The 211,006-nt window shown below is 40.5% G+C and overlaps 1 protein-coding gene and 1 long non-coding RNA gene across 5 annotated transcripts; one reads left to right on the top strand and one right to left on the bottom strand.

Annotated features, from left to right (window-relative positions):
* Positions 1-55,752: 55,752 nt before the first annotated feature.
* LOC116993471 (kinesin-like protein KIF16B) lies at positions 55,753-210,594 on the bottom strand. 4 transcript variants are annotated; one of them, XM_033054085.2, is made up of 27 exons: positions 210,480-210,594; positions 194,697-194,766; positions 193,587-193,700; positions 190,140-190,256; positions 184,932-185,029; positions 184,313-184,422; positions 183,573-183,715; positions 182,845-183,013; positions 182,540-182,671; positions 178,965-179,140; positions 177,049-177,114; positions 173,291-173,350; positions 144,568-144,687; positions 143,964-144,015; positions 142,666-142,803; positions 138,138-138,220; positions 137,867-137,955; positions 128,945-128,977; positions 128,569-128,622; positions 125,902-127,257; positions 120,931-121,089; positions 119,987-120,092; positions 119,389-119,439; positions 109,721-109,843; positions 103,179-103,268; positions 77,570-77,653; positions 55,753-56,621 (listed from the first exon to the last, which is right to left on the bottom strand). In XM_033054085.2, exons 1-27 carry the CDS (start codon positions 210,524-210,526, stop codon positions 56,463-56,465), a joined length of 3,999 nt encoding a protein of 1,332 aa, XP_032909976.1. In that variant the 5' UTR covers positions 210,527-210,594; the 3' UTR covers positions 55,753-56,462. The 4 variants fall into 4 exon arrangements, with proteins under 4 accessions (XP_032909976.1, XP_032909977.1, XP_032909979.1 ...); XM_033054086.1 differs by lacking the exon at positions 128,945-128,977; XM_033054088.1 differs by lacking the exons at positions 55,753-56,621; positions 77,570-77,653; positions 103,179-103,268; positions 128,945-128,977 and having other exon boundaries at positions 109,774-109,857.
* Positions 206,204-207,193, top strand: LOC116993474. The gene is made up of 2 exons (XR_004417303.1): positions 206,204-206,256; positions 206,811-207,193. It is a non-coding gene; the product is annotated as an uncharacterized LOC116993474 (long non-coding RNA).
* Positions 210,595-211,006: the final 412 nt, after the last annotated feature.

Raw genomic sequence — 211,006 nt, 5'->3', positions numbered from 1 at the left:
ACAGTGGGGATAAAAAGACGTATCTGTGAATGAAATAAGATATTCACTGTTTTTATGGAGTTATTAAAAAAAAAAAAAAAGAAAAGAAAAAAGCATGGTAAAGATTCCTTGTGGCCACACAAATCTGTCCCTGTTCAATAGGGTGTTGATTTTATTTTTTAAATTCACCCCAAGGTGCCAGAGTGGTCACCTCTGTATTCTAATTGCAGATGCTGTTTGTGCAGCTAATGGATGCTGTTTCAAGGTATCCCCTACAAATAAGTAAATTGCTGTAAGTCAGTGCCCTTGAATAAGTTCCAATATTTGAAGTTAGTTTGTGGGACACTTGTGGTCCTGCTGCTCACCTGCCTATCCTTTCTCCTCTTATTCCTCCTTTTCTGCCTCTAGTTGGTAGCAGCCTGTCTCTGCCAGCCCAATCAAGGTTGCTTTTTTTTTTTCCTAATCAACTGCTATGAATTCATGACCAAAACAAACCTTGAAATACTTTGAACAGATAAATGATGATACACCTGGTCCAAGGTTTTGAGTGACATTACCACATACTGTGCTTAACCTTTCTTCAGCAGCAAAGCTACAAGAAAAAGACAGAAGCAGAGGGAAAAACTGCATTTTCTGGAGTCAGCGCTCTAATTTCTCCTTTTTGACATTTGTACATATACTGTTTTGTCTTCAAGAATATAGGATATGCCCTTCATAACAAAAGAAAATGAAGGTTGAGTTGTTCCAAGTCTTTAGAGCATCCAAAGGAGGTGCACAAGGGTGGTGAAAGGTCTGGAAGAGAAGCTGCATGAGGAGCAACTGAGGTCACTTCTGCAGCCTAGAGGAGACTGACAGGAGACATCATCACAGTCTACAGCTTTCACAGAAGGGGAAGAGGAGGGGCACTGAACTCTTCTTCCTGGGGACCAGGAAGGTCAAGGCTTAAGGGAATGACCTGGAGCTGAGTCAGGTAATGTTTGGTTTAAAAATCAGGAAAAGATTTTTCACTCAGAGAGTGTTTGAGCACTGAAAGGGTTTGATCAGGGAGCTGTTCACAGCACCAAGTCTGACAGATTTTTGGAAGTTTAGGACAATACTGTCAGGTCTAGGGTTGTCTTTGGGCTTGTTCCCTGCACAGAGCCAGGAGCTGGACTTGATCACTCTGGTGGGTCTCTTCCAACTCAGGGTATTCTATTATTCTCTCTTTCTCTTCTGTGTTCTGGGAGGTATTTGAGTCACCCTTCAAGTTAACAGACAGCTGTGTCAGGGACCTCTCCTTTTCTTTAAAGAAAAATAAAGAAAAAATAGCATCTTTCATGTCATTGAATGTCTAGAGGTCAAAAGCTATCATAGAGAGATCCATGTTGAGTTACATGGCATTGCTTAGTGCCAAAACCAAGTTATTGTCCTGTACTTCCTACAGCCACGTGTTCTTTCTTGTAAGAAAAAGCAAGAAGGAAATGACATCATGACAACTGTACATGTTCCACTACACAGCTTCTCTGGGTACACGTCTGGATGGTCCTCTTGGTACTGCCTGTGCACAGCTTGCCTTGCTGCCCAGATTGCAGTGATAAATACTATTTCCCAGCACAGCTCAAATGTTGCTGCCCATTGGTTTCTCCACTTCTGCTTTATGTTTTATCCAAAGTCACAGGTCCAGACAATCGAGTATTTGGAACCCTTCCCTGGCTATTTGCTGGAGACAGTTTATTATGGAAACAGATCTTGTCAAAGTGTTGATTGACCTCCTTTCTGGTTTGCAGAATGGAAGTGTTTAATGTAACAGGTATTGCTTGCTTTTCTTTGTGTTTCTTGAGGTAAAGTTGGTGTCATCCCTAATTTTCTCCATAGCATCCCCTCATAACAAACCTGAGCAACCTACCAACTTCCCTGGCATGGTGGGAAGTTTACACTCTTCCAAGTGGCTGCTGCACTCTGGTAGCAATCAGTAGATACTGATGAAATGAAGCTTCAGGAAGGAGATGGAGAACTGCCTGCAGATGGGACCTGTTGATTGATGATGGATTTTGCTGCTGGGACAAATAAGGGATATTTCCCTAAGAGGCTTTGGCCTATCCTCTGCTCCCTCTCACTCACTTCTTCTGATGCTGGACTCCAAAAATACTTTCTCAAAGCAAAGTGATGCTGCAACATCAAGAATAGCAGTAAAATAATTAACAATAACTTGAAATAAGCAGGGAACAAGAACAGAACCAACTGTATAGCTGTGAGGCCTTCTTAAGGCAGAAAGAAATAAAACCACATGGAATAAGGTTAGTTAACTTCACCACCTAGATGAACATTATATGGACAAATATTCTGTACACATGCACCATGCAGCAGCATGTTTAATTTGTAAGGCACAAATGGATTCAAAAAGTGAGCCCCTTTATCTTAATTAGAACTGATGAGAATGAATTGCAAGATGTGGCATTATTATTCTGGCATGATTCACTTCATGTGGAAACCTCTGAAGCATTAAGGAGCACAAATAGTCTGCAGCATGGCCACGTTAGGCTTTGCCATCACTACCTTGACAAATCTGAGCCTTTTTTCTCCTACACTGCAGGATGCATTAAAATAATGGCAGCCCAAGAGCAGCAACAAATAAAAACAGGCAGAAAGCTCTCTCACGTAAGAAGGTATTAGAGGAATTTGCCTTCTATTTTCAAAAAAGATTGCCACATATGACGTGCCACATAGAAGCAGATGCCTACATAGCTCTTCAGCCTTTGCAAAATATTGCTTCATGTTCCTCATTTTACAGCAATATAGGTCATTAATTTTGAAACTTCTCTTTCCATGTTTACAAGTATTTTAATTAACTTTTTCCTCATTATAAAGAGGTAAAGCTGTGTCACTTTTTGCTCTCAGGTTTTCTGTACTACTTTCTTACGGGCTCTCTCCCCCTTCTGCTGTCATTGCTTACAGAGCTTTTCAAGGCTTCCTGAAAAAGGCTATTACTTGAGCCATCAGTCTAAATTAAGCCAAAAAAGAAATTTAAGAGTGAGCAAAGTTTTTGCATAGATTGCTCCAGCCAGCAGGTGCCTCTGGGCTGGGCACAACATCCTTGAGTTTCATAGGCATAACCATAGCCTTACTTTGAATGTCAATACCCCAGTGAAGTTCTACAAAATGCTAATGGCTAAACAACAATGATGTCACAGCTTTGAGAAAAGGCAGATATAGGACTGTTAATGAATTTGCACTATGTGGACAGAAGAGAAAAATGCTGTAGCTGAAGGTAGAGACAGTTTCCATCAAACCCTTGCTTTCAATGGTGGAACCTTTTGGTGTAACCCTGTGTGGATGCCAAGGTCCTTAAACACAAGAGTCCAAGTCCAGTCAAGTGAAGCACCAAGAGCTCACCGCTTCCAGAACAGCCTTCACTTGCCACATATGCAACCACAGCAGTAAATTATTTTTGCCCCTGGGACAGTGACATGGTCTGGTCATCCGAAGCATCTCAGAGGATTTTGACCTAATATCTCATTAGGACAATCCCCTTACCACTATCAGTTTGTGGTGAAGTTGTTCCCATCTCTGGTTTTCTGGAGATGAGCTAGCATTCACAAAGAGAAGCCTCAGAAATTAAAAGTCCTAAATGTATATGTAGAGTAGATTAGACCATCTGTATTATAGCTCCTTTACAGCAAATCCATAGCCTTCCATGGACACAAGCAGAGTGATTGCCATTTAAGAATAAGACTTCTTGTGACCAAAATAACATCTTCCCCCACAACTCTTAATTAGATGACAATCACAGCTAATCAACACCTCTATGTATTTTCTAGCCAGGGATGCAACCTGATTATACATTCATTCATTCATTCATTCATTCATTCATTCATTCATTCATTCATTCATCATCTCCTTTTTTTACACCTGTTGCTTTAAATCCTTGGGGCGGAAGCAGAGGCCTGTGGAGTTTTGAAGATGATCCCTACAGACTATTTCCCAGAAGTGGCACTCACCCAGCAACACTGGTCTCAGTTTCCTTCCTGCAGGTCGATAGAACTTAGTGTTCGGGAAGCATCTGTCATTGTGTTGGTGTTTGTTCTGGTATATTATACATATTTTTTATAGTAAAGAACTGTTATTCATTTTCCTACATTTTTTCTTGGTAGCCCTGTAATTTTCAAAGTTATAACAGTTTGGAGGAAGGGATCTTCTTTCCATTGCAGGAAAGTTCCCACCTTCCTTGGGAGACATTTGTCTTTTAAACCAAGACACCCTCCAATCTGTGATGGGTCTAGAGAGGGTAAGTTCCTCTTGCATGCCAGGTCCAATCTTCATCAAAGATTAAATGCAACACCCTTAACCCAAATGCCTCTGAGGCTCTGGTTCAGTTTGCTGCTGAGAGGCCAAATGTCCCCAACAGATCCTTGTATCAGATCTTAACTAGCTCCTCCACTTACTTTCTTTTTCCTTGGAGTTTTGCTGAACTGCAAATAGTCACTCCTTATCCTTGTGTGTCCTGCTGATGCACACTGTGACCTCTCTTTAATATACTGTCTAGGAAGGATGAGGAGGGAATCAACCCCAGCAAACTGGTTATTAGATTTTGAGGAACCAAAGGCTTTTTTTGGCATTTCAATTACAGAAGGAGACAGCTCTGTTCTTCTTCAGTGGAACTTATAAATATGGGAATAAGGAAAACTTCAGAAACAAGAGGCAGGGAGAAGTAAACAGGCTGGCTCTGACCTTGGGATGGGTGCTCACTTGCTCTAGTTTTACTGGTATTAAAATCTGTAAATAGATGTATATATCCAGAGCAAGGTTTTTCCTTTGTGTGCTTCTTTCTAGAAAAAAATTGGTATACAAACCAGATTATCCCTTGGGTGTTTGGCCACATCACAGCTTCTTAGGAAGAGATTTGCATATTAAAATGTCTTTTCTCTGCTGGAAAACTTGTAGCTGAACCTTGGCACCTCTGGGTGCAGCCTTTGGGCACCAAGGAACAGATGAAGGTTTTATGTTGCCATGTCTGTCCACAGAGGGATAGGGAGTGAATGATGGGACAGGGGGAGCACAGAAACCCCCCCCATTCCCAGAGGCAAAAGAGCAGGCAGGCACACAGCTTAATTTAGAGAAATTAATACTTGGCTTGCCTAAAGACCTCAAGGCATCTCTGAATACTTTCAGGGGAAACCCATGCTGGGAAGCTTTAATTAAACTAAACAGCTGGCAAAAAAAAAAAGTAGAAAAAAAATGGATTAAAAATGTGCAGTGTCAAAGAGTTATTAATATAAATATTAATAATTAATATAAACCTGCAATCTCACCAGGGATGAAATCCTTCCCTGCTGTTGCAGAATGCCCACCTCCTCATCCTCCTATCAGCTGATTTAGGATTAAAAGATCTCACCCTAAAGGATGGGGAAGCAGTGTGCCAGAAAGGTTTCATGCTCTTGTTGGAAGAGAGAGAAATCACACAGCTAGGAAGCTGGCTTTCCTCTCATTGCACCAGCTCTGGCTGATGGCCAGGTCTGCTGGAGCTGCCTCACCTTGGCTGGGAGTCAGGTGCCAGAACCACTCCATCTTGTATTTTGGAGTGTGAAATGGACTTTTCTTAGAACTGTCTCCTTTCAGACAGCACAACTCAACTCTGTCCAGATTGTATCATTTTTCCGCAGGCTTCTCTGGGCAGTGTTGTGATATTTTACTTGGCACAAGGATTTTGTTGCCCTTTCCCTGCTGACTGTCTGAAGTTGGATCCTCTTGCTCTGCTCTTGTTTGGAATCTCAGTCTGAAAAATTTAGGCCCTGGCTTTGCTGTTAATTTCATTACTTTTTATGGTCAGTGCTGAATAAATTTATTTTTATCTGGAAAGTTGCCTCCTTTGCTTAAGTAAGCATGGGGGAACATGAAAGTTCTTAAAAATGAAGCCTCATTTCATAAAATAAGCTGGCATATTCAAATGTGAGTCCTCTTTACTTCATGATACCTATCATTCAGCAGCAAACTCTATGCTTTACTCTACACTGCAGTACACTGCATCTCCTAAGTGAACCTGAGAATTTCATGATTCCTCATGAGAGGGGTTTGCCACATGACTGCTGGAGACAAGCCTGAAAAATCAATGGGTGGATCAATGCAAGTGAGTATTTTACCTCTGCAAAAGGCACAAAGCATCACCCACCGCAGCTCACAGTGCCTGACTGCTGGGAAGGTTATCTAGGATACTGACAGAAGTATATAGAATAAGGATTTTCAGAGAAGGTTCAAAATTAATTTTAGGGTTGGTTTGCTGATCTTCATGGTTGCCAGGGCATGAGTTCAGACACAGGTGGTTCAGAGGCACCTTTTCCAGGCTGAAAACCAGTAGGCAGATGACAAATCACTGGCAGCAGTGTTTCCTTGCCTGCAAAAGCACTCGTGCAAGGGAGGCCAAGCATGAAGCCACTTTCTCTATTATGCACTGCCATGCCAGCTCTGCAGGCTGAGAGTCCAGAGGATGCAGATCAGAACCCTTGGTGGTGGGCATTACAGTGTGCTGGGTGACAGTCCTTGAAGTAGCACATGAACCTGTGATGTGCTGCACATCAAAAGTCAGTGCGGAGTAAGGTTTCTTCCCAGCCATGGGGAATTGTGACAATGCACACCAGAAATCTCCCTGGCTGTGATGGGGTATGTTGGAGCCAAAGAGGCTGTGCCAGGTTCCTACTCCTCAGCCACTCACCTCCACAAGGTCTATGCTTTGCATATTCAATTCATGAGAACATTTAAATAATCATTGTTTGAGGGAGGGATAATTACTAGCTCTTAGTTTGCCCACTGACATCAATGCTATCAAAGAAGCCTAAATACACACCACCTTTTCTGAGGAATTATCACACTACAACAATACGTGCAGCTCTTATTGATCCACCCATTGAGGATTATGCAGAGCTGTTGACAGATAAGACTGAAAATATGAAACAGCCACAATGAAGCGCTGGTACCATACAAAGCCTTTACTGAATACCAACATGAACATTCAGACTGCTCCTTGCAGATAACCTAATATTTTTCTATGTTAACACTCTGCAATGAAAGAAATCAATTATATCTATCTGTCCATATAGATTTGGTGCTGCATTTTTGGAAGCTTAGTCTTGTTTCTTCATTATTGAGCAATCAATAAAACATTTCAGTAAGATCATTTTATGATTACATAATGCAAAACCTTATATATGTTTGCCTTCAGCTGATCCTCTGTGTTGTCCTTTTGTGGAGGTTGGATTTATAAATATTTTTTCCCTATGACTATGAATTAATTATACATAGCAGCCCTGACATAGAAATCTAGTCTGTTCTTTCATAAACAGAGCATTCTGTTTCCTGCTTATAAGGAAAAACAAAAAAAAAAAAAAGATTAGCAATAACAAAACAAAAGTTAGATGTAAATATTTAATATATTCATTTTTCTTGATTTAACGGTGACTCTTCCCGTTTCAATAAGTTACAGAATAATTGTCACAGCAACATTGGCAGCTCATTTGGGGAACTAGACTTGAAATACGGTTCTATCTGCGCAGGGGATGCTGCAGCAGTGTCATAGGTTGGTGGGGTTGGACTGATGGTCCAGTCAGGCTGTGAACACAACCAGTCCACAGAAAAAAGAATCAGTAATGTTTTATAGCAGTATGCTCCTTTTCCTCCCAGGTTTTCTTACCTTGATCTCCTTTTTCCTCCAGAGAGATCTATCACTCTCTCTGCATCATATGTCCCTGCAAATCTTCTCCAGCACTTGTCTGCCAAAAAAAGAGGTAAGACAGTGAATTTAAGCAAAAAACCTTCAATAACACATACCTGTTTTGCCAGTTGATGGGTGCAGCAGGAAGAATACAGACAGCAGTGGAAAGAATGCTCTTTTTTTGCTATTAATATCAAGGCAACAGAAAATAAATTTATATATTTAATAGAAAAATAAGCTTACTATGCACTCAGTTCCAGCAACAAACAGAACAAGGAAGATATTAAACCATTACTATATTAGAAGGAGAATAGTAAAAGAGAACTAGCTCCTCTGCAAATTGCTGGGGAACCCCTGTTGCAGTGACAATTTGAAGAATTTTCCCAGGAACTGGGAGGTCCTAGCAGTGTGTCCACTCCTAAGCTGCTGCAAGAGGGTCCAGCTTTTACAGGCCCAAATCAGCAAGTCAGAATGATTTGCATATCTTGCTGTGCAGAAACATCTGGTGCTGCACTTCCCAAAGTCCCCAAACCAGGGTTTGGTCAGAGTCCAGACCATGGCTGGGAGGGTTTCTTAACCCGCAGACAAACTTTTGGTGACACCTGTTGGGACGGTTTCTTAACATATCATGCAAACAATTACACAAGACCATGCAAAAAATCTCCAAAGCATCTGGTTTGGCATTAAAACAGCTAGCATAAATGGTTTGGTGAGTCTGCAAACAAGGTTTATCTATTTTTAAATAACCAGCATAGGGGGTATTAGTTATATAATGTACAGGATTCATCTGTAAGCCAGCTCTGGCTCAAACCTGTTGCCCAGCCCCTAGCACTTCAAAACTCCATTTTAAAAACTAATCATAACAGAAGTTTCCAAATTCCCTAGAGAACTTGGCATATGTCCTCAAGGTTAGCATGAGAGGATCTGGGAATTTTCTTTTAAACACAAATATGCTAGAACACTGTATGGATTTATCTAATTTTGTGAAGGATGTTTTCAGCTTTTAAAAAATCTTTGTGAGGGAAAACTGTACCTTGACTTCAAATTAAAATATCAGCATTCTCCATTAAAAATTCTTTTTGAAAACCAATTGTGTTTTTACGGTGTGTTTTCTCATAAACATTTTGTGTACAAGAAAACTCTGAGTAGTTCTCTGTGGGTTGCTTTTATGCTGTATCTAATGGCATATTGCTAATTCCAAGCATACATACAAACCTATGAGCTAGATACCCAAACCACCAAAAGATTATCTAAAAAAATACAATAGTGATTACATTTGCCATATAGTTTCTGATTTATAAAATTTATTTTAGTATTGTTTCCCAGTCCTTTTCAGTAAACATGAAGGGTATAATCCTGGAAGGGGCAGAAGAGGGTGACACTTCTTTTTTGGCATCTGGAAGGTAATGATAGTCAGGATTCTGGGGGGTGATCTAGCCATTATTTTCTAGGGCTTTTATGATATTTCTCAGCCATCTTTACTCCTCTCTCACTTCTGTTAGAAGAAAAAGTCAAAAATCTGGGTTCTTTTCCAGGCTGCTTTTTCGCATTAGTAACGACAGTAACATCAAGGCCTTCTGCTCTTCCATATTAACTGTTCTGACTGGTTTCTCTCAAACTTAACTCTAGCTAAGACTGCTGACAGGAGACTGCACTTCTGAGGAATCAGAGTGATTCCTCCAAAGCCTTCCTTGCCACTAGCACAGCCTGTTCAGCCCTGTTCTAGTGCTCTCACACTCTGTGCTCTCACACTGTGCTCTCACATTCTGTGGTTTGGTTAATGGCTTGTTTGCTTCCATCTTATTCACTAGAATTTAAAGACTCCCCTGCCTCTCTTCTGAGGTTGGAAATAGGAGGACTGTGTTCAGCTTTTAAGGTGTGTCTGAAATGCTTCCAGGCTTTAACTTCTGCATCAAGTTCTTAGTGCCAGCGAACATACTCGGTCATCACCAGACAACAGTGAGAATGAACAGAACATCAAGGTGTAAGAATGAGAAAAGATGAATATTAGGTAAACATATGCATCTGTAAGAACAATAGTGCACTAAAGAAAATGTTAAGGAGACTCAACAAAGTGTTAACAGAAATGTTTTTTCAGGTTTTACTGTGTTAACCAAAAAAAAATTTGAAAACATGGCCAAGGAGTCATCAATGCAATAATAATTTCATAATTCTCTCTGAGAACCTGAGAGAATGGCTCTGGAAAGAACTCTGCATCCCAGAGCTTTTCAACAGGTTGTTAGCAGAACACCCTAAGTCCTACCAACGGGAAACCTGAGGCCCTGGTCAGTAACTGTTAGGAATATGATATGCCTGCTCTTTGGAAAAGCGACCTCTGAACTGAGAGAAATAAAAGGTCCAAATGATGTTTTTCCTAACATCATCCATGGCAGGCCATGCTTGGAATGGAATGGAATGGAATGGAATGGAATGGAATGGAATGGAATGGAATGGAATGGAATGGAATGGAATGGAATGGAATGGAACCGAGTGTTTTCAGTTGGAAGTGACCTCCAATGATCATCTAGTCCAACTGACCACTTCAGGTCTGATTATAAGTTCAATCATGTTATTATTGTCATTATTCAAATGCTTCCTACAATGACAGGCTTGAGGCACAGATCACCTCTCTAGGAAGCCTTTTCCAGCATTTCTTACTTCTCAACTCCCTAATATGCAGCCTAAAACTCGCTCATTTATGTCTTTGGCCCTGTGGCCCTTGGGAACCCCATCAAGTCAAGGAGTATTCACATACGGCCAGAAATATCTTCAACATCTTCTGAATGCTGACATGGGGAAAAGAAAAGGTTCACTAGGACAAGAACATTGAATTAGGTGCATTCGAAACATGGCAGCTCTGAAAAAGCAGTGGAATTCCAGAATATGAAGGGAAGTGAGGAGCCCACAGAGAGGGTTACTCTCTGCAGCACACTTTGGGTCATGAAGTGAAATCAGTGTTTCAAGACCTGAGGGCCACGGGGAAAGTTTCAAGTTTCTGTGCAAGCTTGGGTTATTTTTCTGATTTTCTTCAGTACGAATATTCTGGTTCTGTAATCATTTGCCCCAAACTTTTCTTAAAGAAAATTAACTTCATGAGTCTTCTATAATTAAAAGGGCTGCTTGCAGAGGAATATGATATACCCTGGTAACTCTGGGAGCATCTGCCCTCAGCCAGGTTTGGGACACCCCTAGAGCAAGTCAGATTTGCAGCAGAATGTAGTTTCTTCATTTTATGAAATGGATTGCATATCTCCCACCCAGCTATAGCAACAAATGAAAGGGTCAGTGATGAGAAACACCATGTCAGGGGAGAAAAATCTCCTTTGACGTAGAAGTAGGGCCTTAGCTAGTGCACAGGGAGAAGTGTGTGCATCAAAGAGTCAGCCTGCCATCTACATGTTAAATGCCTAAATTAGGCTCTCAGTCTACACACCTCCAAAATACCCTATTTCAGCAACAAACAAAATCAGCAAGATACCCAGTCATTACTACACAAGAAAGAGAATAGTGATTGAGAAACATACATCACCAATTGCTCTAATTCATTACCACCATCTAGATCCACAGCTGCTGGTGAGCCCCAGTTGCAGCAATGATTTGGAGAACTTTCCCAGGAATTGTGAGATCCTAGCAGTGTCCACTCCTAAGTGAGATCTCCAAAGTCTCTGCAAGAGGGTTCAGCTTTTATAGACCCAGATCAGCAAGTCAGAATTATTTGCATCTTTTTTTGTGTGGAAACATCTGGCAGTGTTATAGATACTCATGACAAATCAGAGGAGCCAGTTTAGATTAATCATAGAAAATTTATTAGTAAGCGAATTTAGCAAGCGATAACTGAGCAGAAGCAGCGCTGGGTGGCCAGGGAGTCATTGCTCCGCCAATGGCTCACACCAAAAAGCAATTTTAGTTCGTTTTTATACAGTCTATTTTCCGGTTCTTGCGGTTGCTCATTCTGATTTGCTGGTGTACTCTGCGAATTTAGCAAGCAGGGGTGAGGAGTTGCTAGGGGGTCGCTTCCACCTCCTGGTGGGAATTGATAAGGGTCTGCTGTGGTCTTTCTCAGCACATCCTCTGGTATTGTTCTGTCTCTGTAGCCTTGTAGGGGCTCCTCTTTGTTTACTCAACAGGAAGAGGTGCTAACGAGTAACCCTTTGCACTCATCCTCTATAAGCACTTACTGAGCAGGATTTGATAATAAAGCACATTCCATTACAGTAGTGTCTGTCTCTCAGGTTCTTCAAATTGCAAGTTGGATGCCCACATTAGATCCATTTCACAGTTTTTCCCTGTCACCAAGTCCAGCACATTTATCATTCTACACTTTTCTAGTGCTGATGTAGTTATTACTACTAAGCAATGAAGCAAATAGATATATGATAGGCTAAACATACATATAAAGCATAACAAAAAAAACCAGGTATTATATTAAATAATTACTGTCTTACATAGGCACTAAAATATCCTGGGCAAAAACCAAAATGATGCAGTTTTTCCTTTGTGATTCTGCAAGCTACAGTGAATCCATAGTCATTCACTGACCTGTCTGTAAATCCAGAGGGGTTTATTTCTTTTTTTCCCCACTGGGTTTTCATTTGGCTATGTTGCTTGTAGTTCCTGTGGCATAAAAAAACCTATGAACAATTAGCCTTCTGTAAAACACTAATAAATGCAATCATGCAGTAATTTGTAACAATTTTTGCTGGAGAAAAACCCCACCATGTCTATTAGGAGCACTTCTAGATGCATATTTAGAATTCATAAATATTGAGTTTCGAAATTCTCTCTTCCAGACTCAATTACTCTTACATTTGTGAACTCCAAAAAACTGAAACAAATCTATTTTTACTTTAGGTAAAGAGGCAATTTCCAACTGTATACATCCGTGTCTGTAAAAATAGATCCTTTTTCCCCAAGCCTAGTTTACAGTAAGTGTGCCCTCCCCATGGTCTCTGAGGGAACAGTAGATATTAAACCTTCACATCTAGAATTCTTTCTAAGGCCTTGATAGTTTCTAATAAGGAGAATAAATTATTGATATGAACCTAATGTGTGTGATTGTTTCTGTAAACTAGCTCACAAGTACTGAATTAGTTTTAAAAAATAAAATTGTTATAAAGTTGTTATAGTGTTGCAGCATTTGTTCAGAAAGCTTTGGTCACAAAAATGCCTGACCTAAAGTATTTCCTAGTTCAGGAGAAACTGAAGTATTGACTGCATAGCAGTTACAGCCCTTGCTGTAACTATTGGTGTGAACTTGTCAAAAGAGGGAATAAATCAACTTACTAATCAAGTCAACAAACTTAAAGTTCACCTTTTCCTCTAACACATCTGGAAATTGCTACTAAAAGACATCATAACAAATTAACAAACTATGTTACAGCAAAAACGAAGTTTAATGGCACATATAAATTGCTGAATTTTTTAATCAATTCTTTGCAGCCTGGGTCTTAAATATTTAGCAGTGGAGACATATTGTAAAGATTATCTCAGAACAAAAAAGGGAATTCCCTAGTAAAGTTAGCAACATGGAAAGGAGTTTTTTGTCTTCAAAACTCTCTCAACAATGCTACAGCATTTTTACACCAATTTCAATTGGCATTTCAGTGCCACTTAAATTAAACTACCAAAACATAACTGCAAATGAACAGATTTGCTCATATCCTCCTACCTTTTTAAAGGTATGTAATGGAAGACAGCAAAATTACTAGGAGATAAACAAATTACAGGATCCCCTTTCACACAAATAAGGGGTCATCTTGGGAATCAAACGCAACATGTTTTGATGTTCTCAGAATTGCTATAGCTCTTCACAAATTTTGCATTTTTTATGTCTCTGTTGATTATATAATATCTTTGAGATGCAGAATGTATTCTCAGAAAAATGTTGACTTTTCTGAACCATTTGCCTCCAGGAAAACCAAAACTTTTTCTGGTGCAAATCTGTCCCATTTGAAAACATCAAACACCAAAGCAGACATGAGGGCAGAGGTAAGAAAAGAACACGGACAATGTATAGGCTTTTAAGCTGTGTTCAGTACAGTTCAAGTTCTTGTCTAATTTTATGCTGCTGTAAAGCAAAGGACATTAACGGTATCCTCCAGCAATTCATGGAATTACATTCATATGAATGAAAGGAGGAAGAAAACAAATTGCTAAAGCTGCTGCAGAGAAACAAGATGGGTGCCTAGGTCTGAGGGCAAAAGTACTTGTGAAAAATCAGGCAAAGACGAGAAATTATGAGAGGATATATATTTGCAAGAATGAAAACACAGAGGTGACTGCTGGGACCACTGCTGGAACGTCTAAGGAGAAAAGCAACCTTTGTAGAGAGAATGGGTCCGAATGCCTCCTGAAAAACTGCAAAGCCAAAATTATTCAATTGTCTGGGTGATTAAAAGCTGCTATGCAAATTTGAATACTGGCAAAACAAAACCATGGGATAAGAGTCGCTAGCTTACATAATGTCATGACATCAATAACATTTGTCAGGAACATTTGGCACTTGCCTGTTCACCTTGGGATTCATTTTCAGCAGAATTGTGTTCCTTTGTGTGCATACGTGCCGCTGTGATTTTGAGAGGGGTGAGCCCAGAGAAGTCAGTGTTGACTTCTCTGCAGATGGACTCTGCCCCTGTGGTGCTGGCCATTGAATCTGTGTTTTTCAGCCACTCTGCTGGGCCTTGAAGCGTCCCCATGACCTCTGACCAACCTCTCTATGAAGAGAGTGTCTGCTTATCCTCATGCATATGCCAGCTGGGAGATGAATGTTGCATTAAGGCTTAAATACAGGCAGGAACGGTGTGTGTTCTTCTGAGGAGGAGAAACCAAATTGCCTAACTTCACCTTCTGCTGCTTGCAGAAGGTTTGGGCTATACTGCCACAGTGAGGAAGCAAACCAGCCAGGAGCTACATGATGAGGTTGCTGCAGCATCCTAGAAACCAGGTAAAATGCCAGTTGCAGGAGGTCTCAGACCCACACCTGGAAATTCAGTGGCTGGAAATGAGTCTCAGTTCTGCAAGTGCAGTGCCAGTTGTGATGGGGTTATGGAGTGGGTCAAGGCTGCTGGGCAGAGACTACACACTCCGTACTTTCTATAATTCGTTTCACATCTCATTTCCTGAAGATGACACCATAAAGTCCAAGTGGTTTTTTTCACAGAGGCTCACTGATTACTCCCTATTAATTGTATTTGTGTTATTTCAGTATTTTTAAGCCCTGAGAAGCAAGATTTTGTTATGTGACACTCTCCTGTTGATATTATCCTAATCCTTACAATATTGTCCCAGCTGCAAGAAGTTTACAATCTGGGGGAATGAAATGCCACCCAAATGCTTCAACACCTTGGAGCAAGGATGAATTTTGCTATCAAGTGTGCTTTTTCTGAAGTATGAGCTAATGCTTTGATTGGCAAATTCCCAAAAGGAATATAAAGAGAATACTAAGTTCAGCATGCTGCAGGAGATCCGGAGAGAAAATTCTGTGCAGTCCTCACAGGAGTCTCTCTGGCTGATGTGCTGTGGTGAATAGTTCAAAGAATAAAACCTCATACCTTCTCCTTTCTTCTGCAGGCATCAATGCGGCCCTGATGATCCAGGTAACAAGCAACAATTTCTACACAACTTTCTGGTGAGAGCTCTCAAAGCATCCTTCTCTACCACATATGCATTTTTTTTTAACTGAAGGTTTCCCTTTTCACTCCTTGTGCTTTGCAGTTGTCACCATAAAATCTCAGTGTTACTCTATGCCACCCTGGCTAAGACCTGTCCCAGCACAGCGACAGTGGTGCCAACAGTGATTGTGAGAATAATCCCAGTTCAAGACTTAAAGTTCAATTTTACAGCTGCACCATTCATCTGGGTGTGGTTTTTCAGTGAATTTTCTCCCATCTGCTATCTGGAAGAAGGGCTATGGGTTGCCTGAAAGACAAATGGGGTCAATCAGAATACAAAAGATTTAGCTGGGGGTCACAATATTTCATTGAAATGGCCCTGGTTGGGGCGGGTTGCTAGTGATACCATGACAAAAAAGGTGAGGGGGCTACCCCAGAGGTTTGGCTGGGTTTTGGCTGGGAACAGTTCCTTCCTCCCCTGAACCTGGAAACAAGACTGCTCAAAAACCCAGCCCCAAACCTCTGGGGTAGCGCTTTCATTCTTTTTTCCCGTGGTATCGCCCAAAACTCCCACCCCCCCAGCCAGGGCCATTTCAATGGAATGTTGTGACCCCCAGCTACATCTTTTGTTTTCTGATTGCCCCCATTTTTCTTTCAGACAACACATTTGCCTTCCTCCAGATAGCGAGTGGGAGAAAATTCACTGAAAACCAAACTCAGAACAACCATTTATATCAAAAGCATGCACATGCATGTATGTGAAAAAGCATTTTAAAGATGTTTTCCACCATAATGAGATGCAGAAATTGTAAGCAACTCAGAAAGTGACAGAATGAACTGTCCTTGCTCTTGAAAACAGCTATGAATCAACGAAAAAGGATCCTTTAAATCGTTCTTCAGCTTTTTAATCTAATTTTGGTTTCGCATGTGGTAGGGAGAAGAATCCTTCCTCCTTTCCTGGTTCCCCCAGTGGACATGATTTCATCTAAAAGGAAGTATGGGCATCCATGCTGCCAGGTTAAAAGAGGAGAGTATCTTCATCACCTGCGACACCAGCAACAGACAATACACCAGCATGCACACTCTTTGCTGACACCTTGCAAATGAAAGGACAGGGATGATGGAGATGGAAGGTGTGAGCAAAGTTGGAGCACTTCTGACTCACCTGAGATGACACTAAGCTAAAGTTGGACAGGCTGAAGGAGTGGAGAGCAGCCACAGGTACAAATCAATATCCAAACACCTGGCTCTAAAACAGACTGGTCTCACTATAAAGTATTCATGTGGCAATATGTGAAAACTTAATTCAAAACACAAGACCCTTCCAACCACATCGGTTCTGAAAGTCTGTTACCATCACAGGATTTCTCCTCCTGCTGTAACCCTGAGCATATCATCCTTTGTCCCTAAAGCTGATACACCATGAGCAGTGTTTGCACCATCTTGGGATCTTGGGATCTGGGCAGTTCTGTTGTACTGAGGAAAACACAAAAATCCAAATGAAGCCTTGTGAGAAATGACCACTCACTCTAACATTTCAAAGGTCTATTAAATCTCAACAAACACAACAAAGGACTGAATAAGGAAAAAGGGACGGCACTGGGAGCATGGCTGTCTGCCAGAGGCTCATCCACAAAATGGCTGCTCTGCCTTTTATACTCCTGGTGTTGCATCAGCCAACCCTCCCAAAGTCTGCCAGCCAACTCTTCTTCGCTGTCCATTGATGGAGACCTTCTTGCACCTTGATTGAAGCTGAGGTGCTCTCATGCCAAGCATCCCCAGCAGCAAGCCGCCCCCATTCCCAGCTGCCCTGCGCAATGCACACACTCTCCCTCCACAAGTCCCCGACAAGCAAAGCTGTCTGGTGGCAACAATACAGGGGGGAAAGGACACTATGGGAGAACAGAGGGTGTCCAAACAACAAACTACAATAACACAACCATACATCAACAAAACTTCTCTTTACATACGCACAATATTCTTCTCTCAATTGCAAGAGCCAATCATCACATTACCCATCTATCACAAAGCCCAGGATGGCAGCAGTTGGTCAGTTGAAAAATAAATAGTTCACTTTGCACCGGTCCCACAGTGGTGGTCACACATTTGAGGATGCAGTCGCTAAGGGGTACATCTGAACATTAAGTCTTCCAAGCACAAAGGCATTTAAAGAAAACTGACCCAATGGCTGAGAATTGTTTTGCAGACATGTACAGTAATTTCACGCGTATAAGGCGCACCCTTTTGACTAAAATCTTGGTCGGAACCCGGGAGTGCGCCTTATGCTCCGGAGCGCCTTATATATGGACAAAGTTCAGAAATTTGCTAACCTGGAAGTGCAAGCTGCGAGCCGAACCGTGCGGGGCCGCGGGGTTCAGCAGGAGGAGGGGGTGGGATGTGGATCGCACGGGACCACAGAGACCAGCGGAGCTCAGCACGTGTCCTGGTTTGGAGGACAGGCGTCTGCTGAGAAAGGCAGGAGCCTTTCTTTGAAATGGAGAATGTAAACCCCCTCCCTCCAAATTATTAGAATTTTGAAATTAAGGGGCTCTCAAGCAAAGATATGGGAATTAGGAATAACAGTTCTTTACTAGGAAAATTAAGATAGAAATACAATACTACAAAGAAACAAACTCCAAACACTGACAAAGTGTCTTGGGTTACAATACAGGATGTGATCAAAGTACAGTAGTTTCACAAATACAAGCCGCACGGAGTATAAGCCGCACTTCCGGTGCCTCGACAATGTTGCTGTCTTTGTCAATAGATAAGCCGCACCCCGAATATTAGCCGCACTTTCGTTCGTCGCGAGAATCCGTGCGCAGCTTTCACAAATTGGCCAATTAGTAACAGGATCGCGGCATAGCGGGGTTTACTGGCTCGGGGCGGGGCCAGGCAGGCTCAGCCCGCTCATGGTTGCCGACGGGGCCGGGTGGCCCAGCTCAGCGCCACGGCTCGGCGGGGCTGGCCGGGTGGTGCTGCCGCCGCCGCCGGGCTCGCTGGCCCCCCTCTCCCGTCAGCACCACCCCGCTGCCGCGTTTGCTAGCCCTGCCGGCAGGGCTGCCGCTGCCGCCGGGCTCGCTGGCCCCCCTCTCCCATCAGCACCGCCCCGCTGCCGCGTTCGCTCGCCCGGCCGGCAGGGCTGCCGCCACCGCCAGGCTCGCCGGCCGCCCCCTCCCGTCTGCGCCGCCGCCGCGTTTCCTCGCCCTGGCTGGCACTGCAGGCCCCCGCACCGCCGGGCTCCCCCACGCTGCTGGCCCCGATTCTGCTGGGCTTCCCCCGCTGCCAGGCAGCCCCACCCGTCGGCCTTCCTGCTTCTGCCATGCTCCCCTGCACTGCTAGCCCCAGTTCTCCCGGGCTCCCCCGCCCTGCTGGCCCGGGCTCTGCCGCCCCCCCTGCCCCGCCCTGCTGGCTCAGGCTCAGCCGCCCACCCCCACACTGCTGGCCCCGCCTCTGCCAGGCTTTCCCACCTCTGCCGGGGTCGGCCGGGCTCTAGCTTGGCTTGGGGCTGCCGCGGGCTCTCACTTCCGTGTTGGCAGCTTTTAGAATATTGTTCATGTATTAGCCGCCCCGGAATATTGGCCGCACTTCCGGGTTTCCACCAAAATTTTGGTCAAATTGGTGCGGCTTGTATTCGTGAAATTACTGTATCTATTCTATCACTAGCTGTTGTGACCAGGTGGGGCAGTTAAGATTATCTCTGTGTGAGATAATCTGCTAATGGGCCATCCATCGAAACCAGTAGGGCATTGTTCTTTATCTTTGCATCCCCCATCCTTCCTCCAGAGAGTTATCTTCTGCTAATGGCTCATTGAGTTCCAGTGTGACTGATAAAATTACTTCATCCCACTGAGAGTTCCTCCAGCCAGAGGGGAGAGCCAAACCTTTCTTACCGAGGTAAAAACTGAAATTCTGGGACACCGAGTAGCCCCTTTCTCTACTGGACTCTGGAAAAAAATGAGATTTCTCCACATCACTACTAGACCTCTGGAAGGAAACTGCACCTTCTACAAGACCACTGCTTCAACTGAACCGTGTCTCTCAGGGCAAGAAGACTGCAACCGCTACTTAATCAAACTGCTATCAACACCCTGCCTGACAGGGTGTCAGGTTGTACTCTGATTTTGTCAGTGTTTGGAGTTTGTTTCTTTGTAGTACTGTATTTCTATTTTAATTTCCCTAGAAAAGAACTGTTATTCCTATTTCCCATATCTTTGCCTGAGAGCCCCTTGATTTCAAAATTATGATAAAATGGAGAGAGGGGGTTTACATCCTCCCTTTCAAAGAGAGGCTCCTGTCTTTCTTAGCAGACACCTGTCCTCCAAACTAAGACACAAAGTCAGAGTACAACCTGACACCTCATTAGGGTGACACCCGTCAGTCAGGGTGTTGGTAGCATCCCATTAAATGGTGGCTACAGTCCTCCTGCAGTGACAGATGCGGTTCAGTTGAAGCAGTGGTCTTGTAGAAGGGTGCAGCCTCCTGCCGAAGGTCCAGAGATGATGATATGGAAAAAAGTCCGGTTTTCTTCTGGAGTCCAGGGAAAAGAGGGCGACTTGGTGTCCCAGAATTTCAGTTTTTATCTAGGTAGGAAAGTCTGGACTCCCCCCCCTGGCTGGAGCAACTCTCAATGGGATACAGTAATTTTATCAGTCACACAGTGGGACTCAATGGGCCATTAGCAGAAGATCACTCCCTGGAGGAAGGATGGGGGGGTGCAAAGATAAAGGACAATGCCCTACTGGTTTCAATGGATGGCCATTAGCAAAGTATCTCCCACGGAGATAAGGATCACTGCCCCACCTGGTCACAACAGATGGAGATAGAATAAATACTTTGATCACATCCCGTATTGTAACCCAAGACAGCACGACTGGTGCGATTGTTACTAATTGGTTACTTTGTTGCGCGCAGATGCTCGCTGAAAAAAAACCCCAAAAACGTAAAATTGTGCCTTATACTCCAGTGCGCCTTATATATGGACAAAGTTTGGAAATTTGCCAACACCTAGAAGTGCACCTTATACTACGGTGTGCCTTATACTCTTGAAATTACTTTATTTATCTTTCCTTGGCGACTTAGGAAGACCACTTTTGAGTGAGTTTTTCTTTTTGGGGTGCTTTTCTTTTGCAGCAAGGCCATGCCTTGCCACATGCACTGAGCAAAGGAATTCTCAGCCAAGGCACTGCAGAACTGAGAAACATTTGGTGCTGCAAGTGAAAAATAGAAATATCAAAATCTACATCTTGGTGAAGCCCATCTGATGATGTCTCCTGGTTCCCTGATTAATCTATCCTGAAATGACAGCATCATCTCTCTCATGCTCTTTTTTTCCCCCCTATTTTGCTTTTAGAGTCATAGAATAATTTGATATGGAAAAGATCTTTAAGATCATAAAATTTAACCATTATCCCAGCCCTGCAAAGTCCACCACTAAGCCTTTTCCCCAACTGCCACACATACACATTTTTAATTACCTCCAGAATATTTTCCCCATGTTTTGTCCTTCATTTGACCTGGTTACAGTCTTTTAAAGTTAGTATCAGAGAACAGATTTAAAGTTAATATTTCAGTAGGAAAAGAAAAAAAGGTTTTTTTGAAAAAAGAAAAGGTTTTTTATGCAAAAAAATTAAACTTTTATTCTTCCCCATCTATTTGTCAATTGCCTGGTGAAAGTGAATATTTTCAGCATTTTTGAGGGAACCCTGAAGGGTACCCTTCACCCTGGAGGGAAAAAACAGACAAATATATCTGTTTTGTATGATTTATTTTAATATCACCTCTTTCATGTTTATAGCTTTACCAACTACAATGCTCAGCACAGAGGAGCAATATTACACCTGTGGTCTGCCCCAGGGCAACCTGGAGACGTCTCAGCTGTGTACAGAAAAACCTCAGCAGCCAGATTTGTCCAGAGTCACTAAGACCCCCAAAGAAAACCTGCAAAACCAGGTAAATTTTATTGGATCATTTATTTTCTCTTTGCCTGCTTTATCTGAACACTGTCATAAATCCCTTGGGGATTATGTAAGAGTAGACTTCTGTAAGAGCTCAGGGCAAAGTTCAGTACGTGGATCTGAAACCTTCCTTCTATATCCTTCTCCCATTGCCAGTAGTTTTTTCTTTTATTTAAATAAATTCTTAGCTAGGCATTCTAATGAAGAACAACAATTAATGAGCAAGAGGTGTCTGGTCCTGTGCTAATGGAGTGGCATTACTTGCTGTATCAGGTGCCAAAATAACATTTATTAACCATCTCTGCTGAGACCTCAAGAACTCAAAGGTGGATTCTACAGCTGGCACACCAAAAGTAGACACAAGGAAAATCACACCATTAATGAAACATTTACAAAATATGTATTGAATTTTAACTTCCCCTGATGCACAAGATAATGGAGGAGGATTGTTGGGATTGTCAGGTATGGGTTTTTTAATTTGGATTTGTTCAGATTTAAAGACTGTTACTATGAGACTCAAGATCAATAAGAAATGCTTTTCTGCTTTTGTTTATTTTAAGGAAACTCTACAGACATAATGAAAAGTTTTAATCTTATTTCAAGGATGTAATTTTAAAAATCACAGCTTCTAAGAAGGTCAATATGGCTTGATGACAACATTGATTTTTGGAATATTACTGATACACATACTGAGGGCTTTTTTTTAAGATAACTTCCATCCCTTCAAGACCTCTGTCAGATATAATTTGATTGGTAAATACCTACTCTAAATTAAACTCACACAGTAATTACAGTGCCTCATCACAATTTATTGGAAAATTATTCAAAATGGTTAAACAAGTAATAAATTTTCTTTTACTTCACATTTGGGACTACTTTTTTTTGTGATGGTTACAGGGCACAGGGGATCCCTGAAGTGCAAACTTGGTCCTACTGAACTTCAAGTGTTTTGAATATTGATTTGCAGGGGGTGATAGTTTTCACACTGGTTTTTAAATCAAACTCCTTTGACAAACTGGGTCTTTCTTGCCTGCAAATTGAGGTTTGTAGTTTGTTGTCCGTCTCTCAGAGCCATGTAATTTATGATTAGTAAGCATTTTGGAAACTTCAATTGAAAGGGTAGGAGTGTTTAATTGCTCACTATTGTATTGCCCAGAGAGAACACCAAGATTTGAGCAGGGGTCACCACTACAGAATAGCCATCTGACAAATCTGGCTCACTGATTTTTGTTTTTCTTTATGGGAAAAAAAATGGGAGTAGCCTTCTGCTAGGGAAGGAATGAGAATAAGCTTGCAGCCAGTGTGGAGGGCTCACTCCAAAGGACAGATCAGCTGTCACTCAAACACTTTTAGTTGCAGCCTACTCTGGTTTATATGTAGGGACAGATGGTCTGACTTGACTTAACCCTACTTTACCAGCAGAACCAGCCATTTTCTATGAGACATTAGTACATTAGCAACACTGCCAACACAACAACCTGCTTATTGAATCTCCCACTCAGCCCTTCCATGGATCATTTAAGTGGTTTCACACTACTCTTGCATGCAAAACAGATTTGTGTCTGTAACCTTGAGGGGAAGAAAGGGTAAAAGTTTCATTCCCACTGAAGTGAGGGATTTCCAATTGCAAAACAGCCCCCACTCAGCAGGTACAACTTGTTAACAGCTTTCACTAAAGAGAAATCCTAGCTGCAGCTCTCTTCAGTGATCCTGTGGTGATGGATATGGATAGAAAATGATCTGATTTATTAATGGTAATAACAGCTATGACTGCAAAGATCCTAAATAGTCATGTCCCCCAAAGAGTACAGCCTTCAGAAATGCTTTCTGAGAGATGAGGCTCAGCTAATGTAAATGACTATCCCCCATTCTGGGGGACTTAGTAACACCAAAGATTACAGAAGATGATCTATTAGCTTAAGAAGTAGACTGAAATACCATGTTTAAGTAAACTCTTGGCCATAACCATAATTTTAAAAGGTGTGAATGAACATTAAATCAGGTTTAAAAGCTATTCATGTATCTTTGTACAGCAAAGGAGGTGCCAGTGATTGCTGCAATTTTCAGACAAAAATAGCATCTTCATTGGGTTTGGTTTTTGTTTTTTTTTTCCTCAGCAAACAAGTGGCTCCAAAGACATCTGTCAGCACGGTTGCTGGGTTTTGTCCTGCAAATACCTTCTGGTTGTCATTCTGGTGCAAGGAAGAGCTTTTTGGCTGGAAAAAAAAAGCTTACGCAAGAAAAAGGCTGTCAGGCAGAAGTGTGCTTGTGAATCTTCTTTGCTGGACTCCACCAGAATGTTCCATGATGGAGATATGTGGAGTCCATGGATTAAGAGACTTGAATAAAGCTTTCATGAAGGAAATACTGATAGTGAGATTACTCCTTTTCTGATGAGCATCTGGTAATACTCTCACCCTTCCAAACATGATTGCTTTGGAAGTTCCCTGCCCAGGGCTTTTCCTGTCCTGCCTGTGCTCCCAAAAGATGCACAACCTCAGAGTGGCCCCATGTCATGCTGAGCTGGCCACGAGCTCCCTCAAAGAACCTCCGCATGGGGAGACAACCTCATGAGGTGGGCTTGCAGAAGCTGCTGTTCCTGCAAAAGACCAAGCAGAGTCTTCACTGCCAAGACCAAAATGAAATCATTGCTTGAGACACATGGGAGATTAGACTGCAAGATCACCCCAGAGCCAGTGAGCCTCTGTGGGCAGGCAGCTGTGTGCCATTACTCTCTCTGAGGTAAACTTGAAGCAAGGCCTGCAGCAGAGTTTGAGTGCAGCATTTCAGAGGCAAAAATCATTCCCCCTTTCCAGCCAAATGGTGGCAGATATTAGAGACACATCAGAGTTGCCTCTTTGCTGCAAATGAAAATCACTAATATCAACACGTCTTTGGGGTTCAGGACGGGTAGATGAAGCAGATCAGAAACAAAAAAAAAATTAAATAGTATAATAGTATAACTCCCTGTCATTCTCTTAATTAATGTGAAATAATTCCTGTTCCAAGCATGCATGCATAAATATCTAAAATGTACCTTATTACTTGGCATTGCAGCCCACTGTACGAGCACCTGTCAATTTGAATTAGAGACTCTCCACAAAGTGCTAGGCAGGAATTTAACAATTTAGCTCATAAAGGGGAAAAAAACTGCCACAATTTATATAGTGCTATTTTCCAATCATAAAAGGTAAACATTCCTAACCACCTTCAAAACTAAATCTCAAGCAGAGGAATGCACAGTGGAGTATCAAGTCCTGTTGCTCATCTCACCAAAAATGGTCAATATGAATTAACTTTTCATTGACTTCAGGATTTGAGATGTAAATTAGTCTATGCCTGTGAGAAGTAGCACTGCATCAGAAAAATGCTTGGAGTCACTCTGAGATACCTGCATACCTCCCATTTTCCCTGCAAAGCACTTGGATTTCCCAGCTTTATAATCTGCATTACTACAGTGAACAGGTATTGGATAAGAGAAAAGCACTTTTGGAGCAAAGTCAAACACTGCATGATCTTATGGGGAAAAATCAGAATTACCTGCATGGGCCTCCCTATCCCAAGCTACCTGAGAAGAAAAAAGAGGATCAGCAGAGGGGGGAAAGCAGTATTTCCCTAGAGCAAAACTAGTCCTAGGTCTATCAAGAAATTACATTCATCTTTTACTCTAACTGTTCATCTTTTCATTCACATTGAGAAAAAGACATTTTTGTCAGACTTCACAACACTTTTTTCTCTTTTTGGTAAACATGTTTACAGGAAACTTAAACCTTCTAAAAGACAGTTAATTCCCTAATTAAGCATTTTCTCCCTCGCTCATCAGTAACAATGAAAACATATCAAGACAAATTCCCCATACAAGATGCCTGGCAATGGCAGTTTTTCTTTCTAAATCCCCTGGACAAATTCAGTTAACTGCAGTAAGAATATGAGGGATAACATCTAAGGCCCCTCTGGCCTTGCAGTCAGGGACCGGAGATGCCTGTTCTCTTTGTAGAATTTTCCATCTACTCCCTCTGATCACAGAGAGAATAGAGAGAAGCACACAGTGGAAATGAACCATAATTACACCCTGCCCAAAACTCTACTTTCAAATTAAGGGAAAACCAGGGAAAAAACAGAAGTGCTTATTAACAGTAGAGTTTGCAGTGGCAAGCAGATGCCTGGCAGGGCAGGTGGACATGGGCAGCCCACAAGCTTGATGATTTGGTGCTGGAAGAGGGAGGAGCTTTGGGGTTTGCATTTTCCCTTGCCTCACTCTTGGTTTATAGCAGGTAGCAGTTGCTCTTGACTTATGTAGCAGACTGGGAGAAGAAATGGGACTGAATCTACGCTTAAGATATCAGCATTTTAGTAAATCACAGGCTACCTAAGAAAGCTCTCATTTGTTCAATTTAGCTGCATAAAAAACTCAAATGAGACATTTCATGCATTGAGAAATAAATAATTTGCCTTTAAGACATCAAGAAACATCATGAAAATTATTCACTGTCTCTGGGAGCATGATCCCTCTTGAAAAGGCTCCTGGCTGGCCATTTCTCCACAAAGGCAGAGGGAAGCTGCTGCCGAGTCACAACCAGGATTTGGGTTTCTCCTGTGATGCTCAGCCCCGTGGAAGCTCTTTCTGCACCTCCCAATGCTCAGGTGGTCTCTAACATCCCTCACAGTGGACAGAGAAACCAACCTTGGGCACTAATAATATACCCAAGTGCACCAGCCCCACTCAGTGCATCAGGGCAATGTGTTTGCTCTGATCATGAAACTCGGTGCTGTGCATGTCCTGAACACTCACCATCTGTCTGCAAATTCTCTCCAGCAACAATCTCATACGTGCAATCCTTCCCTTTCACATCTCAAGCCATATTTATATTTATCATCAAGAACAAACTCTGCTCCCAGCTACCTTTCCCCATGCAGAAACCAAAGTTCAGCTAGAGAGCCATTAAGACAAGCTGCACAACAGAGGAAACACCACAAAGATGCATAAGCAACGTGACAGTCAGTGAATATTCTCTAATTATGTTGAAAAAAACGAGATTAAAAGCCCACTTGGCTGCATCACCATGGTGCTAATTGGCTGCAATTAATGAGATGGCAGCACTGATGTTAGAAAGAGCCCAGGCCAGAAAGGAAGATCACTGATCAGCTAAAAATTAAGGTAAACCAAGAAGATCTCCCCACATTACTTACACTCTGCAGCCAGCCTTGGAAAAGCTTATCAGGAGAGGGGCAGGAAAATGGGAAAGAGAAGTCCCAAAATTCACAGCGCTTCAAAACTGACCAGAAGAGACACAGGCTGTCCACCAACTCCGTGCACACCATAAAACCCTGTGGCAGGTGGCAAGCACAGGTCTGAAAATGAATAGTTGTCCCGGCTGTTAATGTTGTAAGAGACAATTCATATGGATTTATTTGCTACCAATGTCTATAAGGTGATGCAGAGAGAGAGGGTAAGACAACATCTTTGAAGGGCCAAGACTCGGAGTCACGTGGAACCTACACCAAGATCAAGAATAATCCATGAGGGAGCAGTTTCACATAGCCTGCTCAGCTTTCCTGCTTCAGCAAAATCTTTGTCCTGCAAGACGGAAATACTTGGCCAGGAGTAGGGATTCAGATTTGAATGAGCAGCCTTAGCACAGCTCTCATAATTTTCCTTCACTGAATCAAGCTCAAAAAAACCCACAAACCAGGAAGCAACATAACAAATAGGATTGAACTGCCCTATAAAATGTTTCCACGAAAATGTAAATGTCTGATCCAAGGCTCTGGAGTCAGTTGTCATCTTCTCACTACTCCTAAAGATCTGTTCAGACATGTATAACATATCTTGTCCATTTTTTGTCCACATAGAAAGCTATAAAAAAAGCCAAGAGAAAAACATTAATTTTAAACAATAGTAGGCCAATAATGCTCACTCTCTTCACAGCTGTTGTGGGGACTATAGCAGTTTCAGTGCTTTAAAAGATGTGAGTCCTGTGTTAACCACAAAGTAGTATCAAGAAAAATGCCTGGCTCTCAGAAATAATTTGCATTTGTGTAGCTTTCACCTCTTTCAGCTCAAAAGATAAGGTCTCAGCTTCTCAGTAAGTCAAATTCCTATGGGAGTCATAAATATGGATATGTATGTATAAAAGAACAAAAAAACTTAAAATCCTAACCAACAAGTCCAAGTTCTATTTTCTTAAAAATCTATGGCTTGATTTTCTTCTCATTTTGTCCTAAGGAAGATGCAATTATTAATCACCCATTCATTGAATGAGCCCTGAGTTTATCTTGTTGCCTTCCCTGGGATACCCATGGCTCACAAATTTAGGTGTGTCCATCCTGGGAGCAGGAAGGCATCCAGATGAGAGTAACACCATAATGTCCTGCCTCTTTTTCGTCTCTCCCTCTCAACGCTGGCACTGCCACACAGCCACACAGCTCTATGCTCTGTTGGCTTGGGAAGATGTAGAAGAGCAGTTTGGAGAGCAATGTGAGCACAAACAGGGCTCACTTCAGTACAGGTTGCTGTTGCCATGCACAAAGAGGCTCTGCAAAGGGGATCTTTACCATGTGTCCTGGCTGATGGCTACTCTCAGAGAGATAAAACTAAGGGTCGCTATGATAAATGAACCCATTGTCTCCAGTAAGGTGCCCTGCAAGCTGTGGCACTGGGAGAGCTGGGAGTGCTGCTGGGGCAGATCTGGAGCATGGTACTACTGAGTCACTTGACATGATGCCTGTGATGCAAGATGTCACCAAGGAAATAATGGACCAGCATTTTTCTTCCACATACTTGGGCTGTGAACAAAACAAATTCTGATAACAGTGTTCATGTTTTTATAAGTGAGTCAAAATTAATTCCTTGCCTTTTATGGTTTGACTTACTTTCACCAGCATGTACTGGTTCAGCTTATACCATCTATTTCATTAAAATAATTAGTATAAAGATTTATGCAACCTTTAGAAGACTTTCTGCCCTAAACCTAATTTGCCTTCTGTGTCACTCATGGGAAATTAAGGACTCAAATAATCAAGGAAGGAGGACTTCCTATATGAAAAAAGGTCTTAAGAGAACAGTCTTTCTGTGTCAGGATGCGCTTAGGCAAATACATTCTTTTCTTCACTTATGGTAATCCACATGCTTAGTGATAATAAACTTAATGCTGTATTGCTTTGACCCATCACCACTGCTCAGGATTTGCAGCATGATAGATCCCAGTCCTGACTTTTTGCCACATAAAATAAAATGAAAAAGCAATTTGTACAACCTCTTGTAGGAGCTCAAAGGAAATGTGGTCAAGATATGATTTAATTTAGGTGCGATAAGCTTCACACATTTCTCAGTCATTGGTCAATGAACTTTCTATCTCATTCATTAAATGGGTTCGATTATTTTAACCTTTTTTTTTTAACTCTTATGGAACCAACTAAGAGATACTCAAAGATATTAAAAGATGCTTAAAACAATGTAATACCTAAAATAATGTGAAGCATTACTAGGCGTGGCACAAACACAGGGAATCTGTACCAGAGAATAATCAAGATTTCTGAAGAGCTGAGAGGTGCTTTTGAGGGAAGGCAGCTGGATGTGGGCTCCTTCCCCATTCCCAAATCAGCCCTCCGCTGGCTGACTCAACTTGACACCACTTCACCCTTCCACAGCTTTTATCAGCCTGGTGATTACCCTTTCTCATGTAACTGTGGATCTGGGAGCAGATGTGCACAGCTGGCATGAGGTCAGAGCTGGATAAGAAAGTACCTGAAGGCCAGGAGAAGCTGTGACTCTACATCTCATATATGACATATTGCTGTCAACTGCAGGCTTTTAAACACTAAAACACTTCTGGTTGTCACATGGACTATGACAAACTCAGTGAGACAAAATACACAGGGTAAACCAACATCAGACACCATTATTATCTCCTTCATCAGTTTTAAAGAACTAGAGTAAAAATAAAATATATTTTGTTTTTATTTAGGTCACCATCCACAATTATTGCTTCCTTCTGCTGGCCCCTCCAACAAAAATGGGCAGCCTGATCCGGCAAAATATGTGCCTCATCATGGCAGGGAAGTTGGAAGCAGATGAGCTTCAAGATCCCTTCCAGCCCAACAATTCTGTGATGATACGAGTGCTGCCTTTCCTCAGTGTAAGTTTCTGTATTTATATGTATCCTTACAGCAACCAGAGGGGAGAAGAGCAGTGCCCCAGCATAGCCCACTAGTGAGTACAGCTGCTGGAAGAGGCTGATGCAAAATATTTGCTCAGATAATAAATCTTACCTTGCAAAAAATACCTTTGAGAGTGCAGAAGCAAACCAGCAATTTGACTTTTTTGAAGTCCTCTGTGGTAGCAGAGTAAAACAGGTGGCACTACCTCATTTTTCACTTCTCCCCAACTTGTCTGCTTACACAATGCTTTGTATCTTTCCTCTGTCATGGGATGTGGAGCTAAAAGTAAGGTGTGCCTGGGCAGGATGAATAAGTAGTGGTAAGTGCTTAATGCAAACACTCTGTGCACCTCTTGTATTGGGCATTAATCAATCAGCTTCCTGATCTCTAATTGCCACATTGGCTCAGTTTTTTCCTCTTTCTGTAAAGGAAAGGCAGAGTATTTACAGTATTTTCACGATTACAAGCTGCACCGTTTTGACTAAAATTTTGCTCCCACCCCTGAAATGCGACTTACACTCAGGAGTGGCTAATATGTGAATAATTTTCTGACATTTTCCAACCCCGCAAGTGCAAACCGAGATGCCGAGTCAAGCACCTGCCAGTAAAACCTGGGACTGTGTGATTGTTACAAATTGGTTACTCTGTTTCGTGGCGGGTGGCGCTGGGCTCCGCGCCAGCAGCACGAGGGTGGGGAGGTGGGGGAGCTCCCTCCTTCAGGCAGCACAGCCTGGGGCAGAGGTGAGGGGCTCCCTCCTGCTGGCCCTGCAGCTCAGGGGGAGGTAGGGGGGTTCCCTCCTGCTGGCCCCGCGGCTCGGGGGGAGGCAGGGGGCTCCCACCGCGGGTACCAGTGGGCTCCATGCCCCGCTGCCACTGCGGCGTGGCGCAGCGCTGGGCCAGGGCGAGCGAGCCCAGCAGCGGCTGGCCCCAAGCGGCCCCACCAAGCGGCAGCGCCGAGCTGGGCCACCTGGCCCTGTCGGCAGCCCTGAGCCCTCATGGCCCGAGCCAAGCCAGTAAACCCCGCCATCCCACGATTCTGTTACTATTTGGCAGCTTTGTTGTACGTGGGTCCTCCCTGCGAATGACAGAGCGGCTTATAATTGAGTGCGGCTTGTGTATGGACAAAGAACGAAATGTTTGCCAACACCCGGAGATGCGGCTTACAGTCAGTGCGGCTTGTAATCGTGAAATTACTGTAAATCTGCAATCAAAGGAATTCAGCGTGCTTAGTGTACATGAACTTGAGAAGATGCTTGCTACTTTCAGTGTGTGAAAAAAAACAAAACAGAAAGGTAGCCTCTAAGAAGTGGAGGAAATTTTGTAACATGACAAAGGTTTCATGATTGGTCAGGAAAGCAGCCTCCCTTCATCTTAAAAAAGATGCTTAAAGAATCAGAAAACCAAGAAGGTCATGTAAAGCCTTTGCTGCAAAAGAAAAGCATATGCTACCCAGTGATAAATATCCTTTTGCATGCAGCAAATAAACTGAGGAGCTCACAATGCCCAACAAATAAAGCGAACTCTGAAGGACAACCAAAGGAGCAAAAGATGAGAGAACAGTCGACACATGGCAGTGACTGACACATCTTCCTGCAGGAGAGGGGCCACTGCACACTCTGTGCCATTGCTGGGCCAGAGGCACAGGCTCTTGGTCTGTGGGCAGGAAGGTGACAGAGGGAAAGTGCTGGAGTGATTTCAGCCTGGGACACTGCATTGCTGCAGCCCTGAAGGAGAAAAGCTTACACCTGATTTTGAAAGCAAGCAAGATATAAAGTGTTTTCCAAGGTGATGCATTATTAAGTAGAGAGAGGCAAGCCCAGCGATCCCAGAATAACAACACTTCGGGATGAAACAGGTCAAGAGGCATGTGTTGGTTTTGCATGGCATGGTTTTGGTAGCAGGGGGCCACAGAGGTGGCTTCTATGAGAAGCTGCTGGAAGCTTCCACCATGTCTGGCAGAGCAATCTCTGATGGCTCTGAAGATGGATGTGCTGCTGGCCAAGCCTGGGCCAATTACAGATGTTGAGAATGTCTCTGTGATAACATATTTAAGAAGAAAATCAAACCAAAATGGGACACAGTTTTTTCCTAGCCAGAGAAGAGGAAGAGGTGAGAATATGTGAGGAAAACAACATGGAGACCACAAAGTCAGTGGAGAAGGAGGGGGAGGAGGTGCTGCAGGTGCCAGAGCTGAGATTCCTCTGCAGGCCATGGTGAGACCATGGTGAGGCAGCTGTGCCCCTGCAGCCCATGGGATCCATGGGGGATGGAGGGATCCACCCACAGCCCATGGGATCCATGGGGGATGCAGAGATCCTCCCACAGCCCATGAGGATCCATGGGGGATGGAGGGATCCACCCACAGACCATGGAGATCCATGGGGATGCAGAGATCCACCCACAGACCATGGGATCCATGGGGGATGCAGAGATCCTCCCACAGTCCATGAGGATCCATGGGGGATGGAGGGATCCACCCACAGACCATGGAGATCCATGGGGATGCAGAGATCCACCCACAGACCATGGGATCCATGGGGGATGCAGAGATCCATGCACAGCCCGTGGAGGAGGTGCCCATGACAGAGTGGGTGGATGCCTGGGGGAGGCTGGAGAGGATCCCTGCTTCCAGGCTGGAGCAGCTTGTCCTTGGAGAACTGCACCCCATGGAAAAGAGAGACACAGGTCACTGCAGTTGTGGGAGGAGTACTGCTTGTGAGATTGGAACAATGCTGGAGAAGTTCATGGAGAACTGTTTCCCATGGGAAGGGACCCTACAGTTTGACAAGGGAAGGACTCCTCTTTCTGAGCAGTGGAAGAAAACCTCAGGTGATGAATTGACCAAACCTCCCCTTCCATGTGTCTCTGAGCTGTCAGTGGGAAGGAGGGAGGGGTTGGGTGAGGGAAAGGTGTTTATAAGGGCTTATTTTACTTGTCATTATCCTCTTGTGACTTTGTTATTGATAATTCACTTTATACTTCTAAGATGAACCTCTGTCTCCCTCGGAGAGTTTTCTCCCAGTCCTTATGCCAACTCATGAACCCTTAATTTTTTTTCCTCTCCTCTGCCCAGCTGTAGCTGGAGAGGGTAAGTAAGCAGCTTTTGTGGGTGCCTGGCATTTGGCCAATGTCAAAACACAACAGTCTAGAAGGAGTTTCTTGTACCACTGCCAGCAGAAATGAGCTTTTGTCACCATCTCACTCAGTTTCATGTATTTCTCAGCTGGTCCATGCCAAAACGGACATTACAAAACTTTACTTTTTTGGGTTTGGAAATCAAAATGCAGCAAAGAAATACAGTGTGAACACTGACAGCAAGCAAAAATTCATGCCTCCTCTTTCAGTTTCAGGGCCATTATCTTACTGTATCAAATTGTAGGGCAGTTTGGTTAAATAATTGACTCCTTTACATGCACACAAAATAAGAAAGAAAATATTTCTAAAACCAAAAGGCTCTAGATATTTGCCTGTTCTCCACTCCCCTGGTTGGTGTTCAGTATTTCAGACCGTGGCTTGGCTAGCCCCATACTCTGAGTAAGCATTACATTCTCACAAACACAATTTTCTCCTATTTTTATTCTTAGGTACAACCTAAAATTATAAAAAAGCCAATTTGCCAATTGTCCAGAGGGACAGTGGAGGCTAGAGGATTGCAGTATTCCTCAAAGACTCTGGTAATTTCTCAAATGACAAAGACTAAGCAAATCTGGCTTTTCATCTGCAGCCTCCAGTTAAATCACCTTCAAAGTTTGAGCTTGGGAAAGCAGCATCTAGTCTTTCTTGTTTATGCACAGCAGGTTCAGCTATGTGGTGGAGCAAAGTCTCCTTACAGAAGTTCTAAAACAAGAACTTGGCATCAAAGCCTCCCTATTCCTGCAAGAGAGGAGATTATGACCATGTAGCTTTGGAGTTGAATCAACTTCTTGGATGATTCATATTTCAAGATCAAGATGAATCTTCATCTTCCAGGCCTATCTGTACTCATAGTTGCAATCTCTTTGAGATATAATATGAACAAAATTTAGGTCAAACCAACACGAATGAAAGTTATTCAGTGGCCCGTAATATACTCATGGAGATGATCAGTAAGTTTTTAAGAATTTTAAAAGAAAAACTCAAAGGCTGATAAGGTCTCTCCTGCTGAACTCTCTGACTTCTGATTTATATCAGTCCTCATTCCAGATTCCTCACTCTGCTTGTAAATAATCTTCTTGCAAAAGAGTGGTTAACATTCTTGACACTAATTCCAAAGTATTATTTTTGAGTGAAATGTACATACTGCAATAATGAGATTACCTAAGAAATTAAAAATATTTTTTAGAAACAGTATAAAGAAAGCCTAGCTATCTAGTCCTAGGTACAACAGGACTGAAGACAATACAAGAGGCTATGATGTTTTCTAGTTTTGTCAGTGTGAATGTGCTGTAGTGATTTACAGACCTACCATACAGAACGAAAACATGATTACATACCCAGAGGTGTGAAACATTGATATCACAGCTGTGAAGACTTGGCTCCTGTTTGCAGGTCGAGGAAGGGTTTCAGATCTCCTCTATAAGCCTGAGTCAGGTTTCTGACAAAGTCATTAAGAACTATTAAATGCCAAACATCCACTGTTCTCCAAACACCTCCCAGATCTAAGGGTTATGTTTTGAGAAGAACACCAACCACAGCATTTGGCTTTGATCAGGTCAGCAAGGCCTTTTACCACCCACGTGGTGAATAACCAGTTCAACAGATTTGACCAGCACAGAACAACCTTCCTCCAGTTCTTGCTTCAGTGTCATTTGCATAGGCTTTCCAAGCCCTAGGATTGCTTATTTTCCATTTCTTCCTAATTTTGCTTTCAGGTGAAAGGCTTGCCTGTGCTGCCAATCATGCTTTCATTCTTGCGGTTCTGGTGAGGAAAACCTGCTGCATTTTATTAGGCTCTCATAAATCTTCTGAAGTCTGAGGATTTTATCACCTTCTGTGCTTCATCTTGTCAGTGATTTTATTTTTTTATCTTGTCCCATTTGCTCCCTGAGACAATTTCAGCCTTCAAAAGTCCCCTGATCCCACCTTTCCCTCAGCTTTGCCACTCCTTTGGTTTAGTCTGATTTGGTTAGTGACGCTTTCAGCTCTGATGCAGGGGCAAATTGTAGCTGAATCTCAGTAGATGAAGGGATTGCTATCAGTCTCTGCCTTGCACCTTTATCCAGGAGGAGGTTCAGGCAGAAGCAGAAAGAGGTTTCTCGTAGCCCTTTCCCAAGCTGATCGAATCTGCTTCAATTATGCTTGCTCATGAATTAAATATCACCCCTTCCCCAAGCACACTCTGTACCAGGTGGATGTGGGGAACAAGCACAGCTGATTACAGTATGATTTACACTGAGCTGCCAAGGGAAACATCCCGTGCTCCTCCACAACCTTTTCTTTTTCACAAGATCTGAGATGAGTTGATTTTAAGCACAGCCATGAAACCTGACAAGCACACTTTATACTTCCCAAGCACATCCTCAGAGCATCACCACGTAAATCCTCTGGCAGCTTTTCGGAGTGTATTCCCCTTAACCCTTCCACAGCACCTCTATCTGGGACATTTGAAGGACAGGTGGAGGCAACAGACTTTGCTCAAAGAGAGGAGAGCAGGTTATCAATTGCAAATCAAAGGCTTTATCAGCACAGTTGTGGATCATAACATAGAATGGGAAGAACTAGAAAACCTTGAGGAATTGGGAAAAATTGAAGCAGAAAGAACTCTGTATTGCAAGGAGATGGTCAGGCACTTGAGGTTTAACAAAGCAATTTACCCTGTTTTGGAGTGCAAAAGAGGAGTGTGTATTGAGGAGAGGTAATGTAAAGCAAAAAATAACAAGATTTTGGCAAGGGAGCTGGGCTGAACGGCCATCAGCTCACAGAAAATTTCCTCCTAAATGGTGGTATGAATAAATATTTACAGTGGAGCCAGAGATGCCAATATCAATGCACAACCATCATTGCTACACTTAATTTTACACAGCAGTGAGATTCCTGGAGTGTACTGCTTAACTCTTATTGCTTCTGTGATTTTGTTGGCCATAGAAATTGTGCCTTGGTGAAAAATTATGCCCATTACTTCTGAGCAAGGGGGGAAAGGAGCACTATGGGATGAGATGCTAAGTGAATCTGGCCAGGGATTTGCTTGGAGATTATATTTGATCACTTCCAAGGCCAAGTAATTCATGGTGATCACCACAACCTCTCCCAATAGGTGCTTATTTATACACAGAAATCATAAAATGATCGTAGATATCCTTGGAAGTGGTCAAGGCCAGGGGCCATGAGCAACCTGATCTAGTGGGGGACATCATTCCCCATGGTGAAGGGGCTGAAACTAGATGAACCCAATAGGTTCTAGGGTTTTATGTTCATTTGATGATTTTATTCCTGTACATATTTACCTCAAAGGAGCTTGGCATTACTCAAGCGAAAATAATTTTCAAAAGCTAGCTTGTTTTTCTCTCAAGCTGGATATTTTCTTGAAGTCCTGTGAGCCAAGTCAGCTGGGGAATACATGGAGCTGCTCTTCCTCCTGGGGGATTTCCTGGCTCGGTTTTCTTGATATGACTTCTCGGTTGCCAGACCTTTTCTGTACACATGTCCTTCTCTAGATTAACTTTCAGGCAGGTGAAATCCCCAGACAGATAATTTTGCGGTGAAATAACTAGATAGTACAGGCTTCTATAGGTCCTGCTGAGAGCAGTTCACATGTACAAACCATCACTCATGGAAAAGTCAGACAGAATTAAGAAAAATCACTGTAGGAAAATAAGACCAAATTAGCCCAAATTTAGAGAAATGCGCTATCACAAGTATATCACAAGAGACAGTTTCACATCTGAAAGGGCTTTTCAATCCACATCTGAAAGGTAGTATAAAAATGTTGCAGGTTATTTGGTTTAGCCTTTCAAACAGTATAAATTGGCAAGTTCAGCCCCGATATTAATCACAAGATAAATGTTAAGTCAACCTGAGTTCTTTTTGTTGAATTTTTCAGCCTGCACTGCCACATTTGTGACCATTTTTCTTACGTCTTGAGGGCTGAAGTAAAAAATAAACCACTTTTTTGATGAAAGGTGATACTCAGAGAGAACCAAAAAATTCCCACTGCCTGTGGTGTTTTGTGACCCCCAACACAATGACACACATGGTAGGAGTTCACAACAGTTCAACTTCATCAGGGCTGTACCTCCATTGCAGTCGGAGCCCTCCTCATTGGGTTATTTCTCCCAGAAATGCTCCTCTGCAAGATCTCACACCCTTTGAAAGATCATCAGATTGTGTTATGTATCACGATACACAATAACAAATAAAATGCTATTTGCTTTATCCCCAGAAGGCAGCTTCTTAACAAGAGAATAATAATTATTTACAAGATTTCTTAGCAACACATTCAAACTTACAGATAAAGGACCCTTTGAGCACAATAAGTTTTGGTATGAATCATCACTCTCTCCAGCTGTTTAATTACTCTGAGATTGCAAGTGCACATGATGGTCTGCACTTTTATTAATAAAATATCCATTATTTTTCTTTTATGTGGAGCCAGGGCACACTAGGAGTCCTTCTGCAGCTGAGCCCTTTATGCCTACAATATGACTTAGGTAAAATATGCCCTCAAACACTTTTGGATCATGATGGATTTAAGTGCTAGCAATCCTGGTCTAATCGTAAAGCGACTTTGAAATACTATACATTTGAAAAAAAAAGTCAAAATTTTTCAGGAAACAGGCTTTGGGCATATTCAAGTGATAGAGAGGAATATGTCTTGCTGAGAACAGCTCTTTGAAGTTCTTCCCATCTGGATAATGAACGATTAAAGAACAAATGAGTTAAGCCAACTTAAATGCATAGCTGTGCCCTGAGCACCGTTCATCTATGGAGCACCCAGAGCATTTCAAAAGAGAGGAAGTATTTCTGTGCAAAAGAGCATTACATACAGATCTGCATGCCCCCAGCTGCTGACAGAGCTCAGAAAAACCCATGTGAGCACGAAACCAAACCGTGTGTGATCCAACAAACTCAGTTCCACATGAATGGCATGCATCTGATTTGTAGCCCTGGGTTAAGAGACACATCAGTTGTGGTTAGGAAAAAGACTAATCTCAGACTCATGGATGCTATATGGGAAATAACATAAGATCTGGTGTGAAAGCATTCGCCCATAGGAAGAAAGTCATGATCTTATCCCTCAACATTAGGACTTACTTTCTAGGTGGTGCTGGCAGAGAAGGAATCAGGCACACTCTCTGGTCCCTAAATTCAAGTGCTCTGTTAATTCTTACCTCCCTTTCAAGGCTGTCACCAATGTGGTAATTGTTGTTGCATCCTTTTCCTGCACCCAGCAGCTCTGTGTTTGCATGATGGCAGTGCTAAGAGCTTCTTCTGTCTCACACAGGTAGGACAGATCCATACTTCATGTCCCTTGGGGAGGTCAGGGAAGGGATTTCCATTTGGGAAACTCCTCCCTGAGTTACTCACCCTTGACAGAGAAATCAATGCAGCACCCTGAATAGATAGTACATAATTCATTACAGTGGAGAAAAGGCAGACAGTCCTCAGACATCTGTGCTTTTCCTTTTTAAAATCAAGAGAATGGCAGTAAATAAATGAACATATGGAGGAATTGAGGACAGGAGGCAAATAATGCCTGCTGATCCCCTGGAGCTAAGGGATTCCCCAATCACCTGCAGAAACACCATCTGAGAGAAAAAGCACAGACAGGAGCTGAGAGCAAATATATTTAGCTCAAGAGGAATTAGATGCAAACTACTGTCATTCCAATTTGAAAAGCATATCCTGAAAAAGGATACTAAAGGCTAAATCCTTCCTTTTCAATCTGACAACCCAAATTCCATGTGAGACTATGTCCAGTAAAACACCACTTAAGTCACCAGAGGAGCTGCAAAAGACAGCAATGTTCCAACATCGTTTTTTAGCTCTGGACATTACTGTGTCACTGTAAGCTGCAGGGGATGTGTAAGGATGTGGCATAATGCTTGTTTGCAGAACTTCTATGGCTAATTGACATTACTGCAGAGGTCCCCAGACAGTCTCTGGTAGCACTGGATGGATGAACCATGGAAAACTGTCTAATGTTGCCTCCTGTGTGGTACCCAAAAAGAGGCCATATTTCTGACAGAAACTCCATCGAAGAATTCATGGACAGAAATATACCTAAATATGTTAAATCTGATCAAGCACACTTGTAATGAATTTTTCTTCAACCAATATAATTACACGTTGCATATTTCCTCTAATTTCCAGATTCATTTTGAGACAAGCTAAATCCCTAAGGGACAATCAAGCATCTCATCCAAGAAATATCAACATAGAAGGAAAACTTTACTTTCAACCAGAAAGACCAGCTGCAGAACCTCACAAAGGACTGTTTTCTGTTTTGTTATTCTCTGTGTTTAGCTCATCCATCCAGGGAAGTAACAGGATGTGAAGACAAATTGCAGGAGAAGGAGATTGTTGCTAATGATTTCCCTTTCAATTGCTTGCTCAGCTTTACCTTTGCTAGGAAGGATTACCTGTTGCTGATAAAAGATGTCATCTTCACTCAGATTAATTGCACTCAAATTAATTGCTGGCATGGACCAAGGCTGGCTATGTGTAACATTATTTCAGCATGTTGAATCTAAAAAAGTTTTAAGCAGAACTTGCTGTAATAGGACAGCATATGGTTCGTCCAGTTAGATACAGAATTTCTGACCCCGTTACTCACATCTAAATAATCCTTTTAATGTGATCTGAACCATGATGCTTGGGTTTTCAATCCTTTTCTTTCTCATTACATCTTCTCCCTTTATGTCTGCTTTTCCTACTTTCCAACATGATTCATCACAGCACGTTGCCCTGAGCTTTATTAGGTGACTTGTGGCAGCCCATTTCCCAGCTAAGAGCCCTGCAGGAGCAGTGTTCTGTGCTGCTGAAATTGCATCCCCTTAAATTATGCCACTTTCATGATTATATCTCCCCACAGCTCATGGTGAGTGCCTCACATGCTATAAAACACGGTAACACCACTGACTTCACCCAAGGCCCAGCAGCAGGCACATGTTGAGGATTGAAGCCAGCTTCAACCACCCTTTTTAAGATTTTGCTGATGCAGTGAGGACAACCAACCTCTCCATCTACCAAAGCCTCCAAGAAAATTCATGTATGCTGTGCTGGTGTAGCCATCAGGTGACACAGCCTCATAGATGATGTGCTGGTGCCACTCCAAAAGGAAGAGGACCACAATTCTTCCTCTGAGGTTTTGTGACACCAGGGTTGGGATTAGCATTAGCTTCGCCACCTGTAAATTTTCACTAGGTTTTGCACCTGCCTCATTAGCTATGAAAGAATATGAGAAGTGGAGACGAGAAGCTAAAAGAACCTTAAAGGTTTTACTCTGTCCATACCCAAACTTGGCACTCAGCAATGTTGTAAGTGTTCATTTGCCACCAGCCTGAGGGAACACTCCGACTCAAAGTGCTGAAGGAATCACTCCCCAGCAAGGCTCTACCTGGAGATCAGAGGAACAGAGCAAAGGAATCAGGTTTCCTCACCTCTAGCTGCAATCTGCTTTGAGAGGCAAAGCATGCCTGAGCCTGGCCAAAGCTCTTTACAGGCTAAACCAGGAGTCTTGAGCTTAAAAAAAGTGCTCATTGATGGGTATATAAAGGGTGATACTAAACTCTTAGTTTTGTCCTATCAAGCATCAAGCTCAGTTCTAGTGAAAGAAAACACGACATTGTGGCTGCTCTGCAGAGACAGACTACAACACAACCACGAGGCACTCCTGTTCATAGTTCTGAGCAAAATCCAGACACACACAGTGCCTCTCAGGACCTGTCCTGGGGACTGGTCAATCAGAATCAAGGCTGCCATTTTATGCAGGGCTTACTTAGGCAAAGTTCTATTACATACCTCATGTGCCAAAGTGGGGTGTCCCACAACTGGAATGCAGGAGAAGACACACATGGGCCTGAAGGAAGACAGCAGAATCTGCTTCACAAGCCCCATGATCTCATGTGAGCCTCTTCCTTTGAGCTGCCACCCCAAATCCAAATAAACACAAAGCCCCACAATACCCAATCAATATGTGATCAACTGTTCCAGCACAATTCAGCTGCTTCATGGCGATCGCGTAGCTCCATTACCAAAGGTTCTGTCAATATACTGGCAAGCAGCAAGAAAGTTAAATTAGTTCAGTTCATACATATTTAAGTACCATGACCTACATTATCAAGCTCAGGCTTCAAATATTTGTAATAGCACAATTAGCCCCAGGCACGTTATCTCACTAGTATCAGCAACTGTATATATTTATCTACAAATCACACAGAGGGGAATTAAATGTTGCTGTCACTGTTGTCAGGGAAACAAACTTCTTCTAAATTTTTAATTTTTTAATTTAAAGTGTTGTATTCTAAGCAGGGATGGTTATTAAAATTGTATGAGGATAAAGGGAAAACAAAATGTGGTGTATCTACCTATGGTGGAATTGATGTTCACTGTAATTACAGCAGGTAACAGAGGGGAAAATGTAGCTGTCATGCAAGACTGTGGTTATGAATGTTTCTGCACATTACTTATGATTACTGTTGCTTAAGAAGAAAAAATAGGTTATTGTGTATGTGTAAATTCTTGTCAAAAACTGTGGGTTAGAATACACAATTTACCTTGTGTACTGCAATTTTTATGTAAATACTAAGATCATCACCATAAAAATGGTTGTTCAGTAGAGACAGACTTACAATTACATAAATGATAATTTGTGTAGTAAGACTTAATAACTGATATCCTAATCTAGTACTTTCACAGAATTGGTGGTACAGTGAATTCTCCCTATTTGAGCAAACATCTTCTAAAGCCTCCAGAGATGGACTACCATATCTGTTGGGGAAATTGCTGCACTATCTTGTTAAGGCATTTCTGCAGAAGCAAAACCAGGCAAGAGTAAGAGGAAAACAACACATTTTGAATAACATAAGGTAAGACAGCCAGTGTCCAGCCTTATAGACCCTAGAATCACTTGTAATGCATTTCAATGAGCAAGAGACAATACATATAAATAATTTTTGAGCCCACTCCTCAAAAAACCTGGATGCCCAAAGATTTACCATCCTCTGCAAATCCAGACTCACTGCCACATTCTCTCCACTTTCCGTCTCCCTGTGCTAAATCACATCCAGAGTTTGCCTTTCAAACTAATGTGTGATCAGTATAGCCAGAAAATGATGCTGTGCTCCCAGTCCATATTGGAGCAGTGCAGGAAAAGAGACAAATCACACTGCAGAGCTGGGAACAGAGGTGGGCAGCACTCGTCCCTGGGCTGCCTGCACCCTTGGGGTCCTCCTTACCATCTGGCCAGGACTCTTCTTCCTATGCCATGCAGTAAAGGAGCATTTGGCAACAGAGTTGGAAGGAAAAGTTTGTTTTTCTGCCTTTCCTGGCCTTGTTTGTGTTACCTGAGCTAATGGCTGGCAAGGGAGGGATCTCTGGGGTACCCTGTGTGCCTGCACAAATCTTGGCTTTCATTTCTCAAACATGCAAACCATCTGTCAACAGCTCCCATACTGGGAGCAGGGGTGGGGGATGCTTTGGAGCCTTTCACTGCTCTCGTGTCCTAGCATGGCCCTCTGGAGCAGAGATGTGCCCTTACCCAGCCCTGCAGCTGAGCTGGTCCCGTGTATGCACAGTCACACGGTCAGACTGGCTGTAGGGGATGTGCCCAGAGCTGGGAGATGTGCAGGATAGCTTGGCTAAACCCACGAGCAGCCAACCACTCCAGACCAGTCTGCCCAGACCACCCCAGGCCCCTGCGGTGCCACTTGCACCATCCCCCTGCAGCTGCACTGAGGAGAGAATACTGGAGGATTTTTTTATAATTAGTAGTTGGATTTGGCCTATGGCCTGTTAATGTGGGATACAATTCTGCTGGTTTCCACTCCCAGGCTCTTTATTCTTTTTCCTTTTTACAGCTATGGATTTGTTTGGTTTTCTCTCACGTCTGTCCCTGAATAGAAGACCTAACAACATCAGTTCTTGGACATTTTTGTGATGGGGCTAGTAAATCAACATAATCTACAGCACTAGCTGCAGATTAACCCCTTGGTGTGCCAATAAGTCCCCAGCTTCAGTGACTTCCACTTGATGGAGTTGGAAAACCCTTGACATTTTGCACCAAGGAGTTAATTTGAAAAGGGATGAGTGTTCAGTTTCAGGTACAAGCTTAGGTTTAATAATAAGGAAATGAAAACTTTAAGTTACCTTGAAATCAACCAGTATAAAATTGTCCTTGAAGGTGTATTCCTATGTGAAGGTGAAAACAGGGGGTTCACATCATTAAGGTGGAGGAAGAGAGAGGAAATTAAAGAGAAAGGTACAGTAAATTCACGAATACAAGCCGCACGGAATATAAGCCGCACTGCTGGTGTGTTGGCAACATTGTTGCCTTTGTTAATAGATAAGCCGCACCCGGAATATTAGCCGCACTTTAGTTCGCAGCGAACTTTCACAAAGTCGTCATTTAGTAACACAATCGCGGATTGCAGGGGTTTACTGGCTTACTGCCGACCTCGGAAACATTGTTTCCAAGTGAAAAAAGACACAGACGATAGCTGCGGCACCGTTCCCTGCAAGTTTTATTTACAAGCCGAAAAAGACATGAACAATAGTGTGGTCATTTTGCGAGCATTCCCAACGGATCCGCGTTGCCTTTAAACAGCCGCTGAGCCGCGCGGGCGGGCAGCCAAGCACTGAGCGGAGCCACATCTCCGCGCCGGCATGGCCACCCGCTCAGCCCCGCGGGCGAGCGGCTGAGGTCCCCGAACTCAGCTCTTTCCCCGTCACACGCATCGGCACAAATGCGCCTGTCCTGTGAGCTCAGCGAGCGCTGCCCCGCCCCCGCCTGCTCAGCCACACGCCCCCTGCCTGCTCAGCCGCCCCGCCCCTGCCCGCTCAGCCGCACGCCCCCCGCCCGCTCAGCCGCATGCCCCCTGCCCGCTCAGCCGCACGCCCCCGCCCGCTCAGCCGCCCCACCCCCGCCCGCTCAGCCGCACGCCCCCTTCTCCGCGTGAGCCCAGCTACCCGCGCAGCCGCACAAGGGCGGCCAACCGCGCAGCCGCAGAAAACTGAAAACACTTAAAAAAATACAGAAAAATATCACACTTTTATTAAACTTTTAAACAGTTTCATTTTTCATTCATCAGCCGCTTCATCAGCGGCTTCATCTTCCATGAAACCGCCAAAGTCTTCGTCCTCCGTATCGGAAACCAGCAGCTGGGCAATTGTAGGATCCAGCGAACGTGAGGCGGTTTCGCCGGCACCTTCACCATCAGAGTTATCACCTTCGGTACTCCCGATGGCATTGCTGGTCAGTCCAGGAATGATGTCGGCTTTGGCGAACCCTCGGCTGATAGTTCGGGTAGTTACTTTACCCCAGGCATCCAGTATCCACTGGCACACTGTAGCGTAACTTGCCCTGCGCAGCCTCCCGGTGTTGGTATAGGAGTGTTCGCCTTCCAACATCCACTCTTCCCACAGAGATCGCACTTTAGCCTTGAAGGAACGAATAATACCTATGTCCAGCGGCTGCAGTTCTTTGGTCAAGCCACCCGGTATTACAGCAAGCTTCGTCTTCTTTATTCTCACGATTTCTTTCACGGTTTCCGTCGTATGGGCACGCATGGAATCCAAAATTAGCAGTCCCGGTAACTGATTAAAGAACCTATGCAATGTGCCACCGTAAACTTCCGTTAGCCAAATATTCATTGCTTTTTCATCCATCCAGCCTTTTGAATTAACATGAACCTTTAGTCCCTTTGGAAATCTGTCTTTAGGGAGGGTTTTTCTTTTAAAAATGACCATGGGGCGTAATTTCTGCCCAGCTAGCGAAACGCCGAGGACGACCGTGAACGATGTCTTTTCATTCCCCGTGGTTCTTACCGGCACCGTCGGTGTTCCGGTGTGCTCCACGGTCCTCGTCAGCGGCATATCAAATGTGAGGGGTACTTCGTCCATGTTAATAATACAATGCGGCTGTATACTATGTTCAGAGATCTTGTTTTTGCAGTAACTCCAGAACCTGGCTAACTTTTCTTTGTAGTCCGCCGGCAACCGCTGACACACCGTGGTCCGTGTATGGACAGAGAGCTTCTGTCGCCTCATAAAGCGGAAGCACCAAGACGCTCCTGCTTGAAATTCTTCTATATGCTATTGCTTTGCAATTGCTTTGGCTTGTATCCGAATGGCAACAGTAGATACACTTCGGCCAGCTGCCCTTCGCTCAGAAATCCACTGATAAAGTCTTTCTTCCAGCTCTGGCCATTGTGCTCTGCGGCCACGGAAACTTTTCTTTGTCTTCCTTGCGAGACGAAGTTTGTCCTCTTGCTGTCTCCACCTACGTACCATGCATTCATTAACGTGGAACGCTCTAGCTGCAGGTCTATTCCCATGTTCTTTTGCATAGCTAATCGCTTTCACTTTAAACTCCGCGTCGTACGCTACTCTCTTCTCCGCAGCCATGCCGAGGGAAGAAGTCGCCGAGGGGAGAACGAGCCGAGAAGAGAACACGCTGAGGGCAGAGCACGCCGAAAAAGAACGAGGCGCGGGAACTCATCCTGCTAAATACCCCCCCGTCCCCCAGTAATGCCGTCATCCACAGGCAGACAATAAGCTGTTCTCTGATTGGTTCATCGTCGGAACACCGGGAAACCATGGATTTCAGACAGTTTTGACTCGGGACTGGACCAGCATGATACTAGGTAAGGGCAGATATCACATTTTTGTCCATGGATTAGCCACACCAGAATATTGGCCGCATTTCCGGGTTTCCACCAAAATTTTAGTATTCTTGCTGTGGCTTGTATTCGTGAAATTACTGTACTTCAGCTTCCTTTCTCCCCGCCTCATCTCTACAGTATGTAAGGGAACAGCAGAATTGTACAAGGCAGTGAAAAGAGATAAAAACGACACATGCATTTACAGTAATTTCACGACTATAAGGCACACCCTTTTGACTAAAATTTTCCCCGGAACCTGGAAGTGCACCTTATAGTCCAGTGCGCCTTATGTGATGGACAAAGTTCAAAAAATTTGCCTACCCGGAAGTGAGAGCTGCGAGCCACGCGGGGAGCCGGCAGGGCCGTGACTGCCAGATGGAGGCAGGGCAGAGCAGCAGCGGGCAAGCCCCGGCCCCGTGGAGGTGGAGCCGCCCCTCCAGAGGCACGCCCTGGCCCCGTGCAGGCAGAGCCGCCCCTCTAGAGGCATGCCCGGGCCCCGTGGAGGTGGCACGGAGAGGCGGCGGCCATAGCCCGGCCCTGGAGAGGCAGCACGGAGGGGTGGCGGCCATGCCCTGGCCCTGCCGGATACAGGTGGGTCTGGGGGCCCACGGCACCGCCCCTGCCGGGTACAGGTGGGCCCCAGGGCCAATGGCTGCCGGCTTGAGGCAGAGCCTCAGCCAGAAATCGCGTGGAGGGAGCTGGGGGCGGAGCCTCGCTGCAAAAAAAAAGTGCGCCCTCTAGTCTGGTGCACCTTATCTGATCTACAAAGTTGCAAATTTTGCCGACTCCCGGGGGTGCGCCTTATAGTCCGGTGCGCCTTATGGTCGTGAAATTACTGTACTTAACAAAACAAATGAAACTGAAAAGTGATTTACTTTAAAAAGGGCTTGACAAAAGGAACCAAAGGAATGGAATATCATTGGTAACCTGCAGAGAAACCACAGAGTAGCTTCTTCACCTTGACTTGCAGGAAGTGGTAGGAAGTTAGCAGTGAGTCCTGAGTGTCATCAAGCTGGATAACCTGGGGACTGGCTGTTAGACTTGGTTGTTGAGGTGCCAGAGCTGCACCATCAACTTTCTCAGTCCTCTTCTGCCTCTGCCATCCTGCCACCACTAGTTTCTTGCGTTTTGAATGGCTGTCTGCCAAGGAAAGAAAAGTGTGTACTTGAATGATGAATATTGGCCAAAGTACAGACAAATCAAAGGCTCACAAAAAAATCAGTTATTTAAGTTCAAAGTATCTTGTCCTGGTTTTGGCTGGGGTAGAGCTACTTTTCTTCCTACAGGCTGGTACAGTGCTGTGCTTTGGATTTAGGATAAGAAAATGTTGATAACACACTGATTAGCTGATGCTAAGCAGCATTTACACTAAGGCAAGGACTTTTCTGCTTCTCAAACCACACCAGCATGGAAGAGGCTGGGAGGGGCATAAGTGCTGGGACAGCTGACCCCAGCTGGTCAAAAGGATATTCCAGTTCACATGGTCCAGCATAAAGCTGGGGGAAAGCTGCTCAGGAGCCACTGCTTGGGAATTGGCTGGGCAGCACTCAGCAAGCAGTGAGCAACTGCACTGTACATTATTTGATTTGTATATTCTAATTACAGAAATTTAACGATTACAAGCCATACCTGATTATAAACCTCATCTCCAGGTGTCAGTAATGTTTAGGTCTTTGTCTATATATAAGCCACACCGGATTATAAACCGCACTGTCGTTCACAGTGAGGACCCGCATGCAACAAAGTAACAAATTAGTAACAATCACGGAATCATGGGGCTTACTGGCAGGTGCTCAATTTGCAAACTTTTTTCACCGATCAGGGTAGCCTTTAAATGCAGCCTTAAAAACTAAAAAAAAATACAGAGAAAGATCACTCACTTTTATTAAACCTGCCAGCTCTGCTCTCAAACAGGGGGACGAGAGCAGCGGGGCCGGGTGGGCTGGGGACCGGCTGCCCTGGGCTGTCAGAAGTGGCAGGGGCTGCAGGCAGCAAAGTTTCCTGGTGAGCAGCAGCGCCCTGCTGAGTGCCACGCTGGCCCGCACCGGTGCTGGGGTGCCGGGCTGGCCCCGCTGCTCGCTGTCCGGGCCAGTGCCCTACCCTGGTCGCTGCATGGGACTGGGCGGGAGTGCAGAGCCCGGGCCCGCCAGTGTTGGGGGCAGTGAGCCTGGCAGAGCTGCTCAGAGGGGCCCTGCAGGTGGAGGTGCCACTGCCCGGTTGCTGCTCCACTGCCGGGGGCTGGGGAAGCGGCCCCGCTGCCCTGCCTCCCTGGGGCCGGGGAAGTGGCCTCACTGCCCCCCCTTCCTGGGGTCGGGGAAGTGCCCCATCATCCGTATATTGGCTGCTCCGGATTACAAGCAGCACTTCTGGGTTCAGACCAAAATTTTAGTCAATATGGTGCGGCTTATAATCGTGAAATTACTGTACCTTTTCATTATTATTATTATTATTATTATTATTATTATTATTATTACTATCCCTACCATTTCTGTCCTATTTCAAGCTACAATTTTTACTTTTTTCCTCAGTTTTCTCCACCATCGCACAAGGGCTGGGAAGTGAGTGCGCTCCTGTGTGGCATTTATTTATTTCTCCAGTTAAACCACAACATCTTCCCGGAGAGAGATACTGTTGGAGGTTAGGATTTTTCCTTTTTCTCTGTTTTTCTTTCTCTCAGAGAATTTTCTCCCATTTGTTGCCTAAGACATGAGAATGATACTTAAAGCATGTGGCCAAGATGGGGGTAAAGGGTGCAGCTGGCTGCACCTACTATTAGCTGGTGCCTCTTTCTTGGGAAGGCCAGAGATACTGAGAGATTTTGGCATGGGGGTGAGGGGCTGGTCTCAGCTCCTTTGTCTCTCTTGCTCTTGGGACAGGAGATGAGATGGTGCTGCTGTTTTTGTGAGGACAATTCGCTGCCACCACAGTTCTGTTCTTCACTGCTTCTCCTACCGTGAATGAGGCTTTGTTCATCAGAGCAGCCATTGAACTGGCACCTTTTCAACACACTGGTGGGGAAGGACCCTCACCATCTACCCGGGTGCCTAAGGGGAAAGTCCTGTATCCCAACTCCTTCCCCACTCCACAGGGAGTGTCTCCTGGTTGTTTGCAAGAGCCTGGCTGCCACTGCTGCTTTGGGTATTTTGCAACGTTTTAACCTGACATCCCAAGTCCATCCGGGTCCCGATACCGCTTTGGAGTTTTTGCTACACTGGGGTATGGTTACATCTGGAATTCCAGCCTGCTGCTCCAAAGTCCTTGCTACAATCTATGGTGCCATCAGGATTGGCACCAGGACCGGCTGCCCCCATTTCCAACCCATGAGTTTGCAAAAGCAGCACCTTTTCTCTATCTCTCCCTTCAGCCCACCCACCATTTCTGTGAGGGAGTGGCCCCATGCCACAGCACCCCCTGCAGGCACACAGGAATTATTGCAGCTGCCCTGCCCGGCTGGGAGCCAACAGCGTCTCCTGCCGGAACTGCACCCAGGGGAAAGTGCAGAGAGAGAGATGCTGGGACTAGGTTTGTGCTGCTGTTGGATGCTGCTGTTTTGTTTGTCTGCCTTGGATGTATATATATATATATATATATATGTAGTAGTAAAGGACTGTTACTCCTTTTCCCATATCTTTGCCTGAAAACCACGTAATTTCAAAGTTACAATTACTTGGAGGGAAAGGGATCACATTTTCCATTCCAAGGGAGCTTCCAACCTTCCCTGGAAGACACCTGGTCCTTTAAACCAGGACAGATATTGACCAAGAAATTTCTAGCAGAGAGTTCTGTGCAGCCTTAATGACCACAGTTCAAGACTTCATGCCTGGGTAATAAATCACTTAATCCAAGAAAGTCCTGTTGTTGCTGATTTTCCAGAGTATCATCAAGGCAGTCTCCTTTAGCAGCCTTGTCAAAGGTAATACAACAGTCTTCACAATGGTATAGTGAAAATTATTGTGGGCCTTTGCGTGCAGGATGCCAGATGAGTGATAATAAACAGGCCGAAATTTGCCCTGTAAAATCTTGTCATGTTTTTAAAAGCCAGATTACTCATTATGACTTTTAAATTCCACCCTTGATTTAATTCACATAGAATGAAGTATATGTTGCCAGTACACCCAGCAGAGTTCCAGTCCCCTAAAACTAAATCTCTGTTCCACCACTACAAAAGAACATACATAATGAGCTGTGCTGAGATGCTCTCTTTTGATGATAAACATGACAAATTTGAGCAATTCTGGTTCCATTCAATAAATAATGTTATGCAAATATTAAGTTACCACAGATTAAGAAGTTAGTGATACCTTTGCTTTTTCAACAAGCACTTGGTTTTGTTTTGTTTGCTTTTTCTGGGGTTTTTTTTAAATTTTCTTGCAACCTTTTTTTTTTCATACTTTCATTCTCCATTGCCTTTCCGAACAACACCTAGAACTACTCACACAAAAGATACAGCCAGAGTCTGGCATGTAATTAAGATGTTAAGAGGTAACTTCATCTGGGCACATAAACTTGAGCACCTGCTCATGAAAGCAGGTGCCAAAATCAATACATTCAGGCAGCCTGGAAGCTTGTCTGAGGTTCTGATTTCACACATTGCTGAGCGACCTTTTTGTGTTGGAACCCAAAGGATGTCCACTGTACCTCCTGGAAGCACTTGCTTCCCAGGACTGGCATTTTCTTTTATCCACACTGCATTAATGAACACTCCCAAGCTTAAAACAGGACAGATCCGAACACAGGACAGACTGAGATACGTATTTAATTGTTCACATTCTCTTATGCTAATCATTCAGAGGACTCCATTCCCACCATCTTACACTAATCTTTCAGAGGGCTCTGCTGCCTCTGCATTGTCCAGCACTGTTATCCTGTTGCTCAGCTACAAAAATAATGAGAATTGGAGGTGGTTATGGATGAAAATGTGCCATGGCTTGTTTTCTCAGCAGTAGAGCATTGCCTTCTCTTCTGTTGAACTCAATGAGAAAAACAGGTGATTTGATATACACATCATTAGTTTCCATAGAACAAATCTTGAAGCTCTCATTATCAGTAGATTCATTTTGCACCTATTATCAGCATGCTACTCTGCACCATGGAGAAGAGTAATTTGCAACCCATACATCTCCAAGGTACTCATATTTGGGGGAAAAAAATACCAAAACAACCATGATGCAGAAGTCCTGAAAACAACACTGATTTCCCAGGTACAACAACACCACCATTAACAATTTTCACCTGCTTATTTTTGAGATTCTGATTTCTGTTGTAATTCCCAATATCAAAAATCAAGGACATCAATTTTTGCAAAACACAACTAAAATGTGGTTTCAGTTGATTATCTCCGATCCATTTAAGGAAACAGAAAAATAGATAATGTCTCAAGGTAATATTAAAACAGGTTAATGTGGAGAAAATACACTTTTGAGCAAGGATAGTGACAAAAGGCAGAGTCCCAGGAAGACCTAAACAAGGCATTAGGTAGAAGGCTTTCAGCCCCACAAAAACCTTGAAGAAAGGCTCATGTCAGACATTGATTACAATTGAAAAATATATAGGAATGATCATGAAAAAGTGCAGTAACACCCCAAAATGCTGTAGTATACAAGACCTTTGAAGGCTCAGATCTCAAAAGATCAAAACTGCATGTTGCACTTTGCAACAGGAGATGAGAACAAGTTATCAGAAGATGAAAGCTACCATTTGTCATATAATAAAGGATTTGCTTTCTCTTCAACTCTTCCCAGCACATTTTTATAAACCATCTGTAAAGCAAGACTACAGACAGGAAGTAATTGAAAACTTACAAAGAATCAAAACAAGCCACCCAGACAAAACTGTCATGAGAAGATACAAGAAGCTAGCAAAAGAAACTGAGAAGGACTTTGAAAGAGCCTGTAAACTTGTTTTTTCTTAGACCAACTTCTTTTTCTGAGACCAGTTTCAAAAAAACCAACACCAAAGGGCTGCCAAAACTCTCTGTGAGTGAAAAAACTGTGCTACCTGCTCCAATGTCAGAACAACTTTGGAGAAAACTGTCAGTATTTTTAAAGAAAACAAAGTTGTAAAGAAGAATAAAGATACAAGGTTTCCCATGCTGCTACTTGCATTTTTACCTCTAAGGCTTGTTAAATACTGCAGACATGAGGCTAAAGCTTCTGTCCAAAATCTGACCTCCACTTTGTCAAACATGAATGTTCACGCATAATGGCTTCCCCACACATTCCTTTTAAAACTCCATCTCAAAAAGACAAAAGAACAGTATCATTTGTGATTGGGTATTTTCAGTCACTTGGATGAGCTCTTTTATAGATTTAACTACACTAGACAGGTGGCATAAGGAAGTTTACCTGTTTCCAACAAAATTCATTTTCAGATCACAGTTCATTTTCCTTGTTTCTTTCTCAAGTTGCACCAGGGGAGGTCTAGATCAGATAGTAAGAAAGACTTCTTTGCTGAAAGGGTAGTATGGCATTGGGACAGGATGCCCAGGGAAATGGTGGAATCACCAACCTTTGAAATAAAAGGATGGGGAACTTGGGTACATGTTTTACTGGTAACACAGTAGCACTGGGTTAATGGTTGAACTTGATGATCTTAGAGGCCTTTTCCAACCTTAGCTGATTACATTTTATTATATTTTTGTTCCTATTCAACTTTGTTTTCATTGTATTAGGAATAAAAATGTTCATTTACAACAGCATTATGGTTTGCCACCAATAATAACAAAACACTCTCTTAAAATAATAAAACAACAATTTAAAAAAGCGGCAGGACCCAGTATATTAAAAATTCACTTTACAGCTTTGCCAAGAAAATTTATCCAGGCTTTAAGCCTTTAACTGGTTCAAGGCCTATACAACTGCATAGACCTTAACTGCTCATGAAGCCTTTCCTGCAGAGGAATATCTTCTATTTCCCATTATGAGGTTGCATGCCAGTAAGTTTTTGCTCTTTAGCTTATCAAGCATATTTTTTTCCAGAATCTAATGAAACACAGAGAAAATAAACCCAGAGATGGACGCAAGAAACTTGCTAAGTTAAAAATAATTATTTTTTTCCATTTTTGGGACTTTGGTGAGCTGGGAGCATATAAAATTTCAAGCTTTATCACAGTCTAATACAAACCTATTTCTTCTTCCCACCTGTAGGAGCAAGGAGATTGCCAGGATCCATTTACTGGCAGGGCTTTGAGAGCTGCTCAACCTCTTGTCTATGAGCAGCAGCATATTCAGGGGAAAAGCACTTTCAGTTAAAGAAGAGCAGGGTCAAGACCAACAATAAGGCTTTCCTCGAAGTTTTTTTGAATTTTGATCATGTTATGCACGGAAAAAAAGCCAAGTACCACCTCCAGTGTGATTTTTTGCCTTTTTTTTGTGCGTTCCTATGGATGAAAAACTGCTGTAGGCTCAGTAAGAACATGAGTCAAGTGGATTGGTGATTTTAATGGAGACATGATTTCAGTTGCATGGGTAAGTGTGATAGCCCCATTATAGTAAAGTACTTAAACACACACTTTGCCTGAAATATATATAGGACTGGAGTTAGGCTTTACTTAAGGACATTTTCAATTACTGAGGGACTTGGGAAAAAAAAAACCAACCATACCAGGCCTGAAAATAACTTTCACAATGTTGTTGAAAGTGTCAGTATGTTGAAAATAAAATTAATGGACAATTTTAGAGCCTGAGGATATCTACAGAGAAATGCAATTGAAACATCTTTAAAATGACTAGCAATTTCGACATGCATTTTAGCTTCTAGTGAAAACTTCTCAAAAAGCCTGGATTTAAAGACTGTAGGTTTTAAACAGCCATCGTATTTTTTACTGATGCAATTATTCAAAGATGCCTCCTAGCTTAGCCCGAGCTTGCCATCATTGATTAAACTTGGATACCAGTGAAAGATAGGTAAGAAGGTGGAAAAAGCTGGTAGCCTGGGGTTGTGGTCCTAATCTCATGCTTACATTCGCAACTCTGTAGCTTTTAACTTGATGACATTTTAAATAGTGATTAAATAACTTTGTTATTTGCAATGTGCACATTTAACACTGCAGATCAGATAAACTAGACAACATAAATTAACCACCTTAGAGGCAGGTTTACATCACTTGAGCATCTGGTCCTCGCTGAATCAATTTGTACTGTAGACAGGAATCCAGTAAAAGCCTTCTTTTAAATTCAAGTGAAAAAAATTAATATTAAAATTTTTCACGTAACTTAATTCTTTGTGACACTGAGTTTTCTTAAACAGGATCTCTAAATCCAAAGAGATCGAAAATACCTCTAGGAGTCCTGTTTGCTTTTGCCTTTTCATAACCAGCATTCACCATGCAGTACAATGGAGATCTGCTTGGCACATTGGTAGTTTTTCAGGAAAGACAACTGCAGGAAATGGATTTATCTGTGCAGCAGATAAAGTAGGTTACCATTTTTTGGCTTCTAGATCTTTTCATAGAAGTGTCACAAAAGGAAATAATGCTCTACAGTTATGCAAAATCATTTTTCTAAAGACTCTGAGGCATTAATTCTTTATCATACTTCATTGTAATGAGGTAGGAAGAGAGACAGGGTAAGGGAGGAGAAATAGAAGAGTCACTGGCTTTGAAGTGAGATTTAGTGAGAGCATCCCTAATTTCTGCCTCTGAAGCACTCATATGAGCATCGGAACAAGACAGCCACATGCATTTACCAGTCTTCCATTACCTACTGCAACACCAAACCCCAGTTACTCAGGTCACCCCAGGAACCCAGCAAGCACCCAACCTCCACTTTCTGATCTGGGAAGCACCAGCAAAGGCAAATGGCAGAGTGAAGAAGGAAGGGAAGACACAGCCTTGTGGTCAGGAGGATGAAATGTGCCCAGAGGGCCCTGGGAGAGCCTGAAGAGGTGTAATAAAGGTACTGGGCAGAGCAAGAATCATGAGGCTGGGTCCCTGTCAGTGATCAAGCACAGGCAGTGCTCCAGTGCATGAGGGAGTCCAGGAACATCCAGGACTCAGTGAATAAAAACAATTTGGGAATCAATAGGTTTGATTGGAATGCTTAGCTTCCTAATCACAGGTATTAAGATACTTGAGTCAGTTAGAGTCAGAAAAAGTCATACATATTCAAAGGCAATAAAACCTACCCTGCTGATAATAGAAATTTTACCCTAACTTTTGTGTTCCCTGAAATGAGTCAAAATTATAAAAATACTCTCAAAATTCAAATCACCCATTCTAATTTTTTTTCTTTTTCTTTTAAAATTTATTTAGAAATGCTTATTGTGGCAGGCTATGCTTACCAATGGAACCCAGCTATCTTTACACATCACAGTAGAATCATAGAAGGATCTGGTTTGGAAAGGACCTTAAAAGTCCTCTAGTTCTAATGCCCCTGCCACAGGCAGGGACACCTTCCTCGTGTTTCTCATCAGGTTTCTCCCAGCCCCATCCAGCCTGGCCTTGACCACCTCCAGTGAAGGGGCTCCTCACAGCTTCTCTGGGCAACTTGTGCCTGTGCCTCACAACCCTTACAGTCAAGAATTTCTTTCTAATATCTACAAAAAAAGCTTAAGGCCATTCCCTTCACCCATGCATGCCTTTGTCCCTCTCCAGCCTTCGAAGCTGCAGGCTCCCTGTAGGTATGGGAAGGGGCTCTAGAAGGTCTTCCCAGGCCACCAAATTTGTCAGGCATGATTTGTCTTTAGTGAAAGTATACTGGTAGTCACCAATTACCACATTATTTACCATGAGCCTCAACACAGTTTCCAAAAGGACTTACTCCATAATTTGCCATGCACTGAGGTAAGACTGACTGGCCTTCCTGGGCCTGGAAAGACTCTGGGTCTTCCTTTTTTCCCTTTTTAGAAATCAGAGTTATGTTTCCCCTTCTCCAGTCAATGGGAACTTAACGGGAGTGCCAGTACTTCTTAAATATGATGAATAGTGCCTTAGACACTTCCTTGACCACTTTCCTCAGGGCCACGGATGTATCTTCTCAAATGTAAAATACTGTTGTTCCTATAATTTAGCATGAAATAAATATGCAACCACTGTTGTTACTTTAGGTTTTAATAATAATTTTCAATGACATTAAATAGCTTGGCTACCATAACCTATCAGTAGTCAGTGATGTCAACTCATAAAAAATGCACACTCTGAACAAACAGCACACAAAACTTACCTTTCATTATGCATTTTAATAACTGGAAGTCATTTAATTCTGATTTTTATACAACCAATTATACATTAACATGTACACATACACAATTCCAGTCACAGTGTATACATATTTTGAATCTGCAGCAATATAAAATAAGTTCTACCTGTATATACATGTGCAAGTCTGAATAAGTCCTGAGTCATTTTAAAGTACTGTTATTTAAATCCTGTAAATTTTAATGGATGTAAATAAATCTCAGGTTTTACAACTATTGTGAAGAAGCTATTTAAAAAATATATATATAGCACTTTTCTTCAGCTTTATGCATAAGCTATGAGCTCTGTACAGTGCATAGTTTTCATTTACAGTCTGAATGATTACGAAATCTGAAAAGATGCTGACCATGCTTATTTGGTAACTATTGCTTCCTTTGCTTCTTGATTAATGGTGAGTGATCTGTTCTGCCTCCAAACAACCAAACTCTGTAAGACTGACAGGGTTGAATTTATATTCTTTCTGCTGTATATACTTTTGTAAGCATTCAAGTTACCGAGGCCCTTTAATTCTTCTGAGAAAAACTATACAATTATACAGTCAAATAGTTAAACAGTGGATCTGGAAGGGGAAGAAAATGAAACAACAGTGGAATATGATCATTACCTTAAACACGACACAATGATATAAAGAAACAAAACAGGAACTGTTCTTTAAGGAACAGCTTGGACAGAAACCAAAAGGCCACTCAGAAACCCTCTGTCAGCATGACACACTGCCATGGTAAACATGAGATGCTCTCAAACGGCCAGAACAAATTATCTGAGCAAATCGGAAGGAAGCACTGTTGCCAAGATGGGGATCCAAACTCATCATGAGAGTCAGAATCTTTGTACAGTATTAACAGACCAACTTACACAAAAATGTCTGTACACCCCATGCCAGGAGAATGCAGGCACCAACTTGAGAGGTGGTAAAGGACACAGGTTAGCATGGAGGTGTAGCTGTCTCTAACTGGTGCTGTTTGGATGTAACTTTCCAGGTATGGAGGAGACACTCTCTTTTCTTTCCCTCATTACTCTTGCACAAAAGTGAAGGCACCATTGCAGCCACACTCCATCAGCACAAGGATCCTGGCCCAAAACTTAGCTGGTCCCATGGCTGCTATAGTCAAAAACGCCTTTCCTGAAGAAGGGTGAGAATTCACAGATGGTGTATTTTGACAACGTTAGTCCCACTTTATCAATGTTCAGTGGAGACGATGGAGATTTCAGCATTGCAGAGAAAAAGCTCCTGAGGTATTTCTGTGGAATGAAATGTAACATGTTATAAGGTTTACTTGATCAAATTGATGACAATCATTTTGAAATATAAAATGAACAGTAAAAACACCCCAAAATATTTCCATGGGCTGTGAATAAACAGCATTTAATAATGTGAATAAACAGCTTTTAATAACCATTAGCATTTAAATCTATTTTTAAAACCGTCTACTGAAATGTCTGTATTAAATTCAGGAAAAACAGAAAATAAGTATTTTCCACTTCCTTCTTATGACCAGCTTGGCAATTCTTTTATTCTGTTGTTGTGTGATGCTTCCTTGTTTATTCTGCAGTCATGTAATGCTATCTGCTAATCATGACACGCTAATACTATTGTCTAGCATTACCAACCTCAAATCCATTCTGCAGGATATTCACTACATATGGACACAAAATAACTTTAAAAACCTTTCCTTTTTTTTTCTTTTTTTTTTTCCAGTCTTACTAATGAGAAGCATGTGGGAGACACTTGCTTTCTTTTCCCATAAGTTAAAGTTAATATTCACTGTGCAACTTGCAGTCACATCTGTACCTAGAGAAATTGGGGGATGTACATTAAGACAGTTTTCACAAACCTAACAAAGCTTCCATCATATGTGGGTTCATTTAGCGTGACTTAATAACTTATAAATATAACTTTTGAACAATACACTCTAGGTAAAAAGTTTGATCAGACAGATACTATAAATGCATCCATTGTCACTCAAACACCTGCAAGGGAAATCTCACCTGGAGGGATAAACTCCTTTTCTGTACTACAGACTGACCATAAAAAGAGACAACTTTCAAATCATTCACTGGTCTTGGATTCCATGGGAAATATATTTGCAAGCCAGAGAAGCATATTCTCCTCTGAAGAAGACAACATTTAGTTATTTGAATGGAGCAGCTTTGGGGTCATGGAAGTGGTTTGCTCAGGAAACTTGTCCAATTATTCACTCATTTCTCAGGAAGAATTCCTCTAAACTATAACAACCCATTATCTTTTTAAGAAATCAGCTGTTTCAATATTGCAAAAAGAAGGAAAACAAACCAAAAAAAAAAGCAAACAAAAAAAAGCAGCTGAGATAAAAAACTATTCTCTTAGCAGAAATGGTGAATTTTCTATTTCATTTAGATCTGCCACAGGTTGTATTAATGTTCATGAAAAAAATTCATTACAAAAATGCCTTCAAGATGAACAGCAATAGACTAAGAGGTAATTTAAAGTGAGAAACAGAGAAGCATTTTTCATAATTAGTTCTCAAAGGAGGGCTCTTTACAAGAAGTCCCAAACCAGTAATTCCTGAAGGATGAATATGGTAGAAAATCAAATGTAAAACTGTGCTGAAAAGTTACTGCAATAATTCTAGTTTATGACTATCAAAGGCTCAAAGGTACCAAAATATCTCACTGACACACACATCACAAGACCTACTGCATTCACCTTAGTATGTATGGCCAGATAATTGACTGTCATGCCTTTTCTGCAAAGCCATTACTCATTGTTTTGGCATTATAGCTCTTATGGCAAATTAAAAAATCCCTCTGCTCTAAGCACACACTTATGTGACACACTAGGAACAGCAGGTACACTTCTTTTCCACATCTGTGTTCCAGAGTTGAATATCAGATTCTTTGAACACAAAAAAGATCCTTGGGAAAATGTCAACAAGCAGACCCTACCAGATAACAATGGAATTAATTTTGTGTGAAGGATTCCTGCCATATGGCTTGATAATCTGTGCTCTTCAACAACCACCTCTGAACAAATTAGCCTTCTTATAAAACCCAGACCTGTGTTTACCCTGTTTGCAATGCTGTTTTGTTAATATGGCCCAGAGCTGCTGTGCCCTTGACACAAAGAAGCTGTTGCTTCATTGAAATACAGGCTGCTCTGCCCAAAGATGCTGGCTGGGAGTGTTCCCCTGTAGTAAGGAAACAGTGACTAATGGCAGAATTGCTCACAAGCATTGGTCAAAGAGTTGTGGCATGGCACTACAGGGGAACGTTGTTCTGTCCTGTTGGCTGCAATGGACAGAAGTGGAAGAAAGTGACAGGAGAAAGAGTGCTCCTTGCAACGTATAGAAAGATGCTTCCCAGATTGTGACAAGGAGAGGAAGAGGGTCACAGCAAGTTGGGAGAAGGGCAGGAGCACACCAACACCAAGAGCCAGAAATGACAAAAAGTTCCTTAGAGATCCAGAAGGGATTCAGCACGGACTTTGGTGCAGCCCAGGAGGCCACTGCAAGCAGCTGGAGTAGGAGCTAGGCTGGATGAAAGGATCTCCTCTGCCAGCACTCAGTGTATTAAAATCCATTTCTAGTAGCATATATAATTTTTGTCTATTTACAGAACTCTTTTGATGTGTCCTTGAAAAAAAAAATCAGCAGAGACTGGCAAGCTCAGGATACCTTCATAGGTCCAAATGTTATACAAATTAATGATGTGATTTCCTACTGATAGCAACATTGTTCCTGGCATGCAAAGCACTGTGCAATAGCTACTAGGGTTGTATGATTATCCAGGATAGAAAAAACTAGTTAGCTGCCAAAAACATTCCAACACACTTGATTTTACTACTCATTTTTTTTTGTTAAGACTCTGACCATTTCTTCTGGATTATTTAGTCTGGTAATCAGTGTTCTTCCAAATACACTTTGGAGTTTCATTTCACTAATAGCATTTGACCTGCTACGCTGCTGGTTTGCTGGAAAATATCCTAATGATATGTTTGTAAATGTCTCAGTGTGAGGGCACAAGACCCTGGCACTGTAACAGAGATGTAAAATGGGCAACTTACACATCAATCATGTTGCTTGTTCTGACTAAACACTCACTCAGAAACACCCATTTAGGGAATGGAAATACTCTGCGTGTACAAAACAAGGACAGAAAGCCAGGTTAAAAACTGATCCAAAATAGGAAAAGCAGTGGTGTTTGCCCTCTCTGAAGGCAATTCAACCTTCAAGCCTTCTATCTAAAAATTTATGACAGCTGTACCTGCAAGTTTTAACTTTGCAAATGAAACTAAACTGGAGAAAGTGGTATGAGGCCCAAAGGCTTTTCTTTCTTTACCTAGTCAGAGTAGTTTTCCCTCCCTTTTAATTATGCGAACAGCAAAGTGGAAACCATTTAAAAAGCTCATTAAAAATCATTTTAATAGGGTTCACCTTTTTAGCAGTAGGCCAGTGTTCATCTTGTGCTCAATTCATTAGCAAAACAGTCATTCTAATAATTTTTGCACTACTTCGTGATGTGGGGACTTCGTAATTTTATACATTTTAATGTAAAGCCATAACTTAATTTAAAGTTATTTAAGTTAATACAATCAAAATGTGAAAGTCTTCTTATCATCCTTTCAATTGTGGCATATTAAAGAGGAATTCAGTTCAGTGACATTGTTCTCCTAATCCATTACTAACACTGATAGCCTCAGAGACCAATAGCAGAACTTAGCAAGAATTTGATTTTTTCATTAAAATTTGGTGTGCTTAAAAACTCATCAACTCTGGTACTTTCAGAAAGTGAAAACACTTCGAGCTTTTGCTTTCATATCGCTATTTCTAGCAATTTCCTAAAAAAAGTCAGTGCTCAAAATACTTTAGAAGTTACATTTTAAAACTGGCATTAGAAATACCACCTACTAATATATGCCAGAGTTGAAAGCACCAGAAAATTTACTAAGATAAACCTTACAAGGTTTTCGAGATTTTTTTTTAGACAATAACTTCTTTTCTGTGAAACAATACCAGCTTTTCAAGATGTAGATGTCAATCTGCTTCATCACAGAAAGCTTTACCACAAGGTCATAGAAGGTCACTGGTGACAGAGGCAGGACTAATTAACTTGCTCATCTAACTTCTAACATGGGCTCCTCTCTCCCTTGAACACAGATGCTAGTTCCTCCCAGCACCAATCACATAATTATTCCGTTGACGAGTGTTAAGTGGGGCAGGCTTTAAATCAGATCTTGATTTGAATTATCCATAGAGCAAAGCATACACAGGTATCACAGTTCTTTCTATAGGATACAAATTCAATTACCAAAAAAATCACAAAGCCAGACAGATTGAAGCATATTTCCTGAGTCTGAAAAACCACATTATGTCGTAATTAGGTATTTGCAAAGTCAGTTCTTCCCAAGGAAGACTCTACCCCAAAGCAAGCAGACAGGCACATCATTCGCTTCCAATCTGTGATCACAAAAACAAGGATCTGTTTAAAAGACAAGGCATGCAAAGGGAGCCTGCTGGAATGCAGAAATGACAGGGCATATACTCCTGCATTTGTCTCCTAAAAAGAAACTCTTGGGCATACGGAAAGGAAAATCAACATTTGGGGACCTTTCTCCAAATTAACCAATTTTCTCTACTTTGGACATTTCCACCAATATGTTGAAAAGAAAAAAAAAAATTACTTCCAAGGTGGTTTTTCAAAATACCAAGTACTGCAGAAATGCCAGCTATTCTGTCTAACTACATCCTACTGCCAAAAATAAAGCTGGGCTGAAATGGCACTGACAAGTGGGGGTGTCCCATAGAGACTTCAGGTTGGCGAAAGGCCCTGTCTAGGACATGCTTTATATAGAATATGGTAAGAAAATATACAAGTTACCAAGAAAAATAGGATTCAAACTTTTCATTGGCTCTGCTTCTTCCTGTGGGCTTTTTTTTTCTTTTTTTTTTTTTACAAACTGAGTTCCAATGAAGCAGGTTTTCCTATGCAAAATATCCCAACATTACATGCCTAGGCATATTTAAGCTGTCCAAACTGAGGTATTTTGGAGGCAGTAATCCCAGCAGGCTCCTCCTGCAGGTCACAAGTCATTTCATCCCAGTTAAGTTCCCCCTTTACGCCTTCCACTCAAACCATCTCCCCTTCCCGCTGGGCCTACCTAAGGCCCAAGGAATTTTTCTCACATTTCTTCCCTAAAAGATGGGAAAAACTATAATTAAAGAGAGACAAAAGATCTGACTACAATGGGGAAGAGGGGGCAAGGTGTGTAGTTGGCTGCAGTCTCTTAGCTGGGGAGTTTTCTCTTGGAAAGTGCGGAGATCGAAGGAGAGATGGTTGTGGTCTTGGTGCAGGACTGCGGTTGCAAGGAGAATTCACTGCTACCGCCTTTCACTGCTTCTCCTTATTGTGGGTGAGCCTTTGCTCACAAGAGCAACCATGGAACTGGGACCTTTTCAATACCCAACAACACTAGGAGGGACCCTCCCTATCTGCTTGGGTGCCTCAGGGGAAACCCAGGACCCCGACCCCTGACACCTCTCCAAAGGGAGTACAGTAAATTCACGAATACAAGCCGCACGGAATATAAGCCGCACTGCTGGTGTGTTGGCAACATTGTTGCCTTTGTTAATAGATAAGCCGCACCCGGAATATTAGCCGCACTTTAGTTCGCAGCGAACTTTCACAAAGTCGTCATTTAGTAACACAATCGCGGGATCGCCGGGGCTTACTGGCTTACTGCCGACCTCGGAAACATTGTTTCCAAGTGAAAAAAGACACACCCTTTATTTACAAGCCGAAAAAGACAGGAACAATAGTGTGGTCATTTTGTGAGCATTCCCAATGGATCCGCGTTGCCTTTAAACAGCCGCTCAGCCGCGCGGGCAGGCAGCTGAGCTCCGAGCGGAGCCACATCTCCGTGCTGGCACAGGAGCGGCCGTTGTAGCCCTTGCGGCCCGCGGGGGGAGCGGCCCCGTTTTAGCCCCCGCGGCCCGCGGGGGGAGCGCCGCTCTGGCCCTCGCAGCCCGCGGGGGGAGCGGCCCCGTTTTAGCCCCCGCGGCCCGCGGGGGGAGCGCCGCTCTGGCCCTCGCAGCCCCGCGGGGGCTAGCGGCCCCGTTTTAGCCCCCGCGGCCCGCGGGGGGAGCGCCGCTCTGGCCCTCGCAGCCCATGGGGGAAGCGGCCCCGTTTTAGCCCCCGCGGCCCGCGGGGGGAGCGCCGCTCTGGCCCTCGCAGCCCACGGGGGAAGCGGCCCCGTTTTAGCCCCCGTGGCCCGCGGGGGGAGCGCCGCTCTGGCCCTCGCAGCCCGCGGGGGGAGCGGCCCCATTGTAGCCGTTGCGACTGCGGGGGGAGCGGCCGTTGTAGCCCTCTCCCTGCGGGCTGAGCAGCTCCCCCAGCCCTCTCCCTGCGAGCCGATTGCCCGCTTCATCCCTCTCCCTGCGGGGAGAGAGGCTCCCCCAGCCCTCTCCCTGCGAGCCCAGCCAGCCCCGTAGCCGCACAAGACTGAAAACACTTTAAAAAGTACAGAGAAATATCACACACTTTTATCGAACTGCCGAGGTAACTCACCCCGATAACACCCCCCGCCCCTCAGTAACGCCGCCATCCACAGGCAGGCAATAAGCTGTTCTCTGATTGGTTCATCGTCGGAACAACGGGAAACCATGGATTTCAGACTGTTTTGGCTCGGGACTGGACCAGCATGATACTAGGTAAGGGCAGACATCACATTTTTGTCCATAGATTAGCCGCACCGGAATATTGGCCGCATTTTCGGGTTTCCACCAAAATTTTAGTCTTCTTGCTGCGGCTTGTATTCGTGAAATTACTGTATCTTCCGGTTGTTCGCAGGAGCCTGAGTGCCATTGCTTAAGGGTTTTTTTTGTGCTACACTTCAACTCAACACCCCATGTCCACCCAGACCGGCTGCTCCTGCCACTGCTTCAGGGTTTTTGCTGCATTTTGTTTGCCACCCTAGGTCTGCTAGCCTCTGCTGTTCAGCCCTCTGCTCAGGAGTTACTGCAAGAGTTCAGCTTGCCACCTGGAGTGGCACTGAGACCGGGTGCTCCCTGTGGGGCTTGCAAAGGGTATTGCCACCTTCCCTTTTCCTGTCGTCTTAGTCGCCATTTCTGTAAGGGAGCGGCCCTGCGCCACAGCGCCCCCTGCAAGCATGGGGAAATTATCGCAGCCGCCCTGCCTGGCCAGGAGCCACCAGCGCCCCCTGCCGACTGTGCCTGGAACTGCACCCAGGTGAAATCAGCTGCAAAGAGTGGGGAGAGACTTCATTGGGTTTTCTGTTCTTGTTTGTCTTATTATCTATAGTATATAGTAAAGTATACTTTACTATACACTGCATAACTATATATATATTCTAGTAAAGAACTGTTACTCCTCATATCTTTGTTGGAAAGCCCTGTAATTTCAAAGTTATAATCATCTGGAGAGAAACCTTGGCAGACACCAGGTTTTTAAACCAAGGCACTGGGGCATTAGGAGTAAAGGCTAGCTTAATGCTCTGATAGGTCTCCAAGTAGTTTCAGATCCATTTCTGGATTTATTAGATTTGAGCAAGGAGGGAAAGAATTTGCAGATAGCAAGACTATAGAATATGAGGTACCACTGCTTTGGAGTAATCCAAAAGGAGGGGGGACTGTACCAGATTACAACTAATATCTTCCACCAATTCCAGAGTCAGATCAATTCCCCACTCACCAGATACAACTTGCTGAGAAACATTTTGGTCTTTTTTGGGCTTTTACTTTTTCTAATAAAGAAAACATGAAGCTTCAATTCTTTTCCCCAACACCCTGACATATGTTGCAAGATAAAATAAAAGATTTGAATGAAGTATGTGAGCAGAACAGCATGTGATATTCAATATCTCAAGTGATATTTCAGGCCCCTTAGGAAGTACCTAATGTCACCTGCGGATCTGAACACATTTATCTCCTGCACATATCCTTAGGTCATTCTGTGTGGTTGTGATTTCAGAGCAATGGGAAAAAGACTTACTGCCTAGGAGACTACCTAGTGCCTGAAGGATCTTATTTCTGTGGAAAAACTTGGAGAGAAAACATCTATAATTACGATGGGATCACCTGGCCCATTACCTTTTGCTGAAAGATCAGGATGGTTGAGTTCTCCTTACAAAACACCCTGCAAAATTAGACACTGTCAAAGCTCTGCAAAGCTTCCTCGAGGAGCCAAGTTAGACAACTGCCTCCAGAATGTGACTGTCCCTGGTGCCAGAGACCTTGCTCAAGTTGCTGGCAATTTGTGTATGCACTTTTTAGGAGAAAAAAAGACAGATCCACATGTTTGAAAATGGCAAGTCTCTACTGCAAAAGTCACAGTGATGCTGGGTGATTTTTTGCCTCTTTTCTTTTATATAGTCTCTGTATTCTTTATACATATATTTTTAGCTTTGTAGCTTATTATTGCTAGTTTTCCCAGTACTCTTTCCTGCCCTAATAGGCAGAAAGACAAAAGACATTCCAAAGCCCCTATCCTATCTTGGTTCTTCTTAGGAAGCAAGGCAGAAAAACAGCTCTTTAGGATATATTTTTCATAAACTAGTTCAGTTTCCATCTAAGGGGGGAGGATTTAGAAGGGGTTTTATCTGGGGGGGGAATTGCATTACCACTGGTGCTCCTAATTGATGATTTTTATCAATTATGCTAATTTTCTAAATTTATAAAAACAGTATTCACTTCATGGGAGTGAGCTTTTGTGGACATTTTCCATATCTGCCCCTGGAGGCCTCCAATAAAGACCAGGCTTTATATTACTCTCTCTACTAATATTATCTTGAAAGTGTGTGTTGTTTCATTTATAGGTTCTTAAGGCATCAACATCATATTAATAGAGGAGGGGTTATTTGCTTCAGGATGGCAGGCATTAATTAGCCTCATGGCTGGATGAACGCAAACCAAGAATAAAGGATTGGCTCATTTTAATCAAACCCTTCCTGCTCACTTTGATTAGGTCTAATCAGAAGCAAGGCTTTTTACAGGCAATGCCTAGTAGGTAGCAAGTAAATAAATAAATAAATAAATAAATAAATAAATAAATAAATAATAAAGTAGACTGAGAACATCCCAATCAGTAATACCTTACCCTGTGTTTGCATATCTTACAAGTCTACATACAACACCAACACCCACACCATTTCTCATCTAAGACAAATTCTATGTCGTGAGTTTCCCTTAACAGAAATAATGTAACTAGGGCATATTATGCTAGGTCACTTTTTAAATATTTACTAGCAAATATCTTGCCAATTTGACTATGACAAAGTCAAACTCTTAACTTGTTAGACTGAAGCTATTAGCCAAGAAGCTACATGCGAGGAGATGAGATTGAAAGCTCCTACCAAAAATGTAATGTAGCTCTGTCTTGGGGTAAATCATAATGTTATTGTATTCCGTATCTATCTGCAGACTCCATAAAATTGTTACTGTACCTTTAACACCCTACAAATGAGAACCCTGTGTATGGAGGCGTTATCATGAGTACTTTTAAAATTGTCACTCTTAGGCAGCTTCCAGTTCTTTTGCCACGTGGTACTTGCTTTGCGGGTTACCTGGTCTTTGTTCAGGCAAAGGCCTTCTTTCGCTTTCTCGGTTCTCTTTTATTTTTTTGGTTTTTTTTTTTTTTTCTTTTTTTTTTCCTTGGCTAAGAGTTAGCCATTTTGAGCTGCCTTGAGGTCAATTCCACAGGCACCCACCTCTGCATTGAGCGGGGCAGCCCCACTCCAGTCCATGCTGTCCTAACTCGTCAATGGTCCCTGACCAAAGAGGGAGGACCACAAGTCATCCAAGCTCGCCCAGACACCTTCCCTGTCATCTCTTGCCACAAGGAATGTGAAGTCCCTCTGTGAGTTCTAGCCCTTGACCTATCAGACCTCCAGCTGTCAGGGAGATAAGCAGAGTGGGGATAGGCATGGGAGGAAGGCTGACACCACCTTTCCCTTTGTCCTTCAAACCATGTGTTTAGCTGTAGAGTGCCATCTTGGGGAATGTCCCCAGCATATTCAGATATCTCTTCATTCTTGGGGGGTCCACAAAATTTAGCAATTTCATATGTAGTAGTTATTTACCATTATTTTTTGTGTGTTGCTGTTCTGCTTGCTAGTAAACTGTTATTTCTTTACTTATCTAATAGTATCTCGTTCCTTATTTGTGGGAAGGGATTGTTTGAACCCTTAAGGGGAGACATCTCATTTCAGAATGTTGTGCTTTAAAACTGTTTCACACCAAAGCAAATTTAGTGCCCAACTTAAATTGGGCACTACACGGGAAAAGAGAGAAAGTAAAAATCAGCACTCTTGCTCTGAAGACCTTGTATTGGGTACAACACTCACTGGTCACCATGCTGCCTGCTTTAATAATGGTTTTCTGGCATTTAGGTATTTATATTTATCCTCTGATACTGACAATCCTACCCCAGGTATTTATCTTTTTCACATCAAGGACAAAAGCCAGCATTGCTGTGTTGATATACTCTGTGACAATAACGTATGAAAAGATAACATCAGAGGCAATGAGAGTAATTATCTGGGATGTGTATTCCCTGCTCTTTTCCTGTCCTGGTCTCAGCTGCCTCTTTTGTGGGGTTATTAAAAATTGTATCCAGCCAGTTGTGGGGGAAAAGTAGGGGACAGTTTTTCCCAGTCTTTTACCTCCTTCTCTCCTTTCAGGCCTGGCATGTCACATTTTAAGAATGTTCAGTAGCCTCTGGATGTTAAAGACATCACATTTTTCAATTCTGTTAACTCTCCTTTACATGGCCTACAGCATTTTCAGAATCAGAGCTGAGATTTCCAAAAAGGTTGTCCAGAGATCTACCCAGTAGTGGAAAATTCAGAATGGTGTGGGATGTGGGCTTTGGACATAGTTGCGTGAGAGAAGTGGCCAAGACTCTGCCTCTACACTGACTTGTGGATGGTAGCAAACACTGTGTAGGGGTGGCTGGAAAGGTGGAAGAAGGCCAACTGGCAGCACAGTAGAAAACCAATCTGAGTGGCTGAAGAATGGCAAGACATTGCTACCCAGAGAAGTGGACAGTGCAAGTCTATCATGTGGATGCCCATGTGCCTAACTGTCAAACTAATGAGGAGCACCGCAAATATGAACAGGTGGATTGGGCTGCCAAAATCAAGGTGTCACAAGTAGATTTGGATTGATAACACAAAGGGGAGTTGTTAGGTAGGCCCATCAGGGAAGAAATGACACATATCCATGAGCTCATGACTGAGGGTGGACTTAACCACACATGCCATAGCTCAGGTTATCCATGACTGTGAGATGTGTGATACAATAAAACAGGCCAAGAGGGTGAAGTCCCTGTGATATGAGGGGTGGTGGTCCAAATGTATGTATGGGGGGCCTGGCAGATTGATTACATCACACTGCTGCAAGCCTGCCAAGACAAGCACTATGTGCCCCCAAAGGTAGATGCAACTACTGGGCGGTTGGAGATGTCTCTGTGTCTCACACCACTGCCCAGAACACCATCCTTGGCCTTGAAAAAACAAGTCCTGTGGTGGCATGGTACCCCTAGGAGAACTGAGTCAGACAACAGGACTCATTTCAAGAACAGCCTTATAAACATCTGGGCTAGGGAACACGGTATTGAACAGGCGTACCAGATTCCTTATCACATACCAGCTGCAGCTAAAGTTGAGCAGTGCAATGGACTATTAAAAACAGCACTGAAAGCAAGGGATGGTGGGACTATCAAGCAGTGGGATCTGCATTTAGCAAAGGCTATGTGGCTAGTTAACATCAGAAATTCCACTAACTGAGCTGGCCCTGTCCAATCCAAACCCGTGTACAGCAGATAAAGCCCCTGTTGTGCATATGAGAGATATGTTAAAAAAAAAAAAAACCTGTTTGGATTAATTCTCCCTTGAGCAAAGGCAAACCTACCTGTGGGATTGTTTTTACTCAAGGTTAAGCACGGAGATGGGGAAACATGTTGTGTACCTCAGGGGAATTTGACTTTGTGTGAGAACAGCCTGTAAGGCTGGAATGTACCACTGGTTGCTGGATGTCACTGCCACTGCATATTTTAATTATGGACAATGAGAATGGACTTCTCCAGTCATATCAGTCATGGACAAAATGAACATTGTCCATATCTGGGGGATAGTCAGTGACCACTGAAATAGTAATTCTATATAGTTATATGTACATGTGTACAGATACCTGTGTTTACTGTTGGGATAGTCCTGGGGTAATCCATAATGTTACTGAATTCCATATCTACTAATGCCTTCCATTATTGTTACTGTATCATAAGACTCTACTGAAATGAGAACCCTGTGTGTGGAGAGGCTGTTATCATGAGTGCTTTTAAAACTGGCACTCTGAGGGAGCTTCCAGCTTTTTTTTGCCATGGGGTATTCGCTTTGTGGGTTACCTGGTCTTTGTTTAGGCAGAGGCTTTACTTCCCTTTTGGGGTTCTCTTTTCAATTTTCTTCCCTCAGCTCAGAGAGTTACGAGTTTTGAACTGCCTTGGGGAGAATGCCACAGACACTTTCCATACAACACTCCTTTGGGCATGTTTAGAGGTACCTAAATGACTCTGGAACTAAGCAAGAACCAAGCTTCTTTAAGCAGTTGAATTGCACTGAAAAATACCAGAACTTACATTTTTAGCCTCTTGGGAAAGTTTCCCTATGTTTTTCATGCATAGCATAATGCAGATTCCTTGGTTTCCTCCAAAGTTGTACATGGGAAGCAGATTTTACCTCTACATCTCCAGAAGTGCTTGAGTGACACTAAAATTTAATTTTACCCAGGGTGGTACTGAAATTTACTCAAATTGATATACCTTTTTGAATTTTCTTAATGTGCAAGCATTCTGAAAGATGTCAGTTATGATTCAAGGTGAAACTGCTCTCTCAGGTTTTCAAAACCCAAACTATTCATTAGAGCTATTTGGAGCATTTTTCTGTGCAAGTCTAATGGCATAAGCACATTATGGTGAATTATATTAAGCCACATCAATTGAATTAACTTCTGAAGTCAGTCTACATCACAAATTACAATCTTATTCTGCTAAAATTTGTTTAAAATCCACAGGACTTATTATTTCTTATAATGTCTGCATGCTAAAAGCTTACATTTATTGGCTTTAGGCAGCTCCAATGAAAACTGAATTGCAGGCTGGCAGGGAAGCAAAAAAAAGGCAGCAAGGGCTATGATTTACAGGTGGTCTATCAGTGTGAGTCTTCTTTGGGAAATGAATGGCTATACTGGAAAGGATCAAAACAGACCTGACTAGTGAAGGAACCAATCTCTTCTCCAGAGCACAAGTCAAAACAAGTCCTGTCAAAATTTATTTAGAAAGAGCAGGATTCAATTTAGCATGCATCCCTGGCCCAGTACTGACAGTGTGTCTTTTGCTGGAGTGGGCTTGGCAAACACCTACCAAACAACTTGACATGCATCACCCTCTGCTTCGTCTGGTGAAATCCCATGCTGAAGGATGAGTGATACACTTGCTTTGGAAAGGGGTAGCACTGAATTCAACGCAGTGTCCTTGGCTGAGCACTCCTTTTATTCATCTGCCCACATCTGTATGCGCAGAGCCATTAACAGAGATTGTGATGAAGGTACACAACTTAAAATTTGATTTGTAGGAGTATGTTAGGAAATTTATTCTGTCCTGACAGCAAAACACACTAGGATATGGAGCTAAACTGCAGCTCAAACTATATGCTGTCCCATTTTCTAAACTTACTAAATCATGATAAACATACCTCCTTATTTTCTGGTACTCTGAAATACCTAAAAAGGAAAGAGTAAATTAAAAAGGTCTTTAAATTGAAAATCCTATTTAATTCTTTGGTTGTAATGGAGATAAACATTTGATCACAAAAGATAATTTTTGAGGTAGGGACCTGAAGCTATACACCTAAAGAAAGAAAGAAAGACTAAAATTCTTCTAAAGAGATATGTAATTATGCCATGTTGCTTCTAGTAAACTTTGCAGAACAAGGTTTCAGACCTGATTTTGAATTAAGCCTAGTGTTTGAGCAAATGACAACACAATTGCAATTCCTTTTGCATCCAGTAGCCTGTTGAACCAGAGCTTAAAATTAACTCATCCAGAAAATAGCCTCAGGTTATTGTTCCTTCTAAATTACCATCTTTATCATGCGTTTCTATTACGAGAATAATGTCTTGTAATAAGTAACACAATGTCTTAGCTGAAGGTCTATAATATTTAATCAAAGTTAATGTTTTATTGGTATGGGATCAACGCCTGACTTACGCAAAGTTCTGCTTCTTTATATCTAGTGACTGCAACCAGTAAGTAAAATTACAGTAATTTCATGCGTATAAGGTGTACCTTTCTGAATAAAATTTTGGTCCAAATCTGGAAGTGCGCCTTATACCCCAGAGTGCCTTATATATGGACAAAGTTCTGAAATTTGCCAATCCAGAAGTGCGAGCCGGCAGCCTGGGGCAGCCCGCGAGAGCAGGCAGCCCGCAGCAGCCCGCGAGCGCCAGTAGCCCGCGGCAGACTGGAGCAGCACATGGCAGCCTGCGAGAGCCGGAAGCCTAGGGCAGCCCAGGACAGCCCACGAGAGTCGGTAGCCCACGGTAGCCGGCACCGGGTGGGAGTGCCGGAGCCCGTGGCATGGGGAGGGTGCCTGGGGCTGCGTTTAAAAGCTATGCTGATCCGTGAAAAATGTTTGCAAATTGAGCACCTGCCAATAAACCCCGCGATCGCGCGATTCCGTTACTAATTCGTTACTTTGTTGCATGCGGATCCTTGCTGCAAAAAACAAGTGCGCCTTATACTCTGATGTGCCTTATATATGGACAAAGTTCGGAAATTTGCTGACATCCTGAAGTGCGCCTTATACTCCAGTGCGCCTTATACTCGTGAAATTGCTGTAATTTTATTCATTCAGTTTTTGAAGCTAACAGGGTCTCACACAAGAAGAGGAATCACCCGAAAAAAGATTAAATATCTTGCTGCTGCATAATGTTGACCGGGGACGGGGCTGGAGACAAACACGTCCCTCTGTGATCCATGTGACAAAAGCTCTTTTCATTGTTCTGCACCCTCCTTAAAATAGAGAGTTTTAGTTTCCTGGGCATACACATGTGATTGGTTACTCATTGCCTTGGCCAATGATATGTCTGCACTTGGGGTTCAATGGATTGGCTGGGATCCTCTGTGTTTGTTCAAATCCATCCTACTGGGGCCACAGCTTCTAGGCTGGTTGAGTTTTGGGGCTGCAGCTTTTAGACCAGTTGCAATGTGACACTGCTGAGAGCTGCTGCAACTCCTCTTTGGGGGCTCTGCTTCAAAACCAGAAAAGTCATGTGCCTTGGACTGTCCTAATGATGCGGTGATGGATGGGAACCTGACATGTGAACCTGCTCTCAAACTTTGCTAACTGCAAAGTCTTACTCTCTGCCAGAGAGACTTCAGTGCTGTTGCTGAAAAGCAGTTGCTTTTCAAAAATCTTTAATTTTTCAGTGGTTACTAGTGGTTATGAAAGGTACCTGGTGCAGACTGACTATACCTAAATTAGAAAATTATCTATGACATGGATTTCGTACAACTGATATTCACAATATGGCCCAGCCACACATGCACTTCTCTTGTCTTTGTGGATGCATCTGTGCTCTTTCCTTCCCTGATCCCACTGCATTCCTGTTCCTCTAGTGGGAAATTAAAGCCATCATTCCAAGACATTGTATTCTGTCATTCAGACTATGGGTATGAAACAAACTTCCCTAGGATTATCAAATACCAACATTTGCAGCGGTTTGCTTTTGCACTAGCAGTGCTACTGGTGTGCATTCGTATCTGTGAAAAAAGACAAGAACTTCCTTTTATTTTCCAATATGTATCTGAATGTGTTCTGAATTCCATCTTGCCTAGATTCTGCTAAGAACAGTGTTCACCACCACACTGTCAGAGGCAAACATTCATCCTTCAAAAGCCAGGCTAGTGAGCAGTTGCATAAAGCTCCTTTTAGAATGCTTTGGCATTAGGGATGTTGTAAGCTGATGCTTGTATCTCATAATTTCCTTTTAGTAATCACTTTGAACAAACATGTATACAATAACTTTGAAAGGTCTTTGTGACTAATGTCAGTCAGGAAAGAAATCAAATAGAAATGGTAACTCTAACCCCACTTGATAGGAGTTTTGTGATCTAAGAATCAATTCACCAATAACTAGCATAGGTTCTCTCAGTTAAATATATTTAGAAATGGGGCAGTGAAACAAAGACTTGTGGGGAGTACTAATGAAGTTCATTCTGAATATTCAGGTGATGAATAATCTAAAATCTCAGTATAATATTTCTGTCCTCATGACTTCAAGGAAAACCTCAAGGTCTGAGGCAGATTCAGGCATTCTGTTTGCTCAAATTTGTTGACAAATATTTTGAGGGTTTTTACCTTCTCAGACATTTCTATAGCTGGTTTCCACCAAGGTGTTAATTCAAAAACTACTAAGACACTTAAACAACAAGAATCAATCCAAGTTCAAGAAAAAGGTGCCATTTTCATTATTTCACCTTTTTCTTAAGAACCATATTCCTGGAGCCAACTCAGCAGTCCTAGAAATCATAACCTCCAAAGGAACTCAAATGAAAATACAAACTAAAAACTAAACAAAGGATTTGACTTCCAAGTTAATCTCATTTTGGAAGGTTAATTCTGGCTGAAGGTAACAGCAATATTTCAGCCAGTTCAGTGTCTACAACACTTTCCCCAGACAGTTCTACAGATTGGACAGCAAAATTGAATTATGTAGCTCATTCAAGATTGATTTCTGCCTCTTGCATTAACACCCATCATTGAAATCCTCATTGGCAGACATGGAAGTGAGGAAGTGAGGAGGTTAAGGACAATTACATTATTAATTTTAAATAAATTGAGCATATCTATCTTTTAAAGAGGTTCAAAGCACCAAGAAAAAAGAAGAGCAGAGGCAATGCCAGGAAGATGTATATGCTTCTACAGAACTTCACATAGGTTCACATTACCATACTGTTAACAGGTTGACTTTCATTCCCTGAGTTCTGTAAGTGGCAGGAAAAGACAACACATGACTTCTACAGACTGCAGAACTTCATTTCTAGATCACAGATCACAGGATATTCTGAGTTGGGAGGGACCCATAAGGATCAAGTCCAGCTCTTAATGAGATGGCCAGTCTGGGGATATGGAGCCCACAACCTTGGTGTTACCAGCACCACACTCTAACCATCTGTTGGTCCCTAAAAACCTCAGCAGGTATTTTGTGTGTTTCCCCTTTTGCTGTCTGCAAACTAATCTGAGGAAATGCAGCCCTGCAAACAGAGAAGAGGAAACAGGGAACAGAGACAAGGAGACAGACTGAGGCCTGGGAGAGTTTTTGTTTTCCTTTAAGCAACAACCTGTTCTGATTTTGTTAGTGCAACAGTTGTTTTTTCCTAAACACTCTGGTGACAGCAAGGGCAGGACAGAAAGTCTAGTGGGTCCACGAATGCAAGGCTTCTGACTGAAGAGTCAAGAAACACAGCTCAATCTGCTACGTCAGCTTAGACTCCTGCCCAGTTTCTCTGGTTGCATAGTAGGAAAACAGGGCTAAAAATAATCTTCATTACTACAACAAAGCATGAGTCTAAGAGAAGAAGAAAAAAGAGTAGTCAGGAGAATTATATGATACAGAAACACAGAAATTTCAGGGATTTCAGGAAAATTTCTCTTTAGTGTCATTCACAGACCTAGCAACTCACCAAGGAATAAAAGATACTTTGCAGTTTAAACAGGAATAGATACATTCACTGACTCAAGTATTTCTTGTGGCAAGTACTTCCTTTACAAAGCTTGTCCTTAAAAATATATGAAAAAATGAATATACATAATCTGAATTCACTTTTAAAAAGGAACCTATACTCTTACCTACTGATTTCTGTTTGCAAGAAAGGATAGCTACACACTAACTTCTGTTCATTAACTTTACTCAAAAGAATTCTTGGCTATTTTATTTAAGGTGGAGTCAATCAAGCAAGCTTGGCTCTGAAGTGAAATCACAGTCTTGAAACTACAAACCAATTAATTTAGAGTTTTGTCCTGCAACAGGTCCCCGATGAAAAGTTAAATTAATAGATTGCAATAGGGTATTTTGAGTAGATAATTTTAAATATAATTAAGATGTTTTCTCTTAAGATGTATAGGTTAAAACTCGCACATTATTTTCCAAAGCTCTATGGTAACGTCAAATACAGTCCAAAAGACTTGATAGTATACCAACAAACACCAAAACAAAAGTGTTTACAGTGCAACTACATATAATGTTGGAGATCAAAGTCGAGTTCTCAGGTTCATTTCACACAAAAATACTTCATGTAATGTGCTTTCCTACAAACAAGGCCTTGTGAAGCTTTCAGTTAGTTAGCATTTGTACCAGCTAGGATAAATAAAAGAACTTAATGTTATACACAAACCTTGAAAATACTATGATTTAAAAATCACAATCCTTATTATTTGAGGCTCTCTGGATTCTTTTACTCCAAGTAATTTCACCTCTATTATGATTAAATATGCCCACTTCTAAGCCCAGGCTAAAATAAGGTAACAGTACATCTCAATCTTCAAACAAAGGAAACTCCACAACAGCCAGCCCCACTGATTCTAATTGTCTGGAAAAGTACCAAAAATCCCACTGCTCTTCTATTGTGGCAGAAATCCTAGAGTTGATGTGTAGGAAAAACTAAATTCTTCCTAAACTGTCTTGCAAAGGGACAAATCTAATTAGGCACAAGGAACTGCAGTTGCTAAGAGACAACCTGTGGGAAGCACTGAACTACCCAAAGCTATTTCAATGCAAGAAGTTCAGGAAAAATGATATGGAGTTCCAGCCTATTTAAGATGCATGAATTACCAATGTAAAAACCTGGAAGAGCAGAGCAATTTCTTTATCACCACCACTAGGATGACCACTCCACTAATAATCTTACATTACAAAATATTTGTACAGAACACTTACTGGATTGGTATTTCATATTTTTAGTCAATAAAACTAGCTCAGATGTTGAATAAAAAGATACATTTGTGTTGGTCTGCTAGCTGTGCTTTGCCTTTTCTAAAAATGGTGAATTAGCCATTAGGTCTTGATTAAGCAAGTGGAACAACCAAACAAACTTTTATACCCAACTGCAGCTATATCAACACATCACCTGTGAAGCTTGAAAGAGATTGCAAAGGGTTTTCAGCAAATCAAGGAACATAATCAGGTGTGAAAGACAACTGAATACAAGCCATGTTTCTACTTGATACCAAGGTCTAACACTCTCACCTTCCACCTGGCCAAATTTCCATGTGAGAAATACACTACAGTCCAAAAACCAAGGACCCAAGTCCCTCACAGAGACACTCCCTCCATTTACTACTTTCCAGATATACTACTGATGTATGCTCAAGGCTCACATCAGACTGAAAGCCACAAGGCATGAATGGTGAGTATTTGAAATAGAACTGCAGCCTGGGCCACCTGCCACTTTTGCAGCATAACTGCAAGATGTTCACAGCACAACTCAAGATGTTCCTCGAGCCTTCAAAGCATTACATGACTTTGGAAACTGTCACTGCTTACATGGTTTCTCTCGCTCTTCACCAAGGAGGCTGCAGCTGTGTGAGCTTTCCAGCTACTGGCAAAGCCAGAGCAAAGCGTTGCAAAGCATGTAGTGAAAAGAAAATACCATGATTAGAGATCTAGACATCAAGAGTTTTTGATCAGCTTCTTGCATCAAATTCCTCATGGCAAGAATACTAATATTTGATTGGCTCCTTGTCTTCTTTATTTAACTTGCTCTTAGCCACAAGGGATCTTCAGTTTCTCAACACTATGAGTTATCAGGACTATTGAGTGGAATGGCCAAGGGGCATATGGTAAAACATATTCACGTGAACAGCTGTCATATATTTTTATGCTTGTAAAAGATATAGGTAATAAAGTTATAATGACCCAATTTAGTTAAAATAGATATAATATAATTTTAAATTAAAACCTGGCTATATAGAGAGCTTTAAGTACTACATGGCCATGATCAAAGCATCGTTATACACAGCGGTTTTAACATTAGAATCATTACAATAAAATCTGTTAGTAAACCAGTGAAAGGTCAGAAAGATTAAGGGATTAAATTTTTTACAAAAATATGCAAATTGAGTAATAGACTGGAATATGGGCATGCCTTTATGCTATTTATTGAGGATGTGAAAGAAAAAAAAATTCATTTTGTGCTTCATGTAAGAAAGCCTCACATCAGAAGTCAGTGGGAGTATGTTTTGTTGGCAGATCAAAGAAAAAGGTGAAGTACATAGAAAAAATTCAAACCACCTAAGAAAAGATTTCAATTGTAAGCAATCTATTTTATATTAATTTCTCTAAAGCTCTACCTAATGCTATTTTAGCTCTACAAAGAATGTAATTCTTAATGACATGCATGATTAAGTAATCCCCATGTTGCTACAATATAGTTGCAGGGTGTACAGTTTAGTCTTTGATCATGCCTCTTCTTCTTTCCCAAAACCCCATCTCCTGCCCCTGGGCTGCAGTAAAACATGCATTAACACAGAAATATAAAGACCTAATATGTGATAGAAATTCAGAATCATTGCTATCCACACAGCACTGTGGAACTACCAAAATAACTCAAATCCTCAAACTCAATAATCTTGTCCACAACAAAATTATTTTTTTAAATTAATTGAAAGAAAAAGAATATGTTCACAAAGCTGGGTTACAAAATAAAACTCAAAGACGCCTAAATATCATTTTACTTCTGTCATGAGATATTTGGATATACTATGATAAAATTGTAAATCTTCAACTAACAGATTGCATTTAAAGTAGCAGTATTTTTTTTAAATCTTGTCTTGCACAGAGACCAGCTGTCTACAGTAAACACCTACCTCACCTACCACCTTTCCCCCTTAAATAAATCTATCTCCTATGAACATCTCTGAGAGTTCCTTTTTTTCCCTAGACTAGAAGTAATTTATTTTTTAAGAGATGTTTCCTTACTTTGCAATGTACTGCTGCCATCTCCTGTGTTAAACGAGGCAGAAAATAAGTTGATACTTTAAAAAAGGCTATTTAATGTTGATCATATGAGAATGGCTTCTGTTGGTCAAGCAGGGAGTACTCCACCTAAACACACAGCAAAAGCCTGTAAAAAGTTAGGATTACCTCTAAGTGACACCGTCGTTCTGCAATCACTCGCTCATCCTTGTTTCCAAAGAGTTTCTTTGGAGGGAACTCTAAAGTGGCAACCTGGAAGACAATAAAGGATGAATCAGCATCAGAAGTGACAAGCTGAAATGAGAAAATTCTGTTTAAACTACAAAGCAACTAGGAAGAAACTGCCAAATATTAATGAGCTACACTGTATGCTATTAGTAAAATACCACATTATACATTTCTACTGAGATTATTGTGATCTGCTCTGTAGTATTGCTAAGACAACAATACATTTTGTCATCAGAGAGTGACTGAAAGAAAATTTAGGAATTGGACTGCCACTGTTTGCCCACAAAAACATTAAAAATTTGCAATCCAAATATGATGTGATAGTATCAAATAGGAAGTAAGAACAATTTTTGCAGGAAAAGCGTATCTTGAAAGACTGCATTTAGACTCTTAAAATCTGTGGTCTCCAACTGATTGGTAGTATAATTTGTTTGGTTTTACTTATATTCTATCATAAATGTAAGACCATTGGACCTAAGAATCATCACTGAAGTCATGCTCTGGGACATGCATTGCTGGACTCCAGTCAACACCTGACTTGAAGCTCTTGTGCCCTGAACTACCACTTCTTGCAACTCAGTTGAGCTCAATGCCATTCAAACATGTGTCCATGCTGGAAGCTGACAGTTTTAATTTCACACATGCAGGTAAAATCCTGCTTTATCACACTGAAAATGAGAACAAGGCAGTGGCACAACCGCTAAAAACAACTATTCAGATCTCTACTTCTAGTTCTTCCAGAGAAGTGTTCAAAGTTATCTCTTCATTTCTTTTTCCATCCTATGAGGGGGTGGGTCTGGGAGAGAGAGAAAAAGAGAGAGAGAAGGAGAGAGGGAAGGAACTGCCTCCTCTTTTTGTATATCAATAATGCTTGAACTAATTAAAGGCAGCTGCATCTGGAAAACACACAAAAGACTCAAAAGTTGTAATTAGTACCACTTGGTCTGCTTAGCCATTGCTGGGACCAATGCAGGAGAAAGCATAATTCTCTCTCATAATTTGTGTTTGCACTTGAAAGGTAAATCAAACCAGCACTCACGAGATAGAATAACACAACCTCCCACTGGCATTGCTGGAGTTGTTTTGCAGGTGAAATCCCTGTGTAAAACTGCCTCCTGCATTAATTCCCCAGGTTGCCTGATGATATTGAACCAATAAAAAAGATGTATCATTTTCTAGTCTATGAGCACATACAGGACTGTAGAGAATTTATGGCTGGTTACAAGGAGCAGACATACATTGATTTAAATGAGGAGCTCCATTATTAACATCGAATGTAAGCATCTTTAAAATACAGAGGAATTCTGCAATATGAATAATTTATTCCCATTCTCTGGTTCAACTCCAACTTCAATAATTTTAAAGAAATGTCTAGACATCTTAAAATGATAAAAGTGATATGGGGCACCAAAGGAGACGGAAGAGATGTCTGTTCTCCATCAATCTTGCCAGTGTGTCTCAATTATATTCGTCAAATTTCTCCAACCATATCCTTCTTCTCAGTGTACCTGCTTCTTCATGTTGGCAGGACAAACAGTGCACAACCAAACAGTATTGTATAATAATGTCCTGGGGACTTATTTTCACAGCACTGCTCACTTCTTCACCTATACATGATTATAAGTGCTAATATTTTCAAGGACTTCAAAATCCCACACCTGCAGAAACAGTGTTTTATTAAACAGTACTGCATCATGTCACTATCAGGAACAAAGAAAGTAAAACAACTACCACCACAATCCCCTCCTGGCTACAGGGAGATTGTTTTTTATATTTATTTGCTAATAAATACTTTCATTATAGAGTTTTAAAATAGCGTCCATTAAAAACCAAATTGCACAATGAACCTACAGCATCCTCAGACCTACTCTGTGGAGTCAAAGCAAGGTCTTACAGCCAAAATCAGGAATTTCTTTACCCAAGTTAAGTTTCATCTGAACAGGAATTTGGGAACTAATTCTACATAACTTTGGGATGAGCAAGTTGTTTTCCTAAGCTTTCTGGATTCATCTTAGAAGAAAACCAGTTGTATTTTATAAAATCAATGTGTTTTGTTAAACAATTTAAAACAGAAGTAGCTACTCACATTGTTTTAACATTTCTTAACTCCCAAATCACTACCATGCATATATCTCTGAAACCAAACCAAAGTCCATTACTACCGTCATGAATTTAATATGCAAGATGAAGGTCTCATCCAATAAACTTTGCTCTACAATGTTCAAAGTCATAACACATACCTGTATGAAAATCATGAGTTTATTGCTGGTCAAGATGTGGGGATCTGAATATTTTGTATGTAATAAAAGCCACCAGAATGTCAATGTGCCAACCTATTCTTGACATACATATATAAAGTTAGTATGTTTGTAATATGCCAGTGTTGCCAGTATGTGTATAGAATATACCTATTTATGTATATATGTCACTTGGAAGGATTTTTCATCCTGCAGAAGTATGTTATAAAAGGACTAATCAATTACTGCAGATGGCATCTCTATGTGGTCAGATGCAGAAGTTACATAAACCTCAGACCTGTTGGAACATTTCTGAGTCCCACATTTTCCCAGTGGTCTCCTGGCTCCTCTTTTAGCCAAATGATTGGCTGATGGCTAGCGCACGAAAAAAGTACAAAGACTATTTCCATCACACAACAAATGACCATCCATCTACATGACAGAAAATGCTCCAGCCATAAATTTCATCATCACTTCAGCAACTCAGTTATTTCAATGGGTTCTACTCCACTCATGCCCACAGTCTAATGCCCACTAAAATGAGAAAGAAACATTGAAAACTCTGCAGGCTTAAGTTTCAGGCTATCCAAACACTTAATGTAGACATGACAGCACTAGTTCCCACTGACTTTGCAGCTTGAAAATTATCTTTGTAACATAAGAACCGGATGCATCCATGCAGTGAGGTGAATTATGTAGTCCTTTATGTGTCTGAAATTTCAGTGTAATAAGAAGCCAGTCCATTGTACTATATTTATATAAAAATACATTATTAGGATATTTACCAGAGATAGTGTGCTTATTATACATATATATACACATGCATACACACACACACACACACACACACCATTGTGTGACTTCGTATTTCAATGCAGGGAAAAGTACGTTGTTGCAAGAGATCCACAAATATACAGACTGACAATAAAACATTCTTATCTCATCATAGTTTTGATTCATAAAAAATGAATTTTAAAAAGCTCAGCAACACAAATACACTGAAGTAATGATAAATGTTACAGTAACTGTCTATAAAAATCCTCTATCCTAATGTACTATTTGATATACAGACTCTGAACATAATTGTGTGAGATTCAGCAAAGCAAGGTTTAATAGAAATTTGATGTTTATTTAAAATACTTTACTCATTTAAGCCAAAGTGCTGTAGCAAATATTTCAATAAATTCAAATTTTGCTATTAGTGGTGCTAGAGCACCTTTATGAAACTGCACAGTAACTTCAGTGGAGATAATCACTGTTACAGACTAATGCACACAGTACAGTATGTGACTGAGCAGCATTTGTTCTGGCACTGAAATATGTAAGAGATCTTGCAGGTATGGATTTTGCATCAAGATGTTTGCCTTGGCTCAAACACTATTAAGGGAACTTCACGCTATGCAGATTCAGGAGTATAAATTATTCTTTCAGAATTAAATGTTTGTGTACCCTCTAGCTCAAATTAATTTTTCGAGGGTCTCACCTTGACTATGAGATGAATGTTTTGTGACAATGCAAGATGTAACACTGGAATTCGACAGGCAGCAAGGTAAATTATTGTCCTTCCATGGAATTTCTGAAGCACTCTACTCCCTTCCCTGCCCCACTTCCTCCAGTGGCAATGGAAGCATTTGGCAGACATTTTTTGGCAGGGATGTTTTGTCATTTTCTAGGGCTGCTGATGAGATGATGTATTTTCCATCAGGGGAAATTAAGAGGCATATTCCCCAGCCTGATAGGAAGAGAGGGCTTGAATGATTTCCTGTGAAGCTTCTGCATGTAGTGTGCAAGATTTCTAATTTTTATTCTGACAGCAGAAGCATCTCTCTACTAAAATTAATCACCACATCACTGCAATTCAAATTTCATTATATCCATAGCAGTGTGCACACACATGCACACTTGTACCATGGGCAAGGCTGGGACCATGCTTAGACCCAAAAGGAAAAGCCAGATTTTAAAATATAGTACAGAGAGACCTCAAAACTGCATATCAGCACTTCTAATGTCTTTTAGACATTAAACTTTTTACAGTTAATGATGTTTATCCTACCTGGCAATCATTGTTAGGCAGTAGCAGTTGTGGAGAGAGGCAAACAGTCATTTGCAATTTACTCCCTAATTCTTTATAATAAATAAAGGCCATGTTTTATTTCTGGGTCTAGTATTACTTAAAGGCGTGTTATTTGTCTGTTTCAGCAATATTATCTGAAAGAAACAATACCTGCCTGCCACAATGGAGTATTTGTGAGTTAGTAGAATCAAATTTACACAGTATTAGGTTCAGTCCTCAAGCGGAAGGTGCTTCATACCCAGTCCACGTTATTCTAGTAAACTTTAAATAGCTGAATGGATTCCTCTTCTTCACATTCCAGTCAGGATACTGGTTTTTGGCAGATATTTAATGCTGGTAACAGCAGATGGCCAAACAGCAAGTGACCCTTTTTTGGTCACCTATTGTATCTTACATACAACTCTGACCTTAGGATTCTAGAAACAGCACATACCTAACAACATCTGTATGAAAGCAAACCCTTTAAAGTGAAACCAACTACTGAGCCCCAGGGAGAGATGCAAATTTGGAGACTGGCCTTTTGGAAAACAAAAGAGTGAAAATGAAGGTTCCGAACACATGAAATGCTCTGCCTGAGATGGGGTGCACTCTCACTTCAGAATCTTTATGAAAAATAGTCATCAGCATTTGAAGGGTATCCTGTAATTTCTATTATAATCTGTTGGAGACTTTTCACTGACATTACATCTGCTTGGGGACCTGCAGGATTTAATTCAGTTCAGGGGTTTTATGGTACAGCAGAATAGAACATGTTAATGAAAACTTTTGTACAGTACTTTGTAGATGATATTTCAACATATAGTGGACCAAAGTAAAATACCACATAATACAGCCACGTAGGCTTGTCACTTCTAAAACACAAAATTGTTCCAAGAGTTATGCTCCCTAAACATTAAAAAAAATTACATTTTCTGACATCAAGCAAAAATCTACAGGATTGAAACATCCCATTATTTTTGGTTGGCACAGTCTATGTTTTAGTGCCTACAATAAGGTAAAAGACTTTTTTAAAGAAGAAAAACAGGGCATACATTGATGGAGGTTGAGTCATCTTTAATCTTTCATCTGAAATTCTCTTTTTACTTCAATGTTTTGATACATTTAAATGGGGGAAAAGGAGGAAAAAAAGAAAATTAAGGAAATGCTAACTATTAAAATTAAATACTCAGTCATCTTTAATTCTCATGTTACTTTTACAACTCTGAATTTTCTCATTTTTCAAAAAGTAGGTCTGACTTTTGATCCTTTGTACCAGAAATCTGTCACAGATGAGAAAAATCAAAGAGAAGAACGTGGCATGGCTTTTCAGCCACTGTGGCTGCACCTGACTTGATTTTGCAGGGAGTAATGAAAAAAAAACCTCCTACTTTTAGTTTCTGAAGTATAAAGAAACTTAAGCCTCAATTTCTCAATATATACTAAGACTCCCAGAGCCTAAAGAAACTAGACAGAAACTGTTTTTAACTAGGAACTTGCACCCAGTATTTAGGGATTTGTCAAGGAGCAAAAAAACTCCAAAACAACCAAACTACCACAAGCCTAATTTCTTTATTTTTATTTATAATTTGTCTGAAATAAATTATCATTTCTACACAATTTATTAAGAAAGGAGTAGGCAAAGGTAGAAAGTTAACTGGACAGATTAAAGGCCGCTTTATAAATTCTGAAAACAATCGAATGGAGATCAAAAGAGAAATCATATATATAAATTAATATACTATCCACTAATAATGAAAACAACAAAATAACATATAAAAATACCTAAGTCTCATTTTCAGCTGATATAACTTAAACTACAGTAATTTCATGACCATAAGGCACACCGGACTATAAGGCGCACCCCCGGGAGTCGGCAAAATTTGCAACTTTATAGATCAGATAAGGCGCACTGGACTATAGGGCGCACATTTTTTTTTGCAGCGAGGCTCCGCCCCCAGCTCCCTCCACGCGGTTGCTGGCCGAGGCTCCGCCTCAAGCCGGCAGCCATTGGCCCCGGGGCCCGCCTGTACCCGGCAGGGGTGGTGCCGTGGGCCCCCAGGCCCGCCTGTATCCGGCGGGGCCGGGGCATGGCCGCCACCCCTCCGTGCTGCCTCTCCGGGGCCGGGCTATGGCCGTCGCCCCTCCGTGCTGCCTCCACGGGGTCGGGGGGTGCCTGTGTAGGGGCCGTGCCGCCTGCACGGGGACGGGGGTTGCCTCTAGAGGGGCCGTGCTGCCTGCACGGGGCCGGGGGGTGCCTGTGTAGGGGCGGCTCCGCCTCCACGGGGCCAGGGCGTGCCTCTGGAGGGGCGGCTCCGCCTCCACGGGGCCCGGGCGTGCCTCTGGAGGGGCGGCTCCGCCTCCACGGGGCCCGGGCGTGCCTCTGGAGGGGCAGCTCCGCCTCCACAGGGCTGGGGTGTGCCCGCCACTGCTCCGCCCCGCCTCCACCTGGCAGTCACGGCCCTGCCGGCCCCCTCCGTGGCTCGCAGCTCTCACTTCCGGGTAGGCAAATTTTTTGAACTTTGTCCATCAGATAAGGTGCACCGGACTATAAGGCGCACTTCCGGGTTCTGGGGAAAATTTTAGTCAAAAGAGTGCGCCTTATAGTCGTGAAATTACTGTATTTAAAGTTGAGTGAAGAAACCTCTAAACTTATTCTCCTTTAAACAAAATAGTAGCACAATCCTCCATTGTGTAAACCCTTCAGTGCTCTCCCAACATGTACGCTGCAAGTAAGTCAAGCACTCAGAGGACAGAAGGATTAAAGACATTATTTTCCATTATCAATTAAGCAGGGAGAGGGAATATCCAGGGAATTATTTTCTGGATATTCAGCTTGTCACTTACTTTCCCTCTTCCATTTCTAGTATTTTCTCTTTACTTTTTCCATCTCTCCAACATGTTCTTCCCCCACTTCCCAGCTTCCCAACTTGTCTCTGCTTCAATGCTATGCTTCCCTCCTTTCCTTCATGACCTACCTAATTTTTTTCCCTACTCCACTGGGCCATTTGCAATCCTCCCTAATATCTGCAAGAAGGGGAGAGGGATTTGATATTCTCAAGAGGCAGCATATCCAAGGATTAGCCAAAACTCTGAGGTGGACCCATATCAGCCTTCTAATGGAGTGAACTCCCTCGAGAAGGTTGAACAGCAGCAACACAAATCAGTATTTATTATAACAAACAGGGTTAATTAACCTCCTAAACTGAGAAAAACTCAAATGACCAGGAAATAGGAACATGAAAAAGGATGTAAGCAATCTTCCTCCTACACAAAAGGTCTCTGCAGAGGGGTCCCCAGTACTAGCCCAACAGTCAATCCTGTCTTTGAGGGGAGCAAACTTTGCTCCCGAGGTCTTTGTAGTGTTTCTGAGAGCTAAGGAGCTACTTTAGGCTCATCCCTGCTGTGTCTCAGCTCCCAGGGTTGCAGCTCTCTGTGTTTTTTCTCCTTGCTGCTACAGGTAGCAAGTCTGGATCTCACTCAAACACACAGAAGGGAAAGAGCATCTCCCTCCTTCCTTGGATAAGTCTACTCTGAAAAGTGGTAAATAAATTGGTTGGCAAATACTTCCCTTCTGACAAATGCAAGAGATTGCAGCAACATTCTAGAGTTCTGGGGTATTTTGCCCCCTGGTATTTTCTGTACACAATTTATGCCACAATTTGGTTTCTAGTCCCTTCACAGCACAGACTTTTCAAAGAAGCTGTTTGCCCCACATACATGAGAACACTCTCTTCTTTCTGCTATCCATCCTTTTTGCTCCATGTCAAAGATTTACCTAACCACAGTACTGGTTCAACCTTTTCATTTCTGGCTGGCAGGGACAACTCCTGGTTTGCACACTGCTTTTTGCTTGGCCCCTAATGCCAGCAGCCCAGTGAGCCAAGTCTGTTTTATTCCCTACAGTACACACCCCATTGAGGTCAGAGTGCACTGGAGACCTTCCTAGGGTTAACCTGTCAAACAGGCAATTTGGTAGCTTTTCCACTTTACTTAGACTGGTTGCTTTTTTCCTACTTATCTCACTGGAACACCATGCATATTTATATCTATAGCTGTACCTACACGTATCTATATATATCTATATATATTAGTACAAGAAGCACAAGCACTAACATCTCCTCCCATAAATATATGCAGTTCTGTTTCAAGTCAGGATGCTGTTACTAACCCCCAATAAACTGGTATTCACCAATACATGAGTGTCTCAGGACTCACAAGATCTCATATCTATGCTGTCTTCAGTTCTGGGTAATTCTCTTTGAACTTTCAAGATCTTTTGCCAATTACCTTCCTCAGACAGGCACAATTCACAATTGTTTCTCCAAAGATGGACAAGAACACAAAAAGAGAAATTCTTCTCTGAACTACCCTGAAACATCCCTATGATGATGCAAAATGACCAAATAGGATCAAACATCAAAGATTTCTCACTTTGAATCATGCCTATCTGCCCATCAAACAATCATTTGTAATTATCAAAACTATTTGAGAGCTCTCATATCCATGTTTCTCCTTTAAAGCAGCAAGATGACCTAGACTTAATCTGCAGTTCTGGAGCTATGGTGAGATGTGGAGGCTGTGGTTTATCAATGTAATTTTAAGTCAATTTAGTTTGCCTCCTGCTACTGAAAAAAATCTAATTAACTGCTGCCAAAGAGATTACCTTGCACTGTAGGAGTATTTTCCTTAAAGCAATTCTAGACTACTCAACATAACAGCATACCAAATTAGAGCCATAAACAAGAGTCCATATAATATTTGCCAAATTACTTCATTGTTTGGTCCATTTTAGCTGTACAATAACATTTAAATACAGAATACCCATGAAAATGAGCAATAGGACGTAACAAAGTTGATGCAAATCTTGCATATTTCTACAATATTATGCAGTTTGGGGATTTTAATCTTTTATAAAAATCAGAAGCTAATATAGCCAGGACATCTTTCTAAATAGAAACCAATTCCTGTATAACTCTTAGGATTACCAATAAAGGAGAGACAGAAAAAAATGGGCCAGATGGCAAAGAAAATAGTTTAAGTTTCATATGCAGGCATACAAAAGGCAGAATAAGATAGTGTAGAAGCAGCATATATCAAGGCTATAACTGCCTTAGAGGTAAACCAGTCAAAACCAAATAAAAACATCTAAATTTGAGTTGTAGATGTGTTTGGAAAATAAGCATGAAAAATTCCTAACTATGTCTTTGCAACCTTGATTTTGCTCCCTTGTTCATCTATCCCTTGCCCCAAGAGAGAAGTCTCTGGGGGGAAAAATACCAGCATGGCATGGCAGACCATCACCGAAGACAAGGGTATGTGCCAACATAGAGATTAAATGGACAAGTTTAATACCCACTATCTATGCTCTTAGGTCATGATTTTGCCAACTAAACATAATCTTTCTTCATGCAGTCTCAGGTCTTGGTTAGTTCTTTAAAGAAATAGTAACATTTGCTGCTTTTGTGAGGTTGTGTCTTCAAAGTTCAACACATTAATCAATCTTCATAAAGGTACGACTCAAACCCCTCTTGTCAAAAAGGTTATAAAGTTATTTTCTGGAGATCTCTGTAGGGTTTATTTTTCTTTCAAAAATGATTTAGGGTTTGATTCATTATGTTCCTGTTGTGATTTCCAACAAGATCAAGGCCATACATGCAATAGCACAAGGTGGGCCATGCATCAACCTCCACCTTCACCACGGCTGCATACAACCTTGTCCCAACTCTGCACCACACTCCTGCTGACACTACAGTGCCTATCGCGCCACTTTGACTCCACGCTGAGAAGTCACAATACCATTTGATTTATACTACAGAAACAGGCTAGAGAAGGAGATTGCCACAGCAGATTTTACAGCTCTCCCTAAGAAGACTTGCTTGTTGCACATGAACTCATCTCAGTGACATCTGGCAGCATTTATGACATATCCCCATCTCATGTGGCTGACTGATGCCATAAATTTCAGTCACCCTTGCCTTTGAGAAATGTTAATAATGAAAACTCATCAACAAGCAGTAATGATTTGTACTGCTGACTAGATGGATGCCTTTCTGACTACTCAAAATTAATGGCAGATCTCAGGGTCTTAAAGAACAGCTGTCACAGAGAAATACACCGGCAAACAAACATGCAGTATGCCTTCAAGTGTGATTTGTTAGAAGATATAAATAGCTAACTCTCACAACAAACCGGACTGATTAGAAGGAGAAGTTACACAGCCTTCTGCGTCATTTAAAGTGATGAAAGCAGAGAAAAGGCAGTACAGGCACGCAAATGGGAAGCTTAAAAGGAGTGACTTAGTTCCCCCTCCAACAGTAAGAGTGATAGATGGTCACATAGGCTATACATTCCTTTTCACTTGTGTCTAGTCATACAGACACTTTACAACTAGCTGTTTTGCCACCAACTTAAAAACTCACTGTAAGCCTCACTGTCTTAGGTTGCAATGCAGGATGTAACCAAAAGTATGTATTCTATCACTTCTGTTAAACCAGGTGGGGCAGCGATCTTTATCTCTCCCACAATCCATCCTCTCCCCAGGAAGGTATCTTCTGTTTATGGGCCTGGAGTTCCACTGCATGACTGATAAAATTACATCATCCCATTGGGAGATGCTCCACCCAGGAGGAGGAGCCAAGCACTCCTACCTGGATATAATCTGAGATTTGGAACACCACAGGCAGCCTTGTTACACTGGATTCCAGAGGAAGACCAGACCCTTCTACACCACCACTGGACCTTCAGAGGAAAACTGCACCCTTCTACAGGAGCACTGCTTCAACAGAACCACATCTGTCACTCCAGGAGGACTGCAGCCACCATTTAATCAGACTGCTACCAACACCCTGGCTGACGGGATGTCAGGCTGTATTCTGACTCTGTCAGTGTTTTTGTACTACTGCATTTTATTTTAATTTTCCTATTAAATTGTAGTTCTGAATTGGGATCTCCCACTGGTTTGCTTTCAAACCAGCACACTCATACAAATTTTCCTTCCACTATTGCTGTTGCCACCAGGTAAAGCTTAAATTGACAGGTAACTAAATAAATGTAATAAACTTAACAGATATATTTTCAGGAGCTTGCTTGGCAAAGAATTTGGAATGTGCAGGGCAGAAAAGCAACTCTGGATACAGAAAGACCACTGTTACTATCAGTTTCATGAGCAGTACTGTATTTAGTACTGCTCTTGAGAGTCAGGATGGTGGGTAAGTAGATATTTGTTTCCAATTATAATAGAATTTCTTGATCAAGCACTTAAAGCTAAATGCTTCATAAGCAAGACCCACATAGACATGGAAATCTCAAAGACACACTCATGAAAAAGCCAACATGGTACTGACCCAACATCATTACTCAGGGCAGGGGAGAAAACAGGGATGTGTTTTACCATTGCAAGATTACATGTCATTAATTTCATAATTCCCATCTATCGAATGCTTTCTATAACAATGTTTTTCCCCAGTAAACACTGCTTCACTGCATCTAGAGTCATGTTGGTACACCTACACAAGTTTTAGTAACCCAGGAAAACAAGGGAAAACTAAAAAAAACCCACTTTTTTTTTTAACAGCAACTTTACAATGAGTTACAGCACATATGACCCTTCAGGTACAAATCAGAATGGAAATTATGCTACTCTACCTACTTAAATAAAACCCTGCAATACATTAATTTGCAATTACTTTACATTACTGGTACTATAAAAAACCTGAACTTACAAGTAAAGGTCTCCTCATTTATTCCCTGATTTAAAAATAAAATTGGAGTTAGATCTGAATGTACAGCGAGTAATTTAAGGATTTAAAATACTACTAAAGCTCTGTTTCAATTTTTTTCCAAAGAGGACATAATAAGACTAGGACATGCAGTGTTCAGATGCAGTTTTAAAAATTTTTTTGAAATTTCCTGGGAAATATAGAGTATACACTCAAACAGCTTCAGAGTATCTGCACTGCTGACAACATTGCACAACACAAATATCAAAGCATCATTGATACCCAGTAGTACCTACAGTTAAGTATGACAGAAAATAATAATAAATTCAATGGAGAAGAAATTAGCCAAACAAAACCATACCTTTAATTCTTTTTATTATTCACAGCATTTTAATCAACTATAGATAACCATGAATTAATAAAATGTTTTAACAATGTATCCCAAAGTTTGGCACCAATGAGAAAAGTGCTTTTCCATCTCACTCTCACTCACATCACTAACATTCTCATATTGAATTTTGGTTTTCAGACAAGGCCAGACAGCTTACCCTCCAACACTATTATTCCTGGCTTTGATTCTGAAATATGTCCTACAGGAAACTGGACATCCTCTGCTTTCAGTCTTCTTTTGACATCTTCAATTCTATACCAGCAGTTCAATATTTTTCCTGAAAGCCACTTTGTGTTTATTTTCATATTAAACCACAAGAGATTGTATTTTATTGATTTTTGTCAAGCAGGCAAGTCTAATGATTTTTTTTGGCTTGGGCTTTCTTGCTTTAGGCCCTCTAAAGGGATTGACAATTCTCTTTTGCAAGACAGAGCTCTCTGTCTGTTGTGTTGCAGAGACAGATAATAAAAGATCCCTTCACTTTTTAAAAAAATATATTTACATTACAGCAGTAAGGAGAGCTTTTACAGGAAGATCTCACCGTGAATACAAAACAAGGCCTTTAGAAACATATTTAGTAACTCTACTACCAGGTGCACAGGTCAGAGAAATTTTGTTTTTGCCTTTCTTCTAAAGTCAACTCATTTTTAACTGAGAAACACAGTATTATTTTCACCATATTGAGTCTGAAAGATCATTAGCAGGAACATGATAAACTAATACTTAAAAACATCCCTTTAACAAAAAATGCCTCTTGTAGATTGTAAAAATGCTAACCTTAAGGCTGGTTTTAGAATCGTGGTATGGTTTGGGTTGGGAAGGACGTTAAAGCCTTAAATCCCATTCACTCCAACCTCCCTGCCATGGGAAGAATGCCGTCTATTAGACCAGGTTGCTCCAAGCCCTGTACAACCTGGCCTTGAACTCTTCAGGGGATGATGCAGCCACAGCTTGCCTAGGCAACCTGTGCCAGTACCTCACCAACCTCACAGGGAAGAATTTCTTCCTAGGATCCAACCTAAACCTACCCTCTGCCAATTTAAAGCCATTCCCCCTTGTCCTGTCACCCCATGGCCTTGTAGAAAGTCCCTCTCCAGCTCTCTTGGAGCCCCTTTTTAGGTACTGGAAGGTGCTTAAGGTCTCTCCAGCATCTTCTCTTCCCATGGTGGCTCCCTCAATCTGTCTTCATGGGAGAGGCACTCCAGCACTCTGAGCATTTTTCCAGCCTTCCTCTGGACTCACTCCCACATATCCACCTACTGCCCACAATGCTTTAGATGCAGCCTGGGATGCAGCTGGCTTTCCAGCCTGCAAGCACACATTCCTGGGTCACACTGGTGCCATTGGCAAACATGCCCCTCCTTGTTTGGGAGCACAAGGCTCAGCATAGCACTTCTGCTCTTCTCTAGAGTAGCTAGAGAAACTATAAGCCATAAATGTATATTAAATGTGTAACAATTGTTACTAGATACAGAGAGGGAATTTTTTCAGAAGCTTTGTTGCAGATTACATCAGATAAGAGTCAGTTGTATCTCAATCCCATTTAGATAATGAATTGCTTATTTGATGAATATGGCAATGCCAAAATAAACGGTTAATATTCCAATTGTGCTGCAAAATCTGCTATCTGTATTTCCTTGTTTATTCTCCCCGTGGTTCCAAAGAGAGGAAAAACCTGAAATATCCTACTCAAAAGCTGCCTCATGAAGCACAAGAGAGACATCGTACAATTCTCCAGATTAGAGAGTAAATAAGGTTTAGCAAACAGTTTCACATGTGCAGTTGTGTCAGTAATAATATCTAAATATGTAAGAAAAAACCACAACAGGCAGTATAGTTGGTAACTGACAGTTTTTGTTACTCTCTATGGCATCTGCTCAAAATCAACCAGGGTCTTTTCACAAAATCTAGAGTTTGAGCTGGGTCACTGTATCAACTGGTATGAAAGGATTTGACTTGAAAGACCTACTTAATCTAGCAGCGTATTTCTGACAAATCCAACAAGAACAAGCTGTTCTTCACAAACCCCTTGGAAGGCAGTCAGACTGTCACTAACAGCTAATGATTAATGGAGCACATGTCCAAAAGTCCCCTGAAGGAAGGTAATAATAGAAAAAAAAAGAAACAGCAAAACCTCCAATCCTTCCCTCTACTTTTCACTAAGCAGCACGAAAACAGAGACACAGGGTCGCAGCCTAAGGCATTCCCCAAGTCAAGTGATAGTCAGAAACAGCTAAGAAATGGCTCAGTCTCAATGAGCACCTAAACCTCCACCTATATTGTCTAGGAATTCTTCTCAGAGGCATTCTTCTCTCACAGATAGCTGTTATCCACACACAACTGTTTTACTGATAAAACAATATGAATATTTTGATGTTACACAAGTTCAATTGAGCAGAGCCTTGAAAATCAGATAATCAAATGATCAAAGGAATCACTCTGTGAAATGATTTATAAATTACAACATGATTGACTTACACCTCTCTACATCCCTTTTTTCAATATCTATGTTACTTGTGTACAAGACTTTTGCACAGCACAATTAATGAAACCTGGCATTTGATTAAACCTGTTTAATTCTGAATCTATCAGAAGACTGACAAGGCTCAGAGAACTGTTTGGAAGCTCACAGGTTTCACTCGCTGCTAGGGAAAGACCAAAAAAGACCAGGTCCCATCAACAACTTCAGGAGGAAAGAAAGGAAAGGTGGAGAGATAGAGAGCAGTTGTATTTCTGCAGAACCATGTGGACTAACCCAAGAGAATTTTGTTGCATGAATCTAGTGCCCACAGTAACAACAAAAACAAATTTATCCCCAAACTGGGCTTTTACAAGGCTTTTACACATTCAGATTCAGTTTTTTGACAAGCAATTCACAGAGTGATTTGATGTTCCAACTAGAAATAGATTGAGAATTGTGTATTATGCTGGAAGCAAATATGCCAGAGGGTTTGCTGCCATCTCTGATGCTCCAGTCCTGATTAGCAACTATGAATTCAGAGGGACCATTTGGAATTAATACACTTCTCTGTAATCAAGGTTTCACTGAACTACATGATACGGTTAGCAGGGAAGTTTTTCACACGTTACTTACTGGAATGAATTCTCCTGTTCATTTGTAGATAGATGCACTGAGATGTGCTAAAAATTTCTTTTAAAAATTTCAGCAGTCTCATGCTGCAGAAAGCAAGGCCAGGTGAAGTTTCTAAGGATCTACCACTTAAATCCCATCTGTAAGTAGTGGCAAACTAGGGTTGTATGGAAGTACTACATATATAAACCTGCAGGCTTGCAGAATGCTCTGAACATAATACCATTAGGAACGGGAGCTGGAAACATGCATGTGACAAAATACGCTTCCCGTGTATGCACTTCCTGGATGTGCTGCGTGACAAGAATATGAATGTTAAAATTAACTATATACTAATTACTGTAATTTGTACTGAAGGAAGCTCAAGGCTACAATTGCATGCTTGTGTAATAGTATTTAAGGGTTTATACACAAACCTCTTTGTGTGTTCTAAAATTTACTACTTTTTTTTTCCATATTTATGGAAAGATGTATTACTAAGCCTACTAAATTTCCAGGCTAGAAAGTAAAAATTAAGGTCTGTCCTTCTTTTAGGATTCATATTTCAAAAACTATTTTCTAAATACTTTTCTTACATATAATTCTATAAGAATACACATTATGGCATTTGCTATTTCCAAGTACATCAATGTTGGAAATAATTTTCATTTTCACCTGTGCGCTAATACACAATTTCCATTTAAAAAAAGGCTTTTAGACTGTTTATATATTCTTGGTGCTTGGTGTTTGTCCTATGGTTCTTGTATTAAACCTGTGTGTCCTATTATATTTTACCATTGTTTAAAACCAAAACTACAGTATATTAGTCTTATTTGGAAAAAAAACAAACAAAATTTCCTACTTCCTATCCAGATATCCAGAAACATCCTTCCAGTTCAGCCAAAACACATCAACAAGCTTAATTCTTCACTGGATCAATTTTTCAAAGAAATAGACAAATTTTAAAATAATTGTTAGAGACTACGCTGACAAAGGGTCATAGGGCTCCATGAAAGAACCTGAACTGAGAATTCATGCCCAATAAAACCTGAACTTTCTAAAATAATGAGACAGATTTGTAGCAAGATATGTACTATCATGTTCAGCATTAAATACTACACCCTGCCCTCTCTAGTGTATGTAATCACTGATTTTAAATTACTTCTTGGTCTCAAGAGTTTCTAAACATCAATGTCAACAATGAATGAATTTGTGATTAGACCAGGACTTCAGTCACTGCAGGATCAAGACTCTGGTATAAGCACAGCAGGTTTCAGAACAAAATAATTTTCAACATTGTCTTAGGAAAGTTCAATTATTTACAACTGTACTAAGTCTATGCTATTTAAAACTGAACAATAGAAGAATCAAAATGTCCAGAATTTTGCAATCAATGTGAGCATACTACCTAAAGCTTACATACTAACTAAAATACAGTTACTAATGCCAGTAAATTAGAAAATCCAGCGGTAAAACCAGTAGTTTCAGGCCAACCAGCTCTAAAGCAATAAGCTTCTGACTTGTGCTGCCAAATTAGCTCCTAAGCTCCAGAAGCTCACTAGTTACATGGCAACGGGCTTGCGAGCCCTGCAAGCCAAGTACCTCAATCACAGAATATTAATATAAGATTTGCATTCAATAAAACTCTACAGCTGCAGTGTTATAAACCAGAACTGGAGCAGTCAGACAGCCAAGATCCCAGCCCAAGCACCGCCCCAAACACTGCACAAATCTGCTGGCTTATTGCTCTACTCCTGGTTGAATTCTTCACTGGAAGGGAGAATTCTAAATGTCTGATAAGACATTAAAAATAATTTAATCATTACATAAGTACACAGCAATTGCCTAATTGTCCTTGAGATTATTGGCAGGAAGGCGGGGGGGAGGGGGGTGGGGGAAGAATAAAAACCCCCAAATCACACCTACCACATTTTGAAAGTTAGTAAAATATTGCATTTCCCTGTTAGTAATCTCTTCCAGAATCCAAGGATTTTCTTCTAAAATTAATGACTTCACCTCAAATTCATCCCCTCTCCATTATCTGTGCCAGCAATTCATGGTGAAGATTTCTTCCACTTATTATTTATCAGGAGCACCAGATGTATGGAACACTTAAAAAGGAAGCAGAGATCCTTCCTTGGCAGTCACCCAAAAGAGGAGTACAGAGTCAAAAGGAAAGGACAGTGAGATCAGTCAATGGTGGCTCCATAAACAGTTCATGACTCTTCATTAATCATTACATAGTTGAACTACACCTGAACAATAAGCAGTAGTAGAAGAGTGTCTAAAATGAACTTAAGAAACAATTTAAAAATTGGTGCCTGCTCTATTTTATTAGCAAATTACACATTATGTGCTGGATGGTTGTGAGTATGGATGGATGAAATAGGTATTGCCATAACTGAGATGCAAACATTTGTATTTCTTCACTGAGATGCAAAATACTTTGGATGAAAAACAGGTAGACTACTTCTTGAGTTTTGAAAAATCTGAAAAATCTGAAAAATACAGTAATTTCACGATTATAAACCACATCATTTTGACTAAAATTTTGGTCCCAACCTGGAAGTGTGGATTATACTCCGGAGCGTCCAATACACGAACAAAGTTCGGAAATTTCCCAACCCAGAAGTTCGAGCCGCAGGCCAAACCAAGCTTGCGAATTGAGCACCTGCCAGTAAAACCTGCGATCATGTAATTGTTACAAATTGGTTACTTTGTTGCGCGGCAGGGTGAGCGGGCTCCTGCCAGCACCACAGGGCAGCGCTGGGCTGGGGCGAGGCTGGTAGCGGTGGTGCAGGCGGCGAGCCGGGTTGGGCGAACCCGGCAGCAGCAGTGGCAGCCGGTCAGGTAGCTCTGCCGAGCAGTAAACCCCGAGATTGCGTGATTCCTTTACTAATTCGTTACTTTGTTGCACATGGATCCTCGCTGTGAACGAAAGTGCGGCTTATAATCCGGTGCGGTTTATATATGGACAAAGAACGAAAAGCTGCCAACACCCGGAAGTGTGGCTTATAATCAGGTGCGGCTTGTAGTCGTGAAATTACCGTCTTTTAAAAAGTTGTTAATTAAGCTTGCAACAAATGTCTTTATTTCAGTATATTTTCGAAAACATTCACTTAGTACTTCTGAAAAATCTGAGAAATATTTTCTGCTATTTGAGTTTCATTCAATTCTTACAGGTTATGACCCATAATTATTTTTAAACTATAAACAGTCCCTTATACTCTGAAAGACACAAATATATACTTACATACAGACCTCCAAATTCAGATATTAGAGAAATTACTACATTTTGTTAAATAAGATAGAAGTCAATAGCTTTGGTAGTCTTGCTGAACAGGACACATGTATGTCCTTATGTCCATGAATGAGCCTATAAATGCAAGCATGCCTTGTAGCTTCTCCTTGGCAGCTCTCCAGGGATTTTCTAATATTTTAAGTCAAGAATCACTATTAACAATAAAAATGCCTCTATGGAAGCTGCTTTCCTTAAAAACATGTAGAGATTTTTATGCACACAGAAATAGTTTTCAAGATGACTGACAGGGAACTCCATAAGCAGAGCCTACGGTGAAAGCCCCACAAAACCTGGATGCAAGTGGAACTTAAGGACTCCCACATGAAGGAGGGACTTCATAAACCTTGGATTTGGTTAGGAGAAAGACAAATAGGAACAGTTTCTCAGCTCTCCTTTAAAGAGGGTAGAGACAAGAAACTGTTAGGAGAGTGAGATTTCCCTTGCCGCAAGATGTGGATCAGGAAGGAAAGTTTTCTGCAGAAACCAACATTCTGGAAGTATTCCAAAACCACTAACTGATAAGAAATGATGAAGACAGAGGGAAAATCAGGAGAATCTAACTATAGAGGTTCTCACTTCTCTATTGAGAATGAAGAGTCCATTTGCTCTCTGACTAAATCAGTAAGTGCATTCATTAGAAAGACTACTGCAACTGAAAGTCAAGCACGGTCTTAATTAAAAATCCAGAAGTAAAAAAATGGTCATTAACAACCTAGCTAGAGCTGGGAAAGGACAGCCATGTAGGGCCTCCCTCAAAAAGAGACACTGTTAAATGCTTGGTAGTCTGACCCTGCTGCAGCTTCTTCAGTCTTTCAAAATTTGCATGTGACACATTTTAGTTAGATAAGCAGTTGTCAGCAGCTCCTTAATTACATTAGAAGAAATGTGCAGATATATATTATAGATGACATCTTGTAAGAGCGGAAGATATTAGGTAAGTTTCTGCTTTTGAAAGAGATACTGTTTTTTAAAACCTTCCTAATAAATCAGTTTGCCAAGACATCCCTTTGAGAATTCAGTGGCAGAAACACGAAATGCAAGATCAGCAAATTATTAAAATACTGATATAGTAACTCAGAGCTGAGTGACTAATGAGCTGTAAAGTTCACTTCTAAAAGCAGGACACTCATCTATTAAACATGCCCACAGTATTTTCACTGTTCATTATAAATATTAATTTAGAGTGGGAAGGTGAACTGTGCAAAATAAAACTCAACTCTGATAGATTCTGATAAGATCCTTTTAAGGATCAAGTTTCTTTGGAATAATACATAGTGACTAAAGACACAACTCTGCCAAGTTTGGTATTAAAATGCATTTTAGCATCATGGTGAATCCTAAATTAGTTCAATGACAGATAAGCAGAAGCAGACAGATGAGTTTCAATTTACCAAACAAACTGAACTGCTACTCACATTGCAAAACTAATCCAAAATTACCATAAATAAGAGCTATGTTAAATAAAGGTAAAAATATGGAAAAGCATCAATCTTTCACATATGCAACACTGTTAATGAAATTCCTTCAAAGACAACAAATGTCAAACCTTTACTGCACAAAATATTTTGTGTTTCATCCATCACAACATGTTCTTCCCCCCTGATAAACAAGGACACAGTAGTTTGTAGAAATGCTGATCAGTAGGAGAAACCCACTGCATATTATATAGGTCTCTTATGCCCACAAATGTGCCCTTCCCTTGTGATGCTCCAAGTCTCAAAGCAGGAATGGACACAATACAAAAGTCTGTGCTGTGTAAAACAGAGAAGATATTCTCGGTGCTGCAAGGGTTTCCAGAACAGGTACTTGCATGGCAGGACCTATCTAAAAGCACTAGCTGACATGATCAAATGCTCATCTTGCTTCTCCTAATCTTTAGCATGCTTGGTATTTAGCAAACATGAGCGTATTTGAACTGCTCTGATAATTCAGTGAAGTGAAAGCTCAGTCAAAGCTGAAGAAAGATACTACTGGCAACCTTGTAAGACTTGGTGTTCGCAGTGACTTACAAAACTTCTTCACAAAGGAACGGACAGTTTAATAAAAATGTGTTTCCTACACAGAAATTAGACACTTATGCTCTGCAATAACTAACCAATAATTCTGTTAATGCACTAGATGTGGATCTCTGTAAGTTTACCTAGGACACAAATATATGGCAACATAGAAGTCTCAATAAGGAACAAACGGACACATTAAACTAGTGAATGTATTGACCTTGCAAGCAAAACGACAAATAGAGAGAAGGTGATAAAAGAAAATAAGCTGCAAAAGAAAACTGCCTCTATAAGATACTTATAAAGTGAGCAGCATAGAGAATGCAAAATGCAGATAAAATACACAGGAAAAATATTAACTATGAACTGTTAATGACAACAAAAACAGCTTCAGTTGGGAAGATTCCAAGATGAAGAAAACTATGTACCTGTGCTCTAGGCTGGGATCTTATCCTGTTGTACACTCTTGGATGCTGGACTTTATTTTGACTTAATAATACTATTCATGTTGTTTTTTCAAAACAAACAAATAAGAATAAAAAAACCAACCACTCCCTCCAGTAAAACCAAAAAAAACCACCTGAATTTGTACTGTCAGTCACAAATGTTTGATTCAAAAAGGTGAAATATGCTGCAGCACACAGGACATTTTAGTAGTGGCTTTAAGAACATCAGATGCTTCCTAAATCCAATTACTACCTATAAGAATGAAGTTGATCTCCTCTGATGCAGTTGTTAAAGAATTCAGTTATTCCTCAATGTCCTGTCAGGACCAATAACCAACTCTGAAGAAGACTACTTTAGCAGATTTTCCAAAATGGGGAAAACCAGTCTGCACAAGGATTCAGGCGGCCCTTTTCCATGTCAACTGGATGACTGTCTGGCTCTTTTTTCTAAAGTTAGATGCAATTAGGATATTCCTGTTGACAGACTATAACTCTAACATCCAAGAGGAAATGGTAAGTCATTCAAACATAAATATGACACCGACGTTCACAAGTAATACTTTTAAAGCATTTGTGTACAGAAAACATTTCAATTTCCCATTAAGAACTCAATTTTATGTTAAAAAAATTCTGTCATTTTAAAAAAGATGAATTACAGTAATTTCACAACTATAAGGCGCACTGGAGTATAAGGCACACTTCCAGGTGTCAGCAAATTTCCGAACTTTGTCCATATATGAAGCGCACTGGACTATAAGGTGCACTTTTTTTTTTGCAGCAAGGATCTGCGCGCAACAAAGTAATGAACTGGCAATGGAATCATGCGATTTCAGGGTTTACTGGCAGGTGCTCAATTTGCAAACATTTTTCACAGATTAGCGTAGCCTTTAAACGCAGCCCCAGGCGCCCTGCCTGTGCCACGGGTCCCGGCACTCCCCCCTTCCCCCTTGCGCCCGGGTTGATGCTGCCCCCGCCTTTCCCCCTTGTGCGTGGGCCACTGCTGCTGCTGCCGGGCTCGCCTCAGCCTGGCGGTGCCCAGCCGCCACGGGGCTCGCCTCAGTTTGGCACCGCCCGGCCACTGTGGCCGGGCAGGCTTGGCTCAGGGCTGCTGCGGACTCAAACTTCCGGGTTGGCACATTTCTGAACTTTGTCCATGTATAAGGCGCACCAGACTATAAGGTGCACTTCTGGGTTCGGACCAAAATTTTAGTCAAAAGGGTGCGCTTTATACTCATGAAATTACTGTAATTTTATTTTTATTCTCTCCTTTTTCCTTTAAAAACTCTTTCTTAGATATTTGGAGCACAGTAGTTTCCATTTTTGGTTTTCATGCTGTTTTGAAATGGGAACAGTCTTAAGCCCCAGACTCAAGGTCTGTTTCATGCTCATTTCATTTTTAGCTTAAAGCATATGTTAATGAAGACCACACAGGCATACGCATACTATTTGCATGTCTCTCCTTCTTTAACATATTCATATTTTTTAATCTACTGCCCATGAATACATGGCCCAAGCTTCTTTACTTGTGCTAACTCTCAAATCAGGGTTACTTTCATTGTTTGAATTATTTATTTCTTCTAATATCCAAGGGAACATGTAGGAAGAAAGAAAAATGTTAATAATTAAAAGTTAGACGTGAAAACTAAAAACTGTAATTCCATAAATGCTCACTCTAATGAACTAAAGCTCCATCAGGCACAGCTCCTCCTCCTAAATGCCCAGAATCTCTGAAGTGGTCAGATCAATTTTTCATTTTGCCGAAACCTGAAAGCTGAGAGGGTAGGAAAGGGTATCTGTGAAGCAATGCTCTTCTTTCAAACGAGAAATTGTCAGATGACAGGATCTGACTGCAAGTATCTTGCAATGAACAAAACAGCAAGCTCCAGGGAATGATGCCAGTCAGCAGTGAAGGGAATTTATGGTCAGAAGCAACACACAGAGTCACAGTTTCATTGCAACATCCATCCTGTATCAAGCACCCTTGGATCTCTGAAGTGCTGAAGGGCTTGTCAGTCTTATGGGACACATACATCTGAGAGGAGTCATAGAATCATAAAATCATTTGGGTTGGAAGAGACCTTTAAAGGCCATTGAGTCCAGCCCCCTGTCATGAGCAGGGACATCTTCAGCTAGATGAGGCTGCACAGAGTTCCAGCTAACCTATTCTTGAACATATCCAGTAATGAAGCATCCATGCTTCTCTATGTAAAAATTGTGCTGTTGTAAAATTTTTTTCTTACATTCTATTCTGAATCTGCCTTCTGCAGTTAAAACCATTGCTCCTTGTCCTACTGTAACAGCCCTGATGTAAAACCTGTCCCCATTTTTCTAATAACCCCCCTTCAAGAACTGAAAGGCAGCTGTAAGGTCTACCCAGAGCCTTCTCATCTCCAGGCTGAACAACCCCAACTCTCTCAGCCTCTCTCCAAAGGAGAGGTGCTCTGGCCATCTGATGTCCATGTCCACCCCTCCTGTGCTGAGGATTCCAGAGCTGATGGTTTGGTCTCACCAGAGCAGAGGTGGAGAATCACCTCACTAACCTGCAGGTCACTCTTTTGATGTAGCTCAGGACACGATTGGCTTTCAGGGTTGTGAGTACACATTGCTGGGTCACGCCCAGCCTCTCACCCACAGCACACCCAAATCCTTCTCGGCAGGGCTGCTCTGAATCCCCTCATTCCACATCCAGTACTCATTCTGTACCAGGAACTGCCTGCAACCAGGTGCACTTGGCCTTATTGAACCTCATAAGATTGCCACAGGCCTATTTCTTGAATTCATCTAGGTTCCTCTGGATGGCATCCCATCCCTCATGCTTGTGAGCTGCACTCAGCTTGGCGTCATCTTCAAACTTGCTAAAAGTATGCTTGTTCCTTCTGTGTCAGCTGATGGAGATATTTAACAGCACTGGTCCCAGTATGGAATCCTGAGGGATATGACTTTCCACTGACGTCCGTGTGAGCCTTAAGCCGTTGACCACCACCCGCTGGGTGTGGCCATCCAAGCAATCCCTCATCCACTAAAACAGTTCACCCATCAAATCCATCTCCTTCCAATTCAGAGAAAATAGATGTTGTGGGGACCACATGTCCTGGGATGATCCATAATACTGCTGTATTCCATATCTATCTGTGTCCAAGAATTGCTAGTCTCCTGAAGACTCTGCAGCCAGAGACCTTGTGTGTGTGAGGGAGTGCTATCGTGGGTATTTTCAAAACTGGCCCTCCCAGGCAGCTTCTGGTCCTTTGCCATGTGGTATTTATTTTGCAGGCTATTTGGTCTTTTCTCAGGCAAAGGTTTTTCCTCCCTTTTTGGGATTTCTTTGTTTTTGTTTCCACCCCCCCGCTGCCTCATCTCAGAGACAGTGCAGTGAGCAAGTTTGAGTTGCCTTGGGGCAAGCTCTGCAGTGTCTGCCAGTCACCATGGGCAGCCCTGCTCCAGCAAGCCAGTCCAAATCGATCAGCTGCCTGCTCCAGAAGAGAAGATTACAGGAGCAGAGCCTCTCTCTGGCAGCTTCGGCTTCACAACCATAACCATCCACAAAGACTGCATTTTGCCATTAGAAACTGTTTCAAAGTGAATTCGCCAACTCTGCTGGCAGCAAAAAAGGCCGCCCCATGCCGGCACTGACAGACTCGTCCTTTTCCCCTCATCCCACAGTTGCAAGTGCAGAGCACAGCAAAAGCAGAAGAGCCTGTAAATAGCAGCAGGAAGGAGCAGGCAGATCCCATAAGAGCCAGCAAGTCCTCATCTGCTGCTACAACTGCTCTGTAAAGCCCCTGCCTTCCCAAGAGGGATGTGATGGCATCTTGTCCTTTTGTCCCAAAAGCCTGAGGTTGTCCCTGCCTTGTGCCATCTCAGGAAAGGCTATTTCTGGCATTTTGGGTCTCTCTTTGTTTCACCAGAGTTGTGAGTTTTTCATAGTTTGGTATCTAGAAACTATTGACCTTTATTTTCTTGCCTGTTGGCATTCTGTTTGTTAGTAATGTGTTATTTTTTTCACTTATATCTACCCATATCTCATTGCTGGGAAGGGATTCGTTGGAATGAAGGGGAAGGTTACTCATTTCAGAGCACCCATCTCTTTAAACTCTTTAAACCAAGATACTGTGACAAAGGCCTTACAGATGAAAAGAGATGACACCTGCAGCTCTTCCCATGTGCACTGATATAGCCACTCCATCATAGGAGGTCACTAGATTGGTCAGGCAGGAACTGTGTTGCTGAAATTGTGCTGGCTGTCTGAAATCACCTCCCTTTTTGAGTAAAGATATTTCAAATTACTTTTTTTCAAGTCTCTACTCTTTTTGGTAAAATAAGTTTTACCAAAACTTACCTCTGGGTACTTCAGTTTTAAAGATTTATGCAATTCTCGAAAACGACTGTACCGCCGAAATACTGTCCATGTCTCATCCAAGACTGTTATCTAGAGCAGACAATATAAAAAGAAGGAACAGAAGTAAACCCACACAGTGTACAACACTAAAACTCATGCAGCATACAAGGTTTTAAAATTAAAATGTATAGCTCCTAGTTGTCATAAATCCAAAAACTTTTATAAGTTTACTTCATTTTTCTTTCATTACATTAAAGTTCATGACAGAAATGTATTTAATAAGGAGCACTGACTGCAAAGCAAAAAACACCTGAATGCATTTATTCCTTAATCCACAATGATTTGACAAAACTGTAAACACTTTAAAATATCCCCAATCCCTTCTCTGTGCAGCTATTTGACTCTCAGTATTACAATCAGTGGGCATTCCATTAATGAATAAATAACATCCAGAGTAAGTGTAGTGTAGCTTCTCAAAATATTCACAGAAATGTATATTCTTATACGTAGATATTGACAATTAAAAATACATATTTCTTGGACACACAGAGCTCATTACCACATAGAATGGGATTCCCGTTTGTAGGGTAAAATATTATACCAGCTTTTAGTAGAAGACATTCCTTTAAGACACGTCGGTCTGTGTCTTCAAAATGGTGATGAACATTCCATTTATACAGAAAATTTTCTTAAAATTAATATTTTTACTCCTATGAACAGGGTGCATAACAACAGGAGCAAAGAGGGAGGGCAAACTAACCTTACCATCACTAAGTTATTTGCAAAATTCTCACTCGAACTGAGATACTAAACACTATCTGAAATTAGGTGACATTAATTAAGGACATTTCTAACTGGGTCATAGAAGTGTTGTGACTAGAGCATTTGACTTCACAGTCAGAAGCCAAAAGTTTTTGTGCAGCTCTGGTGATCCAAGGCTACCAAGAAGCCAAGCTGCAGGGTGAGTGAACATTATTCTACACTCACTAGCAAAGATAGAGAGAGCCAACTGCATTGCTTAAACTTAACACTGCTGCATTTTGAATCAAATAGGCTTAATATGTGGCATTACCCCTGCCTAGCTATGATTTTATGCAGGAAGATGAAAAATAAGCAATTTCACAAAGACACGGGCTTTTTAACCTTAAAGGGACTCTTAAAGCTAACAAGTAGTTCTCTACTGAGTGCATCAAAAAGTTAAGGTGGCAAAGAAAGTTGCAACGGAGTAGGAAAACTGAATAAGAGAAACAGAAATCAGAGCAACAAAGCCAGAAGAAACCAAGCACAAATGCTGCTATCCCACACTTGCAACAAACTAATTTCTGGTCCATTCTTCTCCATCCCTCTTGCCTTTGCCGCTGTTTATGGAACAGGGAAATTACGGGAAGTGTCCTGAAATCCAGAAATTATTGCATGTTTTATGGCAAGAGAAATGAGGTTTGAGGTGGTCTTTTTCTTATTTTTACCTCAATTTTAAACCAAAGATGAAAGCAAATAAAACAGGCCTTCTCAAAACTTTTCACAATGAAACCACAATGAAAACTCATTATCTCTCAAAAAATTTGTCTTTCACATCACAAATAAGCTTCACTGCTAGTATGAGTCACCATCCCTGGAATTGCTCAAAAAAGGGTGGATATGGCACTCAAGGACATGGTTTATGGTGAACATGTTGGTGCTGCTGAGTTGACATTTGGACTTGATCATAAATGTTTTTCCAATCTTCTCAATTCTGTCATTTTAGGACACCTGCACAATGGACTACATTCCCTCAATATATTGTTAGCCGTGTCTCAAACTTTACAACTCAGGTGAACAGATGTAACATTCATAGGTAGGTTTAACTAAAATAAATCAATAACTGTTCAGGAATATGCATGTTACACTGATCTCAACCAACTAAGTATTCTGTTCTGAATAATTCAGGCAGAAGACTGTGTGATTTCAATGTTGGAGTAGACAATGGTCAAGTGTAACAGCTAATCACAAAGACATTACTCATCACTGCATTCTTTTTGCTTTAATTCTGTCATTTAATATTTTAGAGTTGTGAAAATTTGCTGCGCTAATTTCATTTGTATATCTTCTTTATTGAAAAGGGACCTCTTTTTTTGCCAACGATTTTCACAGATGAGAAGCAACCTACCACAAGGCATTCTGGACTCCTCCAGACACATAGCCTTGGGAATAGCAGACATGTCATGTTGGTTGTGCATCAGGCAGCTGTTTGGGTGATAGGGTGGCACCAAACTTACCCAAATCAAAATGCCTGTAGACATTTATTTATTAGCTTTCTTCTACAAAGTTTAATAACTTGTTAGAGATGGACAGGAAGAAAAACAGCAAAGCCATGCATCTGTGCTGCTTGAGAAGCGTTTTTGGGTGGCATGGTTTGACCTGACTTGGTCCAATCCATCATCCTCTTTGTTTACTTTTCAAATTCTTGTAATGAGACTAGCAGACAATTGCAAAAATTTATTGTTGTTATAGTTGGTATGATTGAAAAATAAATTTCAATGCTAAACAAAATCTTAACTGGCCCCCAAAGCACAGCAATAATGTTATTAGGACAGACAGAATCAAACTCCACTTGTATAAAGAGAATTACATTGTACCTGGCATGGCAACAGCACTTCTAGAACATGGCCTTTTACTCCTACAACTGATCCAACAAGTCTGGGTTGGGATTATTTCCCCCATTTAAAAAAAAAAAAAAAAGTATGACTGACTATATACTCTGTAGGAATGGGACAGGGACATACATATGCAGATGTTTAGAGCAACAAGTAAAGCAATTCTGAAATGCCCTTTCTTTTTAACGCAATTTGCTAACAGAGTTAAAAGTATTTTCTTAAGAACAAAAGCTATATGGTCAAGTACATCTGCAAGACAGATTTTGAAATTTTCTTATCTAGGCACTGCTATGATCCTGGATTTGCCTTAGCATTGCGGGTTGGTTTGTTTTTCTCATTCAAAGGTACCATTTCCTATGTAAAACGTATAAATCTGAAAGGAGATATCATGGTCCTGTGTCCTTATCTCTTCTTCTCATGATGGCTGATAGAAAATAACCTAAGAGAAATTTTCAATCGATTCCACTGAAAAGAACAGAACTTGTTCTCTTTCTGCATCATAGCAACAGAAGTAACACTGTGGCTGGGGGAGAAAAAAACAATATTCCACCTATTTCTGATGGCAATTAGAAAAAAAACAGGAAATGCCTAATTTCTTTATCTGGGCTGGTTAAACTGTCTACAGTCATCATGAGGACTCGTATTTCTTCAAATGGACCTTGTTGAAACTGTACCTCACATTATGAAAACAGCATCTAGAAAAGCTAGAAGTTTTCTAAAAATTTCTTATAACCTTTTTTATTTTATTATTGAGGGTATTGATCTGATAAGGTTGACAGAATACTAGATTTTTTATTAATTTAGGCAGTTATGGGGTATGCATAATTTTCTTAAAAGAACTATGTATTAATGAGAACTACTTCTGCTTTACTCCCACTCTGTAGCAGTTCACCAAACTCAGAAATAAATTTAGACTAGAAATGTGGACTTTTTGAGCAGATCCAACACAGCATCTGGTTGAACAGAAATGCAATTGGATCCGAAGGAAAGCATGGTTTTAGGGTGCATCTGCCTGGATCTTTTCTTACAGAGTACTCGTCAGACATCACTGAAAGGCTTTGAAACACAAGAAAAACAGTTTTGAAAGAATATCAAACAAGATAAAAAAAAGGAGGGAGCTCAGAACAAAGAGGGAAAGCTGAATAAGAATGAGAAGGTTTATCTACAATTTTCACTATAGTCAGAGGATCCCTGCAGGGCTGTGCTTGATTCCAGACTTTGTTTCCATCATCTGCTCTCAGGAGACCCAGCATGTCTTTATGAGTGCTGGAGTTCCACCTTCCCTGCTGCCTTGCTGCTCCTCTGCCAACCACAGGTACTGTCGGCAACCATGGGCACTGTCTGTAACAGATGCCACTGGTTTTATTGATGCAAAAGCTCTTCCCACACTGTTTCTAGCACAGCCTTGTCTGACTATCCTGACACAACATGAAAGGAAGGGGAGATTACAAGAATAGTTCTCTGGTATACTAATTCAGATCTAACATAAATATGTTTAGACCTGATTAAGCTATTACTGTTTCATCATGTCTTTGAAGACAACACATAAAACCGTCACTCAAATGGAAGCTTTTTTGGAAATGAATCAATTAATACAGAATACTTAATAGCAGACTAGCACAAACAGCTCCATGACATACTCCTTCTGCAAAAGAAGCTGCTGTCTTAGCGCTAATAAATTATCAATTTCTTCCTGTTTTGAATTGTCTCCACTCAGTTCTTATAGGACTCACTCAGCATATTTAATTAGAATCTGGATCCAGTGAAAGAACCAGAGTAGACTGAGCATCCTGCTGGCCTATTCCCATACATGTCTATATTGACAAGATGCTGAACCTGCACTAAAACAAAATATTGTTGTACAGTCAGTTAGGGTTGAAAGACTCATGAATTGACCATGAAGCTGCCAAGGAAAGTGGAACTCATTCTCTTTCTTGCAGCATATAAACAAAATAATCTTTACTACTGCATGTCACAAGAAGAAATTTATACATTTGTTATATACAGAAGTTTATTATATTTGTTCCTCTATATAACAATATGCAGGATTTAACAACAAACACAATGACTAGAAACATCTGTTGAAGAAAATACCTCTGAGATACCTAGGATTCAGAGTTTTGGGGACTGTCTTAAAATTCAACTCAATCATCACTTGTCACTTTGTCAGGTTCCAAAGTCCTATGACATGCAACCCATTTTCAGCAACCCATTTTCCCGAAAGCAAGAGGAACCTTTCTGAAGAAAGCCTATTTAGGACCTAGCAAAGGAAATGAGATTAGCAACACCTCAGTCCTTTCCCACAACTGAAATATATTTCAGATTACCTGAAAATAAACTTGAACTAAGTGAAGTAAGGTTGAAATCAGGAATTATTTTGACAGCTGACATGGTATTCTGACCTATGAGGAAGAGATTAAATGAATAGGTACATTTAATTTCCCCCCTCTGCCACATTTTCCTGATTTTTAAGGCAAAAGAAAAAACACAAACCCACTATTACATGTGTTCTAATTTTCTACAGAATAACTGTAGGAGCTTCTGGAGATTAATACACATCAAAGTAGAGCTGGGAGCACTGCACAGAAAAGGTTTAAAATAGAAAAGTTTCTGGAAGGTCTGTGGATTGTAACATGGACCTAAATCCTGACTACAGCAGAAGCAATCCACTGTGACACAGAGACCTGGAGGGAAAGGAAAAAGCATTAGCAGTTGATTGATTTATGTGAGGGAATGACTATAAGAAACATCCCCAAAACTGCCAGACTGCACGTACCCTTTCAACTGCTCCTTCATACTAAGATCTTGCAGAGGCTTACATGGGCTTTACTGATGAAGGAAGAATACTTGGAAAAGAAATCCATCAATATATTCAGAACAGAATATGTTCTGAATATGTTCTACCTTTTTACTTCAGGTATCTTCATTAACCATTACCTAGTCTAGTAAATCCCATGTGCTGAAAATTGAGTCCTTTGGGAAGTTTCATGTGCACTTACTCATCTGTCAGCATCTCCCTGGCTCCAGGCTTTCACTAGCCCCAGGAAAATCAAAGTTCAACAGGTAAAAGAAGGTATTCCACCCACAAATGGTGTGGTATGTTTCAAAATAAAAATTTAATTAGCAAAAGCAAAGCTAAGCCTGCCCATCTTAAAAAAAAACCTTTTCAAAAGAGAACACAGTTCAAAAATGGTCCTTGATACTGCAAGGAAGGTTTCTCCTCCACCTCATAGCAGCTAATGAAGCACCTGGCAGCACATTCAGTAGAGGAGGCTGCCAGTTCTGTCTCTGATACCATATACATCAGTTACGCTACAGATATGTCCATACACACTGAGAACACATTTCCAATTAGACTTTAGATCTTGTTTTGAAAAAACACTTGGCTGTGTACCAGAGGAAACAAAATTAATATGTTTTTTTCTCCCCCAAGCATTTCTGCACAGAAAATCAACTGAGAGTTTGGAGAAGCAACACCTTGGAAATGCAGAATGGGAAGAATCAGAACAACAAAGAGAGTCTGAAAAGAATCAAGTCTTTGTCATGCATATGTGCAAAATACTTCAATAACGCTTTCAATGCTTTTGTTATTTCAGGTAAATATTTCACGTCTAAGCCTTTTCTATACCTAACACTTGCATCTCAATAAAGGGCTTTCCTATAACTAATATGCATTTAATTCTCATCTCTGGAACTCTTCAGATTGAACTGACACTGGCTCTGGAACTGCTCATCCAGGAGTTTGGCCACTAGACTCCTCTGTACAATCAACCCACTTGGAAAATGCTTGTCTTTATAGTGTCCATTCTTCTCACCTCTCTTATTTAACAGTATTGAGGCCACTTACATAAGAGAAAGAGAACCAAAAATTGCTCTTAGTGAATAAAAGCATTAAAGAAAAGCACTTACCTTTATTTCAAACTCATAATGCTCATCCTTTCCCTGCCCACACAGGACATACCGTGGAATACTAATTTTAATTGGGTCCTTTAGGTCATCTGGATTTGCTCCCAGTGAACGACAGATCATCCGCTTTCATGTACATACCAAATAGGGAGAAGAAAGGAAAATCAAAATCACTACATAAGGAAAAAAAAGAAAAACTTCACTGAAAATGAGATAGTGTTCCTGGTCAGAGGAGAGGGAAAAGAGGAGGCAGAAATTACTTCTAAAATAAAGAAATTCTTTGAAAACAAAGTGGATCTTGTCTTATAAGCAAGCATACTTTTATGCATACAAAAATTAAGGTGAAGTGTCTTAATAAATATTCCTTTATTTGAAAAGGCATTTTCAGCCTAGATATCAAAAAGAAAGGAATGCAGATTTTTTATTACCTCCTTTTTAAAAAAATCAGTCTACTAATCAAGCTTTCACAGTTAATTCTAATTTTTGTACATCTCTACCTTTTATAACAAACATTTCCAACATTATACAAAGCTGCAAGGGTCTAGGTAATTCAGAATGTTCTTAAACTTTAAAAGTTCAAACACATTTTATAATTAAATAAGCAATCCTCTGTCAGAACAGCTTCCTACTATTTTTTTTTAATATCTGAATCCCAGAAAACCCAACTATGATAAATTTGCACAGTCTGGACAAAACAATCTAAAAATTTATTTCCAATGAGGTCTCATTCCTCTGACAGCCAGATGGAATATGTAACTCCGAAACTATGCCAAAATAAAACATTTCTGCAACTGAAAAGATTAATGCTTTGCACTCACTATGCCCAAAAGCAGCATAAGCATTTAGAGTGAATAAGTACAGAAGATGCCTTTAAGGGAAGTCCTCTACTTGCTCCATTGAACATATTTGGTCTGAAAACCTTAATGAACTGGCACTTAAAAAAATAACAGCAGCATGACAAATATAAATTAGCAACCAAAAAGACTGAAAAACTATCACTTCAAAGTTATGACTATGTTATATATTTGTATTTAGCGCTGCTATCCATCACTTGAACTGTAACTGTATTCTCAACATTCATCTTCTTTGTAGCAACGCCTGGTGACTTCCAGTACACATAAGACTGTGTATGAGCTGGAGAAGAATTTGGAACTCATTCATAAACACCTCTGCCTGTTACAGAGAGCCTTTTGACACCATCATGGCTCTCAAGAAGAGAAGGCTGTTATTTCATTGCCAGTCAATTATAAATGACAATGTAATTTCCCTTAACATTAGCATTAATAAGAATGAAAAAGAAAATACAAAGGAAGTCAATTTTTTTTCCACTGAGTTAATCTAGAGTATATTTACCATAAAATTTTTATTTTAAGAAACCATTTAAAAAATTATGTTTGAATGGAAAAATATTTTTAGCCACCTTTGTTTTCACAACAAATATTGTCTGCTGTCCATTTTGCTCTCCTGTAATTACTACCCACATTACCAGCTTTTCAGCTAAAACTCATTTCTGGAACACTGAAATGTAAGGTCTTTCCTTGGGGAAAAAGAGAAGTTCTTTCCCCTGAAAACAGCATCATCTGTCTTAAAATAGCAATAAAACCATAAAGCCACTCTTAAAGCCACCTCTGTCAACATGTAATTTATTGGCAGTCATTTTCAGAGAACTATAGAGAGGAAAACAATCTCAAACACAAAGTGTTGTGGAAAATGCGCCCTAATACACTAAATAATGCTTTGATATTCATAAACAACGATCTTTATGTTTACATTATAAAAACAGAAGAAATATTAGAATAAAATATACTGCTATGAAGTCCTTTTTCATCAAAGTGCAGAGTATTCATTGAGTTAGACTTTTTTAAAAAGCACCAAAGAGAAAAAGCATTATTGGGAAACACAAGATGGACAAACATCTAACTTTGGATTATAATCAGAAAAGAAATTAGTTGCAGAGACTGATGTCCTTTAACAGCCTTAATCAAGACAGTCCTCTCAGATAGTGTCACTCAAAGTTGACTTTGGGCAAGGTCCAGAAGAAATGCCATAGTGATGGCAATGAGGGAGCCACTCCTGAGCAGGACTGACATGATGATACTACTCTGTCTACTCATTTGCATACATATTCTTTTATTTTAAAAACCCCACAATCCTAAAAATAACATGACATATTTTGCTCATTTTTGGACTTCCCTAAGGAGGTAAAAATGTAACAATAAAAACCCCATAATTCTTTATCCAAACAAGTGTTCATCCTTCCAGACATAACTTCCCTACCCAATGCAAGCTATTTCTTTTCAAATCCCATGTGAGTTACATTATCATGTCCTAACATACGGTAAAAACAAATGGGAAATGTTCTTATACTAGGAGAGAGACTGAAGTCTAACTCTGTATAGTAGATTTCACCTCTGCTTGGCAATATGCTTACAGAATTTAGAATTTCAGATGAGATACCACTGTTTTTTCTGCCAAGAACCATCTTCCACAAACAAGGCAGATGGCATATTCAAGCAACAGGATTAAAAAAATATTCAGCTCCCCTTACAAAGAAAGAAATAAAAGATAGGAGACAACAGCTTATTTACTATTCAAACATCTCACAGTGGTAAGAGGTAAAATACCCCTTGTCCTAAGCTAGAGGAAAACTTCAACTAATTGAAATATTCTATTAATGTCCAATAGCTCAATTTTGTTTCTGAGATGTAGTAATAAAAAGACTGTAAGAGATGCAATCTCACAGCATCAACAACCCCATCAGTAAGCAGGCAGAGAATGATTAAATTAAGGCCAAGAACATTACATGGACAGAACTCTAGAGTTAAACTCACTCCATCTGTCAGGCAGTGTCCCCAGTTGTCAACTACCAAGCTGCAGCATGAGAAACGTGCACACAGATGGTAAACCCCCCCAAAACATCTGTCTTGCCACAGTAGCATGACCAAAGGTTGAAATGCTATTTACAGCACAACCCCTTTTGCACTTGGGACAAATTTTGATATGAAAGTGCAATAAACCTTAAATATAAAATGCTGAAGAAGAGGAGAATTGTCAAGGCTAATATTCCCAAAATTGCACGTACAAAAGCTGTAAACATCTGTAGTACTAAGAGTATACAGTAAAAATAAGATTAAAAAAACTTGCAGACATGTTGAAATATTGAGATCAAGGGCATGAAGTAAATGAGGAGTATGAAAAAAAAATCAAAAAGATTAAGGAAAAGACAGTGAAGGAGGAATAGAGAAGACATTAATGAAGATAGATAGTACATGGAAGGGGTTAGAAAAAAGTCAAAATGGAAATCATAAGACAGAGTGGTAATTATAGTTTTCATCCACCTACCATATAACATAGAAGCATTTAATTTCCGGATTTTCCCAAGGAATTGTAAGTAAAGCTTTTCAGAGATGTACAAAATGCAAACACTCAATTAATAATTATTGCTTAGATGTGTGTACAAGGTCTGCGGTATTCCTTTAGAGCTCAAAGGTCCCTTTTCTCTATTGATTAAAAAAAAGTGTGGGGGTTAGAACTTTATCAATATTTATTAGCCTTTTATTTTGAATGTATCTAAATTTATTTGGATTTCAAAACCTAGTCAAATGCTACTTCGTCCGAGGCTCACCCCGCACCCTGGGTCAGCAGCATGAACAAGTGTAAAAGATACAAAGAGGCTCTTTTCTCCCTGGGGGTTCCGTGGTTTATTTCTTCATAGCGTCCAGGGGGCAAAAGAGGAAGTTTCCCAAGGACAGAGGTCTTTTCTAGGGTCAGGAAGGGGAGAGGAAATTGGCATCCTGCCAATAGGGTAAAGCAGAGGGGTAGAGTCAGTCCAAAGGTACAGTAGTTTCACGAATACAAGCCGCACGGAGTATAAGCCGCACTTCCGGTGCCTCGACAATGTTGCTGTCTTTGTCAATAGATAAGCCGCACCCCGAATATTAGCCGCACTTTCGTTCGTCGCGAGAATCCGTGCGCAGCTTTCACAAATTGGCCAATTAGTAACAGGATCGCGGCATAGCAGGCTTTACTGGTTCGGGGCGGGGTCAGGAAGGTTCGGCCCGCTCATGGTTGCCGACGGGGCCGGCCGGGTGGTGCTGCAGCCGCCGCCGGGCTCACTGGCCCCAATCTCCCGTCAGCACTGCCTCGCTGCCGCGTTTGCTCGTCCTGCCGGCGGGCCAGCTGCCGCCGCCGCTGCGAGGCACGCCGGCCGCCCCGCCGTTGCGTTTACTCGCCCTGCCGGCGGGCCGGCCGCTGCCGCCGCTGCCAGGCACGCCGGCCGCCCCGCCGCTGCATTTACTCGCCCTGCCGGCGGGCCAGCCGCTGCCGCCGCTGCCAGGCACGCCGGTCGCCCCGCGCCATGTTTGCTCGCCCGGTCGGCAGGGCTGCCGCTGCCGCCAGGCTCACCAGCCGCCCCCTCCCGTCTGCACCGCCACCGCGTTTGCTCGCCCTGGCCGGCACTGCAGGCCCCCGCACCGCCGGGCTCTCCCACGCTGCTGGCCCCGATTCTGCTGGGCTTCCCCCGCTGCCAGGCAGCCCCACCTGCCGGCCTTCCTGCTTCTGCCATGCTCCCCTGCACTGCTAGCCCCAGTTCTCCCGGGCTCCCCCGCCCTGCTGGCCCGGGCTCTGCCGCCCACCCCAACACTGCAGGCCCCGCCTCTGCCAGGCTTTCCCACCTCTGCCGGGGCCGGCCGGGCTCCAGCTTGGCTTGGGGCTGCCGCGGGCTCTCACTTCCGTGTTGGTAGATTTTAGAATTTTGTTCATGTATTAGCCGCCCTCGAATATTAGCCGCACTTCCGGGTTTCCACCAAACTTTTGGTCAAATTGGTGCGGCTTGTATTCGTGAAATTACTGTATTACAGGGGTCAAGAGTCAAGGGACATACCATCTCAAAACATCTTGGGCAGTGGGTTACAACAGTCAAATGCATAATTAGTCAAATGGCTTCTTCACTTGAACTGAATGTTAATTTCCAGATTTTCAAAGACTGCTTTGAAGAATTGATGGGATGACTGTCAGCTGAGTATTCATTTCTTTTTCACAGTATTTAGAAAAAACAATTCCTGAATCAGGTCCAATCTTGCTCTTTTTAGAAAACACAAGCTCAATTTTTGTGCACTTTACTTTGTCTCGTAAAACTACACAACAGATATCATTCAAACTGCACAACCAAATGCTGTCAAATTGTGATCGCTGGCATAAAGCATCCAAATTATTAGGTGCAGAAAAAAAGACATTATTTTCCTATAAGAGACCTATATGAGTAGCAGTAAGAACAAGACTCCTACACACAGTCTGCTTAGCACAGTCTACTTTCACTAATGTATACAGCAATACATGAATGTCACCTAACAAAGGTTTATGACTTCTCATATTTTCACAGGGTAAGTAAACGAGGTCAGCAAACTCAGTTTGAAATTTACATGACAACTGTACTCCATTTGAAAAAACTACAGTAATTCCACGACTATAAGGCGCACCCTTTTGAGTAAAATTTTGATCAAAACCCGGAAGTGTGCCTTATAATCCGGTGTGCCTTATATATGGACAAAGTTGGGAAATTTGCCAACCCGGAAGTGCGAGCCGCAAGCAGAGCCGCAAGGGGGAGCGGCCCTGTGGCAGCACCGAGCCGCGAGGGGGAGCAGGCCCACAGCACCGCTGAGCTGTGAAGGGCGGCGGCCCCATGGGAGTACCAAGCCGCAAGGGGGAATGGCCCTGCGGCAGCACTGAGCCACGAGCCGCAGCAGCGCCTCAGGAGCCCCGAACCGCAAGCTGCGGCCATGCCGTGGGAACTGAGCCGCGCCAGCCAGCACCGGGCAGGATTGCCAGGGCCTGCAGCACGGAGAGGGTGCCTGGGGCTGCTTTTAAAGGCTACGTCAATCTGTGAAAAATGTTTGCAAATTGAGCACCTGCCAGTAAACCCCGCGATCAGGGGACTCCATTACTAATTTGTTACTTTGTTGTGCGCGGCGCGGCACCTCACTGCAAAAAAAAGTGCGCCTTATAGTCTGGTGCGCCTTACATATGGATAAAGTTTGGAAATTTGCTGACACCTGGAAGTGCACCTTATAATCCAGTGCACCTTACAGTCATGAAATTACTGTAATTAATTTATATCTGAAATCCAGTTCGGTGAAATCTGCATCAAACCATCTTTCAAGAGCTGGTGATTTAAATAAACATCATCATCCAAACAATCGAACTGTAACAATCAAACTTCTCATTATTTTGCTTCAAATTCTTTGAGTGAAGTGTTTGTTATAGGTAAATACTGTGAGTAAGCCATCTTCAGCAGAACACAAGTCAAATGTTCTGTCCAGCAAAGCCAATTTGAATCTCCTTTACAGCGCCAATCGGAACCTCATGAAATACTGCCAAGGAACTCTGGCAGGTGCCTTGTTCAGCTGACAAAACAACAACATACAGAATGGAACTGAACAAAAGCAAGCAAGCAGGTTCTGGGTCTGTTTTTCTGCAACTGCTAACAGCGAGCCAATTCAACCTTTCAACTCCTCCATCCTAACAGAAATTTGAGGTAAAGCACAGATGAAAAATTCCAGTATTTTTTCCAGAGTATACACCTGAGCTTTCAAAAAGACATCAGGAAAATGCAGAATTCTGTCTTAACACTAAACTGTTTTCTAGTTCTTTTTTTTTTTGCCCAACGGCATGCAAATTCTTCAGGGGGCTGTCTCACAAAGGCATCAGAGATCTCTGTGCTTATGCACATTGTGGCAGCCTCTTGCATGGGGAATTCAGGCTGTGGGATATGTCTTGATTCATGCCTGACTTGAGGAACATATTTAGTTTCAAGTTCCTTATAAATAGCAGATTTTTTATTAATGGTATTGCTTGGGCACATCTCTCACTTCCACCACATAAACTTCCAAACTCCTTAATATGTTTCGAAAACACTGCACTGCTGACCAGCTGACTACTGGTATCTTTGTAAAAGCAAGAAAGCTTACTGAAAATATATCCCAAACTGGAAGCATGTTCTGGTCTTGCATCAAAACAAGAAGCTATTGACTTAAAAGAAACCAAATCAGAGGCATTGTGTGCTAGAAGCTGACAATTACTAGACTGATCTTCAACTATAGGTTGCACTGTCTTTAACGGGTTCTTGTCTTTATAAGTTTTTGTTTCAGAATGCACATTAGACTGAGAAAAGAGAAGGCACAATATGCTAAAGCCAGTTTGCTCATTAGCACCCATTAAGGATCCTGCAGAAGACATCTGTTTCATGTGGGAACAATCAGATTCAGCTCCTGAGCTGTCACAATCTGGAGAAGTAATTATTTTATCATCAAAATGACTGAAATTTTCAACCTTGTGGAGTGAATAAGCCACATTATTAAAGTTAGAACTATGTAAAGAAGTAGATAAAACATTCTGATACAAAACATTCTTACTCTTTAAAGTATGAGTACTTTTAGAATGAATTGAACTACTTTCCATGTCACGTGACAAGCAAAGCTCTCCTGCTCTGAGTTACTCCTTTCATTCTGAAATGCCTTCTCTGATTTACAAGGGGAGGACAGTCTTCCAGAACTGAAAAATAAATCCAGCATCTCCATATATGCCTTCTGTCTCTTACGGTCTCTTACTCCTGCATTTTCTCCTCACAACTCAGAAGCACAATTGCCATCTTTAGACAGAAATAGAAAGGCAGAGTGTGGCTTCCACTGTTGACATTTCTGTTAAAAATTTCAAAAGAACAAAATAAAAATGTTTTTGTAAAATCTTCTGAACTGAACATTTCTTAAACTGAGGATTGATTTTGATTAGATTTATACAGTCATTCAAAATTGGTACGATCTCTCTCTCGAAAATCCAACAGAAGTGACTGATATCTGATTAAGGAATAGTTGAGCTTTTCAATCCATCCCTGTTTTTTGTTTGTACAGTATCCATTTCACTTGGTTTATACTTGCTTTACTCAAAAATCCCAGGAAAGTCAACAGGTTTGTTGAATAAGCCATTATTTTTTTTTTCCCCACACATGCACAAAAAAGTACAGTAATTTCACGAATACAAGCTGCAGCAATTTGACAAAAATTTTGGTGGAAACCCGGAAGTGCGGCTAATAGTCAGGGGCGGCTAATATGTGAATAATTTTCTGACATTTACAACCCCAGACGTGCCAGCCAGAGTGCCGAGCCAAGCACCTGCCAGTAAAAGCCGGCATTCGGCGATTGTTACAGTGTTACTGTGTTGCCCTGGCTCCCTGCAGGCAGCACGGGGGGCGGGGAGAGAGGCGGGAGAGCTCTCTTCTTCCCTCCTCTGCCACAGCCCAGGGGAGGACGGGTGGGGGGGCGCGCCGCCATTGCCGCGGTTCGGGGAGGACGGGGGGAGGGGCGCGCCGCCATTGCCGTGGCTCGGGGAGCCGACAGGGGCCCTGCGCCGCCATTGCCGCGGCCCAGGGAGGAGGGGGGGGGCCGCGCCGCCATTGCCGCGGCTCGGGGAGTCGATGGGGGCCCTGCGCAGCCATTGTTGTGGCCCGGGGAGGCGGGTGGAAGCGCGCGCCGCCATTGCCGCATCTCGGGGAGCCGACGGGAGCCCCGCGCAGTCATTGCCACGGCTCGGGGAGGAGGCGGGGTGCTCTGTCCGCGCCCGCCGCCGGCGCCACAGGTGCGGGAAAGCTCCGTCCCCGCCCGCCGCCGCTGCCGTAGGAGCGGGGAAAGCTCCGTCCCTGCCTGCCACCACGGGGCAGCGCCGACCCGGGGTGACCGAGCCCAGTGGTAGTGGCAGGTGGCCCCGAGCGGCAGCACCGGGTTGAGCCACCTGGCCCCGTCAGCAGCCCCTAGCGGGCCGAGCCTGCACAGCCTTAGCTCAGCCAGTAAACCCCGCCCTCCCGCGGTTCTGTTACTAATTGCACGCGGGTCCTCGCTGCGAACAACAGAGCGGCTTATATTCGGGTGCGGCTTATTTATGGACAAAAACCAAAATATTTGCCAACACCCAGAGATGCGGCTTACACTCAGTGCGGCTTGTATTCGTGAATTTACTGTAATCCCATAGTAGCCAAGAGAGTGAAAAAAGTCCAACATAGCTGAAAAACAACAGTGTAGAAGTCAAAGAAGCACAAATTCAAGGTATTCAGCCCTCCTACTCTTACAGTTTAAATCCATTAAGGTATTTAGCATTTATCCACCAAGACAATAACTGTGTTTCAACAATGGTGTTTGACAACTAAATATGGTGAGAGAGGTCTAAGTCTCAGTTTAAAAACACATAAATGCATGCAGAAATGCTTCAGGACACACACAGCCTGCCTGGTTCTTCTTGCTAACTTACAGACACACTTACAGCAGTTCATCATGAGTCAAAAATGTTACAAGCATTCTGAATTCAGACAATGGTCATTAAATGCTCATTAAATGCACTTCTCCCCTAAAAATAATGAAAGGAATACTGTTCCAAATTAAGAATCATGGCAAAACAATTAAGAAAGATCCATCCTAACACCATACCTTTCAAACAAGGAAAAGCTAGGTCCAAACTGAAACAAAATCACTTTGATTCCAGCTGGAAAGATGCACCACCATCACTGTTAGCCATTAATCTTGCTGTGAATTCAAAATTCTAATTATGCAGTTAAACATTATGAAATTTAATTACAGGGCATGCCATAATTTAAGACAATCATTTCAGTCTGACAAATTATGACCTACCTCATACTTTAACTTGCGTTGCATAGTGCTGTTATTATGCCTCTCATTATCCTAAGCAAAAAAAAGGTACAGAAGGTTATTAAAAAGTGCCTTTCTTGTATAAGTTAATTTAAAAGTATTCCAAGGAAGAGACATTCTTTATAACAGATAAAAATATCAATCAATTTTTATTAAACCACTGGCTTAGAAGTCAATAAACCCACTCTTTGGATCAATTAAATCACCAGTATTTGAATAGGCATTTGTTTGCAAGTATGAAATTCCATCCAGAAGAACATTAATTATTCATAAATTACTTTTTTTCTGACATAAAATGAAGATTTTAAAATTTTTTTTAATCTGCAAACTTCTTATTGCCATCTACACACTCTTGCCAAAAAAAAAAATCCCAGAATACAACAGAAAAATGCCACTGGAAATAAAAAGATTATTAAAATTTAAAAACTGATATCATACTTCCCTAACTGTTTACATTTTTTTTTTTGGAAATTAAAATTAAGTAAACACAGGAAAACATCAAAATTACTGAATGACAAAATTAAATTAGTGGTTAGACATGGTCCATTGAAGGTCAGGATGTCTCATCATTTCTACTCACCTTGAAACTTTCTGTAGACCAGGATGTACTAACATGATTATCCTCAGCTTTATGATGAATATTCTGCAGCCTTCTCTGCACTTCTTGTTCAATAAAGGCATTTATCCTTTAAGACACAGGAAAGTGTGTGTGTGGATGGAAAAATAATGTATTTTTACATAAAAATCAAAACAGACTAAAAGGCTCTTTGAAAAGCTTTAAACTCTAAGTACTGCACAGCTCTTAATTGGCAGGTTCAATGTTAGACCACTTTTGTCCCTCCTTAAGGAAGCAACACTGACTTTTAAATGAGTGTTCATCTAACAGGCAAAGGTTAAAAATTTGTTATTAATTAAACAAATTACTAGATCACAGGTTCAGCCACAGCTATGAGTGCAGCTTTACACACCAGAGGTAGTGAGGTTACAAGTGATGAAGAAGAAAGAAGGCAGGAGCTGCATCTTCTGTAATTTAACAGCTTGCCTTCACTGCTGCTGCTGTATCAGCAACTTGAGCTAGCAAAGGTTTGGTCTTCAAACAGAAGGGATGTTCCAAGAGCTGATACTAATAACTGCCACGTGTAAGTATAACAAGGGCAGGGATTAAAGATTATAATGATGCCAGGCAGCTGTCCTATTAAAAAAGGTTTAAGACAATTAAATTTACTTTGCTGCTTTACGCATATATGAAACAAAACCATACAGACAAGTAACTGTAAACTCAAAAACTATTTAAATACCTTTCAGCCTACAGTTTTCCAGCCCTGTATTCTAAAACAAACTACACAGGAGCAACAGGTGAGGCTATTGGTTACTTATAATAGAACATACATTTTATTTCCATACCAGTCTTCCAGTACAATCACAGTATTTAAGTCAAATCCAACCATGGCAGAATGGTCTTCCAAAATATTTATTTTCCAAAGCTATTGTTTGCATTCCATTTCAGGAATGCAGGTTACCTACCTATCATCAACCAATGGGGCAGCAGGTGGCTGTGGTTTTGTTGGGCTGGCAGGGGAAGTGCTATGGGAGAGTCTCTCATCTAATATTCCATGGTTTCCTTTCTGAGCTCCATCACCCTCATATATTTTTTGCTTCAGCTGCTGAATTTCGTGGTCCAGGCTATAAAGACATCGCAACATGCAATTTGCTTTGATTTAGAGTTGATTCACATAGTTCTGATGGGAAGTAATGTTCCCTGGTACACATGTATGTAAGATTGTAATTACTAATATTTATGAAGGTTTAAAAATCATAATTGTTCTTTAAGCATATTTAGACAGGAAAATAGAGACAGTTCAAAACCACATTCCAAGAGTACTATTACGTCAAATAAAACAATTCGAATAGCTTCCATTGCAAGAGCTATCTAAATCTGTATATTAAATATTAACTCCTAAGACCTAACCTATCTATTAGAATAAATTCTCTTGTTTACAGAACTCTATCAGTGACCTCAGGTATTATCTTCCAGTGTGAAAGTGAATGAAGAAACAAAGGGCGAAAAGATTAAAAACCCAAAATACAGCACTAATAGAAAAAAAATCCTAAAGAAAACCTAAAACATTGATGTGGCAAAACTTCTCTATAAGAAAATCTTTAAATTGTGTACTACACATGTATGCTTTCCAGTTGTTCTAATTTTCCTTTTGAAAACACACCTACAAAATAAACATACAGTACTTATTGTATATATACAGGTAAGCAATCATCTTTTGAAACCACCTTGCTTTCTTTATCAAATAAATTTAATTCCACACAGATTTATGCACAGAATACAGCATGTAAAACTGGATACTGTGTTTCTGACTAAAAATGCCTGAGGCATTTTGAATTAAATAAGAAGCAGTTATTGCAATATTCATCATATTACAACAAAGTAATCTGCAGAACACCCTTTTCACTTGTAAAGTAGCTGAGATTAGATCAGTAACACAGTAATAATCTTCCCCATTTTCATTAAAATTTTTTGTCTCCAAAAGTAATTGTTTTTCTGGAGGTTATTTAGAAATTAAATATTAAGAGAAAATAAGTTCTTGCAAAAACAGGAGGAACTATGCAAAGCTGGGATTCTACCACCTCTGCTGCAACTGTATATATCTAAATTGAAATGCAATTCTATATTCCATCCTGAGGGTTAAATGAGAAAATTAGAGAGATGATGAATGCTGAGGTTTAGGTTGAATTGTTACTTCAGTTTTAGAGTGCTTTTTGCAGCACTGCCAGAAGCCATCTATTTCTTTTGATTAGCAGCAAAATAATATTGTGTCCTGAGGGTAAGTGGATGAAAGATGGTTGATGTATATAGGCAAGTGTTTACACCCATGGAAAATCAATTTAACTACAAAAATCAGATTTAAATTAAAGGAACAAAGTTTAGCTCTTGGTTTGCAAACATTCTACTAAGAGAAGATATCACTTATATAGATACAAATTTAGCCTTGTGATGCATCCACCAGTATGTACACTGAACTGTGCCCTGCCACTTGCCTCAAAGATGGCTCTAAAGCTGTTTCATATTCAGTCTAGAGCCCCCAACCTCTGCCAGTGAAACCAAATTGTGTGTATATATCCCAGTTTAAGTTAACCTCAAATTATCATTTTGGGGGTCATCCCTGTTGCCTTGGGGTGATTCATAGTGATATTGAATCCCATACTTATCTTTGGCCAAAACCTGTTACTGTATCTTTAAGATCCTGAAACTGCAGACCTTGAGTGTCTGGTGGGACTGGGGGATGTAGGCCTTTTAAAAAGCTCTCACAGCTTTTCACAGCATGTTATTTGCGTTGCTGTTTGCTTGGTCTTTGCTTAGGGGAAGTCTTTTTTTTTTACTTTTTGGGGTTTTTTTTTCTCAGATCAGAGAAACTGCAGCAGCAACGTTTGAGCTGCCTTGAGAAGGAATTCTGCAGTCCAAACACCAGCGGCTTCAGTCCAGCTGCCATGGCCGCTCTACTGTGTCTTGTCATGGGGAAGGAAGTTCTTCATCTGCCGCTGGAACTGCTCTGCAGGCTCCTGCCTTCCTGAGACGGATCTGACACCACCTTGTCACTGCATCTGGCAGAACCCAAAGCCGTCCCAACAGGTTCATATGGGGTATGGGGATTTTCTTGTATTGCAATACAGGATGTGACCAAAAGCATCTATTCTATCACCATCTGTTGAGACCAGGTGGGGCAGTGATCTCAGTGGGAGATATTCTGCTAATGGACCATCCATTAAAACCAGGTGGGGCAGTCATCTTTATGTTTTCACAACCCATCCTTCCTCCAGGGAGGTATCATCTGCTAATGGCCCATTGAGTCCCACTATATGACTGATAAAATTACTTCATCCCATTGGGAGATGCTCCAGTCAGGGGGAAGAGCCAAGCCTTTCCTACCAAGATATAAACTGAGATTTGGAATACCATGGTAGCCCTTTTACCACTGGATTCCAGGGGAAAACTGGACCTTTCCACACCATCACTGGACCTCTGGAGGGAGACTGCACCCTTCTACAGGAGCACTGCTTCAACAGGACCACATTTGTCGCTGCAGGAGGATGCAGCCACCATTTAATCAAACTGCTACCAACACCTTGACTGACAGGGTGTCAGGTTGTACTCTGACTTTTTCAGGGTTTTGAGTTTGTTCTTTGTAGTACTGTTTTTGTATGTTAATTTTCCTAGTAAAGAACTATTATTCTTAATTCCCATATCTTTGCCTGAGAGCCTCTTAATTTCAAAATTATAATAATTTGGAGGGAGGGAGTTTACATTCTCCATTTCAAACAGAGGTTCCTGCTTTTCTCAGCAGACATCTGTCCTCCAAACCAGGACAGGAATTTTCCAGCATTTTGGGTCTGTCTTTGTTTCAGTGGAGTGGTGAGGTCTAGCAGTTAGATATCTGGCAATCTTTTATTTTTCTTTCCCCCTCCACCTATTGGCACTCTTTTTCTTCATAAACTGTTGCCTTTTAACTTTCACTTTCTTCTCCATTTCTTCCTCTCTCATTTCTTCTATTAGTATTAATTTCTTATTGGTGGAAAAGGATTGGTGGAACTCTTAAAGGAGATAACTCATTCCAGGGCATTATGCTTTAAATTATCTTAAACCAAGAAACCTGTAGGTGAAAGAATTTTGAGCTTCCGTATGATTCAAAAAAATGAAAACATTGTATCTCGTTATTATGAACTTACACTTGTATAGCATTTCAAATGAATATTACATTTAAACATTTTCAGAGAGGTAACAGCGATCTGAACCAGAGCACTTAATCACATAATGGGATCTAGATAAACAATAAAAAAACATATATCATTCATAGGCCTACTATGGCATCATGTACTGTGAAATGTAAACTCAAACACAAGAGCAATAAATAGCCTGAAATGTTTAACATACTCTCATGTATCTTTAGATCTTTCTCTTGCCTTAACACTAACAAAAACATACTGAATTGAATTATTCAGGCCCATGGTCTATTCACCGAAAGACTTCAAAGTTTTATTTTGCAAGAGGACTTTGAAGTAAACAAGGAAAATAAAAATTTAAAAAGAAAAGATATTTTTTAGGTTTTTTAAAATTTTTATTTTACTTCCTCAATATCTTCTCCAAACCTCAGTTTTCTGATTGACAATGCATTTTTTTACTTATTACACAACTCTATTTTTCTGGAACTTCTAGTTGTTTATAGCTCACTTTAGCCAAGTGAGATGCTTAGAGCAGAAAATGAGATTTTATGTTCATGACAATTATGGAAAATAATGGCAATATACACAAAATGATGAATCAGTATTGAAAATGCTTAACTAAAAGCCAAACAACGCAACTATAAATGTTGAAAAAATGACCTCTACACAGTCTATATAAAGCATGTCTTCTGACAATGGTTTAGAAGGATCAGAATACAGAAGAGTTCTCCAATTTGGCTACAGGCAAGTTTCTTCTTTTAGGTGGTTTTTCCACATCTGTTTGAAGGGTTTATAAAAAATTATTCAGATAAATTAGTGAAATATTTTAAAAAATAGATGACAAATGCTACCTGAAGAAAAAAACATCTCATTTTTTTCATTGATACTCACAAGTCTCAAAGCCCCAGTATAAGCAAATCAGGTAGCACATTTAAAAATGCCAATTTTGGACTTTTCCCATACTGCAGGGATTGAACACAATAATCTTGGTGAATTTTTGCTCAGGTCAAAAAAAATTCCCAAAAGATTTCATCCTCTTCCACAGAGAATGATCCTTCCCTACTTGACTGACTTTTCTCTGAACCTCTCAGGCTAAATGTTATGCTACAAGGTATCTTGAGTATAACCCATGACATTGCTTCTGTGCCTAAAAGGGATTGTTACCACACTGGGCAGTATTAAAGCCTCTGTATATTTCCAATAAGCTTAAAAACCAACATCAAATTTCACATGGATATGTGGTTTGCTTATTTTTATTTAGCCTTGAAAACACGGCTATTGAAAAATTAAACATTTACCCCCATTTACTTTTAATACCAGAAGGGTTCAGTGGAGAGAGACAATTGGCAAGTTTACTATCCAAATCTTGAGCAAACATCTAACTTGTTACTAATAAAGAAGAAAAAAAAAGTTGTACAGAAAGAATTTAAGGGAAAAAAGTTGTTAGATGGTACATTTGTTGTAAAGGCAGAACATAAGGATGTCTGAGCTTTCTACATAAATAAAACAATTCAAGTACTGTGATGGCTCATGCAAATAATATCCTGCTGAGGATGGGATAAGCATCCAAACATACCAGAACTTAATGAGTAAGCAAGAATCCTTCAGAAAGCAGTAGTTTCAATTCTGCATAAACTACTTGAAACTCATGAAGATCCTCAAGCACTGCAACACTGAACAAGCTGTGTTCTCAAAATCCAAGGTATAAAATTATTCCCCTTTTGTGGACAGGTTCTGATAAATGGAAGATACTGCAGCACTCACCGTTCTCGGTCTTGCTCAAGAGCTTTCTGCTCAGCTTCCAGACTTGCCTGCAGCCCTGCCTGCTCGTCACAGCTGTTGTTCAAGGTGGCCAGTTTCTGTTTCTGTTCTTCAATTTCAAAGTCTATGGTGGAACGACGCTGCAAAGCAGAATGCCTCCTTTCTAACTTAGCAACAGCTTGCTCCAGTGCCTCTCTCTGTTGCTTTTCCCTTGATTCAAGGATTTCTTTTTCCTTTTTCCGAACCTTTCCTTCCTGCCGGGCTACGTTGGCTGTGAATTCAAAAGTTTCTTGAAGCTGCTGCAGCTGATTTGTGCTGGCCCTGTACTGGGCAAGCTGCTCTTCTTTTTCTTCTATTTCTTTCTCTATCTGATAGAGAGTATTATCTAACCCTAGCAAGCCCCTATCGAGGATTTCAGAAGCTCTTTGTTTTTCCTCCAGCAAAGCTGGTAAATGATTACTCTTCAGGTACTCAAGCTGGCGTACTTTAGATTGGAGTCTGTGTTCCACTGGCTTTACCTTGTCAACTTCTTCAGCCTTGAGTAAAGCATCCATAAAATTTTCATCATCTCTCTTGAGATTTAAACGTTCTTCATGTGCAAATTTTAAGTGCTCCAGAGCTCTTTTTTCATCTGCTATTTCCTTTCCTAGGTGATCCATTTGTTGAATTAAATCTTTTTCCAAAATAGACAACTGTTCCAGCTGTTTCCTTTTAAACTCTACAAAATCATTCTGTGCTTTTTCTAACTCTTCATGGTTTTCATCACCTTCAGATCGGGCTTCCTTGACTTTCAAAAGAGATTCTCTGATCTCTTCAAGATCTCTTCTCTCCTCTTCTACTCTTTGCACATCCCCTCTCTTCAGGAGCTCTATCATGACCTGCTTCTCACGAAGCTGTTCCTCCAGGTGAGCCACCAGCATCATCTGCTCTCTTTCCTGTTCTTCAAGTCTCTTTTTTTCTGATTCCAGCTTAAGATACTGCTCATCTTTTTCCTTTTTTAGTTTTTCTAGCTCACAAAAAATCTGCATTTTCTCTACTTTTTCATTATGATTAAGTTCTTGTAGTCGCTGCAACTCCTCTTTGACCCGGTCAAAAATTTCTTCCTGCTGCTTTTTCTTTTGAAGCTCTATCTCCTGTTGTTCCCGTAATCTCTCTTCTTCAAATTTTTCTTTTTCAGCCAGCAAATCTTTTAACCTGCTTTCAATGTGAACACTTCTTCGTTTCAGACTCTCCTCCTGTTTTCGTATTTGCAGCTGAACTATTTCTGTCTCTTTGCGCTGTGACTCTACTTCTTGCTGCATTCTTACAAGTTCTGCTTTGTCAGATTTTTGTTTTTCTTCCATCTCTTCTATTTGTTTCCTACAGTAAAACAGTTACATGACATTAAAAAGTCTTGGACTAAGATTTTTGGCTATATATAATTTTATGTTTTTAGTAGTTTTGTTTTGCTACAGGTTAAGATCCTTCATTGCTTGGAAATGACTCAATGCATGAGACAAATCAAAAAGATATTCACAGAGTCTGTGTCAGTATAAAAAGCTGTGGATATATAAATTCTAGGAAGACATGTTATATAGCACTTACGTTATTAAAAAAATTAGACTGTATTAGTTCTGTCAAATTCAATAAAAACATTAAGAGAATATATCCATGCACACAGTGCAGAGTAAATATGCAATTTTTTTTACATACATATATTCTCATGCACAAAAACTTGTATAGAAGGACTTGATCAGCAATTTGCCTCACCAAATTTAAGCCAACAGATGAAAACAGATTAAAGCAATGTTTTCACTTTAGGTAACTTCAAACTGAATTACTGACAAAACAGCATTACAAGATTTAAGACACATTATTATGTCCTGTGTAATCTCTCTTACTTGACGGTTACCATTATCCCCATAATACAAGTAGAGACAACCTCCAAGTTGACTGGTTGTTTTGCCAGAAATCAGAAGAATTGAAGTACAAGCAAATTAACTTCTGCACAATCTGAATTCAAATTCCACCAACATAACAAAAAAGGATAAATATCAGTTGCATTAGTTGCTGAATAGTATCTTCAGTGCTTCAGGATTTTTCTGAGTTTACTTCACTTAGTGCAACTGCATAAAGAGCTCTATCAAAATGGAGTACACCATCTAAAGCTGAGAATGCAGAAATGCTTTCAGTCTGTGAATCTAATCAGTGCTGAGATCTGTAACAATGCACAGCTACCACTTCCACAATCTTAGCAGGTATGATGAGTCAAAAAAATCAACTCAGTTTGGCAGTTAATAACAATGCTTTCTGGTATTCCACACCAACTTCCACATAATGCTCTGAAAAGCATGAAGAGTATGCCCATTCCACATCACAGTTTGATCTAAGAGAATGTAACATGTTTCTCCTATCCCAATTCAGTTCAAAGAAAAATAAACCATTAAAAAGAGATATTAATTAAGAATGCAATTTGCCATTTTAAAAGATGAAAACCATGAAAATTAAGAGCAAGTAGTATATTGTATCTGTACAATCTGTGCAGAGTTTCTCTGCTAAATATCAGTTAGTTCCAATTCAGCTACTCAGGATCATCTTGCTGTGATTCCAAATTCATTATTTAAAAGAGTCTATAACTTGTATATATCTAGACATCCATTCACACATAAATACCACAGAGAACAATGTTACCTTTTACTTTCTAATTTTTCAAGCTCCTCTCGTTGCTGTCTCTCGAATTCTAGCCTGATTTAAAAAAAAATAAAGAATACAGCAAAAAGTTTGTTTTCTGAGTATCACAAAAATAGGAAGACATGATGCAATTTTCTGTCTGTTTCGATGACAATGATACAAATGAAGTTTTGGTAAACTACTTTCTACAAGAACAGAAAACAGTTCATTAAGGTTACAAATTAGGTATCATGCTGACATGAGTATAAATAGAAAAAAATTAACTTCTGAGGAAAAAGTATTTAAAAAGTACAAGACATATAGATGTTAGCATAGCCTCTGTGAGTTAACTACATGCAGACATGGCAATCAATAAATAGAAATTTAATTTCTCTACCTTAGACAGATCGGTCCTTTTACAGGGAAAAGACTGCCATGGGAGGCAGGGGGAAACAGAGTGATCAATTGAGAAAGGAATTGATAGAAAAACATATTAGCAGTACAGAATACTTTAAAATCAACAGCACTTTGTTTTATTGGAGGTTAAATTGGTTAGATTCATAAAACATTTATCATATGATATATCAGAAGAAGAATTCAAATAATTATTCCTTCTAAACATATTTTTCAAATGCGAATGACAGCTAAAATAATTCTCTTGATCCTATGGTTTATTTACTTAGCCACTTCTGAGAAGGGAAAGGGCTACAAAACTACAGTAGTGCGTGCTAATAGTTCTGCCATTTCCTTCTAAGAAAAAGGAAAAATCCCAAATACTCCTAGGATGTTATCAGTGGGGTTGAAAAACCCCAAAGAGCAAAGAATACAATTCAAACCCATTCATTTAATATATGTTGAGATTTTAATGTATTTAGTTTGACAAGGTTCTAAATAAGCACAGGAGAGCATTTTATGTAATGTTTTAATATCAGTTTTTATTACAGTTGTACACAAGTACTTATCTTTATTTCATTTGAAATATTTATCTTTCATTTAAGGAACTTTCAATAACAAATATTAAAAAGGTAGAAAGAACCTATATATGGATTAAATTACTCAACCAAATACACATATATTCAGTTATTTCAGGCTTGTCACAGCATAAGGATATGCAGGTTAGTAAAATTGTCCAAAAATACTGAAAAAAATGCAAGACCGCACCACAGTTAACTTCAAGTTTTTGATAAACTGTAGTTTAAGACGTCATCACCACAATTATATAGATAGGTTTCTAAAAATTAGGAATTTTTAATACTTCTTTTTAAAGTCATAGAGACGCATACAAGAAAAAGAAAAAGCCCTTGGAAATATTCAAATAGTATATTAATAATCTAACATTATAAAGCTATTGTAACAAACTGTGATTCCTGCATGTTCAAGAAGCATCTTTCTAATGGCAGCAATATGGGAGAATGACTACAGTAATTTCACGAATACAAGCCGCACCAATTTCACCAAAAGTTTGGTGGAAACCCAGAAGTGTGGCTAATATTCGAGGGCGGCTAATACATGAACAAAATTCTAAAAGCTGCCAACACGGAAGTGAAAGCCCGTGGCAGCCCCAAGCCAAGCTGGAGCCCGGCTGGCCCCGGTTGAGGTGGGAAAGCCTGGCAGAGGCGGGGCCAGCAGTGTGGGGGGTGGGCGGCTGAGCCTGAGCCAGCAGGGTGGGGCAGGGGGGGCGGCAGAGCCCGGGCCAGCAGGGCGGGGGAGCCCGGGAGAACTGGGGCTAGCAGTGCAGGGGAGCATGGCAGAAGCAGGAAGGCCGGCGGGTGGGGCTGCCTGGCAGCGGGGGAAGCCCAGCAGAATCAGGGCCAGCAGCGTGGGAGAGCCCGGCGGTGCGGGGGCCTGCAGTGCCGGCCAGGGCGAGCAAACGTGGCGGCGGTGCAGACGGGAGGGGGCGGCCGGCGTGCCTTGCAGCGGCGGCTGGCCCGCCGGCAGGACGAGCAAACGCGGCAGCGAGGCAGTGCTGACGGGAGAGGGGGGCCAGTGAGCCCGGCGGCGGTTGCAGCACCACCCGGCCGGCCCCGTCGGCAACCATGAGCGGGCTGAGCCTTCCTGGCCCCGCCCCGAGCCAGTAAAGCCCGCTATGCCGCGATCCTGTTACTAATTGGCCAATTTGTGAAAGCTGCGCACGGATTCTCGCTACGAACGAAAGTGCGGCTAATATTCGGGGTGCGGCTTATCTATTGACAAAGACAGCAACATTGTCGAAGCACCGGAAGTGCGGCTTATACTCCGTGCGGCTTGTATTCGTGAAACTACTGTACTTTCACACATCTTCGATTTCATTTTTCCCTATTTCTCACAAATTCATTTCAAAAAATGTCTTCTACAATCCCAAAGTGATTAGCCAATGTAGATTTTTATACCCAGATCCAGGTATTCAAGCTTTCATGTAACTGTCTCACCAAGAGTCCCATCACATTGCATTAAACTACGGTGGGCACTTTACAGCACAAGGATAGATGATGGTAACTTTGTGCTTTCAATTTGATCACAATTGCTGCAGCAGCAATGCTGCAGAAATCCACAAAGTGGATGTAAAATCCACAGTGCTGAAAAGGAACAAGCAGCAACCTTGGGGGCTTTCAGGAAACAAAACTTAATCCAGTAGTTAACATGTGCTTTGGGTTTTCCTTCCCCCCTTTTTTTCAATTAATTCTATACCTCAAAATTTCTCCCTTTGGCTGTGATCTGCTATCTGAAATTCCTAACTTTTAGCTATCACTTACCTAGGGCTTGGCTGATAAAATGCCATAATTATTCCAGTCCAAAATAATACAGACCCTGGAGAATACAGCTCTGGTTTGTGGAAATGTAGGTTTCCTTAAGTGCTATCATATGTAGACCATCTTTGACCTACACAGTTGGTCTAGACAGTTGGCAAAGAACAATTTGATTGTATTCCCATGCTTGGTTAAGCCACAATGAAGGAAAATGTTAGATCAGCTAACATAACGTGCAAAACCCAGAGCAAAACCTTTTGGTGTTTTGACATAATTTAGCAGATTTTTATTTTTTTTTTAATAAGCATAAAAATGGTAACCAACTTTTGATTGAGATCTAACGTAACAGATCAGTGTCAGTTTTACAAAACACATATGCAAGACTGATGTTTTCATGTTTAGTCTATCCTAATAAAAATCTTTTTCACATAACCTCTATTCCCTTTATTCATGTGAGCACTACTGTGAATAGAAAAAGCATATTAGCTTGAAATTAAACAGAAACATGCATATACTAAAGACAGAATCTACTCTTCCTTCTTTTGTAGATCTACCACAAAGGAAACTTAATGGGATCAGTGTTGAATTAAATAGACACCATTTTCCTGGAAAGTGTGTCATATCCAGTGATAACAACAGTGTAGATAAGCTGCAGAGAAAGGAAGTCAGTTCTACAGGCACAGTACTAGAGTAGCTTAATTTGCACAGCACAAAAGTGCAATCTGATACTACATCTGTTTGGAAAGACTGAGTACTGGCAGGACTACAAAGATGTTACAATGCTGCTCAGCACGCCAATTAATGAGATTAATTAAAAAAAAAATCAAAAAAACAAAAAAAACCCCAAACCAAGTCAAACTCCCATACTAAACTGTCAGAGACTGAAGTAGTTCATGCCTCAAACATTGATACAAAATTTTGTTCATTGTAATAAAAAATTATAAAGAAGCTCCAACCAAAGAAGCCTCCCTGAAGACACTTGACTGGAACTTCGTACTGTAAATTAAACCACTAAGATTAGATAAAGGGAAAACCTATTCTTCAGTCATCTCAGACCTAGGAAAAAACAAGCCAAACTGAAGGAGAGGAATACACCCATAAGAAAGCCAAATGCAGCAAAGATTTTTCCCTGGCTGAGTTTGGGGTGGGAGAGACCACAGCCTGCAGAAGCCAGGTTTACACAGACTCCCTCCCAAAATTATGCGGGGGAGCGGGGAGGGTGGAGGAGGTTTCAGGTGTAACTTCTCGTTAGAAGCAGTGAACACCCATCCTCCCTTACACAAACTGGCCCAGCTGTGGAATCCCCAGCCTCACAGGCCACATCCATGGGACATTCACATGGCAGGCAGCTGAGGGAGGGTCATAATCCATCAAATACCCCCAAAGTGCCCCACCAGAGTCATTCCTGAAGCAAACTCCCCCCACCAGGGAAATGCCTGGGTTTTCCTACCTAGCCTGAGCATATATTAACTCACTGGATCCTATGCCTTTTGGGAGGACCTCCACCACCAAGAAGACCAGCTGGAGAGGATCAACAGAGCATCGTTGGGATCCATGGAATGGTGAAATTTTCGTTATTCTGTCTCTGTCAAGCCCTTGCTGTTCCCCACCACCTCTTTTCTATTTCTTCCTTTCTCTCATATTTACTATCAAATAAAACCCATACTGTTGTCACTGGCATATGGTCTCGTTTGCACATTAATTCAGCAGAGGAATTTCTAAGAACTTTAATAACCAGATTAGGATATAAACCCATGACACAGACCCAAGACAAGGTTTCTCATCAGCAATTTTACAGTCACAGTATAATGCAGTCAAAAAAGGTCCACAAATGAAATCTTCTGCATAAATCTACATGCAAAATTCCATTTTATCCAAAAATTATTATCTGAAGAAGTGTTCCATGACACTAGATTAAAGACAAAGACTGTGAAGAAGCAGAGCAAAGAATTTTGCACATTAAGCCAAGATTATATGCAACAAGTTTGTTTCCCACATATGGGAAATCAACAGACAAAAAGGCACACACAAGAAAAGACCATCCATCTGAAAACACTATTAAGGACAATGCTGGTTTCCACATGGAAAAGATACAGTAAGCAAGATCCATCATGCTGCTTTCACAACTGAAGATAATACCCCACAGGCTCTTCTGCCATTGACTGCTAAAGATGCTGAATCTCACCAGAATCTTTATTGCAACTTAGAAAAATTGCAAATTTAGCAACTTCTTTAGATTGTTAATAATGAAACTGGAGGAAAAGGCTAAATTAACAACAGGTAAAATGCTAGTCAGTCACAAAATCTGCATAGAAAAAACCCCGAAGGGTCAGCTACTGAATCCTGGACTGCACTGGTGGTCAGCAGGACAACTTATACTGAGAGAAAGTGATACTACAATCTGCTGCAGGAAAGGGTCATAGCATTACTCCTGATAAAACAAACAAATAAACAATCCCCAACAAACTAGATTTCATATAGGTTATTTGGCACTTTTCTAGAATGCAAGATGCTCCACTACACTTCCTGGGTACAATTACCCTGCCCTTTGATAATCAGAGATGTGATTTATCGAAGGTTTCATCCAGGCTCTACGTAGTCATCACTAAGAAGAAAAATCACTGTAGTACATATTGGCAGTATTCTTAACTGGAAGTGGAGAGTTTGGAGTCTGCTTTATTCAAAACATATTTAACCCTGTTACCCTTAAAATAATAATGCCTTCTGAACAACTATCTCTTTGTGACAACCTCACCACACAATCAGAAAAATTCCTCTGCTGTTTCAAGAGGAGATGTTTGAAAAACAGCATTAGCATCAACATAAATAAATTTAAAATTGTCAGGGTACTCCAGCCTAAGCTGAAAAGCTGCTGTTGCCTAATTGCTGTCCATAAAGATGTATCAATTACAGAAGGTGCTTTCTTCTACCTGTCTTTGCAGCCGTAAAAAAACAGACAGAACAGTAACATTTGAGGTTTGGAGTTTTTTGCAGGGAGTTGTTTTGTTTTGTTTTTGGTTTTTTTGGGGAGGGTGGGGGAACGGGACACGCAGACGTTTGTTTTTTTTAAATCACTGATCTATTAGGACAACATTCACCTCCACACAGCATGAACCATGTATATTCTTAGGTATGGTATCAATTATAGGAAGTGTGTCCTGGGCTGCATCCAAAGCAGCACGCATAGTGATCCAGGGAGGCTCTGCTTGGATGAGACCCTACCTGGAGTGCTGTGCCCAATTCTGGGGTCCCAGCACACCAAGGACATTGAAGAAAGTTGAGGGCCACAAAGATGCTCAGAGAGCTGGGCACCTCTTCCATGCAGCCAAACTGAGAACTAGGGTTGTTCATCCTGGAGAAGAGAAGGCTCTAGGGAGAGCTCACTTCATCCTTTCAGTACTTGAATGGGGATGGGGACAGATTTTACAGCAGAGCTGCTGCAATAGGTCAAGTGGTAAAGGTGTTACACTAAAACAAGGTAGATTCAAAATAGATTTAAAGAAGTGTTTTAAAATTAAGGTGGTACAAATTTAAATTACCCAGAGAGATGGTGGATGCCTTGTGCCTGGAAATATTTAAGGTCAGGCTGGATGGGACTCTGAGCAACCTGGTTTAGCTGAAGATGTCCCTGCTCATGGCAGGGAGGTAGGAATTAGGTAGGACTTTTAAAGATCCCTTCCTATCACATTTAGATAAAACCTTACAAAAGAAAGGCCTTACAAAATCATGGTTCAGGCCTTGTCACTAAGTATAGGTAACAGCTTGCCTGATAAAGTCCCATGAGAAAGGAATTGCAACAGTGAGAATCAGCTAGCATATCAATCCATTCCTGTGGGAACAGATTGCACCTGTGAGAAGAAAGACTCTTACCCATGAGAAATTGTTCTTTACCCAGGAGACAAGTACGTAAACATGGTTATAGAAGAAAGTTTTGATGGACATGTACACTAGCCATTACCATACAAATATGAGCTGTGTGCAGTAAAGATTCAGCATGGTGCAGGAAGAAACAGGTGCTGCTGTTTCTGCTGCTACACTTTCCAACCCAAAAGATTCTATGATTCAGAAGCTTCCTCCCTCAGAAAAACAAAAGCACATTACAGCAAGTACAGAACAACTTCAAATAGATTTTATTGCTCACAAACAAGCGACCTGGCCTTCCTTATGCATTATGAGCCTTAAGCAAAATCCTTTCTTGTGTTCACAAATTAAGCAGGAAAAAATATCTATTCCTTCAGGACAGTTCACAAATATTAACTGAATGCAGACTAGGGGGAGAATATCAATAATTGACCCTTTGCTTATAGTTTTTAGCTTAATAAAACACGGAATATTATGAATATTTCACCTAAACTTACTCTCAATTTCAAGAGCAAGTGTACTCTCACAATCACACCCAAGAAAGGAAAATTTACAAGAAGCGTTAAATGGGAAAAATGGCAGTGTTTTGAAAAAATGCTGCATACATTGACAATCTAATAGTATTATCCATACTGTTTGATTTCCAGAAAAGCAAAGCAGGATGCAAACTGACAAGGGAAAAAAATAAGAACTAGCAATCTACTCCATCAGAGACAATCAAGTAACTCTCCAGACTCTCTCTCTTTTTTCTTTTTTTTTCTCTTTTTTTAATAAGTAGATTTTATAAGAAAAATCCCTTCTGTAAGGCAGGGATTTGGTAATATCTGAAGACAATTAGACTGCTTCAGCTGGGAAATAATTTTAAAGCACACCTTCAACTGGGCCTTGGCCATGCCATTATATTTTGCTGTAAATCTGAGGGACTAGTGAGGCAAGGCTGAAACAATCTGCCCTACTCTATACCAACTGCAGAGTTAAGGTCAGTAGTATCCAGTATAAAGTAAATATTCATAACAATATTATAGTACAATAACATTATCAGTCAGAGAAAAGCCCAGGATAGCTCACCAATAACCAGAGGTAACAACAGCCAGGAACTTTCCCCAACTCACAGAAAAGATAATACTAACAACTGTCACTGAAAATTTTTAGATTCAATTATTTGAAAAGATGAAGAAATAGAAAAGTATACTTATACTTTGGGGTTTTTTTACATTCTATACTATCCCTATCTGAAAATAGAATGTACAGTAATTTCACGATTACAAGCCGCACCATTTTGACCAAAGTTTTGGTGGAAACCCGGAAGTGCGGCTAGTACTCCGGGGCAGCTAGTACATTAACAAAAATGTGATATCTGCCCTTACCCGGTACTGTGCCGGTCCTGTCCCGAGCCAAAATGGTTTGAAATCCATGGTTTCCCAGTGTTCCGACGATGAATCAATCAGAGAACAGTTTATTGCCTGCCTGTGGATGGTGGCGTTACTGAGAGGCGGGGGGTGTTACCTCAGCAGTTTGATAAAAGTGTGTGATATTTCTCTGTACTTTTTAAAGTGTTTTCAGTCTTGTGCGGCTGCGTGGCTGGCTGTGCTCGCGCAGATCAGGGGAGGGGAGGGGCCGGGCCGGGCCGGGCCATGCCCGCGTGGCTGAGAAGCTGTTTGAAGGAAACGTGGATCTGTTGGGAATGCTCACAAAATGATCACACTACTGTTCATGTCTTTTTCAGCTTGTAAATAAAACTTGCAGGGTACACTGCCGCAGCTATGGTCTGTGTCTTTTTTCACTTGGAAATAATGTTTCCAAGGTCGGCACCTGTCAGTAAGCCCCGGCGATCCCGTGATTCTGTTACTAAATGACGACTTTGTGAAAGTTCGCCGCAAATGAAAGTGCGGCTAATAATCGGGTGTGGCTTTTTTATTGACAAGGACATCAACGTTGCCGACACACCGGAAATGCGGCTTATACTCCGTGCGGCTTGTAATAGTGAAATTACTGTAATTTATTAGCACCTAGTTCACCATCGTGAGATCTCCGTAAGTAGCTCAGTAGCAAAAGAGTAACAGCCACATTTAAAGGAGTTATTAAACACACTCCCTGTATTTCAGACATTGTTTAACTAGAAGTTATTATTATCACCTGTCAAATCTTCCTAAATTCTAAAGGATAAAGAGAGATTCCCAAGTAAAACTTCAGAATAAAGCTGCACTATCCAACGATATAATTCAATTCCCAGTCAATTTTTCAAAAGCACATAGGTAGTTAAATTGCCTCATCTCATACTCAAAACACAGGCCCTTGTTATGGAAAAAAAATTAGAACAAAACACCATCAGTTCTCTGAAAGTTGCTTTAGGAACAGTGGAAAAATCACTAAAAACAGTTTTTCTACCATAAGCATTCTATGTCATTGTAACTGCATAATAAAACTTTCTTCCATATTTTAATTCGGCCATTTTCCCAGAGGTACTGGCAGAGAACACAAGACATTATTTTCTCAGCCTTTTTATGCTTGTATTGGTATTATATGAACTCAAGAAATCTTAATTTTCAGTTCAAAATGCATTTTTCTTAGAAAAAATAGTTAACTTGTAATTCTGAAGAAAATACAAACATAAATTCTTTCATGTCGTTATTTTGCTGAACTGCTTTAGTCATAATGCTTCTGGTACATTTTAAACAGCTAAAATGAAGAATGATTTAAATTATAACAACTGTATTTTAGAATATACTCACCCTGGATTATAAAGCATAACTGCTGACAGATTCTCACAAGATTTAGAAAGATCAGTCATAGACAAACTGAAGGAAGACAGTAGTCCACTCTAACAACAGACCATAAAATAAAAGTATTAGACAAGTTTCTACAAACTCTTACTTTGATGAAATATTGACTAAAGTACATGAAGCAAATGATAAAAGGCATCATACAACAATCAAGGCATGTCTCTACTACAAATAAAACTGTGAAAAGGTTTACATTTACCAAACTCTCATTTAGTCTCACCTTTCTTTTCTCCCTTAGCTTAGCAGCTTCTTTAGGGTGGTTAAAACGAAACATGTTGGTTCTTCCAAGTAAGATAACAGCACCTGATGAGAAAAACACACACCACTAACTGACAGCATTCTGCAGCCGCAAATACCATGTAATTTTTCAGACATGTAACACGTAAGCAAAGACTTCCATTAAGCAAGAACAAAATGAAAATGCATTCTGACAAGTGTATAACCATGCATAGTCATAGCTACCTTAACTGATGCATACAGTGGATTCCTTCCTCTTCCTACTTAAACAAAAACGAAACTCACACATGTTCACACACTGCATGAATGGCTGACTCAAGGTCAATCATGTTCATGGAGTTCAGTTAAAGAATAAACATAGGGAGAGGAAGCAGCTGCCCCAATTTGATCTATATACTCTTCAACAGTGATACTTTGGAAGCTACCAGCAGATGCAGATTTAACATAAATGTGACCAAGAACAAACTTGTCCATCTGCTACTGATCTCCAGTCAGGTTTGAATCCAACTACACTAAAAGCTCCAGATTTCCATTATTTGTACTATAACATTTTTCTTCTTCATGTGGAACACTAAAGTTTACTGTTATTCAAAACAGAATTATTAGACTATAACATCCAACAGCTACTTTCTGATGGAAGAATCTTGAATAATTCATATTGCTCAATGCACATCTATTACTGTATTTAATCAGTTAAGGTCACAAATAAAGAGATTCTGAGCAATTCTTATCATATTTTAAAGACAATGGTACCAAGATTAATACTTCCCTACTAAGAAGTATACTGTCAGTGATGTCTCACTACTGTCATAACATGGAAGTCTTCCAAATTCAGCACCTCAGAATCAAGCATTTATCTGTCAGTCGGTACAAAGCATTTATAAAAAGAAAAAGGACTTCATTACACTCACAGTATGAAAAAACTGCAATTAAACTCATCACTACAAATTCTTACCATCTGATAATGACATGATGTCCGTAGCAAGGAATGCTTCTCTTAAATCAGCTTAATCAACTCAAATTAGGTGATCCAGTCTTAACAAATAAATGGCAAAAAGCTCTACAATCACTTCTTGCTTTCTACACTACACCTCATTTTTGGATCACATTTGCAGTTTGCCTCAGTAAAATCTCAAAAATAATTACAGTAGTTTCACGAATACAAGCCGCACGGATTATAAGCCGCACCCCCGGTGCCTCGACAATGTTGCTGTCTTTGTCAATAGATAAGCCGCACCCCGAATATTAGCCGCACTTTCGTTCGTAGCGAGAATCCGTGCGCAGCTTTCACAAACTGGCCAATTAGTAACAGGATCGCGGCATAGCGGGCTTTACTGGCTCGGGGCGGGGCCAGGCAGGCTCGGCCTGCTCATGGTTGCCGACGGGGCCGGCTGGGTGGTGCTGCAGCCGCCGCCGGGCTCACTGGCCCCCCTCTCCCGTCAGCACCGCCCCGCCGCTGCGTTTACGTACTCGCCCTGCCGGCGGGCCAGCCACTGCCGCCGCTGGCAGGCATGCCGGCCGCGTCGCCGCTGCGTTGTTTACGTAGTCGCCCTGCCGGCGGGCCAGGCACTGCCGCCGCTGGCAGGCATGCCGGCCGCGTCGCCGCTGCGTTGTTTACGTAGTCGCCCTGCCGGCGGGCCAGGCACTGCCGCCGCCGGCAGGCATGCCGGCCGCGTCGCCGCTGCGTTGTTTACGTAGTCGCCCTGCCTGGCCGCCCCCTCCCATCTGCACCGCCGCCGCGTTTCCTCGCCCTGGCCGGCACTGCATGCCCACGCACCGCCGGGCTCCCCTACGCTGCTGGCCCCGATTCTGCTGGGCTTCCCCCGCTGCCAGGCAGCCCCACCCACCGGCCTTCCTGCTTCTGCCATGCTCCCCTGCACTGCTAGCCCCAGTTCTCCCCGGCTCCCCCGCCCTGCTGGCCCGGGCTCTGCGCCCCCCCTGCCCCGCCCTGCTGGCTCAGGCTCTGCCGCCCGCCCCCCACACTGCTGGCCCCGCCTCTGCCAGGCTTTCCCACCTCAGCCGGGGCCGGCCGGGCTCCAGCTTGGCTTGGGGCTGCCGCGGGCTCTCACTTCCGTGTTGGCAGCTTTTAGAATTTTGTTAATGTATTAGCCGCCCCGGAATATTGGCCGCACTTCCGGGTTTCCACCAAAATTTTGGTCAAATTGGTGCGGCTTGTATTCGTGAAATTACTGTACCTTTCATAAATCTGTATGAAATTCCTTCAGTTACTTTCAAGTGAAAAAAAAAAAATTAATTGCAAACATTTGTGACCATTTCATTAGGTGGAAGCAACGTAAATAAATTAATGACATTTTCAGAACTAAAAGCTACAGATATGTGTCCCTAACTTCATAAATTTCAAGGAAGGCAGGAGAAAGACACTTAACAGGAAGCACAAGAGAGTCACTCCTAAATGACGTGTCATTCAAATAACTCGTAGACTTCTCTTTTAATTACAGAAGGGTTGGCAGTTTGGCCCAAAACCCTGAAAACTTGTTCTAGGTAAATGACAAACTATAATTGTGAATATTAACTCAGTTACCTTCAGAAATCCTTCCATATATTCTTATGAGTAAAAAAATATTGTTAGCTCAGTTACACTTACAAAAACACCACATTAGCCAGAATTCACAAATGATCAAAGAAATCCATAGAAGGAAGTGGCAATTAATTATCATGCCTCTTATTATTTTTAAACTCCATGATGGTCTAAAAATTTAACATATTTTCAAATGAACAGCTATTAATGATGAACGGAAACATTTAAATATATCAGCAGTTAATCAGTGATACCTAAAAATGGGTATTTAAGGACCTTGGCAACTCATGCTGTGAGACTAAATGCTAACACAGCTGGGATAAATGGATTGCACACAAGTCCTTAAACTAGTGATTTGATCAGTTTTGCACACTTAATGTCACAGTTGCCACCTTTCTCTCAGACTCAGTCTCCTTACACACACAAAAGGTCAGCTTAGGCAGCTGTTTTTTACAACTTAGCAACTCTTTCCCCCTTGAGTTGCAAATTTTTGTCTGAAGACATTCGTGAGGGAAAAAAGTCATGTTTCCACTTTTAGCAGTACAAAAATCCAGTTGTAATATGCATCTGAAAGAAGGAAATAGCATCCAAATTCCTCCTTTCTTCTGAAGCACACTGAACATTTTCTGCCTGTAAAATGCAGCAGGATAAAGATGATTCATCACAACTCAATTTTTATTGTTTACAGTGTTATTTGCTATTAATGTCAATGTTTCTGTTGGTAAGAATTTACACATTAGATTTACTCAAACCTAAGACCAAGTGGGCTGGGCTTTTTTTCTTTTTTTCCTTATCCATAATAGAAACAAGAACATATGCCTCTCATTCTGCATGACAAAATAGGCACGCTAAAAAAAAGGAAAGATATTGGGTGCTTCTGGAAGATCAAACATTGAGAAGCTCTCCTGCTCACTTGTCAGTCAGTCCTTTCCAGACCAAAACAAAGTATCTTTGTTCCCAGCTGTCCCAGTTGCTTTTTAATCTCCAGATTTTAAAGTCTATACATTAAAATTGAAATTCTCAAACATCCTAAGGGTTAGCCTCCCCTTTTTTGTCATTTCCTATAGCTGCAGCAAACAGATACTCCAGCTCAATCTCCTACTGTACAAGAGAATTTGGCAGTAGTATTAAGCAGGACCAACCTGAAACCTGGGGAGAGGGGCAGGGATGTCTCTGGTATTATTTTAGTCCTGTGGAGATCTATATTCTTTTTCTTAGCATTACAGCAATCTGGCATGGATTTCACTTTGTGTAAAAACAAACAGAATCAAAGGGTAACTATCAAATCATAACCAAGATTATGAACTTGCTGGGGTTTAAGACTTTCCCTTTTGTTTCTTTCTCTTAAAGAATTTTCTTCCATTTTGTTGCTAAGAAAATGTAATGACCAGTACTTAGGAGAGACAAAAGAAGTTGCTAAGCTCAGGGGAGAAGGGCACTGGTTGCACTTCTCTTGTCTGATGGTTTCTCTTGGAGGGGCAGAGATACCAAATAATTTGGCGGGGGAAAAGGAGTGCAGCTCCTGGTTCTCACAGGAAAATGGTCCAGCTGGTTCTTGCGGGGAAAAGGTAAATTTTCCAAGGGGAAAGTGCCAATAGAGAGAGTCTGGGACTGCTGTTTGGTGTTGGTGCTGTTTGTTGTTTTTGTTTGCCTTGGCACCTATACACAGTAAAGAACTGTAAACATTTTCCATCCTAAGGGATGTTCCTGCCTTCCTTGGCAGACACCTGTGTTTCAAACCAAGACAGAAGTGGTAGAAATTAATAAAGAATTCTCTTTTCACCACATGGCAATTCTTTGACAAAAAAAACCACTATGGGGTTTTCCTAGTGGTTTTTTATTGTAGTTCAGAAGAAATGAAATTAAAACTAATTAAACAATAATCCCTTTATATACGTGCGGATTTTTTTCAGTGTTCTGTCAGGAAGAAGCAAAGAGACTGCCTGAAAAACAACATTAGGCTAAGTAATACCTTGGTTGAGGTGTGTGGGTTCTGTGATCTGAATACCATTCACAGAACACTGTGCTCCATTCAGTGGGATGAGGGTCACAGTACCATTGAGATTTTCAAAGACGCAATGCTCACTTTCCAGATCAAGGCCGTGAAGAACTAAACACAAAGAAATAAGATAACATAATTAGACTCCTCACAATTAGTAAGATTAAAATGCTAATAATAATTTATTAACAACACATTGCACTACGTATCAGAAAGTGTATTTTCACTCTATTTTGGACAATGTTTTCTTCCTTCCTTTATCACATACTGCATGCCCTAAATATTTATTGTTTTATTCTAGTGGAAAGAAATGTGCTGGGTTGGTTTTGCATTGGTTTTTTGTGTGTGTGATGCTCTTTAGTCCTGTGCTTTGATGCCTGGCTAGTAAATGCTCCTTTCTTTCCTATAAAACCAGAGAAGTACAATTCACATATTTGTAGAAAGAGATTCCTCGACCAGTTTCATGAGGAAATAATACAAACTTGCAGACCTTAAGGCAATCAGATTTAATCTGAAATGTGATATAAGGATATAAGATGCTATTGTAGACAAAAGGACGGCTGAAGTAAAGTTCTTATGTCCTATGACATTCAGAACTTCATCAATCAGTTATGCTACTTTCCATTTTTTCTTCAAATAATGTGTGATTATGTGTATTGTTCAATAACACAAGGCATCACCAGGCTTCTGACCCACAAAAATATACCAAATCAAGTTATGTGACTCTGATTCTCACCCAAGAATTAAAGGATGCAGTTTACTTAATGAAACTGCCTACTAGGAATTTATGTAAAGATTATGTTATAGAACAGGCTAGATCTGGCATCTAGTTGCATTGGTAAGAAATCAACAGAAAAACCAGTAGATTTTTACCAATTTTCAGAACTTTTTTAAAACTCAAATCTGAGGTTCCAAGATTATCTTACACATAATAGTATAACAATGCTGTCATTCTACAAAGGTTAAGAAAATGATTTTGCAGTAATTGCAACAGGTGCCATATGAAAAAGAACAGTATTTTTACAGGATGTTGTTTCAAGAAAAGTAAGAAATAAATTAGTAACAAGTATATGAACAGACTTAAAGCCCACAAGCTATGCTAGAAGTCAAGCTCTTGGAAGGAAATCCCATGCAATTCAGTTTTCAGATTTTCTAAAAATTACAATACGCAAAACACAAAACAACTAACTTAAAAAGGGAAAAAAACACAGGAAGCTTAGTTCACATATTAGGATACTGGAAGAAGAATATAAAAATGCCAAATTCCATACCAATATCCTGTTCTGTTATAGCATCTTCTCGGCCAACATATGTTTGGCCCTCCTAATTAAGAGAGAAACACACATTATTTCCAGTTGGAATCTCCTTATCTCCCCCACAAGAATATAATTTATCCTTCCACTTTCTCAGGGTAACCTGAATGAAATATATATTTAAACACACATGAAAAAAAGGAATCATGTAGCATTTTCAGAATGCCTTCACAGTCTTTATTTTACAATATTGTAAGAAAATTCAAGTTTCAACTGTCCAGCAAAGAACCACCTTTGTAGTTTTGAGACCATCTAAATTTAGATTTTAAGGTCAAGCTTTATAACTACATGAGTAACAAACCAATAGACACACATAAAAATATGCAACACCTATATCTGGTTAACCAGTTGACTGTCAGGATAAACCTTAACAGATACTTTAATTTTGTAATTTCCAACCACTTAAGAGCTTTTCTTACTACAGCAGAGAAGCATAAAGAGCTTTTCTTGCCATAATAATGTAATGAGCACTATATATAGATAGCAAATCAATACTGCAATTTTTCTAGGGAAAAAAATCACAAGGCATATAAAGGCTATGGAAACACAGACGTGTATTTACCTTCAAGTGGTACAAGATGATACCAGTACTGAGAAGATCATCATCGATGCCAATGAGATGAGGCAGTTCAGAATCTAACACGACACCTATCCCTTCTTTCCTCAGAGCCAAAGTTTGTTCCTATAAAGGACAAAAGTCTATTAGGATGTGCATGAAATACCCTTCTTCCTTCTCTTTCTAAGCCACTTTTAATGTAACAATTTCTCTGTAATATCACACGAGAGAAAGAGCAATCTTTTAGAATTTCTTTTGGAATTCTTTCTTATACATTTTAAATGTGACTTCTTTACTTTTGTTAAGCATTCCAGGCTTGCTGTTGAGGAAATCTGTGAAGGTCTTATTTGAAGGAAGTCAGACTAACAGCTGAATTATACCAGAGAAGGAACATCAATCAAGAGTGTAACAAACCAATATTGTCTCAAAGCAAGCTACACGCCACCTTTCACACCAGTAAAGAGAATTTCCAACTCCTCAGCATTCAGTACAGCTAAAGAACAGAAAACTGAAAACTCTTCAGCAGTCCTTTAAATAAACTGAACCTTGCATAATAAAAACCCCATACTCCTGATAATTCAGTAAACCAAAGCAGTTGAAACACTATGCAATGTAAGAGAAGCACTGCCAGTAGTAAATAAAAGTAAGAAATATTCACAGCATATAATTTCAATTCTTCAAAATTCCTTTGGGCCACATTGTACAGCCATTCATAGGTTGAAGCATCATTCAGCAGGACTTCAAGTGGGAGATTTCAGCCTTGGATAAAGTAATGTATGGTGTAATATGCAACAGTCAATGCAATAAATAAAATAATTATAGCTTTGAAATAAGTTTTAGTATTTTAAAAGTTCAATTTTCAAATTGAAACAGAATCCCATTGTCTTCCAGGCCTGGAAGATAACAACAACAGAGATTGTGAATGTGTACACATATACACACACAATCTTTTAAGACAAATGTGTTTTTCTATGTAAAAGAGGTAAGTCCTGGCAATCCATGAAGCTGAAGTCAATTTATTGATTACATAGCTCAGTTTATATGGTCTTAGAGTTTTGGGTAAAATTCTTTACTGCCCAGGCAATAACCACATTACATAACCACATCCATGCACCTGCAGTCTTGCATGATTTATTTTAGACAAGGCACATCCTCCCTTTTGCCTTCATCCTTCAGATTTCTCATTGATGCTCCCAGGGTTTCTGGCCCACCAGGCTCAGAATGTCCACATCCATCAATTCTGCAGAACTTTCTGCTCTACTGCCCAACTGCCCCCCTATACTTTAAAGTATAAAGATGAAAGCAGATGTAAAATCTCATTTCTCTGCAGAAAAAAAAACAAGGTCTATATTGATACTGTCTAAAAATTCCAAGTATGAATACATCTGGGCAAGATGAGATGATGATACAACATATAAGAAACAAACAAAACTGGGAAATGTTACTCTGGTCATGGATGAATTAAAAAGTTCTCCATCATTCAGAATGAAAAAAATAAGCTGTGATTCATGTGCAGCTCAGACATTCACAATGCATCCAGATATTCATTTATATTATAAAAGAGTTACACCATAAACCTAAAAAATACAGCTTAATTAATTGTTCAATTTTGACTGCAATTTCAGTCAAAAATACCTATCAGATATTTACTAAGTAGCACTGAATGTTATACATAATTTGTAATGTTCCCATATGACAAGGATGAAGACAAGACCCTGATGACTGGTGACCAGTTACTGCCAGCACCTTCGGCCCAACGGAATTGATAAAATATTAAAAGCTGAATATCTTTTCCACAAATTTTTTGAGGAAATTTTGCACAACAAAGCATTTGCCAATGTCCCTGACAGAGGAAAAAAATAAACATCCCAGGAGACAAAAAATTATCACTGGGTGAGAAAAATAGCTCACAAATAATTAAGAATAAAGAAACAGTATGATTCTTTATTTTCCAGTCTTTCCATATTCAACACTTTCTTACTATAATAAGAAATTAATCATGCATAATTGTGATTTAAGACAGATGGATTGTTTTTTTATTCAGATCTCAAATGAAAGAATATAAATTGAGTTTCTTGAATTATATTTTGTAAACGACTACCATTCACACACAGAATGCATCCTGTTAATGGAAATTTTATAAGAAATGCAGCAGACAGTAGTTGTGATTAACTATAACATTTTTTAGTTTAATACAGGTTGTAAAAAAGCTTTTATCTTCAGATACAATCTACTAAAACAACATGAATTTTAATCAGATACCTGCAGTAACTCCTGAACTTTAATTACTTGGATTAAAATTTAATTCCAAATTCAAAAGCTTCTTCAAGGATGCATCCAAAACCCAAATTGGACACGTTTGCCCCAAAATGAAATCACAGAAAAATCACCAATAAACCTTTATTACTTTGTTCTCTAACAGTGAGAGAAGGAAAAGGCCCAAAAGAAGTAGTCAAACTGCCCCTCTTTCATCCTTGACAGCATAGAAATAAAACAGGGACAGACCTCTTTTGAAATCAATTGAAGGTCTCTAAGTTATTACAAGGCAGAGAAATCATGGGGTTTAATCTACTATTTGATTCACTTCCATCTGTGTCACATAATTTTAAGCGGTGAATCCATAACTCAAATTACAGGAGGATGAAAGGTTACTGTCCCTATTAAAAATTACTAATTCAGAAAATTTATGAAAATCTCAAGATGCAGTTGAAGAAAGCTGAATGTACCCACATGCTTCTTAGCTTGAATTATCCTTGAACAGAAAAGTGTATACATACTCTCTCAGAATTTAAGATGTGTTCATAAGCTGTGGAAAATCAAGCAAGCCAAGTATTATCCACAAAGGAGCACTTTGGTTGGTACAAGTGGTTACTGTGCTAGGAGTAGCAAAAGGTTTTCTTCTTTGGGAACTGCTAGATAAAATGGACTCACTTGAAGAGTAGAAACTCAGAAAGTAATCCTGAGGCAGAATACAAAAAAACATGCCTTTACGTCAAAGTGAAAATAAAGGGATTATATTGTATATTTAAATTCTTGTCCCTTTGAATTCAGCTCTGACTCAGCTATCAGAAATATCCTGATACAGTAAACTCATTTACATTTATATAGAGAGATATAAAAGCTTTTGTGAAAACTCATTTCTTCTGTACTGTACTTCTTCTATACTGATGTATTAAGTTTACTGTATTAACTGATACAGTGGCACCTCAAAAAGGAGATATGAGCTGGCAGTTAAAGAACAAATCTATCAAGCGGACTTGAGCTGAAAAGTTCATCATCATCATCATCATATACAACTATCCATTATAAAGACCACCACTGTGACACACAGGATGTCTTTAAAGAAGTCTCTTAAATGCACTCACAAAAATAGAAGCACATAGTTTCACTTTTTTGGGCCAACAAGATATTGAATTAAATTTTTTAAAAAGTAGGTCCAAAAGGCATTTTTAACATTCCTTTACCAATCTAACAGTAGAGGAAAACATTATGCTGCTATTGTCCCAGCACTAATTAAAGAGTATATGTGATTAGTGCACTGCAGCGAACAAAACCTCTCAGGGGAGTTCAATTTTTGTCACACTTTCCAATGCAAAAATGCAATTCCTTTATTTAAATATTGAACAGATAGCTGCTAGCACACAGTCCAGAGAATACACTGTACAGACATGTTCAGTAAAACATGACAATTTACTTGGCCAGCACGATGTTCAGATTTCTACATTTAAATTACGAAAAAACCCCGCATGATATCAAATTTTAAAAATTATGTGCAAAAATGTGCAATGGCAAAAGTCTTGGCATTAATATTTAACCAGGTTATGCATGAGAAAATTCTTATGTTAACAGGTGCTTTGGGTGCATTTGATTTTATTGAAAATATGCTATTATATCCTGAGTCCACAAAAACATCTGACTATACTCAATGGGCTGGCACTAACATAAGTCCTCTATAAAATGTATAGATGCAAGCAGCACACAGAGAAGTTCTTAATTCTTAATTGGTTTTCCTTCCTATCCAAGATGTATTAAGAATGGTACGGTCCTTGACTCCTGTGATGCGTGTAACACCTATGGTCTGACGCTACCTCCTCTGCCTTGTCCTATTGGTAGGATGCCAATTCCCTCTGCCTCTTCCTGACCCTAGAAAAGATCCCTGTCCTTGGGGATCTTCCTCTTTTGCCTCCTGGACACCATGAAGAAATAAATGTTGGAACTCCTAGGGAGAAAAGAGCCTCTTTTGTATCTTTTACTCTAGTTCATGCTGTTGTCTCAGGCTTTCCCTGCTAATGAGCCACAGACAATTGGCAATTGGCGGTCCCAACGTGGGGCTTTTCACTTCAGAGACCCCACACGTGGCTGTGGGTCCTATTATAGGGATTCAGTAAGCCTAAGGACATGTCAATTACCCTGAAGGCAAAAAAACCACCTGCTTTTAGCGTAGTTTCAGCTTAAAGGGATGAAATCGGTACCTTGCCCAGCCCAGGGCAAGTGATTTCTGAACGGGGACCGATCCCACAGTTTCCACAGCCACTGGCACCTGCTGGAGAAGGGTGAGTACAGCCCTGGTTCAGCAGGGCAGGTCCTTGGAACTCCACGCAGCGAAACATGTGCAGCTCCCTCTGTGGTGGGGGGTGACACGTGTTTGCCATGGCAGTGGGCGCTGGGAGGCCAGCTCAGCATGTGCACAGGCGGCCCGGGGCCACTCTGGCGCACAGGGCTCAGCAGACGTGTGGGCGCAGGGCGTGCGGGTGGCGCGGCAGGTGGTAACGTAGCTGTGCTGTTTTAAAAGCAGATTAGGGAAATCATAAATTCTGGAGATGTTACCATCTCTAAGAAAAAATTAGTACATTTTGCTAGCTGGTTGTCTGTTGAAAAATCAGATCTCAATTTGGAAGATATAAATTCGGTTCTATTTTGGGATAAAATTGGAGATTTATTAACATTAAAAGTGGGAAATGGAGATGAAAAAGCCTCTGTATCCCTCCCCATATTCTTACAAATTCAGAAACTTCTACTTCAAACAGAAAACAACAGACAGCAGAAGCAAAGCACTCCGGATTCCCCTTCCCTTTCTCCAAAATCCTCTAACCTAGAGCTGGAGGGGACTTGGGGGTCACCCTGGGATCCGCAGAGCGCTCGGCTAGACTGTAGTTGCTCTGGGCCCCCGAGTCCTCCCCAGTACCCCAGCTCTAATGATTTTTCACAAGTTGTCAGCCGTTCTTCCTTGTGCCCTTCTCTCCCTATTGTTTTCCCTTCAGAGCAGAGTTCAGAAAACTATAAAAGTGACTTTCCTTCCTCTCAAGGCATCGGCCATGTGGCTAAGCCTGAAGGGGCCAGGGGCAAGATCCAAGATGGCACTGGTCATGTGGCGGACACGTTTCCTCCCTCATCCCATAACCCTTTCTTCCCTCTGGTCCCAGCCCCCAACCCATTCCCCTCCCATTCCTGCCCTCGGCCACCCTGTCCCCTCCCTCCTCCAGGAGTCTGCCCTGCATGACATCACCCTGCAACCCTGCCCCCATGAGTTCCAACCCTGATTCCCATGGCTACCCCTCTCCTGCTCAAGCTACACATGCCTGCCCTTCAAAAGCTACTATGGGAACTGAGGGGAGGTTGGAGCCCTTGCAGGGTTCAGTGCTGGTGGGGATGGGGATGGGAAGGGTCCAGCTCACAGCCTTTGCGGGGCAGACGGTGCCCCGCGGTGGGGGAGGGTGGACAGCCTCCCGGGCCCAGTGGGTGCCCAGCCCTGGAAGTCAAAACCTGGGAGAAGATTATACACCATCAGCAGCTCCAGTTGTTTATCTTGGTAGGAGAAATGGAAAGAGAAGTTATCAGCCTTAGTCCTATCAAGATAAAAAGGAAATTTGTAAAGTCCAAAGAGAGTTTGGCAGAAGCAGTGAGATATTTAAGGGTATGATGAGAGTAACATTTAATTCAAATGAGATGGTACCCAATGATATTAAGGACTTGTTCAGATGTCTGTTAACTCCCCCAGAGCATGATCTGTGGGAAAACATATGGAAAAGATCTTTAAGAGTGCTTCTGCAACAGCTGCAACAAAGCCCTAATAGTGCAAAAGATGAGGATGATAATGATATTACACATGAACATTTATGTGGAGAAGGCAAATGGCACTGCCCAGAAAAACAAACATGGGTATTAACCAAGTCTGTTTCGGACAAGATCTGTAATGTTGCAGAAAAGGCCTTCAACCAGCTCACTATGTTGAAGTTAAAGGTAGATATGTTAATATTAAACAGTTTTCCTCCGAGAAGTTCTTGCAATTTGTAGATCAACTTCGTGTGCAGGTGGAAAGACAGGTGCCAGACCCAGTGGTCCAAGCTGAATTGATCAAGGAGATGGCTCAGAGGAATGCTAATGAAGCCTGCCGCAGGGTTATACTTAGCCTTCCCCTCGAGCCACCACCTAGTCTATCACAGATGATTGAAGCCTGTGCCAGAAAAGCAGAACTGTTCAGTGCACCAGAGAGGAACCCAGGACTGGCACAACCAAAGCCTGCAGCAGCTGTAACACCAGGACCAAGGAAGCAACTGGTGCCACCACAGCAGCTGCAGCATATCACCTGCTTCCAGTGCAAGAAGCCAGGACATTTCACCAGAGACTGTCCACACAACCAGAAACAGAAGAAGACAAACAAACAAAAAAACTAGGTTTACAGCATGCGCCCGCCCTTGATACCATAACGCGCAGATATAAATACAGCAGGTTCCACAGTGGTAAAAGCCTCTCTCTTCAAAACAAAGGGGGAGGATGGGACAAAGGGTGTGGGGATCCAAGACAACATAAATGTCAAATGTTCAATTAACAAGGTTTGGCAGCCTCGTGGTCGTTTAAGGCTTATAACTATAAAAGGTTTTCATTTCAGGTCAGCAGATTGGAGAGTTATTACAGTGGACCTGTCTAACACTTCACTGGACGTGACATTATTGCATATGGAACTGGACAGTGAGTATTTTGTTACTGGGGACACAGCACACACACCCCCGGAGAACTGAGGTGGCTCCCATGACCATGAAGGGAAGCATCTCCTGCCTCATTCTCCTGGTACCCTGCCCTCAACCACCATTTTACCTGTTCGAGGGGCAAATCCTCGCCCAGGCCATTCCCGTTCCAAAGAAGTCACAGTAGATGGAAAATCACCTGAAGTCTACTGGGCAGAAGTGGTGGGTGAGGACAAACCTCTCTGGCATGCAACCTAACTCCTCTGCCTTGTCCTATTGGCAGGATGCCAATTCCCCCCGCCTCTTCCTGACCCTAGAAAAGATCCCTGTCCTTGGGGATCTTCCTCTTTTGCCTCCTGGACACCCTGAAGAAATAAACATTGGAACCCCCAGGGAGAAAAAAGCCTCTTTTGTATCTTTTACTCTAGTTCATGCTGTTGTCTCAGGCTTTCCCTGCTAAGGAGTTAACAGGGTGCGGGGCAAGCCTCAGACAATTGGCAGGCAGGACTGCAATGAACGTGCAAAAAAACCCAAGGGAGGAAATTCCCAAACAAGCACTGCTCACTTGATGTTTCTTATATGAGGAAGTAGAAAAGAAAATTGATCGTCAGGAGTTCAAAATGAAAAAACAACCCCTTGTTGTTAAATACAAGGACACTGCAGTCACCAATAACTGACATGGCTGCAAGAAATTTCCTGGAAAAAAGGCGAGAAAAGGAGAAGAGGTACTTGTGGACAAAGGCACAGGGTATCGCCTGGGGTTTCCTAACTTCAACAATCACTGACACAGAAAGCACAGGGTGTTTTCTGGAGAAGGATTGCTATCTGTTTGTCCTGTTTTATACTCCAAAATTGAGTGCAGCTGAATAAATCATAACTCACCTACATGGAGCTTATTCCCATCATTTGAGTGGTATAGTCCTAATGCAGGCTTTGAATGGATTAAAAATAGCAGGATATAAGAGGAATACACTGCAGACAGACCTCTGTTTATATTTACATAAATTATCTGAATAATTCTAGATATAATTCTTCTCAAAATGCTACATAAACAGATTGAATACTCCTCTGAATTTTCAACTGCATTGCATGCTAATTATTGTATTTATAAAGACGACAGTCAACTACTGAAGTCGCATTCACAGTATTAAGAGGCAAATGTAGCAAAAAATTAGTAAAGCTGCCAGTAAGCCCCACAAAACACAAGAATGCTGATTTGATTGTTTCTGTAATTAAAGAAAACTTGAGGAATTTCTTCCTCTGCTTGAAACACTAGCAACATTTTTCCTACCTGAGGAGAATCAGCTGAAAAGTGACCTCCTGTGTCACAAGTACTGTGCCCAAACACCATAACAAGTAATTTTATAGATTACACTCAGGCTCTCATCCATTATATAACGTAAAATTATTTCAAACATTTGGTCTGAACTTGGTAATAGCCAGTTTATACTCATGAACTTTGCATCACTATCGACATTTAGTTGAAATAATAATTTTCCTTTTCCAGTCTTTATTCACTGATACTGCCAGCAGTGGATTCTCCTTACTGTGGTTATAACTACACCAAACTCCAAGCATTTCCCCCCAGGAGATGATGATGCTCACCATATCCCAGCATTTAGCACATCCTTTCTCAAGGTCTTCTTCTTTGCCAACTTCCACACCCTGTTCCGAGTGTGTATACAATTTTGCCAGCATCATGTACACCTCTCTTTTCCACTCACTGCATACAATATCTATCCAATCCTTGCAGATTCATGTGTCTTTCATGCAGACATACTATCTTGTGACAGTAAAGTCTCCTCTTCCAGTGTATTAACTCCTTCACATTGCGAACTATTTTCCATCAATGACTCTTCTGTTATCCTTAGACCTACCCAATCAGATGTTCTGCTAGAAAACTCAGCACTAATAGAGCGAACTTCACCAGTTAACGCATTTAAAGACACTATTAAACATGACTGACCCCAAAAATGTACTCCAGGGCCACCTCCTCAAAACCCCTACAACTACAAACTTCCCTCCCAGTACCACTGCTTTCATCACATCCTCTGTATATTTATTTTTATTATATTTTTATCCTTACTTCTACTCTACATAAATAAGGAAATAGTTTCCTATACATCCCAGGGTCAAATGTTCCATCAACATCCACCAAGATGAGAACCAGTCCCATGCTGTTTCTAGCAGGAACCACAGGTCCAGCACACACCGACTAGAAAAATCAGGATCAGCCAGCTCAAGAAAAAATTACAGACTACAGACAACATGATATTCATTAAATAGGAAATTACTATTTAAAACCCAAGAGATAAACAGGGAGTTATGATTTTGAAAGACATGGCAGAAAAAAAGACACCATTTCAAAGAAGTCTTCTCAAGAAAAGCAAATTAAATTTTCCTCACTACCCCAGCAAATTTAAGCTGTTCAGAAGGCAGTATCAGTCAAGTTTTTGACTCCGTCTACAATTTACTTCAGCATAACAAACATAAGTCAGAGCAACAGTTCTGAATTTAACATTTGCTTTTAGCTTTAAATGTTTAGTTCCACAGGGTAATATTTTAGCAAATTATTTTTCATTTGTTTTATTTTGAGAACAGAGTTCATAACTACTTTTCTAGAAACTGGTGAAGGTATAATCACCTTACCTTTTTTCCCAGACATTATGTGCTAGGTTGTACTAGGTCAGTTAAAGAAAATACAAGTTGTCACTTAGGTGACGCTTTTAATGCAAATTAAAGGCCTATTAAAAGGTCAGAAATCATAAAAAATATATTCCATTTCATCTCAAGACAAACATTTGAGGATGCTACAAAAAGACAGGATAAAGTGCCCTTTAAAAACTATCAGTTTGATTTTGTGTACCCAAAGCATAAAATAATTGGTGCGTTAAGATGACACAAATAGCATTAGCAACTGGTTGTCCATCATAAAGTGACCAGGATTTTTGTTACGATTCTTTTGTAAAGCAGGTAAACTCAGCTGGGGAAACTGAACTTTTCCTAAGAAAATGTCTTCCCTTTATTCAAATTCCAGTGAAATAGATCTCATCTAAAAATATACTCCAATTCTATCATTAATACTATACAAGATAAGCATATAAAATACAGATATAAAAATTGCATAATTATACAGAGTATACTGTCAATTAGTTTGAATTCTCTAAATTTAATTTCTAGTAAAAGGATTGAAAGCCAGAAGATACACAGGAAATGCCCTTGTCCTTATATTACATGTAATGAAACTACAGTTCATTTCACAATTTTAATAATGAAGCAAAAATGAACAAATCATTCTAACTTGCAACAGCCCAGTACAGTAATTAAACTGCTTTAAAGGACAACATAAGAGGATACCAAATGCTTCAGCTGTAATTGCAGTACAATGACCTCAATTTCAAATATAGACAACAATGAATCACACGTACAGATGCCTAACAAGATCACAGCACCCTTTAAAAAGGTAGGCTGAAAAAGAGGATAAACACAAAATAAGGGGAAAGGACAGGATGACAAGAGTATAAATCCAGAAATATAGTCACAGGAAATAGGTACCATATGAATCAAAGGGAAGTGTCTTTTAAAAATAAATTAAATAAAAGCTTAAATAAAATCTGTAATGAGATATCTTTAATCTGGCATCAGTTCCTAATATCAAGGTCAAAAGAATTATCATATCTAATTAAAAAAAAAAGAATAAGGAAATCATATTTCATAGCCAAGAGAGACATCCCAAATATTGACTGAAGGATAAAGTTCCCATCACTTTTTTTGTATGTTTGGTAAAAACTGAATATAAAAAATTCAGAAGGGAGGAATCTCTTGCACTGTACTATGTGATCTAGACTACAATACATTATGGCATTCTGGGCAGATTGCAGTTTTGCCACCTTCGAGTATTTTTTAAATTTAGGGCCCATTGAGTCCATGAAAATGAACTAGCACAGCTTTGCCAATACCAACAGAAAATAAGGCCTCCTTGAAAGACACAAACCTGCTGTACTTTTAGGGAAAAAATGCAAAGCTCAAGAAGCAACCAGTGACAATTGTAGTTTGCTAACTGATCTGAACCTTAACTTGGATAGCTGTCACTCTTTTTTGCTTTCTGACAAAAACCTTCAGGGAAATACTTTTGTTTGCTAATCTAAAACAATAAAAGAGGAAGTCGTGTTCTCCAAAGGAGGTATGGCACTTGTTATATTTGCATAGTATAATAAGGCAAGTTTTATTTTTTCAGTGAAAAAGCTTTATGTTATTTTTAAAACTTTACTGAGACTTGAAAACATGAGTGTCCAAATGCTGTCTATCATGGCAGCCTTGTCTCTCACCTGAATTCTCAGTGACTCCTAACAGGTACTACTGCACCTCAAAACTGTGGATATACTGGAGGTGATTCATTCCACTATATAAATTACCTCAATATAAAGGATTAATGCACTGATAAAGTGTAAAATAGAGCACTTTCTAATGAGTTATAAGGCAAGTGAATATTACCAGCCATAACAGATGGAGAGCAGATCCCCTCTTTCATTCCTAAGCTTTGAGGCATACAGGACACCAAGTTCCATCATTTCAGAAGTTAAAGAAGACCTCACAGTGAGTCTAAATCTAACCATTTGAACAAAAAGATGTTTGAAATATTCATTTAAATGCTTCATCATTGTAAACTATCAGGAGCGCATGAAAAATCTCTTTCAAAAATGCTGCCAAAAAGGACTTTGTGACACAGAAATAACCTTGAATTTAACATGTACAATACAACCTTTCCTAACGGAAACAAGGTGACAGGTGCATTAAGACCAACAAGATCACTGGTAAACAAAAGCTACTTGTTGAAACCAGGACAAACTTTGATATTAGTTTACCAAAAGTAATCTATGGCATTTAACTTTTAAATATGTTATTTTATTCATAGATAAAACTTTTAGATTTACTGCGTAAAGCAGCTTATACTTAGACAAAACTACAGAGATTTAAACATAAAATGAAATATAACCAAATTCTCTCCCAGGCATATTTCAATTAAGAGTATTAATGACTGTTTAAATTCAGCTAATCAATTTAGGTCTTAAGAGACTAGCAAATTTAAAGGAAAATGGCCAAAAGAAAATTCCTCAGGAGCAAACCCTCTCAAATTTCCCTGGTTTGGGGATACAGTAAGATACAATTTCCATGGGTTAATAGAATCTTAACCTTAAAATCCTCCTTTGCCTTTCTGTTATGTTCCCTATATAAGACTGTACCACTGGAACCCATCAAGGTCAATCAGACCATGGCCTCCTTCCTTCCACAAGTCCATGCTGAATTTTGCAGCCATCTCTCCACTGACTGAAACCAGAGAAAGAAATAATAAGGCAGAGCAAGGTGATCACATAATTAAAGACTGTTGACAGAGGCAAATGGCAGGCAGACTTCTGTAAACCAGCTAGGCACTTCAAACATCTACATTTCAGCTTCTCCAAAGCATGGCTTCACATTTACCACATTATCAGTTGCACTTTTCAATGGAAAAAGCTTTCCTTACAAAGTTGAGATATGCAACCAAATCTGTGCTTTCTTATATGGGCCAATTAACAATCCAAATGAACATCAGAAAACTGAAACTATCTGCTTCTCATCTTCCACACAGATAATTCTTGGTTATGTGACAGTCTGCCTGAGTACAAGATTCAGTGTTTTCCCCAAAATTCAGATTATCCCTGTAGCACATAACTAGTAAATTAATAAATTCTGCAGATCAATTGATATACCAATATTTCAAAGTCTGGTTTTCTCAGTTCTCATCAAAAAGCTGTTACTACAGAAACACAAATGACAGGTAGATTCCACTGGGGGGAAAAAACCCAACCCAACAAAAAAACCACACACACAAAATGCTAACAAGCAAACAAAAAAAGAAAGGCAAACAACCCAGACAACTATGGGCACGCTATTCCTTCATGGTAAACATAATGTACAATCGGGTTTTTTTAAGTTTCTGTATAGTTTATCTTTTTATGATGCCTGGAAGATGGGATTTTGAATTGTTTCCCTTGACCAGAAATTCTTCTTGAAAACAAACATCTCCACATTCAATTGGAAAAGACAGACAAATCATCACTTTTCAGAAGATTCAAATATGTTCTTTTCATGAGTCACATCAGCATCTTTTTTGGCCTACTATCATGGAAGCATTTGGGTTGAAAAGGACCCTCACAGGACACCCTCAACTACACCATGTTGCTCAGAGCTCCATCCATCACCTTGTCAAATCCTGGTGCTGACCCTGCCATTATCCAGTCAAATACATAAGGCTTTGATACAGTAGCCTGAGCACAGGAATGCAAATGAAGCAGGATGCAAAGAACCTTCCAAGGGCAGGTAATAAACCAATTTCACTCCTCATAGCATCAAACTGCTTCTTCAGATAATCAAAGGTCAGAGCACTTTTGGATTCCTATGAAGAAGTTGATACACTGTTCTTGATGTTTTGAAATATAACCCATCTCAGATTTGTTTCTTTATGCTCTGTGGACACAACAACAAAATAAGAACATGAGGCAATGAAAGACAGTTGAAAACAAAAATAAAATTGTAACCTTTGACAGTCAAGGGTTTAGAGCAGTGTGTGTTCAGGTACCATAGAGAAAATCTGATAATTGAATTAAACACATTCAGAAGAAATCCTTTAGCAACAGTTTGTCTGTGGGAAATGCAGGCGCAGAAAGCTCCCAAGGCCTTGTGAATACAGGCTCAGAGATAGAGATGGATAACAGTGTTTGAACTAAGACCTAGGAAAAGGCTTGGAGAATTAGAATATGAAAGCGAAACAGACATGAAACAAGAATGTAAGTTTGTAGTTTAAGTAGAAATATGTTTTAAGCAAACAGATGTGTATTATGTAAGCAGAGCAATTGGTTAAGCAAGCTAATAAGAGATTTTAAAGTTTAGCAACAGAACCTGATATGAAGTTATCTAGAACTTTAAGATTTATCAGTGTAAGTTTATGAAGTTGATTGTACATGATATATATAAGTATATGATTGGCTGAAAAATGATGCACTGTGGTAAAGCCACGAAAGACAAAGCAGTTAATGATGGCGTAAGAAAACACCAGCGAACTTCGTAGAAGTATTTGACTGGCTAAAAAACTTTTATATAAGGCATTGTAACTGAAAATTAGATGGGCTTCTGATGTTATGGTGTTGGATCCAACACCTTTAATGTCTCACCCTTCCAGGAGGCTGACAATGCCATAAAGCAATAAATCATCTTTTACAACAGCTCTCAGTAATTCCTGTCTCTTGTAAAAACTATCCCGATATTTGTCCAGATCTTGCAAATAGGACTTTGAAAGAAATTAAACGTGAATATTTAACAAAAAGTCCTACAGAAGCTGACATTTTGAAGATGATTAAGTTCTTGTCTGGTCCATTGTGGATTTCTTAGTTCTAATTATGTTTTTTGTATTTACATAAGGGCAAAATCTCCAGACATGCAAATGGTATTCATGGATGAATTATTACTAGGCCAGAAGTTGCCTGAAACCACAAATCTTTTGCTGAAAAAGTTCCTGCAAAACAATGAGATTCTTTCACAGAGAAGGAAGTTGTTCTTGGGAAAAGAAAAAATAAGTGGGCCATAGAATTCTGCCTAAACCCTGTGTTTTTAAGATGTACATACAGCCAAATCCACTTCAAAACAAATGGGATTTAAACACCTAAAATATCTTCAAGCACTACCTGATACTTCAGTACCTAAAATAGGGATAACCTGAAACACTAGCCCATTACCCTCCAACAAATAAAACTGAATCTGCCCTCTCTTTAACTCTTATTGGATGAGTCCATCACTGCCAATAAGATATTTTTATATCATTCTGGGAAGATTGTAGTGGAAGGAGAAGGATATTAAGTTACATTAATAACTTAACAGTATACTCTATACTATGCCTCAGTAATATTTTCATACCCAGAGTGTAAGTGTACCAGAAAAAAAAATTCTGCATAATAAAGCAATCTTTCTAAGAACCAACTGGAAAAACCTACAAGAGTCAGAGAAAAAATCTGGAAATAACACAGATATGTTAAGAGTGTTGCAAAATGTGGAATGTGTAAAATTTTCTTAAGCAAGTACGTCCTTTAATGTTTAATGTTAGTTACACTTTCAAGCCTAATCAATAAGAAGGGAGATTTAACCTGCAAATCAGAGAGTAGCAAACAAGCTCTAAGTGATGTCCAGGTGTTAGAAAATAAAAGTTCTCATTGGTAAAATTGCCTAGTTAAGGTTTAGGGCTGACATGCTTCAGTGACCTCAGACTTAGGGAGAAGTTAACAAATCTTGGGAAGAAGGATGTACCACTTATAGTGGGCCCAGAAATTTATAGATCACAAGGACAGAATGGCAGAAACTCCAAGATAAGAAAGAAACTAAGAAACCAATTCACCAATTGTGCCAAAATCAGCTTCAACTGGGTAAAAGGTTATTTCGGCAAGGGCAGATCACAACCACCAACCCTAGACATCCACAGACCCGAAAGAAGAGAAAGCCTGAGCATGCAGACTGATTCACATGGGATGTGAGAGAATCATTAACCAAAAGAAGAGGGAATACCAATTAATACCAGAACTAGGTGACTTGTAGCAATGTACACTAATTCCTTTGTTTGTTAAAATGTGTAAATAGTAACAAGTTCTGACAGCTGGTGTGCTTTATTTGTGGAATACCACCAGGCACCCAGGGTTGTTCAACTCTGAAATAATTGTTCAATGTCTCTCTCTAGTGTGTAATTACTGTTTTGTTGCACACCAGGTAATGCATCTGTGATTTTTGTGGACAAGAGCTTTTCATGCTTGCACTGAGGGCTTAAACTACCAAAGGCCAAAGAGATGACACAGACCCACTCCTTACTTTTGAATGCTGCATTGCCATCCAGAAGACAGACAGACACTTCATCAACAGTTCTCCAGACAACTAGCGTACACATAGTGACCTCCCAATATAAAAAAATACTACAAATGGATGTCAAGAAACACTAGAAATACCAGCATTAGGGAAGTTATTAATACAAAGGTTGAAAATGTAAAAAGATTTCTCTATGCATAATAATAATATTGCTCAAAGAACTAGAAGAGGAAGAAGGAAATTTCACTTCAAAGTATGTGAAAAGATTTACTGTATGGACAAGAGGAACAAGAGGTAGGAGAGGAGTAAAAAAATATTTCACAAATGGAAATCTCATTTGGGCTTACTAGCAATATTTCCTCAAAAGGTGAAGGAATAAGCACAGCTGAGTATTTAGCTTGCTATGTTTTGGATGAAAACAGGTTACATGAACACCCTTCTTGTTCTATAGACTGACTCTCTTACAAATACTTACCATAAACAGATCAGATAAGACAAAATACTAACAGGTGAAAAAAATTTGATTGTGTCTAATTGTGACTGACAATTCCAGGGTTAAAAAAAAAAAAAAAAAAAAAAGTGTTCCAAGAAAACAACTCCAAAATGTCTGAGATTCTCACTGAAGTGACAGCCTACACATTGAAGTAGGAAAAGCTCTTTTGCTCTTTATTGTATCAGTGAAGCTGCTCCACTTCTTAGTGGGTGTCTGTTTTAAACTTTTATTTTTTATAAAGCTGCATATACAATATCAAATTTCTATCCTATGTTTTATTTCACTTAGACACAGGTATGGCTTCTGGAATAACAACACAAATTTTGAATCACTAGCCTCAAAAGTAGTACATGCTATTTGGGAGGCAATGCAAAGAGAGGAGGAGATATGGAACATGTCATCAGTGGAGGTGCATGCTTTATAATTTGTGCACGTCAAAGTTACATTTGGGACTATCCTGGGACTTCAATTAAACACCATTTTTGAAAATTAAAAATAATGCTCTTCCTTTATAGGTAATAAATTATTTATATAGCCATCAGTTATGAAAGGGGATATTAATTTCATTGTGCATATAGATGTTGGATAAGGCACAAACTCTTACTGTGTCTTCTAGAAAATGGAACAAAGAATTAACACTACACTGTTGACTGTACTGGTTTCAGTGCATTTAAAACAAAAGGTTTAGTAGAAGTAAGACACTCCATTCCTCTGAGATGAAGAAATGTCTACTATCCAAAACCACTAAGGAAACCACCACTGCACAAACTTCCTAAGCAGTTTTCCCCCCATTTCCCAGAGCATTTGATCATAGCACCCTCATCAAGCAAGAAATGCCAGTTAAAGAGTCTGCAAAAAGCAAGATCAGAGAACTGCAGTTTTGTGTGAGTAGCTTACTGTGAAAATGCAGGTGCTCCTGCAGCAGCCCAGAGAGGCATCAATAGCTCCCTGCAATGAATGGCAGTCAAAAAGGCAGATGCAAAATGCAGAACTGCTTAAATGAGCAACTGCTAAGACAGTGAATCTAAAATGATGGAAAATTAATGATGCACTTCCTGTAAAGAATAAAGAAATTACAGGAACAGCTCTTAGTCTCATGTGGTTACCTTACCTGTTCCATTTTTCATTATTTCTTTTTCCCTCTTGGAACATGAGCTCACTGCTGACATACAGCTGGCTACTAATACACAGAAACCCTACTATTGTGGTGGCATCCCTTGGCATATTCAAAGTTATTTTTCAGGAAATTTGGCCTTCATTCCTGGAATTCCAATGACCAACTTAAGCTGAAATGCCTGCTCCTTGACACTTCAGACTTTGTTGCACAGACAGAACTACTTCTGACATCTGAGAAAAATCCCCTGAATAGAGCTGCAGGATTTGGCTAATTGTTAGCAGAGGTTCCTATTTTGGCTTTCTTGACACTAGCCTGTAAAATCCTGTTTTCCAGTGGCTTATAAAACTTAAACCATCAAAGCTGCTATTCTCCATGCTGGAGCATCTGCTGCAGGCTGGTTTTTGTCCCCACTACCTTGGTCTAAGGGAAAACTATTATTCTGTCTCAAGAAGTAAGGCACCCAGAACAAATTTGGTTTGTCCCAAGGGGAGGAGGCTTCAGAGTCTCCTGTGTGTGAACACAGTGAGCACACACTAGCCTCAAAGGGCAAGTAAGTCTACACAGAGCAACACTGACATTTGGGACAGAGAACAAGACTTTTCTTGCCATTACTGATGCTACCAAGCAGGAGATATTGTACCTCCCGATTAGGAGACAGCAACTCCAGCCTCAGTATTCTTCATGCTGGTATCTAAAAACAGGAAAAGGCCTGGCTGGAAGACAAAGAAACAAGCTATTTTCATTCATCTGTTCTTCCACATGCATTACAAAACAGCCTTTAATTACATGTTAAGATATTTTCTACCTGTAAATAATTCATTTCATATACAGTAATTTCACGACTATAAGGCGCAGCCTTTTGACTAAAATTTTCCCTCGAACCTGGAAGTGCGCCTTATAGTCCGGTGCGCCTTATATTATCTACAAAGTTGCGAAATTTGCCAAACCGGAAGTGTGAGCTGTGAGCCGTGGGGGGAGCCGGCAGTGCCATGGCAGCCAGGTGGAGGTGGGCCTGGGGGCCCATGGCTGCTGGGTACAGGTGGGCCCGGGGGCCCAGGGCTGCCGGGTTGAGGCGGGGCCTCAGCCAGCAACCGCGCGGGGGGAGCTGGGGGCGGAGCCTCACTGCAAAAAAAAAGTGCGCCTTATAGTCCGGTGCACCTTATGGTCGTGAAATTACTGTACTTTATTCTGGGAATGAATCGAGAAAGCAGTGGACTATTAGCTACAGGACTCCTACCTGATTTGTTGCTAAAGCTGGATGATAAATGAGTCAGGGAATTATAGAGAGGGAAAAAATTGCTAGGCTCATAGCAAATACATTTATTAATTTTAAAAGCTATTTTGCATGTTTTTTGCATGTTTCCAGGGCAATGGGAGAATTGTTTCATTTATCTAGAGTTCTGTTTACTGTTTACCTAGACATTAATCTCTACTTCTATAGAGATTAATCTAAAGCAATAGATTGCTTTAATCTGTGGATTTCTTTCTCCAGATCAACATGTAACCCATGCTATTGAACCAAATTGGAGAAAGAAGAACTATGCATACTAGCAAGCAACAATCACCAAGGAGAAAAAACAGACTTCAGGACTAGAAACACACCAGCAAAGACTTTTGCAGAGGAATATGCATAGTTAGATGCACATTCTTGACTGGTTGCAACAGCCACAGTCTGTGCTGCCATCTGTGTTTAAGACTGTATGAATCAAGGCTAATGCCCAGCTGCCATTTCAGATGCAAAGTCAGGTGCACAACAGTACCATTCAAAGGTATCAGAATCACACAGCAATAAACTCTCTAAGTATACCGCTAAAAACACCAACAGAATAAAATGGTTCCAGTATTTCATATCACACTGTCATTAGAAACAGTCCATTTGTGAGGCAGATATAAATTTGGGGTTCATCTAAACTATTGATGTTGGAATGTTTCTTTCCCATACCATAGACACATCCAAAGAGAAATTTACATTTTGTCTCTCTCTTAATACTTCTCTGCTGATCCTTAGGGAGAAACAGGTTTTACAATATATTTCTTCTTCTTCTTCTTCTTCTTCTTTCAGGAGCTTCCACTGATTTCAGTTTAGACCACCTTCCTGGCACAAGATAATTAATAGGAAAGCGGAACAAATGCCCAAGAGGAATTGTTGAACAAGTGGCATCTGAGCTTTAGAAAGGATTTCAAAAGCAGCCCATTCTGTCTGACTCCCTTTCATTTGAAAACCACCTACAAGCTCTAGTGATGCATTAAAGCCAAGCATGGCGTGAATAATCTACAAATGCAGGGCCCCACTTGGAAGGAGGAGGGCAATGAAATATTTGGCAGTATGGCTACTCCTAGACACTGTAGACACTGGAGGGTCTCTTTCTAAATGCATCAACCAAACTATTCAACCCTGGTTTAATCAGTGGTAAGTGAGCTCAGAAAGAGTTGTCCCCAGTTGTTCTTCTCTTATGGCCCAGCTGGTTTCAAGTGGAAAAATCAGTTTAAAATTGAAATAAAAAACAATCAGTAGCATTAGCCATCTCTTGATCACAACTCTCTAGCAGAAACAAAGTTAAAAGTGGTCAGTCCACCACAAAGGCTTCACACCGCTATAACATCTGCAAGCAAAAAAGGAGACTTCTTCATCAGATGAACACAGATGGCAGAAAGACTTGAAAGCAGACAATTATTCCTTTTGAAATCTACTTTTGACTGCTGTACTCAGCATTCCTCAGGTGGCTGGGATCCATTCAATACTGCTTCTATTAGGGAAAGAGCTACAGTAGCACCAGTTCCCAATTCAGTACTTTTTTCATGCTCTGACAACAGCAAGCCAAGGCTGAGATGGACAAACTACTTAGTCAACTAATAATCATCACTTAATAATGGCATCTGTTCAGTCAGATAGTATGAAAAAACAGTGTCTCTTTTAAGGTAAAACAAATAATATTTGGATAATCTCTGTCCAAACTCAAAATTCCAAAGGAGAAATCTTCTGACCATAATAGACTACAACCAGTGCTACTAACTGCTACACTTGGGAAATAAAAACGTAATGCACAAGGCCAGGCACAAGAAAACAAATTCTAATAAAACTGAGAGCTAAACTTGATATTACTCATCACTGCTCAGGAGACAGGGGCTGTGGGTAAATAACGTAAAAGGACCAAGAACAGCAAACATTCCTTTGTTATCAAATAACTTTCCTAAAAAAGATGGAGAAAAATGAACAAACTTATTACATTTTCATGTACTGAAACTCAATTATAAATCTACAGAAGTGATTAATCAAGAGAAATATGTTAAAAAAGAAGCAGTTATGAATAGGAATTGTATATCATTGCCACTGGTGTTTCAACTGTAATATCCAGTGGAAGTGATTAGCAGAAGTGGTCTAGTAAAAGACTTCTGTCCAAAAGCCTGTTTGCCCTCTCAGCTGTATTACCTGACAAAATAAAATATATTGCCTCTCTCAGAAAGTGATCTTTTACATCTCTAAAATATCAAGGATTCACATTCAAGAAAATAAATGCATTTTAATGGCTTTAGTTAAATTTGTCATTCCAAATACACTGTCAGTTGAAAAAGAGGATTGAAAAAGGCGCTGAAAAATAATTCCAATAAATCTTAATGTACATAATCACTTTACAGTGCATTACAACTGTGAATTGTTTTTCAGAAGTGTTTTTGTCAGAACAGTCACTCAGGTTCTTTAGGACTTGCTCCTAAAGCAATGCTCTGGCATTCTCATAAATTTACTGTAGTGGATGCAAACAGCAATGAAATTCAAGATATTGCAAATCATTTTCCCTTAAAATATCTGAATTAAATTAAGCATGCAGAAGAACCTGATTATTCTATCTGCAGTGACATCTAGTGCCAAGAAATCAAAACCACAGTTAAATAGGCTTCTAGAGAAAAGATGCTACTTTCATTTATTGAGTGATTAGTGACCAAGATAAACAAGAATAATTAACATCAGCCCTCTTAAAACTTTCATAATACCTTTTCCTCTGCACAGCATTCAAACCAGCTGAAGCAATTCTATTAAACGTAATATGTTAATAAAAGACTACTTAATGTGAATGTGCATTTTTCTTTTCCATACAAATTCAGTTTGTTAAATGAACATATTTTACAATTGTAGGAGGACAAACAATTATTGAGAAAGCCAATATCCCTACAAACAGAGTTGCTACTCTATTTAGTCTATGAACTTTTCTAAAAGAAAACAAATTCAGCAGCAACATCTGACTTAAATTCTTTCTGCCAGGTCCATAGCTGTGCAATCCTGTTAATTTTGCAAAGATTTTTAAACCTCATAAAAATTCAAGCAGATGACATAGCTTTTAGAAAGGAAACGAAAACTGGACGCATGCAATAGGAGTTTTCTAATACAAACAGATGCAAAAGAAGTTAAAAAGTATTAGATAAGATTTGTTCAAATCGAAGTACAGATGCAATTCTCCCTTTAGAAATAGACAGATATGCTTTAAACACAGCCAACAACAGACATTATAACCAAAATGCAACACCAATATGTCCAACTAACAAGTTCACAGAAATTATTCACTTACTGAAACAGAAAAAACCTTTGAAACAATTCCTGCCAAACATACAAATAAACACATATGTCAAAGCTGTGAATGGTTTAAATACAGTATCATGTAGACATTGTTTTATATACAAATGCATACCAGTCTTGTAACTCCATTTTTTTTCATCTGACCTGTAAATAGAACAAATTTTTGAATCTATGCTCCACAGGTACAGGAGCAGAGGTCTTTAAAACTCACATGCACTTTTTAAGGGGAGGATTAAAGCCTATTTACTTTTTAGAAGTTCTACAGTTTGTTTTTTGGGAGCCCAAGAGCTTGTACAACTCCTCTACCCTGCCAGAAAGTGGAAGAATTTTAGGTGAAAGCAGAAGGTGCTAATTGAGAGCACTTCTCACCTGAAAGCTCCACTTGCTAAAGCAATGACATGAAAGAATGAAGAAAACAAATGCTCATCAAAGGATAACATACTGGGGCAGAACACAAAACAAATGAGAAGAGGAAAAGCAGACAAGTGTCTCACTGTTAATTATAGGTAGTAACAATAAGGCATAAAACAGCAAAATGGTGGTGGTTTCAGACAGAAGAACTGAGACAATAGTGTTTTAATACCTTTCAACAACAGTGGTTTAAAGATTGTCAGAAAATGGAAATAAATGCAGACAAATGCAGCATTTATATAGAACACAATAAAATGCTCTTGACAGAGTTCACTACAGTATGCAAGCCACCATGGAAAGCAAATTGTTAAAATAAAATATTTGCTCGTGTCACCCTAAACTAGACCTCATAATGAGCAACACAACTGCTCTGAGTTTTAGTCTCCTAGTGTCTTTGCTGTATATAGCCAAGATTCTCAAAAAAAGAAAATTCCCCTGCTTAGATATGTCTACCAAAATAATTGTTTGGTTTTAGTCTGTATTTATTCATCATGGCAAGTTAAGGGTATTTCATTTTCCCCAAAAAGAGGTACGATATAAACAACCAGTAGATGTTAATGCTTGAAGATAAGCAGTTTTCATAAAGTTTTCTTCCTCATGTAGGAACAACCATTGTTAAGGTATAAATATGCACTATTAAGCAGTAGTCAACCAAACTGCACAAGAAAAGAATCAAATAAATCATCAATAAATAGTGTTCAATAACATATTTGCACACCATGTGGTAAATTGTTGCAGCAGAATTAGTATTATTGATGCAAGTGAGGTGGTGTCACTAAATCCAACAGGACAAAGCCAGTTGAAGTAATGACTAGTTAAACTATTGATCGCAAGAATAAAACACACACACAAAAAAACCCAAAAAACCTTGTTGATAGCCTCCAAAGACAGATCTCTCTCCATCCTTTGACATCAGTTGGCCATTAACACACAAAGCTAATGACATGATTAGAATCAAAGCTAATGACATGATTAGAATCAAACAACAGGACAAGCAAATAAAAAGGAACTTTAAATCTACTTCAAACTAAAAATAATTTTAAAAGAGCATTTAAATACCTTTACATTAGCTACAAATGACATTCATTAAAAATGCAACAGCTCAAAGTTATACCAATTTTTAGACAAACAGAAAAAGTGAAAGAAATTTAAAAGAAACTTGGGAAGAAAAAACAGAAGGAAATTATTAAGGCGTGTGCATTTAAAAAAGATTAGTGTAAAAGTTGCTAAAGGTTAGAGAAAAAAAACTGAAACAGGCACAAAGGATGACAAAAAAAAGGTGACACTAAAAAAAAAAAGATCTCTTGGGGAATGACAACATATGCAGTCAAATAAAGCAGCCACATCAAAAGAATTTCTCTACCAATTAATTAAATTACCGATTTAGAGAAAAATCAAAAGTTGGATAGGTTACCCTAACATCTTAGACCCCATGATTGATCTTTAGCAGAACAGTACAAAAAGGACTAAATTAAGGAAAAGAGTAAACAGGACTTCTTCCCTCCTCCTCTTCTTTTTGGGAATGTTTATGGATAAACATTAGGAGAAGGCAAAAAAAAAAAATTCATACAAAGATCAATGAGCTTGACATGAAAGCTAAATGCTCCAGTTAAGTGCTGAGGTTACAAGACATCTGAAGACAGAGAAGCAATCTAAAGTGACGCTGTTCTGTAAGGTGCAATCTTTTGGTGACATTTAAAGAAATACCCAAAGCCTGTGGACTTAAAACCAGGCACTATCACTTTGCGTAATGTTGCAGTATTTTACTCAATCGTGAAAATTGAGTGGCAATTTTGGTGAAAGCTAAATGATTCAAATCATTTTTGAATGATTTAAAAAATCATTCAAGTTGTTTTTTTGAAATTATTGAATGGTGAAGCATTCAATGGTGAAGCATCATCCATATATTTAACTTATAAAGCATTAAAATATCCTTGCTTTTATTAAAAAACAAGGACAGATGACAGATTATTATACTAAGTAAGTGTATTACAGTGAGAAGATCAAGGATGAAAACAAACACCACTACTAGAAACAATGCTTGGCACTTCAGGCAGATCAACACAGGAACCTGCCATGCTACAGAACGAAGAATCCTTCATACAGAATCAGAACAAATTTAAACCCTGTATGCAGTGTCCTAAGCTTTGAATAGAGAAAATGATAAGATTTGGGTTTTAGGTGTGAGTTGACAATAATTCAGACTTCAGAGGAACCCAGACAGCCACCCTCCAAAACGATTCCTCCAAAAGCACAAAAGGAAAAGAGCACACTATCAGTGCTACATCCCCAGCCCAAACACATCCAATCTGTCATCAACAGAATGAAGGACTATACAAAATGTTCATAGCTGATACTGGCCTTCAGCCACTGCACACTATCCCAAATCCAAAATTCACATTTGCAGATAGGATGGTTCAACATACTCACTTCAGGTTAACTACACACAAATGTCAAAGAAGATAAAAGCTACCAACAGAAATTAAGAAGAATACTGGCATGCACATGTCAGCTGCATATATGGTACAGTGCTGATTAGAATAACTGAATTTTGAGCTGCCAAATACTTTTTATCAAAAACTTGCCTTCACATGGTATTTCCTGTTCCTTGGTACTTTCTAGCTGGATAGTATTTTCCATTCTCTATGGATTATTTTCAAAGCTAGCATTTAGGTGCTGCTGGTCTAGTTTTAAACACATTTCAAAATTACTGGCAAGGATGAAAAAACTGAAGGAACATCTTCCCTGCAAAATACTGTTTCTTTGTCAGGCATCTGTCTGATGAAAGCACTGTATTCATTGAAAGCCAGGTAACTTTTTCCAGAAATATCTGTTCATCTAGTGGAAGACACCAGCATGCCCTGTGATTCTTACTTGTGTTTTATAAGGTTTATTCAAATTCATTTAAATTATTTTGGATTTAAACATTAACAGATTTTCCCATCAGCCAGTGAGAAAAATTAAAAATCATGTGAACTTCAATATTTAGAACTTAGTACAAAAAATCATAGTTACATACAATAAAGTAGGGAATCCCATTCAGCTACAAACTTGCATCTCCCAGGAACATGCCTAATAGATTTGGAGCAAAAAGTGACAGAAACTGAAAAGCAAATGGTTTTTAATTCTACAAGCCTGCTGCAGGGCAGGAATTGGAAGGCACCAACTATCTCATGATAGCAAAGCTAGGGGAGGCAAGGGAAAGAAGGTTTTAAATATAATACAAACATGAAGTTCTTAATGAAGAATGTCCTGACAGTTACTGAATTATGGCACAGGGAAAGTGGCAGGGTTAGGGTGACTTCAGTGATGTGGACATACAAAGACAGTCTAACTTCTCAGAGTGCCAAGACAATCTGTTTTTACAAATTACAATGCATACGGTCTCTGTGTGCAAGGGAAGGATGTAAATTACAAAACAAAAACCCCAGTGAATTCACAGAGAATCCATAACAAAAAACACCACTGCACTCTGTAAAGTTTAAAATCTGCTTTCCAGTGACTCTGATGTCTAAAGTGGGGAAATGATGCCTTAAGTTTAAGCTTTCATATTTCACAGATTCTGTGCTGACTTGGTGTGGGACTCCGAAATTAATATTAAGTGTTGGTAGGTTCTCTTCACAGGGGAGTTAGACACAACAATCCTTTTCCATCTTGAGAATCCAGGACAACCATTACCCAAAAAGCATAAACAACGGCAAAGTGAAGGGAGTGCAGCAGGAAGATGGCACTTTGTGACCCGAAGCTGTAATTGGACAATTAACTCCCAATATGTAAATGGACCAAAACTTATAAAAGTGTAAACACCTGTGATCCATCTTGGATCCATCCTGGGTGTAGCCACAACCAGGCTCTTCTGCTGCCAAGGGTATATCCTTTAAAGCCCTTTAATAAATACCTACTTTATTCCCTTAACATTGTCTAGCCTCTGTTCTGGGCCAGCCTCTCACAGGCATCAACTCAGCCTGGCAAACTTCCAAAAAGCCTGTCACTGATTTCACAAATCATTAAACAAGAAGTGAATAAAAATATGGATACCTCCAGTGAAATGGCATAAAATGTAACAGTACAACTAAGAAATCTTTTGCAGACTTTCAGGGGATTTGGGACAAAGAAAGTTTAGTCAACTGCCTTTAACCCAAAATTGGAATACAAGCTATATTCATACACTCAAATATCCTATGTGAGTGCAGTTCATAGAGAAGCTGCAAGAATCAAGCTAAAAAAGTTCAGTACTAGAAAATCAGATATTACAGCTTCTGTGTTTAAGTCCTGTAGATTCAAGTATTTAACAAATGCAGCTTTCTCTTGTCTATATGTATTGTTCAGTTAACACCTCCTCTGATTCTGTAATTTCAGAGCATGAATCAGTGCATTTCCAAAATACAGTAATTTCACGAATACAAGCCGCACTGTTTTGACCAAAATTTTGCTCTCATAACGTGAAAGCGGCTAATATTCAGGTGCGGCCAATATGTGAATAATTTTCTAACATTTTCAACCCTGGGAGTGCAAACCAAGTCAGTGCAAACTGCAAAGTCGAGCTCCTGCCAGTAAAACCCTGCATTTACGCGGTTGTTACAAATTGATACTCTGTTGCGCGGCGGGTGGAGCTGCTCTGTGCCGGCAGCACAGGGGGTGGGGAAGGCGGGGCAGCTCCCTCCTGCTTGGCCCCACGGCTCGGAGGAAGGCGGGCAGCTCTCTCCGCTTGGCCCCGCGGCTCGGGGGAGGCAGGGACAGCTCCCTCCTGTTTGTCCCCGCGGCTTGGGGGAAGGCGGGCAGCTCTCTCCGCTTGGTCCCCGCGTGCCGCTGCCGCAGGAGCAGGCGGCTACATCCCCAGCTCCCATGGCCACCGCAGGTGCAGGCGGGCTCTGTGCCCCCCCTGCCGCCGTGGGGCAGCGCCGGGCCGGGGTGACCGAGCCCAGCGGTGGCGGCGGCCGGCCCTGAGCATCCCCGCCGAGCGGCAGCGCCGAGCTGGGCCACCCAGCCCTGTCGGCAGCCTCGAGCCCTCATGGCCCGAGCCGAGACAGTAAACCCCGCCCTGCTGCGGTTCTGTTACTAATTGGCAACTTTGTTGCACGCGGGTTCTCGCTGCGAACACAGAGCGGCTTATACTCGGGTGCGGCTTATTTATGGACAAAAAACGAAATGTTTGCCAACACCCGGCGATGCAGCTTATACTGAGTGCGGCTTGTATTCGTGAATTTACTGTAGTGCTTTCAAAACTTCCCATATGCAACATAATGTTCAGTTCCACAACTGACCAAAATTCACAAATGCTGCATGTGACAATGGACATCCCAGTCCACACGTGAATAAAGAAAAAATTAATTAAGTTTTATGGATGGATGGATGCTTCAAAATAACAGAAATAACATAAAGTTGTAGCCAAAACATCTCTGATGAATATGAAATTGATAATTGATAATAGTTCAATATCTAGATAGACATTAAACAGTCCATTTTGTCATGCCAACTGTTAAGTAGCTACCAACCCAGCTCTGTTCTCTCTGCTATTTGTGCTTTATTATTATTTTTAAGCCCAGAGCCACTCAACTCATGTGGAAGTCAGATAAAAGACAGTGGTGGACTTGAAGAAAAAAAAAATTAAGAAATCAAAAAGTGATATGAGAAAAATCAACTTTGAGATCAGTGATATGGAGAATTAAAAACTTACTTCTAAATTCTTGCTTGTATAGCACTACAAACAAGTTATGCTCAGCAAATCATGAAAACTTAAGCTTTGTTTCCAAAATTTTTATTTAACAGAACAGCTAAAACATTTGGCAACAAAAATACTAGTTAATGTGTTAAAAAACAGATTGCGGGAATTATTTCTCTGTGTGTGTGTGTGTGTGCATGCACATGTGTGCCTGCACAAATGCATGGAATCATCAGGTAGCCCATTAAAATATAACCTCAGACTGCCATCTTAATCAAGCACCAAATACCAATATAAAATCTCACCAGGACAATGGAAAATCCATATCTACTAGGCACCATATCCACTGAGATACCCAATGTAAGACAGGGAGTGATTATTCACAGGTCTTGTTGATATCACACAAATACCAAGGATATGAGGGATCCACTTGTCCCTGGCCCAGGCTTTCTGCATTTGTAACTCAATAAATACATTCAGCAATTTAAAGATTTGTTAGAGAAAAGTTGGTTTGCACTGTAGGGTCACCATGGTGAGTAACAGAAAAAACTGAGTCGAAGAATTTTTTAAGGACAAAATACAAAGGCTAGGTCAAATGCCAAGAGGAAAATTTATTTATTTGCCTTACTTTCAGAATATCTTGAGTTTCATTCCACTTGTTAGTCCACTCTTTGGTCAGTTCTTGTACCTATGAAAGAAAACAAATATTGAAGAAAATCACATCTCTTTCAAAGCTCTTGATAAATGCATTCTCAAAGAAGTACTAAGTATTTGTGTAATTCTTTGTGAAGTTTAATACCTAATACTTAATTTAGAAGAGCACTGATGCTCCTGCAATACGTTGCCGTACCTACAATACTTCTCCCTGAAAACACAAAATTCTTATTTACACTCTAAGATGAAATGCAAGTCTGGAATAATTACTTTAAATAATTGCCTACCTTCAAATAATTTCATGAAGTGCTTCAATCCCACAAAGTCTACTGCCACAAACTGATCCCTTAGCTATAACAGGACAGTTCCTTTACCATGGTACAGGTAAGCATGTTAAGGCAAAAATCCCCTCCAGAGGATGGCATGCAGAGGGAGAGGCAGACCAGTAGCCTTCAGGAGTGAACCAGAGCAAAATTTGCTGCAACTTAGAAACTACCCACTTCATTGTCATCAGCACAGAAGTAAGAAGCTTGCAAAGGCATTAAAGACAGGGAGAACACTGGGTTTAGAATAATTTTGGTTAGAAAAGACCTTATGATCATCAAGTCTAACTGCTAACCTGGCACTGCCAAATCATTATTGAACCACATCCCTCTGAAGTGCCACATTTATAAGTCTTTTAAATGCCTCTACAGAGGATGAATCAAGCACTTCCCTGGGCAGCTTTTTCCAATGCTTGACAGCCCTTTCCATTACTAAATTTTTCCTAACATCCTATTTAAACCTCCCCTGAAGCAACCTGATGCCATTTCCTCTTGTTCTGTTGCTTTTCACCTGGGAGAAAACTGACCCCCACCTGGCTAACAACTCCTTTAAGATAGTTGTAGAAAGAGATGTTACCCCTGAGCCTCCTTATTTCCAGGTTAAACAACAGCTCCTTCAGCCACTCTCCCTCACACTTGTGCTCCAGATACTTCTCCAACTCTCCTTGTCCTTCTCTGGACTCACTCCAGCACCTCAGTGTCCTTTTTGAAGTGAGAGACCAGAACTGAACACAGCACTTGAGGTGTGGCCTCACCATGCCAAGTACAGAGGAAGAATCACTTCCCTGATCCTACTAGCACACTATTGCTGATATAGGCCAGGTGCTATTGGCTTTCTTGGCTACCTGGACATGTGCTTGCTCATGTTTAGCTGCTGTCAACAAGCACTCCAGGTCCTTTCCCACTGGGCCACATTTCAGTTCCTTTTCCTCCTGGTGTTGTGAGACAAGGGCAGGACCCCACTTCACCTTACTGAACCCAATGCCACTGGCCTCAGCCCATGATCCAGCCTGTACAGATCCCTCTGCAGAGCATTCCTGCCCTCCAGTAGATCAACACTCCCATACACTTTAGTGCCATCTGCAACATGACTGAGGGTGCACCCAGATCATCAGCAAAGACATTAAACAGGACTAGCCCCAACACCGAGCCCTGGGGAACATCACTGTGACTGGTTGCCAACTGGATTGAATTCCACCACTTTTCTTGGCTCAGCCACCCAGATATTTTCCTGAAACAATGTACTACCTGTGCAAGCCATGAGCAGACAGTTCCTCCAAGAGAATGCTGTGTGAGACAGAGTCAAAAGCTTTCCTAAAGTCCACATAAACAATATTCACAGCCTTTTGCTCATCCGCAAACCAGGTCATCCTCTCATAGAAAGAAATGATGTTGGTGAAGCAGGATCTGCCTTTCCCAAATCCATGCTGACAGGGCTTGATTTCCCTGGTTGTTCTGTACATGGTGTGTGACTGGACCCAAGATGACCCACTTCCCAAACTGAGGTCAGACCAACAGAAGGCTTAGGATTTGTCCTTCCTTTCCTAGTCAAGCAGTTGTCCACCTCTTTAGTAAACCTTCATATAATGCCATTGTACAAAGAAAAAACTCTTTGATGCAGTTGCCCCAAATATCTACCCATTTGCCACCTGCAGCTATTTTTGGTTTTCCCATATCAGCTGCAAATTAATCCATAACAGCTTCAGAAACTTATCTCTACCTGCACCTCAAGATTTCAAAACAGACAAGTAAGCACACTTTTCAAAGCATCACTATAATTCCTAGTGCTGCTAACTGGAACATTAAAACAAAATAAATTTCTAAAGATTAAAGAAAAACATGAAGGAAGTCTGTCACATCTCTATTCACCACATCAGAACAATTTGTATTGCTTAGAAACACTTCATTTCATTTTTAATTACAATTTTTAAATGAAACATATTTCAATTAAATTACTCCAAATTATTCCTATATAAGGAAAATCAACTCATGAAAGAAAGCCACCATATACTTGTTAGGCAATATAAATATTGTGATACAGTCTAAATCTATACAACAAATTAGTTATTGCACCAATTCAATCATAAAAAGCTATAATCACTGCAACATCTATCAAGAATTTTCAGTCATTATGTCTATTGTAATTATCATGAATAGTAATCACATAACCTTTTAACAAGGCTGATAAAGGTAATAAAGTACACTTGATATACACCCTACCCAGCAGGGCCAACACTTCTGAGCAGGATAAGCAATGGTTACTCTCAGAACATAAATAACATATTCTAATTAGCCTATAGTCAGCAATTTATATTGCCACGCTACTCTTAGATAAAAGCTTTTTGTTTATACTCAAAAATAAGACCAAGGATATAAATGAAACAGGATTCTCAAAGCAAGTCATTAATACTCCAATTCTAAAGGTCCAAGTAGCACCAATGTAAACCCTACCATTTAAACCAGCTGAGGAGCCCTTTTTTTTGAAAGGCATCATATCTACATTTTATTGGCTTCTTTTGAAAGTATTCAGAACTATTTCCTGCCACGTACCTGAATAATTCCAAATACTTCACTCCTGCCTCTTATAAAGTATGACTTTTGCTTTTTTTTTTTTTTTTAACCAATTTGCAACAGCTTTCAAAGCAAGTTAATATATAGACAAGAATTAACACAGAATGATATAATAAACAATGAAAGATTGTTTGTTAGAGAAACGATAGTACCATTGTATCTAGATTCTTCTGGATGCTGTGAGTTATCCAAACTGTCTGGAAGTTTTTTCCAGCCTCTACAATCCTTGGCTGGATTATTGAAAACACTTGGTGAGAAGCACACTGTGAAGTACACTTTGATCTAAGACCCTCCCCAAGAAAGACAGCTAATTAGGCACTCAATATATTTGTACACATCAGATTTAAATACTGAACTTTTCTAAAACCCTATCCCACACCACAAGTTATAAACTACACAGTTTAAAGCACAGAAGAGGTGACCATTCTCCCTAGAAATCTTCTGCTGTTTTTTCTACACACTGAATGTTGTGTTACTGTGATTACTTGCTACTCATTACTGCGATTTAGTGGCTTTTCCCTCTCCAGTCTATTTACAAACATACTTTTTTATAAGGCAAGCTGGTCAGGGAACAAGTCTTTTCATTTCACTTTCATTAACAGAATTGCTGCATAAAAATCAAAGATATATTTTGTTCTTAGTTACAATGTTATATTAGTAGGATAAAGTTACTAATCACAAACTTTTTTTTTTAAAGTATCAAGGCAATGCTGCTAGTGGGACAAAACTTAGTTGCGCCTTAAAAAAATCCTGAAAATTACAAACATTCCTGCATCCAGACCACCCACCTTTATTTTTCTTTGATGTTTAAAAACTGCTTTATGCAATTATAACTCACCCTTGCTTCATTCTGCTGAAGCTTTTCTTCCATACTTAAAGCTGTCGGAGAATCCAAGAGTGCAATCTAAAATCATAAAAAGTAAACATCAATTCAAAAAGAAAACAGTCACAGTTTCTGGGGGAACCAAATGAAAGGTAATTGTTCAACTTCCCTGAGTCTTTAGAATAAACTCCTTTGAACCTTCAGATATATCATTTTACCTTGAAATACTGCAAACAGAATAATCAAAATCCTGTCAAGGCAGATATTTCAAATACAAGCTGGTTTGAGAGTACTATTTTCACTCATTTCATATGCACAGCCACACACACAGAAATCAGACACATTTATAACCGGTAACTCCTAACACAGTTTTCTTTATATTTCTAAAAAACATTACAATTTATTATGCATTAATAGTTATTTATTTTGCTTTATCTTTAATAACTATATCTTAAGGTACCTGGCTTTAAAAGAGGAAAATTACTGAACAATACAAACACACAGGCAGTACTCATTGTATTCAGTACACTGAATCCAGCACCAATTTTGGTAATCAGTATCTTCAGATCTACAGAAGCATTTGCAATACAGTGTTCTGGTGATACAAAGGAAAACCACAAAAGAAATTATACAGAGATTTATACTACTGCGCATACATAACACACCACCTGCTGTTTTACGAACCATCACAAATTCAATAAATTTAATCTTAAATGCTTTATTGTATCCCACACAGCCATCTACCACATCCTACCAATGAACCAGATTTATTTTGCAACAACCACTATTTCACAGCTTGAAACTAGGTCAAAGCATTCAAACTTTGCAAGGGGTCCAAGTTACATCTACTTTGCTAACTCTAAATCAAACCATGATTTGAAAAGAAATTAATCTTCCCCTCCCGAAGAGTATGAAAGAAATACAAGTAATTCAACCCCATAAAGAGTTTTCTAATTGTTTGCAACAAAGCAGAGGTCTCTGCTCCAATCATCTACAATATCCATTTCTACCTCCAACAGTGGTTCCCATCCCCTTTTTTAGCAAATTTTTTATGGCATGAAATCCAGCTGAAGTCCTGCTCTTCTACTAACAATGGTCCATGCTGAACTGAAATTTCACACTGCACAGAACATCTAAAAAAGAATTACACAGTTCTAGGAACAAATCTAAAGTAGTACTTTAGATACTTCCAAATTATATTTGCTCAAGTATGAAATCTAGTAGTCCTGAATGGCATTATGTAGAAGAGACAACTGGCCTGAGCCAATTGGATATTCCTTACTGCTACTTTGGTTTCACCATCCTGGGAACACAGGAGAAACTAAACTTAACTTGAGCCTGTGCAGCAACTGTTTACCGCAGATCACACTGATAGAGCAAGAAAGAGAATCATGCAGAAGTGAAGCAGAGCATGATGTTTGTTTTCTTACACTAACACTGAAAATATTTTTAGATATTTAGCATGTTATGTGCCTTCTAATGTACTGTACAGCCAAACACAAATAAAATGTATTGTTTAAATCCATTCATACTCCAAATTTTCGTATTTATGTATCTTAAATACTTTAAACCTTCTATTTCTTTTATAATACTGCACAAAGTACCTTTTCAGTCCATCAGGACAGACCCAGAAGGTATGCTCCTTCAGTCCCCTTATGCTGTGTTGGCTACCTGTCCCACAGCACACTGCAATCCAGCTCAGATTATATTATGACAAAGCTAAAAGCTTTGGGATGACCATTTTTTCCCCCTTACGTTAAAAAGAGATAATCTGGTAGCCATATGGAAACTGATTCAATCAGGAAACTAATATTCATTCATAGCCTCAAAGAACTTGTTTACTCAAATCAATATAATGAAAGATAATTACATTCTAGAAATAGATGTTATAACTCAAGGAAAATTACACATAAATTCCAAGTAAAGCTAACCTGATTCCCTTGAGCAAGCAGGGCTTTCAATCGGGCTATTTCAGCTCTCAGCTCACGGATCAGTTTGACGTTAGGATCCTCATTAATAGTAGGTTTGTTGATGATGTTTTTGGCTCTATTTGCATAGCGAAGTGTACTTAAAGTTTCTCCATAATTGACATCAGCAGGTGAAATAGCTAAGGACATGAAATCAGAAGAAGTTTATCTAGCACCATATGTTTCATTTACTGAAGTTAGTTTGTATTTTAAAAGTCAGATAAATTCGATGCGGTGAAGAGACAGAAATACATCATTTACCAGTATGGATACAATTTGTTCCAACTCTTCACCTAACTCCACTTTCATGTCACTATAACTTTGCATAAGTAAACACTGTATGAGAAAAGTGTATTAGGATAATCAGGTCTAACAACCAAGTGTTGCGAAGAAATCGTGCTGTCAATCTATTTAACATTTACATTTCACTGGTAAACATAAATACCGATATGAATACTTCATAGGCTTTCTTGCTATTTTTTACAAGAACAGTTGGGAAAACAGTGAATATTTTTAAGTATCGATGTAATCATTGAAAAGACAAGACATTCCAGGTAAAACACTGTGAGGAAATTAAACAGCCTTAAAACAAAAAATAACCAGACAGGAGAACCAAAACAAGAGAAGAGCTTCTATAATTTACAAACCTAGCTGTTCTCCTGAGCTGCAGGCATCTGGCAGCTCGCAGAACTGCCAGCTATCTGATGCATCATAAGAAGTCAGTATTATTTTTCAAGCAACCTAACCAGGAAAAACAATGCATTTAAATGCAAGTGCTAATGCTATTCTTCCTTTAATTTTTCTAACAATACATATGATGTTCCAAATTAAAAATATAATTAAGGCATCCAAATAGATGAGTAGAAACACAGAAGAGAAAACCATCCAGCAATCTTAATGATCAAACTGAACAAGAGACCCAGACAATCAGACAATGAAAACACCTGAAAAACTAATTAGGCAACTAAAATAATCTGTTCTTTCTCATTCTGTCAAAAACAATAAATACTTTCTTTGTGGCACGGACCCTGAGCTACAGGAGATGCACTTGGAAACAGCCTATACTTTCCCTAGCTCACACTCTCACTTCCCTGCTTTTCTACTGTCTCTTCTCCACTACTCAATTATTCTCTTTCTGGAAGGATGTTACAATATGTTACAGAAATATGACAAATCAAAATCAGACATGATTTTCTACAGCCTTTTCTACAGCTTAAAGTGATCTTCCTGCATTTTTTTGTGCTTAATTATAGAAAAGGAAGGACAAATCCAGACAGCTTGTTGGGCTGTTAGGGAATTCTACCACAACACCTGCAACAGTAATTCTACTGTTAGGGAAAAGATCAACCATCAGGGCTGTGCCTAGCAGAAGCATCACTAATAGACGAGGAAGTAGCTGAAAAAGAAGCTGGGTACTGTAATCATTAGTATAGGTACCGAAAGCTCACTGTGTTTCTAAAACTTCTCTTCCCAATCACTTTGCCAAAAAAAAAAAAAAATTTACTCAACCATGGAATTGCAAGAAAGCAGCAAGAAGAAAGCTGCCAGCACAGCTTTATTTAAAGAGTCAGAAAACCAAAGCAGAGTCTGGTCCACAATCATCTATTGGCACTACTATGATTCTCCTGAGGAAAACAAGTGGCATGGATTCCAAAAAATCCCCAAAATCCTGCAACAAAGGAACAGCTATCTGGAGAATGTGACTAGCTCTGAAGAACCAGAACTTCATCTCATACATTTTACTCCCTCACTTCTGCTATCCAACATTCCCAAAAGGGAACTGCACCAGTTAAAACCACATTTCATTTGAGCAGGAAAGAGTGAGAGAAATTTCAGAGTTGCTCTTCTCTCACATCCAGTGATACCTGGAAAAATTTGACAAGTGGGCCCACAGGGATACAATAAGGGTCAGTAAGTCCAAGTGCAAGGTGCTGCACCTGGGTTGGGGCAATCCCACATGCACGTACAGACTGGGAGAAGAACTCACTGTGAGCAGCCCTTCAGAAAAGAAATTAGGGGTTCTTTTTGGTGAGTGAACATGAACATGCTCAAGGCCCAGAAAGCCTGCTGCATCCTGGGCTGGCAAATGGTTTTATGCTAAAAGTGAAGAGATTTAGATTAGATACTAGGACAAAATTCTTCACCCAGAACGTGGTGAGACACTGCAACAGTGATGTACTAAGGCCTGAACAACAGGCCCTGAGCCAAAGCTGACATACAGATGAACCTTCCAACCAAATGTTACATATATATTTGGTCATTAAGAGAGTATTGTTATATATATGTTCATTTATTGGCAAAACATGTATTTACCTTTACATATCTAGAAACTGGATAAAGCAACATCTAGCCTAATTTGGGGGGTATTTCAATCAAAGACAGCTCCCTTGGTTCCTCCTAGAGTCCATGCCAGGCTTTGGGAGAAAGCCAACAGGAGAATGAAATTAGAAATTATGTCAGCTTGTTTGTTTAACAGTATAAAAACTGGGCCACTGTCATAGCAAGGTTGGAGCCTCCTGTCCTGAGATGGACACACCACAGGAGTTCCCAACTACCAGGTGTGGCTCTCCAGTCCTTCCTTTGACAGCCTTTCCCCACAGCTGATGTCTCTCACACTAGGACGATGTATCTTTACTAGGGTAACCTGGTCCTGTGTCTTTCTTAACTACTAAAGGCATTCTTTCATAGTAATGATCAGGTGCACTTCTTAGCTTCTCTTTTTGTAATTCTTTGCTAATTATTACATGCTTTGCTTAGCTTATCCTTTTGTGATTGTTTAAAGTTTTACATTATAATAAATTACACTGTTCCTTAATTTGGTGTCTGTGTCTCTGACCCTACCCACCAGCAAAATAAGGCTGGAGTAGATGGAGGTCTAAGCAACCTGATCTAGTGCAAGGTGTCCCTGTCCACAACAGGAGGGACGGAACTAACCGACCTTTAAGGTCTCTTCCAACCCAAACCATTCTATGATTTCCAACATCCAAAATCTTCACCTGCCCTTAAACATCATCCTGGCTTCACTTTGTTTTTTTGGGAATGGAATTCCCATTCCAATCTGTTGACATACAAATTTGTTGCAATACATATGGTATAGGTGGGGTGTTAAACTGCATAATCCTTGCAGACCCTCCTATGGGCAAAAAGGAAACCATATAAGTTTTCATGACAACTGATCATAATTAAATTTAGACAAGAAGTTAAAATATTGTGTGCTTTTAGAAGGTTAGATAAAAGTAAATGCCTTGCCCAAAGGATGTCAAAAGAGACCAGGTTGCTACTAACGCAACAAAAAGCAAGAGTTTGGAACAGCAACTGATTCACACACCAGTATAGACCAGATGCACAAAGCTTTAAATACACTGTGCAGAGTGTAAGTAAAAGATAGAATGTTACTAGAAAGCTAAGAAGGAAAGAAATCACTATGTGTAAACCATGTTCTGCCTTAACAAAACATCTGGAATCTAAATATTTACATCCACTCCTATTAAGCATGAACTATTCAGAATTTTTAAAAAAAGTAAATTTGAAACACTTACTGGCAATCATGATAGTTTTGGAGTTTCCTCCTAGGCTATCTTTTAATAGCCAAGTCAACACTGAGTCCCTGTAAGGCACAAATACTTGTTTCTTCTTTGAAAGAGGATTTGTTGCATCCTGAGATAAATCAGCTGGGATGAAGAGGTAGGGGAAAAAAAATAAAATTAGGTCTTTTAATTTCTTTTTAAAAATGTGTTAGGCCATAATTTGTGTAAGTAAATAATGGTAATTTGTGTAAGTAAATAAAGGTAATTAATGACTAAAAACACCTCAAGACAGACAAGCACAAAAACCAGACACTTACCTAAGGCAGAAATTACATTTCCCAGAGTAACTAGAGATTTGTTAATGTTCCCTCCTTCCTTCAATCTAACCCCTGTGGCACCAGTGGCATCTGCTCTCTCACTTCCAGCAAGATCTACCAAATGAATCTTGCTAACAGTTTCACAAGGCATTTCAGAATCAAATTTAGCCTACAGAAAAGAAAAAATAAAACAAAGTATGTTAAGCTAAGATACTGCACTTTTACTGAATCAAACTTCGTGGCCTTTTTCATGACATGACTGAATTTAACTTATTTCCTATAGCAGATCTTGAGAAGACAGGTGTATTAGAGGTGCCACTGAAAGCCATTTGATAATGAATGGTTGCATAACTCCCATATTATTTCTTTAAACTGTAATATTTGCAACTTTTTAGCCATTTACAGACAAGTTGTGACACTGTGAGTTCTAATTTACATGATGCAGTGACCATGTGCTGCATTCATTTTATTAAACTTGCAACATCTGTATTGTATTTATATATTGCTTTCAGCAAGTTATAGCATGCACAGGCAAATTTACACTCAATTCCTCCCCCACCTCCAAGTTCTCTTCATGTAGCAGGTCATCCATGTGCTTTCTAAAAAGCCCCCAAAAACAACAACAAAGAGCAAGACTCATTCGAAAAGGAGTTTACTACATAAAGCAAACACATCACTATGCTCTAAAGAAACATGTCCAATCTCTCTAAGGAGTTTTGTTTTGTTACCTGAGTGAAGTTGATTGTGAAAATGGCATGAGACCTGCTACTAACATCATTCATTCCAGTTGCAGCTGTCGTCCTATTTATATTTCCTGCATCCATAAGTTCCTCAACATCAGCATAATTTTGGACTAAATGTTTAGACAAGTCTGAAGAAAAGCAGAGTGTTACAGTATATGTTCTTAATTTTCTTTACAAAAAGATTCAAATTACCCTCAGTACTGCAAACTATTGCTGCAATTAGCATTTCTTGTCATACTTGTTTATTACCTAAGGAGAGGAATGAGGCTTCATATGAATACACATTAACAGTAAAAAAGAAAAAATATGCAATCTTATTAAATTATTTAGTGGAATAACATAAGCATAATCCCACAAGAGACATGAACCTTCCCTGGTAGAGAACAGATTAAGACAATTAGATCCTAATAGGTTTTCATTTCATCTAAATGTCTAAGATTTATAAATTATAGTCAACAACGTATTAAACACAATTGCCTCTCTCAACATTACTTAAAAATGTGTTATAGATTTACAGATGAAAATTCTCATAATTTTACGATTGGGAAAGCAAGTAGAAATGCAAAATTAGAAGCAATTCTTCAGTGCTTTTCACCAAAGTAAGGCACTGCATCCACCATAATTTATATTTTAAAAGATAAAATGTCCTGTACAACTAGACACTACATTTTAGGATATATTAAGGTAATAAAATATGCAGTGTGAAACAATTAAAGTGTTTTTACCCTCAACGTAAGGCCCTTCTTTCGGATGTTCCCGTATTCGTAAATTATTTGTTTTTGATGACTTCCGTCGGAGAAGATCTCTCACACGTTCATTATAAATTTCCAGGTAACTGAAAGAAAAAGAATAGAAAGCCACTGACTGATTCAAGAGCCTTTTATAAATGGAAAGCCATACTAACACAAGTTTGAAAGCAAGAGGCTTGGAGAAAGAAAATAGATCCAAAGATGGCTTAAGATAATAATGACTACAAGGTATACTGTATCATAAACGAAAAAGCCAAAAAAGCAAGAAGAAAGTGGAAAGAAATCAGACATTACTAAGATCAAGATCTCCTAATGTTAGTCTGAAATAAAAGGTAAAACAAAGGAAGATGCTGTCCAGCAGCAAAGGCATTTGCACTGTCATATAAATGCCGCAATATGCAGAGCTCTCAGCTTGAAGGTACAAGTACTGCACATTTTGACTACAAGTGCCAACAAAATCGATTACGGGACTGAGGCCAAGCATAAAAACTTATTTTTGAAAAATACGCACTTTTCCCAGAGATAAAGTGAAACAGAAGGACTGTAACTGAAACAAATTTGATAACCTGCAAACTCTTAACATGCCAAGACCTACCTGACTTCTGTTCGAAAGGATGCCTCATTCCGCTTTGTTTTTTCACTTATTTTGCTGAATAATCCTTCACAAATCCGAGGTATCAAACCTGCATCACCCTGCAATAACAACAGTTTTAATTATAAGGCTATATATGCATGTACAATATATTTTGAAAAATAAAACCCTAGATGACTAATAGGGAGTTTAGACTCCAGAAAGGGGAAAAATCCAGACTTTTCAGCAAACACTCTCTTGCCCTTTATTTAACTGCAGTCACCTTGCCACTTTAACCCCTTTGTGTGCGGAATGTCACACAGCTTCATTGCTTTGCTACTGGAATGCATTTTGTCCCTGTCATTCAGTTTGAATAGTAACAACTGCTTATGGCAGAGACTGGCTCCCCAGAGTAAGTAATGAACTTATCTTACTGGCCTTATCTCACCAGTATCTTAACTGCTTCTATCTCATTTCATTGTGGACTTGGCAACAACTGCAAAGACAGGACAAGAGCCATATACAAACACCCATGGGACATTCTCATTCAAACCCCTAATTCTCAGGTCACAGTCTTTCCTGTGTTGAAAAGTGCAGCAGGTCCACCGAATAAATTAGTACATGATGACAAAATTAAACCTTCATTCACTGTATCCCACAATCCAGCCAAATTAAATTCAGTATTTAACTACCCAATGTTTGTCTCTGCTGATGGAGTTTTTATAAAGCAAACTGAATAAAACCTATCCCACTGAGATACCCAGAAATTTAGCATGCAGCTTTCCTTGCTTATCCAGGAAGAACCCTCTCCAGCCAAGCAGTAAGATATGGTGAGGGTTTTCCCCAGCAGAAGAGGAGCAGGAGAGTGCCATGCAGGTCTAGTCTGGTCTCATATGACATAAGGGTGCTAGCTTGCAGCTTCTTCCTTTGCCCAGATAAAACTCCTAATTCATCATCCAGTCATTTCTGATTTTTAATTATACTTTATCTCTCCGTTTTGCTTTTTCCCAGCTTCTTCCTCCTCTTAATCAGACATTCTCTATCCTTCTCAAACCAAGCTTCATTCTTTGAAATAATAATCTATTCTCTGCTCCTATCCTTCCTAGCTCTTCACATGACAGCACCTTGGGTTCAAAAAAAAAGCACAAAAAAAAATCCTTGATTAAGAGAGAAACTTGCAGATTAATCAGGCTTTTTTTGAGACAGCTGCCTCTGGCAACGGAGGAGCAGCTTTTCCCAACATCTGTCAGTTATCAATCTCCATTTCCAGGTATTTTCATGTGTCAGTGTTGGAAATTCCCATACACATTTTATTTTATTTTAAACAACGGAAGAGGGAAAATACTTTTCTTTCATCTCATGCTTGGAAACAACTGAATAGCTTTAATTAAAGCTTAGCAGGAAAAAACATGGAAGATCTATCACACAGTTTTACGCAAATCATTAGTGTCTGACATAATTCAGCAACCACAAAGACAGGTTTAAAATAGGAAGTACAAACTCTGAGTAATTTCAACCCTAGCAATATAATGTTGAGAAAGGAAGTACACACAGTTCCCCAAGTATTATGCTAGTAAAATCTACATCTTAAAGAATATACACTCTTTATTGGAAACTATATTTAAACACTTTCTCGTTTTCACCCCCTGGAGCTGAAGGGCAGCACCAACTACAGTTAGGACTATTTTTTTTTCTGGCCTACAGAGTTTCCAGACATGGAAATCAGAATAACCAAAATAGGTAGTTCACTCCAAAGCCGAATTTTCTCATTAAAAGCCAGCTCTTCTTTTATGCTATCTAACCAGAAAACTCCCTATTGCAATTTAAATGTACTGAGTTGTGCCCTTCTACCTTGAGCATAAGGAGCAAATTATTCTCTGTAACAGCCTTTCAGGTCTTGGCTTTTAATCCCCCACAGTCTTGCCTTCTCTGCATAACCCAAATCTGACTTTCCTGGTATTTTATAGATCTCTGCTCATTTCAGCATCTCTGCTCAATATTCTAACTGGCCCAATATTTCTTGAAATGATTGCTGTACACAGAATTGCAGAAGAAGCCTTCCAGAGCCAAATACAGCAAATATTGAAAACAAAATGAGAACAGAACCCAGGTTTTTTAAAGAAAAGTAGGGAAAAAGGAGTATTTATTTTCAATTCAAGTTTTCTTATAGAACTGTAGTTTCTCTGACAGGGTCATCAATTTTGAAGCATTTAACTTGCCAGCTAAGTGTACTTTATATGCACTCTATATAAAGCCAGATTAAAGTATTTATGTATCATGCCAAGAAGATTAGATCTTTATTACAGAATAGTGTCAAACAAACTTCAGTATCTATTCATTTGCAAACTGTTTTGATGATTACAGTCATTATATATAGTGAGGCAGTCTCATAAAAATGTCACTTTTATAAATTTCTGAAGTAGAAATCCACACCTAGGTCGTGAGATCTCTTCTGGTTGCAAACATGTATTCTGCTTATGATATTGAGGTAAATATAAAGCTACTTATTTTGTGACAACTGAAAGAAAAAGATTTACAGCTAATTTACTCTCCTAAACTAGAGGAGGTGCAAAGAGCCCAATCTTACTACATTTCAGAAGAGTGATCTATCCAAAGGAGGATAAGTGTTAATATTCTCCTTTCATTTCTACTGAGAGAAGACACAATACTTTTCTTTTCCCAATGATTAACAAATGAAACTTGCAGAGGCTGCCTGGTGAACAGGCTTCATCACTCAGCCTTTCTAAACTGCTCCACCCCAAAAGTTTAACAGGTTCTCTCTGTCCTTGAACAGTCGCAGAGGTCACTGCGAGAAACCCTCCCATCCTTAACTCACAAACTGCCAAATACCTCCTATCACACCTTCCTCTTCCTGCAGTGCTCAATAGGACATAGTCCTTAAAATTACATTTCCTGCATAATCTCATAAGGGTTTGATGAACTACTGTCATGCTCAATTTCTGCTTCTCACCTGACAGCCTTCTCTAAGAACCTTTGTAGTCTTCTGACTCTTCAGAAGAGGTTTAAAAAGCACATATCTTCAGAAAAAAGCAGATCATTAATTTTCTCAAAATCAGTATCTCCTTTTTTTCAAGTTGGGTAGAGAAAATCAGCAGTAACATTTGAAATGTTTGGCTTTGTTACTGAACAAAAATTACAGTAATTTCACGAATACAAGCCGCACCAATTTGACTAAGATTTTGCTCCTAAACTGGAAATGCAGCTAATACTCAGGAGCGGCTAATATGTGAATAATTTTCTGACATTTACAACCTCAGAAGTGCCGAGCCGAGCTGCTGCAGAGTCGGCATTTTGCGATTGTTACAAATTGCTTCTCTGTTCCACCGCGGGTGGAGCCTGGCTCCCCGCAGGCAGCACGGGGGGCGGGGAGAGAGGCGGGTGAGCTCCCTCCTTCCCTCTTCTACCACAGCCCGGGGGAGAGACAGGGGGGCCCCGCGCCGCCATGGCCGTGGCTCGGGGAGGAGGGGGGGGACCCGGGCCGCCACTGCCGCGGCTCTGGGAGGCGGCGGGGGGCTCCGTCCCTGCCTGCCACCACAGGGCAGCGCTGGGCCGTGGTGACCAAGCCCAGTGGCAGCGGTGGCTGGCCCCCAGTGGCCCCGCCGGGCGGCAGCGCCGGGCTGGGCTACCTGGCCCCGTCAGCAGCCCCTAGCGGGCCGAGCCTGCACAGCCTTAGCTGAGCCAGTAAACCCCGCCCTGCCACCGTTCTGTTACTGTTTGGCAACTTTGTTGCACGTGGGTCCTCGCTGCGAACGACAGAGCGGCTTATTTATGGACAAAAACCGAAATATTTGCCAACACCCAGAGATGTGGCTTATAGTCAGTGCGGCTTGTATTCGTGAATTTACTGTACTGAGTTTTGTCCAAAACAGCAGAGTATCACTTAAATAAACTTCTTCCAACTATAAATATCTTTCCTTAAAAGAAACAACTTCCAAAACATCTGATTACTACTAGAAGGTGTGACACATGAAAGGGTTAGTAGCATACAGACAGAAGCTTTTAAATTCCATAAAACCATGCTCCTGCAACAGCATAACTTTAATCCATTACAACAAACATAAGCATGTGCTCGTTTGATATGGGACAAGAAGTGGACACTGTCTACCTGGAATTCTCCAAGGCTTTCAACATGGTTTCCCACAGTCTGCTGCTAAAGAAACCACAGTGTTATGGTCTAGACAAGGGGTCTGTGTGGTGGGTGGGAACTGGCTTACAGGCCGCACTTAGAGGGTGGTGGCAAACAGCTCCTTGTAAAACTGTAAAACTCTCATGAGTTAGGACTCCAGGAATTAATACTGGGCCCAAGCTGTTTAATTCTTCATAAGTGACGTGAACATTGGGACCAAGTGTACCACAACAAAGTCTGATGATGACACCAAACTGAGTGGGGAGGTCAACATTTCAGAAGGGACAACAACCCTGGAGGAAGACCTGGATAAGCTGGAATAGTGGGCTAACAAGAACCTTATGAAGTTCAATAAATGAAAGGTCTTGCATATGAGAGAACATAATCCAGGAGTGCAGCAAAGGCTGGGCTCTATCTGGCTGGAGAGCAGCTCTGTGAAAGGGACTTGGGGGTCCTGTGGACAGCAAGCACAATCTGAGCAAATAGTGTGGCAAAGAAAGCCAACAGGATTGCTGGACTGCATCATAAAAACCAGGGCAGAGATAAAAAAGTCATTATCACACTCTACTCAGCACTCATCAGGCCACACCTAGAATACTACATTCAGTTTTGGTCTCTGCCATACAAAAAAGATGTGGACAGGTTGGAAAGGGTCCAGATAAGGGAGACAAGGATGACCAAAGGACTGGGAAGCTGCCATGTGAAGGCAGAAAGAGCTGGATTCATTCAGCCTTGAGAATAAAAGGAGAAGAGACCTTATATTTAACAAGTGCCTACAGAGAAGATAAGAGACTCCTGTTTACAAGCAGTCACATGCAAAAGACCAATGGTAATAGATACAAATTACTCCTGAAGAGAATAGGACTGGATATAAAGAGGACCATTTTTCATCAAAACAATCAGCAATTGGAATAATGTCCCCAGGGGAGTGGTAGATTCCCCAACAATCAACACTTTTAAGATTCATCTGAGCAGGATGTTGGGCCATCTTGTCTTGACCATGTTTTTGCCAAGAAAAGCTGGACCACACAATCCTTGAGGACCTTTCCAACCTGGTATTCTGGCTCTATGAAAACACAACATACCGCATTTCCCATCATGGTATAGGACTTCCCAGATCCTGTCTGTCCATATGCAAAAACACAGGCATTATAACCTTCAAAAGCAGATTTAAGCACATCCATACCAAGATTTTTGAAAACCTAAAAATGAAAAAAAAAAAAAAAAATTTAAGTCAACAGAAGCTTGGGGAATAAGATCAGCATCAGCCCAGCATGGCAAATATTGAAGAATACCACAACACAGAAGCAAAACATAGAGGTATTTACTATAGGAGAAGAAATTAGTATTTCAAATAAAATTCTAATTCTTACTACCATATTCTGTTTGCAGCACTGCAGTGGTTTGTTTTGTATTTCTTTCTCTGTCATCGAATACTTGACATGCCAAATTGCTACCTTTCTTTTCTAAAGCCCCAATTTCTTTCAGCAATCTCAGCTACTCCATTCACTTTTCATTATTGTTATTATCTTTCTGTATCTTATATATGTTATTATCTTTTTGTATCTTCACCAACTCTCCACATTCTGCTAATATCCAGTCCCCTCTCAAAAGGAAACATTTGGTTATGCTGTCAGTTTCTTCCTTTGTTTTTTTGGAGGGTTTGGTTTTCTTGGTTTTGGTTTTTTGCTTTAATCAAGTATAAGAACATGACCCATAATCTTCTCTGTATTTTCCCCCTAAGTGGCTTTCACATAGCAATGCTTTTTAGGTTGGCAAACATGGAAACTTGTTTTTAATGTTAAACCATTTAACCCCTTCTCTTTTACCCTCAACATGTAATAATTAGTAATGATCCCTTCTCCACCTCTCATAATATGGGACTCTTTTCTCACGTAGTAAATTCATCTCTCACCAGATGCCTTCATCACCTTCCTCTACAATACTGGCTCCAACATCCCTCGCAGATTTACCTGACCTTTCATCACCATTACCCCTCATTTCAATCCATACCCCTCACTGGCCAAGGAGTAACACTTGGTGCAGCATTTGTCCCAATTAAAATATTAACTGAAAAAAAAGAAAAGTTTGTTTGGATGGGACACCCCTTTGTCACAACAGGGCAGTAAATATCAAAATTCTATTTGTTTCTCAGTCAGGAATACAAACTAAGAAGCTTGATGGCGAATTGCCATCCCCACTCAAACTTTGGAATACTAAAGTGCAGTTTGCATCTACAAGGCATATTAATAAGGTATGTAGTATTAGACACATTTCCACTTCTTATTTTTCTGCCTTTCAAATGGAAAAATAAAACAATCATGAACAAAGGGCACTAGGCAACCACATCACCAATAATCAAGATCAATTTTATTCCCTGGCAAGATGAACGTGAAAAAGAGGCCCTTCTATGCCATTGGTGCAGTAAACTGTAATGTCTGCAGGAACTTGATAAGAGCTTAACTACAAAGTCTTCCAATTAAATATGAAATTATTAACACAAGCAAAACAGTAGCTTGTGCAGCATATGTTTAGGAATTGCACTCCTACAGATTAAAAACTCCTTTTGTTTTTGAAGTGCTGCACACAATGTAATTTAAACAACACCTGAGAAACAGTTTTTATAGCTGAGCAAGAAAAGTTCACACTCCTGCCAATACAGATAAAGAAGGTATCCATGGTTGTGGAATACACTGTAACAGCAAAATACTGAACACAGACATTGAAGCCATGTTTACAATTTATCCTATCATTACCAATCATAAAACTCACAGCTTAAAAAAATTATTGCTCAAGGTTGCTGTAGCCATCACTACATGGACATTTTAATTTATTTTTATTTCTACAGACTCCTGACATGGGCAAGTTATAGTAATCTTGCCTCAACCTGACCCACTCTGAAACAAGTAAATGGCACCAAAAGGAAAAATTTTCTAATGGGAAATTTATCACTTACATGTGGAAACTGGGCATCAGTACAGACCACAACTCGGGTATCTATTTGTATACATTCAACTTTACTTTGCAAATGGTTATTTTGACAACAATTAACTTCATTGTTTCACAGCAAATTTGGATTCTGGAAGTAACCTGCACTGCAAGAGCCTACTAACACCATGAATCTCTTCCTGGGGTTCCTCTAATGTGGTCTTGTCTAACACAGCTTTCCAGAAAAATATATGATCGAAACTGCTTTAGTTAAAATAAATAAAGAGCTGATTCTGCATGCTCAATTTAAAGCATTTCCTAAAATTCTAGCAAAGTCATATAGCCTGAAACACCTGCCTAAAACCATTCACTAGAATCTTGGGTTCAAATCATTGCTCTCAAATACATTACTACTTCAATATGCCACAGTGCTGAAGTAATCAGGGTATTCCTACACTGATGCCAAATAAAATGCATGCTTTCTGGTATTTCAAAAAACACAGCAAAAAAAAATGTAATCATCAAAAAATAAGAATCCAGAAAGTTTAAGAATATGCATGCTCAAACCCTTATACCTCACTGAAATAAAATAAGTATTCCGAAAATAAAAGGATATAACACTTACCCTGATGGTTAAACAAAAAAATTCCAAGTCTAAATTCCCCACCAATTATAGTCATGGTATATATAATGGTAAACCTTGTCATTCTCATAAATATTTTTAAATTGCTTCAACTTACTGTTTCTTATGACTAGTTTTAGTTGTGAGGTTTTTTAGGATTATCCATTGCAGCATCCCTGACTTCAAGAGTTCCTGAATAGATGGCATACATACTAAGAAGGTATTATACCCAGCTGGCTTACAGGATATTCAGTAAACCATTGTATTATTTTAAGGGGAAAGAACTACTCTCACTTGAAGCTTACAGCATCAAACCAGAAGAGAAGTCAGCAATCACAACTTACTTGAGATTCACTTAATAAATTTATTAGGGAATGGGATAGAACTGAAAAGTTCAATATTCACATGAAATGCAAGGTCACAGACAGTCTCCATTCACCTGAAAAATGCCTACAGTTCCATGTTTAGTTTTCTGTTCTGACTGTGCAGAAAGAAAAACTGTTTTGTCCTTTCCCCAAGTGAATACTCAAGGGAGGAGGAAAAAAGAATCTTCTTCAATGTGTACCAAGGTTTTTGGACCAAGGAAAAAAAAAACAAAACGCCACCAAAAAAATCCACACCACACTTCAAACAGATGTTTCTAAGTGAATTAAAGCTATATGCTTCTCAAAAGTGATTTTTTCTGAAAAGCTTTTCGAAACCAATTTCAGCGCTTAGAGATGCTTTCTAACTTGACCTTACACAATACTAATCAGACAAAAGAACTTAAAAGAAGGCATTCAGCCTGCTGTATAGAAAACATACCACTTACATTGTTAGATGAGTTAAAAAAAAGAACAAAGCAAAATTCAAACTCTCAAGTACCTAGAAAATTTCTAAATTACAGAAGAGTTCTTGCAATGGAAAGAAGTTTCATGGAATGCTTTCAAGCCAAAGAAAAGGGAAACTAAAAAGATCAATTATTAACATTCAGAAATCCTACCATTTCTTGACAAACAAAGTTGGGACTTTTACTGTCTGCTGAGAAATAAGAAAAATCATAGGTAAATGTTTTTGTTCTTTCTCGTCCTGTGTCCCCAGTAGCCCCCTCTGGTATCTGTTAAAAAAAACAAACAAAACAGCTGGTACAACACATCCTGATAAAGTAATTAAAAACACTTGACAATAAATAATCAGAATGCAAATCTAACATTACACTATATACATTTAGAAATGTGTTATGACAGGTCAGATTATGATTCCAACAACACTGACAAAATCAGGAGGTATGCCCTTCTGCAAGAAAGACAGCCACATCATGAAGCAGCACAGCAGGAATTGTTTGGATTTTAGCTTACTGCTTCTAACCACACAGTACATTTTTATCACAATACTCAGGTTCAGTTAAATGAGTCCATATATGATGTTACTATAATCAGATATTATCCTACACATATAATTTATAGGAGTCAGAGAGACATTTGCACCATGAACAGCACTTCAATGTGAAGTCATAATTAAAGAAGGAGTGACAAACTTGTGTAAGGCAATCATCATGTTCAAGACATGACAGCTGACACTGTACTTCAGCAATACTCACCATGCTCCAAATGACTCTGAAGAAACTACACACTGAAACTCTTTTTCATGTATTAGTCACAAGAAACTACCTTGCAAAAAACAATCTACTGCGTGTGGCCTCTCTTGGTGACGGAAATGTTAAAATATATCATCAAAAGGCAAAAGCAAGTGATGGGTACTTTGGGTTTGGTTCATTTCCATGGGAATTTCAGAAGACCTCTACAGATGAAGCAAAGATTTAATAGTTATCAGAAACATATGTCTATTCTATCGTTGGCTTTCATCTCCCAGATAAATAATGACCTGAGTGATAAACTTTTGAATAAATTATGAGAGAGAGCCGTATGGTCTTCAGAAAACCACAGTGTAGCAAGTTAACAGTGAAACCTGGTTTCCTCAAAGCATTACTTTAATACTGTATTTTAACAACTAGGGGCTATTGACCACAGTGCAGCAAGCATCACTGTTTTGTCAAGTCATATTTTGGCAGCTGTTGGGTTATAACTTCATTTTATAAGTTGTGTTTACTCACCTTTAAGTTTGTGATTGTTGTTTTATTTTTTTCCATTGAAATAATAAACTTTGCATTAAGATCTTTCTCCCTGAAAAGCAAAAAAAAAACGACAGACAAGTATATTAAATAAAACATACCACAGTTATCCAGAATCATATTTCCACCCATCAGCCTGCCACAGTCAGTTCTCAGATTAATTAATTTTTATTTTATATTTAAATTATTGTGCCCAATATTTATTTACTTCTATAGTATATATTTGAAATACTTGGGCTTGCCTCCAAATCTCTTCATCTAGAAACAGCAGAAGCTTGAGGAACCTGCTTCAGAAATTTAACTCTGCAAGTCAATTAAGAGGTTTGTTCTTAACTGGAAGTACTCTGATCCAAAGCCCAGTTAAGTCAAATATGTGGCTCTAAGGAAGAGCAAAACAGGACACAAGAAGATAAACCCTAGCTTCTCACCAACATTCCAGTAGCAGCAGTTTCCACTTATCCGTATACTCTAGGTAACAGGGACTGAATGTTTAAACCACAAAAACCTAGTATTTTAAAACTCTCTTAGAAATAAGATACCAAACATGTTTTGAGTTCTGACACATCATAGCAATGAAGGAGAGAGGTTGTACTACCAAAGAAGAACTACAGAGGTTTGTGGCTTCCCAAAGCATAAGGATGCCAGAAAGGAAAAAATCCATTTCCAAAGAAGTGTTTTCATGAACTTACACTTATTTCGCAATTATTTCTGACTGTTTTCAAAAATACCATAGAAAATTGTGAGCTTGGTGTCTAAACCTAGCATGTAACAACATGTTTGCCAGAGATGCAATTTCCCTATTGTTAGTCACAAGAGCAATACAGGCTGCTCCTGAATTACAACCTTGAGCACAACATTGCCTGTGCTAATGAAAACATGCACAAGGAAATATGAGCCAGAAGGGAAAGATACGCAGCACACGAAACCTCACTCTTCAAATGTTGACACGCCTCTCCCAAAATCATTTCCACTAAAGTCACCTGACAAACTGGTGTGCCTGACCAGTGCAGAGCAAGGCAGAGGGCTTTGAAGCAATAAAGTTCTGCTTCACCATATCACACAGTATCTCAGCAACTACTGGATATCCACTTGCACCAGCACAAAATGCAAAAGTTATTCTTCCCAATAACAGGACAACCAGGTTCAGGATTTTAGTGTTTTCTCTTCTTCATGGTGCACCCACGATCACCCAATTCTGTGTTCTCCAGTTACTCTGTTCACATTCAGCTTTCCAGCAGAAATAGTAAAGAAAAGCAAAACTCATTTTAAAATCTACATTAATGAATAAAGATTAAGCAAATAAAAATGCTTAATTAAATATCAACACATGAGGTTATTTTCTCCTTCTGAGCCAAATCTGTTCAGCAGCGCTCAGGGTTAGTCTCCAGGACGTTACTGCTCTGTCATATACCACGTGGAGTTTCAGGATCACAAGGGAAGGAAACTTATAACCTGTGATCCTGTGGTCCCTAACTAAATGACAGTCATATGCAGGCAAGTTTCTTGGCACAGACACCAGAAAATACACCAGCCCAGGGCTGCAATTACCCCTCTACTATTGCTCAATTCAGCTTAGTCATCCAGCAATTAATTGCAAGGAGGAAAGAGGAACGGGGTGGGGGGGGGGGGAAATCAGAAAAACTACTTCAGATAATACTGACACGTTTTAATATAAAACAATGTCAGTGTTAGTACCAGATATGCTTAAAAGAACTAGTATCCTTCTCCTGCAATTGACTTGCTAGACAGATTACTTGGGCCAAGTTTTAATAATTTCCTCACAAGGGGAACATAGGTTGCACAAAACTGCCCCAAGCTGAAGATGATTTAGAAGCTGTAAAAAAACATGGCAGTTCATAGAAGAACTCCAACAGATATATCTCTATGTCAAGCTTCTTTATCTCCTTCCCTTACATTCCCTGCTTATTTTGAGGGCAAAGGCCAGAGCAGTTTTTGCATCTCCATGGGGCTCTGGTTGAAACCATAGTACAGACAGCCAAATAATAGCAGTATCTCCAGATTTCAAGGCAACTTCCAATGACCTCTGGTCATTAAGTCTCTTACCCACCCCAGAACGTTTTGAAGATCCTCCCACAGAAGAGAAAAGATCATAAATAGGTGAAAAAGTACTGTGACATCAAATATAAATCAACAAAGAAAGCTTTAGAAAAAGTTTTATTATTGACCTGCATAATCTGTTTTGTCTTTTTCAAAGTTAATCTTTAAGTTCCTTCCTTTAAGGTCTTTCAATGTAAAGTTATTAAAAGAGTGATTTTTTATTAATCCATTCTGTACTATTCAGACGTTAGAGCATTTATTATAGCTTAACCCACTAAAAATTCATGATATTATGATTTCCTTTATGGGAATTATTCTGAAGACCTGTCAAACACTCCTCAGAAGAGAACAGAAAGAATGAGATGCATTTCATCTGTGGGGTGGTAGGGAAAAACCTAAGAGGACAGGACAGAAAGTGCCAGTTTTCCCAAAGAGCATTTAAAAAGATCACTTCAGCAAACCTACAAGGCTGCACAACCAAGGACACACCTACTACCTGAACTGCCTGCAGAGCACCTGTGTTGAAATAGGTGATCTGTCAAATATACTCCTGGAAATACATTTGACTGTAGAAATTCAGTGGAAAATCTGTTGGGAAAGGATTATACAGAAGAGCAGATGTGCGGTTTTGTTTTTCAACTATTCAAAAACACAGTTTGAAAGTTCATAAACCAACTCATGCTCAATGGCTTTTCAACTAAGTTCCTTTCACTTATTTCGGGCACAATGTTAGTTATTTCCTGTTTTGTATCTCCTTGTTCACAACCAAGGTGTATTTCTGAAATCACGAAGTGAAAGCATGGGAGTTGCTTAAGAACTGGGAGAATTCAAGGTAAATTTAACTGAAAAATAAGCACAAAATGTGGCACAGAAAGAACTTTTCATTTTCTGGTACCTTGATAATATAGTAACTGTGAATTTTCACTGATGTCCCATTTATACAGACCAAGAGCACTTTCCTTTGTCAGAGGCAACTCAAGAGAGGACCATGAATTCAACTGCATGCTTTTAAAAACCAAGCAAAAACCTTTCTACACAAGAAATTCTTCATTACTTTCTGTAACTAGAGGATAAGCAAAGTTGTTGCAATCTGAAGTATCACACAATTTCTCTTTCCTGTCAGAGGTTTTTGTTTGGTTAGGGTTTTTTTTTTAACATCTTCAATGCTCAACAAATCATTTAGTAGAAAGTACACTTTTAAAAAATGCAATTCAATATCTGACACAGTTAAAAACTGGTAGTCTGTAAATAAAATATCTCCATCACTCTTGGGGGTTTTGTTTCCATAAAGATCAAAAACAAGTACAGTAATTTCATGACCATAAGGCGCACCGGACTATAAAACACACCCCCCCGGGAGTTGGCAAACTTCACAACTTTGTAGATCATATAAGGCACACCGGACTATAAGGTGCACTTTTTTTTTTTGCCGCGAAGATCCGTGCCGCGCGCAACAAAGACCCCCGATCATGGAGTTTACTGGCAGGGGTTCAATTTGGTAACATTTTTCACAGATCAGCTTTGGCTTTCAAAGGCAGCCCCAGGCACCCTCCCCGTGCAGTGGGCCCTGGCACTCCCGCCCGCTCCTGGTGCCGGCTGACGCAGTTCGGCGCAGCTGCGGGGCTGCCTCCCCCTTGGGGCTCTGTGCTGCTGCGGTGCTGTTCCCCCTCACGGCTCCGCAGAGCCGCCGTGCCGTTCCCTCGCTCGGCTCGGCGCTCCTGCCGTGCCACTCCCCCTCGTGGCTCCGTTGTGCTGCCATGCTGTTCCCCCTCGCGGCTCCGCAGAGCAGCCCTGCCGCCGACCCCTTGCTCGGCTCTGCAGCACGGCTGCCCTGCCGCCCATCCCTCACTCGGCTCGGCAGCCCAGTCGCCCTGCCACCCGTCCCTCACTCAGCTCAGCACACGGCGGCCCCGCCTGCCCCTACTGGCTGTGGCCCCGCTGGCCGCACCTGCCCCTATCAGCTGTGGCCGTGCTGCCCCCAGCACCGCAGCCCCGCTGGCCCCTATTGGCTGTGGCCCCTCAGCTCAGGCTGCCGCGCACAACAAAGTAATGAAGTAGTAACGCCTCCCTGCCTGCACTGCTCCCGGTGCCTGGGGCCGCCCCTCACCTGCCTGCCCGCGCTGCTCCCGGTGCCTGGGGCCACCCCCTGCCTTCCTGCCCACGCTGCTCCCTGTGCCTGGGGCTGCCCCCACATCGCTACTCGGTGCTCCTGCGGCGCCGCCACCCCCGCTCATGGCTCTCACTTCCAGGGTGGCAAATGTCGCAACTTTGTACATCATATAATGTGCACCGGACTATAAGGTGCACTTCTGGGTTTGGGGAAAAGTTTTAGTCAAAAGGGTGCGCCTTATAGTTGTGAAATTACTGTAGTTTCAATGTAATGCTGGCTGAGACCCAAAACAAATCAAGCAACCTGACCTAATCAAACCATTCTGGAAATCCAGAGTGGTTTGGGTCAGTGGTACTACATGATTACACTGTAAGAAAATCACAGTTGTCGCCACAACAGGGGAATAGCACAGCATATCCTAAGCTTCCTGAGACCAACAGAGAAAAAAGGTGAATGAATCTCTCCAAATCCTGATCTCCAAGTGACGCCATGGTGCTGACTGATATGACTACAAGGCCATAATTAAGTGGTTGAAGCTGTGTTTACACTAACATGTTAAAGTTAACACCTATACATTGTACATCAAGCAGCACAACTGCAATCAGAAATCCTTCAGACTCAGTTTGAAAGGAGTCCTCAGGGCATCCAGGGACAGCTGATAAGGGTGGTAGCCTCCCCCTTGTTGTGGAGAGCTCTGGAGGCTCCTTGACAGCTACCCATTTTTTTTGACAGTGCATCTTCATTATCTTCAAGACCTCTACTATGCTGTCAAACCCAGCTGACATCAGCCAAGAGATTCAAAATCCCTAAACGAGCCCAGACTGGCTGACAGATGAGCTATGCCAGCTCTTGAGTTCCACCTCACTTTCAGTCAGACAGGAAAACAGAAGAAAAAAACTCCTGGGCACTGAAATTAAAAGAAACAGCTTCCTAATGATCGGATTGCTTTTGTCTCAGAACATCTACACCTATCTGGTACTTTAAAAGAGAATTTTGTCATAAAGCACATTTTGTATGGGCATTTCTGTGATCAACAGACTCTTCATAATTTGCAAGTGCAGATTTATTCCCCCATTCCCTCCTACTAGTATTTTTAAAAAAGGCAAATTCTAAAAATAATTAAAAGAGAGAGTTTTGCCAGTCCCAGGGCTTTCTCTACTGTGCAGCTGAAACCAGAACTATAAATCCAGTGGCAGAGAATACAAATACAAGGGAAATCTTGTATATGTCATGAAATAGAAATCATCTCTAAGTCTATACTTGTACACACATATTGGTTCATGTATGAAGGACAGTCTACATTAAACACTTTTAGACATATAAATAAATTTTACCAACAACACTGAAAGCCAGCAGTTTAATATATATTGCAGTAAGGCTCCAAAAATATGAACATACAGGTATCCTTGTGCTGTCTTCTGTCAAATGATATCCGATGTTCTTGGGAGAACTATGCACACTTACAGTAACACATACAGATTGACCACCATATTAAGTCATGTACCTGACCTGTTTTTAATTTTTTTTTTGTAATAATATGTGAGGTAGCTCTATCTCCCAAGAACTCAGATCATAACTGGTGAGTGGCCACATATGCAAATTTTTAAAACATAAACGACAGCTAACTTAAAGTTATTGTATCTACACACACCATGATCTCCCAATAACCTGGAAAAGGTTTAATATTCAATTAGAAGACTACCTCAACACTAACTTTCCTGCTCTGCCTGCATACTGACCAGGTTAAGTAATGATCTCACCAGCAGGAACTAGTCCTGCACTGCTAAAGTTTAGGATAGCCAAATGCGAATCCTCTTCTTACACATTTCTTATAGCAGCATTTAAGAAAATGTAAGCAAAAGCCCATCTTTGGCAGAAGCAAAATAAAATATAACCTCAAACACATGAATGACACTCTGGAATTCTGTTTGTAATTATTATACTGTTATACCATGAAGGTTATCTAGGACTACTGGATTTCAGCCCATGTGATACTTTGTGTACTTGTTTTTAATATTTTGGTTCTTCCAAATTGTTCTTTTATCTCTGTTATCTCCAGTCAAAGACAGTATTGTCTTAACCTATTGTGTACAGCAAAACATGATTCAGAAATTCAGTTTCCCTGCAGTCAAGTCTCTTTAGCTCCTCAAGAAAAGTCTCATAAGGTTTTTCTACTGTCATTTTTTTCCGTTACTGAGACACACAGAAACAATTTGCACTGAACAACAAATTAGTTCAGTTATCTGACTACAAATATCTTTACAATGTAAAAGCATACAGAAAAAATATGAGTGTACTCCCAAGTTTCTGCATCTCACTATTGCTTTGTATTTACAATATAAATTTTTTGGAGAAGAGTCTTCATAAAGCAAATATTTGAAGTGTCTGACTCTTCAGCAATAAGAACTTCAGCCCATCAGCAATTAAGATGTTGATGCCATCTATGCACTGTGTTAAATAACTCTGAAAAACCCGCTCTCAGTAAATAACCCTGGCTTTGTACTCTGTAAAATAGAGTACTTGGCTCTTCATTCAGCTGCTCTCACCAACAATACCTGCCTTTCAGACACTCAAGACTTCTAAGAGTCTTCAAGTCCAAGGGCTCAGTTAGGTTAGAAGAGCTGAGTGCTAATCCCATGTATTTCATAACTACTCTTAATTTCAAATAAACAAAGCCCACAAAACAAACAGACTCACCTTTCTCTCGCTTCAACTCATCAGGAAAGCTACAATTTAGAGAGACTTCTTCACGTTTTTTCTTCTGGTCTCAGGGAATTCAAAAAGCAGGAATTGAAAGTATTTTATTGTTCATCATTTCAGTAATGTAACATGCATAGGTAGCCTGGTAACATCTTCGATAATACTAAAATAAATGACTTGGAAAACACTATTCTAAAACTAGGCTTTTAAGTCCAAAATGCTTAAGACCAGAAAGTTTTGGGGATTGCAAACTGTACATGAGGCTACTTTAAATAAGTTGCCCCACGTGTCCATGATGCCACAGTGCTCCAGCCCAGCTAACACTGGAAAGTCTTTGTTCTTCAATGCCATGGAGGGAGACAGATAAAATAAGGTAATAATTGTGACAAATCCACACACTTGAAAAACTTCTGAAGTATTTGCATTAAAGCACTAAAGAGGACAAAAAAACAAGCACAGGCTGTAAGTGGGCTTCCTAACCTCTGATGGTTTATGGAATATTAACTGTCACTCCCAGCTATTAACTCTTCAGTTACTGGGAATCCAGTACTTGGCTGAAACTCCTCGGAGCTTCTTCTGCAGCAGACGAATCCACTCAAGGTTTGCTGCTCACCAACACAAGGATAATGCTCTGAACTTGGGGACTCTGATTCATCTTCTTTGATACATGAAAAGAGCAAGATCCAATTTTAAAGACTGCATACCCCATTTATCCTCACTTCTGTGTATAAAGCTGTGCAAAAACCACTGAAGAGGAGGTCTGAGATAGAATGGGAAGCACAGAAGCTACTTAACAGTCAACCAGGTCTAGTCTCACCTTCCCATTGAAGTAAGATTTCCTCTAATGACCTTCTTAAAAGGTATTAGCTTCTATCCAACTCCCTGAGCTTTCATTCCCCTCAGGAGATTCTTACTCAACCTGCACTATCTCACCAGCAGTAATTCCTTACATACTGTTTAAGCTGATCCATTATTAGCTTCATTCCATTACTCCGGAGATATTAAGAAGGAGTCATAACTAAGTATTTAATTTCTCTTTTCATCATTTAAGCCCTGAAAAATATGTCTAGATTTGCATCTCCTAACCTATTCTGGTAGTCATAACACATAGAGTACACATGTAGCTTGATACTCTTTGAACCAAGGACTCCAATCATTATTGTTGATCTTTTCCAATATAATTCAGATAATGAGGTTCCAAAAACAGGATTTTATGAGAAATTAACACAGGGGCTTGCTAGGGGAAACACCAACCACAGCTTCAGTGTTTGGCTCTGAAATGTATTTGCAAACAAGCATTACACTGAGAGTGCAGCACACTGCTAAGTTCAAATCCATTGCTTCCAAGCAGAAAAGCTTCAAAAATTAACCACCAAAAGAAAGGGCATAGAAAGAAAAGGAAAACAAGTCACTAGTATTCAAAGACCATGTGCTTCAGCACAAGTGAGAAACTGTAGAGAAACAAACCCCAGAGAATGCTGCCATTCTCCAGTGCTAAGCCTCTAAGTTTCAGCTCCCTAAGTTCCCCTTACCCCCAAGTTTCAGTTCCCTTGAGCACTGCTGACACTTGCTATTGTGGAAAAGCCTGAGTCCAACAAGTTTCTCTAGAATATCCTGACCTGTGGCATCCAAATTCCCAGTCAACTCTCATCCTTGCTGATGGCTTCTCTACTTGACTTGAATTTCTTATTTTAGCAAAGGACACTCTTCTCAGAGCCTGTCCCTTAATCCAGCTGTCCAGTACTGTGTTTTACCACCCTGACCAAACACATGGTTAGACCACCTTCAACTTATGCTCTTCAGAAGAGCAACTGTACTGTTTTACCCATGCAATGTTCTCCCTAAACTCCTGAGTAAAATAACTTGGGTGCTTTTTTCCTCACCTCCCAACTGCTTCTTCTATTCCTGCATAAACAGACTGAACTATTTATCTACCACTATTTAATACTCTTATACAAAAAATCAAAGAGCCTTAAAATAGATTGATTATAAGATTTCTGACAGCTCTTATTCTTATATATGACAACCAACACTTTCCTGTAAGGTTACTAGGCTCTTTTTTTTTATTATTTTCTAGTCCTTCAAGTCAATGCTCTGCTATGATCAAGTTGTTGCTTCTACTTCAGTTGCTTCAACAGCAGGTTCTCCAGCCTTTCCTCATTTTTAATGGTCTGTCTACAGCCTTATAATGCAGCTTACTACATCCCTTTCTCAAATATGTGATCTGTGTAGATATCATTTAAAGAACCCTCACAATATACAGCACCTATGATTCTTAATAAACACTGCTGCCTCAATTGCATCTTCATTCCAGAATTAGAGACAGCAATAACAGACAAACTACCATCTCTCAGGTTTTTATAATCCTTAAGGACATTTTTACCTAATCTCAAATGTTTATGTCATAATTTATTGTTGATACCTGTTCTCAACACATTGTCACCATGTCTGACATCAAGTACCACCAAAACCAGGGAACAACAGTCCCTGCAGAACAGGTACATCTCCATGTCCTACCCATCTCTCTTTACTCTCAAGTTTTACATCTTGAACACGTGGCCACACAAAAACATGTCATTTCACCTATAGAGTAAAACACAGATCAGATTCCCCACTTTGTAACCCACAAATGAACAAGTACCAGGTAGCAATTATTAAGGAAAGATGATGTGGATACTGTCAGGCTGATGTTCACTCCTCTGCTCCTCCCTGTAGTACAGGACCTATCCTGAGAAGATGTATGAGAAGATGCATGAGTTCCGTGTAGAATAGAACTCTTTCTACAGTTTGTTCCTCTCGAAGAGGTGAGAGACAAAGTAAAAACACTTCTTGATGTATCTTACAAAACTAAGAACACTTCTTTCAGACTTTTTCAGTGCTCTTAGTATCAAGTTTACATGATCCAAGAACCTGGATGAGTCTACACCATTATGCACAGTGCTAACAACAGAAGCAGCACACTGATGAAGGGACTTATACGTACATATATGCACAGCTTACTCTCAGAGAGAGAAATGTATCTACTTTGAAGAAAAGAAGAAATCTGCCAGAGGTTGTTAAATATGTTCAAGGTTCTGAACACAAAATGTGGCAAGGTAAAAAAGTCACATTCAGAACAGTTGGCTCACCTTGCCAACCCAGCATCAAATTAAATTTTTACTGGATTCAAACCCAACCACAAAGAAAAGCAGACGCAAGATACATATACATTCACCCCAGGCACACCAGAGCCTCACCCTATGCTTAAGGATCTTTCAACTCATTTTTATAGTAGAGAAATTGCACATGATTATAAATAAAATCACAAACACCATTATTAATTTGGAAGTTCCAACAGTTACTATGGGAAATAGCAAACTCAGCTTGCTGATAAATGGCTTATCCTCATCGGTACAGTAGCTCAGAATGTGACAGTATGGCAACACTTGACCACACTTAAACTCTGAATTATATATCTGAGATCACTCTGGACACCTCTTAAGAGCAACAACCAGCAATCAGTGTTTGGAAAGAGAGGCAGTAAAAATTTCCCTATGTACTTCAGAGACAGATATGATATTTAGCTATGAGTGTCTTTCCTCCTAATCACTCCATCATTCCCCATTTCACCTGTAATACATTGAGGTTACACACACTTTGTCAAAACACTCTCTCTTAATAAGCTTATGAAAATTAAAAATGTACACAGAAACTTGAGAAAATGAAATATATACAGTAACTCGTATTTTAAACTTGTAATTTATGAGACACCAATTCATTCCCTCTTCTCTGCATTGACAATCTTATAATACATATTCCATGCATGTTTTTTGCTTCTCTTCTCAATTCTAAAAGCATGGATATTAAATAATAAATTTCATACTCCCAGTAAGTTCCTACCTAAATCACTTGTAAACATTTAGAATGGAAATTAAGAATTCAGCTGGCTCTTCACTGTTTACCAATTCATTTATTTTTCCTGCTACAAACACACTCCAGTCACAGGTTCCTTGTAAAACAAAACAGCTTCTTTTATATCTCTGTCCCTTCCATTGCTCTGCTGAAAACTCTGCTATTGATACTACAGCCTGGATTGTGCAAGCAGTTATTTTTGAAGATATTGGTCTAAATCTCCCAAGGTACTCTGCCTCCAGCTCTGCATGAAGAGGAGTGCCTTAGACTTACAGGCATAACCAAGAAGTTATCCAAGAGGGCCAACCTTACATCTAATGAATAATCACACAGACTGTATTTGTGGATTAAAGTATCACATCTTAACCCAAACAAATCCCAAACAAAGAGTCACACAAAAGCAGTCTCTAAGCAATAGAACTTATTTTCTCTGTCTCCCCACTATCAAGTAGAAAAGCTTTTAATTTTCATGCTATAATTGTGAACGGCTGTATAACCACATAGAGCACTACAGTGTCTGACAGGTACTTCTGCCGCCCCCATTGATCACTAATGTTTGGAGAGCAAATCCAAGAAAGTGTGCATGCAGGAGAAAAAAAACCTGATCATTTAAATATGAAATCAAATTAGAATTTCTATTTCATTATATTGGCAGTGAGAGCCATGAAAAAGTCTAGGTAACTCATTTAAATGAAATTCTAAAAATCCTGAGAACACTGGATAACCACAAATAACTTACTGCAGTGCAGACCCTGTGTTCTGATGTCAGCTGCATCTTTACAGGTAAGGACAGCACATGACCTTCGTTTAGTTTGTTCCACCAGTTAAATACAATAATTAGTTGGTGCAAATACAAGAAAGATATGAAAAGGGTTAAAAATCTGAAAAAGTTTGCATCCCTCTATTAATTCATGAATTAAAAGCCAAACAGAGCAGAGCTATCAGGTGCAAGAAATTGAGAGCCTCAAGAATAAGCGGCAATATTCGGAAGAATCAAGTTGATATTTCTCTTTACTAAGCATCAAAACATTTTTTCCTATTTGGCATATTTTAGATGGCTTTATTTAACTGACTGTCTTGGGGTGTGTCATAATGTATCCCGCAATCATCTGAGCCTAAAAATTGTTCCTGTACCTTTAAGGCCCTGCAGCCGGGAACGTTTGGGGGAGGCACTAAGTTGGCTTTTGGAGTAGGCGTTTTATAAAAGCTGCCCGCCGAGGTTCGGATCGCGGCTCTGTATGGCTGGTGTTTGCTTCACGGTGATTCGATCTTCACACAGGCAAAGGTTTTTTTTCTTTCCTTCCCCCCCCCCCCCCTTTTTTCTCGGCATGGAACAGCCGCCGTGGCGATCTTTAGGCTGCCTTGAGGGCGAATTCCGCAGCTTCCTACCCAAGAGCCGGAGGCGTCTCGCATTAAGAGCGACTCCAGCCCAAAGCTGCCACTGACCGCGTCCAGCTGGGAAGGAGAAGGACGCCGAGTGCTGCCAGCCCAGCTGGCTCGCCTGCCGTGCCCACCATCCTCTGCCTTGCCGAGGGAAGATAGGAAGAGCCTTCGTCTACTGCTGGAGCTGTGCCACTAAGTTCCTGCCTTTCCTGACGCCATGTCTCTTTGTTCCAGTGGGGTGGTGAGGTCTAGCAGTTTTGATATCTAGCAGTTATTTACTTTTTTCCTACCTGTTGGCATCCTCTTTGTTAATAAACCGTGGTTTTTTTAAACTCTCCGCTATTGGAATTAATTTTGTATTGGTGGAAAGGGAGTATTGGAATCATGCAGGAGATAGCGCATTCCAGCATGTTCTTCTTTAAATTGTCTCAAACCAAGACACTAACAAAAATGGCTTCCTGGAACACTAATTGAACTCTAGTTTACATAAAGAAGAACTATTAAATGGAAGCAAGAAAAATACTACTCCCTCTTTTTTAAAGACACTGAACAGATGAGCATAGAGCAGTGCATTTATTTGAACTGTGCAGACACTATGCATAATACAAAACAAAGCCAAAATCAGGTGAGGCTTACCAGGATCCCAGGTATCACACTATGCAGAAGACAGCAACTAGTAACCAGTCACCCAAAGTCATCTGTTCAGTATGTGAGCAAATAGTGCCTCCAATCTGATCACACTTCTCAACAATCCCATCTTAGGAATGCTTCTACTGACTGTGCTGGAAAATGAACTTTAGAAATCATGGTGTCCAAATCCATTACCTTGCCAAAGCAAAATACATAGAACACCCAAGCTCACTTTCCTGCCGGTTTCTATCTGATGACAAAAACCAAGCTTCAGCCAGCTGGCAGGTTTTTTGCTGCCTTTACAGAAACTTACAGCTATAAGCACAGACTTAAAGGCTGTCATGGCAATTCAGTGTTGAATGACAGAAACTAAATGACAGACAGAGATTCACCAAGTAACTGAACTTCCTAAGCTCATGCTACGACTGGTTTCAAAGCAGGAACTGTAAAGCCATTAGAAATACTTTTAATACATTATGCAGAGATAGAGTTTAATGATTTCAGTGTAACATCTGTGTAACACAGTTTGGGCTATTACTCCAAGAAGAATGGTTAAGGACTTTAATATCACCACTGAAATGAACAAATTCTTTCCAGGTCAAGTCAGAGAAAACAAAGACTGAAAATAAATCACAGAGGAAGAAAAACAAAAAAGTTTGTTAGCTAAGCAATGTAACAGCAAGTAATCCTTAAACAACCCTCTCCCCATCACGTTTCATTCCAAAATCCATGTTCATGACTTAGTACACAATTATCAGTGCTATGACACCACATGGTGCAACTGCTCCATAATGCAGGAGTCTTCCTATAACCATTCATCAACTGTGTGTCTTCTCTAATTAAAAATGACTCATTAAATAAGCTGCATTATATTATTAAACTTCAAAACAAACCAAAGCAAATTTAACTACATACAGCATCATGTCAAGGATTTTGAAATTAAGTGCTGGAGAATGAACACCTGCTTGTAAAGTTCTTTTGAAGGGGCAGAAAGGCCTTCCCTCTGTAAAACTCCCCAGGGACCCAAAAAGGCAAAGGGAGACAGCTGAGAGAAGACAAGTGCAAAGGAACACTTGCCAAGGTGCCCCTGCCTTGGCAGGGGGGTGGACTAGATGATCTCCAGGAGCCACTTCCAACTCCAACAATTCTGAGAAACCACTAAGAAAAATATGATTACTGATCCTGGCTCACAGTTCAACATGCCTTTCCTGTTGCAATAGGAAAAGCTACTGGATCCTCTCAGGTGTAGGATTTCAGTTTCACAAAACACAGCATGAGTCCAGCAGTGACTGATAGCAAGGAACACCAGTGACCCCAGTACTGGGTCCCACACCAAACACCAGTAGTGCCTCTGAAAAAAATCAGTACTTAAAAGCAACATCCCAGGGCACTAAATCCAGCTTCCTTATAATGTTTCATAAACATCTAACATCATCCCATAAACTCCAAAGTTTTAGCAACTTAAACTGGTAGGCTCTTCACAGTTTGCATGATCAGACACCAGTTTTCAGAGTAAACCTGCTTGTTGCCACACAGCTGTGACAAATGCCATTTTCTCAGCTTGCCCCTTGGATCGCACCAGGCCTCTGTCTGTCCTGCTCTTAAGTTTGCCCTTCTCCATTGTATCACAAGCCATTTTCATCATTTTCTTGGTATGCTCAGATCCAGTCCCATCGAAGTTACCCTCCCACAGGCAGCAGAGACATCAGATCCACAGTCTTTGATATTCCCTTACCACAACACTTGCAAACTTCCACTCACAGGTTACAGGTCTGTGTTTCCCCTGCCTATCACAATCACCAGCCTTCTCTTCTGCCCTGTGCTTTCTATTTCTGTGCCTCTCTTGTCTCTTAGTAGATTACAGGTACAGGTCTCCTGCAAAACTTCTCCGTGCTATACCCTGAAGACGTATGATAACTGTTGTCAGAGATTCTTGAAGGAAAAGTGGAGTGTATATATAGAATAACTTAAAGATTTTTAAGAACCATATGGTGAGGAGGGCAGGGGGAAACAAGAGGGTGTGACAAGATTATTCACCAACCCAGACCTCCAGCCACTCAGCTCCATCCACCTAAATTATTAAAAACCAACCTGCAATGATTTCCCCTTCCTACCTTCATCAGCTCTATTTTCCTAAGGTTTGTCTTTCCCTCACTGAAAACAAGATATTGAGCAGCTTTCAGAATGTGGCAAATTGTGTGTTTTAAACACCTGAATCAGATCAAGTGAGAGAACAGGAGGAGTCTGTGCCTTAAACCACTTTTCTTTAGAACTGGCTACATCACTTCAGAACAAGGGAAGAGGAAGAGCATTGGCAGTAGAATCTGATAATCTTAAATTAGACCATTAACTCTGTCGTGCATATTATGCACATATTTCATGAAAGAAAATGGTGTTTATTACACTGACACATCTCAGGAAGCAGGTGATGAACTACTGCCTATACAGTGAATGCAGCAGACTGCCTGGTTTATATATATACCCCTAGATAGACAGATAGATACACATATTTTGAGAATAAGCTGATAACCTTTAACCATAATGGCTCCAAATGAACTAGACAACGTCTCTCTCTCAAGCAGGTAGAAAAGGCTGCTGTTTCCAGATAAAGTACGTTTATTTCACATTTAGAAGCCTGACTGTACGTCCTTGGCAAGTCGCTCCTCTCAAAAAGTTTTCTATCTTCACCAGAGTAACTTTTCCGTCATTACAGAAGGACCAAAGCAATGTTTCAGACCATGACAGAGCGAACTTCCCACGAAAAGACCCGCTCCTCTCCGCTTCACCGGGGAGCCACTTCCCAACCTCCGGGGAGGAGAAGCGCTCCCAGCAGTCGCTCCTGCTGGGCAGAGCGGCTCAGCCGAGCGCCGGGAGCCCCCGAACTCCCGGCAGAGCTCCGCCTCCGCAGTGGCTGTCACCGCCCGCAGAGCCGGGACACGGCGCTCCTCGCACCCCTTACGGAGCGAGGAAGGCCGGGGCGGCCCCACACTCACCTGCGGTTCATTGGCCGCACTCGCACGGCCACCTTCACGGAAGCCATGGCTCATCCCCGCCGGCCCGAACTGTCCCTCGCCACCGCCCCGCGCCCCGCCCGCCGCCAGGGCCGAGCAAGGCCGCCCCCAGCCTAGGCCGTGTCCCTATGGCGACCGCCACCTGCCCCAGCGGGCGGTACGGCGGCCGCGCAGGGACAGAACGCCCCCCGCCGTTCGCCTGCCCGGCCGCGCTGCGGAGGAGGAGGAGACACAGAAGGAGGAGGAAGGCCGGGAAGAGGAGCTTCGAGAGGCGGGGTTAAAACTGGTGCTGTGGGTGGAAGCGTGGGAATTTGTCCATAGGGCCATCCACCCATCCACATAAGTATATATAAATATATATATATGTAGTATATATAATGTCAGCTGGACTAGGGCACGTCTAGTCTTTCCTTAAACAATTCCAGGGACAGTGACTCCATCACCTCTGTGGGCAGCTCATTCCACTGTCTAATCACCCCTTCTGTGAAGAAACTTCCTGAAGTCCAACG

The sequence above is a fragment of the Catharus ustulatus genome, chromosome 3 (genome assembly GCF_009819885.2).
Source record: "Catharus ustulatus isolate bCatUst1 chromosome 3, bCatUst1.pri.v2, whole genome shotgun sequence".
Lineage (NCBI taxonomy): Eukaryota > Metazoa > Chordata > Aves > Passeriformes > Turdidae > Catharus > Catharus ustulatus.
Note: the sequence above shows the minus strand (reverse complement) of the source record. Positions and strands in the feature narration are given on the sequence as shown.

Coding starts and splice junctions, on each gene's coding strand:
- LOC116993471 (XM_033054085.2), bottom strand. CDS start 210,526: ATGGCTTCCGTGAAGGTGGCCGTGCGAGTGCGGCCAATGAACCGCAG. Junction 184,423..184,931: donor TCCTTTCGAACAGAAGTCAG/GTAGGTCTTGGC, acceptor TTTTTCTTTCAG/TTACCTGGAAATTTATAATG. Junction 142,804..143,963: donor TATAACAGAACAGGATATTG/GTATGGAATTTG, acceptor CTTTGTGTTTAG/TTCTTCACGGCCTTGATCTG.